A 288,358-nucleotide genomic window follows, 5' to 3' on the forward strand; every position below is an offset into this window, starting at 1 on the left:
ACTTTGCTTCATAAAATTTTAAATTGCATTATCTGTACCTCATTATTTTAACCCCGATGTCACACAAATATGCAGTCCCACTGCACTGCTTTTTGCTGTGGAGCCGCATATTTGCGTATCCAGCACAGAGACCGTGGTCTCATTGTGGGCCCAGGCTCCGGTACTAATGATCAGGGCCCAGAACTTGAGATTCCGGGTCACCTGATCACTGCCTCTAATTGGCTATCACAGTGATCAATCTGTCCTGTTTTATTGTTACAGGACAAAAAACTGCAATGTTTTATTGTTACTATGTTTTATCATGTTTGCTTTTCAGGTATGTAATTCTTTTATACTTTACCGTTTACTGCGTTTTATTGTTAACCATTATTTTATTTTCAGATCAGCTGCAGAACTGGTTTATTTATCTTGACAGCAACAGCGGTTGCTCTCACGATACATAAATCAGCGACTCCAGCGCTGTAGGAGGTGATTTCACTACAATTAAAAAAAAAGCAGAAGCATGAGGGCAGCGGTTTGCCCCTAACATTAAGGGCGGATTGACCCCATGCTTCAGGCATATATTTTTTTTACTCTTTTTTTTTGGCAGATTGTTGTTATTTGATTGAGTTAATGTTTTATTGTTACCAGTGTTTGCTTTCCAGATACGCAATTTAGCTGCAGAACTGATTTATTTATCTTGACAGCATTGGCGTTTGCTTGCACGATACGAAAATCAGTGACTCCAGCAGTGTAGGAGGTGATTTTACCACCACAGTAAAACAAAAATGGTGCATGTATGCCCATCATTAGAAGTGGGTGGATGAAGGGTGGTATTCTAATGGTGGGCATAACCACCGATCAATCTCTATTTTTCATGCAGCCCACAGGCTGCATGAAAAAAAAAATATTACAATATATGCCCAACAAGGACCAGCAACGTACTGGTATGTTGCTGGACTTTGAGTGGTTACACCAGAATGATGCCTGCAGGTTTAGGTATCATTCTTTTCAGCCAGCAGTTGGCTTTCATGTAAAAGCAATCCTAGCAGCTAATTAGCCTCTAGACTGCTTTTACAAGCAGTAGGAGGGAACATCCCCCCCCCCACCGTCTTCCATGGTTTTCTCAGGCTCTCCTGTCCCAACAGGGAACCCTAGAATGCAGCCTGTGGTTCTGTAAGCTGACCATAGAGCTGATCGGAGACCATAATGGCTCCAATCATCTCTATGGCCTAAGAAACCGGAAGCTACGAGCATTTCATGACTTTGTCCGGTTTCGCCGGATATAAACTGTGCCATTGGGAAAGCATTTTATCAAACCAATTTTTTTGTGGTCAGGGGGCCGTGGAGATATCTAGGCTAAAACAAATCTAATAAACTCAATTTTAGTCATACATTTAGGCCAATATGTATTCAGCCACGTCTTTAGTAAAAAAAATGTGAATAAGCGTATATTTATTGGTTTGCGCAAAAGTTATAGCGTCTACAAACTAGGGCTGACCCCATTTTGGAAAGTAGACACCCCAAGGAAATTGCTGAGAGGCATGTTGAGTCCATTGAATATTTTTTTGTCTCAAGTGATTGAATAATGACAAAAAAATTATATATTGTTTAAACATGCCATGCACATATGTGGCATTACACCCGAAAATACTGCTGCTTCTCTTGAGTACGGGGAGCCCACATGTGTAAGACTTTTTGGGAGGCCGTGTACAGGACCTTGAAAACCAATCACTGCCTTCAGGCTTTCTAAGGACGTAAAATGGTGATTTCACTTCCTCACTACCTATCACAGTTTCAGAGGCCATGAAATGTCAAGATAGCACAAAACCCCCCCAAATAACCACATTTTGGAAAGAAGACACTTCAAGCTTTTTGCTGAGAGGCATGTTGTGTCCATTGAATATTTGATATTTTGCCACAAGTTTCGGGAATATTAATAATTATATATTTTTTTTACACAAAGTTGTCACTAAATTATATATTGTTCAAACATGGCATGGTTATACGTGGAATTACACCCCAAAATACATTCTGCTGCTTCTCCTGAGTATGAGGATACCACATGTGTGAGACTTTTTGGGAGCCTAGCCGCATACAGGACCCCAAAAACCAAGCAACGCCTTCAGGATTTTTAAAGGCGTGAAATTTAGATTTTTTTGTAATTTTTCAATCACTTGTGACAAAAAAAAAAAATATTCAATGGGCTTAACATGCCTCTCAGCGATTTCCTTGGGATTTCTACTTTCCAAAATGGGGTCATTTGGGGGGTTGTACTGCCCTGCCATTTTAGCACCTCAAAAAATTAGAGGCAGTCATATATGAAAAGCTGCATAAATTCCAGAAAATGTACCCTAGTTTGTAGACGCTATAACTTTTGCACAAATCAATAAATATGCGCGTATTCACATTTTTTTTTTTACCAAAGACGTGGCTTAATACATTTTGGCCTAAATTTATGACTAAAATTTAGTTTATTTTTTTTTTTTTATAACAAAAAGTAGAAAATATAATTTTTTCCCACAAATTTTCTGTCTTTTTAGGTTTATATCGCAAAAAAATAAAGGGCAATCAAATACCATCAAAAGAGAGCTTTATTTGTGGGAAAGAAAGGACGCAAATTTTGTTTGGGTACAGCATTGCATGACCGCGCAATTACCAGTTAAAGCATGCAGTGCCAAATTGTAAAAAGACTCCCGGACGCAGCAGCCAGACTCCCGGACGCAGCAGCCCAGCTCAAGCACCCTTTCTCCAGGACCCAGCGGCCAGACTCCCGGATGCAGCAGCCAGACTCCCGGACGCCGCAGCCCAGCTCAAGCCACTCCAGGACCCAGCGGCCGGACGCCGCAGCCCAGCTCAAGCACCCTTTCTCCAGGACCCAGCGGCCAGACTCCTGGACGCAGCAGCCAGACTCCCGGACGCAGCAGCCCAGCTCAAGCACCCTTTCTCCAGGACCCAGCGGCCAGACTCCCGGACGCAGCAGCCCAGCTCAAGCACCCTTTCTCCAGGACCCAGCAGCCAGACTCCAGGACCCAGCAGCCAGACTCCAGAACCCAGCAGACAGAACCCAGCAGCCAGACTCCAGCAGCCAGACTCCAGAACCCAGCAGCCCTAGCAGCTGTGTCGGAGATGACCCGCGAAGTGTCACCTTCTTGAAATGAGTTTGAAACCTCCCTAAAATTATTTTTTTGTAGGTTGGGATGTCTGTGCATGTGCCACGTACCTGCAAACGAAGCCCGCGATGCCGCATGATGTCACTTCCATGAGTGACAACAGTCACGGAGATCCTTTTACTCATGGGACTTCAAACTATGGCCCTCCAGTTGTTCAGGAACTACAATTGCCATCATGTCTGTGAATGTCAGAGTTTTACAATGCCTCATGGGATGTGTAGTTCCGCAACAGCTGGAGGGCTGTAGTTTGAGGATCCCTGCTTTTACTAGTGATCAGCTCCCACTGTGTAGAATCACAGCAGCAGCAAGTCTCTACATCGGTGCGCATTTTGACTCGTTCCCAATACCTGGAAGTGCGGGTTTGCATATATATATATATATATATATATACACACACACACACACACACACACAGGGCCGGCCCTACAATGGGACCGGGTGGTACCATGGGTACCAGGCGGCACTTTTAGGGGGGCAGCATACTGACGCCAGCCAGCCCGTTCCGCTGCATGTGAGGAGCACGGCGCCGGGCTGCCTGTGAGGACACTCGCAGAGGGGGGGGGGTAGCAGCCAGCAAGTGAGCGGGCAGGCGCCACTGCCTGTGAGGAGCCTGGCGCTGCTGCTGTTAGTGGTGACAGGAGCGGATGGGCAGAACATTTATATATACATGTATAGAGTCATGACACGTCCTTTTACACTCCTATACACATGTACCCTGTCAGGTCCTTTTATACTCCTTTATACATGTATAGAGCCATGACGGGTCCCCTTTAGTTATCACGATATAAAATAATGAATGTGGGGGCCTTTTGGTGGGCGTGATTTTTTTTTTTGTTGGGAGCAGCATTTCATTCTTGGTCCCAGGCAGCACAATGTCTTGGGCCGGCACTGTATATATATACATACATACATACATGATCCTGCACAGCGTGGCCGCCCTTTAGCAGTAAATGTGCTATGAGGCGATCGGCAAGTGGTTAAAGTAACGCAGTGCTGTATAGCAAAAAATGGCCTGGTCATGGGGGGGGGGTAAATCTTTCAGGGGTCAAGTGGTTAAAGGTTTTCTTAGTTTCGGATAAAGTAGGTTGATTATGCTGCAAAGAGGGCAGCATGGGACATCATTCCCGAAAAAAATTAAAGTTTCTGACATGTCAAAATATAGCCCGTACCTTGCTGCAGCACCATTACTGCATTACTGTTATTACATCACAGCTTTTATGTACAAATCAGTGCTTGTCCACGCTGCTGACCGATAACAAGCCTCACCCCATTCCACCTTGTCAAAGTTTGTCACGCGCTGTTCGCCCTTGCGCACTGAATAAAGTTATTGAAAGCTGCCTCTTCAAACATGGCGGCCCCCATTGCGCCCTTGGTTTCCCTGCGCTGTTTATGGGCAACTTACCGGGGCTGCCAAAGGCTACGGTACGGTGCCCACCTAAGGAGGCTGCCAGGGTTCTCCGTCCCCTGTCTGCGGAATCCGGCGGCAGGTTAGTGACGTGCAGAGTGTGTATTCAGTTGCTAAACGAAGAGCTGCCGGCTGCTAGTATGAATGAAATGAGAAACACTGCCAAGTCCTGCATGCATGGCTCAGTCATAGTCTATATTACTACACCGTTTACATTCTATTACTTCCCTCATTAAAGGTTTCATTGTTGGAAAGCACACAGAGCCCCTAGTGACCTATGGCTGCAAATTCTCTAAAAGGACCAGCTACCGATATTGTATTTATATCTGCTGCAATGCTGTAGGCTTGTTAACACCTACATTGCTCATTAAAGAGCGATCCGGGGTGAATTGCTTTTTAGAGATCGCCCAGGAGTGGCTGACAGGCTTGCTGCCGCCGCCTGAATGCCTTGTTTTTATTTTTTCAGCCAGATCGGCTTTTTGAATAAGAATAGCACGCCACAATCATGAGCCTAGCAATTGACACAGGGTTCTGGTGCAGACACAATGCTCCTGCCTAGACCACCAGTGATGTCGAACCTTGGCACCACAGATGTTTTGGAACTACATTTCCCATGATGCTCATGCACTCTGCAGTCTAGGTGAGCATCATGGGAAATTAAGTTCCAAAACATCTGGGGTGCCAAGGTTCGCCATCCCTGGCCTAGACCATCATGGGGGGTAAGGATGAGCTCCAGTGTGTTCGCAAACCCCACGTGTAGAGCCCGCCAGGAAGTCGGCACTGCGCTGCACTAATGACAGGCAGTGAGACATTTTCCCGATGCTCGGCTGCAGAGATTGGGAAATGTCTCACTGCCTGTGATTAGCGCAGCGCAGTACCGACTTCCTGGCAGACTCTGCACATGGGGTTTGCGAACACGCCAGAGCTCATCTTTAATGGGAGGGGGGGGGGGGGTACATCTTGTCACACCGCAAAGCATTTTGGGGATTGAATGTACAACCCCTTTGCAGCTTTAGGGGGTAGTAAAAATGCAGCTAAGTGCCCTATTTTTGCTGCACCCCTCCACCCGCAATTGTTAAAGCGGTAGTTCCCCCTCAAAAAAAAATTTAACATTAGATTGATGCTCATTTTGTCTAGGGGAATCGGCTAGTTTTTTTAAAAACAAAGCCGTACTTACCGTTTTAGAGAGAGATCTTCTCCTCCGCTTCCGGGTATGGTCTTCGGCACTGGGCGTTCCTTTTTGATTGACAGGCTTCCGACGGTCGCATCTATCGCGTCACGATTTTACGAAAGTAGCCGAACGTCGGTGCGCAGGCGCCGTATAGAGTCGCGCCGACGATCGGCTTCTTTTGGCATCTCGTGACGCGCTGTATGCGTCGGTCGGATGCCTGTCAATCAAGTAGGAACGCCCAGTCCCGACCATCATACCCGGAAGCGGCGGAGAAGATGTATCTCTAAAACGGTAAGTGCTGCTTCGTTTTTAAAAAAACTAGCCGATTCCCCTTGACAAAATGAGCCTCAATCTAATCTTAAATTTTTTTTTGAGGGGGAACTACCGCTTTAATTAAAGAGACTGGAAACGATCACCTTGTAAAACAACCCATTCAGTTTAAAATTGAAATGAAAGGCGAACATTTATTTATAGATATAAAAATAAATATTTATAATGTTTTTTTTATAAGTGATCACATTCCCTCTGTTCTCAGCTGCATAAGAGCTGGGGCAGGAGGAGAAGCAGCAGCACATTGATCATCGGAGGAGAGCAGCCTGAGTTCCCAGCAGAGCTACGAAACTTACCACATTGTGCTCTCCTGCCTAGTGTGGTCAGTTTCTTAACAGAAAAGTAGAGGGACTGGGAAGAACACTAGGGATTTCACACAAATGAAGAAAATGCTGGAACACCAAACACTTTAGGCCTTAACACTTTCAGGTTCCCTTACTATCCCCAACTGTTGATTGTACAGTGAAAGAAGCAGCAGATGGATTAACTCATCTTTCTTTCACTCTTCTCTGATCTTCCATCAGCATGTTCTGTGTTAAAGGAGTTTTAAAGAAATTTTTTTTGTCACCTTAATGCAATCTATGTATTAAGATGAAGCGTCGAAAGTCCCGGGCTCAGTCCCCAGATATTCTTCGCTGCTCAGCCTGGCCGCTGATTGGCTAAAGCGGATGGATTAAGAGCAGCGCAGCCATTGGCTGGCGCTGCTGTCAATCACACCCAGTGACGCGGTGCGCCGAGGGGCGGGGCCGAGTGATACAGTGAGCGGCTATGGCCACTCGCTGTATCACGGGAGCGCGCCCGCAAGGACTCGCCACCATGCTCTCTCTCTCTCATGAATGTGGTGAGTTCTTGCGGGAAGGACCAGAGACAGCCGCCAAGGGACCCTAGAAGATGTGGATCGGGGCCACTCTGTGCAAAACTAACTGCACAGTGGAGGTAAGTATGACATGTTTGTTATTTTAAAGAATATTTTTTTTTTACTATAGTAACCCTTTAAAGCTACAGTGATTGTCTCCTTGTCTTTGGGTGTACTCAGTTGCAAAATTTCATTACAGCTTGGATATCTGGCCCCTCACCCACCTCACAATTTCTTGATGAAGCAGCATTTAATTTAGTGAGTAGTAATCCTCAGAGGCAGGGGGAGGTGGGCCATAGCTGTTCCTGGCAAAGTACATAAATATACTTGATCTTAAGTCAAAAAGTATGTAGAAGCAGCCATTTTTTTCTTCTACATGCACCACATATTTAATTGCACACTCCCTAATTCTTCCAGAAATGTTAATGAATAGTGTAACAAGCAAACTTTCATTTAAAAGTGTCCTATTAATAATACTATGATTTTTGTCTTCCAGCATTTGTAAGCCAGTTAGCTGAGAGTTCACTTCCAAGTTTTGAAACAAATACATATTCTAAAGAACTTAGAGACTGCAGTGGGCCTCTTCAGCACTATGACATTTTAGTGAAGAATTGTGTTCTAAGGAAGGATGATCATCAACGAAGGGTAATGCAGAATTTGCAAAGTCTTCATGAAGAACTCCGGGGATACAATAAAGATTCTAAGGGACTTTTTGCAAAGGTCAGTTATTTTATTTTTACTTTACGTGACATTTCAGACTTGGTTAATCATCTACCTCAGGGCTCAACATTTTCAAGTCCTGAGCCACTAGTCAGGCCTTAAGTTACTCGCCACCAGTTACCCCACCCAACATCTACCCTGTTCCACCCCTAAGTCTGCCCCTAAACACGCCCTTGTAAATGATCTCATGAAATTGCATTGTTAAATGTTTTATACAGAATTTAGTTCCAAAAATAAATATTAACAACAACTTTAACACTATTAACATAAAGCATATCAGTACCCAGCAGTGCAGCCTCATTAGTGCCCATCAGTACAGCATACCAATGCTGCCTTATCAGTGCAGCTTCATCAGTGCCCTCTCATCGGTTCAGCCACATCAGGGGTCACCAGTACTGCCTATCAGTACCAATCAGTGCAGCACATTAGTTCTGCCTTAACAGTGCAGCCCCATCAGTGCAGCTTAAAGGGTTTATCAACCCATATAAGGCAAACTCTGGCAGGCCCTCTATTAGTATTTTGTAAAAACGAGCGCTGTAAATACCTATTTTAACCAGCCGAGAGTCATGTAACCGGCCTGAAGACAGTGCTGAATCGTTATTTACAACACTCGCTTTTATGACTGGCAGTGAGCATTTACAATTTTTTTTTTTGCAATTTTTTTTTTGCGAATGGGGGGGGGGGGGGGGGCAGGGCGGGACACAGACACTAGCTGATAGGCAGGAAGGAGGGGGTGAGGGGGAGACTGGAGAGCCGAGAGCCGGGCAGCGTATGACGGAGGGACGCACTTTGACCACGATGGTCATGATTTTCGTGGTCAGTTTAGAGAGGGGGGATACAGGAAGTGGAGGGTTCAGGGCTTTATTTTTCTACAGTTTAGAGGGCGGCAGATTACACAGCACAAGCATTCTGCTGTTTAATCAGCTTTAAAGTGGTTGTAAGACTATATTAAGGCTTACCTGTAGGTGCTGGAAATATCTCCTAAACCTGCACGGTTTAGGAGATATTTACAATGTATGAGTGTGCCGATCAAATCGGTGCATGCACACTATGAAAAGGGCACGATCGTGCCGTTTCTAAAGGAATCATGCTGTGACTCCGGCCAGTCACAGAGCCAGAGTTCATGGCCCCAGAAGGAAGAGGGGTGGAGATGGATGCTTCGTGCCAGAGGGGACAGTGGTAACATCTAAGGCTTCGGTTTCAGGTAATTGACACATAATGGGCTACTATGTCATGCATAGTAGCCCATTATGCTTTACCTTTGCAGGGAAATAAAGAGGAAGTAAAACCCATCAGGGTTTACTTCCTCTTTAAGGAACCAGGAGATCTTTCTTTTTTTTTTTGGGTTGACAAATGCTTTAAGAGTGCAGCATATCAGTGCAGCCTCATCAATGTCCATCAGTGCAACCCCATCTGTGCAGCTTATCAGTGCCGCCTCATCAGTGGCCATCAGTGCAGCAAATTAGCGTCCATCAGTGCAGCCCCATCAATACAGCACATCAGTGCAGCTTAAGAGTGCCATCTCATCAGTACTTATCATTGCCGCCTCATCAGTGGCCACCAGTGCAGCCTCATCAATGTCCATCAGTGCAGCCTCATCTGTGCAACTTATCAGTGCCACCTCATCAGTGGCTATCAGTGCAGCATATTAGCGTCCATCAGTGCAGCCTTATCATTGTCCATCAGTGCAGCGTATCATTGCCCATCAGTGCAGTATATTATTGCCCATCAATGCAGCCTACCATTGCCAATCAGTGCAGTATATTATTGCCCATCAGTGCAGCCTACCTTTTGCCCATCAATATAACCTACCATTGCCCATCAGTGCAGTATATTATTGCCCATCATTGCAGCCTACCATTGCCTATCAGTGCAGCCCACCATTGCCCAAAAATGCAGTATAATTTTGCCCATCAGTGCAGCCTACCATTGCCCATCAGTGCAGTATATTATTGCCCATCAATGCAGCCTACCTTTGGCTGCCAGTGCAGCCTACCATTGCCCAAAAGTGCAGCAGAGAGGAATCGGGAGCATCTGGCTGCTGGATCGCGCAGAGTGGGGATCTCCCGCTTAGACACATCTTGTATATGAATAGCCGCACTGTCAAAGTCCAGTCACTCCAATAGACAACACACTGGTCCAATGCCAGTCTAGGAGGCGGGACTTTGTTTGACAGCGCGGCTATACATATACAAGATGTGTCTCAGCAGGATATTGCCACCAGATCCTCCTGACATTTTCCTGGCTGATCTGGCTGATGCCTAATTATTAGGCATTTTACCAAGGCATACCAGTAATAGGCCATGTAAAAAGCAGTAGCTTTGGACAATTGTTAACTTCTAGAGGGAATATCTCATCCCAGTATTCTCCAATATACATTACAGTAGAAGCCAGCATATGATTCCTCTTGCCAGCAACCACACTGAACTGAAATATCAATTTTAGGAGGAGTTGGTATTTAATCACTTCCCATCCCGCCTAATGTCAAATGACATCCACAAGGTGGCTCTGCCATCCTGGGTGGACGTCATATGACGTCCTCGGGCCTCCCGGCCGCTTGGGGGCGCACACCCGTCGCATCACACTAGTGCTGATGCACGTGCCTGGTGGCAGCAATGTCCTCCAGGTACCCGCAATCGGCAGTACCAAAAATATGTAGAATACATATCGGCCTAAACTGAGAAAAAAAATTGGATATTTATTATAGCAAAAAGTAAAAAATATTGTTTTTCTTTTTTAATTGTTAGTGGTTTTTTTGTTTATAGCGCAAAAAAAAAAAAAAAAAACGCAGAGATGATCAAATACCACCAAAAGAAAGCTCTATTTGTGGGAAAAAAAAGGACATCAATTTTGTTTGGGAGCCACGGCGCACGACCGCGCAATTGTCATTTAAAGCGTGACAGTGCTGAAAGCTGAAAATTGGCCTGGGCAGGAAGGGGGTTAAAGGAAGATTCTGGTCTATTTACAAAGCAAGCAAAAGTGATTGAAAAAGGGTAGTTTTTTTTAAATAAATATTAAACATGTTATACTCGCCTACTCTGTGCAATGGTTTTGCAAAGTGCAGCCCCGATCTTCTTTTTCTCGGGTCCCCCACCAGCCCACTCTTCCACTTTTTGATGTGTCACCATAGGAAGCAATCTGGCTTAATCCCAAATTGCACTGCCGGTGTCCATAGAACCAGATGGCAAGGTTCTGTCCCACTTCCCTCTTCCTCATCACAGGATTTGATTGACAGCAACAGGAAAAATTGACGATCAATCATCCAATACTCTCATTGTGTGTACCGGGCATTAGGATGCAAACTCAGGCGTCTCGCAGTACTGGAAGTGCCAGCTGTCAGTGAGAGCCAGCTCCTGGGCTTGGTAAAGTTTATCTACAGGCAAAACCTTATTCTTAGTTTTGTTTAGAGTGGGGTAAGATTTGAACTGTCAAGTGTTACTGCAGTTGGAGGCTCATGGGGAGATTTTGCTTACTTCCTGTCTGGTAAACGCATGACTCTAGACAGGAAATGAGGGAGAATCTCTCTAACAGCAACACAGACAGCAGTAAAAATGCCTATTTGTAAGTTAAGTAGAGGTCTGCTAGAACCTCTGTCAGCTTTTTAGGGCCAATTCACACTATGTGCGGTGACAGACATTTTACCACAGTGTAAAACGCCTGTCAACACAGGGAACAATTGTTTCCTATGTGTCCCATTCACACTGCAATTCAACCTCGCGCTGTGATAAAATGCAGACATGCTGCATTTTATCACAGCGCACTGGCCTGAATCGCACAGCAATGTCAGGCAGCGCATTGCCCAACATTGCAGTGTATGTATTGTTTCAGCAGTGCGCTAAATCGTGCATTACACCGGCCCCTAGCCAGCCAGCAAAGCAGAGTGGCTGGTGCTCTGAATTGCTCCAGGCAAATTTACTTTACTTTTTATGTGTTAAAGCCCTGGTTCACACTGGGCTGCGGGAGTGAAGCCGTGCGAGTTCAGCTGAACTCGCACGATTTCACTCCCGCCGGCAGTCCCGATTTCGGCCGCGATTTAAGAGACATCTGTGTAGGTTTCTGCACAGATGTCTATGTAAATCGCGGCCCGAAATCGCAAAAAGTAGTACAGGAACTACTTTTTGAAATCGGTGCAGCGCCGCACCGATTAGGACAGTGTCATTGGCGGCAAATGCTGCCGATTTGAGATGCGATTTCACATATGAAATCGCATCTCAAATCGAAGGAAATCGTACCCAGTGTGAACCTGGGCAAAAGGTTGTCCCCAGAACAAAAAGTGAGTGTGAGCCCTGGTTCACACTGGGTACGATTTGGAACGATTTGAGATGCGATTTGACATGTCAAATCGCATCTCAAATCGGCGGCAATTGTCGGCAATGGCACTGTCCTAATCAGTGCGACGCCGCATCTGCGATTTCAAAAAGTAGTTCCTGTACTACTTTTTGCGATTTCGGGCCGCGATTTACATTAAATTGCGGCCGAAATCGCAGCAAATCGCGGCAAAATCGCGGTAAAATTGCACATTTTTACCGCGATTTTGAATTCGCAGCAGTGTGAACCTAGGCTAAATCAGAGCTGCTTACTGCTGTTTACTATTTGATTTCTAAAGACTTCATATCCCATAGCATCTTGCTGCCTGCAAGCTGGGTTTCCTGTACTTACTGTGCCTCCTGAAACTCCTCTTCTCAGCACCTTTGCAGTTCAAAAGGCAGGATCTCGGCATTCTATGATAGTGAATATGTGTCACACAATTAAAGGAAGTTAATGTATAGGGATCGTCGCAATATAGGTTTAAAAACAAGAGGCTGTGAAGAGGTGATGTGACAACCACATGCATTGCTTATGGTTGCTGGGCATCTGCAGTGTTTCCACATTTGCTTGAATGAGTCGTGTTCAGCTGGCATGCCAAATGCCAATCGCAGCATGTTGGGTAGTATTTTCTGTGCATGCTGACCCCCTTTGAACCCCTTACTAGCACATCACAAACACGTGTAGCGGGTCGTGTTCGGCAGGCACTATGCCCGTTAAAATCAATGGATATAATTCTTTCTGTGAAGCAAAGCATCAGGGCCATGGCATTTGTACACCTCCAGCTGCTGACTCTGCATCTAAAAGAGGTAGCAGTTGGGGGCTGTAAAAGTACGGCCTAACTGTGGGATTTTAGTACCCCCAACTGCTAGTGTGAACAGCCTTAAAAGTTGGATTATTTTTCCAGACACATTGTAGTCACCTTAGAATCATGGAGGCAGCCGTTGCTGAATTGTTTATGAAGATGCAATCTTGGGGCTGACCTACTCATACTTCCCTCTCCCCAACTCTCACCCCTCTTCCCCCCCTCCCCTCTCTCCTCTCTCTCTCCCCTCTCTCCCCCCTCTTTCCTGGAGGCCAGAAGTGGGCATCCTTGGAGGGGGGGCTTCACTGATAATCAGCGCAGACCCCCCCCTCTCAGGAGAGCAGTCGTTCGGCTCTCCTCTACTTGCGTCTCTCAGCATGAGTGGAGGAGAAACCGATACACAGCTTTTCCTGTTTACACTGTGATCAGCTGTGATTGGACACAGCTGATCACGTGGGAAAGAGCTTACGTTATATGCTCGTTACCTCGATCGGAGATGCAGTGTGTCAGCAGGGTGTCACCACACCACCGAATGCTGCGCTATGCGCCCCCACAAGTTATCCTGCTGGACTTCATATGACGCCCAGTCAGGATAACAAAACCACTTTCCGGCCGTCATTTTGCTATACGGCGGGCGGGAAGTAGTTAACTATCAATTATTTTTGTTTCTTATAGGAGTTGGTCATATTTAAGGTTGTCAGTAAAAAAGTGATCTGTAAGTTTTCCATGTTTTGTCAGTAAAAAATAGTTGTGGATTGGCAACCCTGGTAGTAAAGGTACTACCCATATGGCAAATAATTTGGGTTCATATACAGAAAACTACTTTTGTCACCTTAAAATAAACCTCTGTCACGTCTACAAAGAAAACATTTTAACAAATGCAGACCAGAGCTGGCTATATGCCATGAAATTTCTGTGAGCTAAAAGAAATCTGCTGATTCCCCATCTCACCTGCTGGCTATTGTATTTTGATAGCTGGCATCGGCAGCTGTCAGAATATTTAAACATTGGCAGCATCTGATTGGCTGCAGCTGCTGTTCAGCCAACAGTTTTCCAACTGGTTCCTGGGTTCTTCAGATCAAAAGTTGTCATGCATAAGGAACTGACAGGACCAACCAGCAGTCGAATTTCAGCCGGTTCATCATCAGGATCAACTGGCTGAAGTTTGTGTATGGCAAGCTTTAGACCTTGGCAAGATATGTCTTTCAAAAACTGTTAAATACTTCCTTCTTTGGTAAAACAGAAGTTATTTTATTTGGGGGGGGGGGGGGGATTTTGACCAATCAGATGAGCCTTATCATGCAGGCTTGGTTAGTAAGCCTCCTGTAATTTTATTGGCTTCCTGTCTCCTGGGGGTAATGTCCATTTACTAAAGTCACAGTGAGGAGAATACCAAGGGCAGCGTGAGGTTCTAAGGTGGCAACTATACATAATTTAGTGCTTAATATGCATTATCCAAATTTCATTTACCACTTGATCACCAGAAGGTTTTACCCCCTTCATGACCAAGCCCAATATTTTCTAATTCTGTTATAAAACACACCCAATAAAAAAATTGAATTTCTTCATAAATTTTTACCAAAATGTATTCGGCTACATTTCTTTGGTAAAACAACAGAACCTGGCTGGAAGGGTCACTAACTGGCACTGATGTCACTAGTGATACCAATATAGTGATCAGTGATGATACTGTAAACTGACACTGTACTAATGACACTGGCTGAGAAGGAGTTAACATCTAAGAGCAACCAAGTGGTTAACTGTATGCCTAACTGTTAACTGTGCTGCTTTTACTTTCTTTTTTTATCATTCAAGTTTAATTTTATTTTCAAAATATAGACTGTACATTTGATGTTATACAGTAAAAATTCAATACATTGCGTTACACAATGACATATTCAGTATTATATACTCTCTAACAATACCGCGGTCTAAATCAAAAAATCATTCAATAGTCCGAAACAAAGAATGTGAGAAAAAAAATATATCACGTGTTCTAGTAAACTAATCAAACTGAAATCGAGTAAACACCCGAACTGTCCCATCCCCAATCATCCCTTAAGTATTGTTCAAATTCATTGTAACTAACGTTATGAATCACATTAGAAATCACAATATACGACTCCATGAATATGCCAAAACATAAATATCCTTCCTATGTTCCCAACACCATAGTTGGGTCCAGTCGTTTCAAGGGAAGTATAGCATCATCTCCATCTATTCTTACCCCCCAATTCCATAACAGCCTCTTGTGATGAATTAGAAGGGATAAAATGAAGAAGATGAGAAAATAAACATAAACTATGGTATACGTATAGTTTTGATCTAGGGAAAGAATATTTTGATAGCATAAAATATAACCAAACAATTAATTTAAAAGTCTGTTTGAGGAATCCATTTAATCTCTAATATTCTTTCCTTAGATTCCACGAACCAAAAAATACTGCTATCAAAAACTTCAGTATACCTAAATTGACTAAAGAACGTATCCATATGGATAAAATAAAATTCCATATGATCTGGCTGTTTCTTCTCCCTGCTTTTCAGGGAGAAGAAATGGCAACATCTCTGATCCCTGTTTTTGTAAACACAGAACTTTGTATGTGATTGGACACTTGAAGAAGGCCATCCCGTAAATGTATGTAATTGTGCTTGTACCTGCCACACGCTCGCAGTTTATTTACTGTGAGCGGTCAGCAGGTTGTTAAAGGGTTAGTTCACCTTTATAAAAAAAACTGCCTATGCAGGTAAGGGGGGTTTGTATATAAAAACAAACTGTGCAGCTCTGACTGAAGTTGAATAATGCCCTTGCTGAAAGTGTAGGACATTTATTAACCTCCTGAAGAATTCCCCCATGACGTTGCTAAGTGAGGCCTAGTCATTCCTGCTCCCCTCCACCATCACAGGAGTGAACTTTTTCTCAAATTCCCTCACTTGCTCTGTCTCTCCCCCTCCCCGACGTAAACAATTTCTCACTGCTGCACAAATTAGCAAACTGAAATCCCAATGACATCTTTCTGGAGAAAAAAAATTGGGACTGCCATTGCTTGCTTTAATGCTTAGAGTCAATGGCCTATAATAAGAATGCAATTTAGGAAAGACAGAATGATTCCAAAACTTCTGATCTGCATACTTGTTCCAAGTCAAAGACTCAAAGTCTTGAAGCAAGAGGATTAGCGTGATAGTCACACTAAACTAGAATTTGCAGAATGCACCCATGTTTCTCTTATAAAAGGTTTCCTCTAAAGGTCAGCTATTATGAACAAAGCAGATTTTCTATAACTACAGTACATGTCAAGCATACTTATGTAATCACTATTTAATCAGCCTTATGGTTATTTTTTAAAGTGCTTGCCAGCATAGATTATCATTGATTTTAAAGTGCATGTAACAGAGGACAAAATATGATACTAGAAAAGATCTAGTAAACAGGTTCAGCTGCATATTATGGGGTGGATTTACTAAAGGCAAATAGACTGAACGTTTTTCAAGTGCAGTTGCTGCAGAGCTTGGTAAATGAGCTGAAGCTTCACTTTGCAAGGAATACCCAGTCGCGTGCAAGGGGAAAGATGCATGTGATTGCAAGATGGAGGTCCGCATCATTTCTCATTTACTAAGCTCTGTGCTTGCAAAGTGCACAGTCTATTTGCCTTTATTGGCCGTTCTCTAGCATCTAGGCAGAAGAAAGTAAATTTTCAGTTAGTAAAATGTCCAGGCGTCAGTTGACGCAGAATTTAAGCGCAGAGAAGACCATGGTAAAGTACTCCACTTCCCCCCGGAATTCAGCCACTGTACATTAGCAGCTCAGTTGGATGCAACTGGGTCTGAAAATGGCCTCTAGCTAAATAATCCCAAGATTCAATTTGTCCCATGATGAACAGAATAATCAAAACAACAAACCAGTCCATTCTGGTGCAAGTGTTCTAAATCAGATCTAAATTGTGTCCTGATTGGTCTAATGGCAACCCACTGGAGCTTATTGCCTCTTGTAGCATTAAAGTGGTTGTAAAGGCACTTTGTCATGATCATACATTCCTGTAAAAAAAAAATGCTGATTTCTACCTTATTTTAATGTGCCTCCTGTCGCTCACGTGACTGCTCACCAGTCTGACAGCTACAGGGGGAGGGGCCGAGAACTCCCGCTGACGTCAGCTGGAGAAGAGGAGGAGAGCAGCGGGTGGTCACGTGAGCACTGAGTGGCACTCTGAAATAAGGTAGAAATCAGCAAATTTTTTTATACAGCACATACAGTGGGGCACATATGGTTATCTAACAGAGGGGATTGTATTAATATATTAGTATAGTAGCAGAAAGGGGCGGGGAGCAGAGCGGCACTGACACAAGATGACAAGCAAGGAGGGGGTCGGGGAAGAGGACAGAGAAGAGACAGCTGTTGACGGAGGCATGTAAACTGACCACGGTGTCAGGGCTAAGCAGCCATGGTGTTGAGTTATTCACTTTACGGTCAACACTGAGGACAAGGGGGCACTCTTTATGTCTAGAGGAAAAGAGATTTTATCTCCAAATATGGAAAGGTTTCTTCACAGTAAGAACTGTGAAAATGTGGAATACACTCCTTGCAGAGGTGGTTCTGGCCAGCTCAGTAAAGTGCTTTAAGAAAGGCCTGGATACTTTCCTAAATGTACATAATATAACTGGGTACTGACATTTATAGGTAAAGTTGATCCGGGGAATATCCGATGGGGGGTCCGGAAGGAATTTTTCCCCTGCTGTAGCAAATTGGATCATGCTTTGCTGTTTTTTTTTTGCCTTCCTCTGGATCAACTGTGGGTATAGAATTGGGTATATGTGATTGTATGATATTATTTTATTTCTTATGGTTGAACTTGATGGACTTGTGTCTTTTTTCAACCTGACTAACTATGTAACTATGATAAACCATGGTTAGTTTACAGCAGTGTTTCTCAATTCCAGTCCTCAGGCCCCCCCAACAGGTCAGGTTTTCAGGATTTCCATTATTTTGCACAGGTGATTTGATCAGTTTCACTGCCTTAGTAATCACCACAGCCTTTTCATCTGAGGGAAATCCTGAAAACCTGACCTGTTGGGGGGGCCTGAGGACTGGAATTGAGAAACACTGGTTTACAGGGACAGGGCAGAACCAGGCAGGATAGGCCAGGTATTTTAGATTATATAAGGGGCCAAATTACATAGCACAAACACTGTGCTGCTATACATGCTTTAACCACTTCAGCCCCGCAAGATTTGGCTGCCCAACGAGCGTCGCGTTTTTTGCAAATCGGCACTGCGTCGCTTTAACTGACAATTGTGTGGTGGTTCAACGTTGCACCCAAACAAAATTGACGTCATTTTTTTTTTGCCACAAATAGAGCTTTCTTTTGGTGGTGTTTGATCATCTCTGAGGTTTTTTGCGCTATAAACAAAAAAAGAGCAACAATTTTAGGCCGATATGCATAAGTGTATACTGATTGGTTTGCGCAAAAGTTATAGCGTCTACAAAATAGGAGACAGATTTATGTCATTTTTAAATATTTTTTTTTATTAGTAATGGCAGCGATCTGCGATTTTTTTTTTTTTTTTGACTGCGACATTATGGCAGACACATGGGACACTTTTGATGCTATTTTGGGATCAGTGCTATAAAAATGCACTGATTACTGTGTAAATTATACTGGCAGGGAAGGGGTTAACCACTAGGGGGCGAGGAAGGGGTTAAGTGTGTCCTAGGGAGTGATTATTTTTGTATAATTTTGTAATCTTTGTATGCAGAAACTGGAGGCGCAGAATGCTTCTGAGCTCTGTGTGGACCTGGCCGACCAGTTGGTACAGGGACTAAAGTTTGTCTGTGAGTCGGGCCTGGATACGCTCGCCTTGCTCTCCAGGGCCTCTGCCTACGCGGTGGTACTACGCCGCCTCGTGTGGCTGAAGTGTTGGTCTGCGGACCAGTCTTCAAAAAAGGCCTTGGTGGACTTACCCTTTAAGGGTGAACGGCTTTTTGGGGCGTCCCTGGATGACATCATAAAGGATGCCACAGGCGGTAAGAGCACTCTGCTCCCACAATCTGGGAAGGGAAAGGAGCCTCGCCGTAAGCAAGGACCCTCCTTTACTGCCCCCATGCGTTTTTTTTCGCCCGCCAAGTGCGGCAGGAAAACGTTTTCAGGGAGCTAAAGCGCCCGCTGAAGGGCAAAAGCACCCCTGGTACCGCAAGCCCAGCAAGCCTGCGGACAAGTCTGCTTCTGCATGAAGGTCTGCCCCGCCCGCATCTCGGGTGGGGGGCCGACTTCGCAAATTCGCGGCTCGGTGGAGGTCTCTTCTTTCCGACCGTTGGGTTTGCGAAGTAGTTTCCTCGGGCTACAAGATAGTTTCTCTCTTGCCCACCAACCAGATTTTTTCCCTCCAACCTCCGGCTTCCTCCGGGTCGCCGGAAGGATCTGTCAGGAGCTGTCCAGGACCTGCTGGTCAGGGGGGTGGTTGTACCGGTTCCCTCGACGGAACGGTTTCAGGGGTTTTACTCCAATCTGTTTGTACTCCCCAAGAAGGAAGGGGTCCGGCCAATCCTGGACCTCAAGGCCCTCAATTGTTTTGTCAAAGTGCAAAAATTCAGAATGGAGTCGATTCGCTCAGTTGTAGCAGCGCTCCATCAGGGGGATTTCCTAGCATCCTTGGATATCAAGGACGTGTACCTACATATCCCCATATGGGCAAAACACCAGAGATTTCTGCATTTTGCGATCGGAGAGGACCACTTTCAATTTGTGGCCCTCCCGTTCGGCCTGGCCTCGGCACCACGGTTTTTCACCAAGGTGCTCGCTCCGATTCTGGCCCTACTGAGGCAGTGCGGGATTGCTATCGTGGGATACCTGGACGACTTTCTTCTGAGAGCTTCTACAAGCTCAGAATTAGAAGAGGACGTGTCTATCACCTGTCAAACCCTCCGAGAATTCGGTTGGCTATTGAATACCCAAAAATCGGTACTGGTACCGTCTCAGCAGCTGGAATACCTGGGGTTAGTCCTGGACTCCTCAGAGGCGAGAGTTTTCCTCCCAACGGAAAAACTACAGACATTGCAGTCCGTGGTGCATCGGCTGACGACCCAGAAATGGGCGGCGCTTCGCTTTTGCATGAGAGTGCTGGGTCTGATGGTGGCCTCTTTCGAGGCAGTGCCGTATGCCCAATTTCACACTCGAGTATTGCAAAAAGAGATTCTGTCACATTGGGACAAGCTCCCTTCGTCTCTGGATATCCAGATTCGGGTGAGTCGCCTGGTCAGGTCCTCCCTAGTGTGGTGGCTGACATCTCCGGCACTTCGGGCCGAAAAATCTTTTCTGCCGTGCCATTGGACAGTGATCACGACGGATGCCAGCCTCTCCGGCTGGGGGGGTGTTTGGGGTGTCCAGTCAGTCCAGGGGCGCTGGACTCAGGAGGAGTTCCGCCTACCGATCAATGTACTGGAGCTCAGAGTGAACAAGTTGTGTCTCTCCAAGACCGACCGGTCAGGATCCAGTCTGACAACGCCACGGCCGTGGCGTACGTCAATCATCAGGGGGGCACGCGGAGCTTGGCTGCAGCGACGGAAGTGGGCCAAAAGGTACGTTCCGGCTCAGTCAGTCGTGTACATTCCGGGGGTGCTGAACTGGCAAGCTGACTACCTAAGTCACCAAACGCTAGACCAAGGAGAATGGTCGCTACACCCGGAGGTGTTTCAGTGTCTGTGCCAAAGATGAGGCATTCCAGACGTGGACCTTCTGGCGTCCTGTCTCAATTGGAAGGTGTCGCGGTTCGTGGCCAGGTCAAGGGATCCGTGGGTGGACGCGTCAGACGTGTTGGTGGCACAATGGGGTCACTATCGCCTAATCTACGCCTTCCCTCCTCTGAAGCTTCTTCCTCGCCTGCTACGCAGTGTGGAAGCCGAGGGGATACCAACAATCCTGATCGCTCCGGATTGGCCGTGCCGTCCCTGGTACATGGACCTGATGCGTCTGGTGGCAGACGTACCCTGGCGTCTACCCCTGAGAGAAGATCTTCTGTCGCAGGGTCCGATCTTTCACCCTGCTTTACAGTCAATGGCTTTAACGGCGTGGCTGTTGAGAGCCAGGTGTTGAAGGATCGAAGCCTGTCGGGCTCTGTGGTCTCTACCATGTTACGAGCACGGAAGTCTACTTCACGAAAGATTTACCACAATCGTACGTGGAAGGCCTACATCGCTATGTGTGAAGAGATGAAATGGCACCCCCATACATACGTGATGTCCCGGATTCTGCTGTTCTTACAGCGTGGAGTAGATCATGCTCTCGCCTTAAGTACGGTTAAGAGTCAGATTTTGGCTCTTGCTGTCTACTTTCAGCGACCCTTGGCGGCGCACTCGCTGGTGCGTACATTTGTGCAGGGTGTTCGGCATGTGGCCCCTCCTGTGCGCCCTCCACTGCCTCCATGGGACTTTAAATTTAGTCCTTTCTGCGCTTCAAGAGGCTCCATTTGAGGACATTCGGAAGATTCCTTTGTTGACTCTGTCCCAGAAGGTGTTTTTTCTGGTGGCAATTACCTCGGTCAGGCAAATATCTGAACTGGCGGCCTTGTCCTGCAAGGCTCCTTACTTGGTCATCCACAAGGTTTCTATCACTGACCCAGAACAAGCTTGCAGCTAGTAAAGTTAGATCTCTTGATATATAGATTCAGCGGTGCAGCAGACGCTCTCACCTTAGTCTGCTCACCCTAGGGACAGTAAGAGCAGGACGCTCTCAAACGAGTCGGCTCTCCCCAGGGATAGTGCAGCCAGGCAGGGTCCTCCCAGCTCTCAGCTGCTGCAGACACAGCACAAACAACCAGGACTCCCATAGTTTAACACAGGGGTACATATCCCCCCCTAGGCAATTGATCCAGGGTTGCGCCGATCGCCCGTTGAGGGGGTCAGGAAGGAATTTTTTTTCCCGGTCGCTGGAGATTGGCTCAGCACGCCTGGGGTTTTTCGCCTTCCTCTGGACCAATCGGGGAGAGAAGACTCAACGAGTGACGGCTCACTTGGACAGTCTTCCGCCCATCATCATATAAGACCCCCCCAATCAACATTCCTTCCCTGCGTTTTTTTTCTGCGACCATGGGTTACCTAAAATACTCTGCAGAAACCATCCGGGAACTAAAACCATTTGCCTCTATACTCCCAGTTGTCACCAAAAAAGCTCTAAGGAATGAGCGACTGTTGAGAATCAATTGACGATCAACAGTCAAAAACTACGCGCAGGTACCCCAGCCCAAGCACATAATATGCGCTTTGGTCAACACAAGATCGGCAGTAAAACACTGACAAGAAATCTATGATTTCATCCTTCAACACGATCTAGACTGCCTCTTCATCACAGAAAGCTGGCTCACAGCCGACTGCAACACCATTCTAACAGAATTGGTGCCAGCAAATTATCGCATTCAAATGCAAAACAGAGTGGGGCAAAGAGGGGGGGGGCCTGGTGGTGATCCACAAGACTCACCTCTCGATCACCAAACCAGTCTTTCAAAACTCGCTACTACAGTCAGCTGACTTGGTAGCACCAAAACGCAAAACTTGCATCCGGAAAAACAACTCCAGCTGGTTTAATGACCAGCTGACGTTGCTAAAGCAAGAGCGTAGAAGAGCAGAAGCTGCGTGGAAAAGGTGCTCTTCAGATAAAAACCAAACCATTGCAAGATAATAACAAAGAAATATCACAAAAATCTTCACGGCCAAAAAAAATAATTTCTCCAACATCGTCGCAAATGCCCTTAACCGCCCCCGAGAACTCTTCAAGCTGGTCACTCAGACTATGAATCCTGCTTCTTTAGAGGCCCCCAATTCTGATTCACAAGAATTTTGCAACGAATTATCGGATTAATTCATTAATAAAATTGAAAAAATCCATGAAAGTATTCAGCAAAATGGAACCGTCACCAACTCCCCCCCCCCCCTAATCACAAACCTAATACCCACATAAATCAGCCGCAATCACCAAAATTCACTCTAAAACCCATTTCCATCGATGCCACTAAAAATATCATCGGGACTCTGCGTAACAGCACAGCACCCAATGATATCATCCCCACTAAACTGCTGAAAGAAAGTGCCGATATATATTGGCACCAGCTATCACGCAGCTCATAAACCAATCATTCAAGGAGGGCATGGTGCCCACCTTGCTGAAACAAGGTACAATAAAACCAATTCTAAAAAAAAACTACCCTCGACCCCAAAGACCCAAACAACCGGAGGCCCATAACAGCTCTAAATGTTTTCTCCAAGGTAATGGAGAAAGAAGTTGTACAACAGCTGCAACTGCATTTAGACACCCATAAATTACTCGACCTGTTTCAATCAGGCTTCCATCCGGGTCACGGAACAGAAATGGCGCTGCTCAAAATATGGGATGACGCTCTAGAGGCCGCAGACGATGGAGAATCTTGTCTCCTGATACTGCTGGACCTAAGCGCGGCTTTTGACACTGTAGACCACAGACTACTACTGGCTAGGCTAGCTGAAGTAGCCGGAGTCGATGAAGGTGTTATGCCCTGGTTCTCCTCCTTCTTGGAAAACCAATCACAAATAGTGAAAGTGGGATCGTTCACTTCAGAAAAACGTACGGTATCATGCGGAGTCCCTCAGGGATCTCCCTTATCGCCCGTATTGTTCAATATCTATCTCCGCCCTCTCTTTGAAATCATCAGTAACCAGAAGTTACTTTGCCACTCCTATGCAGACGACACACAACTGTATTTCCGCATCTGCAACAAAAAGGATCATTCCCTTGGACTAGAGAAATCCCTTACTCTAATAGATAACTGGATGACAAACAGTTATCTTAAACTCTTTGAAAACAGAACTTCTCCTGTTTCACGCTAACCGGAAAAATCACCCCGCGTCAACATGGACTCCCCCGCCCATTCTGGGTAAAACTATCACCCCTAGGACCAAAGTCAAAAGTCTCTGAGTCATTTTCGATACCTACATGACAATGGATGCACAAATAGGGTCAGTAGTCAGCGGATCCCACCATCTGCTGCGCCTACTACGCAGACTCACCCCCTTTATCCCAAAAGAGTACATTGCAGTCGTGGTGGGAACAATCATCAATTCCAGACTTGACTACGCAAATGCCCTCTATCTGGGACTCCCCAAATACCAAATCACTTGTCTGCAAGTCGCTCAAAATACGGCCGCTCGACTAGTGACCGTAAAAAAAACATGGGAATCAATATCACCTTCACTGAGATCCCTTCATTGGCTGCCAGTAAAAGACAGAATCACTTTCAAGGCACTCTGTCTAATACATAAGTGTATTCAAGGCAACGCCCCCCAATATCTATGCGAAAAAATAAAAGCCCATAACCCCAGTCGCATTCTGCAATCCACCAATCAAAACCTACTCCAGATACCCAAAGCCAGATACAAGTCCAAAGGAGATCGAAGATTTGCAGTCCAGGGACCTCGCCTCTGGAATGCACTACCAACCACCATCCGACTGGAGTCGGACCACTTGGCCTTCAGGAGAAAGATTAAAACCCATCTCTTCTGAGGTCAAGGGGTTCCTTACCCATGAAATGGATACGGCGCCCAGAGGCGATTCAGTTTGCATGTGTTGCGCTTTACAAGTCTCTCACTCACTCACTCAGAACAAGCGCTTCCCTCTCATAACTTGCTTCTGAGCATGCGCGTTTCCCCCCCCCCCCTCGTAAAAGCGTACACACAACCGGTTTTTATGAAGTGAAAAAGAACAATGTGAAAAACGACGAGAAAAAATAGAGCATGTTCTAAAAAAAAATCTGCTATTTTTCTCATCGAGAAAAATGCTCTGGAGCCTACACATGACCGTTTTTCACGACAAATTTAAAATATGCATTTTCTCGTCATGAAAAACGGTCACGTGTACACGGCATTACTCTGGGTGGCTACAGATCTGCTTATATAAAATGTCTAATACATGTTTCTTTTTCATTCACTTTAGTAAAAGTTATCTTCACTGAACTTTGATAGATTTCCATTGCATGGGCTGTTCAATTCTTAATTCTAAAGAAAATGTTCTCAGACGATGAAGTGGTCTACTTTAACACAGAAGTGTTCCTTGTGGAGACTGATATAATGCAAGGGCTTTTTAAGGAAATAATTATACAGCGGATTCTGGATAGAATCATTTATCCTTGATTCCGTAAGGAGATAATGATATATAAGAAAAAGGGAAAATCATACATTTAAGAAAATAGCTACGGGGCTGTTAAAAGACTAAGTTAAACACGAGTCTTCTTATGCGTGTGGGTGGAAAAATAGCTGTTCTATTTAGAGATCCAGCTCTTTATTTTGTGTAACCTGAATGTATGTTGATTGAACCACCTAGGTCATATAATCTTTATAACTGGGAGAATGTACATTCTAAACCTGAGTCTGAGGTGTTGCTGTGTAACTAGTGATTGTAAATCAAACACAATTGGACTTGCTGATTATTCTTGAAAACATGTCAATAAAGCTGAATTAAACCTGCTGATTTAACTTTTTTTTTTTAAAGCAGAACTTTACCCATAACTTGATAAAAAAGAATGTTCTTTAGCAAAGAACATACATTCCACATTAATAATATAGCCACCAAAATGAGTGTGTGCTGTAAATTGCCTCCAGCATTGCTCCTGATTCTTCTTGCTGGAGGCTGCCATTTTGCTGAAGCCCAACGCCCCAGCAGAAAATCATAAAGCAGAACTAAACCCAGTTACCAGTTTCCAAAAACAGTTACATTCCTGGAATGCTGGAAATGCAAACTGTCACATTTGATTGTGTCCTCAACCAAACTATCAAACCATCAAATGTCTGGTGTCATAACTGATCCCATGTGCAGCACCATGGCAGTTGCAGTTCAAACAGAAGTACTGTAGCTTTCTTGGTTGTGAAGGATAGGATGGTTTAAGGCTTGGTTCACACTATAGCGATGTCAGGCATCGCATGTGATTCGCACTGAATTCAGCCATACAGATTGTATAATTTTAAGTATAACAATAAATATATTTTCTAATTTACTCGTAATTTACTTGTGTGGTTGTTGCCAATAAGGTCCCAATGAAGGGGGGTCCTCTTTTATTCTTACTGGCTACCTTTGCACCAATGTCAGCCACAGGGAGTGGTTGTACCAGTTTCTTCAGGGGAATGATTCCAAGGTTTTTAATTAGACCTTTTCAGTCTCTAGACTTAACAGGGGCATCCACCCCTTATTGGACTAAAAATCTCTAGACAGATTTCTTTGTGTACCAAATGACATATAAAATCAGCAAGATCTGTCATGGCTTCTCTCAGGAAATGTCTTTCATCAGTAGACATGCAAGACACCTATCCAGTGGGGGCTGGTGTTCAATTTTTTTTTGGGGCGGGGGGGTGGTGGCAAACAAACCGCCAGCCAGCCCCACACTTACCCCACCCCGGTCGCAGGCCGTTACCCCGGCTTCCATGACTTCTCCGGCAAATGAGATCGCTTCACCTCCCTGCCATTCCGGTCTTAGGACCTGATTGGCCAGGAGGAGAAGCAGGAAGACAATAGCAAATGTTTTGCTAATGACACAAGTGGGTGGGTTTTTGGCCCCATCCTTTTTTAAGCCAATTAGAGCCTTAATCATATGCTTAAAAAAAAAAAATTGTAGAAATCGATGCGTCTGCTTAGGGGGGCGGCTGCTGATGTGCCTATCTACACATTGCCATCTTCCCTTCATGTCAGCATTTTCTGCATTTTGCTGTGGGAGACCAACATTTCCAATCTCTAGCAATGCCATTCAGGCTTCTCCTCTGCACCCAAAGCATGTTCACAAAGATACTTACCCCACTTCTTGCTCTTCTGTGGTCCCAGGGCATTCATGTCACAGGGTATTTGGACTACCTTCTGCTGAAGGACTTCTCAGCCACAAAGCAAGGGTGTGCCACCTGCAGCCCTCCATCTGTTGAAAAACTACAAGTCCCATCATGCCTCTGCCTTGGGGGAGTCATGATGTCACTGTTACTTTTGCAATGCCTCATGGGACATGTAGTTTCCATAACAGCTGTAGGGCCACAGATTGCCCACCCTGAACACAGAAGGCTCTTCAGAGAGCATTGCACTTGTGAACAATGATGACACTGTGACTGGTGTGGCGGTGATTAGGAATGCTGTAACTGCTGTAGCGGTGATCAGGGACACTGGGACTGGTGTGGCAGTAATCAGGGATGCAAGGACTATTTGGCAGTGATCAGGGACACGAGGACTGGTGTAGCAGTAATCAGGGACATGGAGACTGGTGTGGCAGGGATTAGGGACATGAGAACTGGTGTGGCGGTGATCAGGGACACTGGGACTGTTGTGGCGGTGATCAGGGACACTGGGACTTGTGTGATGGTGATCAGGGGCACTGTAACTGGTTTAGCATTGATTAGGGACAATATGGCTGGTGCTGTGGTTATAAGGGACATTGAGTGGTGACAGTATAAAAGGTAGTTAATACAGGTAGCATAACATTTCAATTATGAACAGTTGGGAGGATTTGCTTATGGGGAGGCAAGAAGGGGGGAGGGGTGCATCCGGCACAGGTCATGCTGGCAGGAGGAAGGATTGGGGAAGGAAAACCATGAAAAGGGGCCAAATCCTTGCTATTGATGAAGCAACTGTATGTTTAATTTGAGAGGTAAAAACTGGTCTGACCGGGATTGCCAGATTGCTTAAAGCAGTATTAAAGGGGTTGTAAAGCTTCGTGTTTTTTCACCTGAATGCATCTTTTGCATTAAGGTGAAAAAATACCTTGCACTCTCTGGCCCCCCGAGCCACCATTTTACTTATCTGAGCCCAGAATCTCTGTGGGCGCGATGCTTTCCCCCAGCTCTTGTGGGCTCTTCATTGGATGATTGATAGTAAACTGATGACCTATAGGGTAACGCACAATATTTAGTGCAATTTAAACCACACCCACTCTTCGACACCTGCATTATCTTTTTTTCTGTGTCTAGGGCCCAAGTTATGATCCTGCACATGGGCCCACTGATTTCATAAAATGTAAGGTTACCCTTGGGTAACTGCCTGCCTGTACAAAGTACAGACAGACAGACTGCTATGCTGAAAGTCTGCAGGAGCCAGACATTGCACCTCTGGTCTGCTAATGATAGGTACAATGCTCTGCAGGCTTCATAGAAGGGGGAGGGGGAAATACCTTTTTTTTTTTTAAGGGTGAACCTATCCTACAACCACTTAACGATCGCCGCAAGTAGATATACGTCGGCAGAATGGCACGGACAGGCACATCAACGTACCTGTACGTGCCTTGCCTAGTCGTGGGTCTGATCGGGACCCCCCCCCCCCGGTACTTGCGGCGGTCCGGTTTGCTGTGGGAGCGATCCGGGATGAGGGGGTGGCTGTTCATTTCTGGCCACCCCCTCGCGATCGCTCCCAGCCAATCCCCTTCCGCCGATGGGCTTCCTCTGCCTGTGTAATGTAAACACAGGCAGAGGAAGTGATGTCATCTCTCGTCCTGTCGGTATTTTTAGTGTCAGTTGTGACAGTTAAAAGTTGCAGGGCAGTTAGTCTTAGGCCCCTTTAGGTTCAGGGTAGCCCCCCCTAATAAAGGTTTAACCCCTTGATCACCCCCCTAGTTAACCCTTTCACCGCCTATTGCCAGCGCCGCTAAGCGATCGGTTTTCTGATCGCTGTATTGGTGTCGCTGGTGCCGCTAGGTAGCTAGTTATTTTTGAGGTTCGCCGCCAGGTTTTTATAGCATTAGGTACCCCCATATATTTTCTAAATAAAGGTTTTAACCCCTGATTGCCCCTAGAGTTAACCCTTTCACCAGTGATCACCGTATAAGTGTCACTGGTGACGCTGGTTAGCCAGTTAGTTATTTAGGTTCGCCGCCAGGTTTTTATAAAGCGTCAGGTACCCCCATATATTACCTAACAAAGGAGGTTTTAACCCCCTGATTGCCCCCTAGTTAACCCTTTCACCAGTGATCACCGTATAAGTGTTACGGTTGACGCTGGTTAGTTAGTTTGCTGTTTATAGCATTAGGGCACCCGCCGTATATAACCCAATAACCCCCTGATCGCCCGGCGGGTGATATCAATTACATTTTAGCGTCAGTCAGGGTCTGCGTCGCCCCAGGCAGCGTTAGGTTAGTGCCAGTAACGCTTGCACCCACGCGCAAAGCATACACCCCCCTTAGTGGTATAGTATCTGAACGGATCGATACCTGATCTGATCAGATCTATACTAGCGTCCCCAGCAGTTTAGGGTACCCAAAAACACATTGTTAGCGGAATCAGCCCAGATACCCGCTAGCACCTGCGTTTTGCCCCTCCGCCCAGCCCAACCCATCCAAGTGCAGTATCGATCGATCACTATCACTTACAAAACACAACACACATAACTGCAGCGTTCGCAGAGACAGGCCTGATCCCTGCGATCGCTAACAGCATTGGGGCATTAGGGGCGGAGGAGCGATTTTGCTCCTAATGCCGCGTACATACGGTTGACATTCCTACGGAGGCTTTCCCGTGGAAAAGGCTGACCGTGTGTATGTGCTATAACTTTTTATGCCGTGTACATACGGTCGAAATTCCAACGGAGGCTTGCCCGTGGAGTAGTCCGACCGTGTGTATGCGGCATAACTTTTTTGTGGGAGGATGCCCCCATGCTTCAGCATATATAAATGGTGCATGTATGCCCATCATTAGAAGTGGGTGGATGAAGGGAGGTATTCTAATGGTGGGCATACCCACCCACCGATCAATCTTTTTTTCGTTCAGCCAACAGGCTGCATGAAAAAAAAGATTACAATACATGTCCAACAAGAACCATCAACATACTGGTATGTTGCTGGACTTTGAATGGTTATACCAGAATGATGCCTGCGGGTTTAGGTATCATATTGGTATCATTCTTTTCAGCCAGCGGTCGGCTTTCATGTGAAAGCAGTCCTAGCGACTAATTAGCCTCTAGACTGCTTTTACATTCAGTGGGAGGGAATGTCCCAACCCCGGATATAAACAGCGCCATTGGGAAATTGGGAAAGCATTTTATCACACCGATCTTGGTGTGGTCAGTTGCTTTGAGGGCAGAGGAAAGATCTAGGGTCTAATAGACCCCATTTTTTTCAAAAAAGAGTACCTGTCACTAACTATTGCTATCATAAGGGATATTTACATTCCCTGAGATAACAATAAAAATGGTAAAAAATAAATAAAATGGAAGGAACAGTTTACAAATAAAAAAAAAAGCTAAAAAAAAAAGCTTCCCTGTCCCCCCTGCTCTTGCGCAAAGGCGAACGCAAGCATCGGTCTGGAGTCATATGTAAACAGCAATTGTACCATGCATGTGAGGTATCACCGCGAAGCGCAGATCGAGGGAAGTCATTTTAGCAGTAGACCTCCTGTGTAAATCTAATGTGGTAACCTGTAAAGGCTTTTAAAAATGTATGTAGTTTGTCGCCACTGCGCGTTTGTGCGCAATTTTAAAGTATGTTGTGTTTGGTATTCATGTACTCGGCCTAAGATCATCTTTTTTTATTTCATCAATAATTTGGGCAATATTGTGTGTTTTAGTGCTTTAAAATAAAAAAAAGTGTTTTTTCCCCCAAAAAAGTATTTGAAAAATCGCTGCGCAAATACTGTGTGGAAAAAAAAATGCAACACCCACCATTTTATTCTGTAGGGCATTTGCTTTAAAAAAATATATAATGTTTGGGGGTTCAACTTAACTTTCTTGCAAAAAAAATAAAAAAAATGTTTTTATGTAAACAAACAGTGTCAGAAAGGGCTTCGTCTTCAAGTGGTTAGAAGAGTGGGTGATGTGTGACATAAGCTTCTAAATGTTGTGCATAAAATGCCAGGATAATTCAAACCCCCCCCCCAAATGACCCCATTTTGTAAAGTAGACACCCCAAGCTATTTGCTGAGAGGCATGTCGAGTCCATGGAATATTTTATATTTTGACACAAGTTGCGGGAATATGACAAACTGATTTTTTTTTGCACAAAGTTGTCACTAAATGATATATTGCTCACATATGCCATAGTTATATGTGGAATTGCACCCCGAAATACATTCTGCTGCTTCTCCTGAGTACGGGGATACCACATGTGTGGGACTTTTTGTGAGCCTAGCCGCGTACGGGGCCCCGAAAACCAAGCACCGCCTTCAAGATTTCTAAGGGCATAAATTGTTGATTTCACTCCTCAGTACCTATCACTACCTATCACAGTTTTGAAGGCCATAAAATGCCAAGATGGCACACAACCCCCCCCAAATGACCTCATTTTGGAAGAAGACACCCCAAGCTATTTGCTGAGAGGCATGTTGAGTCCATGGAATATTACATTTTTTTGCCCCAAGTGATTGAATAATGACCAAAAAAAATTTACAAAACGTTGTCACTAAATGATATATTTCTCACACATGCCATGGGCATATGTGGAATTACACCCTAAAATACATTCTGCTGCTTCTTCTGAGTACGGGGATACCACATCTGTGGGACTTTTTGGGAGCCTAGCCGCGTAGGCCCCAAAAACCAATCACCACCTTCAAGATTTCTAAGGACATACATTTTTGATTTCATTCACACAAATCTTGAAGGCGGTGATTGGTTTTCGGGGTCCCGTACGCGGCTCCCAAAAAGTCCCACACGTGGTATCCCCGTACTCAGGAGAAGCAGCAGAATGTATTTTGGGGTGTAATTCCACATATGCCCATGGCATGTGTGAGCAATATATCATTTAGTGACAACGTTTTGTAAATGTATTTTTTTTGGTCATTATTCAATCACTTGGGGAAAAAAAATTAAATATTCCATGGACTCAACATGCCTCTCAGCAAATAGCTTGGGGTGTCTTCTTTCCAAAATAGGGTAATTTGGGGGGGGGGGGGGGGTTGTGTGCCATCTTGGCATTTTATGGCCTTCCAAACTGTGATAGGTAGTGAGGAGTGAAATCAAAAATGTATGCCCTTAGAAATCTTGAAGGTGGTGCTTGGTTTTCGGGGGCCCTGTACGCGGCTAGGCTCCCAAAAAGTCCCACACATGTGGTATCCCCGTACTCAGGAGAAGCAGCAGAATGTATTTTGGGGTGTAATTCTACATATGCCCATGGCATGTTTGAGCAATATATCATTTATGCCTTGTTTCCACTGAATGGAACGGTTCGGGTCAGTAAATTTGGAGCGGTTAGAATGGGACCGGTCTATTCTCGTGAGCGCTTCCACTGCAAACCGGACCGTCAGGGACCATTCAGGGTTTCGAAAAAATGCCTAGCGCGTCCACCAATCGGTGGAATGTATTGCATCTCTGCCCTAATGGAACCGTTCCATTTTCTATGGCCCCACATCTGAAGCAGGACCCAGAATGGTCTGGTACGGTTCGGTTTGGCACACTTTCATAATGGAAACACCCAAAATAGCGTACCGTACCGAACCGTACCGAACCATTCTGCTCAGTGGAAACGAGGCATAAGTGACAACGTTTTGTAAATTTTAAATTTTTTTTTGATCATTCAATCACTTGGGACAAAAAAAAAAAATATACTGCCCTGCCATTTTATCACCTCAAGAAATGAGATAGGCAGTCATAAAATAAAAGCTGTGTAAATTCCAGAATATGTACCCTAGTTTGTAGATGCTATAACTTTTGCGAAAACCAATAAATATACGCTTCTTGCGATTTTTTTTACTAAAGACATGTGGCTGAATACATTTTGGCCTAAATGTTTGATTAAAATTTAGTTTATTCGATATTTTTTGCTTTTTGTTATAAGAAAAATATTTTTTTTTCAAAATTTACAGTCTTTTTCTGTTTATATCGCAAAAAATTAAAATCGCAGAGGCAATCAAATACCATCAAAAGAAAGCTCTATTTGTGAGAAGAAAAGGATGCAAATTTTGTTTCGGTACACCATTGCATGACCGCGCAATTACCAGTTAAAGCAGCGCAGTACCAAATTGTAAAAACACCTCTGGGCATTTAGCTGCATATTAGTCCGGGGCTTAAGTGGTTAAATATTCTATATTAAAGCTTTTCTATTTATAAGACATTCATAGCATGAAATAAAATCACAAAAGGCCGAGAAGCGATGTTCTCTGCATACCAATGTCATCCCATTGAAGGGGTGCTCTGGCTCCATAGACACGGCTTCTTTAGTGGCACAACTTGGATGTGTGAGCTCTGGGACACCTGCCTAGAGAGATCAGCCAGACGATACACTAGCTATCACTAATGGACAGATCTCAACCAACCTTGCTCTCACATGCTGCTATGCTGTGATGCTGTCAGTTCTATATAAAGCAAGGAAAAATGTGTTCCCCTCAACTTATGGAGAGAACATTTTTTTTTTTTTTTTCACTGTCATTGCAGGCGATATCTACTAAACTATTACTAGTTTTACTCCCCCCCCCCATCATCATCTTTTTTTTTTATTATTTATTACTGAGAAAATATAAAAATTCAAGAGGTGTAAGTGCTTTCCTGAAATATGCAAATTTACAAAAAGCAAGCGCCCTGATTGGTTAAGACAGACTCCTCCCCCTATACATATGCAGCTGTGTGTTTAGTGTGTGAGCGGAGGATCATTGATATCTCAATTGCTGGGCTTTCTTTTGTCTGGAGGTAGGGTAAGAGCCCTTTCACACTGGAAACGCCTATAGCGGAGCGTTAAAATAGCGGTAAAACACTGCTGTTTTACCGCGTTTTTTCCGCGATTTTACTGCATTTTAACAGCGTTTTCAATTCATTTCAATGGAGAGGGGCGTTTTTGGAGCGTTTTTATGAGCGTTTTAATAACTCAATTTTTACTGCAAAAACGCATCAGTGTGAAAGGGCTCCAAGAGCCCTTTCACACTGGAAACGCCTATAGTGGAGCATTAAAATAACGGTAAAACACCGCTATTTTACAGCGTTTTTACAGCGTTTTCAATTCATTTCAATGGAGAGGGGCGTTTTTGGAGCGTTTTAATAGCGCTATTTTTACCGCAAAAACACGGCAAAAACGCACCAGTGTGAAAGGGCTCTTAAAATAGCGGTAAAACACCGCGTTTTTACAGCGTTTTCAATTCATTTCAATGGAGAGGGGCGTTTTTGGAGCTTTTTAATAGCGCTATTTTTACCGCGAAAATGCGAAAAATGTGTTTTTACCGTGATTTTTGAGCGTTTTAATAGTGTTAAAATAGCGGTAAAACACCGCTATTTTACCGCGTTTTCAATTCATTTTAATGGAGAGGGGCGTTTTTGGAGCGTTTTATTAGCGTTTTAATAGCGCTATTTTTACAGCGAAAACGCGGAGCGTTAAAATGGCAGTAAAACGCCGCTATTTTACCGCGTTTATTAAGCGTTTTTTACTGCGATTTTACTGCGTTTTCAATTTATTTCAATGGAGAGGGGCGTTTTTGGAGCGCTTTGAGCGTTTTAATAGCGTTAAAATAGCGTTTTTACAGTGTTTTCATTTCAATGGAGAGTGGCGTTTTTGGAGCGTTTTAATAGCGCTATTTTTACCGCAAAAACGCACCAGAGCCCTTTCACACTGGAAATGCCTATAGCGGAGCGTTAAAATAGCGGTAAAACGCCGCTATTTTACCGCGTTTATAAAGCGTTTTTACCGCGTTTTTACAGTGTTTTCAATTCATTTCAATGGAGAGGGGCGTTTTTGGAGCTTTTTAATAGCGCTATTTTTACAGCGAAAATGCGAAAAAAGTGTTTTTACCGTGATTTTACTGCGTTTTCAATGGAGAGGGGTGTTTTTTGAGCGTTTTAATAGCGTTAAAATAGCGGTAAAACACCGCTATTTTACCGCGTTTTTACAGCGTTTTCAATTCATTTAAATGGAGAGGGGCGTTTTTGGAGCGTTTTATTAGCGTTTTAATAGCGCTATTTTTACCACGAAAACGCGTAGCGTTAAAATGGCAGTAAAACGCCGCTATTTTACCGCGTTTATAAAGCGTTTTTTACTGCGATTTTACTGTGTTTTCTATTTATTTCAATGGAGAGGGGCGTTTTTGGAGCGCTTTGAGCATTTTAATAGCGTTAAAATAGCGTTTTTACAGTGTTTTCAATTCATTTCAATGGAGAGGGGCGTTTTTGGAGCGTTTTAATAGCGCTATTTTTACCGCAAAAACGCACCAGAGCCCTTTCACACTGGAAATGCCTATAGTGGATCGTTAAAATAGCGGTAAAACGCCGCTATTTTACCGCGTTTATAAAGTGTTTTTACCGCGTTTTTACTGCGTTTTCAATTCATTTCAATGGAGAGGGGCGTTTTTGGAGCGTTTTATGAGCGTTTTAATAGCGCTATTTTTACCGCAAAAACGTACCAGTGTGAAAGGGCTCTTAAAATAGCGGTAAAACACTGCTGTTTTTACCACGATTTTACCGCGTTTTTACAGCGTTTCCAATTCATTTCAATGGAGAGTGGCGTTTTAATAGCGCAATTTTTACCGCAAAAACGCTGCAAAAACGCACCAGTGTGAAAGGGCTCTAAGAGCCCTTTCACACTGGAAACACCTATAGCGGAGCGTTAAAATAGCGGTAAAACACTGCTATTTTACCGCGTTTATAAAGCGGTTTTACCGCGATTTTACTGCGTTTTCAATGGAGAGGGGCGTTTTTGGAGCGTTTTAATAGCGCTATTTTTACGGCAAAAACGCGGCAAAAACGCACCAGTGTGAAAGGGCTCTTAAAATAGCGGTAAAACACCGCTATTTTACCGCGTTTTTACAGTGTTTTCAATTAATTTCAATGGAGAGGGGCGTTTTGGAGCGTTTTAATAGCGCTATTTTTACCGCGAAAACGCGGCAAAAACGCACCAGTGTGAAAGGGCTCTTAAAATAGCGATCTTTACTGCGTTTTTACAGCGTTTTCAATTCATTTCAATGGAGAGGGGCGCTTTTGGAGCGTTTTAATAGCGCTATTTTTACCGCGAAAACGCGTCAAAAATGCACGAGTGTGAAAGGGCTCTAAGAGCCCTTTTACACTGGAAACGCCTATAGCGGAGCGTTAAAATAGCAGTAAAACACCGCTATTTTACAGCGTTTTCATTTCAATGGAGAGGGGCGTTTTTGGAGCATTTTATGAGCGTTTTAATAGGGCAAAAATGCACCAGTGTGAAAGGGCTCTTAAAAAAGCGGTAAAACACCGCTGTTTTTACCACGATTTTACCGTGTTTTTACAGCGTTTTCAATTCATTTCAATGGAGAGGGGCGTTTTATGAGCGTTTTAATAGCGCAATTTTTACCGCGAAAACGCCCTTTCACACTGGGAACGCCTATAGTGGAGCGTTAAAATAGCGGTAAAACACTGCTATTTTAATAGCGTTTTAATAGGGCAAAAATGCACCAGTGTGAAAGGGCTCTTAAAATAGCGGTAAAACACCGCTGTCTTTACCACGTTTTTACAGCGTTTTCAATTCATTTCAATGGAGAGGGGTGTTTTATGAGTGTTTTAATAGCGCAATTTTTACCGCAAAAACGCACCAGTGTGAAAGGGCTCTAAGAGCACTGGAAACGCCTATAGCGGAGCGGTAAAACACCCAAAATCTGATCACTGCATTTCGTGTCATTTGTGACAGAAAAAGTGTTAGGGCAGTTAGCTTTAGGCCCCTTTAGGTCCAGGGTAGCCCCCTACCCCCCTCTAATAAAGGTTTAACCCCTTGATCACCGCCCTAGTTAACCCTTTCACCCCCTATTGCCAGTGTCACTTAGGCTGCATTCACACCTCCGCGACAAGATACGCCACGTACGCGGCGTATTTTGCCGCGAGTGTGTAACTTTTTTTTTTTTAACAAAGCCTTCCCATTGCTTTGTATGGCCGAACGCCAATGCCGCCTGAAAAAAAGGGTCCGGGACTTTTTTTCAGGCGGCAGGCGTACGGCGTCTATGAGATGTGAACCATCTCCATAGACAGCAATGGGAATTCTCCCCTCCAGCGGCACGAGCGTCCGGCGTCCGGCGTTTTGTCGCGGAGGTGTGAATGGGGCCTAAGCGATCGGTTTTCTGATCGTTGTATTAGTGTCACTGTTGCCGCTAGGTAGCTAGTTTTTTTTTAGGTTCGCCGCCAGGTTTCTATAGCGTTGGGTACCCCCATAAATAAAGGTTTTAACCCCTGATTGCCCCTAGAGTTAACCCTTTCACCAGTGATCACTGTATAAGTGTCACTGGTGACACAGGTTAGCCAGTTAGTTATTTAGTTATTTTAGGTTCGCCGCCAGGTTTTTAGAAAGCGTCAGGTACCCCCATATATTACCTAATAAAGCTTTTAACCCCTTGATTGTCCCTAGTTAACCCTTTCACCAGTGATCACCGCATAAGTGTTACGGTTGTAGTTAGTTTGCTGTTTATAGCATCAGGGCATCCGCCGTATATAACCCAATAAAGGTTTAACCCCCTGATCGCCCGGCGGGTGATATCAATTAAATGTTAGCGCCAGTCAGGGTCTGCGTCGCCCCAGGCAGCGTTCGGTTAGTGCCAGTAACGCTTACACCCACTCGCAAAGCATACACCCCCCTTAGTGGTACAGTATCTGAACAGATCAATATCTAATCTGATCAGATCTATACTAGCGTACCCAGCAGTTTAGGGTTCCCAAAAACGCATTGTTAGCAGGATCCGGTAAGCTGCGGAGGGCACCGGAGAGTGGCGAGAGGGGGGTCCCTATCCCGCAGCCTATAAAAGTGATCTTGTGGCGTATCTGCCGCAGAGACCACTTTTATCTTGTAGCGGACCGCCCACTAAAGAAGAGGATATCGGGGTTATGGTAGCTAGCTGCTACCTAACAGTATTCCTCTTCAAACAGATCACGTATAATGACGGTGGGCGGTCCGGAAGTGGTTACGCTAGCTACAAGCAGCATCCATGTTTCTGCAATGATTTACCTTGAAGCTGGGCATGACAAGTGCAAAAAGACAGATCTCATTGCTACATCACAGGGTGTAGAATAACCAAAAATAAATTGTACAGTCTAGGTATAATGTGTTTGTGTAGAATTGTCTTCCTTGAGGCTCCGTTTACATCTAGGCGTTTTCAAGTGTTTTTCTGCTGTTAGCCTCAGCTCTAAAAACGCCCAAAAAGACAAATCCTATTCATTTTAATGTCCCCTGTTTACTTCTGAGCGTTCTGTCACCTGAAACAAAATGCCCGTCGCTCAAAATAGTACAGGAGATTATTTTTATGCAGATTACACAAGTTTTACTGCTTTTAACCTTGAAAACACTTGTACAAAAACGCTGCAAAACTCTGCAAAAACATCAGGAAAAAACGCCTGAAAAATAGCAACGCCTAGATATGAACAGAGCCTGAATTTTGACCTTTTATAACAATCCATTTTAAGCACATGCATTTTATGAACATGAAAGTGTGAGCTGAATTTTCATTTGCCAAACGAATTCTTACTTTAAAAAGACCTTCAGCAGTATGTACTTTGCTTGTTGATTGATTACCTTGCAAAGAACATTCATATTTTATTTTTTTTAAAAAGTGACCTCGGATGTTGGATCTTTTTTTCGTATAATTCTTGATTAAGCAAAATTATGCACATGCATTTTTTTCTTCCTGTGATTCTGTTCATGACTGAATATTTGCATGATGCACATCTTTAAATCCTGCCAATCTTTTACAAACCTACAGCATCTAAAATTATATACTGTTGTGAAGGGAAGGGGGGGGCGGGGGGGGGGGGGATTTTTATTATACTTTTTCCTTACTAGCCTTGACATCTAAGTGATATTCAAATATTAAAAAAATCAGTTGTTCTGTATTTGCATGAATCATTAACAGCGATGTTTCCTTGATGTAAGAATAGAAAATATAAAGGTAACCCTGACATTATGTAAAAATGTGACAACTTACTCAAGCCCTGGAGTAAACAGACCATCAGATTAGAAAAGTTAAAAAAGATGTCTACTTATACCCATTTCTTAAGCCACTCCAATAACAAATTCCATACTTACTAGACCTCTACTTCAAATTTTTTTGTTTGGGTGATGGTGCATCGCATACTAGCCTATTATGTTGCACTTACCTGCAAACAAAGCCTGTGATGTCCCTGCTGGTCGACGCGTCCATGTTCACCCCTCTTCCTTCCGAGGCTGTGGACTCCGGCTCTGTGACATGCCAGAGTCGCGTGACGTTACTCCAGAGGATGCGCGCCGGAGCCGACGGTCACGACATGGACCCTTTAGAAATGGCACGACCGTGTTTTTCTATAGTGCACATGCGCCAAAGACATTGGCGCAAGCGTATATGGTAAATATCTCCTAAACCATGCAGGTTTAGGAGATATTTCCAGTACCTACAGGTAAGTCTTATTATAGGGTTACCTGTAGGGAAAAGTGGTGTGTAATGCTTTACAACCACTTTAAAATGGTTGTAAAGTCAGATTTCTAAATAACTGGCATCCCCTCTGTTGTAGCAAGATCTAAAATACTTTTGTGTCAGTTTTTTTTTTAAACTATAATCCTAAATACCTTTAATCATAGTGCCGCTGTGTGGTCACATGACCTTCGCCCACTCTTCTTCCCCGGTCTAAGGAGAGCAGTGGGAGGAGCTGAGATTTCCCCCTGACATCAGCTTGCCAGCAGAGGGAAATCATGTGACCGTACAGCGGTGCTACGAAAGAAGGTATGTAGGATTATAATTTAAAAAAAACTGACACACAGTACTTTTCTTACTACAACAGGGGGGGATGCCAGTTATTTGGAAATCTGACTTTACAGCTGCAGGGAATAGCAGCAGGAAAGGGGCAGGTTTGGAGATCAGCTCTCATACACAGACTAGGAACTTACAGGCATAGAGGGAACAGGGAAGGACTCACAATAGAAAGCAGGATGACAGAGGCACGTAAACTGACCACGGTTATAATGGATCAGCATCCATGATTACCGTGGTCAGTACACATAGGGGACACAGGAAAAAGCAGGATTTCCCAGGTATTTTAGATCTTAGAATTGGACAAATTAACACTGCACAAGCTCTGTGGTATAGATCATGCTTTAAAGAAACAGAAGCTTGTCTTTTTTTTTTTCAGGGTTACAACCACTTAAATCCTTGTGCACACACGGAGCGCATGTTGGGTAGCATCGACATTCGGCCTGTGTGTACTTCAGCTGGTCCAACAGAAGCCATTGGGCATGATTGGAAAATGTCTGCCGAATGGTTCCCGATCATCGATCTCAGCTTTTGGCGGAGATCGCTGACTGGAGTATTAAGGGGGCGGGGAGTGTCTGTCAGAACACAATAGCACAGTAGAGGAGATCGCTGTACTAACATTGGATAGTGTGTACTAAGCTTAAAGTGGAAGCTAAACTAAAATCTCTGCATCTACAGCCACCAACATTCTAATACTAACCTCTCTAGCCCTGAAAATAAAATAATCTGTATACGTATTTTTTTGGAAGCCGCTCAGATCAGATCTCCAGCAGCAGAAGCTCTGATCGCACACTGAGCTGTCAGCCACGGCTTTGCTGTGTAGACAGGAGCAGAGGACACGTCCATCAACGGAAGCCCCATAGTAACTCTATGGGTGACGTCACTTCCCATTCACACCCGTTTTCGGCCGTGTCCTCTGCAGAGCTTCCGCCGCTGGACATCGGGTCGGGTCAGCTTCAGAAAAGAATGTATACAGATTTTTCCTTTTCAGGGCTATAGAGGTTAGTGTTAGAATGTTGGTGGCTATAGATGCAGGCATTTTAGTTTTAGCTTAGACTTTCACTTTAAGGACCCTTTCACACATGCGGCCCGTTTGTCCATTTTTCATCCATCGGATGGATAAAAAACAGACATCAATGCATCTCTATAGAAAGATAGTCATCCATTTACATCCGTTTTCACCCTCTCCCGTGAACATCCATTTTTTTGAATGGACGAAAGCCCTATTTTTAAGAATAATGGAACGGAGGATAAACGGATGCAAATGGACAAGCGGTACTTTGTTGCTTCTGCTTTTGCATTGTTTGTTAGGAGCTGAAGTCCTAATAACCAGTCACTGGGGGGGGGGGGGGGTGTATGGCAGGGGAGAGGAGAAGAGCAGTATATACAGTGAGAGGGCAGGCTCTACAGACCGGCTCCCTCACTTGGCGGTGCTGACTGTCATTGTGGGCTTTTAAATGTACCCTATTTATCGGCGTATAACATGCACCCAAATTTTAAGAGGGAAGTTTCAGGAAAAAAAAATTAAATTTTAAATAAAGAACTTTGAAGCAAAATATGGGTCAGTGTCCATCAATGCAGCCTGATCAATGCCCATCTGCAGCCTCAAAATGTCCCATCAATGCAGCTTGATCAATGCCCATCTTCAGCTGAGTAAACAGGAGATTCTCGCTGTATGTAATCTGACGATGCTCTGCCCACCTCCCCATTCTCTCTGAGGAAGCCCAAATTGCAGTATCGGCGTATAACACGCACACACTATTTGCAACCAATTTGCAGGGTGAAAAAGTGAGTGTTATACGCCAATAAATACAGTAATCAAGGTAGAAATACTAGTGTGCAAACCAAAAACATTATATCAAGAGTGAGTGGCTGCCAACATGAAAGAGTGTTCCCACACAATGATAAATTGATAACTAAATAAATGTGGTGCTTACTCAACAACCAATTCCAAGATGACAATCCAATAAATATGTGCAAATGATGAATAATTAATATGACTTTCCTCAAACTCAATAAAAAATACAATAAATTTCAATGTGACAATGCAATAAAAATATTGAATGAATAACTAATATGACGTATCCTCAAACACAATGTAAAGTGCAATAGCTTACAAAGTGACCATACATAAAAATGTGTGCAAACGAATAAAGTAAGTAATAGTCCAATAAACTTGCTCAGTCCAAAAATTCATGGAATATAAATAAAGTGCAAAAATGAATGTCAAATAAGTGCAAAAAAATATCCAGTTCATAAAAATGCTTCCACCATCCGTAGTGCGCTACTGATGTGCCACAGCCTCTCACCTCAGATTTAGACTCCTACAGGTCTAGTGACGTCTTTTGTTATTGAATGACTCTGATATCCAGAGCAGCAAACGCCACATATTTATTGACTTGTCATCTTGGAATTGGTTATTAAATAAGCGCCACATTTATCTAGTTTTAAATGTAATTATCAGCTCTTCTTTTTTTTTTCGATACCTTATAGCGCAGCGAAAGAGCTGTTGTTTGGGCCTGCCACTAAATTAAACAAAGGGGCGGGGTCAGCAGGTGATGTCACTGAGTGAGCCCACCCCTTTGTTTAGTTTAGTGGCGAGTACGAATAATTGCTCCTTCTCAGCGCTATAAAGTATAGAAAAAAAGAGCCAACAACTACATTTAAATGCAGACAATGACAGACAGTATCGGCAAGCGAGGGAGCCTTTCAGTACAGACTGCCCTCTCAGTGTGTATACTGCTCTCCTCCTCTCCTGTCTTTCTCCGACCCAAATCCCCCCAAATGACAGCTCCAAAATCGAAAGGAAAAAGCTGGCAATTACAATTAAAAGCCCACAATGACAGTCAGCACAGCCAAGTGAGGGAGCCTGTCTGTAGAGACTGCCCTCTCACTTTGTATACTGCTCTCCTCCTCTCCTGCCCTTCTCCTTGCACACACTGCCCACCCCCCCAAGAAGGACCTGTCACGTATCTGCTATTGCATAGGGGACTATGTGAAAGCAATAAAATCATTAGTAAAAAATAACACATGAAAAGTAAAAAAAAAAAATTGAGTCTCCCCACTCCCGCACACGCAGCCATACATAAGTCATAAAAAAGGAGCTGCGCTAATAAGTATATATAAGTGAAATAATAAATAAACGCTTAGAATTATATGAAACATAAACCATCAAAATATTGAGCATAATCAGTCCAATAAACAGTGACAATAAGCCTTGATAGTTGAAATCTGTACCATCAGTACTATTAATAAAACATTTGCACTTGCATAAAAAGCTTTAAATGAAGCAGAAGAATTAGAAAGCCGGCCGGCTCACGAACACCTGTCCTCACCAGACATGCTACACGATGACGTCAGCATGTCACTCCTCACGATGTACGTTTCGTCACAATCTGACGTCGTTCAGGGACAAAAATGCAAACGTTGGGATGCCTACATAAAAGAAAAAAAGCAATTGTGCTACACATGTTACATGTCACCACACACGCCAGACTGCGATCAATAATTTTAGTACCAGGGCTCACGGGTAATGCTAAACTGATGACCTGTAGGGGCTTTCAATACACCACCTAAGAAAAATATAGGGTACTGACATTTTTTTGCTGTTTCACAGGTACATGCAATTTTAATGCTTGACATGTTGGGTATTTATTTACTTTTATATTTTATAGCGCAATAATGTATAAACTCGGGTTTATTAAAAATGTATAAAAATCTACTTACAAACATCTGTGTAAATAAGGCATGTCAATTTAGATGCTGGCCGGCATAACAGGAGCCCTTCCTCCTAACTTAGAACGCGGTGACGTCATTGCACGCCGTCCCATGGGACTGCTGGTGTTTATCTATCATCTGGTAAGCCTCTCTCCATGTGGTGGTGGTTCACAAGGATAACAAGTGCACCAGGGTGTTCGTCCCGATTTCCGAATCTGAGGCATTTTCAACCCAATTGGACTTTTTCTGATTTATTATATGCTTTTTTGCTAAAATTTATGTTGGCGTAGTTTTTTATTTTTCCTCTCTATATTCTTTGTGTGTTCTGTACCCAGTCCTCTAAATTACCCCAGAGACCTTGCTGAACTATTTGGCCAGTCTCCAAGTCCTGAGCCCAAAGTCTCATTATCTGTGGCAACAGTCTTGTCCTTTTTTCCCCATGCCCTTGAACCCTGAAACAGTCTTACTGGATCCTCCAAGCGGTTTTTCACAGCTAGAGACATTGGGGTGGGGCATGAACAAGTCCTCATCAGCAGTATATCTCTCCACCAGGTCCACCAGCTGGTTTGCAGTCTTAGGGTCCCCATGGCTGACCCACTTCCTTAAAATGGCAGGGAGCGTGCATAAATAACAGTCCATGACCACACGCTCCATAATCTTAGGGTCTGACAAAGTCTCTGGCTGCAACCACTTCTTGGTGAGGGGTATTGGGTCAAACATTTGGGAGTGGGGTGCTTTGTCAGTACTGTATCACCACCAATGCACCTGTTGAGCCCGGACTGCAATGGGGATGCTCACGTGTGCAAATATCTCGGCCTTCAGCTTCTTATAATCCTGGGCAGCATGTTCCAGGTCAAAATAGGCCTTTTGGAGTTCTCTTGTCAGAAAGGGTGCTATCAGTCCTGCTTATTTATCTTTTTGCCATCCTTCTTGAACAGCGACTCTTTCAAAAGTCGCTAGGTAAGCTTCCGCAAAATCTGCAGGTGTCATCTTATGTAGGTAATAGCTGACACTCATCATTTTCTGTTCCACGGGGAAAAGGACCTGCAGACCCCTTCTTTAACTCCACCAGGGCCTCCGCAAACTGGCAGTTAATTTCCTGCTGGGCTGCAATGGCTTCCTGCTGGGTTGCAGTGGCCTGGCAATTCATCCCCTGGTGTTGACGGTTGGCTTTCTGCTGCTGCGATTACTTTCCTTTCTTGAAAATATGGCGACGGCGCAAAATACTCACACTCTGGGCATGACTCGCAGTATTCTTTGACATCTGCATGTAACCCAGGCCAAAAGAATCTCTGGGTCATTCTCTAGTTAGTTTTCTCTATACCCAGGTGTCCACGCATTATATGACCATGGGCTAAATCTAATACCATCTGACGATAGGATTTGGGAACCACTAGTTGCTCTACCCCCTCCTTCCCTTGCTTGATTTCAGCCCCTCCTGCTCCTCGGCCATTACAGAAAAAGAAAAAGGAGCTACCCCTTCATTGGACACACCAACCGTTTCCCTTTCACTTTTGTAATAAAAAGGGTCCGGAGTGAGTTCCATTGTTTCCTCAGCAGGGGGAGCTCTGTCCTGACTCCTTTTATTTTCCCATAAACTCCAAAAGTGTGGAAATTCTCTCCCTACTATGGCTTGATGAAGTAGTACCACCCCCCACTTATTGTGGGGAAGTGGGAGCAGGTTCCATTCAAAACCAGGTACCTGCTCTCCCTCCACCCCTCCCCCTTCCAAAAAAATTTGATTTCAAATGACTACTGTCTTTTTAATAGATACATTTATGTAGCGAACTGGCACTTGGGTGATAGACTAATCTAATTTAAGCTGATGCTGCTGCTGGAAAAGTGCAATAATTTTTCCAAAGATTTACCATTTAGTATTCATTATAGTTATTACATTCATAGTAAAAATGATTGTAGCATAGAAAATTGTTTTAATTTCTTTTAGGAAGCTATTTAGATAATAAACATGTCCATGCTTAAAAGAGGAAAGTGTGTAACCCATAAAAACAAAAAATTGAGAAAATTGAGCACATGGTCTAAATTGAATTGTCACCCAGTATATCTTATAATCGTAGTAACAAGAATAGTTGGAAAATCATAGCATTTATTGGAACTAACACCTAAAAAAAGGCACTGAATTAGCAACACAATGTGTCCAGCTGCAGCATAAAACAGATGTTGCGCATTAGGATAAAATGAAGTCTGCGTAACACTTATAATTTCACATCTGGCATATTGTAGATAAACAATGTTACTGTAGGATGGAGCATCTTTAGAGAAGTATATCTTTGTTCTTGGCCTACCTTTCTACCAGTTAAAAGTAGCTGTCTCTTATTCTCATGCAAAATCTAAATTAAATCTAAATCTAAATTTAATTTAATTGAATAAAAAAGTACTACCAGAAGTACAGATAATCTTAAAGTTATTCAGGAAAGTTTAATACATTGTAGAGTCTTTAACCACTTAATTACTGGGCACTTAAACCCCCTTCGTGCCCAGACCAATTTTCAATTATATTTTTATCATTTTTTTCCCGACAAATAGAGCTTTCTTTTGGTGGTATTTGATCATCTCTGCGATTTTAAATTTTTTCTGCTATAAACAAATAAAAGACCGAAAATTTTGAAAAAAAAACACAATATTTTTTGCTTTTTGTTATAATATCCCATTTAAAAAAAAAAAATTTCCTACATATTTTTGTTAAAAAAATCGCAATAAGCGTATATTGATTGGTTTGCGCAAAAGTTATAGCGCCTACAAAATGGGGAATAGATTTATGATTTTTTTGTTATTTTATTTTTTTTACTAGTAATGTCGGCGATCTGCGATTTTTTTTTTTTTTTGTCAGGCTTGCGATACTGGGGCGGACATATCGAACACTTTTTGACACAATTTTGCAGGGCTGTGGAGTCGGTAGATAAATGTTCCGACTCCGACTCATTAGTTTTATGTACTTCCGACTCCGACTCCGACTCCTCTGTATTAATATGCAAATGTATTTTATACATTCCTCGAGGGAAAGAAACGCAACCTACCACAGGACTACTGGCTGGGAAGCCAACAGTCTACTGTATTGCACAGTTTAAGCAAAAGGCAAACACAATGAAAACAATCAAGTGGCTGGATAGTAGCAGCAGGCATAAACATCAGGAACAGGATTTTTACCAGTTCAAAAATACAAACCACATTATTTGGTTGTTTTAGAACAAAAACAAAGCTTATCTATAATGAACCAAAAACAAAATCTGTAAAACCTAGAAATGGTTTATATTAATCTTGAAATGTAGTTATAGGCTTAGCAAATGCAAATCAATTCAATGTAGAGTTCTAAGGAAGAGAATTGCCTCTGCCAGATCCTCTTTCATAGAGGCTCTTAAGTCAGACTTTATTATTTTTAGGGCTGAAAATAATCTTTCGACACTGACTTGGGTGGGTGGCATTGCAGTAACTATTCTGGCCACATCACTAACGATCTCTGGATAAACAAGGATGGCTTCTTCAACAGTAAGTTTTGATGAGCGATCATACTTTTCAACTTCTTTTAGTGCTTTATAAAACTCCTGTTGGAATTTTTTTATTTGGACACTTACTGGTTCTCTAACATGCGTTCCCTGTAAAAGCAGAACACAACACTATGGAAAGTATAAGTATTGCAGCTCCTAATTGTGCGTTGCGTGCCATATAGTGAAGCACATGAAAAGCATGCTTCTTCACGGTCACTTAACGTGTTCGTTTTGCGGTTACGTGAGGCACTGCATGCATTGGTCTTTATTCTTACAGTAGAGAAGTCATTAATTATAACTTTTTGTGAATTTAGTAGGAGTCGGAGTCGGTGCATTGTTTTCCGACTCCGACTCCAGGTACCCAACATTTCCTCCGACTCTGACTCCGACTCCACAGCTCTGCAATTTTGGGACCATTCACATTTATACAACGATCAGTGCTATAAAAATGCATTAATTACTGTATAAATGTGACTGGCAGGGAAGGGGTTAACACTAGGGGGTGAGGAAGGGGTTATATGTATTCCCTGGGTGTGTTCTAACTGTGTGTGGAGGGGGACTGACTGGGGGAGGTGACCGATGCTGTGTCCCTATGTACAAGGGACACAGCATCGGTCTCCTCTCTCCCTGACAGGATGTGGAGCTCTGTGTTTACACACAGAGCTCCCCACCCCTGCTATCACCGCCGATCAAGGGTACCCGGCAGACATCGCGGCCGCCAGGCATGCGCATTGGCATCTCAGCGATGCGCCGGGCACAGTGTTTCCCTGCGCGCAGGGAATGCACATAAAAGGACGTCCAGGGACGTCCTTTTATTTGCATTTCAGTTGAGTCGCGCTGTGGACGTCTTTCGTCTATATCGCGGCTCTCTAGTGGTTAAAGTGATTGTAAAATCTTGTTTATTTTCCTACTTGCTTGCCAAATGTGGCATGTAAGGGAACGAGGAGTGCTTAAAGCGGAAGGTCCAATTTTGGGTGGAACTCTGCTTTAAAGGATTACTAAAGGAATTTTTTTTTTTTAGCTAAATAGCTTCCTTTACCTTACTGCAGTACTGGTTTCATGTCCTTATTGTTCATTTTTGCTTTGAAGTTGCTGTAATTCTGCTGTGATCTCCACACTTCCTGGTTGCCTGTTTCCTTATAACCACAGTACTGGGAGCTTTTCACGGTGGTCTAAGCTGTCATTACTGTGTGTCTAAAACTTAACAGAACCAATCAGATTAATTTTAAAAACAAAACGCTGCCCTGGATTTGTTTGTTTTTGTTCTGTGTGTCTCTCTAGTTCACAGGAACATGAAACCAGTTTAAAAGTGAAACTAACCTGCAGGCACATTATATGATTGATTTTTATCTATTTGTAATCATTTTTAAAAGGAATCAGTTAACTTTTATATCTCTATACCCTGTAAACAGTCATTTCAGCAAAAACCTTTTTTCCTTTAGTGACCCTTTAAGTCAAATACATCTTCTGTATTTGCCCCTTGGAGTTGGGACATTCTTATATACTTTGCCTGATGATAGTCACGACTCTCTATACAGGCTTTTAGGTTGAAGTCTAACGTTTTAGATTTTGGCTTTTATGTGTTAACCAGATTTAAAACATTCCATTAGAATTTAGGCTAACTATCCAAACCCGATGGGCGTTGTGTTATGACTGTATATATGATCATGTATCATTCTGTTAGATCAGCTAGCTGATGAGAAATCCCATATATTATCCCAATGTAAGGTCACCTGTAGAATGTATCCTAGACATAGGTCAGTACCTGTTATTGGCTAATGAGTGGTTGGTTTTTGTGTGCATTCTATTACAGAGATGTTTGAAAATTAATTTCCTAGGTAAGTATTTTGAAAGGAAAATATCTTTTGAATTATTTGTCTGTCATCAAACGACACATTTAAAGAATTAATGTGACCATAGGAATTGTAGTGGTTGGCAACCAATTGTTTTTTATATCCAGATTAGCCATTTGTTTTGATTTTGTACAGTCATGTGGACAGAAACTTACAGAAGTAACCAAGAATAGAGAAAATTAAAGCATCTGGACAAAATGTTCTTATCAGAATAATATTACTTACCCATGAATGTAACCTGGCAACTATAATTCATGATGCAGGCAGTAAAATTGTAACATAAAAGTTGGGAAATATCTATATGTGTAATAAGTATATAAGTTGTTCTTTGCCTTCATTGTCAGCTCATTTTGTCTAGCTAGTGCCTAGAATTTTGGAATTCGATATTGGACTTAAAAGTGATCTTGTGGGCTAACCTTACTTGCTCCAAATCCATTAAAAATATACTTACAGGTGTCTTCTCCCATCCTCTTGGAACCCCTATCACAAAAAAAGCATGTACTCAATTTTAAGATATTGATAAAAAACTTCTGTGATCGATCCCTGGCCTACCTCATCCTACTCCCATTGGTTTCTTGTTGGCCAGTGAGGTCTCAACGCATTTGCTAAGTAGAAGCAAAGTTATTGGGGGTCATAGAAAGAAAGATGGGGGGTTAGCCACTTAAGCTGTTCTCTTTACCTAATATAGCACCTGGGTTTTGAGGATACCTTGGTGCTCTGAAAATAAATCAAGGATGTGGTCCAACCTTTGAACATATTTACTGCTTGTATGGTGTTTCAATAAACCTTTTGTATTTTTTTTCATACCGGATGTTCCTCATGCAAAGCAGAGAAGAAGGTGCTTCTGAGTGCAGTAATAAAACACTTTAAAGTGGAGGTTCACCCAAAAAGTTAATTTTTAACATTAGATTGAGGCTCGTTTTGTCAAGGGGAATCGGGTGTTTTTTTTTAAAATCGAAGCAGTACTTACCGTTTTAGAGAACGATCTTCTCTGCCGCTTCCGGGTATGGGCTGCGGGACTGGGCGTTCCTATTTGATTGACAGGCTTCCGACGGTCGCATACATCGCGTCACGATTTTCCGAAAGTAGCCGAACATCGGTGCGCAGGCGCCGTATAGAGCCGCACCGACTTTCGGCTACTCGTGACGCGATGTGTGCGATCGTCGGAAGCCTGTCGGAAGCCTGTCAATTAAATAGGAACGCCCAGTCCCGAAGACCATACCCGGAAGCGATGGAGAAGATCTATCTCTAAAACGGTAAGTACTGCTTCGATTTTAAAAAAAACACCCGATTCCCCTTGACAAAATAAGCATCAATCTAATGTTAAAAATTTTTTTTAGGGTGAACTCCCGCTTTAATCACAAGGAAGGGTTAAAAACACTTACAAGATGGAAGTGAAAAACAGACATGTCAATGAATCCATACCATCCAGCTAACCAGCATTGGTAAATACTGTCTCTCTGATCCAAGTTGGAGGGATGTGCTGTCAGGTCCTAACAGCACAGCTCCCCTCCATCTTGGATCAGAGAGACGGTATTTACCACCGCTGGTCGGCGCCCTATTCTCCACACTCCTTGAACTGAAACACACAGCAATTTATTTTAGTAGAAAAAAAGGTAAGACCCTGCAACAAAATTGGGGTTAAACTTTAAGGTGTAAATATGGTTCAAGCATTTCATAAGCTATACACTATGGTCTAACACGAATGCCTAACTAAAGTGTAAGTTTTATCTTTTACTCCAATTCAGAAACAACAAAATTTTGGGGATTTTCACTCAGGTTTAGTCATTGTGCCAATAGTCATTTGAACCAATAGGGTGAATCTTCCCACAAGTAACAGACAGCAATAGAAACTTTTCCAATTCTATTCAAAAGAAAAAGTTGGATTTGGATACAGTTGTACCAGTAAAAGGGGTATCTCCCAGATATCCAGCAGAAACAGGTTATATTTTGATATGTTTCAAACAAGGCACATCGCTTTCTCACGTAAGTGTTGTGCCTAGCGTGAAACATGTCAGAATTGAACTGGTTGCTGATGGCTATCTTAATAAAGGAAGAATATTATTTTGTATCTTGGTGTGCTAGCTGTAATGGTGAACAGTATAAGTTTGCTATGCTTGTCAGTTAATATGTAAACAGAGTGTTCAAAATAACGCTTTTGCTTCTTGTCCCATTTTCTCATTTCAGTTTTTCTCACAAAAAAAACCTCCTAAAGGACTTTATGTTTTTGGAGATGTTGGTAAGTTATAGAATAATAATTTCATTTAACTTCACTGTTGTAGAGTTTGCATACTATGTTACTGATTAGTGGGAATGCTTTAATAAGCATTCCCAGTATTGATATTCGTTTTTATTATTAGTGGGAATGCTTTAATAAGCATTCCCAGTATTGATATTCGTTTTTTATTATTAGTGGGAATGCTTTAATAAGCATTCCCAGTATTGATATTCGTTTTTTATTAGTGGGAATGCTTTAATAAGCATTCCCAGTATTGATATTCGTTTTTTATTATTAGTGGGAATGCTTTAATAAGCATTCCCAGTATTGATATTCGTTTTTTATTATTCTTCTTCTTAATTTTATTCCGTACGTTTTTTGGCTCTGCGTAACTTCTGCATACTTTCAGCTATTGAGACCATTTAACTTTTAAAATGTTCGTCTCATTCAGCTAACGATGGGACTTCTTCAAGTTTTTTTGTACTATTTATACTTTTTAAAATATTAAGCTTTTAGACACTTTTTTTTAACATTGAAGTCAATGAGAACATCCTTTTTCCTGCTTCAAAACACACGTTCTGCCAAAAGTTTCAGCTCCTTCATACTTTCACTTACAGACACCAAACAAACTTTAAAGCGGTCACAAAATATTCAGCTATCCAAACATGACTTTTTAGATTGATATCTTTTACGGTTTTTGTGGAAACGCAATTTACGTTTAGCGATTTTTTCAGAAAATGGAATCGGTTATAATGTAACCCTATGGAGCAGGTTTAGAGTGTGTCATGTGACCTTTAGAGTGGAGATCTTTGAAAACAAAAATTATCTTTAAAAAAAGGGCGAACAAATTGCTCTCACGCCCACAAGATCTACTTGTCATACACAATTTATATATCAAAACGTAGGTATGCTTGTCTGGTTTCAGGCAATGTGATCAGTTTTGTGATACGTATTTTAGTTTTAGTTCCAGGAGCTTCTAAAGGACAAGAGTGACAAAACCACTCTCATTGACCGTCCATGTTAAAAATTTAAAATTTTTTCCTGCAAAACACACAAAGACGCTCTTTTCTAAATCGCTGGCATGGCCACAATTTTAAGTTTATCAACATAAATTTCATATCGATGCGTTCACAAGGGCCGTGTCTTTCAAACGGTGAAGTCGCTGTATCGATCGCATGTACGGTTGTGGATTTATTACGTTTTGTTTGGAGGCGTAATTAATGTATTGGTCTGTGAATTAAAAGGCGTTTGTAATGGAATTTCTTTCCATAAATAGCTTTCCTTACCTCAGTGCAATATTCCTCCTCACTGACCTGGGGGGAGGGGAAACCTCTTGAGGGGGGAGGGGCGACCAGGAAGTCAGCATACTCTCTACTTTGCAGATAGAGAAAGGAGCTGTGTGTCCTAAAGATAGTGTAGTGGTTATGGTGAATGGCTTTGGTGCGGGCTCAGCAATTCAGCATTCCCACTCGCATTTTCCTCAGGGAATGCATTTTCTAGTTCTTCTTCTTAATTTTATTCCGTACGTTTTTTGGCTCTGCGTAACTTCTGCATACTTTCAGCTATTGAGACCATTTAACTTTTAAAATGTTCGTCTCATTCAGCTAACGATGGGACTTCTTCAAGTTTTTTTGTACTATTTATACTTTTTAAAATATTAAGCTTTTAGACACTTTTTTTTAACATTGAAGTCAATGAGAACATCCTTTTTCCTGCTTCAAAACACACGTTCTGCCAAAAGTTTCAGCTCCTTCATACTTTCACTTACAGACACCAAACAAACTTTAAAGCGGTCACAAAATATTCAGCTATCCAAACATGACTTTTCAGATTGATATCTTTTACGGTTTTTGTGAAAACGCAATTTACGTTTAGCGATTTTTTCAGAAAATGGAATCGGTTATAATGTAACCCTATGGAAGGGATTTAGAGTGTGTCATGTGACCTTTAGAGTGGAGATCTTTGAAAACAAAAATTATCTTTAAAAAAAGGGCGAACAAATTGCTCTCACGCCCACAAGATCTACTTGTCATACACAATTTATATATCAAAACGTAGGTATGCTTGTCTGGTTTCAGGCAATGTGATCAGTTTTGTGATACGTATTTTAGTTTTAGTTCCAGGAGCTTCTAAAGGACAAGAGCGACAAAACCACTCTCATTGACCGTCCATGTTAAAAAAATTTAAAATTTTCCTGCAAAACACACAAAGACGCTCTTTTCTAAATCGCTGGCATGGCCACAATTTTAAGTTTATCAACATAAATTTCATATCGATGCGTTCACAAGGGCCGTGTCTTTCAAACGGTGAAGTCGCTGTATCGATCGCATGTACGGTTGTGGATTTATTACGTTTTGTTTGGAGGCATAATTAATGTATTGGTCTGTGAATTAAAAGGCGTTTGTAATGGAATTTCTTTCCATAAATAGCTTTCTACCTCAGTGCAATATTCCTCCTCACTGACCTGGGGGAGGGGAAACCTCTTGAGGGGGAGGGGCGACCAGGAAGTCAGGATACTCTCTACTTTGCAGATAGAGAAAGGAGCTGTGTGTCCTAAAGATAGTGTAGTGGTTATGGTGAATGGCTTTGGTGCGGGCTCAGCAATTCAGCATTCCCACTCGCATTTTCCTCAGGGAATGCATTTTCTAGTTATTCTTAATTAGTGGGAATGCTTTAATAAGCATTCCCAGTATTGATATTCGTTTTTTATTATTCTTCTTCTTAATTTTATTCCGTACGTTTTTTGGCTCTGCGTAACTTCTGCATACTTTCAGCTATTGAGACCATTTAACTTTTAAAATGTTCGTCTCATTCAGCTAACGATGGGACTTCTTCAAGTTTTTTTGTACTATTTATACTTTTTAAAATATTAAGCTTTTAGACACTTTTTTTTAACATTGAAGTCAATGAGAACATCCTTTTTCCTGCTTCAAAACACACGTTCTGCCAAAAGTTTCAGCTCCTTCATACTTTCACTTACAGACACCAAACAAACTTTAAAGCGGTCACAAAATATTCAGCTATCCAAACATGACTTTTTAGATTGATATCTTATACGGTTTTTGTGAAAACGCAATTTACGTTTAGTGATTTTTTTATCGGTTATAATGTAATCCTATGGAGCAGGTTTAGAGTGTGTCATGTGACCTTTAGAGTGGAGATCTTTGAAAACAAAAATTATCTTTAAAAAAAGGGCGAACAAATTGCTCTCACGCCCACAAGATCTACTTGTCATACACAATTTATATATCAAAACGTAGGTATGCTTGTCTGGTTTCAGGCAATGTGATCAGTTTTGTGATACGTATTTTAGTTTTAGTTCCAGGAGCTTCTAAAGGACAAGAGTGACAAAACCACTCTCATTGACCGTCCATGTTAAAAATTTAAAAATTTTTCCTGCAAAACACACAAAGACGCTCTTTTCTAAATCGCTGGCATGGCCACAATTTTAAGTTTATCAACATAAATTTCATATCGATGCGTTCACAAGGGCCGTGTCTTTCAAACGGTGAAGTCGCTGTATCGATCGCATGTACGGTTGTGGATTTATTACGTTTTGTTTGGAGGCGTAATTAATGTATTGGTCTGTGAATTAAAAGGCGTTTGTAATGGAATTTCTTTCCATAAATAGCTTTCCTTACCTCAGTGCAATATTCCTCCTCACTGACCTGGGGGGAGGGGAAACCTCTTGAGGGGGGAGGGGCGACCAGGAAGTCAGCATACTCTCTACTTTGCAGATAGAGAAAGGAGCTGTGTGTCCTAAAGATAGTGTAGTGGTTATGGTGAATGGCTTTGGTGCGCGCTCAGCAATTCAGCATTCCCACTCGCATTTTCCTCAGGGAATGCATTTTCTAGTTCTTAATTTTAATTTTATTCCGTACGTTTTTTGGCTCTGCGTAACTTCTGCATACTTTGAGCTATTGAGACCATTTAACTTTTAAAATGTTCGTCTCATTCAGCTAACGATGGGACTTCTTCAAGTTTTTTTGTACTATTTATACTTTTTAAAATATTAAGCTTTTAGACACTTTTTTTTAACATTGAAGTCAATGAGAACATCCTTTTTCCTGCTTCAAAACACACGTTCTGCCAAAAGTTTCAGCTCCTTCATACTTTCACTTACAGACACCAAACAAACTTTAAAGCGGTCACAAAATATTCAGCTATCCAAACATGACTTTTTAGATTGATATCTTATACGGTTTTTGTGAAAACGCAATTTACGTTTAGTGATTTTTTTATCGGTTATAATGTAATCCTATGGAGCAGGTTTAGAGTGTGTCATGTGACCTTTAGAGTGGAGATCTTTGAAAACAAAAATTATCTTTAAAAAAAGGGCGAACAAATTGCTCTCACGCCCACAAGATCTACTTGTCATACACAATTTATATATCAAAACGTAGGTATGCTTGTCTGGTTTCAGGCAATGTGATCAGTTTTGTGATACGTATTTTAGTTTTAGTTCCAGGAGCTTCTAAAGGACAAGAGTGACAAAACCACTCTCATTGACCGTCCATGTTAAAAATTTAAAAATTTTTCCTGCAAAACACACAAAGACGCTCTTTTCTAAATCGCTGGCATGGCCACAATTTTAAGTTTATCAACATAAATTTCATATCGATGCGTTCACAAGGGCCGTGTCTTTCAAACGGTGAAGTCGCTGTATCAATCGCATGTACGGTTGTGGATTTATTACGTTTTGTTTGGAGGCGTAATTAATGTATTGGTCTGTGAATTAAAAGGCGTTTGTAATGGAATTTCTTTCCATAAATAGCTTTCTACCTCAGTGCAATATTCCTCCTCACTGACCTGGGGGGAGGGGAAACCTCTTGAGGGGGGAGGGGCGACCAGGAAGTCAGCATACTCTCTACTTTGCAGATAGAGAAAGGAGCTGTGTGTCCTAAAGATAGTGTAGTGGTTATGGTGAATGGCTTTGGTGCGGGCTCAGCAATTCAGCATTCCCACTCGCATTTTCCTCAGGGAATGCATTTTCTAGTTCTTAATTTTAATTTTAATTTTATTCCGTACGTTTTTTGGCTCTGCGTAACTTCTGCATACTTTCAGCTATTGAGACCATTCAACTTTTAAAATGTTCATCTCGTTCAGCTAACGATGGGACTTCTTCAAGTTTTTTTGTACTATTTATACTTTTTAAAATATTAAGCTTTTAGACACTTTTTTTTAACATTGAAGTCAATGAGAACATCCTTTTTCCTGCTTCAAAACACACGTTCTGCCAAAAGTTTCAGCTCCTTCATACTTTCACTTACAGACACCAAACAAACTTTAAAGCGGTCACAAAATATTCAGCTATCCAAACATGACTTTTTAGATTGATATCTTATACGGTTTTTGTGAAAACGCAATTTACGTTTAGTGATTTTTTTATCGGTTATAATGTAATCCTATGGAGCAGGTTTAGAGTGTGTCATGTGACCTTTAGAGTGGAGATCTTTGAAAACAAAAATTATCTTTAAAAAAAGGGCGAACAAATTGCTCTCACGCCCACAAGATCTACTTGTCATACACAATTTATATATCAAAACGTAGGTATGCTTGTCTGGTTTCAGGCAATGTGATCAGTTTTGTGATACGTATTTTAGTTTTAGTTCCAGGAGCTTCTAAAGGACAAGAGTGACAAAACCACTCTCATTGACCGTCCATGTTAAAAATTTTAAAAATTTTCCTGCAAAACACACAAAGACGCTCTTTTCTAAATCGCTGGCATGGCCACAATTTTAAGTTTATCAACATAAATTTCATATCGATGCGTTCACAAGGGCCGTGTCTTTCAAACGGTGAAGTCGCTGTATCGATCGCATGTACGGTTGTGGATTTATTACGTTTTGTTTGGAGGCGTAATTAATGTATTGGTCTGTGAATTAAAAGGCGTTTGTAATGGAATTTCTTTCCATAAATAGCTTTCTACCTCAGTGCAATATTCCTCCTCACTGACCTGGGGGGAGGGGAAACCTCTTGAGGGGGGAGGGGCGACCAGGAAGTCAGGATACTCTCTACTTTGCAGATAGAGAAAGGAGCTGTGTGTCCTAAAGATAGTGTAGTGGTTATGGTGAATGGCTTTGGTGCGGGCTCAGCAATTCAGCATTCCCACTCGCATTTTCCTCAGGGAATGCATTTTCTAGTTCTTAATTTTAATTTTAATTTTATTATTCCGTACGTTTTTTGGCTCTGCGTAACTTCTGCATACTTTCAGCTATTGAGACCATTCAACTTTTAAAATGTTCATCTCGTTCAGCTAACGATGGGACTTCTTCAAGTTTTTTTGTACTATTTATACTTTTTAAAATATTAAGCTTTTAGACACTTTTTTTTAACATTGAAGTCAATGAGAACATCCTTTTTCCTGCTTCAAAACACACGTTCTGCCAAAAGTTTCAGCTCCTTCATACTTTCACTTACAGACACCAAACAAACTTTAAAGCGGTCACAAAATATTCAGCTATCCAAACATGACTTTTTAGATTGATATCTTATACGGTTTTTGTGAAAACGCAATTTACGTTTAGTGATTTTTTTATCGGTTATAATGTAATCCTATGGAGCAGGTTTAGAGTGTGTCATGTGACCTTTAGAGTGGAGATCTTTGAAAACAAAAATTATCTTTAAAAAAAGGGCGAACAAATTGCTCTCACGCCCACAAGATCTACTTGTCATACACAATTTATATATCAAAACGTAGGTATGCTTGTCTGGTTTCAGGCAATGTGATCAGTTTTGCGATAGGCATTTGACTTTTAGTTCCAGGAGCTTCTAAAGGACAAGTGCCTCAAACGCCCTCCCATTGACCGTCATGTTAAAAAGTCTAAAAAAAATTCCTGCGAAACACACAAAGACGCTCTTTTCTAAATCGCTGACATGGCCACATTTTTAAGTTTATCAACATAAATTTCATATCGATGCGTTCACAAAAGCCTTGTGTTTCAAATGGTGTAGTCGCTGTATCGATCGCATGTACGGTTGAGGATTTATTACGTTTTGTTTGAAGGCTACGATAACTGATTTTGCGTGTGGATGAAAGCGTTTCTAATGGTATTTTGATTCCCTAAATAGCTTTCCTTACCTCAGTGCAGTCCTCCTCCCCCACCTCATGTGGAGAAAGCCTCTTGAGGGGGAGGGGCGACCAGGCAAGTCAGGACACTCTCTATATTGCAGATAGAGAAAGGAGCTGTGTGATATTAGGCTTTATAAGTACTGAAGGAACACTGCTTGTATGTCCTAAATATACTGTAGTGGTTATGGTGAATGGCTTTGGTGCGGGCTCAGCAATTCAGCATTCCCACTCGCATTTTCCTCAGGAAATGCATTGTCTAGTTGTTACTTTACTATCTTTACTCTGTGCTTAAAGTATAGGACATATTAAAGCAGAGCTAAATTTACCTTTCCTTTAATGGTCACATCCCTTGCTGGCATCATCTGCTGGGTGCCAGTTTTCAAACATTTTCATATGCCAGTGTAGGATGACGTCACTCCTGCACATGCACCGGAGTCAGTCATCTTGGCGCACAGGGACTATGCTGGTGATGTAAGCTGAAAGAAATTGCTTGTCTCTTCTGCAATAAAGAGCCTGCCTTCTCAGTTTGTGATCGCTGAACTTTACTCTCTCAATTACCATGAACTAACTTTGATCCTTATGCTGCTAGCCTTAGTAAATAGATAGGAAGTTATATTTACAGTAAGTCCCCTACTTACGAACAAGTTCCATTCCAGGAGCTCGTTCGTAAGTCCAACAAAGATCAGCGCTTTTTTTTTAATATAGAGGAGGAGAGGAGAGATATTCTCATCCAAGCACATCCTCCTGCCTGCATGCCTGACTTGAGGACAGATGGATTCCAGGAAGTAAATGCTACAGTGCCCCTTGAAATTTTCCACATTTTGTTATGTTACAGCCAAAAAGTAAATGTATTTTATTGGGATTGTATGTGATAGCCCATAACACACACAAAGGGGGTTATTTACGAAAGGCAAATCCACTTTGCACTACCAGTGCACTTGAAAGTTCAATCACTGTAGATCTGAGGGGGTAATGCAAGGAAATAAAAAAAACAGCATTTTACCTTGCACATGATTGGGTGATAAAATCAGCAGAGCTTCCCCTCGTTCCAGATCTTCCCCTCAGATCTACAGCCACTTCACTTCCAAGTGCACTTGAAGTGCAAAGTGGATTTGCCTTTCATAAATAACCCCCAAAGTGTCATGTAATTGTAAAGTGGAAGGAAAATGATAAATGTTTTTTAAATTTCTTTTACAAATACATATGTGAAAAGTGTGACGCACATTTGTATTCAGCCACCCCTGAGTCAATATTTGTATAACCATCTTTTGCTGCAATTACAGCTGCAAGTCTTTTTGGGGATGCCTCTACCAGCTTTGCACATCTAGAGTGAAATTTTTGCCCGTTGTTTGCAAAATAGTGCAAGCTCTGTCAGATTGGATGGAGAGTGTCTCTGAATGACAATTTTTAAGTCTGGCCACAGATTCTCAATTTGATTTAGGTCTGGACTTTGACTGGGCCATTCTAACACATGAATATGCTTTGATATAAACCATTCCATTGTAGCTCTGGCTGTATGTTTAGGGTCATTGTCCTGCTGGAACGTGAACCTCCACCCAGTCAAGTCTTTTGCAGATTCTAACTGGTTTTCTTCTAAGATTGCCCTGTATTTGGCTCCATTCATCTTCCCATCAACTCTGACCAGCTTCCCTGTCTTTGATGAAGGAAATAATCCCCACAACATGATGCTGCCACCACCTTTTTATTGTTACAGTGTGATTGGTGTGTTCAGGGTCATGTGCAGTGTTAGTTTTCCGCCACACATAGCGTTTTGCTTTTAGGCCAAAAGGTTCAATTTTGATCTCATCTGACCAGAGCACTTCTTCCACATGTTTGCTGTGTCCCCCATATGGCTTCTTGCAAACTGTAAATGGGACTTCTTATGGCTTTCTTCCAACAATGGCTTTCTTCTATAAAGGCCAGATTTGTGGAGTGCACGACTAAGTCCCCTTTCACACTTATACGACTTGTCCCACCATTTTGGACTGCAAAATAGCATTACAAGTCATTCTCCATGATTTTCAATGACTTACATTCATATTGGCACGACTTTAAGTCGTACCGACTTTAACTACTTGTCGACCTGCCGCCGTCATTCTACGGCGGCAGGTTGGCTCTCCTGCACGAGAGCCCGTAGCTCTACGTCGGCTCTCTCGCAGGCAACTAGGGGCGCGCGCGCCCACCGCTCGCCCCCGACTCCTGTGCGCGTGCCCGGCGGGCGAGATTGCCGCCGGGCACACGCGATCGCTCGTTACAGAGCGGGACCGGGAGCTGTGTGTGTAAACACACAGCTCCCGGTCCTGTCAGGGGGGGAAATGCTAATCCTCTGTTCATACACAGAAGATCAGTGATTTCCCCTAGTGAGGCCACCCCCCCCCCCACAGTAAGAACACACCCAGGGACATACTTAACCCCTTCCCCGCCCCCTAGTGTTAACCCCTTCACTGCCAGTGGCATTTTTATAGTAATCCAATGCACTTTTATCACTATAAAAATGACAATGGTCCCAAAAATGTGTCAAAAGTGGCCGAAGTGTCCGCCATAATGTCGCAGTACCGAAAAAAATCTCTGATCGCCTCCATTACTAGTAAAAAAAAAAATATTAATAAAAATGCCATAAAAATACCCCCTATTTTGTAAACGCTATAACTTTTGCGCAAACCAATCAATAAACGCTTATTGCGATTTTTTTTTTTTTTTACGAAACATATGTAGAAGAATACGTATCGGCCTAAACTGAGGAAAAAAATCGTTTTTTTATATAATTTTTGGGGGATATTTATTACAGCAAAAAGTAAAAAATATTATTTTTTTTCAAAATTGTCGCTCTATTTTTGTTTATAGCGCAAAAACTAAAAACCGCAGAGGTGATCAAATACCACCAAAAGAAAGCTCTATTTGTGGGAAAAAAAGGACGCCAATTTTGTTTGGTAGCCACGTCGCACGACCGTGCAATTGTCAGTTAAAGCGACGCAGTGCCGAATCACAAAAAGTACTCTGGTCTTTGACCAGCAATATGGTCCGGGGGTTAAGTGGTTAAAGTTATCCCAGCTCTACTTTGGTCCAACTTCCATGCGAGTTGATGTCCATAGACCTAAATGTTAAACCCTCAAGTAGCATGCAAATCGTACCTGAATAATATAAGACACGATTTCAGTACGACTTTGTAAGCAACAAGCTGTAAGCACAAGCAGCTTTTTGACCCAATCCTTTCAACATAGTGGCCCCTCCGCTTTAAGAGTAATTAAGATTCATACAGAAGACCGTTTTTTGGTAAACAATTTAATAAACAGCATTTTGTAATGTGTACTGTTACAGCTAAGGCCTTATTATTATAGCACTGTAGCTAGGTGATACATGTCATCATTTTTAAAAGTACAGCTGATTCTTAAATGCTGCAAAGGTTTTGATGGCGGTTACTAGATGGCCAAGTTTAGAGAAATTTAATTTCTTTATTCCACATAGTGGATCTATTTTTTTTTCTTCTGGCCAGATATCTTTAAGATATGTACAGATCCTTGTCTACAATTTACATTATACAGGATCTTTAGTCACATGATTGGTTGAATGTAGTCAAATGTGTAATGAATATGTTAATACATTCTTTTTTTTATTTCAAGGCACTGGCAAGACCATGGTTATGGACATGTTTTTTGCACATGTTGAAGTAGAAAGAAAAAAGCGAGTGCACTTTCATGGATTTATGCTTGACGTACATGAAAGTAAGTTGGCTACTGTATATCACTAATGTGTTAGCTAGGCTTGAGTATCAACTATAAAGTACACTATGGACCCTCTGTATCTGGTTCCTTAAAAAAAAAAAGCATATATGGAACAGGCTCTTGCACAATAGATTGTTTACAACCTATACTGATTTTACAGTGTCAGTAAAATAAATGGACAATATGATTTCTGGTGTTGCACCTAAAGTGAACGATCACTTTTATTATACCAGTCTGTGGTATAATAAAAGTTCTATGTTACTGGTGTTTATCTTAAAGCGGAGGTCCGCCTAAATTTTTTTTTATTAAAAGCCAGCAGCTACAAATACTGCAGCTGCTGACTTTTAATAAATGCACACTTACCTGTCCAGGGTGCCCGCGATGTCGGCACCCGAAGCCGACCCGTTCCTCGGTCTTCAGATGCTGCCGCCGCCATCCTCGGTGAGGGAATCCGGAAGTGAAGCATTGTGTGTTTCCCAGAAGACAGCAGAGGGGGGCGGGAAGTGGCATAACCCCCGCGGGGGTCTATGACCAGAAGTGGGTGCAATTACCTGTATTATACAGGTATCAGCACCCCCTCCCCGAAAAGCAGAGGTTCCAATTTTGTGTGGACCTCCGCTTTAAGAATTTTTGTATGTAATTGACATTCACCATTTACTGTTTTTGTAGAATAAATTTAAGTTTTTCAAATTACCTTATCCATAGGTGACCATGTTGAAGTAGTTTTTTTTTGTACACAGGAATACATCGCCTTAAGAAAAGTTTACCAAAAAGAAAAGCAGGATTCATGGCCAACACCTATGACCCTATTGCCCCTATAGCTGAAGAAATAAGTGATGAAGCCTGTTTGTTGTGTTTCGATGAGTTTCAGGTGAATAACAGAAAATTAACTTTTTTTTTTTTACCCAGGGTACTTAATTTAGCCCAGTTCAGTTCTTTGACATATATAACGGTTCACGAAGGACCAGGTCAGAGCAGCCTGCTGGTCGTTGTGATAGGAGAATACTCATTTTTGATCACTCTGTAGTTTCCAATCTAGTAAACCTTGCTGTGTCAGGAGGTCTCTGTCTACTGTCACTGACGGTTATCAGTTACTGGAAATCAAAGTCACTGGCTTCTCGGCTCTTATTTGTGAGTGTGGTTTCCATGCTCAGTCTCTTGAAATAACAGTGAGAGAAAACTGTGCACACTCATGCATTCGACAACTGTGCTTTTTTCCACATTACCGTGGTATCTTCATGATGTGCCCCATCAGCTGTTTCATAAACTTCGCCTTCCATGTAGACTAAACGGCACTGTTATTGACATGCACCTTTTGATATTTTGTCAAAGTGCATACATCATCTAAATCTGTAATCATGTCCCTGGTCACATATGCAGATATCAGTGACACATGACTGTCATAGGAAGGGCAGAGATGTATGTAACTTTTGGGCTGTGATTGACAGTCTGGCTTTACCTTCTCTATACTGTGAGAGACAAGATGGGAGCACCCAATCAGAGAATAACTTGGTCTCGGGGGGGATGAAAGAGTTGCTTAAAAAAAAAGTTTTTATTGTTAAGTGATTTTATAAAATATGTTATATGCTTTTAACTTTAAAGCAGAGCTCCATCCTCAAATTGAACTATGCATCAGTAGTTTTAAAATAATGTCATTAACAGAGTAAAAAAAATAATAAAAATTTTACATGCCTCTTAATCCTTGTTGCTAGGTAGAATAGCTAATCTGCCTTCTTCCTGCACCGCGGTATGTTTTCTCCTATACCTATACCGAGTGTCATCCAAAAATCGCGTTATTTCCATAAAAGAAATGACACGATTGGGGTGGATCACAGCGCCATTTTCAAAAAGGGCACAACGCCCTTAGTTCACAGTAGCCTTGCTGACAGACAAGAGGGAGTTTCAGAGAATCAAAGAGCAGCGATCGCGGGACTGCAGCAGCTGATTCAGGGAGAAGATTGTCACAGAACAGGTTTTTTTAATAACGAAAAGCAGCTATAACTGTATGTAGTCATTCGATAGGTGCATGCTAGTTACCTAGCATGCACCTCTCCACCGTAAACTGGGAAGAAACAGGAATTGGGCAGCTGATGCCCACACATGCAATTGAAACGGACAGAAAATGACATGCAGCATAAAGGCAAGTGATTACTATGATTGGCTGATCGATTGGGGAGCTGTTAGTATGCTTAAGGGAATATGGTATGTATATAATTTTAACTTTAAAAAAAAAAAATATGACTGGAGCTCCGCTTTAATTAGCAAATGGGAAGTTATCTTTGACTTGGAGAATATTTTTTAGTGGTTTTAATATAATTGACAGGGTACCTGCTAAACAGAAGACAAACACACAGATTTTTTTTAGCAAGATGCACATCATTTGCGCCAACACTAATTACTGGTTTTATATGCTTATATTTGCTATTCATTACATGGCTCTGTACCAATCAGCAGATGACAGAGTCTCAGCCACTTACACATGTAAATTAACTATTAGATTTTTCTTTCCTCTTTTTTCTTACTTAAGTGAGTCATAATAGAAAGCAAGTCTAGGTCATAATAAATCTTTTCTCTTAAATGCTAATGAAATTTCTCCATTCTCTTCATTAGTAGACTGCCATTAGTGGTAATTTGTAGCCTTCGCTTTTGTTCTACGATATAATGAATGCTGAATACTATAAAAAAAGACTATTACAAGAATACGTTGCTCATTGTTTTCCTGCTTACTTCTCCCGCTCTGAAACAGAGCTGTAATTTTACAGTATAAGTAAGGGGACAAGATCAAAAGAGAGTAAATTGGCAAGCAAGCACATCAAGTGACTCTTGCTTTATTAATTAGATAGCTTTTACAAATCAATTTATTCTCCCAAGGCAAAAGGCATTTGAATCTTGCCGCATCAAAACACTACATTACAGCCCAGGGCAGATCTATCCAGCTTTTTTTCTTACTCATCAGTCTCATAGTTCAGTGTAGTCCTCTCAGTCATATAATCCAAATGTTATTACAGAGCTTTCCAAACACTGGTTCAGAAGTAATGTTTAGCTCTGTAAAAAGGAAAATCGTTACAACTGTGTTATGGCAGAAAGAGGAGTTAAATGCACGTAAATTGCATGCCAATTATCTGAAGCTCCTCTATATTGCTTTGTACAAGCATGTATTTTGCTAGTTGAGCCTCTGGTTAAGAGTAGCATTTTAAAATGACACCAGTACATTTGTTTCTGTTTTTTATTTCCATTAACAACAGAATATGAGCATCATATATTGTAGCTTAAAGGTTTTATTAATTGTAATACTGTTTTCAGTTTGATTATGTTGATTACGTATTGTCCCTTCATTTATAACTTGGGTCCACTTTGGCTAGATTAAAAAGGGTGGACAATTGGCTTTTTAGTTTCTCTCCTGTAGTCTGAGGCATGCAGGACTGACTGTTATGGTAAAAATGCATGTCTGATTTCTCATCTTTTGACAATAGGTGATAAAGGCTAAGTTCACCTTTTTGTTTTCTAAATTCCATCTCCCCTATGTACCAATATAGCGTTAATGTACTTATTTTGCAAAAAAAACAGCTTTTCATTTATTCTACACACGCTTACCTCACTGACTTTAAAGCTGTTTGAATTATTACACTGCTCGATTATTTCTGCCTTACTTCCTGGTCAGATTTTAGGTCATGACACAGGAAGGAGTTGACCAGCTAAAGGGTAGATGATGCAGGGCCTATGCTAATGACATCAACTGGTCAACTCCTTGACCTATAGTCTTTCCAGAAAGTAAGGCAGAAATAATCGAGCAGTGTTTTTAACCCTTTCTCGCCGAGCGTAAGTATATATGCGTCCTCGGCTTTCGGGGGTTATACCGGGATGATGCCCGCAGCTGCAGGCATCATTCCGGTATCATTTTTTAGAGCCAGTGATTTGCTTTTCAGGGATAACAACCGATGCGGCTAAAAGCCGCACGGTTGTTATCCCGGAGGGAGACCCGATCCACAATGCGCCACTTCCGGTGCCTAGACAGAGACTGAATCGAAGCCGCGAATGGCTTTGATTCAGTCCCTTCAATGTAAACACGGAAGCGATGTCATGACGTCACTTCCGGGTTACTTGGCTGCCAATGGCGCCAGATTTAAAAAAATACACAGTATTCAGAATCGCCGTTTTCAGCGATCTGAATATTTTGAAGTGCACAGGAGGGATCGGGGGTCTAAAAGACCCCCGATCCCTCCATAAAGAGTAACTGTCACCACTTCTTACTGGCACAAGGGATGTTTACATCTCTTGTGACAGCAATAAAAGTGATCAAATTTTTTTTTTTAAAAACACCGTTTTATATTATAAAAATAAATAAGAAAAAAGACCTCCTATGTAACTCTAACCTGGTAACCGTAATTTTTTTTTAAAGCGACACCTATGGAGATTTATATATATATATATATATATATATATATATATATATATATATCATAATGTTTGGGGGTTCTAAGTAATTTTCTAGCAAAAAATACGGATTTTAACTTGTAAACACCAAATGTCAGAAATGGGCTTAGTCATGAAAGGGTCAAACAGCTGTGAAGTCAGAGAGGTAAGCTTGTATAGAATAAATTGAAAGCTGTTTTATTTTTGCAAAAGTACATTAATGGTATATTAGTACATAGGGTAACTATAATTAAGAAAAAAAAAGGTGAACTTGGCCTTTAACACCCATTGTCAAAGATAAGAAATCAGACATGCATTTTTACCATAACAGTCAGTTCTGCATGCTTCAGACTACAGGAGAGAATGTAAAAAGCCAATTTTCCAACCTTTTTAAAAGGTGAACTTGGCCTTTAACCACTTCAGCCCCGGACAATTTGCCCCCTTAATGACCAGGCAATTTTTTGCGATTCAGCACTGCATCGTTTTGCTAGAGTTGCCAGACCTCTTATCTCAACTGACTTTCTGTGAGTATGTATGCAATTATTGAATCAAGCTGCTAGCAGATGTTCAGACCTTTTCACTGCTTCCTCTTTGGCAGCACAAAGCTCTAGGTCTATTGGCAGCTTATCTTTAATGTAGCACTATAGGCAAAACTTTTTTTTTCTTTTGGATAGTGTATGGAGTGTTATAACCCTTGTTGGTTCATTTTTTTGCCATCTGTACCCCATTGGGGAGATTTCCCTTAAAGGGTCACTAAAGGAATTTTTTTTTTTAGCTGAAATGACTGTTTACAGGGCATAGAGACATAATAGTTAACTGATTCCTTTTAAAAATGATTAAAAATTGATAAAAAAACAATCATATAATGTGCCTGCAGTGTAGTTTCGTTTTTGCTGTTGTTTGCTGGTTCTCTGATGTACAGAGAGCCACTAGAGGGCAGTCAGCCAATAGAGAGCAGTGATACTTTGTCTAAAACTCCTCAGCACCAATCCAGTTTCGTTTTACACACAGTAATCACACCTCCTTGATTAGTGACCACCGTGAGAAATCTCCCAGTACTGTGGTTATCAGGAAACAGGCAACCAGGAAGTGTCCAAAACAGAGAGGATTTACAGCAACATCAAAGCAAAAACGAACAATGAGGACATGAAACCAGGACTGCAGCAAGGTAAAGGAAGCTATTTAGCTAAAAAAAAAAATTCCTTTAGTGACCCTTTAACCTCTTGTCCCATAGCTAGAACAGGGAATGAGAGGAAGACCCTGCAAATTAGAGAATTCCCTGGAGGGCCCCCAGGCCAGCAGAACTAGTGTCCCAGTTGAAAGATTTCTCTTATATTACTTTTCTAGGGACAACCCAAAATTTGGGATTTTCTTTTACTTTCAGTAATAATGGTAAACGGGACAAATAGAGAGGATGAATCTTCCTAATGGGTGCACAGACAGCAATAAAAACCTGACAGCGGTCCTATTCCCTCTGCACTCTATCCAAAACAAAATAAAAAGTTTTGCCTTTAATTATACTTGGATTCCTATTGTTATTTCTGACTCAGATTGAGAATCTTCAAAGCACATGCCAGTGGGATCTGTTTTTAATAGGGTCATTGGTGAATCTGACAAGCTCTGTGTTGGGGTCTCATCGGATTGCTGCTGTACACTTGACCATGCCCATAGATATCTATTCTGCTGTCTGCTGATCCAGATATAGACTCCACTATGGCTTATACTGCTGCAGAGACTCAATCAGTTCCTTTATTTTTGGCAAGCTTGCTGTGTGAAGCCTGGGGAGCTTCCTATGCTATTATAGTTTCCTCCTGATCATGTAAGGCATTCTGTTCCCCAGGACAGGCAATTCCTGGACATGTGGTCTGTGCCTTCTGTGGATTCTGTTTTCCTTTACCTTAATCCTTTCTCTTTTTTGAAATTTGTTTCTTTTTTTGCACACATGTTAAAATACAGACAGTAGGCCTGAAGATTAGTTAAACGTCTAAATATTATATATTTTCTGAAAGCAGGGACCATGGAAAATGTTAAATGGTGGTAGTTGCAATAAGGTATCTACAAGTAAATAGTTACCGGGCATGTCAAGCCTAAATAAAATGGGCTCGATGGACTACTCAGTATTTTTCTGCCGTCACTTTTCTATGTTTCTAGAATTGTGTGCACCTGTGAATTGGCGACTTCTGTAATCTGTAGGCAGCGAAATGTAATGTGTAGAGCAGTCATCATTTTCATATGTATGCGCCCATGATGCCTATGTTTTATATACATGGGGTGGGGGGGCTTTAAAAAAAAAAAAAAAACTGCAAGTAGATTTGGGAACACATTAACATTATATTTTTTGTATTGTGTTAGTAGCCCATTCAAATAGGCTGCCTTGACTCAATACACATTAAAGAAGAAGTACAGACAAAGTTTGTTTGGCTATACTTCTGTGGATCACAAGAGTGCAGTTCATTTTGCACTCCTGTCACTCCGCTGAAACCCGCTGTTGGCTGACTTCACAGAACGAGTCCAGGCTGGCCCAAGATCCCGACAATAAAGTTGCGATCAGCCCACAACCCTGTACCGGCATTTGGCTCAGCGAGCTACTGAGAGCCTGAGCCAGCCGCTCCTGCCACCTCCACAGCCCAGTGCTCCACTGAGAGCATGGGGGGGCAGAGCAGAGAGACGGTGACTGACAGCCACCAGCTCTCTGCTCACGAAGAGCTTTGAGAACCGAGCACTTGGTGGTCTTTTGATTGCTTGGTTTTAGACCTGGTGGGGGACAGATGCAGCATTGTACCAATACTGCATCCACCTAGGTACGTATAATTAAAAAAATATCACTTTTAACATGACATAATGCATGCAATGGATCAATATGATATCAAATGAGCCCTCAGTCCATAACTGCCAGTGCGGGGACATGTCACAACTCCCCTGCACCCCAGAGTTCAGAGTTTAGTGCCAGAGTAGAACTTGTGATAGAAGACTGTAGGACAAAGGTAGGAAGAAAGAAATACAGACCAAAAAAATAATAAGTCCTAAGTGATAATTGCATAGTGTAATGTATTATACTTCATAGTATATACAAACAAAATAAATAGGCAGCAACATGTAATAAAGGACTACAGGTAGTGTTAAAATGTTTTAAGGGAATATCTTTTGATTCTCTTTTGCAAGTACATAGATACGCAAAGTGCCAGTGTTCTCATGCTATTAAAATCATGGACTGTAGAGTTTTTTTGTGTTGGGAAGATAAAACTTTATGTATGGTTTGACTATCTCAAATAATACAAAAAGGCGTGGTATTGGAATTTTACTGATCAAACAATATACACATACAATTTATTTCTAATCCAATTATGTATTGATTAAAAATGTATTACGTATACATTTTTATATATTGCCCTTTTCTCCTTTTTTTTTTTTTTTTAACTGTGCTTAAAATCCACCTGTGTCCAGACTATGGCCATTAAACTATTTTCTTTTTTTGTAGCAGCTAAAGAGCTACCCCAAAAAAGTTTTGTTTTGGTTGGTTTCTACCAGCTTGGAAACACCTGGTGCGTTCTGCGCTTATAGAAAAAACAGTGCCAGTGTTCTAAAATCTGAAAATGAATTGCTCCACATTGCTTATAGATACAGTCATGAATGAGAACTTGTTTTAAAGTACTTTTAGTGCTCGTTCAGAATAAGTAAATACTTAATGTGCATTATCTGGGCACAGATTTACTTTATTAATCCCCTGCCCAGCAGAACAGGGCCACCAGTGTGAGCCAGGTTGAGATCACAGTGCTGTCAAACTAACATGTAGATTGGAGCTTGCATACAGGTGGGGAGAGCAGGGGGCAAATGTAATTAGTTTGGTAATGCTTCCTCAATTTGCACTTAGCAGGCTTGAGCCTAGTGGATGACCAAGTTATATTGCAATCTTATAATATGGAAAATAAGGTGACTTTCTTGACTACATTGTGCTGTGTGGTAAAAATTCTCGAACAGAATTAAAAATATATTGTCAGGTAAAACAATTTTTTACTTTTATATTTTGAGTTCAAATGTGTTCTCTTTGGCTGGGTAATGCCATTGGGACTGGTCTGTGACCAAGGTTTCTTGTGTTTTAAACATTTGGCTTTTTTGTACTTGGATAGCTTCCTCTGCTTCATCGTGTGCCCCATAGGAAAGAGGTAGTTATAAAGTGAATAAACATGTGGGTACCACTAAAGCTCTTATGTAAAAAAAAAAGGAAGCCAACTTCTACAGGCTGCGCTCTTTACTAGGTAATACCAAATTGGATCAACTGTTAACAAAGAACACGGAGGAGAAGTGGGAGTGCTCTAAGGGTATGTTAAATAATAGCATTCACCATTCCATTCCTTGTGAGAACAAAAGTTAAACTCATGTAGCTCAATGCTATTCTTCCCACACAAATTACGTAGAAAGAACTGGCTTTCAAAAAATATAAAATAGAAGAGACCACTTTGGCATTTAAGGGATGCAAGCAATGCAATAAGAAATGCAAGAGGACAATCAGGGCAGCTAAAATTGAGTATGAGAAACACATAATATAAATACATCAGCAGTAAAAAGGGTAAGGACTAAAAAAGTAGGCCCTATGATGGATGAACATTGGAGCTTAGTCACAAATGACACAGATAAGGCTAATGTGTTAAATGAAATTTTCTTCAGCTTATTCACATATAATACCTTCATTAGAAGAGATAGCTATGCAAGAGTAACCCCATTGTGGTTGTCAGAAAATGTGATTCGACAAGATTTAAAAAATAAAACCTAACTAGGACCTTATGGCTTACAGTGGTTGTAAACCCCATTCATGAAATCTGACCTGGGCACATCTCTCTCAAAAGCTCTGAGTTGTGTGTCTTTCTGCTGCTCCTTTCCTCTGTTATCAGCATGATAACTCCTGACAAGTTCTCCGACACATGATTTAAAAGAAGCTGGAAATTTGTGTTGGGAGGGAACTAATGCCGCGTACACACGTTTGTTTTTCGGCATGAAAAAAAATTACGTTTTTCAGCATGTCCAAAAAACAAAGTTTTTCCAACTTCATAATTAAAAACGATGTTGCCCACACACCATCGTTTTTGAAAAATGATGAACAAAGCGCGGTGACGTACAACACGTACGACGGCACTCTGAAGGGGAAGTTCTATTCGCCTTGGGGCTGCTTTTAGCCGATTCCTTGTTAGTAAAGACGATTTGCGCTTTTTTGTCTGTTACAGCGTGATGAATGTGCTTACTCCATTATGAATGGTATTTTTACCTGAACGAGCGCTCCCATCTCATAACTCGCTTCTGGGCATGCGTGGGTTTAAAACGTCGTTTTAGCCCACACACGTTAATTTTTTACAATGCGAAAAACGACATTTTAAAAAATGCAGCATGTTCGAATTTTTTTTGTGTCTTTTTTCAGAAGCCGAAAAACGATGTGAAGCCCACACACAATGATTTTAAATGACGTTTTTAAAAACGTTGTTTTTTTTTCATGACGAAAAACGACCGTGTGTACGCGGCATAAGAGATGGATAAGCAGAGAGCTTGTCTATTCACAGTACAGCTCTGCAAGTTTCTTCGTTATTCTGCCTATCTGGAGGGGGGGTGCCTTTCCTCCTATCAGCTCTCACACAGTGTATGCCCAGTCTCCACACCCACTGTTGAAACAGGAAGAAATATTTGTAATATGATGTTCACTTTCTAAAGAATGTAGACAGCTGGAGACCGCAGATACACATGAAACAAATCTCCCTACGTAAGTGTTACATGTATATCATTTGAGGCTATTAACTTTACTGGGTATAGGAGAGGGTTTACATCCACTTTAAGCCCGGGCTGAACATGGGCTGAATGTCCGGTGGCATTGGCCAGTTGAATGGAAACCCACCGACATTTAGCCCATGTGTACTGCAGCCGGGCTGGCTCCTGTGAAAGGAGCATGACCGAAAGAAGTTCTGCCGATCGACTCCCAGTCAGCGCTCTCAGCCATTGGCTGAGAGTGCTGACTGGAGTGTTCTGGAAGGGGGGCCATCTCCCTGTCAGAACACAATAGAACAGCAGGGGAGATCACTGTACTAACATCGGGTTGTTAGTACAGCGGCTCCAACCTGAGCTATCATTTTTTTCCTTCAACCCGCTGGGTTAAATGAGAAAAATATAGCAATGTTTACTAGGCTTTACACCCACAAGTTCTCAGGGAGCTTAGCTCAGAGATAGCCAAACCACTGCTCTTGATGGGAATGATGCAGACTGATTTGAGCAGAGCAAATGTGGTTTTATTATTCAAAAAAGGTCTAGATGTATAACAACAAACCAGTTAGCCTAACATCAATAATTTACAAGGTGTTTGAGGGAACGCTAAGTGATTTTATTGGAGAATTTGTTAGAGAAAATGGTAACCATTTAACATGTTTTCTAAAAGGTCACTCTTGTCACTCCAACCTGTTAACATGCTATGAAGAAATAAGCAGTAACCTAGATAAAAGAAGGGCAGTAGATGTTTAGCTAAATTTTGCAAAAGCATTTGACACTCTGCCCCACAAATGCCTAATATATAAACTTGGGTCTATTGGAGCAGAGGCGAGTGCATATGCTTACACTCAAAGCTGGCTTTAAGAATGGGTACAGAGGGTAATGGTAAATTACTCAGCCTCTGAATGGGCTAATGTTTTTTGAGTGGGGTGCCCATGGATCTGTCTTGGGGCCATTGCTCAATTGTTTATAAACAACATTGAGGTTGGATTTAGAAATTCACAGGTTGTAGCAACATTACAGGAAGACCTGGAAAATATAGTGGGATGAGTAGGGATTTGGCAGTGTTGATAAATGCAGTTATTTGGGTGCTAAGAACTTACAGGCAATATATTCATTAGGATGGGTTACACTGGTAGAATAAGTGATGACAAAAGGTTTGGGGGTCTTAGTAGACCACAGACTTGGCAATAGCATGCAATTCTAGGCTGCTGCTAGTAAACTGAATATTCACATGCATTAAAAAGGGTATTTATTCTAGGGACAAATCAATACCATTACCCCTTTAAACATTGTTTTGGTCTCATCTTGAGTATGCAATTTACTTCCTCAATCAATAGAAAGATGCTCTAGAATTAGAAAAACTTCATAGTTACAAGGAATGACTAAACTAAACACATTCACCTTAGACGGGAGGTGTTTACTTACCGGTGGTGACTGTTCAGGAGGGGGTTCATTATGGACATAACAGCAAAAATATGAAACTCCCTTCCCTAGGTAGTAGTATCAACTGACAAATAAAAAAAAGCTTCTAGATGCCGTCCTCAAATAGCACAATATACAGAGAGAGATATACAAACTTTTAAAAATTAAACCTTGAACCGACAACACACCTAAATTGGGTTGGATGGGACCTGTCTATATTTCCAACCTGGCTTACCATATGTAACTATAAGCTAAGGCCGCATACACACGACCGGTCAAAACCGATGAGAATGGACCGAGGTTCAGTTTCATCGGTCCAAACCAACCGTGTGTACGGCCCATCGGTCTTTTGTCCTTCGGACCAAAATTTTAAAACTTGCTTTAAAATCGAACCGATGGACGGCTGACCATCGGTCCAAACCGATGGTTAGTACACAAAAGCATCGGTTCAAAACCCCCACATGCTCAGAATCAAGTCGACGCATGCATGGAAGCATTGAACTTCGTTTTTTTCAGCACGTCGTGTGTTTTACGTCACCGCGTTCTGACCCGATCGGATTTTGAACTGATGGTGTGTACACACATCAGACCATCAGGCCACTTCAGCGGTGGACCGATGAAAACGGTCCGTCGGACCATTCTCATCGGATGAACTGGTCGTGTGTACAGGGCCTTAGAGGTAAACATTTTTGTTCACATTTATAATCTGCTTGTTAATTAAGCAGCCAGGACAGATCATATCCTTGGTTCAACTCACCTGCTTGTCAAGGTTTTTTTCACTGAATAATAAATCCAAAATACTTTGAATTGTTCCCTATGTGATCATTTTTAACTCCTTGCACTACAGCGCCATTGACTGACTGACATCTGACTGGAAACACTGTTGTGGGTATTAGAGTGTGGATTCAATACAGTGCATCTTTCCATTACAGCATAGTGAGAGATATGTCATTTGTGTCTATATAGACATACAATGACCCGTCTTAAGAACGAACTGAAGGGGTCCTGTAATAGCATGCTTAGAGTCATCTAATAGGTATTTAGGGGGTGTCTATATTGGGGAGGGTGGGTTTATTGACTGTGGGGATTGTCTTTATTGCCCCTTAGGTACACCAGGGCAACACCTTTCCCTACACAGTGTGTTTGGTTCTTTTAGAGAAATTTTGTTGGGGAGGGAAATATTTTATATAGAACCCCTTTTGTTATAGGGAGTTCCGTATTGGTATATTGGGGGATCTATGCAAAGTGCTACTAATTATTTGTGTATGTTCTATTAATAAAATATTTTCGTCATTAACTCCTCAGGGTGTGTATAAGTCCTTGCTTTTTTTCTGTATTTTTGTTGCTCTACTATAAGCTAAGAGGTATACATAGCCATATTTCTGCTAACTAAAAGTCATTGATGCAATTATTTATTTAAAATAAAATGGTGTGCATGTCTTTATATAACAAAAGAAGCCATGTGTTTGGGATTTATTTGAAGTACACTTTATTTGTGCAGCGAATCAGGTTTATGGAAGGTTATAGGTTAAGATCTATTGGGCAAAGTGACTATGAGCAGTTGTTTAAAACACCAAGAATAAAGCTTCACCCCACTATGAAGCTACATGTTTTTCAGATGGGCCATCTGCTGAATTGTGTTGTTCAGTTAGCTTATAATAGTGCCCATGTCGTTTGATTCCACTCCACAACAGAGGACAAGTAGACGACTAAAGTACTATAACCTAGATTCTCCTCATCTTTCAGCATTTATACCTTGAGGACAATAGGGATGCAAAAAACATTCATGTTTTGTGCTATTCAGTATGTTGCTTCTAATTAACAGGTCCACCCCAATGTTTGTTACCACTTTGTTCACTAAGCACTCTTATTCTTTAATTAAAAATGATCTGATTTGCTTTGTACACATACAATAATATACAGTGTTTTTTGTGTGCTTTAAATGCATAATGAAATAGGAACATTGTTTCTATTAATTAAACTTAAATATGGGTGAGAAAATTAGGCATATTGCAAAATCTTCCTAAGATATGGAATATTTTGGAAATCTACCATAACTAAAATGTGTTTCCTTTAGTCTATTCATTTTGAAGGGAATGTATAATTGGCCCCTATTCCATAATTATTATTATCATTTTCAAATCTTCCTGATGTTTTTGCACAGCCATTTGCAACCCTCACTTCTTTCAATGTGTGGTAAGAATATTTAAAACACATCTGTGGTTATAAGGTTATCTGAAAACAGTTTTTTATGCCTTCCTTTCTTTGTTTACTGTTTCTTGAAGTGCCATTAAACCCACATCATTAAAAACTATCAATAAATGCTGTATTAAATGCTGTTCCTTCTTTCTTTCTTTTCTTTCTTGTTTCTTCTTTTGTTTTATGTATTCTGCAAAAACCTGGTTAATCCTGTTCTCTATCTCCCCCTTCTGTCCATGTCACCACTGCAGTTGGGTTTTTTGCAGCACACTGTTGGCAACTCTGCACATGCTCAGTTTTCAATGTATTTCTACCCTGAGCATTTCCTGACATCTGAGCAGCCCATATGACTATAGAATCACACATGTTGGTGTGTACACAGTGGTAAATGACAGCCCAGTTCCTGTCTCCTCCTCCATGCCCACTAACCAGCTAAACACAATGGAGGTGAATATTGCATTCGGATTGATGAAGGCTTCACTTCCCTGTTATTTTAAGACACAGGTTGGAGGCCCTGTTATCTGCATAGGCAGTTTTTTAGTAGACTTTGCCTTCAAGACCCATTCTCACCATGTTTTTGCATGGGTATAGGCGTATTCTGAATGTTACCCCAGCACACACATACAGGTGAAAGTCGAAAAATGTGAATATCATGCAAAAGTTCATTTATTTCACTAATGCAACTTAAAAGGTGAAACCAATATATGATCTAGACTTATTACATGCAAAGCAAGATAGTTCAAGGCGTGATTTGTCATAATTGTGGTGATTATGGCTTACAGCTCATGAACACTCCAAATCTTCTAGGCTCAAAGTGTCCCACTCTAATCAGCTAATTAAGCCATAACACCTGGGTTCCTGAGCCTTTAAATGGTCTCTCAGTTTGGTTCAGTAGAAATCACAATCATGGGAAAGACTGCTGACCTGACATTTGTGTAGAAAACTATCATCGACACCCTCCATAAGGTGGGAAAGCCTCAATTGCAAAAGAAGTTGGATGTTCCCAAAGTGCTGTATCAAAGCAAATTAATAGGAAATTATGTGGAAGGGAAAAGTATGGAAGAAAAAGGTGCACAAGCAGCAGGGATGACCGCAACATGGAGAAGATTGTCAGGAAAAGGCCATTCAAAAGTGTTGGGAACTTTCACAAGGAGTGGACTGAGGCTGGAATCAGTGCATCAAGAGCCAACACACACAGACGGATCCTGGACATGGGCTTCAAATGTCGTATACCTCTTGTCAAGCCACTCCTGAACAACAAACATCGTCAGAAGCGGCTTACCTGGGCTAAAGAAAAACACACCTGGTCTGGTGCTCAGTGGTCCAAAGTCCTCTTTTCTGATGAGAGCAAATTTTGCATCTCATTTGGAAACCAAGGAGCCGGAGTATGGAGAAAGAATGGAGAGGCACACACTGCAAGATGCTTGAAGTCCAGTGTGAAGTTTCCACAGTCTGTGTTAATTTGGGGAGCCATGTCATCTGCTGGTGTTGGTCCACTGTGCTTCATTTAGTCCGGGGTCACCACAGCCGTCTACCAGGAGATTTTGTAGAACTTCATGCTTCCTTCCGCAGACAAGCTCTATGGGGATGCTGGGGAAGGGAGTCACCGCTCCAGGTGGATCTTTAGCAGGCAATTGGAGGAACCTCCCAGGAGTCAAAGGTGCTGGCAATGCACTAGGCAAACATGGAAAACATGGAAATCGATGGACAGCCGCACTCTGGATAAGTTCTCTTTATTGATAAAAGTAAGACATGTACATCCAAAGATAGTCACATAAGGGGACAGCCAGCGCGTTTCACACACAATTAGTGCTTAGTCATGGCTAATGGGGATGCTGACTTCATTTTCCAGCAGGACTTAACACCTGCCCACACTTCCAAAAGCACCAAAACCTGGTTTAATGACCATGGGATTACTGTGCTTGATTGGCCAGAAAACTCGCCTGAACTGAACCCCATAGAGGGGTTCTATGGGGCATTGCCAAGGGGTTCTATGGGGCATTGCCAAGGGGTTCTATGGGGCATTGCCAAGAGAAAGATGAGAAACACGAGACCGAACAATGCAGAAGAGCTAAAGGCCGCTATTGAAGCATCCAGGTCTTCCATAACACCTCAGCAGTGCCACAGGCTGATAGCTCCCATGCCACGCTGCATTGAGGCAGTAATTGCTGCAAAAGGGGCCCAAACCAAGTACTGAGTACATATGCATGCTTCTACTTTTCACAAGTCCGATATTGTTCTATGTACAATCCTTGTTTTATTGATTTCATGTAATATTCTAATTTTCTGAGATTGTGGATTTGGGGTTTTCATGAGCTGTAAGCCATAATCATCACAATTATGACGAATCACGGCATGAACTATCTTGCTTTGCATGTAATGAGTCTGTCTCATATATTAGTTTCACCTTTTACGTTGCATTCGTGAAATAAATGAACTTTTGCACAATATTCAAATTTTTCGAGTTTCACCTGTACAGTATTTCTTAATGCATCAGTAGTGTTGCTCACCATACGATATTTACAAAATGAATGTTGGGGTGTGTTGGCTTAATGCAACACACCATAACAATGTAAATGGAAATTCTTGTCACAAAATAAGTTCGAAATACGGTAAGTTTAGCTCCTGATATTCTATTTATGGTTCATTTATTTAGAGTTGCCTAGTAAGATTCTTTAATTTGTGTAAATTGGTACTTTTAGAATTTTATTTGTGTTATCATTGAGAGTTTTATCATTTGATACTTTTATCTTCACTCATGTGAAGGATTACAAGGGGGGAAATAATTTCTTATAGCAGAGACAGGTCCACCTGGATTGGTTATACACAGGGTGCATGCTTTTCAGGTTGAGGCTTATTGATACACCTTGCATTAAATGTTTATTTGTACAATAAACTTTGATACAAATACAAATTGTATAAAACATCAGTTTATAAAGTGGTAACTGTACAAAAAAAGTTTTAATTAAAATTATACATTCCCTTTAAAATATATCTAATGTCCAACCTGTTTTTTATTATATTTGGATAGAGTATATGTTGAATAGTAAGATCACAGTGTTTTTGCCTATATTCTAAAGTGGCTTGGATTTGTTTCAGAACATTTATATGTAACTATTCCTTTACCTTTTAGGTGACTGATATAGCAGATGCAATGATACTAAAACAACTGTTTGAAAACCTGTTTAAAAATGGAGTTGTTGTTGTAGCAACATCTAACAGACCACCTGAAGGTAACAATATTGTCTTAAATCTTATATAAAAGATAAAATCTCTTAAAATCCATATAAACTGCTGGAAGTTGAAGTGTTCATTCATATTGTGCTACCCTATGTGTAGCTGGTGCTGTATTTTGATATAGTCTATCTGAAAGGAGATTTATTTATTTTCCTATTTCTTTACCAGTTGTATCTTCCTCCATACCCAGTATTTAAGTATATTATTTCCACATCAAACATCAGTATTTAAGAATATTATTTCCACATCAAACATCCCATCAGAGTATGGGATAAACTTTATTTCATATACTAAATTAATTGAAGAATTAGAGGAGATATGGTAGGATAGCTCATGAGAAGAGGTTCAATTCATCAATTTTCTCCTGAAACGAGAAGAAAGGTGATATTTTGAAGAGAGGAAGGGAGAGAATAGGGGCCTGATAATGACTTGCATAGATATGGAGTATGAAAATAAAAACTGAGTATGAGACATAGGAATTTTGAAACAGTTGAAACATGAGTTGAAAATTGTTAGCCATTAAGGTCACGTTCCAAAACAGTGTACACTAAACACGATTATGTTCTACACGTTTAGTACATGAAATAAATATTTATCTCCTACTCTTAAGAGAATGTGACATGCATAGTGGTAATGGATTTTGTATCTTTGCTGAGGACATAATGTATTTTGATATAGGTATTTTTGTGAAAGAATGGCAAAATGGGACCGTAGAGGTCAGTTCGTCTTACACCAACATTTCATTTTTAGGTAGACGCTGGTTAGTAGGCAAATCAAACATTAGCAAACATTTAAAGCGGTTTTAAACCAATGGACTTTTTTTTTCCTTCTTACCATGCAAGGTAATAATGCGTCAGTGATGTCACTGGCTGCATGTACAGTAAATATCTCCTAAACTGTGCCCGTTTAGGAGATATTTACACTATTTATAGGTAAGCCTTCTTATAGGCTTGCCAATAGGTAAAAGTTAGTGATGAAAGTTTACTTCCACTTTAATTTTTACACCCCTTCCTCACTCCTCCACATTTCTGGTTCCTTAAAAAATAAATCCTTCTCGAAAAGCCTTATTTTTTACTTACCTTAAAGCGTTTGTTTAAAACCCAAAAAAATGGATCCTGCTCCTTCAAAGCATGTTATATGACGCAGTGCTTGTTCTGTGTCATTTTCCCCCCCTGTAACACCTAAAAAACCTGTCTGATCCTGCCAGTTTCTCCCCACCCCTCTGTAAACTGACCATGGTGTATCATGGCTGCTGAGACCAGACATCGTGGTCAGTTTACGTGCCTCTGTCATCAGCAACCTGCTATCTGCTCTCCTCTTTGCTCCTGTGTTCTCCTCAATCCCCTTCCCTCTCTGTCTGTGTGTGAGCTGCCCCTCCTGCTGCTCTCATAACACTAACCTGTATACACCATTAGCACCTCCTATTGCAGTGTCCCCCTCTATGAATGATGTATAAATATAAATGCTGTAAATACATAATTTAAGAGCTGAGATTGCGATCACATGACCAGCCAGCTCTCTCCTCCACCCCTCCGCCTTCCCTCCAGACTGACGTCAGCAGAAGAACCTCACTGTATCTTTCAGAGGAGGAAAGGAGAAAGCTGACCAGTCATGTGATCGCAATCTCTGCAGTAAAATTAGGTGTTTACAGCATTTATTTTTATAACTCGCACACAGAGGGGAATACTTCAATAAGAGGCAGTGCTGATGGTGTATACAGGTTAGAGTGGCTAAGGTTGTAACCCTAAAAAAATAATAATAATAAAGTGATCCTGTTCCCTTAAATCAGGATAAACAGCATAGTGCTTGTGTTGTCTTCTACTAATTACTTACTACTTTAGTTCTTTGTGTGTTCACATCCGTGCCTGTGAGACATGGACACTTCCTATTCAATGCACCGACAACGCTGTGTGGTCTGAATCTCTCCAGTTACCGTGGACTCACCCCACCCCATGTGACAGCATTGAGCCAATGAACAAGCCCCAGTGTTGTCACATAAGACAATGAGGAGTGCTTCACATGCGTATTGGGTAACTTAGTTCTTGTAAGCTAAATGGGAAAGTGAGAAGGAAACATGAATATATGATGTTTATTTCCACCTTTACATCATATTTCCATTTTTGCATCTACATTTGGAAAAACCCCACCGTGTTTGTCATGTGTTCCCATTCAAACCTATTCCTTACTTTTTAGTTATTTCTTGGAACCAGGTTTATTCATATAAAAAGGAAAATAGTGCGCTTACCAAAAAACAACAAATAGTGAACAAGCTGCTAACTCAAAAATGTTATACTAACATAAAATCTTATACAAAAATGTGGAGTAGCGCTAAAAAACTGAAAGGCCTTCAGATAACAGAAGGCTATGTGAAAGTCCAATGTCAATAAAAAATGTGTTACACAAATAAGTGAAAAAACAAATGGTTAATAGTCCAAATGTGCATCAAATTTAGAGTGTGACACCCCAATGTGAAACAGAGGAGAAAAATCTGGCTCCAAATGGAAAATGCAACTTGCTGACCCTTACCGCAAAGGAAGGTCCTAACGGACCTAGTCAAGCAGAAATCCCTGGGTGTGTTGTAGTAGAACTTGTCTGTTAAGACGATCCCTCCAGGGGTCACAAATCCACCAATAAAGCAACCATAAGGGAAAAAAAACTCATATAGTGTGAATCCGTGTGATAAAAACACATAAGTGAATCCCCCAGTGACTGGCAACAGACAATGTGAACACAAGAAACCACCACCGGTACACACACTGACCCTTACCAGAGCATATGATCCATCAGGATCAGTCAGAGCAGAGGGGATGTAAACAGTAAGCAGTAATGGGACGTCTCAGCCAATGGTAAAACGGAAGAATCGGCAGGTCCAATATGTGTGAGGAGGAGATAAAAAACTCACATAGCGTGATAACGTAGAAGTATTTAATAAAAAAGCAGTAACACTTACAGTTAAATAACAAGGTGTCAGCAGAGGTAAAAAGAAAGCCGGCTGGCGTGTCAGAACGAAGGTCCTCAAATCGCGGTGACGTCAGCACGTCGCCTCCCAACGTTTCGTCTACTCTAGACGTGGTCACGGGAATGATTCATAGGACGGAAAGCTATTCTAAACAATAACTAAGTGCAGTTAGAAGGACAATCTGAGGGAAAGTGCAATAACACACGACATACCACCCAAGCTATGAGGTCCTCAAACTTTTAAATTGTTTGTTTGGGCCAGTTTGGCTAAAATATATTTATTTGTATGGCAGAACAGTCTGGCCGCTGGGATGCTGTAACAGACTATAGTAGTTTGTGCTACACACAGTAAGTGCTGTTTACTTCCAATACAGGTATGAACAATGCTGCCAGGATCAGAGAGAGTCACTTGTATGGCATCTGTGCCATTCAGGAACATCCTTGTATTTTTTTTTTTTTTTTCAATGAATACAAGACATTTGCTGATTGGCTGGGGTGAGAATCATGACATCATCTACCCGTCTGTCTTCCTCGGCTAACCAGAGAACGCTTTGTATTCATTGAAAGAAATGCAGAGCTGTTCCATAATGTCAGAGATACCATACAAGCAATTCTCTCTTTCTGGCAACAGAGGGTAAGTTGCTTGTACCCATGTAGAAATCTTATTGTATATCTAACCAAAAACGATATGGGTAGTTCCTACAATGCAAATGCCTGCGAGTAAACAGGAAAGTATATGAAAGGAGAAAACACAAAAAGCAAACAAATTCACTTCTTTAGCAAATCTGTCTCATAGATGGCCACAGTCTAATAAAGAACAGAAAATATTAGCCCACCACAACTGATTGGAGTGGTAGGGGAGAAAAAGACAGGTGAATATATGCTAAAGAAAGGAACAAAAATAAATATCTGCACTTGTGGTTAATAAACAGAAGCTGCTGAACACTATACCTCTGATACCAGGCACAAAAATAAACATCAAAAATGTGCATCTCATACAACCTAAAACTGTGTCTTAAATATTACCAAATAAATAAATGACAACTCATTCAAATACAAACCATGCAGTACTTAAAGTAAAATGGTGAATAAACAAATTATAACCAAATTTTTGTCACACAATATTACGTGACAAAATAAGCAAATAGATAAATATGTGACTCCAGAGAGGAGAAAAAACAGAGCCAAAAATGAGAAGGTTGCAAAATGGTTAATCAGGATCAAAAAGTAGTCCCTAATGCCGTGATGGAAGCTGGAAATCACAGGATTGGTAAAGTGTCACCAACCAAGCTCATGCTGCACTTACCGAAACATGTGTGACTCCTTTTCTTAAAGCGTATGTAAACCCTCACCTTGTAAAACAAACCATTTAGTTTAAAATAGAAGTGAAAAACAAAACATTTGTGTAAAGGGATAAAAAAAATGTATGTGGTCACATAATCTCCATTCTCAGAAGTACAGGGAGGTGAGGTAGGAGAAACAGCAGAATACTGAACTTCCCAGTGATAGGCTGTGCAGGGGAGGCATATGAACATAATCCTGATCATTGGGAGAGAGTAGGCAAGGTTCCAAGCCTAGCTAGAGGACTGACTACGCTAAGGAAGAGGATATCTGGGTTATGGCAGCTAGCTGCTGCCATAACAAAGACATCCCTCTTCAAAGTGCCGCCGTATATCGGCGTGAGCTGGTCCGGAAGTGGTTAAAGTGGTAATAGTGTCTTTTTTATGACTTGTACCTACAGGTAAGCCTATAATAAGGCTTACTTGTAGGTACAGTGAATATCTCCTAAACCTGCACGGTTTAGGAGATATTCACACTGCATGCAGCCTGTGATGTCACTGGCGCATGCACTCTGAAGGGATGGCATACCTTCGGGATGCTTCAGAGCTCCGTGCTGTGGTCCGTGACTTCCATATGCATGTGCGGGAGTGACGTCATCACGGCGCTGCCAATCAGATGGCCGAAAGACGCAAACCCGGAAGGAAGACCTGGTGAAGATGGAAGTGCTATCTAAGGTATTTCATAATGTGCTAGTATGTGATTCATACTAGAACATTATGCAATTGCTTAAAAAAGGCCTGGATTCTTTCCTAAATGTACATACAATATAACTGGGTACTAACATTTATAGGTAAAGCTGATCCAGGGAAAATCCGATTGTTTTTGGGGGATCGGGAAGGATTTTTTTTCCCCTGGTGTAGAAAATTGAAGCATGCTTTGCTGTTTGTTTGTTTTTTTGCCTTCCTCTGGATCAACTGTGGGTGAGGGATTGTGTATATGGGAGTGTATTCATTTTTTTTTGTTGTGGTTGAACTGGATGGTCTTTTTTTAACCTGACTAACTATGTAGCTATGTAATTGTCTTACAGGGTTTAATACCACTTTACGTCTGCATTCACACTTTGGAGTATTATTTTCAGGCGGAAAGTTTTTGCCACAAATTTGTACAGGTCAAAAGGTCACACATGTAATCTGCCTAAAAATATGTATTTCTTTATCGTACATCACGGGACACAGAGCGGCATTCATTACTATATGGGTTATATGGAGTACCTTCAGGTGTAGACACTGGCAATCTCAAACAGGAAATGCCCCTCCCTATATAACCCCCTCCCATAGGAGGAGTACCTCAGTTTTTACGCCAGTGTCTTAGGTGTTAGTCATGGTTTAGCTTGCCTCCGCATCCTTGGGATTAGGTGAGCTACCGGTTCTGTCCAAAAAAGCCTCAGCGCTAAAGTGGTCAGTAACCGGACCCCAAACCCTTGGGGTATAGCCCATAATGCTTTTCTTTTTAGAGAGCTGGACCCTGGGCCCAGAACTTAGAAACCTTTGGGTACCTAAAGTTTTCTGTTGCCAGGGTGCTATATGGGCCCAGGACAGTGGATCCTTCATAGGAACCCAGGGCCTGAAGGTCTAGACATCCCCACGGAGATGGGGGAAGATTGGGCCTCTTGCTTGGCAAAGTCCTGCGGCATGGAGCAGGTAAGTGAGGGGAAAACTTGCGGAACTTGGTTCTTAGCAGGTTTTTTCTGGGGGGTCACAGGGGACATGCCTAAAGTTATGCACTGCATCTGGCAAACTAGTCACATATCATAAAGATAGGATGGCTCTCTATGTATTATTCCCCATAAGATGTGACCTCCCTTGTAGTGTTGGAAAAGCATTGAGTGGGGCCTGTGTTATATAAAAATATATGTGTGTGTCAGAGAGCTTTGCTTACCTGCAGGCCTCCAGGCGATGCTCCATTCAGTCTTCCTCCTCAGAGCCTGCAAGCAGGCAAAACGCTGACCTCCTCATGGTTCCAGGCTGCAGGCTGCAGTTTGCTGGAACAGAGAGGTCCCTTCCTCCCAAAATCCCCCCCCCTCCCCCTGTCGGGAGGGGCATTTCCTGTTTGAGGTTGCTGGGGGGGAAGGGCGGGTCAGTGGCTTAAAGGAAGGGGCGGCCCTTCCTTGTTTGTTCCATCAATACTTTGGAACTGAGGAGAAAGACCAGAGCGGCAGCACGGGGCGCCGAGGACACACAGTGGCCAGAAAGGATATTGCAGTCTTCAGAGGACTGTTTTGTCAAGCCTAGAAATAGGCTGTTTCTTTTCCATCTCATAGTTTTTCTTTGCAATACTACTCAGGGGGACAGAATGTTTTTTCTTTCCTGGATTTGAAACAAAAACGAAAAAAAAAAAAAAAAAAGTCATCTAGGGGAGAGGAAGCATTTTTTTATCCCCCAAACAGGTGTTTGGACAATTAACTTTTATAGTTCCAAATACCAATAGGTAGCAGGTGTACCTCGGTATTGTACCATGGTATGCCGCTGTTTTCCCTACAGGGAGCCTTGGGGCCATCGGGATCTGGGGCTGGAGCTGACGCGGGTCAGTCCAACCCTAAGATGGTCACGGAGGAGGTATTACTCACCTCTTTAAAAGAGATGCAGAAAAGCATGGGAAAAATGATATCCGCAGCTATGCGGGGCAGTAAGCGGAATAGATCTCCGTCGCCCGAGCGCGGACCCTCAGAAGAGGAGGTCCTTTCCTCAGGGGAATTGGACGACCTCTTGGACACGGACCAAGTAGGTTCAGGGATCGAAGACCCGGATACAGAGGAGTCTGGGGCAGTCTCCCTGAGGGAGAGCTGGTGGATTCAAGGATTGTCGGACTTGGTCCATAGGACATTCAACTTGCCAGTACCAGATCTCCAGGTATCGACGGTTTCAGCTTTGGGCTCACTGAGGGCGCCTCAAAGCAATGCTGTGTTTCCGATCCATCCTCTATTAGAGGGAATTTTGTTTCAAGATTGGAACAAGCCAGATAAGATCTTCTTACCACCTAAAAGGTTCTCTGTCCTATATCCTATGGAAGAAAATTTTTCCAAAAGATGGGCTACTCCTGCAGTGGACGCAGCCATCTCATGTGTTAACAGATCGTTAACATGCCCTGTAGAAAACATACAGGTGTTCAAGGATCCAGTTGATAAGCGCTTGGAAGCACTACTTAAGAACTCCTTCACTACTGCAGGGGCAGTAGTACAGCCAGCTGTGGCTGCGATTGGGGTCGCTCAAGCATTATCGGATCAATTTAAGCAGATGCTTAAACTTATTCCGGCCCAGCAGGCAGAAAAATTTTCGGATGTCCCTAAGGCCATATGTTTTACGGTAGACGCAATCAAGGATTCTATCCAGCAAGCGTCACGTTTATCGTTATCCCTTATCCATATGAGAAGACTCTTATGGTTAAAAAGCTGGGAGGCTGAGCCCCCATGCAAGAAGCTCCTGGTAGGGTTCCCCTTCCATGGAGGACGACTCTTCGGAGAAGACCTAGATAAATACATTCAGACCATTTCAAACGGCAAGAGTACTCTCTTGCCAACTAAGAAGAAGGTTCAGGGACCTGCGTTTAAACGACAGTATTCCCCTGGGCAGGGGCCCTCTAATGCCAAGCAGTATCGACGGCCTCCTGCAAAAGCAAACTTCGGCTTCAACAGCAGATCACAAGGGGCTGTTAGAGGCAAAAGGCAGTGGTTTCGCAAACCAGCAAAACCAGCCCCCAAGCCAACCTTATGAAGGGGCGCCCCCACCCACGAAGGTGGGGGGAAGGCTGCGACTCTTTTCAGAGATTTGGGAAGCCAGCATTCCCGACGAGTGGGTACGGTCTTCCGTGGCCACAGGATACAAATTAGATTTCCTAAGGTTTCCTCCTCCTCATTTCCAGAAGTCGAGGATTCCAAACGATCCGGAAAAGGGAGCCGCATTAAGATCGGCATTAGATCATCTACTTTCCCAGGAAGTAATAGTAGAGGTACCAGTCCTGGAACAGGGGCTGGGTTTCTACTCCAACCTATTCATCATCCCAAAATCCAATGGAGATGTCAGGCCAATTTTGGACCTAAAGATGGTAAATGCATATCTAAAGATCCGCTCATTTCGGATGGAATCCGTGCGGTCAGCAGCTGCCACACTCCAGAAGGACGACTTCATGGCGTCCATAGACATAAAGGATGCCTACCTTCATGTTCCAATTTATCAGCCACATCAAAGATATCTACGCTTCATGGTGGCTTCGCGTCACTTCCAATTCGTGGCGCTTCCCTTCGGGTTGGCTACGGCCCCCCGGGTGTTCACGAAGGTCCTAGCTCCAATCCTAGCCAAACTAAGGATCCAAGGGGTCACGATCCTAGCATACCTGGACGACCTCCTAGTCATAGATCACTCGTCTCCCGGCTTGGAGCGAGCAGTGGCCCTCACGGTCCAATACCTCGAGAGGTTCGGCTGGGTCCTAAATCGAGAAAAGTCAGCTTTCCAGCCCACAAAGCAGTTGGAATATCTCGGCATGAGATTAGACACAGAACAACAAGGAGTGTTCCTACCTCTGAGGAAGGTAAAAGCCATCAAGGAATTAATCCTACTGGTTCTAAGCAAGAAAGAACCGACTATTCGCCTATGTATGAGGTTACTAGGCAAGATGGTGGCCACATTCGAGGCGGTACCATACGCCCAGAGCCACACTCGCATCCTACAGGCAGCCATCCTGTCAGCATGGAGCAGAAGGCCACAGGCCTTGGATATCCCGTTGCCGCTCTCATCAAGAGTCCGACAAAGTCTGTGTTGGTGGTTAGACCCTCAGAATCTACTGAAGGGGAGGTCTTTCAGCCCAGTGGCTTGGAAGATAGTGACCACAGACGCCAGCCTGACGGGCTGGGGAGCAATTTTGGATGGTTGCACTCGCCAAGGTACTTGGGCAAAGCCAGAGAAGCAGTTGCCCATCAACATCTTGGAGCTCAGAGCTGCTCGACTAGCCCTCAGGGCTTGGACGTCAAAATTGCAGGGGTTCCCGGTGAGAATTCAATCAGACAATGCCACGGCCGTGGCACACATAAATCACCAAGGGGGAACCAGGAGTCAAGCCGCTCAGAGAGAGGTGAGCTTGATTCTTCTATGGGCAGAGGCTCATGTGCCCTGCATATCGGCAATATTCATTCCAGGAGTGGACAACTTTCAGGCGGACTTCTTAAGCCGCCAGACTCTATGGCCGGGGGAATGGTCTCTGCATCCACTAGTCTTTCAAGCACTCTGCCAAAGATGGGGAGTGCCGGACGTGGATATCATGGCATCGAGACTCAACAAGAAACTAGACAGGTTCATGTCCCGCTCAAGGGATCCGATGGCCTGCGGAACCGATGCGTTGGTTTGCCCTTGGCATCAGTTCAAACTTCTTTATGCGTTTCCCCCGCTCCAGTTACTACCCCGCCTGCTGCGCAGGATCCGGGTGGAGCACATACCAGTCATCCTGGTAGCTCCAGCATGGCCCAGAAGGGCATGGTACTCACTAATCTTAAGGATGGTAGTGGGAGACCCTTGGACTCTTCCTCTACGGCCAGACCTGCTATCGCAAGGTCCGATCCTCCACCCTGCCTTACGGCATCTAAATTTGACGGCCTGGAAGCTGAATCCCTGATTCTCAGGGGTAGAGGTCTGTCTCAGAAAGTAATCTCTACCCTAATCAGAGCCAGGAAACCGGTCTCTAGGGTGATTTATTACAGGGTCTGGAAGGCCTATGTAGGCTGGTGTGAGTCCAAGCGATGGCTTTCTCGCAAATTTACCATTGATAGAGTATTAAGTTTTCTCCAGCTAGGAGTGGATAAAGGATTGGCATTAAGCACAATCAAAGGACAGATTTCTGCTCTGTCAGTGTGGTTTCAGCGGCCGCTGGCCACCCACTCGCTGGTTAAGACCTTCCTTCAAGGGGTCTTACGTATTAGACCTCCAGTTAAATCCCCGCTTTGTCCGTGGGATTTAAATCTTGTTCTGTCAAGTTTACAGAAACAACCGTTTGAGCCGTTGGCTGATATTCCTTTGGTTCTACTGACAAGGAAGTTAGTATTTTTGGTTGCCATAGTTTCCGCAAGAAGAGTTTCGGAGCTGGCAGCCTTATCCTGTAAGGAACCATATCTTGTTTTTCATAAGGACAGGGTCGTTCTCCGCCCTCATCCTTCCTTCCTTCCGAAGGTCATATCCAGTTTTCATTTGAACCAGGATTTGGTATTACCATCCTTCTTCCCTAAACCTACTTCCAGAAAGGAAGGGTTGCTGCATACCTTGGATATTGTCAGGGCCATGAAGGCCTATCTTAAAGCTACAAAGAAGATCCGGAAGACAGATGTGCTGTTCATTCTACCGGATGGGCCCAAGAAGGGGCAGGCAGCTGCAAAGTCCACCATTTCTAGGTGGATTAAGCAATTAATCACTCAGGCCTACGGCTTGAAAGGGTTGCCTCCTCCAGTATCATTAAAGGCTCATTCTACTAGAGCCATGGGCGCCTCCTGGGCAGCACACCACCAGATCTCTATGGCTCAAGTTTGCAAGGCGGCAACCTGGTCTTCTGTCCACACGTTTACAAAATTCTACAAGTTGGACGTAAGAAGGAATACTGATACTGCCTTCGGGCAGGCAGTGCTGCAGGCTGCAGTTTGAGACCCTCGGATTCCGGGGGCTCCTCTTGTTCGAGTTAAATTTAAAAATTTTATTTTTCTCAACTAAGTTGGATTTATTATGATTTGAGTATATCTCTAAATTAAATCCTTTTGTCTTGGAGATGTTCTCCCTCCCCTCATTGTAAGCATTGCTTTGGGACATCCCATATAGTAATGAATGCCGCTCTGTGTCCCGTGATGTACGATAAAGAAAAAGAGATTTTTAATACAGCTTACCTGTAAAATCTTTTTCTTGGAGTACATCACGGGACACAGAGCTCCCACCCCTCTTTTTTGAGGACCATTTTGGGAGGCATACTGCTTGCTACAAAACTGAGGTACTCCTCCTATGGGAGGGGGTTATATAGGGAGGGGCATTTCCTGTTTGAGATTGCCAGTGTCTACACCTGAAGGTACTCCATATAACCCATATAGTAATGAATGCCGCTCTGTGTCCCGTGATGTACTCCAAGAAAAAGATTTTACAGGTAAGCTGTATTAAAAATCTCTTTTTTTTTGAGCTTCAGGCCTATTGCTTTAAGTGGCGGAACACTCAGATGTAAACTGGGGCCATTTAAAAGAATGGGATTTTGCTTTTTGTGCATTTTGAAACTTTTAAGATGAGCGTTTTCTGAGCTGAAAACGCTCAGGTGTGAATGAGCCCTTAGTGCTGCACTGTTTGTATTTGAATGAGTTGTCATTTAACGATTTAATACTATTTAAGGCACAGTTTTAGGTTGTATGTGCTGCACTTTTTTGATGTTTTTTAGGTGAATATATGCTGCTGGAAAGGTGAGCATTATGGTAAACCTGTGATGCTTGCTCTGCATTGACAAAGCACATGCTTGCTCTAAGGCTATGTCATATCAACAGTTTAGAAACTTACAGGTCTGCACTGCTGGCAGCTGTCATAACCTTTCTTTTTAAAGGGAATTTAACCTACCAGACTCTGCCAATTGCTAAAATGAGTCTTGGGCAGACCTACTATTAGGCCAGTTTAACACTGTTGCACTGCAGTTTTGGTATGCTGTATGTTTGGTGCCATTTCAGAAAACGTGCAACCAAACAGAAAGTCAATGAGACCATGGCTAAATCTGTGTGTAAAACGCACGAAAACCGTGGATACATCATCCAAACTGTAGTGCATCAGTGTGAAACTGGCCATAAAGTGAGCCTTAGGTGTCTATAACGTGGAACATGGTTTGACATTGCTAGAAGATTGGTCAAAGCAGTTGAAACTTCAGTTCAATGTTGTTTTTAAATGTACAATAATGCACTTAGGAAAAGAAAATCTCAGATTCAGAGTACTTTATTAATCAGAGGGGTACAGTGTTGGCTAGAACTACAAAGGAAAAAGATAGTTGTTTCAGATTATAAGTGAAAAACACAGCGTTAGGTGATATCAACAAAGTTTGCATTGTACTGCAAATAATTGATAATAAAATAATTCCCACCAGCTGTAGAAAAACTTGCTAAATGGCAAATAAAGGTAATTAAATGAATAAATCACTGCGCTAAGTGATAACAATATTGATCCTAAAAAGTAAAAACACAGATATAAAAGTCCTTTACAGTCCCAACATGTGTTGTTTTCATCTGTGCTCATGCTCAATAGAAGGCTAATCCATGCTTCATAAACTTGTGCTCAGACTGGGTGTCCCACATGGATGTGCACTCGCCCTTAGATGTTGACTAACTATCTCTAGTATGGTTGATTAGGCATGTGGGGAAACCCCTGGAGGGAGAACCTCAGCGTAAAACCGTTTGAAATTTATTGGATAAAACCGATGTGAAATGACACTCACATTTTGTGTTGCCTATCGTCCTGGCACCCGGTGTGTATAGCATACGATTTTATTGCTGAAGACTGCTGCTCACAGAACGGTTCCATTCCCGTAAGTGGCATGGGCGGATGAGACACGATCAAGCCTTGATGCATTTCAGCCAATCAATGGGCCGTCATCAGGAAGCTCACCTGATGACAGCTGTTAGATTTTGAATTTATTACTATTTTATGTGATAAAAGTTTCTGAGAATCAATATTTAAACATGTTAATTTTGAAGGTTGATGAGGAAAGAGTAAGGTCATTTGTTGTAGGCTACAAGTATTTTTGAAGTTCTACGTCAAGACAATGGGTGGAGTAATGTTACTTAATATACACAAGTGTGTGTTACGTTTGTGACAGTAGCCTCATCACCTTTCTTGGAACTATTCTAAATGTAAATATGCTTAGCTTGGCTTTTAGAACAGTATAAGAATCCATGTGGTTTGAGTAGCTAGTAGGACCTCGGGGGTAACCCGACCCTGCAGGGAAATGGGGGTAGGAAGCCCACCCAGCAGGAAGCTTTCACTATGGAAACCCAGCAGAGATCCTCCTTCTGAAACCTTATGAATTACCATCTTGCCATGTGTTACCAGCTGCCAATATGTAAGCACTGTCTTTTGCTTGTCTATCTTGAAGAATAAACTTTGTACTTTTGAAGGAAGCCTAAGTCTTGTATATTGGGAACGAAACGCCTGGAAGAAAGAGACTATTGACATAACACATGACACGTGTCAAAAATGTCTCCCCCCCCCTCTTCCACATTCTTCAACAGCCCATTGATTGGCTGAAATGCATCGAGGCTTTATCATGTCATCACGACATGTCCACCCACGCCACTTCCGGAAATCGAGCTGATCCGCGAGCAGCGGCCCTCATTTTACAGCTTTAGCTGCTGGAGATCAGATCGGCTTCAAAAAAGGTATGTATACCGATTTCTTCTTTACAGGGCTAGATAGGTTAGTGTTAGATCGTGGATGTCTGTAGATGCAGGGATTTTAGGGTTCCACATCGCTCTTCTGTGTTTTATATCTGAACATTGTCCATACCAGCCAAAGTAGCTTTAGGCTCATCTGTTTTTTTATTCTAAAAAATAAATCCACTGGAAAAGCTGTCCTTATGTTCTTAACCACTTAACGACCGCCGCATGTACATATACGTCCACAGAATGGCACGTACAGCAGATGGGCGTACATGTACGTCCCTGCCTTCACGCGGGTCGGGGGTCCGATCGGGCCCCCCCCCGGTACATGCGGCGGCCGGAAATCGTGTAGAAGCGATCCGGGATGAGGGTGCGGCTATTCGTTTCTAGCCACACCCTCACGATCGCTCCCCGGAGCTGAAGAACGGGGAGAGCCGTATGTAAACACGGCTTCCCCGTGCTTCACTGTGGCGGCTGCATCGATCGTGTGATCCCTTTTATAGGGAGACACAATCGATGATGTCAGACCTACAGCCACACCCCCCTACAGTTGTAAACACACACTAGGTGAAACATAACTTCTTCAGCGCCCCCTGTGGTTAACTCCCAAACTGCAACTGTAATTTTCACAATAAACAATGCAATTTAAATGCATTTTTTGCTGTGAAAATGACAATGGTCCCAAAAATGTGTCAAAATTGTCCGAAGTGTCCGCCATAAAGTCGCAGTCACGAAAAAAATCACAGATCGCCGCCATTAGTAGTAAAAAAATTAAAAATAATACAAATGCAATAAAACTATCCCCTATTTTGTAAACGCTATAAATTTTGCGCAAACCAATCGATAAATGCTTATTGCGATTTTTTTTACCAAAAATAGGTAGAAGAATACGTATCGGCCTAAACTGAGGAAAAAAAAATGTTATATATGTTTTTGGAGGATATTTATTATAGCAAAAAGTAGAAAATATTGCATTTTTTTTCAAAATTGTCGCTCTAATTTTGTTTATTGCGCAAAAAATAAAAACCGCAGAGGTGATAAAATACCACCAAAAGAAAGCTCTATTTGTGGGAAACAAAAAGGACATCAATTTTGTTTGGGAGCCACGTCGCACGACCGCGCAATTGTCTGTTAAAGCGACGCCTTGCGAATCGCAAAACCTGGCCTGGGCATTTAGCTGCCTAAAGGCTTAAGTGGTTAAGATAAAATCATTTTCCTTTACTTCCAGGCCTTTAATGTGGATGTTTTATCAAAGCATAAGCATTTATTCAAGGTCCTTCGTTCTCAGAATATCTCGCTGCTCTAAGATTCAAACACTCTGTCTCCACTGACAGTGTTTATCTGCTACAGTTTAGAAAGCTTAGTCAGAAGAGAGCAAGTTACCATGTGGTGAACCCTGATCTCTCATAGTGTTCATTAAACAATAGGATTTGCAATGGCGCTGTATGAAAACAGCAAAGTTTTAAGTTTTACAAGTCCTTCCCATTCTCAAAGAAAGGCTTCGAGAACCTTACAGATAACATTTTTGATAGTGAGAGTTTGGAGAAGAATGGTGTACTTCATTACCTTGCTAATTAGCATCATATTTAAATCGGAGAAAAAAAAATACCCTCTTCAGTGTAATCATTACAGTCTTTTTTTTCTTAAGTGTCATATCAGCTATGCTCTCTCTTACATGAATATTTCCTCAAATTTTCTTTTTTCTTAAAAAAAAAAAAAAAAAAAGAAACTTAACCCATTCAATGTAGGGACACATTAACAGTTCTGACAGTTCTGCATTCAGTCTTTGTATTGTAAGCAAAGAATATTGTATAGGGTACATTCTTCATTTGTACATTTCTTACCTACCAAAGGTATTAATCTAGCCTAATGTCTGGAAAGCTTTTTTTTTTTTTACCTGCTGTAACATTTATATTGTCTACAGTGCATCCGAAAGTATTCACAGCGCTTCACTTTTTCCACATTTTGTTATGTTGCAGACTTTTTCCAAAATGGATTAAATTCATTACTTTCCTCAAAATTTTACAAAAAATACCACATGACGACATTGTGGAAGAATTTTGTTTGAAATTTGTGCAAATTTATTAAAAATTTAAAACAAAAAAAAATACACATACATAAGTATTCACAGCCTTTGCCACGACACTCAAAATGTATCTCTTTATATCACACCCTGTTTTTATTTATCATCCTTGAGATGTTTCTACAATTTGATTGGAGTCCACCTGTGATAAATTCAGTTGATTGGACATGATTAGGAAAGGTACACCCCTGTATATATAAGGTCACACAATTATTAGTGCATGTCGGAGCACAAACCAAGCCATGACATCCAAGGAATTGTCTGTGGACCTCCGAGACAGGATTGAATTGAGTTACAGATCTGGGTAAGGGTACAGAAAAATGTCTGCAGCATTGAAGGTCCCAATGAGCACAGTGGTCTCCATCATCTGTAAATGGAAGAAGTTTGGAACCACCTGGTGTCAGAGATGGCTAACACAGGCATCCAGCACAGGGTAAACAGATCAGTGGGATGCACTGAAGGAATCTGGCACAAAATATGTGAAAAATATATACCGTATTTATTTACTTTGACTGACAGACTTTAACAACAGAAACTCAGAGAAGCCCACTGAAGGAACTGCAAGTAACTGAACCCTTAAAGCAGCCTGTATCTTACACGTATAACACACACTTTTTTCCTCTGAATATAGAGGGTAAACAGTGCATGCGTGTGTGTGTTATACGCCAATATCATGTTTTACCAATAGGGGGCGGGGATCGGGCAGTCCGCCCCAGGAGCCACCCATTGGAGGGGTGTCAGGCCGGCCATCCCGCCTCCCCTCGCCCTGGAACAATGCTCCCTGCATAGTCTGAAGTTGAGAAAAAAGTCACTTGCCAGCCCCTTCTACACCGCTCCTCCTGTGTCAGCGTAAAGCTTGTAAATATCTTTATAGCTCAGTTTTTTCTGGCTGCTCTCCTCCTCTGAGTGTAGCTTTGATTGGAGGAGAGCAGTCACATGACCTACTGTGTAACAGAGGAAAGCAGTCATGTGACCAGGTCAGTGAAAAAAAACTGTGGGGATGTATAATGGATGGGGGGATGTGTACTGGATGGGGGATGTATAATGGACAGGGGCTGTATACTGGGAGAAGGGCTGTATAATGGATGGGGGGGGATGTGTACTGGATGGGGGGGATGTATAATGGATGGGGGGGCTGTGAAAAATGTTTTTCCTTAAACTCCCCTCGTAAAATTAGGGTGCATGTTATACGCCTGTGCGTGTTATACGCCGATAAATACGGTATTTATTAAAGATAAAGACACACATGCAAAACCAACAGCAAACCATAAACAAGAAATGAATACAAAGAAAACACAGCAACCCCAAAACACATAATCTAACTAATATATACAAGGAAAACGAACACATATATAAACAAGACAGGGATGAGAGACAAGGGGAACAGGAGGCCAGGTAGTGGGAGCAGTAAGCAAGGGGGAGCTGGAAGCAGGAATCAGGGGATGGGTCTCTGGGACAGGATACAGGAAACAGAGTCCAGGACAAGGCAGGAAGCGGATCAGGAACAGGTTCAGGCAAACGGATCAGGTTCAGGCAGGTTCTAGGCTTGCAGAGGTAATACCGAAGCTCTGAGCCTGGAGTTTGTCAAAAGGCACCTGAAGGACTCAGACCATGAGAAACAAAATTCTCTGGTCTGATGGAACAAAGATTGAACTCTTTGGCCTGAATGGCAAGTATCATGTCCGGAGGAAACCAGGCACCACTCATCACCTGGCCAATACCATCCCTACAGTGAAGCATGGTGGTGGCAGCATCATGCTGTGGAGATGTTTTTCAACGACAGGAACTGGGAGACTAGTCAGGATCGAGGGGAAAAATGAATGCAGCAATGTACAGACATCTTTGATGAAAATGTTTTCCTTGATGAAAACATGCTCCAGAGTGTTCTGGACCTCAGACTGGGGTGAATGTTAATTTTTCAACAGGACAATAACCCTAAGCACCCAGCCAAGATAACAAGGGAGTGGCTACGGAACAACTCTGTTAATGTCCTTGAGTGGCCAGCCAGAGTCCAGGCTTGAAGCCGATTGAACATCTCTGGAGAGATCTCAAAATGAACGCTTCCCATCCAACATGATGGAGCTTTAGAGGTCCTGCAAAGAAGAATGAGAGAAACTGCCCAAAAATAGGTGCACCAAGCTTGTAGAATTATACTCAAAAAGACTTGAGGCTGTAATTGGTGTCAAAGGTGCTTCAACAAAGTATCGAGCAAAAGCTATGAATCCTTATTATGTACGTGTGTTTTTTTATTTTTTTATAAATTTGCTAATATTTCAAACAAACTTCTTTTACGTTGTCATTCTGATTCTGGAGTATTTGTCGAATTTTGAGTAAAATAGTGAACTTAATCCATTTTGGAATAAGGCTGTAACATAACAAAATGTGCAAAAAGTGAAGCAATGTGAATACTTTCCGGATGCACTGTACAAACCCAATTCCAAATAAGGTTGGGCACTTTGTAAAATCTAAATAAAAACTGAACGCAGTGATTGGAAAATCTCATAAACCCATATTTTATTTACAATAGAAAACATATAAACTGTTTAAACTGAGAAAATCAACAATTTTAAGAAAAAAATAGGATAATTTTGAAATTGATGGCAGCAACACGTCTCAAAAAAGTTATGAAAGGGCTATGTTTACCATTCCTTCTTCTTTTAAGAACACGCTGTAAACAGCTGAAAACTGAGACCAGTTGCTAAAGTATTGGGAGAGTATTGGAATATTGTTCTTGTCTAATATAGGATTCTAACTGCTCAGCAGTCCTGAGTCCTCTTTGTCAAATTCTTTGTTACAAGATGCAGCAAATAATTTCAGTGAAAGGTCTCGACTTTCAGGCAGGTAAGTTAAGCTTTCAAACTCTTCTACTTTGAAGCAATGCTGTTGTTACAGATGCAGTATGCCGTTTAGCAATGTTCTGCTGAAATATGCAAGGCCTTCCTTGAAAAAGACACTGCCTGGATGGGAGCATATGCTGCTCTAAAACCTGGATATATCTTTCAAACCATCAGATGGCAATAGTTATATTGCACTTGATAGCTGTCACCATAAGTCTTGGTCATTGAACATCCCCAGAGGGCAATTTATTTTTTGCAAAAAATACACTAAAGCCATAATTGGCAAAAAAAAACACATTTTACAAAATTCCTGCTAAATCTAAAAGCTTAACCTGCATGGTTAATAACAACAACCAAAAAATTTACATTGCGCCTTTTTGCAAAATGGTGTAAATAAAACGTACGCAAAAATGTAAATATCCACATTTCTCAAAAATCTGAAAGTTTAAATGTTTCCCCAATATAGCTTTCAGAATTTGTGAACGACCCCTCTGTATTTGCGCAAATGTTTATTAAAACAATATTGTTGCTAAAAATACACTACAACCATTATTGGCAGATACAAACACAATTTGATAAAATTCCTGCTAAATATAAAAGCTTATTTTGTTAAGTTAATAAATAACAAATAATTGTAAAGTTTAACCACTTCAGACCCGGACCATTTGGCTGGCCAAAGACCAGAGCATTTGTTGTGATTCGGGACTGCATTGCTTTAACTGAAAATTGTGTGGTCGTGCGACGTGGCTTCCAAACAAAATTGGCGTCCATTTTTCATCACAAATAGAGCTGTCTTTTGGTGGTGTTTGATCACCTCTGCGTTTATTTTTTGCACTATAAACAAAAAAAGAGCGGCAATTTTGAAAAAAAGCAATATTTTTTGCTTTAATAAATATCACTCAAAATATATAAACTTTTTTTTTCCTTCAGTTTAGGCCGATACGTATTCTTCTGCATATTTTTGGTAAAAAAATCTTAATAAGCGTTTATTGATTGGTTTGCGCAAAAGTTATAGCGTCTACAAAATAGGGGATAGTTTTATGGCATTTTTATGAATAATTTTTTTTACTAGTAATGGCGGTGATCAGTGATTTTTTTATCGTGACTGCGACATGGCAGACACATCCGACACTTTTGGCGCTATTTTGGGACCATTCATATTTACACAGAGATCGGTGCTATAAATATGCACTTATTACTGTGTAAATGTGACTGGAAGTAAAGGGGTTAACCAGGAAGGTCAGGGAAAGGGTTAAGTGTGTCCTAGGGAGTGATTCTAACTGTAAGGGGGTGGGGCTTACTGTGACATGACACTGATTGCTTTTCTGATGAGAGGGAGCAGACAATCAGTGTTGTGTCACTAGGCAGAACAGGGAGATACCTTGTTTACACGGCAACCCCCCCCCCGGTTCTGCCGTTCCGTTACCTGATCGCGGGACACAAGTCCGCGGGACCAGTCCGTGGGCATGCGCGCCCGCTAGGCGGCAGATTCAAAGCAATGTTGCTTTGCCTGCCCATGCCATTCTGCCGACATATATGCACTTCTTAGTGTGTAAATGTGACTGGCAGTGAAGGGGTTAACCAGGAGGGGGCGCTGAAGGGGTTAAGTGTGTCCTAGGGATGTGTTCTAACTGTAGTAGGGATGGGCTATGTGTGACACAACACTGATCACCGCTCCCGATTACAGGGAAATGCTTGTTTACATTAGCATTTCCCCGTTCTTCCTCTCCGTGAGATGATCGCGGGTATCACACTCACGGAGCTTGCAGCGGGGGCGCGCACCCACAATGCCGCGTCTTAAAGGCGATGTACAGGTACGTTAATCTGCCTGTACGTTCCATTCTGCCGACGTATATCGGCGTGAGCCGGTCCTTAGCAGGTTAATTGCGCCTTTTTGCAAAATGGTGAAAATCAAACGAACCCACAAATTTCTGGAGGTTTTAATTTTTCACTTACAGCTTTCAAAATTTGTAAAGGACCCCCCAAGCATATGACCTTTGGAATAAAAATAAGGTGCTACTTTTTTTTTAGGCCCTGCAGTAGTTGCGCAAATGTTTATCAAAACAATATTTTTTCCAGAAATATACACTAAAACCATTATTAGCAGATAAAAACAAAGATAATTTTACAAAATTCCTGCTAAATTCCAACTAAATATAAAAGCTTAACCTGTATGGAGTTAATAAATAACAAATACAGTATTTGTAATTTTTACATTGTGCCTTTTTGCAAAATGGTTAAAATCGAACGTACGCAAAAATGTAAATATCCATATTTCTCTAAAAATCTGAAGGTTTTTATTTTTCCCTTAGAGCAGGGGTCTCCAAACTTCCTAATAAGGGGGCCAGTTTACTGTCCTTCAGACTTTAAGGGGGCCAGACTGTTGACATTGGGAGCAGAAAAGGTCCCCACATCAGCAGGAGAAATTGTGCCCCAACGTTGATGTGAGTGGGAGAAATTGTGCATTATCATTGGTCCCAATTGTTGATGTCATTGTGAGGAATTGTGCTCCATCATTGTGATCAGTGGTAGGAGTTGTGCCCCATCGTTGGTGTCATTGGGAGGAATTGTGCCCCATCTTTGGTAAATTATGCCCCAAGGGCTGGATAAAAGCAAGCAAAGGGCCACATCTGGCCCCCGGGCCGCAGTTTGGAGACCACTGCCTTAGAGCATTCAGAATTTGTGAAAGACCCCTTAAACCATCTATTTTCTGAAAGCACATGACCAGTAGAATAATAAGGAGGTGCTACTGTTTTTGCACAAATCTTTATCAAATCACTATTTTCACAAAAAAAAACCTCTAAAATCCTTATTTGCACACATAACTTATGTAATTCAGCGGGGTGTGCTAAAGTGTACCCCCACGGAGGGCTGTGTTTACCTGCATGGGTGTCAAGTTGGGAGAAGTGGCTGTGTCATTGCAGCTGCTGCATCTAAATTGACATGAATGGGACTGCCTGCACAGGAATGCACGGAACACATGTGCATTCCCGTGCAGCTGCTGTGTCCCAATTGACATCAACGGGACTGCCTGCAGGTGTTCCGTGCATCCCTCTGCAGCTAAATACGGCCCTGTAGTCGTATGCCTTTGCGTGAAACAAGGCCTTATGCCGAGTACACACGATCATTTTTCAGCATGAAAAAAAAAACGTTTTTCGGCATGTAGAAAAAACAAAGTTTTTTCCAACTTCATCATTAAAACGACGTTGCCCACACACCATCGTTTTTTAAAAATGCTCTAGCAAAGTGCGGTGATGTACGACGACACTATAAAGGGGAAGTTCCATGCGGAGGACGCCACCCTTGGGGCTGCTTTAGCCGATTCCGTGTTAGTAAAAGACAATTTGCGCTTTTCTTTCTGTTACAGCGTGATGAATGTGCTTACTCCATTATGAACGGTAGTTTTACCAGAACAAACGCTCTCGTCTCATAACTACTTGCTTCTGAGCATGCGCAGGTTTTTAACATCGTTTTAGCTCACACGCGATCGTTTTTTACAACCCGAAAAAAATGCAGCATGCTCGAAAAAAAAAATTCTCGTTTTTCAGAAGCCGAAAAATGATGTGAAGCCCACACACGATCATTTTAAATGACATTTTTTTAAAACAACGTTTTTTTAATGCCGAAAAATGATCGTGTGTACGCGGCATAAGGCTTTGTTTAGACTTACAGTTGGGGGGGGGCATGCAGTTGTGGTGCATCTGTAGGCTAAAATGGGATTAAAACAGATGGTGAGGAGGCATTGCACCGCTTCCTTACCGCCTGTCAGTAGCCCCAGGAGGGTAGCCCTGGGCTTTAGAGGCAAGGGAGATTTAGACGCATGGCTAAATTTACCCTTCGGGCCCTTTCACACAGGATGTCCGATCAGGTCCGCTTGTCAGTTTTTCAGACGGACTTGATCGGACACTCCAGTCTCCCCTATGGAGCGGCGGATGTCAGCGGTGACATGTCCACTGATATCCACCACTATCCGATCCTACCTTCAAAAAACAGACGGATGGTAGTCCTATTTTCCATCCGTCTGACGGATCGGATGAAAATGGACAGGCAGTCCTTTTTCACCTGATCTCCCCATAGAGGAGAGTGGGACAGAGCGGAGACAGACCTGTCATCCGCAGGGGCATTAGCAGACCAATCCCCCACTGAACAAGTGGATTCTGGCCCTTGGAGGTGCCTGTGTGAAAGGGGCTTTGTTATGGATTTTTAGTTTTTTGTAAATTTTCTTTATTTATTTATTTTTTACAATTTTTTTTTTAATGGGGGGTATCTTTTAGAGAGACATCAGGGGTCTAAACAAACCTCTAATGTCGTCTCTTTTTTTAGACAGAGAAAGGGACTGAAGAGTTCAGTCCCTTTCTCTGCAGGCTCAGCTGAAATACTTATGGATGGAAGCCTCTGCATAGCGGCTCTCATTCATTCATAAACGGTAGCATAGTAAACAGTGTTTACTATGCCACCGTCACAGCTGAACATAGGAGTGATCAGTACTGAACGCTCACTATGTTCACCTAGGATAGGAAGGGAGCTGGTAAACACATGTTTACCAGCCCCCCACTCTCCATCCTGACACACTGCACCCGCCGATCTCCCGGGCAGCAGGTGTGTGGAATGCTGCCCTGCAGAGCTGCATGGAGGGGCCGCCGGGGATTGGTGAGCACGGGGGCCCTGAAGGGGGTGCGACATCATTTAAGGATAAAAAAGTTTAATTGTATAATTGCCGGCGGGAGTGTCAGCAAGGGGACCGGCGATAGCAACCGCTCCACAGATGATCCGTGCTGGCGGGGGGGCACTGATGCTGGGGAGTGAAAATTGGTTCTAGACGGAAAGACGTAATAAGTAAGAAGACAGTGTAGAGGGGGGGACAGAACAATCATTTGAGGTAGTGCAGTTTGGGAGGAAGCAGCGGGTGACAGGTAGAGAGGTGGCGGGGGGTCTTATTTTAGCTGAATAACTCTGATCAGCGGCTTGTTAGCCGCTAATCAGAGCTATTGTTTTGTTCAGCAGAGTCTGCGGAGCATTTCTGATATAAGTTTATGGTCAGTGAAGTGACCATGGGCTTATATCAGAGGAGGAATGTAGGTCCGTACGGCATATGGACTTGGCCACCTGCAGGCAGTTCTGTAGGTCCGTATGGCGGACGGACCTGGCAGTGAAAGGGTTAAACTGCCACCACTGGCTTTTACCAAAGAACTGGAAACTTTCACAAGATTAGCAATACAACTATGATTTTTAAATAAATGTCTAACACACACAGTCACCACAGACAGGTATATTCAGAGATGTATACTATAGTAACGCTGTTCAAGAGACAGGGATTCTTTGAGTTTGTTGTGGACAAGGCCGTTGCGGCTTAAATGCATCTACCTTTATCTTTATGGCGATACAATAAACTTTGACTGATTTAAAGAGCATGTATGGAGTTGCGGATTGTCCTTTATCTATTCTTTGAGTTTGCGTTAGAGCAATAGACAGTTTTAACACTAACACTAAATATTGTTTAATAATGAAGAGGTAAAAAAAGGGTGACAATTAAACTATTTACAGAAAAAGGGTATTGCAAGGAAACAAAGAGACAATAATGCAACAAAAAAAATGAGTTGAGTATGAAAAATACTTGCAATTCCTGGTTCGCAGAATCCAATGAATAAGCAAAGATTGTACAGTGGCTCTCTCAAGTCCTGTTAGTTTGATGTTAAACGAGAGCTGTCCAATGTGTTTGCAGTCCACTTTTCTTTGGTATTAAGGGGGTGTTGACAGAGACCATCAGACCAATTAAGTGGCTGAGGGCTGGCCCTAGGATGTCACGGTGTTATGACTGTATCACAGGTCCAGTTTCACGGTGTTAGGACTGTATCACAGGTCCAGTTTTCTATAAGTATCGATATCTCTGAATACCTGCAGGCTGCAGTCTGCGAACATGCATATTTATGTCCAGCATGAAATTGGCTTTGAAATGGATATAAATATGACAGGTTTTAGTAATTTACTTTACCTAGCAGGGTTATTGTGTCTCGTTGGCGCCCCATATTGCCTAATGAGGGGGTGTTTGGACTCAAAACGTTACAAATTAACTGACGGAAGTAAATGTGTCCTTATTATGGCTGTGCTGTTATTAGTTCATGTATTATGAAATATACCAAAGTTTTGGAGTCTTGGCTGATAACCAAGTCTATCATGAATGTGTATTGCTACACAATAAGAGTTGGCATGTATCTATTAAAACTCCCCTAACTCAAGCAAGCAAGTCAGACAGCATTATTTGGACTTCCAGGCTGAAGTGTGGATTTGGCTAATAATCATGATTGGGTCTGCCTCTGTGCTGATCTGATAAGAGGGTTCTGGCATCAGCTAACAGTGTGTGTATTGTACCAGATGCTTTGGGGGGATGAAGAAAGGGAGACCACTGCTGCTATTCACCAACTTGTGTTACAAACTGTCATGGCTGAATTCTAAACAACATGGAATCCTAGCATATTGAGACTGTTTATGATACTTTATGGATGTGGAACTTCTCACCAAATATATGGATATTTAATCTTTTTCTTGTTATTTTTTAAAAATAAGATTACACATAATGTATTTTGTTTTTCAGATCTCTATAAAAATGGACTTCAGAGGGCTAATTTTGTTCCATTCATTGCTGTTCTTAAGGTAAGTGATGTAATATACTGAATGTATTTTTTGATGGCATGATCATTACATTTTGTCTGAAAAGCAAGCAGACACATGTTGCTGCCATCAGGTGTTGGGTGCTTTTTTGCGTTCAGATGGGTAAAGAAATGCCCAGTATATAATGGGGATCTCTACTGGTCCACTGATGCTGCCAGGGAGAGGCTTAAACTAAATCTATGGTCACAGTATACACTTTCAATTTATAAGATCACCATTGTAATTGCAATACACAATAGGTATTTTTGACAATTCAATTTAAGGAGACTGGAAATATCATCTTTGGTGTTTTAATTGCTGCCTGTCTACTGGCTATCTCACGTGTGCAGAACTTCACAAACTTCAAGATTATTAATAGGAATAGGCTAGAAATAGTTTAAATACTTGTGGAAATGAAAATATGATTTGACATTTTAACCATAGATCTGCTTTTGATTATAGCATATCCTTTTTAGCACCTCTACTTATCCCCAGCACATAAGCTATTTTGGCTGTGGACACAGGTCAGCATGGGCACCATAACTGGCCTGCGGCTACGCAGCCCCATACAATAGTTCTAGCATTACATTTTTCAGTATTTTGTGCTACATTCGCTTCTGTAATGAATCGGTCTACATGGGCCAATCTTCTCTTCTCACATGCATTGATAAGCCCCTGACTTCCCATGACCCTTTCTCCCGTTTGCTGGTTTTCCTTCTTTGGACCACTTTTGCTATGTTCAGACAAATGCAGACCAGGAACATCCAGTTTTGGAGTTACTCTGACCCAGTCATCTAGCCATTACAATTTAGCATTTGTCAAAGTTGATCCTTACACTTATACATTTTGTTTCTGCTTTCAACACAACTTAAGGGACAACATTTTCACCCCTTTCTGCCTCATATATACCACCCACTTTCAGACGCCATAGTGACGAGGTAAATTAGTGTTATTCACTTTACCTGTCTGTGGTCATAATGTTATGCAGGGCTTTTTTTCTCAGAGAATCGGTGCAGGAACTCAACCATGCCCCCATCACACTACCGCCTTACAGTTGAAGGGTCCTAATGGGGCATTGTTAAATACAAGTAGTGTGTTCTGCACAGGTTGCAGAGTTCAGGAGTGTACTGCATACAGAGTGAAGAGCTCAGGAGTCCAGGGTTCAGAAGTGCGCTGCGTACAGAGTCCAGGGTTCAGAAGTGCGCTGCGTACAGAGTCCAGGGTTCAGAAGTGCGCTGCGTACAGAGTCCAGGGTTCAGAAGTGCGCTGCGTACAGAGTCCAGGGTTCAGAAGTGCGCTGCGTACAGAGTCCAGGGTTCAGAAGTGCGCTGCGTACAGAGTCCAGGGTTCAGAAGTGCACATTAGGGAATCAGTGTGGAGAGAGGGGGTGTTAGGGATCAGTGTGGAGAGAGGGGGTGTTAGGGATCGGTGTGGAGAGAGGGGACATTAGGGATCGGTGTGGAGAGAGGGGACATTAGGGATCGGTGTGGAGAGAGGGGACATTAGGGATCGGTGTGTAGAGAGGGGGCATTAGAGATCAGTGTGGAAAGAGGGGGGCATTAGGGATCAGTGTGGAGAGAGGGGGACATTGTGGGGGTGATCTGTGTATGCATGCAGTGTACACTACGTGAGTGCAGTGTGCTCTGTGTGACTGTTCTGTGCATGTTGAGTGTCATATACCACAGTGCACTTGGCTTACATGGAATACTCGGTCAGCTTGGGATTTTTTCCGGACGTGTCCATTACAGGTGGGATAGAGCACTGCACCCGTCCCTGGAACAGCAGAGGAACACAGCTTTGAGCAGCAGTGCTCAGTGCGGCACAGTGTCCTGGGACTCACAGCCAATAGGAAGCCAGGGGGATGTGTGCACTTTTTCAATTACAATACGACTTGTGTAACAATTGTATATGCTATAATAATAGTTACCCTTTAAGTTCTTTATGACTGCTCATTGCACATTATTGGCACTTTGCCCCCACCAAATACCTACCTCACCTGATCCAGCACTGTCCTCATCTAAAGCGGCTGTCACCTCTTTCCTTGCATTCACAGGACACAGATGCAGCAGCAGCAACCATTATCTCCTGCTGCTGTCAAACAAATCCTGGGAGCAGAGACCCGGGGGCAGGGCCGAGCCATCTATAGACACATATATCCACAAAAAACATTTATACACTTATTGCGCTTAAGTGTCCCAATCTACAGTATATCCTCAGTCTATACAATTTCCACCTTCAGCTTTAAATCCTTTCCAGCTGTTCCCCAGACCTTGCACAAGGGGATGCAAGCAGGGGCGGACTGACAACTCATGGGGCCCCCGGGCAATAGAAGACTATGGGGCCCCTGGGCTTACAGATGGCCACCACGCCAGGAGGCAGTGCAGAGGTGGGACAGCTAAAATCTCTGGATTTTCACATCAGAAGCATGTTGGTTTCAGACATATCAGGGACAGATATAAAAAAAACACAGATTTTTACATACTGTCCCTGGTTTTACTGAGTCTGCCAATCCTGATAGTGACATGGGGCCCTCGGGCAGTGCCGAGTGATTCAATGGTCAGTCCGCCCCTGGATGCAAGTAACCTCAAACGACAAAACTAAACGACAGGGAAGCACACAGATTAGTGCAATCAATCACTTTATTTCGATTTTAAAATAAAAAATAGCTCACTCACATGTTCCAAAAGAATAATGTGCCGTTACAACCTCAAATGTGATCCATTGCAGCCTGACCAAAGCTGCCGCATGTCACACAGTCTCTCTCTCTCTTTCTCTTTATTCATCTGAAACAGGTGAGTGAATTTATTTAATTTTCATTTCTACATGTAAATAAAGTGATTATCGTGGTAGTCTGTGCACTTCTCTCTGACGATTTGTTGTCTGTGGACGAACACAGTCCTCCTTGGTAGCTCGTTTGCACGTCTGCCCCATAACACGTATCTTGTTATGGGGCAGGCACAGAAGAGGAAGAGCAGAGAGTGCCAGTGGAGGTCACCAGAAGAGAAAATTTGGGGCTACACTGTGCAATACCACACAAGTATAAGATGCTTTTTTATTTGAGGTAAAAAAAAAAGTATCCTTTAGAAATCACTTTTAGCCCTGGTTCCCACTGGGTACGATTTGGAATGATTTGAGATGCGATTTGACATGTCAAATCGCATCTCAAATCGGCGGCAATTGTCGGCAATGGCACTGTCCTAATCAGTGCGACGCCGCATCTGCTCTTTCAAAAAGTATTTCCTCCTGTTCTACTTTTTGCAATTTCGGGCCGCGATTTACATTAAATTGGGGTCGAAATCGCGGCAAATTGCACCCGCGAAATCGCGGTTAAATCGCGCATTTTAACGCGATTTTGAATTTGCAGCAGTGTGAACCTAGGCTTAGTGTTCGAACTAAACTGCTGTATAGATTGGACTTTAACATTTTGTTTACCCTGTTTATATACATGGGCTCTAAATGGTGCCATCCCACTTCGCCTGACATGGCATTGCTAAGCAGCAGGAATGACACTAGAGGTGTACCTGCAGGCCGATGCTGCTCTCCCTTGTTTGGCATTTTGTCGGTGGGCAATGGGAACAATAATACGTAAGATAGGGGTTAATCTGCGCTTAGGCTCTAACCAGGCTAATATATATGACAGTAGATACCAGACAGGTGTCTAATCAAATCCGGGAAAAAAAATAATCAGAATAATTGAAATTAAAATGTTCAATAATCAGGCTGCAGCCCCCCAAAAACCAATCCCCATAGGAGATAGTAAAAGACTAGATGAACGTGTGGAGGGGTGGTGGCGCTGCCCTACCTGCAACTGGGCACAGCAATAATTGTGAACAGTAACCCAAATGGGTGTGAGGTGACGTGTAGTGGTCAGTACAGTAAGTAAAACAGACCTGTATACCAACAAAAATGGGAACAATAATGGGAGTTGTCTTTGATGCTGGTTCCACCTTCTTGGATGGTGCATTGTGCTTTTGGGCTGGACATTGCTGCAATGGACAGTATGTCATGGCACCCTTCATAACTGAGTGTTTTCTGCCCCAGGCAAGCTAAGCATAAATACTAATATATAGATTTATTTTTTCAAACACTTTTTATTAAAGAGTTTAAAACATTTACAAAACACATATAGAAAGAATACACCAGTTGTCAAGGCAAAGAGGGCTTCCGCCAGCAATATGTCATGAGTACACTGCACAAATATGAAGTACATAGCAGTCAAAACAGGTATATCACAAAATATCTGCTTCAAATTTCCATGATAACAAGTGCAGAAGACTTCAGTTGGTCTCTAGAACAGTGGTTTCAACCCTGTCCTCAAGAATCCCCAACCGGTCATGTTTTGGGAATTTCTCTTAGATAAAATAGCTATCCAAAATACCAAGCCATTGACTCAGATTTGAAGAACCTGTGGAAGATAAAGGGAAACCTGTAAACATGGCCTGTTGGGGGTACTTGAGTACAGGGTTAAGTACCACTGCTCTAGAACATGACACAATACAGCTTTGACAAATCAAAATAAAGTAACTACATAACTGTGATACATTGGCCTATATGTCTCAGTTTAATTCTCCCTGCTTGCCATTGTGATTACCATCCGGTTATTGAAATGCTAATGTCCCCTCACTATTTCTAAAGGTTAATTGATCTATTGTGTTGTGTGAAGGAGATCTGTGTTTATGTGGCTTGTGTTAATTATTCTGATTGCTTCATTGTGGTAGTTATCTCTCTATATGCGGGGTCGAGTTGTCTAGTTGATGTATTCAGTACAACTAGTGCTCAGCTCCACTGATGTCATTATCTAAAGAAAATGTGTTTTCAGACTCGGCTCCGTCGTGTCTGCCTACTCATCTGTATGGAAGCCCCAGTGTGAGGGGGCGGAGATTTGTCATTGTAACAGTTTTGGAAATTACATATAAGCTGTGTGATATAACATTAAAGTCTGTCTTGTTCTAGCAGTAAGCCTGGACTAATGTGTGGCTTAATGGGCGATCTCAGGAATATCCCTCCTAGTGGAATATTGGGGTGATTTTCTTATGGAAGAAGGGAATCTTTGACGGGGATATCATACCGATACCGTCACAATTGGTGGCAGCAGTGGGATTTTCCCTTCTATTCCCCTTCACACCCGGATTCCAAGCAGACACTGGAAGAACTACTGGAAGGATTGCTAGCAACAAAACCGAACGGGTCATCATAGCAGAATCAATGGAGATAGACCAGGAGGACGGGATTGCAGCAACGCCAGCAGTACAAGAGATGGAGACACCAGTGATTCAGGAGGAGGAATCGCCAGCCAACAAGCTAATGAGAGAGAAGCTAGCCTGGTTCGGCCCGAACCCAACGGCAGATGTGGTGCTGAGAGTGATGGAGCTACAGGAGGCTAAAGAAATAAGGGACGCAGAACTACAGTTAAAACTGGCAGCAGTCCGACAAGCAGCCGCACATTCTCCGAACAGTGAGTACAGCACAGCAGACGCAAGGAAGATTCCGTTTAGCGCTTTTAAAGCTTTTGATGAAAAGGACTGTGAGATTGATAACTACCTGGCGGATTTTGAGCGACAATGTAACCTGCACCGAATAGCTAGAAGAGAGTGGGTTGCAATATTGTCAGGCAAACTGTCAGGCAAAGCTTCTGATGCTTTCCGGACCGTGCCAGATCAGGATATCCATAGCTACGCCAGGGTTAAAGAAGTGCTCCTGGCTCGTTATGCAGTAACCCCAGAGTCCCACCGACAGAAGTTCAGGGACTCACGCAAAACCACGAAAGACTTACGCGGAATGGGCATGCCAGTTGTCCCTGTCGGCCTCTAACTGGGTTAACAGCAGCCAGGCCACCACCGCAGAGGACATTTTGCAACTAATGCTCCTGGAGAAATTTTACAATCACATCCAGACGGATGTCAAAGACTGGGTGAGAGATCGCAGGCCCATGACTCTACCAGAGGCCGCGAAGTTGGCGGATGAATATGCGGATACTCGCAAGACAAACCAGGTCACACCACGGGAACAACCTCCACGACCAACGGCGCCCTCACACCCACCAGCCGCTAGATACCAACCGCCTAACAGACCGATGACATCGAGCCCTCGCTATCCACGCCAGGAGGACAACGAACAACGCTGCTTCCGGTGCAAACAGTTGGGTCACTTCAAGCAGAATTGCCCCATGAATGACAACACCAGGTCAAATTGGTCTCAACCTGGGTACCGCCCACCAGCAGCAGCCCATTGTGTAGACTCGGCTTGGGATCCCCAGGAGCTGGGTCAGGAAGAACCATTGGGCACCCCTTACGAAGCCCTCATGGTACAATCTGTTATTACGGAAAACAGGGAACACCATTGTCAGCTGGTCATGGGCGACAGCCATGAGCCGGAGGGGCCCTGGAGGGAGCTGGGCAGAAAGAGGCACTGCCAGCTACCCTCCAAGAAGAAGAGGTCCTGGAAGTCATATAACCAGCGGACCTGGGAGGAGAAGAAGCGACTGGAGGAGATGGAATTGCAGCGGGTGCCCCAGATGCGGGCCGAGATGTTCGCCAAGGGCCCACCGGTGGCCCCTTACACCACCACCCAGTTCCTGATGATGAAGGACCACGTGGAAAGCCTGCAGGACATGAGCAAGCAGGAGCTGATCCGTGAATACATGGAGCTGGAGGAGTGCATAAGCCGCATGGAGGAGGAGAACAACCACCTGAGGTCACAGCGGGCTGACCCCCCCAGGCTCCATGAACTGGAGATGGAGCTGGAGAAGCTCAAAGAGGAGAACCGGCGGCTGCGGAGGGAGCAGGGGGTGGCTGACCTTATGGGGCTCTGAGTCCCCTCCCCCCCCCCCGGACTCTGAGCACCAGTGCTACAGCATTTCAACAAATATAACTTTTTCTTTTTATGAATCTCCTGTGATTGTCACTTCAGAGCCATAACCTGCCCCTCCCATAGCGGGACACCTAGATGGCGGCGCACAGACCCATTTGCCGTCTTCACACTGACTTCTGGTGACTTTGCAGATCGCACAAAGACTTGGGGACTGACCGGCGTGTGATCTGACGACCCGGTGACATACCTGAGTCTGAAGCAGTTGCCAAGGGAGGTCAGTCATGCCAAACGGAGTTAACCTCGGACTAAAAGCTCTGAACCCGTCAACCCTACTGGACCAGGGAAGGTCCAACCGGGTTTTCCGGAGCAGGGAGAAAAAGGGGGGCCATTGTGATACATTGGCCTATATGTCTCAGTTTAATTCTCCCTGATTGCCATTGTGATTACCATCCGGTTATTGAAGTGCTAATGTCCCCTCACTATTTCTAAAGGTTAATTGATCTATTGTGTTGTGTGAAGGAGATCTGTGTTTATGTGGCTTGTGTTAATTATTCTGATTGCTTCATTGTGGTAGTTATCTCTCTATATGCGGGGTCGAGTTGTCTAGTTGATGTATTCAGTACAACTAGTGCTCAGCTCCACTGATGTCATTATCTAAAGAAAATGTGTTTTCAGACTCGGCTCCGTCGTGTCTGCCTACTCATCTGTATGGAAGCCCCAGTGTGAGGGGGCGGAGATTTGTCATTGTAACAGTTTTGGAAATTACATATAAGCTGTGTGATATAACATTAAAGTCTGTCTTGTTCTAGCAGTAAGCCTGGACTAATGTGTGGCTTAATGGGCGATCTCAGGAATATCCCTCCTAGTGGAATATTGGGGTGATGTTCTTATGGAAGAAGGGAATCTTTGACGGGGATATCAAACCGATACCGTCACAATAACCAAACCACATCCAATCTGCATTTAATGTATGGTAAATATAGCTATTATACTAGGCTATTATCACACATAAATATCCTCACTCTGTAGTTTACATGTAATAGCAATGAGATTGTATATTTCCCCCCAGTATTGTATTTTGCTCAGTCCACGCTAACACTGAGTAACTTAATGATACAAGAGAAAAAGGGTCAGGCCCTGCACCACTAGTCTTGGGTCCCACACCATGGAGAACCTATTTAGGGTACCCATACGCTGGTAAATAGTTTTACTAGCAGTAAACAGCAGAAGCCTTATTGGTGTTCTAATTTCAGGCTGGAGATGTTCCTCATCTACTGTATATCTCCAAACTAACAGACTGCCAGAGTAAGCTCTAATTGCATTTGATACACTCTGTTAATTGTGTCCACAAGCACCCGCCAGTAGCAAACAAGGTTGGGACATTCCCAAAGCATATGAAAAAAATCAGCTGGGTTACACTGGCCAAGAGGGTAGTCCGAGGTAGGCCTACAGTTCCATTTAAATAGTTTAAATGGAGTGAGATACACTCTATGGATAATAAACAGTTAAGGGAGATATTGAGTCGGGACATGGATACCTGAGTCACCTGTTCTAATATATTTTGCCTGGAGTGATCTAACATCTTTCCTAAGTTACCCCAAGTCTGGGTAAAAAAAGATTCTCAACATTAATGCAGAGCAAACATATTTTTTGAGCAAGAGATAATGTTTCTGCCATTGAGACTGTTATCTGTTACTCACAAGCACACACAATGTGGAGTCTGGGTGGTTTTCTTGTGGGTAGAAAAAAATCCAAATTTAAATGTACTAACCTTTGCTCCAGTTTTGTAAAATTAGCAACAATTGCCCTGGGGGTTTTGTTTTGCCTTCCTTTGGAAAAATCTGCAGGAGTTGTATGAGGTTGATAGGCATCAGCCTTTGTAACTCTAAGGTTAGGTTCACACATATACCAATTGGATGCGTTTTGAATCGACATGTGAAAGAACATTGCTTTCTATTGTGCCTGTTTACGTATGTCCCGTGCAAATTGAAAAAGAGTCCTGTCAGTTTTCCGAGCAGTGCCGTCCAGCTCAGGTGCAAATTCGGACCATTGACTTCTATGGGAATGCTTCTGAATCGCACATGTCATTCAGTTGTGAACAAGATAAAAACCTGACATGATCCTGATGCAATCCTGACCTGATCAAAAAATTTACCTTAAACGCCGAACAACTACTTTGTCAATTAGCTGTGAAAACGGAGCTTCAATTCGCACCGCCTGAGACACACTATTAAGGCTGCATGTATGAATCCATTCTGCCATTGTTTTGCCACCCGTTTTAAAAACACAGGTCATGGCTGCGTGTTTTCTCTTTCCTTTGTGCACTCATTGATAACAATTTCTTCTAAGATTAGTGTAGCATAAAGCATTAGTAGAACACTGCATTCCAGTGAAATGCCCATTAAGATCAATTTAACTAGGTGCTGGTTCAGTGAGACTATGTCGTGTTCATAAAAAAAGAAAAAAAAGTGATGGGTACATCAGTACTGCTGTTATCTTGCTGTATCGCACCGCACACCAGCCGCTAAGTGTAACGCAGCAGCTGGTGTGAATAGACCTTAAGAGCTGTTGTTTCTAAACTGACGACTTAATTTACGAGCCTGACATATAAAATGAATACCGAGTGTTATTGCAATAATTTTATATTCTTGAATATAAATCATTTAATATGTAAAAATTGTAATCCTCAATTAAAGTATATCTCTATATTTTTACACATTTTTATTAAGTTACGCATTTCAACATTGAATTTCAAATACATCTAGCCAACTTGTTTTAGTCCAAATGACCTTGAAGTTTGCAGACCTGCTTTGTGAAGAATCCTACATTTGTTTTCCCTTTTTTGAAGTGACACATACTGTATTCACAGTGCCTTGTGAATATGCACTGTTGTGTCACACCTTTTACAGAGCCTGTCTTCTGAACTACAGAGGAGCCAAAAAGAGGAGTATCATGGGGGAGTCAGTACAGACATCACTGCTTGCAGGCAAGAAAGCAAGGTATCATGAGATAGGTTGTCATCAGAATTTAAAAGTAAACCAAAGGAATGAGCAGAGAAGAAAGCGTGCAGGGAATACATGAAGTTGTGGAAAGAGATAGCCAGCAGATATGCAGTACCTACTACTTAAAGGGGTTTTGTCAAGTAAGCTTATATTGGATTATCGAAAATAACTTGTTTTGCAATTACAATGCTGATGGTAAAAATAAAAGTATTTGCTGTGATTTTTAGATGTGAGATTTCCTCATATAAATCAAAAAATAATCTTTATCATGAAGTAGGCCCAGCTTTTAGGCATCTGTCTAGTCTAGACTGTGTTGCATGATGCCATTTGTAATGAAAAGCAATGAAAGTAAGTTGCATTAAACAATGTAAGTACACTTAACATAGTTATCTTCGGCAGGCACAAAAAAAAAACATGTTTTAAATCATAGAATTGCCAAACTTGAACTATACAGCTGTGACCCTGTTTTCTGTACACACTCAACTTGTACTCAAGTTGAGTGAGTACTCAATTTGGCACATTGTATTAGCCTTTTACATACTATGAAAAGCGACAGCAGATGGGTGCCAAACTTTCTAATCTGTTTTGGTTTTTGCTAAGATTGCACTTTGTGTATTGCTAGTGTGTTTAAAGTATATTTCCACTTTTGCAGTCAAATTTGACAAAACCCCACTATATGCGTATGTGTTCCCTTTCACAGTATACCTAAAACATTTTTTTGGAAAAACATATCTCACCTTTTATATGTTTCTTTTGAGAAGATATCATAGTAGATACTAGACCAGGGTTCTCCAAACTTTCTAAACAAAGGGCCAGTTTATTGTACTTTTAACTTTAGGAGGGCCGGACTGTAGCCAGTGGGAGTAAGCATCAAAACATTTGGTATTAGGGGGAGTAATAATGCCCCATTGTTTGTATCATAGAGAGAAATGATCCCTCATTGTTTGTGTCAGTGTAAGAAATGGTGCCCCATTGTTGTTGTCTTGTATGAGTGGAAGGAATAGTGCCCAAAGGGCCAGTTAAAAGCGAGCAGTTTTGGAGACCACTGATCTAGACAAAAGGTAGGGCGACAGGTTTACCTCTCTTTAACATACAATGCAGAAGGCTGGCTTTTAAAAAAAAATATTTTTAACAGGAAGATTATATTTAGGAAACAAATGTACAAAGTATTGGTCTGTGTGGCACAAATACAAAGAGACTGGTCATGCTTTGTAAGATAATAAAAAGACATAGGTACATACAGGTCTGATAGAGGCACACACACATCACAAACAGCCGGAGGCCAAGACAATAGCTAGGTTACAATAGTCTGGTTACAAATCGCAAAACAAATCTTTCCATTAAGATAGTTTTGCAGGGAGCAAATATCTGGAAATATCTTGAGAGGAAAGGATTCAGGACCAGGAGAAGGATTGGAAGGTAGGGTGCAGGTGGAGCAAGATATCCATCAAGGTACTGAAAAGTCATAACCTATACAGATAATACTTGTTGCTATTAGATTGGTAGGAATTTAACTTGGAGACTGTAGATAGAACAACCAGTGGTGATATGTAACTAGATTGTTCACAATGTCAGGCCTTCCTTTTAGGGCAATTTTGTCCTGTATATATATTAATTTGTACAGAGGCAACACCTCATTCACCTTAGTTTTCCTAGTTGAAGCGTATAATCCCTCAGTTTCCATTTCACCAGGATAGTCTTTCTAGTGTAGAAGGCAGCATCGAAGAGGACAAAACAGATTATAGCGCACACATGCAAAAATGACATTTGTCCTGCAAGGCTAGTTAAAAACACCAGAACATATTCAAAAATACGGGGGTTTGGTCACACTATATAGTCATATAGTGATAAGCCCACTTACTGCGACAAAGTACCCCGAATATAGTGCTAAGCCCACTTACTGCGACAAAGTATCCACTAATTCGGGGTACTTTGTCGCAGTAAGTGGGCTTAGCACTATATGACTATATAGTGTGACCAAACCCCCGTATTTTTGAATATGTTCAGGTGTTTTTAACTAGCCTTGCAGGACAAATATAATTTTTGCATGTGTGCGCTATAATCTGTTTTGTACTGTATTTGGTCTTATAGCAGCACCATCTTAGATGTATAGCATTTTTAGGGAGTGCCCCCCCCCCCCCCAAGTATATTTTTGTATTTTGTATAGACCCTGACCAAGTCTCTTGGGCTGGAGCACCCCTCCCCCTCTTCATTACCTCACATTAGTGGCCACCAGTGTATAGGAAGAATCCCTTCAGTTCTCCCACATAGAGGAGTTTATCTCCCATGGTTGAGACACAGGTTATTTCATTCTATTACTAGGGTAGGACCCACAAATTCGGGGTACTTTGTCGCAGTAAGTGGGCTTATCACTATATGACTATATAGTGTGACCAAACCCCCGTATTTTTGAATATGTTCAGGTGTTTTTAACTAGCCTTGCAGGACAAATGTCATTTTTGCATGTGTGCGCTATAATCAGTTTTGTACTGTATTTGGTCTTATAGCAGCACCATCTTAGATGTATAGCATTTTTAGGGTGTGCCCCCAAGTATCTTTTTGTAGCATAGAAGAGGAAACACCTTTGATGGAAGGAGGTAGCAATTTTGTCACATACACCCAATAGGATATATATATATATGGGATCAACAGGTCGTGTGAGGTCAGTGTGCCTGCTGCCAAGGGCAGGACCAGACCAAATGTAAGAAAGTGCCCATCTCCAAACTACATTTAGGGCAGTGGTTGTCAACTGTGGGGTAAATAAGAGACATTTTTTGGGGCATACAATACACATGGTGAAGGAATTTTAATTGGATATACCTGTCCCTGACTGAGATCATGAGGGGTATATATTGCTGCACTCCTTTCCAGTCATCAGGGTGGGGAGATCCTCTTGCCAGGTAATAGCATAATTGAGTGACCTTAGTGATATCCTTCCCAGATATCCAAAAATAGAGGGATGAAAGGACCTGATCAGTATTTGTACAGATAAGAAATAGCTCTACTGAGCGCGGGGCTAGGGCAGGGATGGGCAAACTACGGCCCGGCGGACCTTTTAATCCGACCCGCGGAGCAGTGTTGCCTGATCCGATACCTGGGAGAGAGAGGCAGCGTGTAATGCTCAGACGGCAGCCATCCAGTGTATAAAAGCCGCGCCTCCTCCTCATCTGTGATAGGGGAACACTCCCAGCAAGTGAGTCAGTGTTCTGCCTATCACGGACACCCTCTCATCCTCATCCCATGGACGAGAATGAGAGGATGTCCGTGATAGGCGGAACACTAACTCACTGCTGGGAAACTGAGTTCCCCTATCACGGACGAGGAGGAGGCGCGGCTTTTGTACACTGGATGGCTGCCGTCTGAGCATTACACAGGGACACAGGCTGCCTCTTTCTCCCAGGTATGCCGTCTGAGCATTACACAGGGACACAGGCATTACACGCTGCCTCTCTCTCCCAGGTATCAGATCAGGCAATGCTGTTTATTCACTTGTTTTTTTTTGGGTGTTTTTTATATTATTGTTTTATTTACAAGCAGCAGCTTGTAATAGATGTGCACATGTATTAGACCTGAATTAATTTTTTTCAGCTTTTTAGTGCAACAGTGAACAGGTGATTGTTTCAGTCCTTTTGTTTGATTTTTTTAGCATTGATTATATTCCAACCAGTGTGCTGCCATGGAATCTATTAACTTTTTAAACAATCAAGGTATCACCACAGGATGGTCTTATGGACAATAGTGTTTATGGACGAATGGTTAGATTTTCTTTATCGTACATCACGGGACACAGAGCGGCATTCATTACTATATGGGTTATATGGAGTACCTTCAGGTGTAGACACTGGCAATCTCAAACAGGAAATGCCCCTCCCTATATAACCCCCTCCCATAGGAGGAGTACCTCAGTTTTTACGCCAGTGTCTTAGGTGTTAGTCATGGTTTAGCTTGCCTCCGCATCCTTGGGATTAGGTGAGCTACCGGTTCTGTCCAAAAAAGCCTCAGCGCTAAAGTGGTCAGTAACCGGACCCCAAACCCTTGGGGTATAGCCCATAATGCTTTTCTTTTTAGAGAGCTGGACCCTGGGCCCAGAACTTAGAAACCTTTGGGTACCTAAAGTTTTCTGTTGCCAGGGTGCTATATGGGCCCAGGACAGTGGATCCTTCATAGGAACCCAGGGCCTGAAGGTCTAGACATCCCCACGGAGATGGGGGAAGATTGGGCCTCTTGCTTGGCAAAGTCCTGCGGCATGGAGCAGGTAAGTGAGGGGAAAACTTGCGGAACTTGGTTCTTAGCAGGTTTTTTTCTGGGGGGTCACAGGGGACATGCCTAAAGTTATGCACTGCATCTGGCAAACTAGTCACATATCATAAAGATAGGATGGCTCTCTATGTATTATTCCCCATAAGATGTGACCTCCCTTGTAGTGTTGGAAAAGCATTGAGTGGGGCCTGTGTTATATAAAAATATATGTGTGTGTCAGAGAGCTTTGCTTACCTGCAGGCCTCCAGGCGATGCTCCATTCAGTCTTCCTCCTCAGAGCCTGCAAGCAGGCAAAACGCTGGCCTCCTCATGGTTCCAGGCTGCAGTTTGCTGGAACAGAGAGGTCCCTTCCTCCCAAAATCCCCCCCCCCCTCCCCCTGTCGGGAGGGGCATTTCCTGTTTGAGGTTGCTGGGGGGGAAGGGCGGGTCAGTGGCTTAAAGGAAGGGGCGGCCCTTCCTTGTTTGTTCCATCAATACTTTGGAACTGAGGAGAAAGACCAGAGCGGCAGCACGGGGCGCCGAGGACACACAGTGGCCAGAAAGGATATTGCAGTCTTCAGAGGACTGTTTTGTCAAGCCTAGAAATAGGCTGTTTCTTTTCCATCTCATAGTTTTTCTTTGCAATACTACTCAGGGGGACAGAATGTTTTTTCTTTCCTGGATTTGAAACAAAAACGAAAAAAAAAAAAAAAAAAAAGTCATCTAGGGGAGAGGAAGCATTTTTTTTATCCCCCAAACAGGTGTTTGGACAATTAACTTTTATAGTTCCAAATACCAATAGGTAGCAGGTGTACCTCGGTATTGTACCATGGTATGCCGCTGTTTTCCCTACAGGGAGCCTTGGGGCCATCGGGATCTGGGGCTGGAGCTGACGCGGGTCAGTCCAACCCTAAGATGGTCACGGAGGAGGTATTACTCACCTCTTTAAAAGAGATGAGAAAAGCATGGGAAAAATGATATCCGCAGCTATGCGGGGCAGTAAGCGGAATAGATCTCCGTCGCCCGAGCGCGGACCCTCAGAAGAGGAGGTCCTTTCCTCAGGGGAATTGGACGACCTCTTGGACACGGACCAAGTAGGTTCAGGGATCGAAGACCCGGATACAGAGGAGTCTGGGGCAGTCTCCCTGAGGGAGAGCTGGTGGATTCAAGGATTGTCGGACTTGGTCCATAGGACATTCAACTTGCCAGTACCAGATCTCCAGGTATCGACGGTTTCAGCTTTGGGCTCACTGAGGGCGCCTCAAAGCAATGCTGTGTTTCCGATCCATCCTCTATTAGAGGGAATTTTGTTCCAAGATTGGAACAAGCCAGATAAGATCTTCTTACCACCTAAAAGGTTCTCTGTCCTATATCCTATGGAAGAAAAATTTTCTAAAAGATGGGCTACTCCTGCAGTGGACGCAGCCATCTCATGTGTTAACAGATCGTTAACATGCCCTGTAGAAAACATACAGGTGTTCAAGGATCCAGTTGATAAGCGCTTGGAAGCACTACTTAAGAACTCCTTCACTACTGCAGGGGCAGTAGTACAGCCAGCTGTGGCTGCGATTGGGGTCGCTCAAGCATTATCGGATCAATTTAAGCAGATGCTTAAACTTATTCCGGCCCAGCAGGCAGAAAAATTTTCGGATGTCCCTAAGGCCATATGTTTTACGGTAGACGCAATCAAGGATTCTATCCAGCAAGCGTCACGTTTATCGTTATCCCTTATCCATATGAGAAGACTCTTATGGTTAAAAAGCTGGGAGGCTGAGCCCCCATGCAAGAAGCTCCTGGTAGGGTTCCCCTTCCATGGAGGACGACTCTTCGGAGAAGACCTAGATAAATACATTCAGACCATTTCAAACGGCAAGAGTACTCTCTTGCCAACTAAGAAGAAGGTTCAGGGACCTGCGTTTAAACGACAGTATTCCCCTGGGCAGGGGCCCTCTAATGCCAAGCAGTATCGACGGCCTCCTGCAAAAGCAAACTTCGGCTTCAACAGCAGATCACAAGGACAGGCTGTTAGAGGCAAAAGGCAGTGGTTTCGCAAACCAGCAAAACCAGCCCCCAAGCCAACCTTATGAAGGGGCGCCCCCACCCACGAAGGTGGGGGGAAGGCTGCGACTCTTTTCAGAGATTTGGGAAGCCAGCATTCCCGACGAGTGGGTACGGTCTTCCGTGGCCACAGGCTACAAATTAGATTTCCTAAGGTTTCCTCCTCCTCATTTCCAGAAGTCGAGGATTCCAAACGATCCGGAAAAGGGAGCCGCATTAAGATCGGCATTAGATCATCTACTTTCCCAGGAAGTAATAGTAGAGGTACCAGTCCTGGAACAGGGGCTGGGTTTCTACTCCAACCTATTCATCATCCCAAAATCCAATGGAGATGTCAGGCCAATTTTGGACCTAAAGATGGTAAATGCATATCTAAAGATCCGCTCATTTCGGATGGAATCCGTGCGGTCAGCAGCTGCCACACTCCAGAAGGACGACTTCATGGCGTCCATAGACATAAAGGATGCCTACCTTCATGTTCCAATTTATCAGCCACATCAAAGATATCTACGCTTCATGGTGGCTTCGCGTCACTTCCAATTCGTGGCGCTTCCCTTCGGGTTGGCTACGGCCCCCCGGGTGTTCACGAAGGTCCTAGCTCCAATCCTAGCCAAACTAAGGATCCAAGGGGTCACGATCCTAGCATACCTGGACGACCTCCTAGTCATAGATCACTCGTCTCCCGGCTTGGAGCGAGCAGTGGCCCTCACGGTCCAATACCTCGAGAGGTTCGGCTGGGTCCTAAATCGAGAAAAGTCAGCTTTCCAGCCCACAAAGCAGTTGGAATATCTCGGCATGAGATTAGACACAGAACAACAAGGAGTGTTCCTACCTCTGAGGAAGGTAAAAGCCATCAAGGAATTAATCCTACTGGTTCTAAGCAAGAAAGAACCGACTATTCGCCTATGTATGAGGTTACTAGGCAAGATGGTGGCCACATTCGAGGCGGTACCATACGCCCAGAGCCACACTCGCATCCTACAGGCAGCCATCCTGTCAGCATGGAGCAGAAGGCCACAGGCCTTGGATATCCCGTTGCCGCTCTCATCAAGAGTCCGACAAAGTCTGTGTTGGTGGTTAGACCCTCAGAATCTACTGAAGGGGAGGTCTTTCAGCCCAGTGGCTTGGAAGATAGTGACCACAGACGCCAGCCTGACGGGCTGGGGAGCAATTTTGGATGGTTGCACTCGCCAAGGTACTTGGGCAAAGCCAGAGAAGCAGTTGCCCATCAACATCTTGGAGCTCAGAGCTGCTCGACTAGCCCTCAGGGCTTGGACGTCAAAATTGCAGGGGTTCCCGGTGAGAATTCAATCAGACAATGCCACGGCCGTGGCACACATAAATCACCAAGGGGGAACCAGGAGTCAAACCGCTCAGAGAGAGGTGAGCTTGATTCTTCTATGGGCAGAGGCTCATGTGCCCTGCATATCGGCAATATTCATTCCAGGAGTGGACAACTTTCAGGCGGACTTCTTAAGCCGCCAGACTCTATGGCCGGGGGAATGGTCTCTGCATCCACTAGTCTTTCAAGCACTCTGCCAAAGATGGGGAGTGCCGGACGTGGATATCATGGCATCGAGACTCAACAAGAAACTAGACAGGTTCATGTCCCGCTCAAGGGATCCGATGGCCTGCGGAACCGATGCGTTGGTTTGCCCTTGGCATCAGTTCAAACTTCTTTATGCGTTTCCCCCGCTCCAGTTACTACCCCGCCTGCTGCGCAGGATCCGGGTGGAGCACATACCAGTCATCCTGGTAGCTCCAGCATGGCCCAGAAGGGCATGGTACTCACTAATCTTAAGGATGGTAGTGGGAGACCCTTGGACTCTTCCTCTACGGCCAGACCTGCTATCGCAAGGTCCGATCCTCCACCCTGCCTTACGGCATCTAAATTTGACGGCCTGGAAGCTGAATCCCTGATTCTCAGGGGTAGAGGTCTGTCTCAGAAAGTAATCTCTACCCTAATCAGAGCCAGGAAACCGGTCTCTAGGGTGATTTATTACAGGGTCTGGAAGGCCTATGTAGGCTGGTGTGAGTCCAAGCGATGGCTTTCTCGCAAATTTACCATCGATAGAGTATTAAGTTTTCTCCAGCTAGGAGTGGATAAAGGATTGGCATTAAGCACAATCAAAGGACAGATTTCTGCTCTGTCAGTGTGGTTTCAGCGGCCGCTGGCCACCCACTCGCTGGTTAAGACCTTCCTTCAAGGGGTCTTACGTATTAGACCTCCAGTTAAATCCCCGCTTTGTCCGTGGGATTTAAATCTTGTTCTGTCAAGTTTACAGAAACAACCGTTTGAGCCGTTGGCTGATATTCCTTTGGTTCTACTGACAAGGAAGTTAGTATTTTTGGTTGCCATAGTTTCCGCAAGAAGAGTTTCGGAGCTGGCAGCCTTATCCTGTAAGGAACCATATCTTGTTTTTCATAAGGACAGGGTCGTTCTCCGCCCTCATCCTTCCTTCCTTCCGAAGGTCATATCCAGTTTTCATTTGAACCAGGATTTGGTATTACCATCCTTCTTCCCTAAACCTACTTCCAGAAAGGAAGGGTTGCTGCATACCTTGGATATTGTCAGGGCCATGAAGGCCTATCTTAAAGCTACAAAGAAGATCCGGAAGACAGATGTGCTGTTCATTCTACCGGATGGGCCCAAGAAGGGGCAGGCAGCTGCAAAGTCCACCATTTCTAGGTGGATTAAGCAATTAATCACTCAGGCCTACGGCTTGAAAGGGTTGCCTCCTCCAGTATCATTAAAGGCTCATTCTACTAGAGCCATGGGCGCCTCCTGGGCAGCACACCACCAGATCTCTATGGCTCAAGTTTGCAAGGCGGCAACCTGGTCTTCTGTCCACACGTTTACAAAATTCTACAAGTTGGACGTAAGAAGGAATACTGATACTGCCTTCGGGCAGGCAGTGCTGCAGGCTGCAGTTTGAGACCCTCGGATTCCGGGGGCTCCTCTTGTTCGAGTTAAATTTAAAAAATTTATTTTTCTCAACTAAGTTGGATTTATTATGATTTGAGTATATCTCTAAATTAAATCCTTTTGTCTTGGAGATGTTCTCCCTCCCCTCATTGTAAGCATTGCTTTGGGACATCCCATATAGTAATGAATGCCGCTCTGTGTCCCGTGATGTACGATAAAGAAAAAGAGATTTTTAATACAGCTTACCTGTAAAATCTTTTTCTTGGAGTACATCACGGGACACAGAGCTCCCACCCCTCTTTTTTTGAGGACCATTTTGGGAGGCATACTGCTTGCTACAAAACTGAGGTACTCCTCCTATGGGAGGGGGTTATATAGGGAGGGGCATTTCCTGTTTGAGATTGCCAGTGTCTACACCTGAAGGTACTCCATATAACCCATATAGTAATGAATGCCGCTCTGTGTCCCGTGATGTACTCCAAGAAAAAGATTTTACAGGTAAGCTGTATTAAAAATCTCTTTTTTTTTAATCGGGCTGGTAGAGAATTACAGGTGTTAGTTTTAAAAAGGAAAAAAGTTAAATTGGACTGTGGATTATCAGTGATTTTAGGTATAATGGTGCTGTTGACCATTACAGGGTTTCTGCTGTCAGACAGGCACAGGCAACAGTTTACAGCCAAAAATGGCAGTGGTGAGATTGTACAAAATCATTGTATGCAATCTCTGTCTGCTGTCTCTGATATCTCCTGTATCCTGTGAGGGTTTTGTAAAATAACTATTTTTATGCTTTTCTACCTTAAATTTAAATACCATTTAATGTTACAAATTTAAGTTTAATTTATATTAATTCACACATACACACCGTCCATCTACTCTTGGTCCGGCCCCCGGGTCCAATATGTGAACCCATTGCGGCCCTCGAGTCAAAAAGTTTGCCCACCCCTGGGCTAGGGTCAGGGAGGTAGGGAACTGTGCTCTAACTGTGTGGCATAGCTGGAGATATCTAAAAAAAACATCCAGTTGGGGAGATTAAACTGTGCCTTTAATCTATCAAAGGTAAGAAGGCTTCCAGTAGATATATGTTTAAGAGTGGTAACACCATATTGTGCCCAAATGACTGGATCATGGACAGAACGTAGATGGGGAGAGTGTGATGGCCTCAAAGAGGTGTGTTAGGAGAAATGGAATTTGGTTCCCCCATATGTCTACTCATTTGTCTCCAGATCAGGACGGTTGTGTTGATGTTGGGGTTAGATTGTGGTTCTCTAAATTGCTCAGAACACAATACAGTACAGACAAGGTTAATTAATAAATGGCAAATGTAGAACCTTGCCCCGTTATAAACAAAAATAAATAATTTAGGATTTTTCAGTTCTATAGTTATTGGAAAAACAGTAAGCGACAATTCTTTTTTTTTTTTTTTTGTTATATTTAGTGTTGGCCCAACCTGGCTGTAAAAGTGGAAATACTGTATACTTTAAGCTCTTCTCTTTTTTTTTTTTTTGTTTTGGGTTGTCACCAGAGCAAGAAGTGAGGGGAAAATTCCCCAATACAGTTATTTGTTTTGTGGCAACCCGCTGAGTTGGGAATATTGTTCACTTTGAATCAAGTTTTTGCTTTACAAATAAAAAAGTGGAATTCCAGGCTGTTCCTAACTATGCTTAAACCTGCTCCAACCCCCTTTTAAATCCTATTCTGAATACCCTGTGAAAGGAAAATGCTTCTACTTACCTATTCTGAGGGTGTTTTCTGGTTCAGTCACTTGATCTCCCCAGCAGCTGGCTTCAGGGGAAAGGAGACTTACTAATTTTAGAAAGTATTACTAATTTTAGAAAGTATTTATTTACTGAAAGTGTAGTTTATGCTTGGAATAAACGCCCAGCAGAGGCAGTGAGCCAGTCAACAGTAAATGGTTCCAAACATGCTTGGGACAAACATCGATCTAAACTCAAAAAAGTTAACGAAAAAAAAAATGGGCAGACTTGATGGACTACTCAGCTTTTTTTCTACTGTCACTTTTCCATGTTTCTATGAGAGATTGCCTGTGCGGTGGCGTCGCCAATAGGCTTGTTATGGGGCATCCATTGTCGGCTGTCCTTCCTCTCCCTTGAATCCGCCTCTTGTTGCCGTTAATGTATAATCGTAAGTATAAGCATCTTTTCACAGGGGAGTTAGAATACGATTTAGCAAAGTGAAGAGGGGTGGGATCAGATGTAAGCATAGTTAGGAATAGCCTGGACTTTAAGGGCCAGATTCTCATACATTCGCGCTGCTCCTGGGCAGCGTAATATATGAGATCTACGTTACACCGCCGCAGGTCTACAGGTTTACATCCTGATTCTCAGAACACTTACCTGTAAACTTGCGGCGGTGTAGCGTTAGATTGCTCGGCGCAAGCCTGCCCAATTCAAATGGGGCGGGCACCATTTAAATTAGGCGCGCTCCCGCGCCGAGCGTACTGCGCATGCTCCGTCGGGTAAATTACCCGACGTGCATTGCGCTAAATGACGTCGCCCCGACGTCATTTGCCTAGATGTATACGTAAATGACGTCCAGCGCCATTCACGGACATCTTACGCAAACGACGTAATTTTTATTGAATTCGACGCGGGAACGACGGCCATCGTTAACATTGGTTGCGCCTGCTAATTAGCAGGGGCAACCTTACGCGTCGGGTACGCTACGCAAACGACGTTAATTCGCTGCGTCGACCTCGCGTATGTTCGGGAATCGCCGTACTTACCTCATTTGCATAGACGACGGGGAAAAGCGACGATGCGACACCTAGCGGCGGGAAAAAAAATTACTTTTAAGATCTGACAGCGTAACAGCCTTACGCATGTCAGATCTAATGGGTACCTATGCGCAACTGATTCTGAGAATCAGTCGCATAGATACCCGGGGCCAGATGAGGTGTTACGACGGCGCTAATGGTGTTGCGCCGTCGTAACGCCTTTGAGAATCTGGCCCTAAGTCACTACTTTAAGTTACTCAGCCTATAATGAAGACCAAACAAGGGAAATTGCTAAATGTTTAGTCTTTTTTTTTTTGGTTATGTTGTTGCCCTGCATCCAATATAAAAAACCTTTTACTGTTTCTCTATAGAAAAGCAACTTTCATTTAACTGTTTATGCCTCTAAAAATATCTGAGTGGTTACAAGACAAATAAAATGAATCACACTTAGAAAATTGCATTTCCTCCAGTACTTCTTCATTCCTTGTACCATTTGATAAATTCTTTGCAACCAAGCCCTTGAAATCAGATTTTTTTTTTCTTTCTGAATATTGCCTTTTTTTTAAAAAAAAAAATTTTTTTGACAGACCTCTTTTGTTATTGTAATAAGTTATACTGTATATTATTTATAAGTCAGTTTAACTCTTAAAGGATACTTTGGAACACATTTTTTCTTCCAGTTAATGGTAATCACATGCCAGAAAGGACTCTTAGCCAGTTAAAAGGACCTTTTGAAGTATTTTTTTTTTTTTTATCACAAGCCATCCCGGAGGTCTGCAGAGAGGCTCCTTAATCCAATAAACATTTCTTTGGGAATATGAATAGAAAGCCAAGGGAGAAGCTACAACAAGAGTGTGTTGAGGGTCATTTTAACCAGTTGTTTCACCGTGGGATTTTCCATATATTACCAATGAATTCATGCTCATATTAACCAATGGTCATAGGAGGATAATGTGTTTACCTGGACAAACTTAATATTTTCAGTATACAAGAAGCCAGCACCATTGAAATAATCCAGTGTTATACAGAATGGACAGGCCATGCAAAGGCTGTGAGAATTTCACATAGCTAATAGATCTGTCCAAATCTGGTCTACAAGGGAATAGATAATTAGATGTAATTAGGGTGTATGAATTGTTGTCTCTTTGCCCTCAGCTTGAATCATTTTGGAAGTAAAAACTGCTCGTGGTGTAAATGCTTTGATGTATGAAGAGTCATTGTGGTTTGGCAGTATAAAGGCAGTGTTTTATTCTTCTTACATAATGGCAGCAGTGCATAAAGAGTGAATGAGCATTGCAACCCCCAAATCTGCTCAGCAGCAAGAAACTCTTAGCTTTCTCCAAATAGAATGCAAGAAAAGTTTTCTTTCTTTCTTTTTCTTTTTTTTTTTCTTAACCTTGTAGGTAATGAGAGAAGGAATGTAAACTAGGAGAATCCTTAACTCAAGTCATATGCGTGATTTTCAACTCTTCCACTGTTATTAACATTAGATCTAAATGTTTTCTTAAGGCTGTTGACAAAAATGGCAATTTTTTGCATAGTACACACACCAAAAATTTCCATATTGGTTACTAAAATCTTGTTAAAGCGGTTCTTCACACAAAAATTACACTTTGCACCATCACAATCCTCCATTTTCATCTAGCCGGGAATGACATGTAATTCTACTCCTGCTGCCTCCCGGGATATCCACTGTGCATCACTTATCCCAGGAGGCATCAAGCACTGGAGGAAGGGCTTGGTGTGTGATCGTTAGGGGGGGCCTGCAAGAACTAGGAAGAGACAGCCAGCTGCCGTGTTTGCATAGATGCGTGTTGCACCACATATGTTGCATAAACATGTTTCATAATCTCCATGGGCACATATTGCGTAAGCGCATGTTTGCATTGACACATACTTTCATGTTTTGTCTGAACGCATATTTGCTTAAGCACATACCTACATACTTCCATAAACGCATGCCTCCATAAATGCATTTTGCTTTAACGCATTCTGGCATGTTTTTTTTTGTACTGTATGCTTAGTTTGAACTGTATCCATATGTGCTTAGTTGCATTAAACCAGGGTTTGACAAATTTGCTTGGAATCTAGGAGCCAGCTAAAAAAGTTAGGAGCCAAAAAACGCATCCCGTCCCGCCAAGCTCGCGCGCAGAAGCGAACGCATACGTGAGTAGCGCCCGCATATGTAAATGGTATTTAAACCACACATGTGAGGTATCGCCGCGATTGGTAGAGTGAGAGCAATAATTCTAGCCCTAGACCTCCTCTGTAACTCAAAAATGCAACCTGTAGAATTTTTTAAACGTCGCCTATGGAGATTTTAAGGGTAAAAGTTTGTCGCCATTCCACGAGCGGACGCAATTTTGAAGCGTGACATATTGGATATCAATTTACTCGGCGTAACATTATCTTTCACAATATAAAAAAAAATTGGACTAACTTTACTGGATCCTGTGTCTCTGTGCGCTCCCACCTCCGGTAATTGAGGCCGCACCTTTGCGGCCTTCTGCAGGCCTAAGCTTCCCCGGGCGCCCGGATTTTGTGGAGCCCTGCATTAAACTGTATACATATGTGCATATTTACATTAAACTGTATACATATGTGCTTATTTGCCTAGGACTACATACATATAATTTTTTTTTTTTTGCCTAGGACTATATACATATGTGCTTATTTACCTAGGACTGTATACATATGTGTTTATTTGTCTTGGGATACATACATATGTGTTATTGCCTTGAGCTGCATACATAGATGCATGAATACTTGTATACCTGCATGTTTGCATACCTGGGTACCTGCATACTTGTATACCTAAGGGGTTGTGTAGTAGACCAACTTTGTCTAGGCCTGCATCCTTGTGGAACTGCATATTAGTTGTCTTATACAATCACTTTATTATATATCTGTTAGACTAGCTAAATGACTTAGAAGGGTGAGGCAGGTACACTGCCCTCAGGTTCAGTGGTCTGGCAATGTTCACGTCTCCTGTTGGACCAATGGAATCAGGGTGATCTGAGCCACTGTGGCGCTTGATCTCGGATCAAGCCTGGTTAGTACTTGGATAAGAGACTGTCCAGGTTTCCCTTCTAAGTGAGGGAGGCATCTGAGGTTGCTGTGTTTGAGAGTATCTCAGACCATAAGATTTTAGAGCCGTCTTTGAGGTGGTTAGCTCCTTCCATAGTCGGGTCAGTCTTTACCTTGCGTTGGGTCTTGGAGCAAAAGTTATGGGTTCCTTATTGTAAAACAATTAAATGGTAGGGGCTTCAAAACTGAATAGGGACATGAGGTCTATCTTAAGATCTCAATCCGCTGTGCATTCTTCTGTTTCAGGTAGGCTCGATCTGTTCAGTGATGCGGGGCCCATAATCATCAGGAAACACACAGCTTCATTTGCTGGGTTGTTTCCAGCCTCATCAAAAATGTCTGTAATTGCAGTGGAAAGCCGTTTTGTTTTCCTTTTTTGTGACCAATCTTCGGGCTGGCCACAGCTTCTGAGAGGTTCACAAAGCTCCTAGCTCCGGTGCTGGACTTGCTAAAGTTGCAGGGGGTGTCAAGCTCAGTATACCTCAATAACCTTTGCTCAGGATGCAGTTGGTCCAGATTTTCCTTCGATAAATTTTGCAGTAGAAAGCTGTATCTAGGTTGAAGCACATTCCTTATGTACAGTCCTACTCCAGGTCTTGGTAGAGGATAATTCTCTCTGACTGGAACTTGAAGATCCAGGCATTGAATTCCCAGCGGGCTCTGTTCCCAGGGTGTTGCACAGCTAAAGATTGGTGGTTGATGGTTCAGAATATAGAAAGGTTGAATTTTTCCCTTCAGGTATTGTTAGATGACCGCCGATGCTAGTTTCTTCGTTTGGTTTGAGGATGGCTACAGTTCAGTGGACTTGGTCTCCACAGGAGAGTATGCTGCCCATAAATATCTTGGAGCTTTTGGCCAGTACGCCTTGCTCTGGATTATGGTGCAAACCAGTTGTAGGTTCTATCTGGAAAAGCCTGTCATGAAATACCTCAGCCACCAGATGGCGCTAGCGGCGCATCGGCGCGCGCGGGGCACGCGCAATCGCGGCAACGGCGCGCACGGGCACGCGCATCGGCGGCAACGGCGCGCACGGGCACGCGCACCGGCGGCAACGGCGCACGGGCACGTGCAAACGGCAATTCGGCGCCAAAACAAGGTACTTAAGGCGTCCTGGGAGTCTGGCCCCTTGCTGTCCGGTCTGAAGTGTCTCCTGAACCTGCCAGTACCTGTTACCCCTGCCTGAATCCTGATCCTGATACCCGGCTTGTTCCTGTTGATCCTGTCTTCCGCCTGCCCTGACCTTTTGGCTTGCTCCGACCATCCCTCTGCCTCATCCCTGGTACTCTGCCGCCCGCCTGTTACTGACCCGGCTTGACGACCCCTCTACCATCCTGACCTTCCTGCGCCTGATCGGCTGGTCCAGCTTCTCTCCGGCTTCTGGGACTTGCACTGTCTTCTGGGACTTGTTGCTGCTTGATCTTCCAGACCTCTTCCCACCGGTCTGCTACTTGCCAGGCTGCACCTGCCTTCCAGAGACTCCATCAGATCCTGCAGAAGCGACCAACAGCCCCTGCATCAGCGTCTCTCCAGGCGCTTGTGCGACTCTGCATTTCCGTTCCTCCTGTCTACTCTATCAGGGGTCCCGGAATCAGAGGAGTAACGGCTGCCACTTCCTGCACGTCGGGCTCACCCTCTGAGGTACGTGACAGTACCGGACAGCCATGTCCGAGCCCGCGCAGGGAGTGGATCCCATGCAGGAACTTTGCCGCCATCTTGAGGGACTGACCCAGGCCGTCCGAACCTTACAAGAAGGCTACACGCGTTTGGAGAATCGTGTCCAGGCTCTATCTACTCCCACCACCTCTGCAGCGGCTTCTGGGGCATCTGCTTCCCCATCCGTGATCATGCTGCCGCCCGAACCCAAAGTCCCTATGCCCGAGAGGTTCGCGGGTGAACGTAGTAGATACCGGGCCTTCCGCAATGCTTGCGAACTGTACTTTGCTCTGCAGCCACGGACCTTTTCGTTAGAAGCCACTAAAGTGGGTTTCGCCATCTCACTGCTGTCTGGCGAACCGCAAGCTTGGGCCCATCGCCTCCTGGAAAACAAAGATCCATCACTTGACAATGTTACTACCTTTTTCCAAGCCATGTCTCTGCTGTATGAGGACCCTCACCAGGCCGCCTCCGCGGAGGCCGCTTTGCACGCCCTGCAACAGGGTCGCAGACCAGCAGAGGACTATGTGTCCGAGTTTCGCAGATGGAGCTCAGACACAACCTGGAATGACTCGGCCCTCTGCTACCAATTCCGCCTTGGTCTTTCTGAGCCACTGAAGGACGAACTGGCCCGGGTAGGGGTTCCAGGGACCCTGGAGGCATTAATTAACCTGACCATCCAGATCGATCGGCGCCTGAGGGAGCGCCGAACGGAAAGGACCACTACCCCATCTCGTCCGGTCTGGATGCTGCCACGGGTGCCTCCCGTTTCCAGTATAGTTCCTCCGGTTCCTTCAGCCTCATCTGTTCCTGACACCTCAGAGCCCATGCAGTTGGGTCTCCTCCGTCCTTCCCTGACGCCCGAAGAACGACAACGCCGCAGGGTCAACAACTTATGCCTGTATTGCGGAGAGGCCGGGCACTACGTGAGGACCTGTCCTGCCAAACTTCGTAAGTGTCTGTCCATGTCTTCCGTTCACCTACCTGTTCTGCCAAGTAATTCCGCTCATCTGGCTATTCCTATTCTCTTCCAGCTTCCAGGAGAGTCCATCCAAGTCAGCGCTATAATTGACTCAGGGGCCTGCAGCTGCTTTTTGGACCAGTCTTTCGCCATCAAGCATCGGATCCCTCTTCGTCCCAGGACTACTGGACTCTCTGTTTACCTAGCGGATGGCTCGGTGCTAAAATCCGGACCAGTCACCCGAGAAACCCAGCCTCTACCCACCACCATTGCTGAAAATCACCATGAATTGCTATGCCTAGATGTGATTCACTCTCCCCTGTTTCCTGTCATACTGGGGGTACCATGGCTTCAAATTCACAACCCGCAGATTGACTGGACCACGGGCAAGGTCAGCTTCGGTTCTCTGTTCTGCCGACAGCACTGCTTACAAGTGTCACCTCCTCCTCTGCCTTTACTTTGTATGGACTTCGACATCGAGACCCGTCAATCTGTTCCAGAAGCTTACCACGACTACCTGGATGTTTTCAGCAAGAAGGGGGCTGAGACCCTTCCACCACACAGGGCCTACGATTGCCCCATTGAACTCCTTCCAGGTGCTGAAGTTCCCTTCGGAAGGATCTTTCCCTTAACAGGGCTTGAACTAGAGACTTTAAAAACATACATCGATGAAAGTCTGAGGAAGGGGTTCATCCGCCCATCCACATCACCCGCGGGAGCAGGCATCTTTTTTGTGGGAAAAAAAGACCATTCCCTTCGCCCTTGTGTGGACTATCGGGAACTTAATAAGATAACAATTAAGAACCGGTACCCTCTCCCCTTGGTGCCTGAACTGTTTCAACGTCTTGGGTCCGCGGTTGTCTTTACCAAACTAGACCTCCGTGGGGCCTACAACTTAGTCCGCATACGTGAAGGGGATGAGTGGAAAACCGCTTTTCGTACCCGTTTCGGGCACTTCGAATATTTAGTCATGCCCTTCGGGCTCTGTAACGCCCCAGCAACGTTCCAACACTTCGTGAATGACATTTTTAGAGACTACCTGGACCTCTTTGTCATCATTTATCTGGACGATATCCTGATCTTCTCCCCTTCTCTGGAAAAACACCGGCTACACGTCAGGAATGTACTTGAGCGTCTCCGAACCCACGGACTGTATGCCAAACCCGATAAATGCGAGTTCGAACGCTCAAGTATACAGTTCCTGGGGCTTATAATTTCCATAAAAGGCGTTGAGATGGACCCCCAGAAGGTCTCAGCGATTCTTGACTGGCCAGCACCTACGGACCGAAAGGGCGTTCAGCGATTTGTCGGCTTCTCGAATTTTTATAGGAAATTCATCAGAGCTTTCTCCAGCATCATTGCTCCTATAACGGATTTGACCAAACAGACTGCTCGTTTCCGCTGGACTACAGAAGCCCAAACAGCCTTTGAAACCCTGAAGAACTTGTTCACTTCGGCATCCATTCTCAGACACCCCGACGCGAGTTTGCCATACATTCTTGAGGTGGATGCGTCTGAAACCGCGGTTGGGGCAGTTCTTTCGCAGAGACAGGGCCCCAAGGCTCTGTTACACCCCGTTGCTTACTTCTCCCGTAAGCTGTCTGAAGCAGAAAGAAATTATGACGTCGGGGACCGAGAGTTGTTGGCAATAAAGGCCGCTCTGGAGGAGTGGCGTTACCTCCTGGAGGGCGCAGCGCACCCAATTTTAATTTACACTGACCACAAGAATCTCGAGTACCTGAAGGTGGCCAAGAGACTTAAACCACGCCAGGCCAGATGGGCACTTTTTTTTACGAGATTCTCTTTTCATATCACATACAGGCCAGGGTCAAAAAACACCAAGCCGGATGCTCTTTCCCGCATGTACGGAGATTCAGGGTCTCTCAGTCCCCCTGACACCATCTTGTCATCTGGGAACTTTCTATTGTTACAAAGGGACTTATTACCGCAAATCAGGCAAGCCTCTGCTGGAATTTCCCCTTTATCTGGTTCGGAGCTGCAGTCCAGGGACGGTTTGCTATGGCATCAGGACAAGATCTTCGTGCCCGAGAGTCTACGAATTGATGTTCTGAGCTCTTGTCACGATCATGAGTTGGCCGGTCACTTTGGGATACAAAAAACCTCGGAACTTTTGCAACACACCTTTTGGTGGCCTCAACTTCTGAAGGACTGCAAGGACTATGTGGAGTCTTGCACCACGTGCATTCGCAACAAGGGGAGCAAACTTAGAGCCTGGGGACTCCTTAAACCGTTATCAGTGCCAGAGAGACCATGGAGAATGATCTCCATGGATTTCATTGTGGAACTTCCCCCATCAGAAGGCTTCACCACTATCTTTGTGGTCGTGGACAGGCTCTCAAAGATGGCACACTTTGTCCCTTTGAAAGGCACACCCTCTGCCCCGGAAACAGCCAAAGTTTTCATCAGGGAAATTGTTAGGCTTCACGGCGTCCCAGCGGACATCGTGTCCGATCGGGGGGTGCAGTTCACGTCTAGGTTCTGGAGGGCACTCTGCAGTAGTCTCAAAATCGGTCTCTCCTTTTCATCAGCATACCACCCACAGTCAAATGGGCAGACGGAGAGAACAAATCAAACTCTTGAGCAGTATCTCCGCTGCTTCTCCTCGTTCTCTCAAGAAGATTGGGTGTCCCTGCTGCCCTTAGCGGAATTCGCTTACAATAATTCTATTCACTCCGCCACCAAACAGTCACCCTTTTATGCCAACTACGGGTTTCATCCTTTGTTCCTGTCTAATTCTATTCCGGAGAGTACGGTACCCGCTGTCCAGGATACTCTAAACTTTTTCAACACAAATAACAGGATCCTGCAGGAGACAATGACTAAGACACAGGAACGCAATAAAGAGATCTTTGACAGGGGAAGAAGAGGAGAACTCAATCTGGAACCTGGAACCAAAGTTTATTTGTCCACTCTGAATCTAAGACTTGCATGTCCCACGAAGAAGCTAGGCCCTAAATTTGTGGGCCCCTTCTCTGTTAAAAGAAAGATAAATGAGGTAGCCTACGAACTTGATTTACCAGAAACCTTTCGAATTCATCCAGTCTTCCATGTTGCTTTGCTCAAGCCGGATGTTCCCAATCCCTTTCCTGAACGAGATACTGGTCCCCCAGAACCGGTATTAGTCAATGGGGAAGAAGAATTTGAGGTAGAATCCATCCTTGATTGCAGGAGGAGACGCAACCAAATTCAGTTCCTCGTTAAATGGAAGGGGTATGGGCCCGAGGAGAATTCATGGGAACCAGAGGACAACATACATGCTGAGAGACTAATCCAATCATTTAAGGACTCGCATCCACTGGAGATGTCGCGATTGGGCATCCGGAGGCTGCCCATTGGAGGGGGGCAATGTCATGAAATACCTCAGCCACCAGATGGCGCTAGCGGCGCATCGGCGCGCGCGGGGCACGCGCAATCGCGGCAACGGCGCGCACGCGCATCGGCGGCAACGGCGCGCACGGGCACGCGCACCGGCGGCAACGGCGCACGGGCACGTGCAAACGGCAATTCGGCGCCAAAACAAGGTACTTAAGGCGTCCTGGGAGTCTGGCCCCTTGCTGTCCGGTCTGAAGTGTCTCCTGAACCTGCCAGTACCTGTTACCCCTGCCTGAATCCTGATCCTGATACCCGGCTTGTTCCTGTTGATCCTGTCTTCCGCCTGCCCTGACCTTTTGGCTTGCTCCGACCATCCCTCTGCCTCATCCCTGGTACTCTGCCGCCCGCCTGTTACTGACCCGGCTTGACGACCCCTCTACCATCCTGACCTTCCTGCGCCTGATCGGCTGGTCCAGCTTCTCTCCGGCTTCTGGGACTTGCACTGTCTTCTGGGACTTGTTGCTGCTTGATCTTCCAGACCTCTTCCCACCGGTCTGCTACTTGCCAGGCTGCACCTGCCTTCCAGAGACTCCATCAGATCCTGCAGAAGCGACCAACAGCCCCTGCATCAGCGTCTCTCCAGGCGCTTGTGCGACTCTGCATTTCCGTTCCTCCTGTCTACTCTATCAGGGGTCCCGGAATCAGAGGAGTAACGGCTGCCACTTCCTGCACGTCGGGCTCACCCTCTGAGGTACGTGACAAAGCCTCTGCAGGCAGGGTCATATTTATCAACCACCAGGGTGGCACCAGGAGTTACGCGGCTCAGAAAGGTGAACCACATTCTGTCTGGGACAGCACAAGTGCTGTCTCTATCTTCAGTACATATTCCAGGTATAGAATAGTGGCAGGGGAAACTCTGCAGATGAATCTACTAGATTGGTGGAATAATAGTGTAGCGCTAATGATATTGGTGTACAAAAGTAATAGTGAGTATACTCAAAAACACAAAGTGAAAACTTGATAAATGAACATCAAGAAAAATTGTAAAAGCAAATCTATATAACACAATATAAACGATATATAATAAAGTCCAATCGTGAGTATAAACTTGAAAATATGACATGGAGTGAAATCCACAAGAGCAGAAAAGGCTGATGTAACTTCTTCCTATTACAGTGACACCAAATGGTTAGAGGAAGGAGGGAGTTGCCTGTAGTCACTCTTAGGACTCTTCAGGAATAGGTAGATGGAAGCTGAGATGGACACACATGTCTTAAAGCTTGAAATCCTAGATGATCTAGATCCAAGACTGTGTGCGAAGGATGGTCCAATATTGGGGTCCCCAGCTCTCGGCTGACGAACACCACAGGTATAGCAAGGTCCCTTCACGGGCCAGGACGGATACGGTCGTAACTCCTCACGGGCAGAGTCCCAAGGGGCTTGCTTGGTCCTCACTGATAGCCAGCTCGCCTGCTCTCATGGAGTACAATGCAATTGCTATATTGGAGTCACTGGCAATAGGGGTAAATGCACTGGTAACGCCTTAGGGACCAGTTCTTCCTTATTTGATGCTGTATCTCAGCACTGTTGAAGCCCCTGGAAGCCAGCTTTGGGGAACTTCAATTACAGGACTTGGAAATATTTTTTTTTGCTTGGGGTGAAGCCAGGAAGTGGCACCGGCAGAAGTATGTGAGTGGGACATTTTCTTTTTCTTTCTCCAATCATTAGGGGAAAGGAGATTGGCCTTAAGTACCGTTAAGGGTCAGGGTACGTACATATAATTTTTTTTTCCCGGGGCTGTTTCTAAATCCTTAATTTATACTTCATACAGCGTGTAACATAGACAGTCTCACCTGTCAGGACATTCTTGTGTCCTTGGGACTTGAATTTGATCTTGACTGTACTTGCAGAGGCCACTTTTTGTTGGTCTTTATCAAGTGGGGGCTTCTTTGATTGCTATCACTTCACCATGTGGAGTGTCAGAGTTGGCGGCTCTTTTATGCAAGGAGCCATTTTTGGTCTCGCATCATGTTTGGTAGGTTGATGTTGCATCCTCGTCCATTTTTTGCCTAGAATGGTGTCTAGTTTTCACTTGGATCGAGACAATGTCTTGCCTTCTTTTCTGTTCCTCAGTTGGCAGGAGTTAGATAACTGCATACTATGGAGGTTATTCTGGTGGTCAAAATGTGTTGATTTTTGGTACAGGTCAGGAATCCTGGTTGGTGTTGCCAGTAGAGCCCAAGATGGGCAGAAGGCATCCAAGTTAACTGTTTTCATTGGATTTGCCAGTTAATTATTCAATCCTATGGCTTAAAAGGGCAAGGTCCCCCAGCCCTTTTTTTTGGTAAAATCGCTCGCTACCAGGTGTGTGGGGGCATCTTGGGCCATCCGCCATCAGGTGTCAGTGGCTAAGGATTTAAGTCCATTACATGGTCTTTTGTTCACACATTCACAGAATTTTACCAGCTGGATATCAAAGCTACGGTATGTTTTGGGTGGCAGAAAGAGTCCTCCTCAGGCGGAAATTTCTGTGATTGTGTCGCTCTCCCCTCATGCGTTGCTTTAGGACATCCCATATAGTCATTATTATGGTTTCTCTGTGTCCCGTGATGTAGGATAAAGAAAATAGGATTTTTTCGTCATACTTACTTGTAAAATCCTTTTCTTGGAGTACGTTACGGGACACAGAGGTCCCTCCCATTTTTTTGGGGATATTCATTGCTTTGCTACAAAACTGAGGTCCTTCCTGTGTAGGAGGGGTTATATAGGGGTGGACTTCCTGTTTGACTGTCTGCCAGTGTCCATCCACCAGTAGATGGCGTATGACCCATATAGTCATTATTATGGTTGCTTTGTGTCCTGTGATGTACTCCAAGAAAAGGATTTTACAGGTAAGTATGACGAAAAAATACTATAATTAAGCATAACCCAGTAAAAAAGGTGGGGGAGATTGAAAGCTGTTTACACCATTAGCCCTGTATTTTGTCCAACTTGTGTATATAAACCCTACAAAGAATGTATTCTCTTTTGATTTGTTAAATGGTTATAAGGTTTTGTTATATCTTCTTGATAAGTGCGATGAAATGCCTCTTGTTGATCTTGTGAGCTGCTAACTTCCTGTGCTCTGTGCATCTGCTGACTGTTAGTAATTTGTACCAACAAACAATTCCTTTGTTTTTACGCTTATTTCTATTGCAGTGGATGTTGAAACCTTGCAAGAAGATCTGAACATATGAATGGGGTGGGCAACTACATGGAAAAATATGTTTAATGTAGAAAAATGTAAAATAATGCATATAGGTGGCAAAAATATGAATGCAATATACTCATTGGGGGAGAACCTCTGGGGGAATCTTGGTTGGGAAAGGTCCTGGGGGTCCTAGTAGATGACAGGCTCAGCAATGGCATGCAGTGCCAGGCTGCTGCAAGCAAACAGAATATTGGGATGCATTAGAAAGGGGATTAACTTCAGAGATAAAACGATAATTCTCCCACTCTACAAGACTCTGTTTCGGCTGCACCTGGAGTATGCCGTCCAGTTCTGGGCTCCATTCCTCAGGAAGGATGTGCTAGAACTGGAGAGAGTCTAGAGAAGGAACTGGATGACCTTAGTTATGAGGAAAGATTATGAGCATGGAACTTATTCTCTCTGGAGATGAGACGCTTGAGGGGATATGATTTCAATATACAAATACCTTACTGGTGACCCCACAATAGGGATAAAACTTTTCCGTGAAAGGGAGAAAAAAAAGGTATGCGCCATTCACTAAAATTAGAAGAGAAGCGGTTTAACCTTAAACTGCATAGAGGTTTATTTTCTGTGGGAGCGGTAAGAATGTGGAATTCTCTTCCACAAGCAGTGGTTTCAGCAGGGAAATGGATAATTAAAAAAAAACTAGATAGGCACCTAAACAACCTTAACATACAGGGATATACAATGTAATACTGACATAAAAGCACACACACAGGTTGGACTCAATGGACTTGTCTTTTTTTCAACCTCGCCAACTATGTAAGTAGTGTTACTTAGATCAGGGGTCTGCAAACTTGCTAAACAAAGGGCTAGTTAGAAAAGGGTCACAGTTTGGAGACCACTGGTTTAGATTCTCTCAAAAAAATACCTGCCAGTGGCAGGTGGTGCTTCAGGCACCTAACAGTGGGGCAGATCCACAGAGATCGGCGTATCTCTGTGCGGGCGTAACGTATCTCATTTACGTTACGCCGCCGCAAGTTTTTCAGGCAAGTGCTTTATTCACAAAGCACTTGCCTGTAAAGTTGCGGCGGCGTAGCGTAAATCACCCGGCGGAATTCAAATTCGGCGGGTAGGGGGCGTGTTTCTTTTAAATGAATCGCGTCCCCGCGCCGAACTAACTGTGCATGCACCGTCCCTAAAATATCCCAGTGTGCATTGCTCCAAATGACGTCGCAAGGATGTCATTGGTTTCGTCGTGAACTTAAATGACGTCCAGCCCCATTCACGGACGGCTTACGCAAACAACGTAAATTTAAAAATTTTCGACGTGGGAACGACGGCCATACTTAACATTGGCTGCGCCTCATAGACCCAGGGGCAACTTTACACCGGGAAAAGCCTAACGTAAACGTTGTAACTTTACTGCATCGGCCGCGCGTACGTTCGGGAATTCGCGTATCTAGCTAATTTGCATACTCAGCGGGGAAATCGACGGAAGCGCCACCTAGCGGGCAAAACAAAATTGCAGTTAAGATCCGACGGCGTAAGAGACTTACGCCTGTCGGATCTAAGGGATATCTATGTGTAACTGATTCTAAGAATCAGTCGCATAGATACGACGGCGCTAGGCAGAGATACGACGGTGTATCTGGAGATGCGCAGTCGTATCTCTTTTGAGAATCTGGGCCAGTATTTTTTTTGTTTTGCACCGCAGTGCTGTGGAATACAAAAGTTAATTGTCAGGCAGCCGCAGCACCCCCTGTGGGACGGCACCTGGTGCTTAAGCTACAGCTGGGGCTGGGGCTGGGAGTGAGAGCAAGTCCCCTTTCCTGCTCTGCCCATTACTCTACTTTCCTGCCCAAATTTTGTGATCATTTGAGTAAAGTTGAGGGGTGGGGAATGGCTCTGAGTGGTCTATACTGCAGAGAGGGGAAAGCAGGTCTGAGTGGTCTATACTAGGGGGAGCTGTGCTGAGGGTTTTTTGCTGGAGTGTTCATCTGCATTGAGGGGTCTGTGTTGGGGAAGTTGGTCTGTACTGAGGGGTCTATGTTGAGGGGGTCAGTCTGTACTGGGAAGGGAGTGTGTACCAAAGGGTCTGTGTTGGGGAGAGGAGGCTGTACTGAAGGAGTGGGCTTGGATGGGGGATTTAGGGATGTTAAGGGAGATCTGTACACTGGATGATGTAGGCTTGAGGGGATGATTTTTATTAGGAACAGGGGGGTAATTTTGTTTGTGCTCTGTAAAGTGGCCTGTGCTTTCTGTGGAATGTGAAGCTAAACTGGAGCCCAGGTTCACACTGGGTACGATTTGGTACGATTTGAGATGCGATTTCACATGTCAAATCGCATCTCAAATCGGCAGAATTTGCCAGCAATTGTCGGCAATGGCACCGTCCTAATCGGTGCGACGCCGCATCTGCGGCGCTGCAGCGATTTCAAAAAGTAGTTCCTGTACTACTTTTTGCGATTTCAGGTCGCGATTTACATTGAACCCTGCACAGATGTCTCTTAAATTGCGGCCGAAATCGCGGCAAAACCGCAGCCGCGAAATTGCGGTAAAATCGCGATTTTAACGCGTTTTTGAATTCGCAGCAGTGTGAACCTAGCCGGAGGTAGAATCTGATCCAGCTGTGAATAGTAACCAATCAACTCCTGCTCCCAGGTAACTGCCTGCCCATACAGGGTATGAGCAGACAGCTATCCTGAGGGTCTGCGTGACGTTACACCCGCAATCTGTTGATGTAGGGTAAAAAAATCTAAGAGTGTGGGCATGCCACTGCTGCCAGTTCAACATATATGCACATATAATATCCCTAGAAAACGATCTTTGCACAACAGAAGGCTCTCTGATATTTCTATCTTGACATTGATACCAGAGTATTTTTTTGCTTATACTAACTAGAAATTTGAGCAGTTGAATACATTAAAGAATTTACATTGCTGGCTGACCCCTATGTTTGACATATTTCTATTAAAATTAGGTAGCATTTGTTCGTAAGTCACACTGAACAGTGTTTGAAAGAGTCAGAGTATTATAGCAAATGGGATAATTACAGATGATTGTGCTTCAGATATGGGTCACATACAGACACTGCTGTAGCACAGCACAGAACAACACACGAAAGCTTTGCTTTTCTATTGGGAGATTCTTTTAGAAACTATTTACAGCTAATACTTGCATGAAGGTTAGAAAGGTTGATGAAGTGATACCAAGTTCTCTTGATGTCAGAATGTAATTACCATTGATTCATAAAACTGTCGCAGAGAAGACCTGTGGTTTATTAATCTACTGATCAGCAGACAAGCTGACAAATAAAGGATACATCATTTTAAGTCTTGTTTCTTTTGAATGATTGCCAATTACCTCTGAGGTCATGACCAATTCCTACCTGGATTCCTTGACATTATTTATTGAAGAGAGTGGGAGGTTCTAAATTGGCATAATGGTAAGCCACAGAATCTGTAAGTGTTGGTGTAATTTTGAGGGTTTTCTTTTTTTAGTTAGGGAATGCCTTGCCATTCTTTTTATTTAATCTGATTCAGCTTCATCTTATTCCTAGTGTACATGTTACACAGAATATACAGTATATAATTTGAGGGTGCACATTTGATTCTTTGATTTGGACTATATAGATCTTGTTTTGAGTCTTTGATTTTTTAAGTAGGTTTTATTTTTAATTGGCAGTAATTTTACATCTGTATTAGTGAGAAAAAGGTTTCCAGGCAAATACCAGGTTTTGAATGCAGCATGTAAGACAGTTAAACACTGCGGTAGTGTAAGTCAGTGCTCACTGATATTTTGCTTTTACGTTTTACTACACTCACTTTAGATTTTCCATACGGTAAGGCCCTGTACACACGAGCAGACATGTCCGATGAAAACGGTCCGCGGACCGTTTTCATCGGACATGTCTGCTGGGATCTTTTGGTCTGATGTGTGTACACACCATCAGACCAAAATCCCCGCGGACAGAGAACGCGGTGACGTCACCAACGTTCTCTAACACGGAAGTTCAATGCTTCCACGCATGCGTCGAATCAATTCGACACATGCGCGGGATTTCGGGCCACTGGTTATACGTCATAACCAGCGGACATGTCCGATGAGTCGTACTAACCATCGGACATGTCCGACGGACAGGTTTCCACCGGACAAGTTTCTTAGCATGCTAAGAAACTTTTGTCCGCTGGAAACCTGTCCGCTAGGCCAGGAAACCTGTCCGCTAGACCATACACACGGTCGGACATGTCCGCGGAAACTGGTCCGCAGACCAGTTTCAGCAGACATGTTCGGGCGTGTGTACGAGGCCTCACAGTATATTTCCAATGGTCAGCTAATACAGACTAGTGTCCTGCACAAGATGTTGGAGGATCTGCAGGTTACCCACTAAGAGGGGATTGCAGCTGACAAGTATCAACTGTTTGCAAGAATTTGTACAAAATTATTATAGTCCCATTCAGGTTCTCGGGTAGCTTTGCTGTTGGATACATGACATATTTTTATCTGTGAAGGTTTTCATTTATCTAGGTCTTTGAAAATGTATAGTAGTAGTCAGTCACTTTTAAATTACGGTAACTTGTTTTGTATTATACCGTATTTTTCGCTCCATAAGACGCACCAAGATTTTAGAGGAGGAAAACAAGAAAAAAAATATTCTGAACCAAATGGTGTCCTAAAATATTTACCAGTACCAAAGAAATGCAGCCTTACTATTGCCTTAAACGCAGCCTGACCATTTCCATAAACACAGCCTGACCATTTCCATAAACGCAGCCTGACCATTGCCATAAACGCAGCCTGACCATTGCCATAAACGCAGCCTGACCATTGCCATAAAAACGCAGCCTGACCCAGGGTTTGACAAATTTGCTTGGTATCTAGGAGCCAGCTAAAAAAGTTAGGAGCCAGAAATGCGCCCCGTCCCGCCAAGTTCGCGCGCAGAAGTGAACGCATACGTGCATAGCGCCGGCATATGAAAGTGGTGTTCAAACCACACATGTTGGTAGAGCGAGAGAAATAATTCTAGCCCTAGACCTCCTCTGTAACTCAAAATATTTTTTAAACGTCGCCTATGGAGATTTTAAAGGGTAAAAGTTTGTCGCCATTCCACGAGCGGATGCAATTTTGAAGCGTGACATGTTGCGTATCAATTTACTCGGCGTAACATTATCTTTCACAATATAAAAAAAAATTGGGCTAACTTTACTGTTTTATTTTTTAATTAAAAAAAGTGTATTTTTTCCCAAAAAAGTGCGCTTGTAAGACCGCTGTGCAAATATGGCGTGACCGAAAATATTGCAACGCCCGCCAGTTTATTCTGTAGGGTGTTAGAATAAAAAATATATATAATGTTTGGGGGTTCTAATTAGAGGAAAGGAGATGGCAGTGAAAACACAGGGGAAGCTCCATTAGTCTTTTCATGCCAACGGCCACCACAAGATGGCGCCAGACCACAGAAATAAGCATAGACCTGCAGAACGCTACAAAGCCGCGGCCTCAACGGGCCGACGCGATCGCGCGGTGGGGGTGCACGGAGACACAGGATGGTGTATCCTGTGTCTCCGTGCGCCCCCACCTCCCCCGCCGCACGATCACGCCAGGCCGCGCCAGCAGGTAATTGAGGCCGTGGCCTTCTGCAGGCCTATGCTTCCTTCCCAAGGCGCCAGGTCTCTCATTTTAGTTGCAATTGCGACCTGGCGCCCGGACTTTGTCGTGCCCTGGCCTAACCATTGCCATAAATGCAGCCTGACCATTGCCATAAATGCAGCCTGACCATTGCCATAAATGCAGCCTGACTATTGCCATAACCGCAGCCCCGACCATTGCCATAACCGCAGCCTGACCATTGCCAAAAACACAGCCTTGCTAGTGGCTTAACACAGCCTTACCCCATGTCATTCCATGCTCTTGACAGAAGACAGAGCAGCCCAAGCGGCCGAATGCTCTGACTTCTGTCTCGGCAACAATGTCAGGCCCAGCCGGGAGATCGTCCGACGCTTTAAAGGGGCTTCAGATGTCTGTCCTCCGCTCTCCTGCCTCACTTGCGGCGGTGGGGGCGGGGAGTGTTGCCATTGGTGGCTGGGGGGCGGTGCCTAGCATACATTTGCTCCATAAGACGCAGAGACTATTTCCCCCATATTTCTGGGGGGGGAAATGCGTCTTATGGTGCAGATAATACAATAAATAGGTTTAACCACTCATCCAAGCACCTCAGTTCTATTGAGTGTCAGAAACATACATCATCCATGTTTCCTAAAGAGTAACTCCACTTTTGCTGAGAAAAACATTTCTCTCTGGGTGATTTATGTTCATTCCAGGGATTTTAATAAACTTTGTTGTAGTTTGCTTATGTTTATTCTGAAGAAATGGCTGTTCATGTGTGTTCATGTGCAAAGTGAACCTGAATAGTGATCCGCTGCTGTACTTACAGGGTTCTAATGAGAAAAGTGACAGAGTTTGAATCCCTTTAGATGTGATTTTCCCTTTGGAAGTATCTCACCAAAACTGAAATGTTTGTTAAATGCGAGGGTGCCCAAAATCTGATTTGTATCTTAGGGCAGATTTCTGGGAAAATCAATGAGGCAATCACACAAGCAGGAAATTACCTTTTCGGGGTTGTTCTGTAGACCATTTGTGTACATAATTGTACAGAAAACAGCCACTGATAGCACTGGATGAAAAAAAGTGAAGAACCCATTGATACATGATGGGAGGAATTATGATTTCACAAAGTAATGAGGCATGGTAATGCAAAGAAAAAAGTGCTGTAAATCAATTAACGTTAAGGCAGCACTAGGGGTACAACGGATGAAAAAATTCACGGTTGAGATCGGATCAGAGTCATGGATCAGATAATTTTTCGGATCACCACCATATATAGTCCCCACTGTAATGTCCACAATTCCCCCCACTGTAATGTCCACATCCCCCCCCTGTAATGTCCACATCTCCCCCCCCCTGTAATGTCCACATCTCCCCCCCCCCAGTAATGTCCACATCTCCCCCCCCACTGTAATGTCCACATCTCCCCCCCACTGTAATGTCCACATCTCCCCCCACTGTAATGTCCACATCTCCCCCACTGTAATGTCCACATCTCCCCCACTGTAATGTCCACATCTCCCCCCACTGTAATGTCCACATGTCCATCTCTGCCCACTGTAATGTCCACATGTCCATCTCCTCCCACTGTAATGTCCACATGTCCCCCACTGTAATGTCCACATCTCCCCCACTGTAATGTCCACATCTCCCCCCACTGTAATGTCCACATCTCCCCCCACTGTAATGTCCACATCTCCCCCACTGTAATGTCCACATCTCCCCCCACTGTAATGTCCACATCTCCCCCCCACTGTAATGTCCACATCTCCCCCCCACTGTAATGTCCACATCTCCCCCCCCCTGTAATGTCCACATCTCCCCCCACTGTAATGTCCACATCTCCCCCCACTGTAATGTCCACATCTCCCCCCACTGTAATGTCCACATGTCCATCTCTGCCCACTGTAATGTCCACATGTCCATCTCCTCCCACTGTAATGTCCACGTGTCCATCTTCCCCACTGTCATGTCCACATCTCCCCCGTCAGCGCGCAGCTCTGGGGAGCTCACCTAGACCGCCGCCAGGTGTACCAAGATGGCCGCCGCTCCGGAGCTAGGCCGAAGCCGCGGCCTTTCCTATGGGCTCAATCTGTTCAGATCACGGATCAATGACGATCCGTTGCACCCAGGGGCGTAACTAGAAATCACAGGGCCCCATAGCAAAATGTTGTATGGGGCCCCCCAGAGCCGCCCTAGTGTCAATGCAGCGTGACCTGTGCCCCATGCAGCGTGACCTGTGCCCCATACAGCGTTGCCCGTGCCCAATACAGCCTGGCCCGCCTGTGCCCAATACAGACTGGCCCCCCCCCCATCAGACCCCACTCCACCACAGATCCATCCCCATTACAGACCCCACTCCACCACAGATCCATCCCCATTACAGACCCCACTCCACCACAGATCCATCCCCATTACAGACCCCACTCCACCACAGATCCATCCCCATTACAGACCCCACTCCATCACAGATTCCCCCCCCCCCTCATCACAGATCCGTCCCCATTACAGACCCCACTTCACCACAGATCCCCCCTATCAGACCCCACTCCATCACAGATCCATCCCCATTACAGACCCCACTCCACCACAGACCCCACTCCACCACAGATCCATCCCCATTACAGACCCCACTCCATCACAGATCCATCCCCATTACAGACCCCACTCCACCACAGATCCATCCCCATTACAGACCCCACTCCATCACAGATTTCCCCCCCCCCCCCCTCATCACAGATCCGCCCCCATTACAGACCCCACTTCACCACAGATCCCCCCTATCAGACCCCACTCCATCACAGATCCATCCCCATTACAGACCCCACTCCACCACAGACCCCACTCCACCACAGATCCATCCCCATTACAGACCCCCACTCCATCACAGATCCATCCCCATTACAGACCCCACTCCACCACAGACCCCCACTCCACCACAGATCCATCCCCATTACAGACCCCCACTCCATCACAGATCCATCCCCATTACAGACCCCACTCCACCACAGATCCATCCCCATTACAGACCCCACTCCACCACAGATCCATCCCCATTACAGACCCCACTCCACCACAGATCCATCCCCATTACAGACCCCACTCCATCACAGATCCATCCCCATTACAGACCCCACTCCACCACAGATCCATCCCCATTACAGACCCCACTCCATCACAGATTTCCCCCCCCCCTCATCACAGATCCGCCCCCGTTACAGACCCCACTTCACCACAGATCCCCCCTATCAGACCCCACTCCATCACAGATCCATCCCCATTACAGACCCCCACTCCACCACAGATCCATCCCCATTAAGACCCCACTCCACCACAGACCCCCCACTCCACCACAGATCCATCCCCATTACAGACCCCACTCCACCACAGACCCCCACTCCACCACAGATCCCCCCCCCCCCATCAGACCCCACTCCACCACAGATCCATCCCCATTACAGACCCCACTCCACCACAGATCCATCCCCATTACAGACCCCACTCCACCACAGATCCATCCCCATTACAGACCCCACTCCACCACAGATCCATCCCCATTACAGACCCCACTCCACCACAGATTCCCCCCCCCCCCATCACAGATCCGCCCCCATTACAGACCCCACTTCACCACAGATCCCCCCTATCAGACCCCACTCCATCACAGATCCATCCCCATTACAGACCCCACTCCATCACAGATCCATCCCCATTACAGACCCCACTCCACCACAGATCCATCCCCATTACAGACCCCACTCCACCACAGATCCATCCCCATTACAGACCCCACTCCACCACAGATCCATCCCCATTACAGACCCCACTCCACCACAGATCCATCCCCATTACAGACCCCACTCCATCACAGATCCATCCCCATTACAGACCCCACTCCACCACAGATCCATCCCCATTACAGACCCCACTCCACCACAGATCCATCCCCATTACAGACCCCACTCCATCACAGATTTCCCCCCCCCCCCCTCATCACAGATCCGCCCCCGTTACAGACCCCACTTCACCACAGATCCCCCCTATCAGACCCCACTCCATCACAGATCCATCCCCATTACAGACCCCCACTCCACCACAGATCCATCCCCATAACAGACCCCACTCCACCACAGATCCATCCCCATTACAGACCCCACTCCACCACAGATCCATCCCCATTACAGACCCCACTCCACCACAGATCCATCCCCATTACAGACCCCACTCCATCACAGATCCATCCCCATTACAGACCCCACTCCATCACAGATCCATCCCCATTACAGACCCCACTCCACCACAGATCCATCCCCATTACAGACCCCACTCCACCACAGATTCCCCCCATCAGACCCCACTCCATCACAGACCCCCACTCCACCACAGATCCCCCCCCCATCAGACACTACTCCATCACAGATCCACCCCCATTACGGACCCCACTCAACCACAGATCCCCCCCATAAGACCCCACTCCATCAAATATCCACCCCATTACAGACCCCGCTTTACCACAGCTCCCTCCCATCAGACCCCCCTTCACCACAGATCTTCCCCATTAGACCCCACTCCATTACAGATCCCCCTATCAGACCCCACTCCACCACAGATCCCACTCCATCTCAGACATCCCCCCCCCCCCCATTACAGACTCCATCCATCACAGTCCTTTGCGGAGTCAGCCTGTCCCTTTCATTAACGCAGCATTCCCCCCTTCCTCCCCCTCTCCACACTGTCCTACCTTATTCACAGCCAGGAAGCACCGCATGGCAGGTCCAGACAAAGGGCGTGACTTTTCAAGTTAAAGGTTGCTGGGACTGCCCCATTGTCTCTAGCAACCAATCACCTGCTTTGTAACTTGACAAGTCACAAACTTTGCCCGGACCTGCAGCGCTGACAGGCAGGCTTGTGTGAAGCTATGAATAAGGTGTGGGGAGGGGGAGGAAGGGGGGAGTGATGCGATTATGTAAACAGGAGACCGGCCGCCGGCGTGACGTCACACGCAGGGGAATGAACCAACTCTCCTCCATGATGGGGGGGGGGGCGCGAGGAAAAGCACAGGACACTGAGGACAGAGGAAAGGGAGCCAGGAGCGCACTTGGCAGCCAGTGAGTCGGCGCCGGCGGCGCTCTTATCCTTACCGAGCCCCCCTGATCCTCACTCAGCTGCGGGCCCCATAGCGCCCGCGTGGGTCGCTATGGCGGTAGTTCCGCCACTGGTTGCACCCCTAGGCAGCACAGACATTTTGTTTTGTATTCTTTAAAAGAAGACTGTTGTAAAACCTGCCCATGATTAATTTGAATTTGTTGTGCTTTTGCTGTTGATTTTTTAGCTTTGTATAGCATATAAAGTATAACATTTGGTCTTGCAGACATACTGTAACACTGTTCAGCTGGACTCTGGTATAGACTATCGGAAACGGTTACTCGCTGCAGCTGGTAAAATATACTTCCTGTAAGTATAACTCTTTTCTGTTCTCTACATTTCATTTGCTTGGTAAATGTTTATAGTTTGTTATATTGTATATGGCCATTCCCTCCAAATATAGGCTATTTTCGACAGATGCGTTCGAGGCCTGTGGTCAAAGGGCTTTTGTTCACTTCAAACAAGTTTTGCATTCCCATACAAGTCTATGGAAATGTAAAACATGCTTCAAGCAGGTCAGAAGAGGTCAACTGTGGGTCAAATGCATCTGGCATTAACCTCTTCATGACCGCGCTTTAGCCGAATGACGGCAACAGTACAGTCACACATTTATAGAAGGGCGTCTATTGACGTCCTCCCGTGATATTGCTTCTCCTTGCGGCGTGCATCTATAGGGATCTTTGATCGCTGTGTCCTTTGGACACAGTTGATCACAGATCGGGGTAAAAAGCCAATCACAGCAACTCTTTACCATGTGACCAGCTGTGTCTAATCAATGTAAACAAAATGTCTCCTCACTCTGACTGCGCATGAGGAGAGGAGAACCATTAAGCGGCAATCCCCACAAGGGGATCTACACTGATAATCAGGGCACTGATCATCAGGGCAGCGCCAATTAGTGCCCACCAGTGTTGCCAATCAGGTTTTTCCTGTCAGTGCCTATCAGTGATGCCTATCATTGTCGCCTATCAGTGCAGCCTCATCAGTGCAGCCTAGAAGTGCCCATCATTGAAGGAAATACATTTACAAAATGTTATAACAGAAACTAAGGCCCCGTACACACGAGAGGATCCATCCGCTGAAAAATCTCAGCGGATCGGTTTCAGCGGATAGATCCCCTGGTGTGTACGTTCCAGCGGATATTTATCCGCGGATATTTCCGATTTCCAGCAGATAAAAATTTGTAGACATGCTTACAAATCTATCCGCTGGAATCGGCACCAGCGGATCGATCCGGTGGTCTGTACAGACTCACCGGATCGATCCGTCCGAACCCATCCCTCGCATGCGTCGTAATGATTCGACGCATGCGTGGATATCCTTATATGACAGCGTCGCACACGTCGCCGCGTCATCATCGCGGCGACGGCGCGACACGTCACCGCGATGGGAATTCGGCGCGGATTTCGATCCGATGGTGTGTACACTCCATCGGATTAAAATCCGCAGAGGATTTATCCGCGGATACGGTCCGGCGGACCGTATCCGCGGATCAATCCTATCGTGTGTACCAGGCCTAAGAAAAACATTTTTTTTTTTTCAATTTTTTTGTTTTTTTTTATTTGTTTAGCAAAAAAAAAAAAAAACGTAGTGATTAAATGCCACCAAACGAAAGCTCTATCTATCTCAATACAATTTATAAAAATGTTGTTTGGGTACAGTGTAACATGACCATGCAATTGTCATTCAAAGTGCTATACTGTATTTGGCCATCTGAAAGCTGAAAATTGGCCTGGGCAAGAGGGGGGTGAACATGCCCAGTTGGCTCATTTGAGATATAGCTATGGTACATTCATTTGTTTACTTTATGACTCTAACATGCAAGCATTTATCATCTTTTAGTGGCTTACACTCAGTGGCTACCTATGTGAGCAATAAAGAGATGCATGTTGTCAGGTACACTGTAGTATTCATATGTTTAACTGAATTAATGGATCTAACGTGTGGCAAGAATTGTTTTCCCTACAAAATTACACCACCACCTGCAAACCCATAAACTATTTGTAATTTTAAAGCATTCTGTAAAAGTTGATTGGTGAAAAACAAACAGCAATGCATTCCTATGGGCCTCCAGAGTATTACATAGAGTCCACCAAGAGGTACCGGAGGTGACGTTGGCGAACGCCCTGTTTTTATATGCCTGTTTTTATCACAACAATGTGAGTACCTAGTGTATTATTTTGTTTGAATAAACCCAATTTTAAAACGATACTGCACTATTGGCACTTTCATCTCCCTGGGTGCGAGTCACTGTCACGGTTTGGACGTGACTACCGAGAGGGATCTATTTTTTTCCAATTACAGTCCATTTTGATGACACCTTATGTGGATAAGACCAGAAAAGTGTACCTGGGTTTTTATGCTGTTACCTTACAGCAGTAAGGTAAAGGGACATCCTCACTTACACTGAAGAAAACACCGGAAATCAACCCCTTTTGTCACGTCACTTTGGCATCTACACCAGCACTTTTATTTTGGATTTTGCCTGCTGCTATGTTTATACTTATCTGCTGCATGGACATTTAACCTAGTTTATTACAGTCACTGGTGTGCTTCGCACGCTGTACACTTTATTGTGTATCAGTACGTTTGTTATTATTTATTTCACTATATGACACCAGCACTGTCACTCTGTATTTCACATTTCTTCAGCTAGCTTTGGCTGCATTGTAGCACGTTTATTTTGATGATATTTATTTGTATGGTATACCAGTATCATTTTTTATTATTGCTACTCATGATTAGTAGCCAGACTATATTTTCCATTTTTTCCATTTTTTTCCATATATAAGGATTGGCTACACTTCCTCTGCACGTTATCCCACTCCCTATTCACAGCGCAGCACTACCCCTTTATTCTTCAACTGCCCTATTCACGTACTACGTAAACGACGTAAAATCCGACGGCTGTGTTCCCTGGTTTATACCTTTGCATGACTTGCGCCTCCTATATGAGGAATAACTTTACGCCGGACGTACAACTTACGCAAACCGCGTATCTGATGCGCCGGGCGCAACTATGTTTGTGAATCGCTGTATTTCCCTCATTTGCATATTGGAATCGAAATTCCCATATGCCTCCAGCGTAAATATGCGCCCACGATACGCCGGCGTAGTCAAGTTATGTCGGTCGGAAGAAGCCTATTTTCAGGCGTATCTTGCTTTGTTGGCAAAGCGCACAGATACGACAGCGCACATTTACACTTACGCGGCGTATCTCGAGATACGTCGGCGTAAGTTCTACGTAAATCCGGGCCTTTGTATTTTTTTTTTATGTCACAATGTAGAGCAGGGATATGCAATTAGCGGACCTCCAGCTGTTGCAAAACTACAAGTCCCATCATGCTTCTGACTCTGGTGTCATGCTTGTGGCTGTCAGAGTCTTGCTATGCCTCATGGGAATTGTAGTTCTGCAACAGCTGGAGGTCCGCTAATTGGTCCGCTATTTTTCAATTCCCACCCCCACTCTTTCTGAAGTCATGTGGTTACTTTTCTGAATTTTGACTGGATGTTAGTGATCATAGCAGAATTTCGTGTAAGGAATACATAGGAAAAAATGCATGTTGACAAGGGGAGTTTAGAGGTGGGCGGGGAGTCTACTGACATCACGACTTCACCCACAGAGCTCCAGACAACAGATCCACCCACAGAATCTGCAGTTTTCCAGTTCTTATAACAGACAGAGGGGAGAGATTTGACAGCTAAGGATACATGCAGGAGGCATCTATATCCTTATAGATAAGCACTATGGCAGTAGTTTAGAAATGATGAGAGTGGGTTTACATCCATTTTAAAAAACAGTAACTTATTCCTGGTGTCAGTCATTGGTTGTTAAGTAGCCGGCACTCACTGACACCCCACACCCATGACTCATCCCTGCTGTCAGCGAGGAATTGCTTGCAGACAACAGAATATAAAAATAAAATAAAAAATGGCATGGGGCCCCTCTGAAATCCATACCAGACCCTTATCCGAGCATGTAGCCTGGCAGGCCAGGAAAGGAGGGGGCGAGTGTACGCTCCCCCTCCTGAACCATACCAGGCCACATGCCCTCAACATGAGGCAAAGCACATTGTCACCATGTTAATAAGGGCAAGAGCCTCTTTCCCCAACCCTGGCCCAGTGGATGTGGGGGGGGGGGGTGATTTATCAGAATCTGGAAGCCCCCCTTAACAATTGGGTGCCCCCAGATCCTAGCCTCACTCACGTGAATGAGTTTAGGGTACATAGTACCCCTACTCATTCACAAAAAAAAGGCTAGTGTAAATAAACACAAAAAAAAGCCCCCTAATATAGATCCATCATCAATCACATCGTCCAGTGATTTATGTCCACATCAATGATGATGAACGACGGACGCTGACCCGCAGGGAAAAAAAAGCCAACTGCCCAACCCAACCACTCCTGTAGCGCAACAACATTCCCAGTTCTCCCTGCCGCTAAAGGAAACAAAGCGACAGGGAGAACCCTTTAGCTGCAGGGAGAAACGGGAATGTTGTTGCACTACGGGAGCGGTTGGGTTGGGCAGGTGACGTTTTTTTTTTTTTCCTGGGGGTCAGCATCCGCCTTTCATCATCATTGATGTGGACATAAATCACTGGACGACGTGATTGACGATGGATCTACATTGGGGGGCATTTTTTTTTGTGCGTTTATTTACACTAGCCTTTTTTTTGTGAATGAGTAGAGGTACTATGTACCCTTACTCATTCACGCGGGTGAGGCTAGAATCTGGGGTCCGCTGTTCATCATCCTTTGACTCCTGCCCCCTTATGACATAGGATTATATGGGGGCAGCTGATGGATACACTGATGTAAAGTGAGACTTTGATGAGGACCCTGATGTAAGGAGGGACCGTGATGGGGTCCTTGATGTAACGGGGGATTCTGATGGGGACACTGATGCAAGAACGAAGTCTAATGAGGACCCCAATTTAAGGGGAGTTCTGATGGGAATACTAATATATGGAGGGACTCTAACTGGGATCCAGATTTATGGTAGGACTCTGATGTGGACACTGATGTAAGAGGAACTCTGATGGGGGGGGAACCTGATATAGTGGTGGACTCTAATAAAATGAGGACCCTGATGTAAGGAGGGTCTCTAAAGTGGACTCTGAGATATGGGAGGCTCCTGATGGGAAATATAAAGAAGACTGATGAAAAAGCTGTATACTGAATTTATTTTTATATGACCTATAAATGGCTCAAGTGTATTTGGAATATGTGTGCTTTGTTTTACTAAGGTTCTTTCTCTGTTATTTCCAAATCGCATCATGTTGATTATAACAAAGTTTAATATAAAACATATTTATTGATTTAAAATGTCTTCATTTGTTTATAAAAATGATTTTTTTTTCAGTCTGTTAATATATGTAAAATATATGTTGTGGCCCTTGTGCTCATACTTTGGAGACATCTGCACTAGAAGAGAATGCTCTGGTGTTTCTAAGGCAGTGGGGGGCAAATTTCTTAATGTCAGGGGCCTCAAGTGGGATCCCTGAAATACCAAGGGATATCCCAAAGGATAAAGGATAAAATTCAGTGAATATTTAATGTCAGCAGAGACATGGATATACAGGATACAGAACAGGATATAGTCAAAGACTATAGGCATGGTACAGGACATGGTCAGAGACTGCGGACACTGTGCAAGAGATGGTCAGAGACTGCGGACATGCTATAGAAGTTGTTGGAGACTGGGGATATGCTTCAGGAGAGAGTCATAGACTGTAGATATATTACATGAACCTGATACAAACCACTACTATAGCAGGGCAATAGGCAAACACAGCTTCATGTCTGCAGGGACCCTGAGGGATGCACAAAAAGTGCCAAAGGGCCATAGGTTGGGCATCAGGGCTCTGCGGGATTAGTACATCTGGTATTTGCCTTTCCTCTATGTATCTACATATCTGAACCCAAAGGCTAAAATGTTATATATTTCAGCTGACCGGTCCCTGAATGTTATGGCTGCATTTGTTTCCTCTTTTCAGGCTTTTTTCACTTTTTCACCTCGCGTTTTTGTGAAACATACACTTTTATGTCTCTACGCTTACATTACGTAGAGGGTGCAGATTAGTGATCTTAGATTCATTTTTACTTCCTGTTCAGTTTGTTACAAAGACGCAGCATTTCTGGCAAGATCAACAGATATGTTCTGTACTTCTCAAAATGTTCTTAGCCTGAAAAAAGAAAACCGATGCAACCAACCACATCTAAGAACTGGTGAGCTGCAAAATATTATATTTTTGTTTTTGTTCTTGTGTTTAGTTAGCCTTTAAGAAATTGGTAGTATAGAATATGCGATTAATTTCCCTTGGTAAGCTGGTTGTCTGTATCCTGCTGACAGGATTGCCTGTAGACATTCTATCCCCTTTGTTTCTGGAGGTGTTTGCCATAGGTGTGAACCTGTGCAATCTATTGGTTCACTATTGGTTCTATTGGTGTACTACAGACATATGTACAGTATTACTCACTAGCAGTGGGATTGAGCACTAGCACTGCTCTGTGCAGTGGGGTTGAGCACTAGCAGTGCTCTGTGCAGTGGGGTTGAGCACTAGCACTGCTCTGTGCAGTGGGATTGAGCATGAGCAAATGTTCACGTTCATCTTTGTGAGCTTAATTTTTCTGTTCCGTGAATCCTGTCTGCTACTACACACCTGTTAGCTGCCTACTTTTACCTTCTGCTTATGATATGACTTTGTCCATTGTGCTGATCTATGCAAGGTATGTAGACTGCACCCTTGCCTAACAATTCAAAAATTGTCTTTGGTTGCTTATTAGCTGTTATCAGTTAGCCCTATGAAGACACTCCTTATGCTGGCCATAGATGGTGTGAATTTATTTACTGCAACCACGGGTGCTGACAGGGGAATCCCTCCCGCCAAGCAATCGTTTGCTTCCGGTGTTAAGTTTTTGAACTTTACTTATTGTCATTTGTCTTAAAGTGATTGTAAAGTCTTGTTTTTTTTTTTTTGTTAAAAATAACAAAAATGATATACTTACCTGCTCTGTTCAGCGGTTTTGCACACAGCAGCCCAAATCCTCCTCTTCTCGGGTCCCTCTTTGGTGCTCCTGGCCCCTCCCTCCTGTTGAGTGCCTCCACAGCAAGCAGTATGCTATAGGGGCATCGGAGCCAAGCCATTCAGGCACAGAGCCGCAGCCCGGCCCTGCCTCCTTTCTCTCTTCATTGGCTGATTGACTTTGACAGCAGCTGGAGCCAATGGCGCCACATTGCTGTCTTAGCCAATGAGGAGGGGAGTCCTGGGCAGCTGAGACACCCCTGCAACATTGCTGGATCTAGCTAGACCTCAGGTAGGTATTAGGGGGGCTGTTGCACACAGAAGGCTTTTTATCTTAAAGTGGATGTAAACCACTTTTTTGATGTCACAATGTAGAGAATAAGATTTCTGTGCCCAGTCTTACCACACAGAGTTAATCCAGCTCTGAGCAATCCTCTTTTTTTTATAGTTCAGGGAAATAAAACTGACTTCCAGATAAAAACCAAAGTCCTTGCTTGAGTGACAGGTTATTTACATATCTCGTGCACTGCTTGCAGACATACACAGCTTCTGTAAAAAGTGCTCAATTCACATCCCCCTCCCCTCTTCCCTCCAGCTCTATGTATATTCTGATGGCTGTTGCATTTTCTCATGGCACTGAACTGTGACTCACCCCATATTTTGAAAACATTTAATCAAAACACAGGGGAGGGGATGTGAATTGTGCACTTTTTTTCAGAAGCAAGGACTTTTGTTTTTTATCTGGAAATATCGGCCAGTGTGCATGCAGCCTGTCCAGCTTCTGTCGGACGGGCGTGCTAGAAAACGAGCAGCCAATCGGCATGCTGCCTGTGCTGACCTCTGTGTTCTGGCAGGGGGGTGCAGTCTCCCTGTCAGAATTACACTAGCTCAGCAGGGAGCTCCTTAGGTTTGTATTTTGTTCAGCCTGCTGGGTTAAATAAAAAAAACTGCCTGTGTGTACCAGCCTCTACTGATCGAGACCTATGATGCGTAGCTGTGATTTACTTATAATCCTTAAAATCTTTCATCGCAGGCACATAATAAAAGAACAATATCTATTGTGAGTGACTGGCCATATCTTCACTATACACCAAGATGAGTCCATCACACAAATGAATAAAAGACTTTCACTAGTCTGGTGTGTTTACTTTTGCTTTGCATTCAAGAGAAAGCCAGTAGCTTACTCTCCCTTTGTGTACACATAGTATTAAGAGCTTTGTTGTGCTTGTGTTGCCTCATTACGAGAAGCTGTCGGAATCACATGAGCCTTTCAGTGTATGCAAATAAGGCCAAATCATCTGCCTGCAAGTTAATATTCCCACTTTTGAAGTGCATTGTAAATGTAATGTTTGTGTTTAGAACATGACATCCTTTTCCCTTTGAATATACATGTATAGGTGTATGGACAGGAAGCTAAGCAGTCCAAGGCAGCTGTTAGATGCTGGCTTTGAGTGTTATTAATTTCACATGCTATTCTTCTTTTCTCTGTAGCACAAGTGAAGCTGATGTGGAGGCTGTCATGGATAAGTTGTTTGATGAGCTGGCTCAGAAACAAAATGATGGTACGTAAGTTAATTTCTCTTGAAAAAGAACGCATTTAAAACACAATGCCCAATCTCCACTGACCAATTAATAAGTTCCATTGCTGTCTATGGGTTGATGCCACACTCAAGTGGCAGTCATTGTATCAGCATTTTGTCTAATTTATGTGTTGAATCATGTGCTATTATTCATCAAGCTTTGCATTTCCTAGCTGTAAGGGATGAATTTTAGGGTAATTATCCAGACAAGACTGAGCTTTTGTTCCTGTTTCCATAGTAACAAGACCAAGGATTCTGAAAGTGCAGGGCAGGGAGCTGAAGCTGAGCAAAGCCTGTGGATCCATTGCTGACTGCACATTTGAGGAACTCTGTGACCATGTAAGTGCCCAGCAACTATAAACAAGTTAACACCCCCTCTGTTTTTCCAAGAGTTTTGTTTTTGTGTTCTCCGACCATGTTTTTCTTAAACAGTGAACAAAAGCCTATTTGCAAGCAGCAGCACACCCACATTATTCGCTGCACAGCACAATTATTGTATGAGAATCTATTTTAACGTCATTAGTGCAAAACAACACTTTTCTCCATTGACTTCAGTAAAGGGCCATTAACATGAAACAAATTGGCAAAATTTACATTTTTATTTTCTGAAAAAGCTGTTAAATGGAAAATTAAAGAGATGTTGACTTCGGTATATGAAGTATGAGAAAGAACTGTGTTGTTAAGATTTACTTCCTTGCAAGAATACCAGAACATGTTTTCTTTCTAAGAAACAGCTATGGTATGTCCCCTTAGAGAAAGGTTTGGAGTTTTTATAGAAACTGACCCAACCAAGGACCCACCCCTCCTGCTTTCACACGCACACACCCTTTTTTACAGAACTCCCCCCGCCCCTTTTTTTCTCTATTCTCCTATGCCATTTCCTTTCAACTTATTCCCTTCCCTATGTAGTTTAATTCCCTGCTTCCTTCCATATCAAACAAACAAACAAAACAAAAAAGAAAGTAGGAATGGAATGTACCGTATATACTTGAGTATAAGCCAACCCGAGTATAAGCCAGAGGCACCTAATTTTACCACAAGAAAAATGGGAAAACGTAGATGGACAGAATTTCAAAATTCATGGTTAAAGTCTTAGAAAAATTTGTATGAAAACTCTCAGAACATTTGTTTGTTGTTTTGAAAGATTTTGTTTGCTTTCTCTTTGGATTTTGGAATGAATTGACTTACGAATGAAAACCACATACACTGTTAGAAATTACTGTATTTATTGGCATATAACACTCACTTTTTTACCCTGAAAATAGAGGGCAAACTATACCTGCGTGTTTTACGCAGGGGGCTTTGGAAAGTTTTTTCCTGAAATTTCCCTCTTAAAGTTAGGGTGCGTGTTATACGCCGATAAATACAGTAATTTGTTTGCGAATAATTGTACATACTGTTCCTTCAAATTTTCTCATTTGATTTGACCCACTAATGATTAGAAAAACAAACAGCGACTTATAGCGGAACTGCGATATTGGGGACAAATTGGACACCTAACTGAGACTTTTGACACTTTTTGGGGACCAGTGACACTAATACAGTGATCAGTGCTAAAAAATATACTAATGACACTGGGTGGCAAGGGGTTAACATCAGGGGCGATCAAAGGGTTAACTGTGTACCTAGGTTGTGTTTCCAACTGGTCTTCTGTTCAGGTTTTACCAGGTGAATGTTCAGGCCTCGTCTGATGCCAGCTTTGAGTATAAGGTCCTTTTGGCAATTATATCATTATTAATGTGTGGGCCTGTTATTGCTTTGTTTTGTTGCCCGCCCCTCACTTGGACTTTGTTTGAACATCCACATTGTCTCTGGATCCATTGAACAATAAAGAAAATAGGATTTTTGTACTTCCCGTAAAAACTGTTTCTAGGAGTTCACTAAAGAGGAGGTCCTGCCTGGGTGAAAAAAAAATCAACAGCTACTAATACTGTAGCTGCTGACGTTTAATATTGGGACACTTGCCTGTCCAGGGAGCCCACAATGTCGGCCCATCTTCAAATCGACTCCTGGGTGCTGCCGCCGCATTCCTGTAAAGGGAACCCGGTAGTGAAGCCTTTCAGCTTCACTGCTGGGTCCCTACTGCACATGCGTGCTGCTCTTTCTGATTGGCCCGGCGGCGGGGGAAGGAGGAGGGGCCGTACTTCTGGGAGATCGGGCTGCAGCTGCGTCTCCAGAAGTGGGCAAAGGGACCTGTCAAAAACAGCAACTGACTGACGTGAGGTGGAAACATTTCCTGGCAAATTTTGGGAAGTACATTATGAAGTACGTAGTCCTTTTGTTTTTTGTTATTTACAGTATAGAAGTGGTGTGCTGAGTCTATTCATTACAAACTAGACAGACACTGATTTAAATGTCCAACTGGCTGTGTCTCTTAAGCAGGCCACAGACAGTGCAAATTTATTTTTTGCAAGCATGGGTTAAAGGAAAGAAATTTGATAAGTACACCTAGTTTTACCTTTATCTTTATCAGAAAGAAAGGAGGGTGAATGGCAAGTGTATGCTTGTGCCACATCCAGTAAATATGAGAAAATAAAAAGGGGGGTTCCCCTGGGTGGACTTTTAAGGCACTAATAATATTTCAAAATATACAGGATATTGAGAGTAAAAAAGGTTTTATTCACAATTGTACATATTCATCAAAAAATGTTTAAATATTAAATTAAAATGCAGAGTTCCAAAGAGTATCACCATATAAGTAAATACAAGAAGAACCTTCTTTACACTTTTTGGGTGTAAAGAAGGTTCTTCTTGTATTTACCTATATGGTGATAATCTTTGGAACTCTGTATTTTAATTTAATATTTAAACATTTTTTGACGAATATGTATAATTGTGAATAAAACCTTTTTTACTCTCAATATCCTGTATATTTTGAAATATTATTAGTGCCTTAAAAGTCCACCCAGGGGAACCCCCCGTTTCCTTTTATCTTTATCAGTTACATGTGAATCCATACTGGCCTCTTTCAAGTATTTACCTATACACATGTGGAGTAATGAGTGTCTCAGCAGTGCCGTTTAGGTATCTTTGTGGTTAGCCACAAAACACAAAGGGCCAGATCCACAAAGAGTTACGTCGGCGTATCTATTGATACGCCACGTAAGTTCTTCGATACGCATTTGTATCCACAAAAGAAAGATACGCCTGAATGTGGTCTAGATCCTGACTACGTACGTCTTAGTACGCCGTTGGATCTTAGGTGCATATTTACGCTGGCCGCTAGGTGGCGCTTCCATTGATTTCCGCGTAGAGTATGCAAATTAGCTAGATACGCCGATTCCGTACGTCCGCCCGGCGCAATTTTTTTACGTCGTTAACGTAAAGGCTTTTTTCGGCGTAACGTTACCCCTGGCTCTATGAGGCATATGCAATGTTAAGTATGGACATCGGGACAGTGTCGAATTTTACGTTGTTTGCGTAGATTGTTCGCGAATAGGGCTTTGCAAAAGTTATGTTCACGTCAAAAGCATTGACTATTTGCGACGTGATTTCGCGCATGCGCACTGGGATACGTCCACGGACAGCGCATGCGCCGTTCGTAAAAAGGGTAAATTACGTGGGGTCATACTAGATTAACATACAACACGCCCACTCCAAGCCTACTTTGAATTACGCGGGCTTACGCCAGCAGATTTATGTTACGCCGGCCCACATATGGGAGCAAGTTCTTTGTGGATACCGTACGAGCCACTCTGATTTACGGCGGTTTAGCGCATATGAGATGCGCTACGCCCGCCTAAATATACGCCCATTTTGTGGATCTGGCCCAAACTTTTGTTTGGACTTCCTCATAGCTTTGGAAAATGCGTCATTAGTAGATACTTATCGTGTCTTACTGCTCATGATCCATCTATTTGGCCTGAATTTTAACCACTTCATTACTGGGCACTTAAACCCCCTTCGTGCCCAGACCAATTTTCAGCTTTCAGCTCTGACGCATTTTGAATGACAATTGCGCGGTCATACAACACTGTACCCAAATTATATTTTTATCGTTTTTTTCCCACAAATAGAGCTTTCTTTTGGTGATATTTGATCACCTCTGCGGTTTTTATTTTTTGCGCTATATACAAAAAAAGACAGAAAATTTTGAAAAAAAAACAAAATGTTTTACTTTTTGTTATAATAATATCCCAATTTTCTTTTTAAAAAAATATTTTTTTCCTCGGTTTAGGCCAAAACGTATTCTTCTACATATTTTTGTTAAAAAAAATTGCAATAAGCGTATATTGATTGGTTTTCGCAAAAGTTATAGCGCCTACAAAATAGGGGATAGATTTATGATTTATTTTTTATTTTTTACTAGTAATGGCGGCGATCTGCAATTTTTTTTTTGTCAGGCCTGCGATATTGCGGCGGACATATCGGACACTTTTGACACAATTTTGGGACCATTTACATTTATACAGCGGTCAGTGCTATAAAAATTCACGAATTACTGTATAAATGTGACTGGCAGGGAAGGGGTTAACACTAAGGGATGAGGAAGGGGTTAAATGTATTCCCTGGTTGTGTTCTAACTGTGTGTGGAGGGGGACTGACTGGGGGAGGTGACCGATGCTGTGTCCCTATGTACAAGGGACACAGCATCGGTCTCCTCTCTCCCTGACAGGACGTGGAGCTCTGTGTTTACACACAGAGCTCCACGTCCCTGCTGTCACCGCCGATCGCGGGTACCTGGCGGACATCGCGGCCGCCAGACACGCACATCGGCTTCCCAGCGATGCGCCAGGCACAGTGTTTCTCCGCTGCGCGCCCCCAGCAGCGCGCACGGGGAATGTAAACAACAGGACATCCAGGGACGTCCACCCGGCACTTAAGAGCCGCGCTGTGGACATCTTTCGTCTACAACGCGGGTCTCAAGTGGTTAAAAAGAGTCAAAATACAAATATGCAAGCTGCCGTTGCTGACTTGTATTGCATGGAGCAAGCTCCATGGCTGTCATTCTGACCCTGACTTCTACTATTAATGAGTCTTTGGCCCGGAACAAGCATGCAGCAAATAGACTCCTAATATTCCATACTTCAAAATCAGTAACTGGCAAAGTAATGAAAGAAGAATCGGCAAAACGGTACTGGGGTGCACCATCAAAAACTAGTAATGGCCAGCACCCATATTTCTGTTCTGGCAGATTACTTTTGAGAATCAATAATGGCCCATCGTGCATAATTAATTAAATGTAAGCATCATATAAACATGTACGTGTTTTTCAAGTCTTTACTGTGTTATCTTCTTGTATATACATTTATTTATTTTAAATGCTTTGAAGGATGTATACAATTAATGAACCAAAGAACCCTTCTCTGAAGTTGAATGAACACAGCTTATTAAGCACTCATTATAGCAGGCTGGGAAGTGCTATCATGTTCACCATTAAAATACAGTCTGAGATCAGATTCCTTTGGCTATTTGTATAAAGATGGTGCAGTGAGGCACTTATGTTGTGTCTCCTCAATGATAATGATAAAGTACTGTCTGCACATTCTGTACCACCCTAACATTCACAAAGGCTGAAGTGTGCAGAAACGCATCAAGAACATAAAGGGTTCATTTGTTTGTTTTTGGAGCATCATTTGTTTTTTGTAAGCTTTAAGTTTTTTTAATTGCTAGGATGGAGGCTGTTGATTGTAATGATAAACCACAGTAAATTAATAATCATTGCAATGAGTGAAAGCATCCTACACATAGGTTGTTTTCACAGGATCTAAAATGATAAGATACAGCAGTTAAATGCAGGGGATAAAAGATTTGGGCTTTTAAGTAAATGGGGCATTTGACAGAAGAGACCAGGGAAAGTTCTCCCCATTCCATTATATTTTCTAGTGATAAGTGTAGAGGACACTACTACTTCCTAATATGGATCATGCATGCATCATGGCTGTGTATATGCTGGTTACCAGTCAAGCTTCCTATCTCACTCACTGCTTTTTGAAAACAGATACACTCTGGTAGCTAGAAGCCTGCAGTGTTAATTTCGTTGACTAAAACATTTTAGTCAACTAACTTAAAATGGTTATAAAGGTAAAAAAGATTTTCCCTAAATAGCTTCCTTTACCTTAGTGTAGTCCTCCTTCATTTACCTGTCCTTCGATTTTACTTTTAAATGTCCTTAATTCTTCTGAGAAATCCTCACTTCCTGTTCTTCTGTCTGTAACTCCACACAGTAATGCAAGGCTTTCTCCCTGGTGTGGAGAAAGCCTCTTGAGGGGGGAGGGGGCGAGCAGGAGTGTCAGGACACTCTCTACTTTGCAGATAGAGAAAGGAGCTGTGTGTTAGTGGGCGTCCTGACCCTCTCCACACCAGGGAGAAAGCCTCTCATTACTGTGTGTAGTTACAGACAGAAGAACAGGAAGTGAGGATTTCTCAGAAGAAATAAGGACTTTAAAAGCAAAATGGAAGGATGAGGTAAGTGAAGGAGGACTGCACTAAGGAAAAGGAAGCCATTTAGGGAATTTTTTTTTCCCTTTACAACCCCTTTAATACCACTTTAGTCTACTTAAACACGACTAAAACTAAAACAATTGAAATGACTAAAATACGACTAAACTAAAACACCGTTATAGTCAAAAGACTAAGACTAAATTGAAATTGGACATCAAAATTAGCACTGGTCTAGTGCATGCACATACCTCAGTAACATAAATAATAACATATTCGATTTTTTTACTCCAGCAGTATATGAGTTTGGAAATTGTAGAGACATGCTTAAATAACGCATTACAATTTAACTACACCCATTAGATTTTAGATGATTAAAATTAGTTTTGGTCAACTAAAATGTACTGGAGATTTTAGTCGACTAAATACAAATAAAACCAAAACAATTGCAGAAGACTAAAATGGGACTTAAAGGGACACTAAAGGTTCCCATTTAAAAAATAAATAAATAACAAACATGTTGTACTTACCTCCACTGTGCAGCTCGTTTTACACACAGTGGCCCCGATCCTGGTCTTCTGGGGTCCCTCAGCGGCTGTCTCCCCTCCTCCCCGCATCAGCTAAAACGGTACTGGGGAGCGCTCTCCCATGGGAGTTAGTTCTTGCGGGCGCGCTCCTATGATACAGCCAGTGGCTATAGCCATCGGCTCAATCACTCGGCCCTGCCCTCCCACGCGCTGCGTCATTGGATGTGATTGACAGCAGCGCAAGCCAATGGCTGCGCTGCTGTCATTCCATCCAATCAACGGCCAGACTGAGCGGAGAAGAGGACAACGGGGGGCAAGCTCAGCAGGTGAACGGGCTCAGGTAAGTAAAACGGGGGGGCTTTTCATTGCCAGGTTTTTTTTTTCACCTTAAAACAAACCTTTACAACCCCTTTAAATTAAAATGCCATTTTAGTTTTAAGACTAATGCCGCGTACACACGACCATTTTTAATGGTCTAGAAAAAAAAGTTGAACCCAATTATTGTTAAATTGGCCTTGCCTACACACGATCGTGAAAAAAAATGCTCTAGCAAAGCGCGTTGACGTACAACACGTACGACGGCACTATAAAGGGGAAGTGCCATTCGGATGGTGCCACCCTTGGGGCTGCTTTTGCTGATTTTGTGTTAGTAAAAGACAATTTGCGCTTTTCAGTCTGTTACAGCGTGACGAATGTGCCATTTCCAGTACGAACGCTAGTTTTACCAGAACGAGCGCTCCCGTCTCATAACTTCTGAGCATGCACGTTTTTTTCTCAACATTAAAGCCCACACAAGACCATTTTTTACGATGTGAAAATTTAGAGCATGTTCTAAATTTTTAATGGCCTATTTTTTACGTCATAAAAAATGCTCTGGAGCCTACACACGATAGTTTTTAATGACATTAAAAAAAGTCATTTTTTACATCCCGAAAAACGGTCGTGTGTACGTAGCATAAGACTGAAACTGAATCAAAATTTTCTGCCAAAATTGACACTGGTGGTCTGACGTGTCTAGCCTACATATTTGGCAGACGTGTTTTGTATTTTTGACAGAGAAAGGTACCTATTACTTGCCCATGCGATAGTTTTATTTTTTCTGCCAAAAAAAATGGAACACCTTCAGGAATCTGAGGTTGTATGCGTTAATGGAAGAAGAACAAGTTTCTGCATCCATGAGAAAATCAATAGCCAGAATGCCACGACGTGGGGGAAACTGAAAGGATTACTAAAAACAATTATTGCCAATGGGACTTTGAGTTGTACCACAACAGGTAATGCCACATAATATAAAATATCACATCTTTTTTCATTTATAAAGATTAAAAAATATGGTGCAAAATACAAGTAGCCATATAATCAAGAAGTAAAATATGTAAACATTAATGTCTGACACTATTCAGATACAAATCATTTCTCATCAATTAAGTACCGATAATGATCTCAATGCATTTCGTGAACAGCGTTAACTTCATTAGAAGTTGGTTAAATCCAAACACACATACACCCAACACAAGGCACAGGAGCATCACTGTAACAAAAAATATCCTATAAAGGGCAAGTGTATGTTGAGGCCACCAGTGTTAATTTTGGCAGCAAATTTTGATTTAGTTTTGGTCTTAATCTTAGGACTAAAATGGCATTTTAGTTTAAGTCCCATTTTAGTCTTCAGCAATTGTTTTAGTTTTAGTCGACTAAATCTCCAGTACATTTTAGTCAACTAAACAGATTTTAGATAACTAAAATCAAATGTTTTTTAGTTTAATAATGATTTATTTAAACATTTCTCTAGAATTTCAAAACTCATTATACACTCCTAGAGCAAAAAAAAAATCTAATATGTTGTTATTTATGATATTAAGATTTAAACAAACTCACAGATTCAGATTTTGCCACTCTGGACGGTCTGAGGTGGCCTATAATGCTGCACAGTGCTCAGGACGGTGGTCTGAGGAGGACTGTAATGCTGCAGAGTGCTTTGGCCAGCTATCTGAGGAGGCCTGTAATACTGCATAGTGCTCTGGACGGTGGTCTGAGGAGGCCTGTAATGCTGCACAGTGCTCTGGACGGTGGTCTAATGAGGCCTGTAATGGTGTACAGTGCTGGATGGTTGTTGTCTGCGGGATGGTCTGTAATGCACAGTGTCCTGGATGGTAGTCTGAGGAATGGCCTGTACTCCACAGTGCCCTGAATCCCACTGCCAGTGGTCAAAGGAGGGATGTAATGCACACACAGTGCTCTGGACAGATGGTGGTCTGAGGGGAGGCCACAGTTCTGCTGTAATTGTAATGTACTAAACAACTGTACACACACAGTCTGCTCTGCTCTGGGCGCCTGGCGACGCGGTCGTCTCATGAGTTATCTGGCTGGTCTGTAATGCACAGTGCTGCTCTCTCTGGTCTCAGGCACTGCCAGTCTCGTCATGGTGCAGTCGAACACTCTTGCTTGCTGAGAGCAGATTGCAGAAGCAGGCTGAGTTCTGCGAAAAACTGTAAGTTAATTCACAGGGGTAAACGTGCCTGCCTCACATTTTCATCCAGTTTCCGTTCGTTAACTAAAGCGCATTTGATTTTCGTCAGTGGACAAAAATGTGCTGTACTTTTCGTTTAGTTTTCGTTACTGGAAAAATGCCTCTGACGTAAACTTTGACAAAAACATTTTTGTTGACGAAATTAACTATGGGGGCCACATCAGACAAGTCTGAAGGTAGGGTGGGACACCAAAAAGGGACAGGCTAGAAAGGCTCACAGCAAAAAGGCCAGCACATGGGTATAAGTCATTTAGGGCCTATTAGTAACAGCAAATTGAAGAGAAAAAAAAACAGCTGCATGACATGGCGTAAAGTGGATCCCAAAAGGGCTGCTGTTTTCTATTTCTTCAATTGGCTGTTCTGAATAGTTTATATTATGTGGCATTAATTGTTGTGGCACAACTCTGTCAAAATCCCATGGGCAATAATTGTATTTAGTAATCCCAAGTTTCTGCAATTACTACAGTATGTTAGCTTGAATAGGTGCCGGCATTTGTTTAAAACAAATTGCACTACAGTAAAACTCCAGATGATAATGTATAAAATATTGACAGTTTGAAGCCAAATTCAAGGACTAGAAAAGGGCAAAATCTAGGATTATGCTAAAAACACTTTTCACCGATGTTTCCATAAGGTAAAGGCGGAAGCCATTTGCTCACTTAAATCTTTGGTCCCATGCTATAATATGGTTTGATTCTACTAGGCAGTGGGAGGTGACTGATGTATATGTCACATTCTGATGACTTAGGCTCAGTCCAGAACACTGTATTACCCATGAGGCCAAATGAAGTTGCCATATTTTGGGCAGGTCCAAGGCAGAAAATATCTTTGAACGGCCACAGAGAATGTCCAGAGATGCAAGCAATTACACCATGATGAAAGCCACTGCTGGTATGATTTACTAGTGCCCAGTTAGGTGACTAGTCAGGCAAAAAGGGCCAGGTGCAGGAAATGATCCCCATGATACGTGAAACATATGAAATATAAGTATTGTGACAGTAGGCAGGTTAAATACCCTGGTTGCATCCAAGATGCCGTATATAGATCTCCTAGGTTCAGGCTTTATGCCAGTTTGTACCTCTAGGGGGAGTGCTGGGAGGACTTAATGAGCCCAGCTGAGTTAGGTGGGCTCGTTGGGTCCTCTACAAAAACTCCCAGCATGCTAAGAGAGATGCTCCAACCTGGAACCAGACCTGTGTGAATAGTCTGGGGAGTGATCTTTGTGCGGTGAGACAAAGCCTGTGTGGCTACTATTACCAAAACTCTAACCAGCAGGGAGTTAGGGACTGGGGCAGCACTAGGCTGTGCCCAGGCGTTAGTTAGGGACACCGATGTGTTTAGTAAGCGGTCAAGTGACCAGGGTTTATTTTTTGTATTTATTTTGTTTCTGTCACATTTGTTTTGTATATAGTTCAAATAAAAACCGCACCTTTTTGTTTTCCTCCTACCACCGTGCCTAATTGTTTTTGTGTGCTGAATCCGTCCAGGGGGTCACACACACCCGCTGACGGGCTAGCCCCCTCACAGTATGTGATATGAGTTTGCATGGTTGAGAAGATAAAAAAATAAATTTCCATTTATGGTTTAGCCCTTAGGAGCCAGTGACTACCTGGAAATGTGCAAGAAGTTTGATACTGTATTTATCAGAAGAATTCCACATCTAGACATGACAAAGCGCTCACAAGCCCGTCGTTTCATTACTCTCATTGATGCCTTCTATGATCACAAGGTACAGTAATTAAGTTTATCATTTACAGTTAGTACTGAATTAAATATATACATTTAGAATCTACTGTTTACATCTGTCCATTTATAATATTTGTCTACAAAAAAAAAGGCGTTTGCTCAGTGACAACACTTAAGACTAACAACTCAGACTAACAATAAAAATGTGCCTATTTTTTAAATGTGATGAAGTACAGATTCATTAAATAGTCATTACATAGAATCGGGAGTACAGAGAAGGGCCTGTCATTGTAGAGACTAACCCGCACCAAAACTCTACCCTGCACTCCTGCTGTGGCCAAAGTACGTTGGGGCAGTGTGAAGTCTGCCCTAATGGCCATCTCACTTTTGACATGGATACTGAGAAATAAGGCATGTGTTCTGGGGAATGGTTTTGCACAGAGCAGCCTCGATTCTCCTCTTCTGGGGTCCCCCTGTCGGCACTCCAGGCCCCGCCTCTTCATTGGGTGCCCCCACAGAATGCAGCTTTCCCTTGGGACTCCCGTGTGGGCTGCTTTTCTTGCATGACAGCTGCAGTGGGCTCTCTCCTTCTCCCCTCCTGAATGATGTCAGCGGGGGGATCCTCGGCCCCACCCTCTGCATCTTTTTGGTCAAGAGAAGACAGAGGCGGCATGTCACGTGATTGCAGATCTGCGATCAGTAAACAAGGTATATAGCTTATTTTTTAATAAAGCACAGTCATAGGGGGACATTAGATGAATCAACAAAAATTATATTGTAAAGTTAACCCTGTGGGTTAAAAAATACTTTAAGGCTTTAGAACCACTTTAAAGTGGACCTTCAGTCATTTTTTTCATCTTTCTATGTATTAAATCTTCTGCCCTTGTTGTTTTAACTTTGGATAGTAAAACATATTTTTTTTCTGCCAGTAAATACCTTATACAGCCCACTTCCTGTTTCTCGTCTGATCATTAGCCCAGGCTTATGACATCATACACAGCTTTCTCTCTCACTCTCATGAGAGTTTGCCAGGAAGGGTGGGGAGAGGAGTCATAAGAGGGACAATGAGAGCTGCAGAGCTGGAGGTGTGCCTCTGTGTGTCTGTGTAAATCCAGGAAGTGAACAGGCAGCAGCTTTAGCTGCCCCCAGATAAAATGGTTGCAGCCAGACTCAGTGGAGGGAGATTTCTGCAGCATATTTGGCAAGTACAGAATCACAGTATATATAAAATAATATGCAAAGTGGTTGGAGGGAAGCTTCAGAATGACAAAGATGTTTTCATTACAAATTATGTGAGTAGACTGCAGTTCCTCTTTAAGGGTCTTTTCACCTTTGTGACATTGGTGCCTGTTCTGTTTTTGTTTTGTACCTGATCAGAAAACCCATGTGAAAGAACCCTTACTTGTGTAAATGCTTGTATGTTGTTACTCAACTACCATAGAAATACTTTGTATATTTATAATTCATTTGAGGATTGTGTTTTTTTATTTTTTTTAGCATGTAATTGGAAGAAGTAATTCACTTAGAAGAAGCTGTGGCCTGACTGCTGAACACATGATAATTTTAAAGTGGTTCTAAAGGCAAATTTGTTTTTACCTCAATGCATTCCCTGCGTTAAGGTAAAACACATTTTACAGCTTGCTGTCCTCTCCATCTCTATAGATACTTACATGAGTCCTCAATCAATTCAGCGATTTTCCTGCCTGTATCTCTCCTCGCTTTCTCTTCACACAGGGACTTCAGCAGCAGCAGGAACCGTCGGCTCCTGCTGCTGTCAATAATGTGCTGTGAGGAGGAAGTGGGGGCTGTTCTGTGTGTGTCTATGGAAGCTGTTTCATAGACACACAAAGCTTGGGAGCAAGCAGGCACAAGCAGCTTGCTATGGGAGCACACAGAGAAAAAGAGGAGCCAAGATCACCAGCGGGGGACCCCAGAAGAGGAGGTTCAGGGCTGCTCTGTACAATAACATCTCACAGAGAAGGTGAGTATAACATGTTTATTATTTTCTTTATCGTACATCATGGGACACAGAGCCTAGTAATTACTAAGTGGTTATATTCCACCTTTAGGTGCTGGACACTGGTGTAATCAATTAGACAGGAAGTGTCCTCCCTAAATAACCCCTCCCATACTGGGAGCACCTCAGTTTTTTCGCCAGTGTCGGTCACAAGTGAAGATGTGCTCTGAGGAGCTCCACTGGAGGGATCCATGCTGGATTTAAATAGCCTCCATAAAAACCAGATCCATCCAAAGTGCCTTGGGCCAAAGTGGATGGTACCTGTGGCCTCGTATCCGAAGCACAAGGTTTTTGCCTTTAATGCCAGTCTTCAGAGGGCTGGATTCTGGGTTCCAGTGCTTTGGTCAGACCCAATACCAAACGTTTTCTGGCAGGGTGCGATACAGGTCCAGGGGTGTGGGGATCCTGGCCATGGAGGTCCCTGAAGGTCTGCTTAAGGTGCTAGGGAAGATGGTGGCTTCATTCAAAGCAGTTCCCTATGCTCAGTTTCATTCAAGGCTGATATAAACATTATTCTGTCGGCCTGGAACGAGTGGATTCTAACCTAGCATTATCCAAAGAGTCTGGTCCCAGGGATATGCTGGAATTTCAATTGGTGGTTCTTGACCAAAAAGATTGGCAGAAAGGAAGATCCTTCATGCCCGTTACCTGGGAGGTGGCTGCGAAAGCTGGAAGAGACTACTGCCCAGGGCAAGTGGTCAAGCTCCAACTGAGCCTTATCCGTTAGCATTCTAGAGCTACTGATGGAGCATCTGGCTTAAGGGCCTGGACGTTTAGGTTGCAGGGTTGTTCTGTCAGAGTACAATGCGACAATGCCACACTAGTGATTTACTTTGTTTACCAAGGAGGCACTAGACGTCACACAGCCAGAGGGAAGTAAGCCATGTTCTGGCTTTGGCAGAGGAGCTTGTGCCTTGCCTATTGACAATCGTCATTTCATGGAATGCAGAATTGGCAGGCGATTCTCTGGAGCTGTCAACAATTGTTTCCAGGATAATGACCTCTACACCCGACTTTCTTCTGACCAAATGCCAGAGAAAGTGTACCCTGTACATAAAATGTATTGGCGTCCAGGTTGAACAAGAAATTGAACAGCTTTGTGTCAAGGACAAAGGATCCACTCGCATGCGGGACAGATGCGTTAGTGATCCTGTGGGACCAGTTGTCACTGGTTTATGCGTTCTCTCCCCCCAGTGCCGCGACCTTCGTGGTTTCTATGCAACATCAGAGGAGAACGGAAGCCTGCCTAATTGATCTGGCATAACCCAGACGACCTTACTGTGCAGGAATAGTAAGGGCGGTAGTAGAAGACACAGGGTCCCTTACATCTTGTCCAGGCCTACTTTGCAAGGGGGTATTACATCCTGTCTTGCAAACATGGGAATTAATGGTCTGGCTGTTATAGCCGCATTCTTGAGGATCGGGGCTTTCAGAATCAGCGGCAATTACCTTGATTCATACAGGAGAGCTGGCCTCCAGGACCATGTATCATAGGATCTGGAAGGCCCATGTTCCTGGTGTGAAACCAAGGGGTGGCATCCTTGGAAGTATGTCATAGGTAAAATTCTTGCCTTCCTACATTAGGAAAGGAGATGGAGCTAGCCTTAAGTTCCATCAAGGATCCGATCTCGGCCTTGTCAGTATTTTCAAAGGTCGCTTGCTTCGCACTCTTTGATCGGGGGTAATACAAGGGGTAGCGTGTATAAGTCCACCAGTTAGGTCGCCCTTGTGCTCAGAGGATTGGGTCTAGTTTTGTCGGCTTATAGGGTCAGCACCTTGGGCCGATGCACCATATTTCCCTTCATCCTTCTAACAAGGGAATTGGTGTTCTTGGTTGGGGTAGCCTCCGCAAGAGAGTTTCAGTATTGGCAACTTTCTTTGTATAGAGCCTTAATATTTAATTATTCTTACAAGTAGGGTGATGTTAAATCCTCACCCAGCCTTATTTCCTAGAAGGATCTAGTGACATGAAGAATATATTATTAGACAGCTATATTCTGCTTTACAAATTTATTGTGTTTTCATTTTTAAACCTTGTATCAATATAGTTTAACAAAAACAATATTTTTATTACCTTTACCATGATATACTTTAAAGATGAATTTGAAAAATTAGCTTTTCTTTTAACTTACATTGGTCCAGTTTGGTTACACCTCTGTCTTCATCTCCACATTCTATGATTGGATAAGAGGAGAGGGGGATAATGTTGTATTTACCATCTCGTCCAATCAGAAAATGCCATGTGTTAATGGAGGTGCCAAGTAAGCATCCCCCCTGTGTTCAGTATACAGACAAGTTGCTTGAGCCACACCCAGAGGAGACCAGCACTGATTGTATATAGCACAGGCTATTGCAATGAGTTTCTGCATCAACAGTCCTCCGGATGTGACGTATGAAGAATTAGATATACCGGTAACTAAGTTTAAAGAAAAAACAATAACATTTTTGACTTTGGTAAAATTAAGTGAACTTTTAATAAAATTTGGGTTCCTTGTTATAGATGTAGTCGAGCTTGTTTTCTAGTTAATAACTATGTAACGGTACTTTACTTGTTCTTAGGTGCGTGTTGTTTGCTCTGCTGAGACTCCTTTGCAAAGCTTGTTCATGCAAAAGCTTAAGGATGCCGATGATTCAGAGTCTAGAATTCTTTTAGATGATCTTGAATTAAACCAGGTATACTTTTTTTTTTTTGTCCATATTACAACTGCTTAATTTTTTACTCATTTTATAAACCTCTTAAATGGAAATTGGAAATATCTAAGTAAATGTTGGAAATATCTAAGTAAATGTTGGAAATTGGTAATGACTATTGGAAAAATAGAGGAATATGAAAACATTTAGAGCAAAACTTTTGTAGTAGGCTTATATGTCAATAAGGGTTCTTCTATTAACTGTACGGTGTGATTGTAGGAATATTAAAGCTGAACTACAGGCAGAAATAAAAGAATTACATTTATAAAAATTACACTTATTTTTTATGTAAGCTAAGTACCATCTCTTGCAGTCCCTGTACAGCAGAGCTCAGATTGGGAGAGTGAGAAAGAGTACACAGTCATTAAGTTCTGCTGTAGTGCTGATTTGCTTAAAGGAACCATTCTGATAGGAGGGAGAAGCAGTCACAGGCTGAGGGAGGGACAATAACTATATTTGGTATTTAACTGTGGCAGGCAATAATTAGGTCTCTTGTCCTGCCAGACAGAGCTTTGTTGCGTGAGAGAGCTGTGTAAAGCCTGGTACACACAGGATGTTTTTTCTTTTTTGTTCAACACAGCAGACTAAATAAAAAAAACTGAAGCGGTCACTGTACTAACTATGTGATGTTAGAACAGCGATATCTCCGCTGTGCTAATGTTTTCTGACAGATGACGATCGACTGCTGGTTTTGTGCTCATTTGACAGAAGCTGGTCGTGGAGCTGTACACACGGGTTGTAAGTCAGCCGGTAACTGCCGAACCAACCCGTATGTATCTAGCTTAAATCTCGGGACTGGTTGGACAGAAACACAAATCATCATTTGCATTTCACCTGTATATTTAGTTCAGAGCTTGACAAATCCCAGGCGCCATGGCGATTTAGAAATTGCATCCTGGCGCCTGGGCTTTTGTCAGCCCATTCACTTTTGCAGAGTTACACCATGCAGGGCTCACTTGTCAGGTGGAAGTATTTGGGTGGGCCCATGACTGGCATAGCAATCACCGCAGGGTAGAGCGGAGGGAGGAGAGCGGACACACATCCGCTCTATTTCACATCTTTTTCCAGACCCAGAAGCGATGTGTATGATGCCACATTTTGGTCCCTGTTTAAAGAATGTAATGTAGTGTCAACTGCACTGCATTACGTTCAGTGGAGCAGAGGAGAGACATCCAGGGTCTTTTAGACGCTGCATGTCTCATTAAAGGGAACCTGTCAAGAAAAAGTCATCACATAAGGGACTATTCTATGTGATAGAATAAAAAAGTTAAAGGGGTTGTAAAGGTACAATTTTTTTTTTTCCTAAATGGCTTCCTTTACCTTAGTGCAGTCCTCCTTCACTTACCTTATCCTTCCATTTTGCTTTTAAATGTCCTTATTTCCCTCCCTTGGACTACAGGAGAGTCAGGATGCTCTCTACGTTGCAGATAGAGAAAGAAAGAGAAAGGAGTTGTGTGTTAATGGGCGTCCTGACTTTCCTGTAGTCCAAGGGAGGGGGCGAGCACGACACTCCACACCAGGAAGAAAGCCTTGCATTACAGTGGTGAGTTACAGACAGAAGAACAGGAAGTGAGGATTTCTCAGAAGAAAGAAGGACAAAATTGAAGGATGAGGTAACTGAAGGAGGACTGCACTGAGGTAAAGGAAGCTATTTAGGGAAAAAAAATTGTAACTTTACAACCCCTTTAAGAAAAAAATAATAATTGTAAAAACTTAAAGTTAGACCCAAGCACATACCCCCCCCCCCCCCCATACGCACGTACGAACGTAAATGCATGCTTTGGCACCTATTTGCACATGCACAAATTGGCGTTTAACTTTTTTAGCTGGCTCCTAGATTTAAATCAAATTTGTCCACCCCTGATTTAGTTGTTTGCCTGGATTTCAGTTTCAATATGTGGAAGAATTAGTGAGAACTACATCAGTGATTGGAAAGTGTTACATCTGCCCTACAACAGGGGCAGATGTTTACAGTCTACAGTGCACCTTATTAATGATACATTTATTAAATGTCCATACAATTGCATCTTTAAACTCTAATCTACTTGTTATGCTTTCATTGTGTTGAATGCAGGATGCATCTGCAGGATTGTCGGTTTTTACGGGTGAAGAAGAAATCTTTGCGTTTCAGCGTACATTATCTCGACTTACTGAGATGCAGACCGAAATGTATTGGGAAGATGGAGACAGAAGTCAAAATTAATTATGACAACACGTCAAGGCAATGCGATAAATACTCAGAACATCACTTTATGAGAGGACATTTCTCTGGAAGTGTACATGTTTGCTGTAATTGCACAACAACCTCAGGACCATTATTTATTTTAATTGTTTCAATTTCCCCCTCTTTGCTGCTTTCCACTAGCTCTGCTGTGCTCTGGTCTGTAATTGAGCAGCAACATATTGAAATTGCTCCATGTGTGGCATGACCAAAGGTACAAAGGTATGCAGTGTTTCACTATTTAGCAAGGCCAAATGTGCCATTTATATGATGAACACATCAGTGAAGAAATGATTGAGGATTCTTCTTGTGAGACAAATGTAGAGTACGCGCGTTTAATGCAATCAGCAAGAGCTGCTCTATTTAATGCTGAAGTGTTCAGAATAAGAGGTATCCACACAGCATGTAGTTTAATATATGTGTGTCACAATATTTGTTTGCTTACCATGACACTGTGTTGAGAGGTGCTAACTCTGAGAATGTAACAGAAACACATTCACTGCCAAAGTGAAGACAAAACTTAGGTTTAATACATGGTGCTATGTTATATGTTATATTACTGCAGGTCAGTATACGTACCGCTGAAGTATTTTATTCCAAATGATCACTACAGCCTAGCTTCAGTTGGTGTTTTATGTGCACAAAAAGCCAGCACTCTTTTCTTTGCCAAAGAATGAAGGTTACATTGGCCAGTACTTTGTAAAATATAAAAAAAAACGTTGTCTGTAATACACACCTCCCCTTTGGTGCGGTCCCCTCATACACGGGTACTCAACGATCCAGTCTTCTTTACAGTAATAAGAGGTATTCAGCGCTGGAAAAATAAAATTAATAATAAGTAAAAAATGCAAGCTAGCACTACAGATAAATTCATAACAAATTCCCAAAGCAAATATAAAATAAAAACAGTGCAGAGCAAACAAGGAAAAAAGAAAAACAATTATATACTAAAAAGCTCAATTTATAGACAGAAAAAAGTCCATGTGAAGAAAAGTCCATATATGTAAGTGAGGAGAAAAATTTCAATCGATTTACAATCGTGAAGTGCAGGTAAGTATAAGTGACCAAAGAGATATCCTCCACCGTGCATAAGATGGCCTCTCGCCTTACATATTCAACCTTAAAAGGTCACTGGGCATATATATCAACGGCGATCGTGGATGACGTCCTATATATATATATTTGTGTATATATATTTTTTGTATATATTTTTAATATTTTTTAATATTTCTTTTAATGGCGGGGGTTAACTTGGCGTTCCCCTTCTGTTTTTTAGCAGGGGTTCAATACTTACATGTGATTTTAGAAGTATTGGATATTAATATGGTATATCGGAGGAAGTTTCTTTCCTTCTCTTCCCCGGTCTATATATATATATATATATATATATATATATATATATATATATTATATTCATACTCTTCTTCATGCAGTCATTGACCAGTCTGTATGTAGTGTTAATTTTGTACCTCTGTTTTTAATGTATCGTGGCAACCGTAATTAGGGAATATGTTCCCTCCCCCCTTTCTATGGCAGTTAAGATGTGTATCTTAGAAGATATGTGTGCCACTATTGGCCGTATCTTTTTGGGTGTATGATTGGTCTATCGAACGGTTGCCATGACACTATATAAAGCATTGCTAGCGGGACGTCCGCGTGTTTACCTGCCCCACGCTGAAGAAGTCCCGCCCACAGGATGTAACGCATACGGGGGAGGAGCCAGGCAGGACGTCACCCGCGATCGCTGCTGCCTGATTACTCTTGCATTTGTTATGCTGCGCGCCTAATCGGCTGACACTCGGTTTCAGAGTGCCTTAGCATGTGAGTTATATTTTTTAATGTGTGTCATCTCATTAAACTGTCGCAACAGAGAACACTAGATCTCCTCTTTTTTGTCTTTATATGGTGGAGTTTACTGCTGGATTTGAGATACTTGCGATATACACTTGCCAATCATCCTATTGAGGTGTCATATTAGGATTCCGTGTTTGATATATATGCCCAGTGACCTTTTAAGGTCGAATATGTAAGGTGAGAGGCTATCTTATGCACACTGCTCCTCTTCTGAACTGAATGACATACGAATTCATTCAACCTAGTTTTTCTGTGAGTCCAGGGCATCAGGGGCCCAACCTGGACTCACAAGTATAGGCTGCAGAGAGCAGAGCCATGCCATTACACAGCATTTAGGATCTACCCACCACCAGCTGAGGCAAATGTTAACCACTTAAGGACCCGCTCACGACTATATACGTCCTGTTTTTAAAAAGGGATATCTCGGCAACGGCAGCAGCTGCTACCACAACCGAGATATCCATCTTTTCCTTGAGCGGTCCTGTTAACGATAACGGAGGTCTCGGCGGAGGCGATCAGGTCCTCTCTCCTGCTTGCTGTGGGTGCGAGTGAGGGCAAGATGGCCTCCACCCATCCCCATAGCAGGGCGGAAGTGACGTCAAATTTTCACTTCCGCCCATGCTTCTTAAAGCAATATTTTCTTGTTGTCATTTTTTCAAATGACAAATTATTATTTAATTTTTTTGCATTTAGGTCTAAATATTAGATCTGAGGTCTTTTTGACCCCAGATCTCATATTTAAGAGGACCTGTCATGCTTTTTATATTACAAGGGATGTTTACATTCCTTGTAATAGGAATAAAAGTGATCAATTTTTTTTTTGTTTTCAGTGTAAAAATTAATAAAATAAATAAAAATAAATAAGAAAACAAAAAACTTTTTTTTTAAAGCGCCCCGTCCCGACGAGCTCGCGCACAGAAGCGCATGCATACAGGAGTAGCGCCCACATATGAAAACGGCATTCAAACCACACAAGTGTAAAGAAAACTAGGATTGGGACTTTAAATGAGGCATATGAAAAACATACGCCTCCATCCCTGTTGGTTAAAAGAGAGGGGAGTTTTGGGGACTTTGAATGAGATGCGTTTTTAAGCAAACAGTAAGTATAAATAAAGTTGTATACATGATACCCATGCTCACACTTACCACCCAAACAGCAGGCCAAATTCAACTGTCTAACTGCGTATGTTAAAAGCAGAGGATTGGTTGCACGCATTTGCAAATACATGGTTAAGCTGCAGGCCTCGCCACGGCTCTCTGCATTTTGCAGTCCTTAAAAACGCATCTCATTTAAAGTTCCAAAAACTCCCCTCTCTTCAAACCACACATGTGAGGTATCACCGCGATCGTTAGAGCGAGAGCAATCATTCTAGCCCTAGACCTCCTCTGTAGCTCAAAAGATGCAACCTAAATAATTTTTTAAACGTCGCCTAAGGAGATTTTTAAGGGTAAAAGTTTGACGCCATTCCACGAGCGGGCGCAATTTTGAATGGTGACATGTTTGGTATTATTTTACTCATTTTTAACATTATCTTTCACAATATATAAAAAAAATGGGCTAACTTTACTGTTGTCTTATTTTTTAATTAAAAAAAGTGATTTTTTTCCCAAAAAAGTGCGCTTGTTAGACCGCTGTGCAAATACGGTGTGACAAAAAGTATTGCATTGACCGCCATTTTATTCGCTAGGGTGTTAGAAAAAAATATATATAATGTTTGGGGGTTTTAAGTAATTTTCTAGCAAAAAAAACTGTTTTAGTCTTGTAAACGCCAAATCTGAAAAACAGCCAAGGTCCTTAAGTGGTTAAAGAGGACCTGTGACTTCATTAGACCAAGCATACCTAAAAATATGGTATGCATAAAAAATATTTTAAAAAGTGGAGCGCTCCGGGGGAGGCAAGTCATGTTGTTTGACAGTCTTCCACTAAGGCCTAGTACACACGAGAGGATTTATCTGCGGATACGGTCCACCGGACCGTTTCCGTGGATAAATCCTCTCAAGGATTTCCGCGGATTTGGATCCGATGGAGTGTACTCACCATCGGATCGAAATCCGCGCCGAAATCCCATCGCGATGACGTGTCGCGCCGTTGTCATATAAGGAATTCCACGCATGCGTCGAATCATTACGACGCATGCGGGGGATCCATTCGGACGGATTGATCCGGTGAGTCTGTACAGACCAGCGGATCAATCCGTTGGGATGGATTCAAGCGGATAGATTTTAAAGCATGTCTTCAAATTTTTATCCGCTTGAAATCCATCCCAGGGGATAAAAATCCGCGGAAACAGATCCGCTGGATTGTACACACCAGGGGATCTATCCGCTGGAGCCGGTCCGCGGATGAATTCCAGTGGATGGATCCTCTCGTGTGTATGGGGCCTAACTGTTTTTGTCATACTTTGCAAGTAAATCCATTTAGCTTTAACCTTTGCTAAAATGTTCATAATAGCAGCATGCTGTGTATATATAATGCAAAAGAGAGAGATGCTTGAAAAAGCATCAGGTCTACAACCATTATAAATATATGACACATGAATAGATTACACCAGCCTAATGTTTAGTAACATAAACCACCAAATTGTCTGGCCTATGGTTTCACTCATTTGAGTCACTCACTTGGAAGAACTATGCAGCAAGCCATAAATACAAAAAAAAAAAAAAGCTGCACACCAAAACAATTCAAATGCTGATAATCTTATTCATCTGGACAACATGAACATGCCTTAACTGACATGTTTCACCCACAAGGCTGGGCTTAACTGTTGAGGAGAGGAGAAACGGGTAAGGAGAGACATACAGTATCTACGCAGTGTAATTAGTATAAGATGGCATTTAAAACAACAGGTGTGTGTATTCTATTGAGCTTCTTCATTTCTCCTAATGATATCTCTCTAGCTCGGGGCTATGCAGTATCCTCTCTTAGTGAAAACCAACAGGAGGTAAAGCTAACATACCTTCTACAATAATTTGTACACACAGTTTAGAATAAAAAAGCAGATAAGACATATACTGTAGTTTCATCACCATGCAAAATATTTTTGGAGATGAAAGCGTATATACGAACTGGTTACCGGTACATTTTTTTTTTTTTTTTTTTTACTAATTTTGTTTATAATGGTTTTTCAAATTTGCAAATGCTATCATTTAGAGCATTGATGCTCAACCTGTGGCCCTTAAGCTGTTGCTGAACTACAATTCCCATCTGCCTTTAGGAGTCCTGCTTGTAGCCATCAGCTTTGCAATGCCTCATGAGACTTGTAGTTCTGCAACAGCTGAAGGATCACAAGTTGAACACCCATGATTTAGAGCTTGGATGAAAGGTTTTGTGCAGTATAACGCTTTCAGGATTTAAAAAGTGCATTTTATATATACCTCTTTACATCAGATGAAAGGGAACCTGAGGTAGAAACAGGGACAGAAGAATTTGGTTCCAAAAGAGGGACAGTTCCACCAAATATGGTACAGTCGGCCATACATGGATCGCAGTGCTGAACAAGGTGCATTTTCAATCCATGTATGGGCAGGCTGGTTGTACACAAGTCAATTTGTCGATCGACTTGTGTTTGTACGGCCCATCAGAAACGTTTATCTCAATCAGCGCCGCTGGCCGTAGCCACAAGTGCTGATCAATGTATTCTGACAACAGGGTAGTTTCCCCACTGCTGAAATAGAACAGCTCAGTAGGATGGTGTCTTCCTTCCGTTTGAATGTGTAGATGGGGGAATCGATTCCTTTTCTTTTGTCCATCCTGCTGGTTGAATAAAAAAAAAATAAAAAAAGACTCATTTAGAGTTTAATAGCCGGATTCAGATAGACTTACGCCAGTGTATCTATTGATACGCCGCGTAAGTCCATGGATGCGCCGTCAGTATCTATGTGCCGTATTCTTGTACTAAGATACGCCTGAATTTTGGCTTCCTACGTCCGACGTAAGTCTCCTACGCCATCGTATCTTGGGTGCACATTTACGCTGGCCGCTAGGGGCGCTTCCATTGATTTACACGTCGAATATGCAAATGACCAAGATACGCCGATTCACGAACATACTTTGGCCCGTCGCATGAGTATACGCCGTTTACGTAAGGCATACGTCCGGCGTAAAGATAAACCACCAAAAAGCTGGTCTAAGTCATTTAGGGTATGGACGTTGGAACTGCCGTCGGATTTTACGTAGTTTACGTAAGTCGTACGTGAATGGGGCTGGGCGTAGGTTACGTTCACGTCGTTGCCATTGAGCCGTCGTATCTTAGGGCGTAAATTTAACGTGATTCTGAGCATGCGCCGTTCATTCGGCGCTTCATTTACATGGGGTCACGATTCATTTTAATACAACACGCCCACTACCTTCCTAATTTGAATTAGGCGGGCTTACGCCGGCCCATTTACGCTACGCCGACGTAACTTAGGGAGCAAGTGCTTTGTGAATACTGTACTTGCCTCTCTATGTTACGTCGGCATAGCGCATATGAGCTGCGCTATGCCCGCTTAAACATACGCTTACATATTTTTTGTAAATATTTGAATGCCCACAGTTGCTTTCAAAAATATTTTGCATGTGCTATAGCCTCTACATGCCCTATTTAAGTAACTGACATATAAAACCTTTTTTTCTGCATTTTAAATACACTAGTTCAGAAAATGTTGATATTTTGAATAGACATAACACTCCATAAACTGGGGGTTTTATCAGTATGGCCACTATTTTGGATATAGGTACATTTCAAAAAGAATAAAAGCATAGCTCTCCAAAACCCAGGCCATTTTTGTTGTACAACCTCCATATCTGTTGTGGGAACAATTTCTATTATGCCCACTTCTTTTCATACGTTATCCGAAAATAAATAGGTTTATCGATCTTTACACAATGAAATACTAGTCTTCTTTTTTTTTTTTTAGCTTGTAAGCAAACCGATTTCTCTTAACCCTCTTGTCTTGAATTGTACTGTAATTGTTTTGTCTCCCTTTATGTTGTAAAGCGCTGCACAAACTGTTGGTGCTATATAAGACCTGTATAACAATAATATTAATAATACTGTTACAACTTTGCAGGCTCAAAAGAAACAAAGTAGGCTAGAGCCTGCCACCCGCCTAAATGTATGACACCCTAGGCCTTGGGCCAACTTGGGTTTAAATGATTTTAAAGGTGCAGTTTAGGTGTGGCTTTTTTACTTAGTTACATTGGTCCAGCTTGGACGAATGTAAGTTTGTATGTGCCATACATGGCTGACCTTGTCAAAGCCTGAAATCGCTGTAGTATAGGGTGACCAGACATCCCCAGTTTCAGGGGACAGTCCCTTGATTGAGGACACTGTCCCCGGACCAAGTCTGTCCCTGGTTTTGCCCCCAGATTGGATTTAATAGGGGGCAGGGGCAATTTCAAAGACAGTCAGTGCAGAATTAAAATAAAAAAAATTAGAAGTACACACCCCCGCTCCACCGTGCCTACTAGCATAGGTGGGGTTGTATTTTTCCCATTATATGTGCCCTCTTCTGATGATCATATGCTGGTCAGAACAGAGGGAATATTTATTCAGTTTCGGGCGCATGCCCATTCAGCTTTGCTCCCTTGTTCTTCTGCCTTGGCTCAAATCCTGGCCAGCCACCTGCCTATCTCCTTGCCTTCCCTGGCGGAGTGATCTTCCTCCGCTCCCCATCCAGTAGTAGCCAGGGCCCGAAGAGTAAGACTTGAGAGGCTGTGAGGCGGGCGGCGACGGGCAGAAAGTCGCTGATTGCCGCCATTACTAGTAAAGAAAAAAATTTCCCCAGATTTCATTTTAAAAATCTGGTCACCTTACTGTAGTAGGCACTGTTACTAACTTCCAGGTCCTGTGCCAAGCAGCTGCCCTGATGCATAGTGAGTACAGGGAGGGCTCTCTCTCAGCATGGGCACCATTCAGAGAACACTACATTTTCTCAATAAATGTAAAGCTTTCTCTGGTTGGATGGGGTGTAGAAGCAGGATGGTGACATGATCTCCACCTTATCCAATCAGGGAATGCCTTGCATTCATTGAGGAAAAATTGTAATGCGTTCTGTGAATGGTGCCTGTGCTGAGAGTCCAACCTCCTGTGTCTTACTATGCAGCAGGGCAGCCACTCAACATGAGACCCAGAAGACAGCAAGGATCACTATAGTAGCTATGCCTACTACAGCAATTTCCAGCTTCTACAGGGATCACCCAGGACCAGGGAAAGAGCCATACCTAAACTTAAGCAGACCTGCTTGCGAGCAGACAGGGCACAGAATACCTTTATGCTTTACCCATGCATACGGCACACGAGAGCCACAATTCATACTGTATGCAGTATTTTCACTCCATTTTCCAATTTATTGTTCAATTTTTATTTTATTCACTAAAGTTTTATAACACAAATCTGCTGATGGTCCCATATTTACGCTCCATTCACACCTAGACGTATTGTCGCCTGTAGCGCGACGCTATTGCAGCCTGCAATACACTGGAGGGGTGATTTAACATTGTCGGCTATGGAGATGGTTCACATCTCCACGCCGAAACGCCGTACGCCTGAAGCTCAAAACAAGTCCCGGACCTTTTTTTCAGGCTTTCGGCGTTCGGCATAGCCGACAATGTTGATCACCCCTCCGGCGTATGTTAGGCTTAAAAAACGCCACGTTTCGATGCTGCAAAACGCCGCAATTTGTGGCGGCAAATCGCGGTAACATACAGCTTCTGGTTGGTGTAAAGCAGTGTGATAGAGATGGTAAAGGAGTCATATAAAAAATTCTGAGAAATGTAGGCTTTCTCAATAAATTCGGAGAAATGGAGGCTTTCAGGAGTTAAATGTTTAATTTCCAAAAATGGTTTCAGGTCAATGTCATATTTATTTTTGTGAATAGAATATTTTGATAACTAAACAAACGCATGTAAAATAACTCACGCAATTGTGTGAATGGACTCTCAGGTGTTGTGTATATAAGCCCATTTGGAAAAGAACTAGTAGATTCTGTATATACAGTAGCTCTGCAGAATAGCCCAGCTGCTAATGTAAAGAAATTAGAAGTAGTAACTAGACAGATTATTCTATTTTACATATAGACTTTAGATAACATGTCCTAATGTGTCTCTTCAAATGAAATGTTTTCTGTATTTATTCAAAGCGATATCTCATAATTATTGTTTAAGGGTATTTTTTATTGTGTGTATCTTATCTAATTAGTGGTTTAAGGATCATGTTATGATTGTATATGCATGAAAATTAAGAAAATATATTTGAAGAATTTATTTTGTATGAAAACTAAAACATTTAAAAAAAAATTTAAGAATATGTGCCTTCATGCAGCAATATATTATAGTAGTTAATGGCATAATATTAGAATAAAATGTAGTAAATGTGTAAAAACATGTTGTCCGTTTCATGCCCCACTTTATTCCCTTTTTTATGCATGTCTTGCAAGACCAGTAAGAGCCGGTTTACACAGGGGCGACCTGGGATCCGACTTGAAGTTGCCCCAAGTCGTGTGGTTGAGAAAATCAATGGAAGTGAATGGAGCCGTCTTAATGTACACTACTGCAGTCGCTCCGATTTCAGAAAAGGTTCCTGTACTACTTCAATCCGACTTCTAGGCAACTTGTAGGCAACTTGTACCCATTGGGCCAGATTCAAGAAGCACTTGCGCCCGCGCAACCATAGGTTGCGCGGCGCAAGTGCTTACTTGCTCCGGTGTAACGAGTGCTCCTGATTCAGGAACCTCGTTACACCGACTGCAGCCTAAGATATGACAGGCATAAGCCTCCTTATGCCTTCATATCTTTGGCTGCATTCTTGCGTTGGCCGCTAGGTGGCGCGGCCATTGTGATCTGTGTATAGTATGCAAATTGCATACTACCACCGATTCACAAAAGTTGCGCGGGCCCTGCGCACGCAAGGTACGGAGTTTCCGTACGGCGACTTTAGCATAAGGCTGCTCCTGCTAATAGCAGGGGCAACCAATGCTAAAGTATAGCTGCGCTTCCCGCTCGTGAAATTTAAATTTCACGTCGTTTACGTAAGTGAACTGTGAATGGCGCTGGACGCCATTCACGTTCACTTAGAAGCAAATGACGTCCTTGCGACGTCATTTGCCGCAATGCACGTTGGGAAAGTTTCCCGACGGAGCATGCGCTGTTCGCTCGGCGCGGGAGCGCGCCTAATTTAAATGATTCCCACCCCCGGCTGTTTAGCATATCGCCCGCGCAATTTACGTGAATCGCGGGCAAAACGCAATATTTGCGTGGGCGCAGAGAAAAATATTTGCTCTTTGCCCACGCAAATATTGCTCGGATCTACCTGAATCTGGGCCATTGATTTCAGTGGAAGTTGCCTCAGAAGTCGGATCACTGTCTTAACGGAAGCAACAATACAGGAAGATAACATACATTTCTCAGGCAAACCCCTCCCTCCCACAGAGCTGATTGTTGTTTGATTGGCCACTGGAAAGCCTCCTGTCCTGGAGGCCACTTGAAGTTGCCTTGTATTGTCCTGGAGGTAACTTGAAGTTGCCTTGTAAGTTGCCTGATGATTCATACTCAAGTCGTGTCCAAGTTGCCTCCCAAAGTCGTGCTGGAAGTCGTGTTGCCCCTGTGTGAACCGGCTCTAAGGCATGTGTGTACAAGATTCCATTTATATTTGCAAAACTTTAAATAACTTGCACTGTATATTTTTGTTTTTGCATTTTAGTTTCATGTGTTCCTAACTACCCTGATACTTCCATCATAGCAGTAGTAGTGTTGTACCCTGCTACCCATTGATTAATGAAGAAATTTTTGAGTTTTTGAAGATGAACTTTTTTTTGGAAAAATTTAGATCTCTTGGTAAGGCTTTAGACATTTATATTTTATGTATTTCAGGTACTTATATAGCGCTGTCAATTTACACAGCGCTTTACATATATATTGTACGTTCACATCATTCCCTGCCCTCAAGGAGCTTACACTCTACGTCCGTAACTCACATTCATATACTAGTGCCAATTTAGACCGGATCCAATTAACCTACCAGCATGTCTTTGGAGTGTGGGAGGAAACTGGAGTACCCAGAGAAAACACCCGCGCAGGCACAGGGAGGACATGCAAACTCCAGGTAGGTAGTGTCCTGGTTAGGATTTGAACCAGCAACCCTTTTGCTGCTCGGTGAAAGTGCTAACCACTACACCATTGTGCTGCAAAATAAAATGTATAGAGCCTAACAAAGGAATCATGAAAGCTTGCATCTTAATGAGTTAAATTAGAATTCCAAAGCCATACAGTCCTTCGCCAGGAATAAAATGCCAGGATTGGATGGATTCCCTATCGAGTGGTATATGCAGTTCAGAGATCTACTCATACCTCACTTGATTAGGGTATATAACTTTGCTATGAAAATTTAAATCAGCTCTCTTTTTTCTCGTCGTGTTTCCCGTCAGTCTTTTTCTCGTCGCAAGGGGAAAAATAACTTGCATGCTCAGAATCAAGTATGCAGCCCAAAAGAAGCCCAAAGGGTGGCGCCATTTGAAAGGAACTTCCCCTTTATAGTCCCATCGTACGTGCTATAATTATAAAGCCTGTCACCGCACTTTGGTCGGACTTTTTTTTGCATGAACGATTCCTCTCCAGGCTGGAGAGGAATCATGTCGGGGAAAAAAGTAGTTTTTTTCCTGCCGAGAAAAAATGGTTGTGTGTACGAGGAATAACAGACACTCTCAGCTTAGACAACTGCAGCCAGCAATCCTGCTGAGAAGCCATAGTCCAGTCTGAATAATGTGTCCGGGTTTCAGGCGGTCTGAAACCCGGATTGTCCGGGTGAATCCTGGACAGGTGGCAACCCTACTTACGGTGCTTACTGGGATATATTGAAGATGAAGGTATTTCTAAGAATGTGCAAACCTTTATTCATATAGTATTGTTTTAGGCTAAAAAATCAATAGCCTTCCATTGGAAGTCTCAATCCTCACCTACCATAGCCTTTTTGGCTCGCTACTATTAATCGGGATGTACCATTGTACAAGTTGACATATGAAGCCAGAGGGTGCTTGAAAAAAATCGTAAAGGTTTGGGGCTCCTGGGTTAGCTCCGAGAGTACCATATCACCTGCTCCTTGAAGTGTAAATGCTACCGCTGCCCACTGAATGATCTTACATGGGCACACTGTTATGTGCCTTTTGGGTTGCTATGTATCTATGCAATGTTTACCAGCTACCTGATCTTTCTTGTATTGGATTGAGCGATGTTCGCTCCATATATATGTTGTATGTTGTGTACTTAAAAATTTTAATAAAATGTACCTTTTTAAAAAAAAAAAAAAAAATTCCAGCCTAAACCTAACACCTATGCTGACTAGAGATCGGAAGGCCTGAAAAAGTACAGAAAAATTGGGGGGAACATTATTTCAAAGCCGTTTTTCCAGAAAAATCAGGGAAAAAAAGTGTGGCATGGTATTTTACAAAGATAAGAGATAAATCTATGACATGGTATTAAAACTTTATAACATGAAGACCTTATGTAAAGTCTTAAATTACTGCAAGTTCTCTCAGCTGAAGACAAGTAAATCCTGGAATACAGTTCAAGTAACATTTCTTCTCATTGCAGTTTTCAAACAAGAGAAGTATGCATTTCTGACACTAGGGGGCACTGCAGGTGAAATGCTCTAATTCAGTTTGCTTGTGGGCTCCATCTTGTACCTCCTATAGTTGGGTGATTGTTGCGATACAGTAGTTTTTTTTTGTCCTTTTATGCCTTGATTGACAGGTAAGAGGGTACATTTTTCTGATAAGTTTGTTTATTTTTTTTAACCTTCAAATGATTTTTATTAACCTCTTGGCGCTGGCCTCACGCATATATGCAGCCGCTCAGCAGGTGACACCCCATCACAGCGGTCACATGACCCACCTACTTCTCCTGGCTTTCAGAACTCTTAAAGGACTGGGAGGCAGTCGGCATAAAGGGTTTAATGTTCGCCACCATCACAGCATAATGTTTCCCTATAGTCTGGTCAGTAAATAGTTTTTTTTCTTTTTCTCCTGTCAGTAAAATGGTGAGACCAACATCTAGAGTTTGGAAACATTTTCACAATGCAATTTTTGCTAGGAGCAAAGCTGCAATTGTCTGCAATCCCTCTGCCCTCCTCCATTAGTGCTGGCTGACACAGGGAAGCCGGATGATGTGAGCAGACCAGAGCGGGCTGAAAATAGATACATATATGCATCTTTTCTTACACAGGTTAGTCAGCGTAGGTTGATAAAGGAGTAGTGCTGTGCTGTTTAAAACAATAACAATTAAAACCTGTATAGATGTGTTACTGTGCAAATGCAAATCGCAAAATAATGTAAACTCAGATGATTTTACAAATATAAATAAACGTGCAGCGAACTGCGTGCAAAACGATATAAGTAACAAATAGATATATTTCACTTTTAAAGAATGAGTACATTGGTAAAGTGCGATAGTCTTATGATGCTAAAGTGCAGAAAAAATCCAAAAATTGCAGAACATGCAACTTCAATGTGCAAAAAAATGCAAAGCATGCGACTTCAAATGTGAAATTTGCAATCAGTGGATAGTGAAGATGTCCGCTCCTTTTCTTGTGCAAATGGGGAACGGTAGTGTGATGGGGCTGTCTGGTCTTCTTCCTGTGTGGCCACACTTCCGTGAGAGTAAAAAGATACTTAACTGAGATCAAACCCTCCGGAGCGGCCCTCTTTCACCTCCTTCGTCGCTGCCATTACTCCCGGAGTGACTTCCGGGTATCGCGGCTCTGGCACTGTGATTGGCCGGAGCCGCGATGACGTCACTCCCACGCACAATCGCCTTAACTAACGGCACGCTCAGTGCGCCTGCGCTGTTGTCTACGGCGTGCATGCACCGTAGACATCGGTGCAGGATTTTCTGCAAATATCTCCTAAACCGTGTAGGTTTAGGAGATATTTCTTGTACCTACAGGTAAGCCTTAATCTAGGCTTACCTGTAGGTAAAAGTGGTCTGTAAGGGTTTACAACCACTTTAAGCATTGCTAAAATAAGCACTTAAAGAAAAACCTTAGTCAGAAAATGAAGTCCTGCTAGATGACTTCAGGTTGGCCCCTTTTGCAGGTAAAGCTATGTAAAACATTAGCCTATTGCCTATACTGTTTAAAATCCAATAATGCACTGTCCTTCCCTGCTCTGCTATAGCAACTGGTCTTCGAGCCTGAACCTGGTCTTCCTTCTGGGTTTGCGCATGGGAATGGCAATCACGGCGCAGCGCTCTGGATTTATGGCACATTCAGTTTGCCCTCAATTCACAGTGCAGTGCACATGCGCCAGTGATGTCACTGGCTGCAGAACATGGGGATATCTCCTATACGGTGCACATCTGGGAGAAATTCATCATACCTACAAGTAAGCTTTACTATAAAAGTGACTGAGCAGAGTTTCCTACGACTTTTTTTTGTCATACTTGCCTGTTCTGGTACATATATAAATATAATATGTGAAATTCAAATTAGATCGCTCCAAAATGATTAGCAAGTTTATTAATTGAGCTCTGAATGGTGTTCTGGAAATCTTGTCATGTCAGGTAGTAATCTTTGTGCGACTGTATTCATCAGAAGGCATCTAGCACCACCATGTGTTTGAAATGGAAAGAGCAGGTTGTATTGTTTCATTTTAACTTTTCATGCATAGTCCAAAATGGTAAATATCAGCGTTTCTCAACCTTTCTTCAGTCAAGGCACATTTTAAACTTGCACACAATCTCGAGGCACCTAATTCCAAAATGAAACGAATTGTTTTGCATAATGTAGCAACATCCACATGCACAGGACTACCAACATTCTTCCAAAGCAAATACACCTTTGCACACTGGTACTGATTAGTATTCCAATTAGGGTTACACCAATACCACTTTTTTAAGACCGAGTACAAGTACCCGCTAATACCGATTACCGATATATTTTTTTAATGTCATGAGACAGTGGCACTAATATGCAGCACTGATGATGCGTGGACTGTGTCAGTAGTTTTTTATTTATTTTTACAATTGTATTTTATTTTATTTTTAGCCCTGTTGGGGGCTTTGGTGAGATATCAGGGGTCTTAACAGACCCCCTTGACATCTGTCTTTTGAGGCATGGAATGGGACTGAGGATAGATAGACCTTTAATACCAGAGTTATGGCTGCCCAGTATTAATTTTTCCCCCGGGTGCTGGATTTTCTGCTAAAAGTGATCCGAGAGCTTTCTGATGGTTCTCCACCTCACCTGAACAATCAGTAATTCTGGGAACTGATCCGGTGCTGGTAGTGCTTCACTTCCGGTTCCGGCCTATTGTAAAACAATGCCTTTTTTTTTTTTAAAGCAAAAGATCTAAAACAAAAACGTATCTCTTGCTTTTAATGGTAGAGGGTCTTTTTGACCCCAGATCTCTCCATAAAGACCTGTCATGCTGTATTGTTATCGCAAGGGATTTTACATTTCTTGCAATAGCAATAAAAGCAATAAAAAAAATTAAAGGGATACTGTCAAAATTAAAAAAGTAATACAATTAAAAAAAAAACATTTTTAAAGTGACTTTTTCATTCATGAAAGTGTATTTTCCGCAATTTTATTCTCCAGGGCCTCAAGTAATTTTGTAGCAAAAATATAGATTTTTTAATTGTAAGCAAAGAGTGTCAGAAAAATGCTTGGTCAGCAAGTGGTTAACAAGAGGGATTGATGTCAGAAAAGTGAAGCAGCAGCTTAATTAAATTCCCTCATTTGTTTTTTAACATCTAAGGCGGAGTTCACACTGAGGAATGGAGTGGCTCACAGCAGGGGTCCGGTGCATCTCCATTCACTGTTTCAGGTCCGATTTCAGCACGAATCTTTGGCTGAATTCGGATCTGAAATGGACCAGAAAATGCACAGGACACAACAGTGTGCTGTGTATTGTAAAAAAAAAATTGTAAATAAAATTACACAAAGGTTTGAAGAACCTGCAGTGGACAATCTAGATATATAGGGGCAGATCCACATAGATCTGCACCCGCGCAGCGTATCAGAGATACTCTACGCCGCTGTACCTTACCTGGCATTCTTTCAAATCCTCAAAGATTTTGCGCCGGAAGTTATGGCGGTGTAGTGTATTTCTGGCGGCGGAATTCAAATCGGCGATTAGGGGGCGTGTTTAATTTAAATGAAGCGCGTCCCCGCGCCGAATTAACTGCGCATGCTCCGTTTCGCAATTTCCCGCTGTGCATTGCGCGAAATGACGTCGCAACAACGTAATTTTTTAAACTGAGACGTGACTTACGTCCATCCCGATTCACGGACGACTTACGGAAAAAAAAAAATTTAAATTTCGATGCGGGAACGACGGCCATACTTAACATGGCAAATCTAACTATACGCCGCAAAATACCAGCTTTAACTATACGCCGGAAAAAGCCGACTAGAGACGACGTAAGAGAATGCGACGGCCGTGCGTACGTTCGTGGATCGTCGGAAATAGCTCATTTGCATACCCGACGCGGAAAACGACGCAAACTCCACCCAGCGGACGCCGAAGTATTGCATCTACGATCCGAAGGTGTACGAAGCCGTACGCCTGTCGGACCAAAGCCAGATGGCGTCGTATCTTGGTTTGAGGATTCAAACTAAAGATACGACGCAGGAAATTTGAAAGTACGCCGGCGTATCAGTAGATACGCCGGCGTACTCTCACTGTGGATCTGGCCCATAGTTTGTAAACATGAAATAGTACATATATTTTGCATCTCTATAACCAACCAACAGGTGGAGCTTTATATAGGAGTTGGGACTTTGAGTGAAACATGCAGGAACACATGTCCCCATCCCTATATCATAGCAAAAAGGGGGTATTTCAGGACTTTGAATGAAGTGAGTGAGAGACGGGGCTAAATGATGAGTCGGTTTTGTCAAAAAGCTTCACAGCATAACATAGATGCAATGAGTAAATATGTAATCGCATGTTAAAAACCATGTATAGTGAAAGTAGTAATGCACCATGGCAGGCCCATAGTATGGTAAAATCTTCCATGTGGAAGAATTTTAACCCACACCTACCACCATTTGGTTATGTGTTTCTCATCTTTGTTGGGATCATGGTATTCGCCCAGTCTTTTCAATGCCGGGTTCCAACCTCCGCTCCATAGGGATGAGTTTACATCTCTCTCCCTATATGTATATACTTCTCCCACATATGGTTGCAACCATGGTACATATTGACTTATTCATGTTTTGTTGTAGACCCAAGTGTACCTGCCCCTGAAGAGTGTAATTTTATATAGACGAAATGCGTCAGGATTACTGGATGCTCCTATTCTGTAGATTACTTATTGATTCTAATATACTGTATGTACTAGATTTCTGTGATCGTATTTTGTTTTCACATGGATGATTTGCCCATATACCATACTATGGGCCTGCCATGCTGCATTACTGTTTTCACCATACATGATTTTTAACATGTGATTACATATTTACTCATTGCGTTTATGTTGTGCCGTGATGCTTTTTGACAATAAAGGTATCCTTTTCAATATCGGCTCATCATTTAGCCACTCTCACCCACCTCATTCAAAGTCGCTACGGCTGGAGCTTTTGGCTTCTATTGAAATGTTTCCCAGACTCTTAGCACCTCTACTAGAAAAAGGCCAGTTGTTTACAGAGTTCAATAGCTCAAGTGAAAGCTTACACACAGACCTAAATAAGGCTGCGTTACCAAATGGAGCAAAGAAATGTCACTGTTCAGTGAAAAAGTTGAAACTGTGTTCACATCAATCATCAAATCATTTTCCAGCAGAAATCCTGTTTTTTTAAATATGCATATGACTGGGTATAAAATGAGGATAGCCTCACCTTGTTCAATAAACTAAGTGGACATTCTGTACATCTTTAGTAAATCGACCCCAATGAGCCAAACTAGTCATTTAAATCATGTTCCAGAACTGGCATCTTAAAGTGGAACTTCAGTCATTTTTTAATCTTTCCATCTATTAAATCTTCTGCCCTTGTTTTAAAGGGGTTGTAAAGGTAAAAAAAAAAATCCTAAATAGCTTCCTTTACCTTAGTGCAGTCCTCCTTCACTTACCTCATCCTTCCATTTTGCTTTTAAATGTCCTTATTTCTTCTGAGAAATCCTCACTTACTGTTCTTCTGTCTGTAACTACACTCTTTAATGTGAGGCTTTCTCTCTGGTGTGGAGAAAGCCTCTTGAGGGGGCGAGCAGGAGTGTCAGGACACCCACTAACACACCGCTCCTTTCTCTATCTGCAGAGAGAGTGTCCTGACACTCCTGCTTGCCCCCTCCCCCCTCAAGAGGCTTTCTCCACACCAGGGAGAAAGCCTTGCATTACGGTGTTGAGTTAGACAGAAGAACAGGAAGTGAGGATTTCTCAGAAGAAATAAGGACATTTAAAAGCAAAATCGAAGGATGAGGTAAGTGAAGGAGGACTGCACTAAGGTAAAGGAAGCTATTTAAGGGAAAAAAAATTACCTTTACAACCCCCTTTACTTTTGTATAGTAACACTGGGTTTCAATTATGAACGACACTATGAGAATGGAGGAGATGATGGCTCTTGACAACGACACTTTTGATAATTATAAACTGCCGTGGCTCATCTGGCTCCACTTCTCTTCCTCTGACACTCTGGCGAGCATGTTGTCACCCCCGACATGATCGTTCCTATATATTCCTCTGCCCTGGAACAAGCTGGGTTCCTACTCCAGGGTCTTCCCCCCCCCTACGCCTTCCCTGCATTGCCTTTCTCCGATTGTCTTATCAGCAACTCACACTCTTCTTTCTGATCCCCCCTAGCTTGTTTCTCTTTTCTCTTCCTTCTTTTCCCCCTTTCTCTTTTCTCTCTTCCCCTTCTTTTCCCACCTTTTTGTATTCTTGTCTCCTGATCTCTCATTTTTTCATTTTCATTTTTGCCCTGTTAATCATTTTTTTTTCTGGTTTTATTATTTCTCTGCTGAAAATTCTAGTTACAATTCTGCCAAAAACGAAGAGGCCCTTGTGGTCGTATCTAATTTTTGTTTACTGTTGCAGTCATTGCTGTTCATACTGTTTAACATGTTGGTAGGAGTCCCGCTGTGGGCGATAGCCATTTGGCTGACTCTTTCCTCAAGCACACTTGTGACTGTTCGCAGATTGTGACACCTCATGTTGTTTTATGTTCATTATGTTAAAATACCAATAAACATATTTTCAACTCTAATTTTGGAGAAAAAAAAATTCCGCCAGTAAACACCTTATACAGCCAACTTTCTGTTTCTTGTCTGGGAAAAAAAAGCCTAATGCACAGCTCTCTCTCTCTCTCTCTCTCTCTCTCTCTCTCTCTCTCTCTCACACTCTCTTGAGTCATAAGAGGACCCAATGAGAGCTGCAGAGCTGGAGGTGTGTGTGTCTGTGTAAATCCAGGAAGTGAACAGGCAGCAGCTTCAGCTGCCCACAGTTAAAATGATTGCAGCCCGACTTAGTGGAGGGAGATTTCTGCAGCATATTTGACAAGTACAGAAGCACAGTATATATAAAATAATATGCAAAGTGGTTGGGGGGAAGCTTCAGAATGGCAAAGATGTTTTCATTACAAATTATGTGAGCAAACCCTTTTTAATTAAGGTTCCAGCGTTCACATTTTGGAAAGCATTGCATTAAAATATATCCCAGTTGCGATTGCTAAAATTAGCAAAAGTAAAATAAATATAGCACGACTTTCATCCCACAAGGCTTATTTTTCTATTGTACTTCACTAAATGTATTATGTATGTATACATATGGTAAAAAAAAAAAAAGTATCTTTTCTATGTTGCATAGTTAAATCCTAAATGTAAACAATTATATGTGAAACAAAATAATTTTTTAACATACAAAAAGATATAACAGCATTTTACAAGGTGAGCAGTGACAGACTACGGGTTTTCTTTAACTGACACAAAATGATATTGTTTCTCTTTGATGAACCTTAGCTTCGTGATTCATGAACAGAGTCAGGGTTCTAATAAGGGATTTTAGATCAGTCCTGTAAATAATACATTTAGTAGCAACTTAAACCACACATGTGTAAGTAAATTTGCACATACTGATGTCCCATGTATCATTCTAAGTCAGTATTGTATGATGTCAGACAGATAGACTCAAAAGTGCAAGCTTGCGACTTAGGCCTTGTGCACACGGGTGTAAAAAAATGCTGCTGCTGGTGTCTTGTTTTTTTTTTTATTTTATATGCTTCTTAACCACTTGCCTACCAGGCACTTACACCCCCTTACTGCCCAAGCCATTTTTCAGCTTTCAGCGCTGTCGCACTGTGAATGACAATTGTGTGGCCATGTAACACTGCACCCAAACAATTTTTTTAACATTTTCTTCACACACATAGAGCTTTAGTTTTGTGGTATTTAATCACTGCTAGGTTTTTTATTTGTTTCCCCCAAAAAAGACCAACAATTAAAAAAAAAATTTTTTTACTTATTACAAAATTTACTGACAGAAACAAAGTAATTTTTCGTCTTCACTGATGTGTGCTGATGAGGCAGCACTGATAGGCTGAGCAGGTGGGCATTGATGAGGCGGCACTGATGAGGAGGCACTAATATGCCACACTTATGGGCACGGATATGTGGCACTGATATGTGGCAATGATGAGCACTGATAGGTGCCACTGAAAGGCAGCACTGGTGGGCACTGATAGGTGGCATGGATAGGCAGTACTGATGGGTGGCACTGATGTGCAACCCTGATGGGCATTGACAGCAGTGCTGGGCACTGATGGGCAGCACTGATAGGCGTCACTGATAGCCAGCATTGCTAATAGGCACTGATTGATGGCACTTGTGGACAGTGGTGGGTACTGATTGCTGGCACTGTTGGGCAATGGCGGGCACTTGTGACACTTAAATTGACATACTGTAATCAGGGCACTGATGATCAGTGCCCTGATTACATTCCTACATGTCCCCCTGTGAGGAGATGCCGCTGATCGGTCAGTGTGAGGCGAGGAGAGCCGATTAATGGCATCTCCGTGTTTACATGTGATCGGCTGTGATTGGACACAGCGGATCACATTGTAAAAGAGCCGCGGACACAGCTCTTTACAGAGATCGGGGCTGCGCTGTGTCCTAGCAACACGGCGCGGCCGCGATCGCTGCGCTGCACGCCTGTTCTGGAACTCCATCATATGACGTCATCCTAGAAAGAGAGCTGCTAAGCCGTCATTTGACGGTGGGCGGGCGGCAAGCAGTTAAAGCAGCTCATTTATCTAATGTGCATAAAAAATGCCCCAAACCTGCATTTTCCAGCATAATTTACGTGCATAAATTTGTCTAAATTATGTCTAGATGATTATTCTAGTCAATAGAACATAGGCATTTAAAGGCATTCACTCATATATGCTCATAAAAATGTGGCATTTAGAGGCATTTTTTCTGCCAACTTCTGACTGACAGTATATATGGAGCATTTTTTTCATACATCTGTCTGCATGAGGTCTTGTTATAGCTGAGACACTATCAAAATGACTTATTTTCTGCTGCATTCTTTAATATAGCCACTAGATGGCTATCTAGGACTAGCTATACTGAACATTCTGTCGCTGCTTCTGAGAATCATGTATTGTAGTGATGTTGCATTAATTATAACTGAAATACTTGGACGATTGTGAGGAAGGTTATGTCACATGGATATCAATGGTGGGAATTTTTTATGAGATTAATAACTGTGTATAAAAACACATAGGGATATACATGTAAAAATCATATTTTTTTTTTTGCTAGAAAATTACTCAAAACCCCCAAACATTATATATGGTTTTATAGCATAGTCCCTAGGGAATTAAAGGCGGTCGTTGACACTTTTTATGTTACATGGTATTTGCACAGCATTTTTTAAAATGTTTCATGAATTAAAAAGAAAAGAAACACAGTTAGCCCATTTTTTTAAGTAAATAGATACCCAACATGTCACGCTTTAAAATTGTGCACACTCGTGGAATGGCGCCAAACATCAGTACTTAAAAATCTCCATAGGCAACGCTTTAAACATTTCTCCAGGTTACCTGTTTAGAGTTACAGAGAAGGTCTTGGGATAGAATTATATCTCTCACTTTAACGTTCACGATGGATACCTCACATGTGTGGTTTAAACGCCGTTTACGAATGTGGGCGTGACATATTTATGAGTTCCCGTGTGCAAGCACAGATTTTATTTTTACACTTTCCCTTTTGCATTTTTTTTAATCACTTTTATTCTTATTACAAGGAATGGAACCATCCCTTGTAATATGAAGAGTGCATAATAGGTCCTCTTTATGGACAGATGTGGGGTCTATAAGACCCCACATCTCTCCTCCAGGCTGAAAAGCATGAGATATAAAAAAAAAAACAGCCAACTGCCAGGCCGTCATAATGTCCCGCCTGGACCCCCGAGAGTCATAGAGACTGCCGTGGATCATCAGGTTACCAGTATTCTCTATGGTGAACTTCCGCTGGTGGCGGATTCCATCTCCAGTTCGCCAATCGCACGGGCATCAGAGGGTGGCGGGAAGGGACTCCCCCCTCGTCACCCCAGCTGTCCTGCCGCTATAATTGTTCTTACAGTGCAGAGAATAGCTCGCTGAAAAGAACAATACCGGATTGATGCTTGTAGGCGCAGGCATCAATCTGGTATGACCACTGTAACGGGAGGATGCCCATGTAGTGGTTAAACCAGCAACAATTCTTCTAGGCACACAGGGCTAGATTCAGATAGGTTAGCAGATCTTTAGATCCGCTTTAGATCTGATTTACGTTACGCTGCCGCAATTTTTTGAGGCAAGTGCTTTATTCAGAAAGCACTTGCCTCTAAAGTTGCGGCGGCGTATCGTAAATCCCCCGGCGGAATTCAAATTCCATGGCTAGGGGGCGTGTACAATTTAAATCAGGCGCGTCCCCGCGCCGATCGAACAGCGCATGCGCCGTCCGCAAATTTTCCCAGTGTGCATTTCTCCAAATGACGTCACAAGGACGTCATTGGTTTCGACGTTAGCGTAAATTACGTCCGGTCGTATTCGCAAACGACTTACGCAAACAACGTAAAAAATTGAAAACTCTGCGCGGGAACGACGGCCATACTTAACATAGGATACGCCGCACTTACCCCTCCTATAGCAGGGGTAACTTTCCGCCGGAAAAAGCCGAACGCAAACGACGTAAAAAAAAAGCGCCGGGCAGTCCATTTCTGAATTGGCGTAAATGCTCATTTGCATATTCGACGCGTAAAATATACGGAAGCGCCACCTAGCGGCCGGCCTGGAATTGCAGCCTAAGATCCGACGGTGTAAGTCACTTACACCTGTCGGATCTTAGGCATATCTATGCGTAACCTGATTCTATGAATCAGGCGCATAGATACGACGGCCAGACTCCGAGATACGACGTTGTATCTTCTTTCTGAATCCGGCCCACAGTTTTTGAAGGAACTTGGCAGGTAGGTTGTTCTTGGAGAACTAATCACAGATCTCCTGTGGATGTAGGCTGCCTCAAATCCTTCTGTCTCTTCATGTAATCTCAGACAGACTCAAAGATGTTAAGATCAGGGCTCTGAGGGGGCCAAAACATCACTTCCAGGACTCTTTGTTCTTCTCTCTAAAGATAATTCTTAATGGCTTTGAGTGTATGTTTGGGGTTGTTGTCCTGCTGCAGAATAGGTTTGGGGCCAATCACATGCTCCCCTGATGGTATGGCACTAACAAATCCATTTTGAGCACAAGGTTTCGGGGGCCTACTCTATTCTTCTAAGATCCAAGAAGTACTGAAACAAAAAAATGTATAACAAAATGTTAAGACAAAGGACACAGACAAAGGTAATACAATTGACAGTTGGCTAGATAAGGAGTAAAGATAATGAAATAAATGTGGACTAAATCACTGTCAAACATTTTTATGACCATTCTCACCTCTGTGACTTATCCACCCCCTTCTCATTCCACAGCCTCCTTATCTGACCAGCTCTTCATTTTAGTACCTAAGGGCCTGATTCCCAAAAAAGCTGCCTAACTTAACTTTCAGCAGTTAAGTTACACTGACTTAAAGTTTCTACCTAAGTGCCTGATCCACAAAGCACTTACCTAGAAATTTCAGGCCGTGTAACTTAAGTGCCTCCGTCGCAAGGCGGTCCTCCTCTCCGGGGGGCGTTTAAAATTTAAATGAGGCACGCTCCCGCGCCGGCCGTACTGCGCATGCGTGTGACGTCATTTTCCCGACGTGCAGCGCGCGAACGTAATTGACGCCGGGCTTTGTGGATTGCGACGGAACACTAAAGTTGCGACGGGTGAAAAAAAATATACGCGCCGGGAAAACAAATAATTATAAAAAAAAATGACAGCGTCGCTCAGCATGCATTCCTGAGAGGGAGAACTCCATGCCAATTTTCAAAGAAAAAACCGGCATGGGTTCCCCCCCCCCAGGAGCATACCAGGCCCTTGGGTCTGGTATGGGTTGTAAGGAGACCCCCCCCCACGCCGAAAATTCGACGTAGGGGGTCCCCCTACAATCCATACCAGACCCGTATCCAAAGCACGCTACCCGGCCGGTCAGGAATGGGAGTGGGGACGAGCGAGCGCCCCCCCCCTCCTGAGCCGTGCCAGGCCGCATGCCCTCAACATGGGGGGGTTGGGTGCTCTGGGGCAGGGGGGCGCACTGCGGGCCCCCCCACCCCAGAGCACCCTGTCCCCATGTTGATGAGGACAGGACCTCTTCCCGACAACCCTTGCCGTTGGTTGTCGGGGTCTGCGGGCGGGGGCTTATCGGAATCTGGGAGTCCCCTCAAATAGGGGGGCCCCCAGATACCGGCCCCCCACCCTAAGTGAATGGATATGGGGTACATCGTACCCCTACCCATTCACCTGGAGGCAAAAAGTAAAAGTTAGTAAACACACAACACAAGGGTTTTTAAAATAATTTATTATTCTGCTCCGGAGGCACCCCCCTGTCTTCTTTATTAGCTCTAATACCAGGGGGGGCTTCTTCTTCCACTCTCCGGGGTCTTCTCCGCTCTACGGGGGGGTTTCTTCTTCCGCTCTCCGGGGGGGGGCTTCTCCGCTCTCCGGGGGTCTTCTTCTATCTTCGCCGCTCTCCGCTGTTGACTCGGCGCACCCCGGTTCTTCTGCAGCTGTCCGGTGCCTTCTTCTTCAGCGCTGGCTGCCTGCTATCTTTGTGTGTTAGCTCAATTACTAACAGGCAGCCATCGCGGTCTTCTGTGACGTCAGGTTCTTCTCTTCTGTTCTTCTCCCCTCTTCTGATGTTGACTCGTCATCTCTTGTCACTGCAATGATGGAAGCGCGCCTTGCATCCCATTTATATAGGCATCACCGTCCCATCATGCTCCGGTAGGTACCCACGTGGTGGGTGCACGTGGGTAGGCACCCACCACGTGGGTACCTGCCGGAGCATGATGGGACGGTGATGCCTATATAAATGTGATGCAAGGCGCGCTTCCATCATTGCAGCGACAACAGGCGACGAGTCAACATCGGAAGAGGGGAGAAGAAAAACCTGACGTCACAGAAGACCGCGATGGCTGCCTGCTAGTAATTGAGCTAACACACGAAGATAGCAGGCAGCCAGCGCTGAAGAAGAAGGCGCCGGACAGCTGCAGAAGAACCGGGGTGCGCCGAGTCAACAGCGGAGAGCGGCGAAGATAGAAGAAGACCCCCGGAGAGCGGAGAAGCCCCCCCCCGGAGAGCGGAAGAAGAAACCCCCCCCGGAGAGCGGAAGAAGAAGCCCCCCCTGGTATTAGAGCTAATAAAGAAGACAGGGGGGTGCCTCCGGAGCAGAATAATAAATTATTTTAAAAACCCTTGTGTTGTGTGTTTACTAACTTTTACTTTTTGCCTCCAGGTGAATGGGTAGGGGTACGATGTACCCCATATCCATTCACTTAGGGTGGGGGGCCGGTATCTGGGGGCCCCCTTATTTGAGGGGACTCCCAGATTCCGATAAGCCCCCGCCCGCAGACCCCGACAACCAACGGCAAGGGTTGTCGGGAAGAGGTCCTGTCCTCATCAACATGGGGACAGGGTGCTCTGGGGTGGGGGGGCCCGCAGTGCGCCCCCCTGCCCCAGAGCACCCAACCCCCCCATGTTGAGGGCATGCGGCCTGGCACGGCTCAGGAGGGGGGGGGCGCGCTCGTCCCCACTCCCATTCCTGACCGGCCGGGTAGCGTGCTTTGGATACGGGTCTGGTATGGATTGTAGGGGGACCCCTACGTCGATTTTTCGGCGTAGGGGGGGTCTCCTTACAACCCATACCAGACCTAAGGGCCTGGTATGCTCCTGGGGGGGGAACCCATGCCGGTTTTGAATTTAAAAATTGCCGTGGAGTTCTCCCTCAGGAATGCATACCAAATGCCGTCGCTTGAATGGGCCTTTACAAGGTGTGACTAACTTTCCACATTGTAAAACCAGCCCTAGTTTTGCGCAAGCAAATCAGAACTTACGCAGAAATCACAAGGATGAAAAGCTGATGAAAAGCGTTGTGGATCTGCTTAAGTCCTCATTTGCATACTCAAAGCTGCATTTCAATGAGAAATGCCCCCAGTGGCGGATGCGGTACTGCATCCTAAGATCTGACCGTGTAAGTGTCTTACACATGTCAGATTTTCTGCCTAACTTTGGAAAAAGCCTTTTGAGGATCGTTTCCAAAGTTAGGCACAGACTGAACAGACGTATCTCTTTTGGGAATCAGGCCCTAGGTCTTTTGCGTCTCCCAAGCATAGGTGTGCCTATTGCATTAGTGTGTGCACCCCAAAGCACAAACATATGCAGTGGTTGGTGTCAGTAGGGATGAGATTGGTGTCAGTCGTTTTTTGTTTTTATTATCCTATTTTGTTATTATTTTTACAATTGTATTTTTTTTTTATTTTTTTTTTTACAATTTGTTAGGAGCCCCCTTAAGGACTTTGGTGAAATAGCCAGGAAATGCACTGATGACAGAGATTCCCCAGTTTGTTTCTTTGTAGACTCAGCTACCATGGGGGTAGTGGCATTCAGCAGGGGAATCTGAATCGCATAGGGTGATTATGGTATGCCCAGGCACACATGACATACTCTGTGCACACGCCTATGCTCCCATGAATGGTCTGACTGGGATATATACCGTATTTATCGGCGTATAACACGCACAGGTGTATAACACGCACCCTAACTTTAAGAGGGAAGTTTCAGGAAAAATACTTTCCACAGCCCCCTGCGTATAACACGCAGGCACAGTTTACTCTCTATTTTCAGGGTAAAAAAGTGAGTGTTATACGCCAATAAATACAGTAATGTTCAAATGTGTGTAGAAATTATAATTCTCATCTCTGTATCCTATTGTGGTGATTATGCAGGCTCTTATATTTTTATTACATTTCTATTCATGTTGCATTTGTGACACCTTGTGATGGATTAATGGATGCATAGTTTTCAAAGTTTATTGCTGCAAGGCTTGTTCCGTCTCAGTATGTAGAAGGACATTTTCAGCTGGCTAATTTATGTCTAAGGTGGTTTTCTAAAGGCCAGAATCGGGTATATCTGTAAAATGTATTTCCGGGTAGATTAAATATGCGCTCTGTTTCAATGCTTTAAAGCATGCTGTGTTAAGGTAGCATTTTAATTTTGAATGGGCTGACAGTGCACTACAATAGACAAACATACAGCGGGTATAGAAAATAATCACCTCTCTTTAAAATCACATTTTGTTGCTTTGCAGCCTGAAATGAAGACAGACACCAGAGGTGGGTGGAAGGAATGGCTGCCATGGGCGCAATGGTTTAGTGTAGGGATGGGGGGCATCTTCCAAACAAGGCTGACAGAAGTAGTGACATCACTACTCCTGTCATCCAGGCACTGGGAGTGGCGGGGAGAGAACCGGGAGGCGGTGTTGGCTGTGTTCTCTCTTCCTCACCCAATACAGTCCTACTGCAACTGTTATAAATATACCCTCACAAAATTAAATAGCAAACTTATAAAATTGAAATGGACAAGACAAGCATGTGCACAGTATTAAAAGTAGGCACTTCCAGGTCAATGCAGAACCTGGCTGACAGATTAGGAGCTGCACAGTGATTTTTTAACAAGCAAGCGACTGCTTGGCGTAGGATCTCCTTAGCTTGGACATCATGAATGGGGTGGGGGCACATTTTAACATGTTTTGCCCTGGGCCTGACCTTGTCCTGGCACTGGATGCGAGAACCCCAGTGGAGGTTTGTGCGATTAGCTGCGGAAGGCAGAGGGGGCACACACAAGCGAAGTTGATCCAGGGATCTATTCTGCTGAGACATTGTATTCTGACAGGGGGACAGACACAATTTTTAAAACCACAACCGTGGTCTCAAGATGAATATAAGCAGCCAAGCAAAATACTATTCCAATAGCACCATTTGTAACACAGACTCTGCAAGTACTATTGCTGCTCAAACGCCCTTCCCCACTTTGTTGTCTTATAAGCCATGCTCAAATTGTACAAACAGAGGCCTGCGTCTGTGTTTTTCTAATTTGATTACTGGTTATAGCAGAACAAGGTGGAGATAGGAGTCCAAGTAGAGGAAGTGCCTGCAGAGTGAGCAGATTGTGTTACAAACTGTGCTTTGGAATAGCATTTTGCCTGGCAGCTAGCATTTTCTTAAGATTTCAGCCTTTTCTGTTTTAGTTTGTTTTTATTTGAGCTTTAATACAAGAAAGAAAAAAACATGGAAGATAAGAAGACACCAAAGCCCCAAAATAAGTTTGCTCAGGATAAGATATTGACAGGAGTACAAGGTAAATCATAAATATAAAACATATGATGTAAGTCTTATATACCATTGATTAAACACAAGAGAAAGAAAAGAAAAACAATGTAACATCCAAGAATAGGTCTCAAATATAATTCCATTAAAGTGGAGGTTCACCCAAAAAGTTATTTTTTAACATTTGATTGAGGCTCATTTTGTCAAGGGGAATCGGGTAGTTTTTTTAAAATCGAAGCAGTACTTACCGTTTTAGAGAGCGATCTTCTCCGCCGCTTCCGGGTATGGGCTGCGATACTGGGCGTTCCTATTTGATTGACAGGCTTCCGACGGTCGCATACATCGCGTCACGATTTTCCGAAAGTAGCCGAACGTCCGTGCGCAGGCGCCGTATAGAGCCGCACCGACGTTCGGCTTCTTTCGGCTACTCGTGACGCGATGTATGCGACCGTCGGAAGCCTGTCAATCAAATAGGAACGCCCAGTCCCGAAGACCATACCCGGAAGCGGCGGAGAAGATCGCTCTCTAAAACAGTAAGTACTGCTTCGATTTTAAAAAAAACACCCGATTCCCCTTGACTAAATGAGCATCAATCTAATGTTAAAAAAAAAAATTCGGGTGAACTCCCGCTTTAATGATATTTTAAAGTCATGGTGGATCATAAAATATGTGAGTAGAGTAGTAGTTCAACATGCCTCCCAACATTTTGAGATGGGAATGAGGGACACCTACTAGCAAACGCATGTAGGCATAGGACACGCCTCCTGCCACACACCCTTAACGGAGAATTAGACCAAAAAAAGTTTAATAAATCCACTAGGGATTATTTTTTTTACCATTTACTATTCCTTCATATTGGCTTTTAAAATTTACAAATGCAGCAATTTAGAATTTAGATGAAAGGTTTAGCACTGGGAAACACTTTTTGGAAAGTTAAAAAGTGCTTAAATAGCAAACTTATATAGATCGGATCAAAATGAGGGACAAATGAGCAGGAAAAGGGGACAGAGAGACTTTGCTCCAAATCACGGACAGTCCCTCGAAATCAGGGACAGTTGGGAGCTATGGTTCAGTAGGAGAAGAGAGAGAAGGGAAAGAAGAGAAAAAAGAGAGGAAGAGGAGGGGAAGGGAGAGAGGATGGGTCAGAGGAAGGGTTGCCACTTTTTCTGCAAGCCAAACCCCAACACTTTACATTTTTTTATTGCATTTTAGTATACACTTTAGGATTATAACCTGGGACAACTTTGGGCCCTCCAAAGAGAATAGTAATGCGGCACACATAGTGCCCCCTTGCCCTCCTGTCAAGCGCTGTTCTGAGCCACATTCCTGTTTAAATAATGTGTCCAGGTTTCAGGTGGACTGAAACCAGGACACATAAACCAAAACCCAAACTGCCCGGGTGAATCCCGGACAGGTGGCAAACCCTAGTCAGTAGGATGCAGCTTTTGCCTTTCTCTGGAATCATTACAAATAGGTTGTCTTGTTAAAGGAATAGCGCTCTTAGATTTGGTTGAGTGTGAGAGATCCAAAGTGACCAGGTTTTCAAAAATGTTTCCTATTTCTCAGAGACAACCGCCGAAAGATTTTCATTTACCATGGTGCCATTTATTTAAGTAGATTAATGTAGGGCATTTCCATGAATGGGCAATTGTTTGTATAGTGGCGTTGAAGATGAAGGTTGTTTATTTTGCAGAGGCACGTGGCATATTAGATGAAGGTTTATTAAATAAGGTTTCTATGGGGTCTTTGTGTAAGTTGTCAGCCTTTTCTATCAGTACGGGTCATTCTAGAAATGTATCATCTCCTTCAGGTCACCTCAACCATTTGACAGTGTGCAGGAAGTAAATCAAAGAACACATAATAGGAGGAAATTAGCTTCATTAACACTAATGATTACTTAGGCTTCACCAAACGATCAGTTTAATTTTACATGTCTCTGACTGTCACTTAATAACTGATCATATAAAAAGGTCAGACTAATTAAGAACCCATTTACATTTCCATGGCAGAGTATATAACGTGCATTACTGCATTGCAATGCCATTCATTCTGAATGTACCCTCTAAGCACTAAGGCAATGCACCTTGGTTGTAGCATTCCGCAACACATTGCAATGCATAGTATTGCGTTAAGTTAAAGTAGGGCTGTTACTGATTAAAATTTTCGTGTTCAATTAATCGTTGTTTTTTTTTTTATCGATTAATCGTCAAGTTTCGATTAATTATAACTGTAATCTCGTCATCTTCCCCACTGTAATATCCACGTCATCTCCCCCACTGTAATATCCACGTCATCTCCCCCACTGTAATATCCACGTCATCTCCCCCACTGTAATATCCACGTCATCTCCCCACTGTAATATCCACAGACATCTCCCCCCACTGTAATATCCATAGACATCTCCCCCACTGTAATATCCACGTCATCTCCCCCACTGTAATATCCACGTCATCTCCCCCACTGTAATATCCACGTCATCTCCCCCACTGTAATATCCACGTCATCTCCCCACCTGTAATATCCACATCATCTCCCCTTCTGTAATATCCAAGTCATCTCCCCCACTGTAATATCCACATCATCTCCCCTTCTGTAATATCCACGTCATCTCCCCCACTGTAATATCCACGTCATCTCCCCCACTGTAATATCCATAGACATCTCCCCCACTGTAATATCCAAGTCATCTCCCCCCCTGTAATATCCACGTCATCTCCCCACCTGTAATATCCACATCATCTCCCCACCTGTAATATCCACATCATCTCCCCTTCTGTAATATCCAAGTCATCTCCCCCACTGTAATATCCACGTCATCTCCCCACCTGTAATATCCACGTCATCTCCCCCACCTGTAATATCCACGTCATCTCCCCCACCTGTAATATCCACGTCATCTCCCCACCTGTAATATCCACGTCATCTCCCCCACCTGTAATATCCACGTCATCTCCCCCACCTGTAATATCCACGTCATCTCCCCCACCTGTAATATCCACGTCATCTCCCCCACCTGTAATATCCACGTCATCTCCCCCACTGTAATATCCACGTCATCTCCCCCACTGTAATATCCATGTCATCTCCCCCACTGTAATATCCACGTCCAGGGCTGTCTTAATGAGAGGGCACACCTGGGCACTGCCCAGGGGCCCCAGCTGCATGGGGGGCCCCTGCACTTTCCCCAAAGCTACTGGTCCTTGAGCCCATGCTGCCCCGGAATTGGGGGCCCCATGATGGCACTGAGAGTGAAAGATACACAGGGGAGGCCGTCTGCCTCCTACCTATTTGATGTCCGTTTACCTGCACTGTCATCATTGTAGGGGCCCCAGAGCATTACTTTGCCCAGGGGCCCATGATGCTATTAAGACGGTCCTGTCCACGTCATCCCCCCCACTGTAATATCCACGTCATCCCCCCCACTGTAATATCCACACCCCCCCACTGTAACACTGTAATATCCACATCTACCCCACTGTAATATCCACATCTACCCCACTGTAATATCCACCTCTCTCCCCACTGTAATATCCACATCATCTCCCCCACTGTAATATCCACGTCATCTCCCCCACTGTAATATCCACGTCATCTCCCCCACTGTAATATCCACGTCATCTCCCCCACTGTAATATCCACGTCATCTCCCCACTGTAATATCCACAGACATCTCCCCCCACTGTAATATCCACATCTCCCCCACTGTAATATCCACAGACATCTCCCCCCACTGTAATATCCACATCTCCCCCCACTGTAATATCCACAGACATCTCCCCACTGTAATATCCACAGACATCACCCCCACTGTAATATCCACAGACATCTCCCCCACTGTAATATCCACATCTCCCCCACTGTATGTACGATTGTCTACTTTCTTACCACTACACAAGCAGGCAGATCCACGAGCAGTTGAGGCGGGTGATGATGACGTCAGCGCACCGCTCACCTAGGCCACCATCAGGTGTACCAAGATGGAGTACCGATCAATCAATCAAGGAATTAATCGTTAATTTCCACAGCCCTAAGTTAAAGAAAAAAAAAGACATGTCACATTTTTAACACATTTTTTTTTTTGAATCAAAAATAAGTTTATTGTATCAAAACAAACATATATATATACACAGGCAGATCAATAGAAAGTGCATCAGAATGGTAAAGGGAATATACCAAGTGTACTCCCACAGTGGCAAACATCCAAATCTTTAAGTAATGCCAAGACATATATTAAATGAACGAATCAATATCTACACTTCAGATGCATAGAAGGATGGGTATGATAGTATAACTTACTTCATCACACAAGGCATCACCACATTAGCTCAGTCTGACTGTGTATTTCAATAGTAACTCTTTAACTCCAGAGGTAGAAAAATAAAACCAAATAGGGACAGAAAGAGAAGAAAAAAAAGGGGGGGGAAAGAAAGAAAGAAAAAGAAAAGAGGAAAAAGAGAGAGAAGATCTTTATCTCTAGGACTGTGGTCCTCAACATGTTTCCAACCTCCACCTAGTGAGCAAAGGGTAGTGTTGCATTCTCACTCCTCATACCCCACCATTAATACAGTTACACCATTCAATATTGATTTATCATCATTTGTTTTGAGGGATCATCCCTGTAACAATCTGTCCCTCACTAGCTGAAGAGGTCCCAATCCTGGGACATCTAACCAGGGCTGCCATAGTGAATAAAACTTTTTCGAAGCACCCCTGTGTTGGTATGTTAATTTTTCACGAATCAGTAAATTATTGGCCTGTTTCACCCATATTGTGCCTGTTGGTACCCTAGGCGTAATCCACATCTTCGCAATCTCCTTGCGAGCTAGGTAGAGCAACCGTAGCACCGCCGTGTGACCGTTTGGTGACAGATCAGGTAACTCCAGCGCGCCAAGGAGGCAGACCACTGGGTCGGTAATAACTGGTATCTGAAATACCTGGGCTATGGTATCAAGGACATATTTCCAGTACCTAAAGAGTTTCGGGCATTTCCAGAACATGTGCAAGAGATCCCCAGTATGCGCATTACATTTTGGGCACAAAGGTGTCTCTCTAAAACCCCATTTATGTAGCCTAGCCGGTGTTCTGTATACCCTATGTAACAGATATAAGTGAGAGAGCCTCTGTGACGCCGATACAGACACTAGTGGGGCGGATGTCAGACACAGTTCCCATGCTTCACCATCTATAGGTCCCAAATCCCGTTCCCATCCTCGTCTGCAGGGGAGCTTACTTGCATCATGTGTAGATTGGATCAGTCTTGCATAGACCCTAGATATCATGCCCGCCCGGTCATCAGTAATGAGCACATCTCTCATCAGAGGGTGTACCACTACAGCTGGTCGAGTAAGTCTGCTTTCGCATTGTACAGCGTGTCTCAGTTGCAGGTATTGGTAAAATTGGGAGTTACATAAACCATATTCCTCTTTTAGAGTCGCAAAGGATTTAAGTATAGGTCCAGAGAACAGCTGGGCTATATAATGTATGCCCAACCCTTCCCATGAGCCAAATCCTTTCAACTTAAGAAGTTCACAATAATGTCTATTCCTCCATATTGGGGTAAACTGGCACATTGTCTTGATCTTAAAAATGGTCCTTACATAGTCCCATAACTTAGTTAATAGGCCAATCGTGGGCAGTGTAGTAGGAAATTGGGTAAGGCCTGCATCCAGATACACCAGCGCTGGGAGGGTTGAGTCCACTGGGACTATCAGTGATCTTATCGGGTCAGATTCATCTGCTATTCCCCAATTAGCCAGTTGCTGGAGCTGTGACGCTATGAAGTAAAACCGAGAATGCGGAACTGCCATGCCTCCCTGATCTTTTGGTAATTGCAGAGAATGCAAACCAATGCGGGCCGACCACCCCTTCCATATCAACTCTCTAAATTGAGAGTCTATACGGGTAAACCATTTATGAGTGATCCAGATCGGGGAGTTGTGAAAAATATATAAAAGTTGAGGTGCCCATATCATCTTAATTAGGTTAACTCTTCCGGTCACGGATAGAGGTAACTTTCTCCAGGCTGAGCATTTCAGCCGTAGTTTCTGCATTAGTGGAGATAAGTTTTTGTCAAGGTACTGGGATGGACTAGGTGTGACCTGTATGCCCAGGTAACGGAATTCATCTACTATTGCAATGTCCTTCGCACAGTCCGGCAGAGGGTTTGGCAACGGGTCTAGAGGCATAATAACTGATTTGTTCCAGTTAATACTGAACCCCGAGAGCCGACCAAAGTCAGCGATCAGGCTCATTACGTTTTGCAGGGAGCTTGCCGTGTCCCCCAGATATATCAATGTATCATCCGCGTAAAGTGAAACCACATCTTTTCTGGGACCTCTCTGAAACCCCACTATATCCTGCCTGTTTCTAATATGAATGGCCAGTGGCTCAAGAGCCAGGGCAAACAACAGGGGCGACAAAGGGCACCCCTGCCGAGTGCCCCTAGCCAGACAGAAGGGTTCCGACACCTCTCCATTAATACGCATTCTCGCCGACGGGGAGCTATACAATAACTGCACCCATTTCAAAAATGAGGGACCCACCCCAAATCGAGTTAGGACTTCCCAAAGGTATGGCCACTCCACGCTGTCGAACGCCTTAGCGGCGTCCAACGATAGGATTGCCCTGTTACCTACATTGTCCGGGGGGAGTTGTAAGTTCAGGAAAAGTCTGCGCAAATTCTGAGATGTGGATCTCGTAGGAATGAACCCAGACTGATCTCTATGTATCACTTTTTGTATACAGCTAGCCAACCTGCTAGCCAAAATCCTGGCCAGCAGCTTGACATCATAGGTTAAAAGTGAGATCGGTCTGTAAGAGTCCGGAGACGATGGGTCCTTTCCGGGCTTCAACAGGACCACAATAAGCGCCTCATTCATAGAAGGGGGGAGAGACCCTGTTTCGAATGCATGATTATACATTTTAAGAAGAATGGGGAGGAGTTGAGTTGAGTACCTTTTGTATACCTCAGAGGGTAACCCATCAGCCCCGGGTGCCCGGCTATTTTTCGAGTGGGCCAGCGCCTCAAGTAATTCATCCTCAGTCAGAGGAGCATTAAGAAGGGCCACATCCGAAGCAGACAAGGATGGCACAGGATACTTGTCTAGAAACGAGTGTATGTCCTCTCGAGTGGGGTTAACCTTGGAGGAATAAACATCCTGAAAAAAAAGACTAAATACCCTAGTAACTTCTCTAGTAGAGTGGCAGGGATTCCCCTCGGAGTTTGTTATAGATGCGATATGCGAGGACGGCTGTTGTGACTTGGCCAGTAGCGCTAACATATGCCCCGTATTCTCTCCCTCCTCAAAATGACTTTGTTGTAGGAAAAAGCGCTTATTTTCAGCTAGTTGCATAGTTAGATCTTTAAGTAAGGTTTGGGATGCCAGCCACGAGCGTTTCGTATCGTCTGTGGGGTCAGCAATATATCTGGCCTCCGAGGATCGTACTTCCTCTAGGACCGACATTTCCCATTCCTTAGTGGAGGTTTTTATCTTGGAAATTACTCTAATAAATTGCCCTCTGAGGAAGGCTTTGGCTGTGTCCCAGACTATATCTAATGCCGCAGTATCTAGGTTTTGATTGAAAAATTTTTTGAGGAGCTCTGGGATAGGATCAGGGTCCGGAAAAAGTGATAGCCAAAAGGGGTTAAGCTTCCAGAGGGTATTGCCCCTGCGAGCCCCACACCTGATGTCAATCGAGAGAGGAGCATGATCAGAAATTTGCCTAGGGTGGTATTGAGAGGTTTCCAACAATGACAGGAGCAATGCATTTCCCAGCCCTAGGTCTATTCTAGAGAGGCCCCCTACCGAAGCAGATTGACACGAATAGACTCTGGCATCCGGATTGCGGACCCTCCAGACATCTGTTAGGCCCATTTCCAGTAGTAATCGAGCGAACGGGGTCGGCCCACTTCCCCTTTGTACTCCAACCACCCCTTGGGCAGACAACCTATCCCTAGTATGGTCCAGACAGTTATTAAAATCCCCTACAACCAACACAGGGACACCCGGAAAACGGGCAACAAAATCTGACAATACTTTCAGTACGCTAGTAGAAAAGGGAGGGGGAATATAAATACCTGCAAGTAAACATTTAGTACCGCATATACAGCATAGAATAATGACATAGCGCCCCTCAGGGTCAATTAGTGTCTCCAGAGCCGTAAATTGCGTGCCCTGTTTGACTAGGATGCTCACCCCCCTCGAGTACACTGAGAAAGTAGAATGATACTGGTGGCTAAATTGCCTTATCGCAAATTGGGGTGTGGAGGTCGGGGGGAGATGAGTCTCCTGCAGGCAGACAATATCAGCGGTTATACGCTTGATTGTGCGGAGCACAGCCAAGCGTTTAACAGGGTTGTTCAATCCCCGCACATTCCAGGACACAAATCTGGTTATCTTAGACATTGCATATTAGTAATAAGTAAAACATAGGAGTCAATGGCAAGCACACAGCAGCAAAAAACAGGACAGTCAGTCCCCCTTGGGGGAGGATTCATTAGTATGCCCTCAGTCGAGTGCAGAGGCACACATAGCAGGGCCAGACAGCCCAACGTAGTAGGTGAGGTCAGGCCGAGGAGTATCACAAACTGCACAACATAGGTAGTCATTGGTGGGGTAGTGAACCCCCAAAGCAGGTGGTATGTAGAGGACGACGAACCCACAGTTACATTGGCAGATGAAAAAAGGGATGTTAAGTGAAAAAGAAAAAAAGATATATTCAAAAAATAACAGGCCAACATGGCCAACTTTGTTTGCCTACAGGCAGTGCGAGGCCTGAACCAGGCCCGTATGGGGGCAACAGTGGAAGTGCACCAAGTGTCTAAACTTCTCAACAGCAAGAACAGATAGCCCAGTGTATCTAGTATGAGCGAAATCTCAGCAACTTCTCCGCCTTGATAAAGGGGAATAGTAGGTAAATGGCAGGATAAGTCTATCTAGGTATTACCCATCTTGTTGAGCACGGTGACGATTGCGACCTTCTCGGATTGAATGTTCCTCTCTGTCTAGCCATTGTGCAGCTGATGACGGAAGATCAAAGAAGTGTACAGATCCCAATGCTTCCACCCTAAGCTTGGAGGGGTACAACATAGCATATTTCACATCTAGTACTCTGAGGCGACGTTTAACATCCAGAAACTTTGCACGTTGCTTTTGCAGCTCAGCAGAAAAATCAGGGAAGCAGGAGATTTTAGCATTATCAACCTTCATGGCCTCGGGTTTAATCCTGGCATTGCGCAGTATGGCATCCCTGTCTTTGTAATGCAGAAGTTTAAATAAAAAGGGTCTCGGAGGTGCTCCTGGCTGAGGGGGACGGGAGGGCACCCTATGAGCTCTTTCCACCGAGAATAATGGAGTGAAAGCTTCTTTGCCAAAAGCAGTCACCAGCCAGTTTTCAATAAATTCTACAGGATTCTTCCCTTCAGCTCTTTCAGGTAGACCCACCAGCCTCACGTTATTTCGTCTCATTCTGTTCTCCAATTCCTCTAAACGAGAGGAATGTTGTGTAAGGAGATGATTATTGTAGGAAAGATCTCTTTGCATGGGGGCCATATCGTCCTCTATGGAGCTCACCCTCCCCTCCACAGCAGATGTCCTCTCCCTTAGTTTCTGTGCATCTTGCCTCATGAATGACATTTCTGCTTTCACCCCCTTAATATCAGCAGTCAGGGCAGTTAGGGAGGTATTGCATGTAGTTATAGCTGCAAATATATCTCTTAATGAGGGCTCCCCGTCAGTAGCAGGACTAGTGGCTGGGCTGGTGAGGGCCTGCGGCCTAGTGGTATTGCTGTTAGGGGTACTCACTGCACTCCATGGAAAGTCCGGGCCTCCACCATCCTCCAGGGGGACCGTATCATCCGCGTCCGATACTGCACCCTGCATCTCGTTCTGGCCTCCCGGGCGAGCATTGGGATCGGCGGCCAGCACTCTGGAGAATAACTTCTCCGCCCCATCCCTGTATTTTTCCTTGGCCGTGCGCTGGGCCTGAGCGCCATCTTGGATCCCCACGCTGTCCGGGGACCTGGCCGCATTTTGTCTCCTAGCCGCCGCCATCGTGTTCGGATCGGGGAACAAGAGGTACCGGAGCAATCAGGGAGCCTTCCTGCAGCGAGCTGGCGTGAAGAGCGGGTCTGTCGGGTAAGTATCAGGATGGATTGCAGGAGATTCGGCGGAGAGAAGCAAAAGGTGCGTCCGGCTACATCCGCTGCCTGGCCACCATTTTTAACACATTTAGGGGTCATACCACGTATAGGCAGGCTGAATGTGCTCAAGTTGATCGATCGACTTGAGTACAACCAGCTTGCTGGATTTTACATGCGATCATTGCTAGCGGATGTTATAAAAAAAGAATATAAAAAAAATTGTGGAACACAAATACGGGCCCCTAACTACCATCTCATCTCACCTATAGTAATCCATCCTATATAGCTATTCATAATATACTATTTATGTGACATTCCACAGCCACAACATTTGTGGGATAAAAACAATGTTGAATATATAACAGATTGATATAAATGACACATTCCTGGGCTTTGTGTATATAGGTAGTATATAATTCAGAAAGGTTTAGGATTGATTTGAAATATACAGTAGAGGTGGTAAAGCAGAACTCTAGCCAGAGTCTATTTTAATTTTGGATAGTGTTGGAAAACTTCAGAGTGCAGTTTTGTTTTTACTGTTTTTTCCTTTCCTAATTTGTAATTTCCCCACCACTTCCATTGATGCAGCCTGAAGAAGAAGATCCTTGCAGCGAGGGGACACAGGGAACAATAAAAACCTGGCAGAGGTTGTACCCTTTCCGTACTCTGTCCAAAACGAAATAGCACAATCTGGCTGGAGTTCTGTAATGAACAAAGTACCTGCTAAGAGCAACGTAAAAGGCTCATATGTGGATTTCAAGCTGAAGACCACCGCTATAAATGTAACTCATGTAGTATAATTAAGATTTGGAGCTAGTGAACTATCTATCATAGAATCTTCAGATGTTTAATAAACCTGCATTTTAGACCTGTCAAATAGAACTTCACTCTCTCAATCAACATTGACTATTTTTTAATCCTGATACGGCTAGATTTTGTAAATAGATATCTTACCTGGCGTAAATTCGAATCCAGGAAGAATTTGCACCGTAACTTACGACGGCATAGTGTTTTTCTGGCGGCGTATTTGAAATTGGGCGGGTTGGGGGCGGGTTTCATTTAAATGAAGCGCGTCCCCACGCCGAATGAAATGCGCATGCGTCGTTCCTAAATTTCCCGCCGTGCATTGCGCTAAATGACGTCGCAACGGCTTCATTTTTTTAACTTAGACGTGACTTACGTCCATCCGTATTCACGGACAACTTACGAAAAAAAAAAATTCAAATTTCGTCGCGGGAACGACGGCCATACTTTAACATGGCAAGTCTATCTATACGCCACAAAATAGCAGCTTTAACTATACGCCGGAAAAAGCTGACTACAGAATGCGACGACCGCGCGTACGTTCGTGGAACATCAGAAAAAGCTCATTTGCATACCCGACGCGGAAAACTACGCAAACTCCACCCAACGGACGCCGAAGTATTGCATCTGCGATCTGAAGGCGTACAAAGCCGTACGCCTGTCGGATCTTACCCAGATGCCGTCGTATCTTGGTTTGAGGATTCAAACTAAAGATACGACGTGGGAAATTTGAAAGTACGCCGGCGTATCAGTAGATACGCCGGCGTACTTGCTCTGTGAATCTGCCCCATAATATTTACTAGAGGTGTAACTAGAACCTTCAGGGCCCCGGTCCTAAAGTCCATGAAGAGCCCCACTCACCCCCGGCCAGGGGCCTTATCTCCAGGGTGACGGAACTCCAAGGTCCAGTCACAAGTGTGACCTTTGCGACTCTGCTAGTTCTACAACTGTATCTGTGTTTTTTTGTTTTTTTTTGTTATTTTATATCTTTTAAATCTCCTCTTGTCCCCACTCGCACAGGCTTTGCTGAGAGCAATGGGAGCCTCCGGCTCCCCCTGCTGTCAGTAGAATCCTGTGAGGAGGCACCCCGGAGCAGAGCCGATCATCACTGTGTGTCTATAGATGCAGACAGCGTGGCTAGGGATTTTGCTATGATAGGAAGCGGTTTCTTATAGCAACAGACCAAGACGAAGAAGAGCCAGGAGCGCCAGCAGAGGGACCAGAGGAGAGGAGGATCGGGGCTGCTCTGTGCAATTCCATAATATGTTTGTTATTTTAAAGGAAAAAAAATGACTTTGCAAACAATTTAGGCCTGGATTCACGTAGATGCGCGTATCTTTGTGCGGGCGTAACGTATCCTATTTACGTTACGCCTCCGCAACTTTGTCTGGCAAGTGCCGTATTCTCAAAACAAAGTTGCGGCGGCGTAGCATAAATAGGCCGGCGTAAGCCCGCCTAATTCAAATTGTGAAGAGGTGGGCGTGTGATATGTAAAATAACCATGACCCGACGTGATTGACGTTTTTAACGAACGTGGACATATCCCAGTGTGCATTGCTCCAAATACGCCGCAAGGACGTATTGGTTTCGACGTGAACGTAAATTACGTACAGCCCTATTCACGGACGACTTACGCAAACGATGTAAAATTTTCAAATTTCGTCGCGGGAACGACGGCCATACTTAACATTGGTACGCCACATATACGCCTCATATAGCAGGGGTAACTTTACGCCGGGAAAAGCCTAACGTAAACGGCAAATCTGTACTGCGTCGGCCGGGCGTACGTTCGTGAATTTGCGTATCTAGCTGATTTACATATTTCTATGCGTAAATCAGCGTACACGCCCCTAGCGGCCAGCGTAAATATGCAGTTACGATACGACGGTGTAAGACACTTACGCCAGTCGGATCTAAGGGAAATCTATGCGTAACTGATTCTAAGAATCAGGCGCAAAGATACGACGACTCAGAGAAACGACGGCGTATCTGGAGATACGCCGACGTATCTCCTTTGAGAATCTGGGCCTTAATCTTCCAGAAAACTTTAGTTGAAATTAATGGTCTAGCGACAGGTTCTCTTTAAATTTTAGGTGACAGAAGCACTAAAAAAAAAAAAAAGTTTGAGAAATAAATTTATTAGAATGTTAAATGCAGTGATACAAGCAGACTAATTTCCTACAGGAAGTGTGCCAAATGTACTGTATGACGTCAGTGCTGCCACTTTATTGTCAAGCAGATATTACAGTATCCCAGCACCAGTTGTTAATACATAATAAAACACCAATCTAAGTGCTACACTTGATCACAGGATGCAAGTGTAAGCAGATTAGTAAAATACCCATCTCAATTCCAAAATCTGCTAATTGCAATTTTATCTTTCATATATCACCACCAGATCTAATGTTGGCCATAGATGGGTAGAATTTTGAACAAAAATTCTTACGAAAAGAATGTTCTAAAAAAGTTTGTTTGTTTTTCTAATTACTACTGGGTCAAATCAACGTTTGTTTTTGTCTACAGTGATGAGAACATTTTAAGGAGCAGGATGCAAAATCTTTTTCAAATTAATTAATTTCTAAGGGCCCTTTCACACAGATGGACCAATAGGGTCCACCTGTCAAGTTTTTCAGGCAGACACCTCCTGACATCCGATCCGACCCTGTACACTAAAAACAGACAGGTGGGGAGCCGTTTCCCATCCGTCTGGCGGATCAGATGACAGTCGGGTTAAATGGTAAGGCTGATTGTTTACATCTTCCCGCCCATAGAGGAGAGCGGGCTCTATGTTCAGGAGGAGTTTCTTTCTGTAGGTATGGAACATTAAACAGTGATGCAGAAATCAAGGACCATTGGTCTACAATATTACACCATTAGAATGGTCAATTGTCAGGGCTCTCCCTGGAAATGCGATGCGCTTCGTTTTATATATCGGGGAAAAAAAGAGGCCTTTCAACTAGAGGCTCTTGAACTAGGGAGGGCAGTACAATTGTCCATGGGACCAGAAAGAGGTACTACTCTTGCCTTTGGACATAAAGGCAACGCTAAGGCGGAGAGGATCCAGAGAAAAAGATAGGTGAGGAAGAGGTAAAAAAAGATTGAACAAGGAAAAAGAGGGGGAGAAAAAAAAGGGGCGCATCTCTGTCTCAAAGATTTTCTATGGGTATATTGACTCGTTGTGTTAGATTACAGTCCTAGGAAACGCGTAGGTGGTTGTGCTAATGGGAAGCAATCTAACCAGGGCTGGCATGTACGTAAAAATATATCAAGTGTGTCAGTTAATATCGCCGTCAGTTTCTCGTTCACCAGGGTACTGTGAACCCCCGACTTTTCACCTTGTCAAAGTTGAGAATTGGTGTCTTCCACGCTTTCGCAATGGTCTGTTATGGGTCACTAAAGTACACTCTCATTTGGTAGTGTCTTCTATCGGTTTGTGTAAGAGCGCCTCCCAGGGATATTTTTTGCAGATTTAAATGTAACACTGAAGTGACCATGTTATAGACCCTTCTCGGCAATCGTTTAGCCTTAGGACATGTCCACCATACATGATTTATATCTCCTAGGTCTGAAATTCCCCTAAAACATGTAGAGGGGTAAGAAGGGAGACATTTAGCAATTCTAGCCGGAGTAAAGTACCACCGGGACAGAACTTTAAAAAAGAGTTTTCTAAAACTATAATGTTGCGGGAAGAACAGTATAATGCCTCCCAACTTTTTTTCATACCTCAGGGGTTTGCATGGCACCAAAGTCCTTTTCCTAGTTAGACCAATAGGGTGGGATACGCGAGTTAGAATTGTTTAGCATGGAAGAATATAATAAGGAGATTATGCCTTGGCTTATGGGTGATGTCTGGCATCTGGTTTTAAATGCCGTAGCAGTTGTGGACCAGACGTGATTTTTTTGTCGGAGATTCCGACAGGTGAAATATTTGGAGATAATGACATTTCTTCGAATCTTGGATGTCATGAGCATCCTTGAGGTATTGAAAGGTGACAATGCTTCGAGAGGACAATAAAGACTGAACCATCATCAAACCCTTGCAATGCCACCAATGATAGCTCCGAGAATTTTCCAAACCTGGGGGAAATAAGGGGCAGTTAAATATGTCTAGATGTGGGAGGTGTGGTGATATCAGTTGGGCTGAATATTTTAAAGTCCCATACCACAAGTGTGTGGGACAGGACAGGGTTCAAAGGTTTAGGGCATAGTTGCGGAGGGAGCCAGGGTAAAGAGGAGAGCGGGACCGGGTCTGTGTCTACTGCATCAACGAAGGTCCAGAGGGGTGCGGCCTTTCCTGCAAAAAATTGGACAAGAGGAACTATCTGGGCTGCCTTGTAGTTATTTTTGTATTTTCAATATATTAATTATTATGTATTGTGAATCTTTTTGTTAAGCATCTAGTAATAGTGGGCCAGATTCAGATAGAATCGCCTATCTTTAGGCGGGCGTAGCGTATCTCGGATACACTACGCCGCCGTAACTTAGTGAGGCAGGTCCCGTATTCAGAAAGAACTTGCGCCCTAAGTTACGGCGGCGTAGTGTAAATGGGCCGGCGTAAGCCCGCGTAATTCAAAGTAGGCTGGTAGTGGGCGTGTTGTATGTAAATGACTCGTGACCCCACATAATTGACGCTCCTAACGAACGGCGCATGCGCCGTCCATGAACGCATCCCAGTGCGCATGCTCAAAATCACATTGCAAATAGTCAATGCTTGCGACGTGAACGTAACTTACGCACAGCCCTATTCGCGTACGACTTACGCAAACGACGTAAACCACGTAAAATTTGACGCTGTTCCGACGTCCATACTTAACATTGGCTACGCCTCATATAGCAGGGGTAACTTTACGCCGACAAAAGCCTTACGTAAACGACGTATATCAATGCGCCGGGCGCACGTACGTTTCTGAATCGGCGTATCTAGCTAATTTGCATATTCTACGCGTAAATCTACGAAAGCGCCCCTTGGCTATTTCCTTACGTGGTATAAGAAAAAAAAATTGGAAATCTTGTCAACTTACTCTAAGCAATTTCAACAACCAGAAAAATTATATATACACACAAGTGGTAGCATTGTCAGACTGCTCTTTAAATTAACATCTGTGAATGTCATTCGCTATTTCAAACTTTAATGTAATGTATACAAATGCTTTATACTAGTTGTGGATCATGCATAAGAATGAGTTGTCACTCCAGGTGCTTCAGTGGATCGTTATTGCCTTTACATTGGGATATTTAACCCCTGCAATCACAGATGCTTTATGACCTATCAAGTAAATACGTGACAGCGAATATAAAAATGTCCCATGATACTCTATGCAGGAAAGGTGTCTATTTTACACGTGCTTAGGATGAGTAATGGGCTTTTTGCTGGGCACATCTCCTACCTATGCAATGAGCATTTTATTAAAGATTATTATTTGATAAGAATGTTGCTACTGCAACATTCCAGTGTGAGAATGTTTCACACCCTATAATTAGATAAATAACTGCCACATCACTTGTATCATCAGTGCATTAATAAAGAAAAGAAGCACCTCCAATACAATATTATCATTCATGGACAATAAGGCTCTGTTTTGATTACTGCAAGTTGTTCTGCGACTTGAAAGATGTGAAGTCACACAACAAGTCTAAATCCATGTATTTCAATGTTCCCCATTCTAATTGATGTGACTCAAGTCGCAGTGACTCCAAAAAAGTCTACTAAAAAAGTGTACTACTTTGTTCCGACTTCGGTGCAACTTGTTCTCACCAGTCGAATTACATTGCATCAAAAATCGCATTGCAAAGTCGCACTGTAAATCATGCAATTTTGGGGTCGCAATAGTGGAAATCTAGCCTTAGAATACTGTTCACATTTTGGAATCTTAAAGCATGTAAAACACACCTAAAACATAGCATCATAATACGCATAGATGAGAACAGGGATTTATATGCAGTAATTAGGCCAAAGATGTGCACCAGAAATGTGTTAAAGTGTCACAATGCACTTCGCTGCAAAATAAATAAACGTTCTATCCATCTTTCTGTTATATAGCCTGTCCTTCTTAGTGTCCATTGCACGCTGAGCTGTATGTCCTCCGCATGTACTAACAACCACATGGTGGGGAAGCACCCATTTTATAACCCATACCTGCCCTGTTAAGGTTGGTCCTCTTGGACTTATCAAGTTCACCTTTTGGAGCATGCTACACGTAACACCCATAATGTTCCACCACCTCTCCTTGCACCGCTCCTCCCTGTGACACCAGGCACAAGTTCTTATCCCCGCTCCCACATTTGAAAACACTGCAGCTGTGCATGGCTTTGTTTGCAAAGAGAGCCACTGCTCTCAGGCACAGCACTGAATTGAGATCAGGCTCAGGTAAGTATAAGAGTGGGGAAGCTGCACACAGAAGGTTTTTTACCATAATGCAGAGAATCCTTGTGCCTTTAGAACCACTTTAAAGTTGCAAATGATGAACACAGCAAATACAAGCAGAGAAAGCTGAGTGAAGGAACCTATACCCTTTTAGGGCTCTTTCACACGTCCGTTCCGTTCGTCCGTTTTTTGGACGTCCGTTAACGGACCACAATGCTTCCCTATGGGTTAACGTCCGTTAGCGGGTGAGCATCCGCTAACGTCCGTTAGCATCCGTCTGCGTTAAGTTCCGTTTTTTTGGACGGAAGAAAACCCTATTTTTCTTCCGTCAAAAAAACAGAACGGACGAAAAACGGATGATCCGTTTACCATCCGATCCGCTAACGCCGTGTGCGGCATTTGGTATGAATCCTGAGGGGGAAGTCCCCGCCGGATTTTAAATAAAAATCTGGCATGGGTTCCCCCCTCGGGAGCATACCGGGCCCTTAGGTTTGGTATGGGTTGTAAGGAGACTCCCCCAACGCCGAAAAAACGGCGTAGGGGGTCCCCCTACAATCCATACCAGACCCGTATCCAAAGCACGCTACCCGGTCGGCCAGGAAAGGAGTGGGGACGAGCGAGCGGACCCCCCTCCTGAGCCGTACCGGGCTGCATGCCCTCAACATGGGGGGGTTGGGTGCTCTGGGGCATGGGGGGGCGCACTGCGGCCCCCCCCACCCCAGAGCACCCTGTCCCCATGTTGATGAGGACAGGACCCCTTCCCGACAACCCTGGCCGTTGGTTGTCGGGGTATGCATGCGGGAGGCTTATCGGAATCTGGGAGCCCCCTTTAACCTCCCTGGCGGTATGATTCTTTCCGAAAAAACATGCTGAAAGCGGTACCATTATTTGCAAGGAAATTTGGCGTTTTATATTGTAGGTCTGTAATTTTTAGAAATAACTCACTTAAATCTGACCAAACAAGATTCTAATAGGCATCCCGGGTATGACATTTTTTTAAAAACAAAATTATAAATTATAATATAATAAATAATTATAAATAATTATAACAAATAATAATATAATTATAATAAAAATTATTCAATAATGTAATCAAATTAAAATCACTGAAATTTGCTCAGTTGCAGAATTGTTGCTGTCATTATTTTTTTTTTTTTATGACGAATTTCCCCACAAATCGCTATCGCACAATTCTGCAAGTGATTATAATTTATTATCGCTGTTTTTTAGCTGATCTAAAACCATTTTTGACATAAAGGGACACTTTTGGTTGCTATGGACAATCTACAGTTTGCAGGGAGAAAGAAACGTTTTTATTATATAAAATGACATGCATGACACAGGACAGACCACTAGGGACAGGGGGGGTGTGTTTTTTTTACATACAGTACTGTAATCTATTAGATTACAGTATACTGTATGTAAGGTGTTTGTTTACGTTTTTGAATTTGGCGCCGTTCTCCGTCCCCGTGCGTCGTAACGTCGCAGGGAACGGAGATCGGCGTCACACGGAGGCACTATGTGAATCGAGCGAGGTCCCGCTCGCTCACACAGCGCGGTGGCATCGCTGGATCCAGGGACAAGGTAAGTAAAAAGTGCCTGTGGATCTAGCGAGGCAAGCCCGAGACTGACTCGGGGTTACCGATCGTAGCAGGAAAATCTAACCCCGAGTCAGTCTCGGGAACACCGCCAGGAAGGTTAATAAGGGGGCCCCCAGATACCAGCCCCCCACCCTAAGTGAATGGATATGGGGTACATCGTACCCCTACCCATTCACCTGGAAGCAAAAAGTTCAAGTTAATAAACACGACACAAGGGTTTTTAAAATAATTTATTAGTCTGCTCCGGAGGCCCCCCCTGTCTTCTTTATTAGCTCTTTCACCAGGGGGGGGCTTCTTCTTTGACGTCTTTGGGTGGGGGCCGCTCTTCTTCGCCGCCGTCTGGTTCTCTTCCACCGCCGGGGGGGTCGCTTTTATAAAAGCGCCCCCCCGGCGGGTTTCCTCCGACGTCTTCGGCGGGGGGTGGTGTGCTTCTTCTTCCGCTATCCGGGGGTCTTCTCCACTCTCCGGGGGTCTTCTTCTATGTTTGCCGCTCTCCGCTGTTGACTCGGCGCACCCCGGTTCTTCCTCCCGCTGTCCGGTGCCTTCTCCTTCAGCGCTGAACGTCTTCTTCTTCTGTGCTGTGACGTCGTCGTCTTCTCCTTCTCTTCTCCCGATGTTGACACGTCGCCTCTTCTCGCTGCAATGACGGGTGCGCGGCTTGCATCTTACTTATATAGGCCTCACAGTCCCATCATGCTCCGGTACCTACCCACTGCGGTGGAAGAGAACCAGACGGCGGCGAAGAAGAGCGGCCCCCACCCGAAGACGTCAAAGAAGAAGCCTCCCCCTGGTGAAAGAGCTAATTAAGAAGACAGGGGGGGCCTCCGGAGCAGACTAATAAATTATTTTAAAAACCCTTGTGTCGTGTTTATTAACTTTAACTTTTTGCCTCCATTCACTTAGGGTGGGGGGCCGGTATCTGGGGGCCCCCTTATTAAAGGGGGCTCCCAGATTCCGATAAGCCTCCCGCCCGCATACCCTGACAACCAACGGCCAGGGTTGTCGGGAAGGGGCCCTGTCCTCATCAACATGGGGACAGGGTGCTGTGGGGGGGCGCAGTGCGCCCCCCCTGCCCCAGAGCACCCAACCCCCCCATGTTGAGGGCATGCAGCCCGGTACGGCTCAGGAGGGGGGGGGGGCGCTCGCTCGTCCCCACTCCTTTCCTGGCCGGCCGGGTAGCGTGCTTTGGATACGGGTCTGGTATGGATTGTAGGGGGACCCCCTATGCCGTTTTTTTGGCGTAGGGGGGGTCTCCTTACAACCCATACCAGACCTAAGGGCCCGGTATGCTCCTGAGGGGGGAACCCATGCCGGATTTTTATTTAAAATCCGGCGGGGACTTTCCCCTTAGGATTCATACCAAATGCCGCACACATGTAGAATTGGCGGGAATCCAAGTCGGATCTCCCGTCGCTTCTATGACGTGCTTGCTGGAATGGCTTTTACTATTCCAGCGAGTGCGAGATGCCGGCACCCTGTCGCCGAGAATCAGCGCGATGCCGTCGTGCTAAAACACATTCTCGGCGGCATGCACTGTATGTAAAAAGCCCCCCCCAAAAAAAAAAAAAACGGATGGAAAAACTGATGGAAAAACGGACGAAAAACTGATGGAAAAACGGATCAACTGATGAAAAAAAAACTGATCTAAAAAACTGAACTGACGTGTGAAAGAGCCCTTAGGGGGTTTGTCACAGCCCTGCAATGCATGCAAAGGGGAAACAAGTTGTCCCAAAAGTCCTACACCGCTCTATCCCTGCTTCTCCCCAAGGGGAAGCTCCCAAAGCTAAAGTCTCAAGGATTACATCTTAGCCATGTCCTCCTCCTTGCAACACTTCTCATAATGACCAACCCCCCCAGGAAGACTCTTGCCAGACTATACAGAGCTCTCTTTCCTCAAGATGCCTCACACTGGCAGGGGCAGGGCTGGTACTATGTCACCAGCTATGTTACTCCCTACTCACTACCCTGGAAACCTCTACTGGTTAATTAGACAATTACACTATCTACTCTCACTACAAGGGTTTCCTTTATTTTAACCCGGCAATCCTGCAAAATATGCACTTTATGCCCCGTCATGTCTACACTCATTTCTCCGGTGTATCTCTGGTTGGAGCCATGGTTGTCTCTCAGACTGGACTTCAAACATATGTGACTTTTTCCTTCTCTATGACACGGTTGATTGATGGGACTACTAGTTTACACAAGAAAGATCAGGTTCTTTGTGCTTTCTTTTTATGCACACAGGAAATTTCAAGAATACTGCATTTCTGGCAAGATCAACATGTTTTCTTTAAAGTGGGGTTCCAATCATAATTTACAATTTTTTTTAAATAAGCTCTTTTATCAGTCAGCTCTATGTAACCTATAAATAGACTTACTGTGTCCTAAATCCCCGCTGATCGCCCGATTTTTTAACAAAAGTGACATATTAAATCGTTGAAGTTCTCGTTTTGCTTCTGGGCATGTGAAGCCAAAAAGCAGTTACTTCCTGGATAGCGGTGATGAGCCGGACCATCATGAACCGCCCGTCCAATTCTCGCGCATGTGCAGTGAAAGCACAACGCAGCGCCATAAACATTTCGGGTTGTCATCACAACGGGCGGCGACATCCGAAGTGCCCGCCCGGTTGTGATGGCAACAAGGAAATCAAACAGTGTTGGATGCCATCAAAGCTAAACTATTTATAGGAGAGAAGATAGCATCGGCGATGTTGTACAAACTGCTTGTTACCCTGCATGTGCATGTGACTGTCGCCAAACACTCATAACAAAGGGCTATTCCAGTTCTGAAAATGGCGCCATGATACTCACTGAATCACGTCACTTACTGCCTTGAAGTACCGCAATTCTAGCCTTAGGGGAAGCGCACAGTGCATCCTGGGAAATGATGACACACATTACCCAGGAGCAGTAGCGAGCTGTGGAGCCGAGAGAGGTGACGACACAATCCGAGGTGATTCAGAAGGCAGATTTTGTTGGAACACATAGCAACAGGTATTTTCAGGTGTAATATGCACATTAAAGAAAAAAAAATTTTTTGATGGAAACTCCGCTTTAATTTCCCATGCACACAGGACTTTTTACAGCTGCTTTTACCAGCGTCAGACATTTTTTTCAGCAGCTTAAAAACGCCTTTCCATGTTATTCTATGACCTCATGCACACTCAGGCTTTTAGGAGCTGTAAGTGGCATAGGCGTTTTCAAGCTGCAAAAAAAACCAAAAAAACAGGGCCATCACATTCTGAAGACCGGCGTTACAGCTGTAAAATTGTCCGACGCTGCTAAACGTGGCTTAAAATGATTGTAAAGCTTTGATTTGTTTATTTTTTTTAAATAACAAACATGTCATACTTACCACCACTGTGCAGTTTGTGAATCTGCCAAGCTCCGGTGGGCAGAGCAAAGTGCGTTGTTCTGATGTGCTTCTGGGACCTTTAGCTATAGCCGGCAGTGCTGATCAGTGTAAAAATAGCGCTATTAAAACGCCCATAAAACGCTCCCCATGCCCCCTCCATTGAAATGAATTAAAAACCGCTGTAAAAACGTGGTAAAAACGGAACGTAAGGCCCCTTTCAGACTGGAGCGGGAGCTGCAGTGGCGGTATAACGCCGCTAAAAATAGCGGCGCTATTCCGCCGGGATTGCCGCGGGAATCTGCCGCTAGCGGTGCGGTATTAACCCCCGCTAGCGGCCGATAAAGGGTTAATACCGCCCGCGATGCGCCTCTATAGAGGCGCATTGTGGGTGGTATTGCCGCGGTTTCCCATTGTTTTCAATGGGAAGGAGCGGTGAAGGAGCGGTATACATGCCGCTCCTCTCACCGCTCCAAAGATGCTGCTGACAGGAGATTTTTTTGTCTCCCGCCAGCGCATCGCCTCTGTGTGAAAGCCCTCGGGCTTTCACATTGAGTCTGCAGTGAAGGAGTTTTTCAGGCGGGATAGCAGCGCTATTTTTAGCTCTGTACCGCCTGAAAAACTCCTCAATGTGAAAGGGGCCTTAAAATTGCGGTAAAACACCGCGATTTTACCGCGTTTTTAATTCATTTCAATGGAGAGGGGCATGGGGAACGTTTTAATAGCGCTATTTTTACCGCTAAAACGCGGCAAAAACATGGCAAAAATGCACCAGTGTGAAAGGGCCCTAATTGTGTGGATTGGGGGAATCTGCTCATTTTTGTTTATGTAACTTTATTGAAAAAAAAAGGCAATAATCAAAAGATCGCAGATGCAATGTTGTACTAAATATAGATAACATATTGCCGATATGCAAATAGGTCCACAATGGACCAAGATATTAACCTTATATCAGAAGCATATTGGACAATATGGAGTATTAAAAGGTGAGATATTTTAGCAGTGGTTATTGCATATGATATTGCAAATGAAATAAAATGAAACAACAAGTGAGAAAAACCAGTGATGGTTTGGGTTATTTTTTTTTTCATTCCACGCAATGGTTGGGAAAAAAAAGATTAATCTATGGACTGCCTTACACTTTATGATTTTTCTATTCACATTTTATAAATCATAACATGGTATATTGAGTTTCTATAAAAATAATGCATTAGTAATATTATTTTAGGCAAACCCCAGAAGAAGGGTTGCTTCTTAAAAATCTGGCCTTAATCATTAAATGTATATCTGTGATTTTTTCCATCTGTACTTTCCAGGAGGCAAGAATGCATACTGCAGCAATTTTTCTCTAGTCGTAGCATTTGATTTAATACAAGATGATATTTTGTCACATTGTGTATATCTGCCAAATACAAATAAACCCAATGTGTTCTTTGTAAATAAACAGGAATTTCCTGCTACAACATGTTCTGCCTTTCAGAATTCATCAGTTCCTGAAGCAGGAGGTGGTAAGAGTGAGGGAGGAGAGACAAAAAGGATCTTCTATTTGTATATAAGGACAGTCAGCAGCAGCTTAATCAGTTACCAGCTCTATATACATTTCCCATTCAGGTTGGTGCAATGGACGTCTCTCTGTGAGGTGATAATGCTGAAAGGCAGCAAGCAAGGGCCTTTGACAGACAGCTGTGTGTTCTGTCCTCCCATAACATACAGTATGTCATCATGGGGAAAAAACATGGCTACTTCCAGAAATCTGCAGCAGTCATATGGTGGGGGGGGGGGGATGAGGATTTTCAGTGACATGGAAACAGTACTGGTCACTGATGAGAAAGGTGCACAGAGTCTATAGCAACGAGATAATTGGTACTTAATTAAAAATGACAACTCTTTGGAAGTATACAAAAGCTATTTTAGGCACCTTTCACACTTGTGTGACTTTGGACATCAGAGTCGCATCACAAATCGCACCCCATGATTCCCAATGATAAACATTCATATCTGTGCGCCTTCAAGTCACACTGACTTCAAAGTGGTCTCTGTACTACATTGATGTGAGTTGAGGTCTGTGATACATTTGCCTATATGTCTCAGTTTACTGCTCCCTGCTAGCCAGGTTATTGATGTGCTAATGTCCCCTCACTATTTCTAAAGGTTAATTGATCTATTGTGTTGTGTGAAGGAGAGCTGGGTTTAAGTGGCTTGTGTTAATTATTCTGATTGCTTCATTGTGGTAATTATCTCTCTATATGCGGGGTCGAGCGGTCTGGTTGATGTATTCAGTACAGCTAGTGCTCAGCGTCATTGATGTCATTGTCTAAAGAAAATGTGTTTCAGCATCGGCCCCGTCGTGTCTACCTAGTCATCTGTATGGAAGCCCCAGTGTGAGGGGGGCGGAGATTTGTCATTGTAACAGTTTTGGAAATGACATATAAGCTGTGTGTGTTATAACATTAAAGTCTGTGTTGTTCAAGCAGTAAGCTGGTCTCATGTGTGGCTTTCTGGGCGATTCCAGGGATATCCCTCCTCGTGGAATATTGGGGTGATTTTCGTTATGGGAAGAAGGGAACGTTGACGGGGATATCATACCGATACCGTCACAATTGGTTGGTAGCAGTGGGATTTTTCCCTTCTATTCCCCTTCACACCCGGATTCCAAGCAGACACTGGAAGAACTACTGGAAGTTCGTGGAAGGATTGCTAGCAACAAAACCAAGCGGGTCATCATAGCAGAATCAATGGAGCTAGACCAGGAGGACGGGATTGCAGCAACGCCAGTAGTACAAGAGATGGAGACACCAGTGATTCAGGAGGAGGAATCGCCAGCCAACAAGCTAATGAGAGAGAAGCTAGCGTGGTTCGGCCCGAACCCAACGCCAGATGTGGTACTGAAAGTGATGGACCTGTTAGCGAAGGAGGCTAAAGAAATAAGAGACGCGGAGCTACAGAAGGATAAACAAATAAGGGACGCAGAACTACAGAAGGATAAACAAATAAGGGACGCAGAACTACAGTTAAAACTGGCAGCAGTCCAACAAGCAGCCGCACATTCTCCAAACAGTGAGTACAGCACAGCAGACGCAAGGAAGATTCCGTTTAGCGCTTTTAAAGCTTTTGATGAAAAGGACTGTGAGATTGATAACTTCCTGGCGGATTTTGAGCGACAATGTAACCTGCACCGAATAGCTAGAGGAGACTGGGTTGCAATATTGTCAGGCAAACTGTCAGGCAAAGCTTCTGATGCTTTCCGGACCGTGCCAGATCAGGATATCCATAGCTACGCCAGGGTTAAAGAAGTGCTCCTGGCTCGTTATGCAGTAACCCCAGAGTCCCACCGACAGAAGTTCAGGGACTCACGCAAAACCACGAAAGACTCTTATGCGGAATGGGCATGCCAATTGTCCCGGTCGGCCTCTAACTGGGCTAACAGCAGCCAGGCCACCACCGCAGAGGACATTTTGCAACTAATGCTCCTGGAGCAATTTTACAATCACATCCAGACGGACGTCAAAGATTGGGTGAGAGATCGCAGGCCCATGACTCTACCAGAGGCCGCGAAGTTGGCGGATGAATATGCAGATACTCGCAAGACGAACCAGGTCACACCACAGGAACAACCTCCACCACAAACGGTGCCCTCACACCCACCAACCGCTAGATACCAACCTCCTAACAGACCGGTGACATCTAGCCCTCGCTATCATCGCCAGGAGGGCAACGAACAACGCTGCTTCCGGTGCAAACAGCTGGGTCACTTCAAGCAGAATTGCCCCATGAATGACAACACCAGGTCAAATTGGTCTCAACCTGGGTACCGCCCACCAGCAGCAGCCCATTGTGTAGACTCGGCTTGGGATCCAAAGGAGCTGGGTCAGGAAGAACCATTGGGCACCCCTTACGAAGCCCTCATGGTACAATCTGTTATTACGGACAACAGGGAACACCATTGTCAGCTGGTCATGGGCGACAGCCCTGAGCCGGAGGGGCCCTGGAGGGAGCTGGGCAGAAAGAGGCACCGCCGGCCACCCTTCAAGAAGAAGAGGTCCTGGAAGCCGTATAACAAGCTGACCTGGGAGGAGAAGAAGCGACTGGAGGAGAGGGAGTCGCAGCGGGCGTCCCAGATGCGTGCCGAGATGTTCGCCAAGGGCCCACCGGTGGCCCCTTACACCACCACCCAGTTCCTGATGATGAAGGACCATGTGGAGAGCCTGCAGGACATGAGCAAGCAGGAGCTGATCCGTGAGTACATAGAGCTGGAGGAGTGCATAAGCCGCATGGAGGAGGAGAACAACCACCTGAGGTCACAGCAGCATGAACTGGAGATGGAGCTGGAGAAGCTCCAAGAGGAGAACCGGCGGCTGCGGAGGAAGCAGGGGGTGGCTGACCTTATGGGGCTCTGATTCCCCTCCCCCCCCCCGGACTCTGAGCACCAGTGCTACAGCATTTCAACAAATATAACTTTTTCTTTTTATGAATCTCCTGGGATTGTCACTTCAGAGCCATAACCTGCCCCCTCCCATAGCGGGACACCTAGACGGCGGCGCACAGACCCATTCGCTGTCTTCACACTGACTTCTGGTGACTTTGCAGATCGCACAAAGACTTGGGGACTGACCGGCGTGTGATCTGACGACCCGGTGACATACCTGAGTCTGAAGCAGTTGCCAAGGGAGGTCAGTCATGCCAAACGGAGTTAACCTCTGACTAATAGCTCTGAACCCGTCAACCCTACTGGACCAGGGAAGGTCCAACCGGGTTTGCCGGAGCAGGGAGCAAAAGGGGGGCCATTGTGATACATTTGCCTATATGTCTCAGTTTACTGCTCCCTGCTAGCCAGGTTATTGATGTGCTAATGTCCCCTCACTATTTCTAAAGGTTAATTGATCTATTGTGTTGTGTGAAGGAGAGCTGGGTTTAAGTGGCTTGTGTTAATTATTCTGATTGCTTCATTGTGGTAATTATCTCTCTATATGCGGGGTCGAGCGGTCTGGTTGATGTATTCAGTACAGCTAGTGCTCAGCGTCATTGATGTCATTGTCTAAAGAAAATGTGTTTCAGCATCGGCCCCGTCGTGTCTACCTAGTCATCTGTATGGAAGCCCCAGTGTGAGGGGGGCGGAGATTTGTCATTGTAACAGTTTTGGAAATGACATATAAGCTGTGTGTGTTATAACATTAAAGTCTGTGTTGTTCAAGCAGTAAGCTGGTCTCATGTGTGGCTTTCTGGGCGATTCCAGGGATATCCCTCCTCGTGGAATATTGGGGTGATTTTCGTTATGGGAAGAAGGGAACGTTGACGGGGATATCATACCGATACCGTCACAAGGTCCATAGACCTCAAGTTTACACAGGCATTCCCTGAAATCGTGGCAAAAATCACACAACTTTCAAGTCACGGCAGTGTGAATGGGGCCTTAAAGCAGAACGTTACCCATAACTTGATAAAAAAAAAAAAAAAATATGTGGAACATACATTCCACAGTTATATTTATGCTATCAAAATTAGTGTGTGCTCTAAATTGTCTCCAGAATTGTTCCTGTGTCTTCCTGCTGGAGGCTGCCATTTTGTTGAAGCCCAGATCCTCTGAGCGGCAGTAAATCACAAAGCGTAACTAAACACATTGATTTAACTGTCACATTTGCTTGTGTCCTCAACCAAACTGTCAAACCATCAAATAGCTGGAGTCATAACTGGTAACATGTGCAGCACCATTTTTTTTATTTATACATTTTTTTTTTGAGAAAATAAAAATGTAGATACATACCCAGGCTCGGTACAGATACATCACAAAAAGAACATACCATATATACTAGAGTATAAGCCAAGGCACTGTGACAGAAAGTCAGGTAAATCTGTGGGTGTTGTCACTGATGGGACATAATTTCTGCCTTGTTTTAGACAATACACAGATGGTTATCGGGCGTCGGCTACAAACGTAGCCAGAGAAAGGCTAAAGGCCGTTGAAAAACTTCAGCTGTTCAGAATGAGGCAATTAAGGCCTCTATAAGTAGCCCAGAGGATTACCACTAATTGGCTGCATCATCCTGAGTCTTTGTGAGTAAGGAGAGCAGTGCCAGAAGGTCTTCTGTGGAGGTGAGGAGAGGATTGATTTGTCTGTGTGATAAAAATCAAAATACTATTGTTTTGTGCTGTATGCCAGCACTGTCTACCCAGCAGTAGGCTGTGTTAGACTTCATAGATAGGTTCCTGTGTGGAAGGTAGACGCCCAAAGTGGCTAGGATTTATTTTATGTTTGATTTTGTTTATGCTGTTTGGATGCTTGCAATTGTTTTCCAGCAAGATGGAAAAATAAACCAAAAACGTTGTTTTCAACCGTCTTCGACTGCCAGTCTGTATAAATTCAGTGTGTGGTGAACCCACCCAAGGGGTCACACACCCCGCTACCGAGCTAACCCCTCACAGCACCTAATTTTACCACAAAATACTGGGAAAGCGTATTGACTCGAGTATAAGCCTAGAGCAGGGATCCTCAAACTACGGCCCTCCAGCTGTTGTAGAACTACACATCCCATGAGGCATTGTAACACACTGACATTCACAGACATGACTAGGCATGATGGGAAATGTAGTTCCTGAACAACTGAAGGGCCGTAGTTTGAAGACCCATGGCCTAGAGTGTCCATCTGCGTGCCTCACTGTGTCCATGCCTCACTGTGTCCATGACTAGACTGACGTTTAACATGGGAGTCTATGGAAGGGGTGCCCCGTTTTGAAAAATCGGTTCTCCTTAGCCATAGGCCCCCAAGACAACAAACTTTGCACACTTATAGAGGAGAAATGGGGGTATATGTTTGCCAAATTCCGGGTCCAGTGGATCTACGACCGGCCGGTACTGGGTCCCTAATTCACCGGAGAAATGACCGTTTACCATGGGAGCCTATAGAAAGGGGTGCACGGCTTTGAAAAAAATAAATAAATCGGTGCTCCCCGGCCATAGGTCCCCTGGACACAAAACATTACACACTTTGTAGAGGAAGAGGGGGGCTACATGTGTGCCAATTTTGGACGGTACCGGGTCCCCAAAATCCGCGAGATCAGGCGCAAAAAGGTGACTCGAGTATAAGCCAAGGGGGGGCATTTTCAGCACACAAAAAATTGTGCTGAAAAACTCGGCTTATACACGAGTATATACAGTACATTCAACAACAACTCTAATGCCCTAGTGCATTGATGGCGAACCTGGACACTCCAGATGTTTTTGGAACTACATTTCCCATGATCTTCATGCACTCTGCAGTGTAGTTGAGCATCATGGGAAATGTAGTTCCAAAACATCTGGGGTGCCAAAGTTCGCCATTACTGCCCTAGTGTCTAACTGACACTAGACCACTCCATTAGATTCCTACAAAAAATTTGAGATTTGCTTACTCAGAGTTTAAAGTATGAGGTTTAATTCTACTTTAAGGCTGTCAGCAAATCGGCCTCTACAAATTCAGCAGTGCCTAAAAATGTAGCGCAACTGAGCATGTGCAGAGCAGGGTGAGACCGTGTATTACTAGATTTGACACAGTATAGGCACTTATTTTTAACGCTTTACATAGATATACCTGCAAAAAGGGCCAACCTGAAGTGATCTAGCAGGATATTTTTAACTTAAAGCGGGGGTTCACCCTAAAAAAAAAAAATAGTAGGGGTTCCTAGGCAGAGGGGAACATGATTGACGGCTGGCTATGGCGCGTCACGCTTCCCGAAATTAGCCGAAATAGGACTTGGCTCTTCACGGCGCCTGCGCAGTCAGCTCGTAGTCTGTGCGCAGGCGCCGTATAGCGCCGTGAAGAGCCGAGTCCTACTCCGGCTATTTTCGGGAAGCGTGACGCGCCATAGCCGGCCGTCAATCATGTTCCCTCTGCATAGGAACGCCCATTCCCCGCGGGGAGTCTGAAACTTAACTACGGGATTAAACTGTGAGTACAGCCCAAAAAAATAAAAAATAAAGGCATACTGTAGCTCGCGCTAGTATGCTGAATTTCATGGTAGAAACTTGTTTTTTAGGGTGAACCACCGCTTTAAGTTACACTTTAAGGTACACTTCCTTTATTCTTTAAATGGTAACAGTTTTGGTTGAGAGGTACATAACTTTTTCAGCTATAAATACTTCCACAATGATGAGTGCAGGCTGGTAGATCCTGATAACCATTACAACTTTTTTTTATCCACATTTCTTTTTAGGATTAACTGCTTGCTGCCCACCCACCTTCAAATGACAGCAGGGTGGCACAGGTATCGTTCTGGCATGATGTCATCCCAGAACGGCCATCCCAGAACGGTGCAGCGCAGCGATCGTGGCTGCGCCATGTTGCTAGGACACGGCGCGACCCCGATCTTTGTGAAGATCAGCAGCTGCGGCTTTTTAACCACGTGACCGACTGTGTCCAATCACAGCCGGTCACATGTAAACACAGAAATGCCAGTAATCGGCTCTAATCGCCTCATACTGACAGAATGTGTGGCAAGGAGAGCCGATCAGCGACATCTCCTCGCAGGGGACATCGAGACATGTAATCAGGGCACTGATCATCAGTGCCCCAATTACAATACAGCACAGTGCCAGCAGTCAGTGCCCACCAGTGCCAGCAATCGGTGCCCATTAGTGATGGCAGTCAGTGCTGGCTAGTAGTGCCATCCATCAATGCCCATCATTGCTGCCCATCAGTGCCCACCAGTGCCACCCATCAGTGCTGCTTATCAGTGCGTCATATCAGTGCCACCTCATCAGTACCCATCAGCAAAGGAAAAAAAATTACTTATTTAAAAAATTTACTGACAGAAACCTAAGAAAAACTTTATTTATTTTTTGTCTGTAAAAAAAAAAAACATATCAGTGATTAAATACCACCAAAGCTCTATATGTGTGAAGAAAATTATAAAAATGTAATATGGTTACAGTGTAGTATGACCGCGCAATTGTCATTCAAATTGTGAGAGCGCTGAAAGCTGAAAATTAGCCTGGGCAGGAAGGGGGTGAAAGTGCCCTGTAGGCAAGTGGTTGGAGTGGAATTCTGGGTTTGATATCAATTAAAGTAGTTTGCTTGAGCTAAGCTGGCCCAAATTATTTATATTACATAACTCTGTCCTGTGCGCCGTAATGGACTATAGTAGCATCAGCTAGATACAGTATGTGGTGCTGTGATCTGGCAACAGGGTAGTGGGTAACTTCCAATCTGCTGCCAGAACTAAATAGAGTTACAATGAATGCTTTTCTATCATTTAGGGAGATGCCTTGTAGTTTTATCAATGACATAAGGCTTCCTCTAATTGCCCAGGGTGGAAATCATAACATCATCCACCTACCTATCCACCTACGCCATCAGAGGAAGCCTGAGTACCCCCATCCGCCTCACTGCAAGAGTTAAATGCTCATTTATATCTGGGTACTGGACAAAGCAATTTACTTACCCGATCCTCCTCTCCCCCTGCAGCCAGTGCTCTTCTCTGCTCTAGCAGTGGACTGTTCCTCTGCATCCTGAAATCCAATGCAGGGATGGGGGCTTTGAATTGGTTTTGATGACATCAGAGGACCTGTGACCACCAGAGCACAAGGGAGATGAGGCTTTGAGGATCATTCTAACTGCATGGAATGAACCTGCCGGAGTGGAGGATCAGGTAAATAAAACCTTTTTTTACACCCTTTAGACCTAAATGAGCAGTTAAAGTGTTACTAAACCCAGGACCCTGCATCTACTATATCTGGTCTCTTACAGTACACAGAACATGGAAATGCAATAATTTTTGTAAATATAAACTGCTAAATACCTTTTCTCATTAGCAGTTAGAGCAATCTTATGTCTTTTATCAGTGTCGTTAAAGCCTGTAGATGGAGTTTTCCTTCTACTCTGACTGTCCTATGAGGCTGCATGACCCCTGACCCTCTATTTGAACAGTGCTGATTTGCCCTGTGCTGATCACCTACATCATACCTAGAAACAAAAAAACTCTCTAGCAATGCATACTAAACTGAGCGTGTGCAGAGCGCCCCCAAGGCTCTGTACTGTCATGATATACTGTACATTGGGAATAGCGGAAGAAGGGGAGGATCTGAGTAGAACATGCATGCTTTATTGAATATAAAGACTGATTTTACTGTTGTGGGTTTAGTAATACATTTACCCTTGCAGTGCAGGGGGAGCCCCACTGCAAAGAAGGATTTTTACTTTCTGCAGAATTTAGCTCAAGTCCTGGTTCACATGTTGCAGGTTGTATTGCGGGTGCATTTTTCAATACACATCTTTAACGACTTCCGGATCAGCCACGTGGCAGGCTGGCCCCCTGCGTGAGCCGTCGTAGCTGTACGTCGGCTCTTGCCTGAGGCGTGTCCCCGGGGACAATGCGAGTGCCCGGTGGTCGTGATGACGTCATATGACGTCCAGCAGGATAAGCCGCGATCTCGCACCTGCAGGGTGTCACTCTGACACACCGCAACTCCGATCGTGGTAAAGAGCCTATGATGTAGGTTCTTTACCACGTGATCAGCCATGACCAATCACAGCATGTAACCAGGCGGTGACGGTAAACGGCTTTCCTCGGCTTGCACTGACTCTCCTGTCAAAGGGGGACTCTATGCTGATAATCAGTGCATTAATTATCAGTGCAGGTCAGTGGTGCTCACCACAGCTGCAAATCAGTATCCATCAGATGCCAGTCAGTGCCCATAAAAATGCCAGTCAGTGCTTAAAGTGCCAATCAATGCCCATCAATCAGTAACGCTTGTCGGTGCCCTAATCAGATGCCAATCAGTAATGACTGTCAGTACCTCATCATCAGTGCTATCTATTAGTGCCCATCAGTGTCAATTAATGCTGCCCGTAAGTGCTCATCAGTGCTGCATATCATTGCCCATCAATTCTACATATTAGTGCCTCCTCATCAGTGCGTGCCAACTCATCGGTGCCCATCGGTGAAGGAGAAATCCAAATTGTAACACAGAAACTAAGAAAAACATTTTTTTTTTCAAAAATTACGTTTTTTTTTTGTTTGATTAGCAAAAATTAAAACCCCCAGAGGTGATCAAACACCACCAAAAGAAAGCTCTATTTGTGGGAAGAAAATGATAAAAAACGTAGTTTGGGTACAGTGCAATTGTCATTCAAAATGACAGCTGAAAATTGCTGTGGGCAGGAAGTGCCCGGTATTGAAGTGGTTAACGTAAATGGTAGTAGGCATCTTTAATACCCATCAGGGATGAATGGGACACGCCTGATGAGTAGTGCCACTCTCCCTTTGTGTAGTGACAATGTCATGCTATGACATCCATGTGCTGCTACAGATCTCCTATTCCTCAGGTCCGATCTACACCGCAGCACTATAAATAGCAACCCTGATCACACATCACATATACACAGGCGTGTGCCATGACGTCACATCAAAAACATCCCCCCTTAAAAAACAAAACAAACCGCATTTCCTCCTATCAATCACTGCTGGCAGTCGTGGTGGGCGGTGCGCACTACATGACGCAATGAAGATGCATTCACTAAACAATGTGTCTTCCAAGCGGTAGCTGTACACCAGGACAAGCCTGGCCGCCCCTATGAACACACACAGGCGCTGCCCGCTATACACTCTCATTCCCCCAACAATGAGCACAAGGAACCGTGCAATCCCAGGCATGTCAACAACCACTGCATGCGACACCACGCCCCTGACTGCCGACGTCACGCACAAGCCGCGCCCGCTGCCAACTCCAGACAGCGCAAGGATTGCTCTTCATTACTACTAGATTGTTTATTATTTGGGAGGCGCGGCTCACCAGCTTGGCCAATCACAGCGTTCTCTGCCTGCTGATGGAAGGGCGATGCCAGCCAATGAGCGGAGACCCCGGCGGCTCCCCGCTGGTCACGGGGTTTATAATAGAATGACATCATCTGTTTGGACGGGTCAGCCTAACTTGATGAAAGCGGGTGGGCGAAGGGAGGGGCTGGAGGCCCGTGGGCTGCCGACGTCATGTGATTGGCAGCTCTGAGTGGAGGGGACTTAAAGGTGCAATGTCTGCTAATAGTGCTGCGTGCTGCTGTCCATGGGGTGGGGGTTTTATAAGAGGTAAAGTGAATGGCCCATTTAAAAATGTTATTATTTGGAGGCATAGTGGTCTAGTGGGTAAAACGTCTGCCTTGCAACACTAGTTATTGGTTCAAATCCCAGCCAGGACACTATCTGCATGGAGTTTGTGTCTTCTCCCATTGCATGCATGGGGTTACTCCGGTTTCCTCCCACACTTTATAGACATGCTGGTAGGTCAATTGGTTCCTGTGTATATTGACCCTACTATGTGTATGTGAGATAAGGACATTAGATTGTAAGCTCCTTGGGGGCAGGGACTGATGGGCATGTAATAAATTATGTATAATATACACTCATCTGCCACTTTATTAGGGACATAAAAACACAGTAAGGACCTGGCACCGGAGGATCACTGAAAAAAACGCCCATAAAAGTTCATAAAAAGCTCATATGGGACATGTGGGTGAAATAAAAAACAGCACCCTTGGGGAAAAAAGCAGACTCTGCAAAAGCCAAAGGAAAACAGAAGGGGCGCCAGACTCAAGTGGGGTACACACTATAAGAAAATCAGGCGAACGATCGTCCGATTTTCTTTGTTGTTTCACAGCCAATCAGAACCGATGAACGAAAATTTGTACAAAAGTTCTTGTAAGAAAAAGGTTTTTGTTTTGTTGTTTATCGTTTCTGATCAAGCGCAGTCTTTCTTTTACGAAAAATTTGCCTGAAAATGGTACAAATGAAACAAAAATCATTCATTCTGTTCCCGTACGAGAAAAATGTGTGAGTTTGTCCCTTCGAAAATGTTCTGACAAAATTTGGAATCGGCTGATGAAAGTTGTGTACACACTATACAAAAATCATATGAAAATTCTTTGGACAAAAATGTTTGCTCGATTTTCTTATAGTGTGTTGTACGAGCCTTAACCACTTCCCGCCCGGCCTATGGCCGATTTACGTCCGGGAAGTGGTTATGAAATCCTGACAGGACGTTCTAGAACGTCCTGCAGGATTTCATGCCGCGCGCGCCCGTGGGGGCGCGCATCGCGGCGATCGGTGATGCGGGGTGTCAGTCTGACACCCTGCATCTCCGATCTCGGTAAAGAGCCTCCGGCGGAGACTCTTTACCACGTGATCAGCCGTGTCCAACCACGGCTGATCACGATGTAAACAGGAAGAGCCGCCGATGGCTCTTCCTCACTCGCGTCTGACAGACGCGAGTAGAGGATAGCCGATCGGCGGCTCTCCTGACAGGGGGGGTTAGCGCTGATTGTTTATCAGCGCAGCCCCCCCTCGGATCGCCACACTGGACCACCAGGGATGCCCACCCTGGAGCACCAGGGTGGGCAAAAAAAAAAAATGACAGAAAAAAAAAAAAAAAATGACAGAAAAAAAAAAAAAAAAAAGCATAAAGAAAAAAAAAAGATGCCAGTCAGTGCCCACAAATGGGCACTGACTGGCAACCTGGTAAAAATCAGTGCTGCCACCCCAGTGTCCATCAGCGCCACCCCAGTGTCCATCAGCGCCACCCCAGTGTCCATCAGCGCCACCCCAGTGCCACCCCACAGTGCCCATCCATGCCCAGTGCCCACCTATCAGTGCCCATCTGTGCCACCCATAAGTATCCATCAGTGCCGCCCATGAGTGCCCATCTGTGCCGCCTATGAGTGCCCAGTGCCGCCCATGAGTGCCCATCAGTGCCGCCTATGTGTGCCCATCAGTGCCGCCTATGTGTGCCCATCAGTGCCGCCTATGTGTGCCCATCAGTGCCGCCTATGTGTGCCCATCAGTGTCGCATACCAGCGCCGCCAATCAGTGCCACCTCATCTGTGCCCGTCAGTACTACCTCATCGATGTCCATCAGTGCCATCTCATCGGTGCCCATTAGTGCCGCCATATCAGTGCCCGTAATTGAAAGAGAAAACTTATTTACAAAAAAATTAACAGAAAAAAATAAAAACGTAATTTTTTTTCCAAATTTTCAGCCTTTTTTTAGTTGTTGCGCAAAAAAAAAAAATCGCAGAGGTGATCGAATACCACCAAAAGAAAGCTCTATTTGTGGGGAAAAAAGGACGCCAATTTTGTTTGGGTACAGTGTAGCATGACCGCGCAATTGCCATTCAAAGTGCGACAGTGCTGAAAGCTGAAAATTGGCTTGGGCGGGAAGCTGCGTAAGTACCTGGTATGGAAGTGGTTAAAGAGGTTGTAAATTCTTCCAAAAAAATCAAAAACTTGCAAGACAAAGACATAATGAGCTAGTATGCGATGCATTATGAGATACTTACCTTAGAACAATGCCCTGCAGTGCTGCCAGCACTCCACTCACACAGTCGACATCTTTCCCGGAGTTACTTCTGGGGTCGTGGGCTCCAGCGATGTGATTGGCCAGAGCAGCAATGACGTTACTCCTGCGCATGCGGGGGTGCTGGCAGTCACGGCATGGGTCCTTAAGAAATGGCACCAATGATATCGGTGGCAGAGTTTATAGTAAATAGGGCCGATCCTAGGCAGGGTGCACGGGGCGCCGCAGAGGTGGGGGCGCCAAAGCTCCAAAGTGCTCCCCTTCATCCTCCTTGTCTGTGTCCAGAAGCGGAGCGCATGTAGCGGGTGCTGCGGTTCCCCATCCCGCTTGCTCTCTCCGCTGGCAACTGACAAGAGCGCATACCTCCCGCTGTCCCCGGAATCCGGGCTGGGTACCACAGTGGAGCCTAGTACTGGAACACGTTTGGGTACTAGGCTCCACTAATTAATTCTGTCCGGTGTGCATGGAGCAGTCTCCTGTCTGCCCCGCCCCCTCTGCGTGTGTGTCGGCTCTTTTCCCATAGGCGGTGTGATGAGAGGCTTCTGGGTTGGCCGGAGCTGCTGCCAATCATCCCATGCACTCCCAGAAATGCTCTCCGAGTGCCACCCTCCAAGTAACCAAAGATGCCACGTATGCCCGCCCTCTGTAATATGCTTCTGCTCCCAGCGTGCCCGAGCTGCATGGATCTATTGGAGAAGTACTGATCTATGGGGACACCTGATGTGGGGGGGCTCTGATGGGGGACACCTGCTGTGCGGAGCTCTGATGGGGGACACCTGCTGGGGGGGACTCTGATGGGGGATACTAATGAAGACTTCTTAGGGGAGCATCTCTATGTTTGATCGTGGCCATAGAAACATGTGTAAAGGAGAGGAGTTAGTAAGATGACCATGCCCATGTGGGGGCGCCAGAAATATTTCTGCACCCAGGCGTCTGTGACCCTAGGATCGGCCCTGATAGTAAATATTTCCTAAACAGTGCAAGTTTAGGAGATATTTACAGTACCTACAGCAGTGGCGGTTCGTCCATAGAGGGCGCTGGAGCGCCGCCCCCTCTGGCTCTCACCGCAACTGAGTCAAATAACATAGATTCATGCATTGCACGAATCTATGTTATTTTCGCCGCTGCAGCGGTTATTCAGATGGTCGGCGCTCAATTTCCGGCCATCTGAATAACGCCAGCTGGTTGGCTGTAGGGAAATGTCTATCAAAGCCAGCGGCTCTGATAGGCTTTCCCAATACAGCCCGGAAGCTTATTCTCGGAGCGCACAGACTGTACGCCCCTTGAATAAGATGACAGGCGTCTCAGCCAATCAGGTTGGCCGGTTCTGGCTACCAGTAACCTGATTGGCTGAGACGCCTGTCAGTCATCGAGGGCAGGAGAAGACATCGTGGGACGTGGATGCCTACAACCAGTAAGGTAAGTGCCGGGCGGAGGGGGAAGAAAGCAATTTACAGGGCACAGTGGGGACAATTGGCACAGTGGTGACCATTAAAGGGCACAGTGGTGACAATGTATGGCACAGTGGCTGCGTTTAATGGCATGGCACAGTGGTGACAATGCATGGCACAGTGGTGACAATGGATGGCACAGTAGCTGCGTTTAATGGCATGGCACAGTGGTGACAATGGATGGCACAGTGACTGCGTTTAATGGCATGGCACAGTGGTGACAATGTATGGCACAGTGGCTGCGTTTAATGGCATGGCACAGTGGTGACAATGCATGGCACAGTGGTGACAATGGATGGCACAGTAGCTGCGTTTAATGGCATGGCACAGTGGTGACAATGGATGGCACAGTGACTGCGTTTAATGGCATGGCACAGTGGTGACAATGTATGGCACAGTGGCTGCGTTTAATGGCATGGCACAGTGGTGACAATGCATGGCACAGTGGTGACAATGGATGGCACAGTAGCTGCGTTTAATGGCATGGCACAGTGGTGACAATGGATGGCACAGTGACTGTGTTTAATGGCATGGCACAGTGGTGACAATGCATGGCACAGTGGTGACAATGGATGGCACAGTGACTGCGTTTAATGGCATGGCACAGTGGTGCGAATTGATGGCACAGTGACTGCATTTGACGGCATGGCACAGTGACTGCGTTTAATGGCATGGCACAGTGGTGCGAATTGATGGCACAGTGGCTGCATTTGATGGCATGGCACAGTGGGGCAAATTGATGGCACAGTGGCTGCATTTGATGGCATGGCACAGTGGGGCAAATTGATGGCACAGTGGCTGCGTTTGATGGCATGTAACAGTGGCTGCGTTTGATGGCATGTAACAGTGGCTGCGTTTGGGCACAGTGAGACTGCAATTTTTGTTTTCCTTTGCGCCCCCCCAAAAATTTTGAGCACCAGCCGCCACTGACCTACAGGTATGCCTTACTATAGGCTTACCTGTAGGTACAATTAAAAAGAAAGACTTAACATTCTCTTTAAAGCGGGGGTTCACCCTATTAAAAAAAAAAAATTATTATACCATTACATTCGGCATCGTAGCGCGAGCTACAGTATGCCGGTCTTACATTTTTTATCCCCGTACTCACTGTGCTATTCCACATTGAAGATTCTGGGGAATGGGCGTTCCTATGGTGAGAGAAGGTGATTGACGGCCGGCCCTGGCACGTCACGCTTCTCCGGAAATAGCCGAAATAGGCTTCGCTCTTTACGGCGCCTGCGCATAGCCTGTGCGCAGGCGCCGTGAAGAGCCGAGACCTACTCCGGCTGTCTTCGGGGAGCGTGACGTGCCAGAGCCGGCCGTCAATCATCCTCCCTCTCCATAGGCACGCCCATTCCCCGCGGGAGTCGGAAACTTCAATGATCGATAGCACAGTGAGTACGGGGATTAAAAATTTAAGACCGGCATACCGTAGCTCGCGCTACAATGCCGAATGTAATGGTATAATGATGTTAAGGAGGGTGAACCACCGCTTTAAGTATAGCAGTTAAAACCTATGAGATTTATTCAAGCACAAATAAATTGGCAAGCATATAGGTAAATTCCACGGCTGGGCTCAAGGGCACCCCTGAGATGGTGACATCGTTATCCTGCGGCAAGATGGTAAAATAGCCTGGACCGTGGCTAAAGGAAGCAGCCAGCCGTGGAGGAACCACCAAGGCAGGCAAATGGCACCAATACTGGAACAGACGTCAACGGGGAACGCGATGCTGTGGATGGTGGGCGGTAACGCATTTCGAAACTTCCTATTTCGTCTTCAAACCTCCAACGTTTATGTCAATTGAGAGGTCTGAAGAAGAAACAGGAAGTTTCAAAATGCATTACCACCCACCATCCACAGCATCGCGCTCCCCGTTGACGTCAATTGAGACGTCCGAAGAAGAAACAGAGAGTTTTGAAACGTGTTACTGCCCACCATCCACAGCATGGGTCTTCAAACTACGGCCCTCCAGGTGTTCAGGAACTACAATTCCCATCATGCCTAGTCATGTCTGTGAATGTCAGAGTTTTGCAATGCCTCATGGGATTTGTAGTTCCGCAACAGCTGGAGGGCCGCAGTTTGAGGATCCCTGATCCACAGCATCGCGCTCCCCGTTGACGTCAATTGAGATGTCCGAAGAAGAAACAGAGAGTTTCGAAACGTGTTACCGCCCACTATCCATGGCATCACGCTCCCATTGTCGTCAATGTCAGAGGTCTGGAGAAGAAACAGGAAGTTTCAAAACACATTACCACCCACCATCAACGGCATCACGTTCCCCGTTGACGTCAGTTCTGGTATCGGCACCATTTGCATTCCACACTGGTTCCACCACAGCTGGCTGCTTCCTTTAGCCACGGTCCACGTTTTTTCACCATCTTTCCACAGAATACCAAAGTCACCATCTCAGGGATGCCCTTTGAGTGCAGTCACGGAAGTTTACCTATATGCTTGTAAACATTTATCAAATGTGAGTTGCCAATTTATTTGTTCTTCAATAAATCCCATACGATTTAACCACTGTGCTTAGTCTGGCACCCCTTCTGTTTTCCTTTCACTTTATTAGGTACACCTGTTCAATTGCTTGGTAATGCAAATTGCTAATCAGCCAATCACATGGCAGCAACTCAATGCATCTAAACATGGTGAAGACGACTTCAAATTGAGCAACAGAATGGGGAAGAAAGGAGATTTAAGTGACTATGGACATAGCATGGTTGTTGGTGTCAGACAGGCTGGTCTGATTATTTCAAAAACTGCTGATTTACTGGCATTTTCACGCACAACCATCCCTAGGGTTTACAGAGAATGGTCCGAAAAAGAGAAACTATCCAGTGGGAGGCAGTTGTGTGGAGGAAAATGCCTCGTTGATGTCAGAGGAGAATGGGCAGACTGGTTTGAGATGATAGAAAGGCAACAGTAACTCAAATAACCATTCATTACATCAAAGGTATGCAGAATACCATCTCTGAACGCACAATACATCAAACCTTGAAGTAGATGGGCTGCAGCAGCAGAAGACCACACCGGGTGGCACTTCTATCAGCTAAGAACAGGAAACTGAGGCTACAATTTGCTAAGGCTCCCCAGAATTGGACCAAAAAAATGTTGCCTGGTCTGATGAGTCTTGATTTCATCTTCGACAATCAGATGGTAGGGTCAGAATTTGGCGTAACCAACATGAAAGCATGGATCCATCCTGCCTTGTATCAACGGCTCAGGCTGGTGGTGGTGTAATGGTGTGTGGGGGATATTTTCTCGGCACACTTTGGGCCCCTTAGTACCACTTGAGTATCGTTTAAACACCACAGCCTACCTGAGTATTGTTACTGACCAGGTCCATCCCTTTATGACTACAGTGTACCCATCTTCTGATGGCTATTTCCAGCAGGATAATACACCATGTCACAAAGCCCAAATCATCTCACCACTGGTTTCTTTAACCACTTAAGACCCGGACCAATATGCAGGTAAAAGACCAGGCCCCTTTTTGCGATTCGGCACTGCGTCGCTTTAACTGACAATTGCGCAGTCGTGCGACGTGGCTCCCAAATAAAATTGGTGTCCTTTTTTTCCCACAAATAGAGCTTTCTTTTGGTGGTATTTGATCACCTCTGCGGTTTTAATTTTTTGCGCTATAAACAATAATAGAGCGACATTTTTGAAAAAAAATCAATATTTTTAACTTTTTGCTATAATAAATATCCCCCAAAAATATATAAAAAATGTTTTCCTCAGTTTAGGCCGATACGTATTCTTCTACCTATTTTTGGTAAAAAAAAATCGCAATAAGCGTTTAATGATTGGTTTGCGCAAAATTTATAGCATTTACAAAATAGGGGATAGTTTTATGGCATTTTTATTAATAATTTTTTTTTTTTTACTACTATATCAGGGAACAGACAATCAGTGACACTGCCACTGTGAAGAACGGGAAGGTGTGTTTACACACACCTCTCCCCGTTCTTCAGCTCCTGTGACCGATCGCGGGACTCCGGCGGCGATCAGGTACTTAAAGAGGACGTACAGGTACGTGATTGTGCCCAGCCGTGCCATTCTGCCGACGTAGATTGGCGTTAGGCGGTCCTTAAGTGGTTAACCATAAGTTCACTTTACTCCAATGGCCTCCACAGTCACCAGATCTCAATCCAGTAGAGTAGAGCACCTTTGGGATGTGGTGGAATGCAGGATTCGCATCATGGATGTGCAGCCGACAGATTTGCAGCAATTACGTGATGCCATCATGTCAATATGGATCAAAATCTCTGAGGAATGTTTCCAATACCTTGTTAAATTTATGCCAGGAAGAATGAAGGCAGTTCTGAAGGCAAAAGGGGGTCCAACCCGGTACTAGCAAAGTGTACCTAATAAAGTGGCTGGCGAGTGTGTATATTGTATGTAATTGTCAGCACTATATAAATACCTGTAATAAATAAATATTATTGGAAGCAATGCTGGAGCCGACTTCAACTGGGCTTGGGTGAAAAAGTGCATTGATTGCCTGCATAACTTTAATTGACATTCCACCGAAATTTCAAACACTGTCCCTAGTGTCAGACTTGGGAACCTTGGGCCCCACCAGATGGGAAGAAAACTGAGGTTGGCTTAGGCCTCGTACACACAACCGAACATGTCCGCTAAAAACTGGTCCGCGGACCAGTTTCCGCGGACATGTCCGACCGTGTGTAGGGCCTAGCGGACATTTTTCCAGCCTAGCAGACAGGTTTGCAGCGGACAAAAGTTTCTTAGCATGCTAAGGAACTTGTCCGCTGGAAGCCTGTCCGTCGGACATGTCCGATGGTTAGTACGACTCATCGGACATGTCCGCTGGTTATAACGTATAACCAGCGGCCCGAAATCCCGCGCATGCGTCGAATTGATTCGACGCATGCGTGGAAGCATTGAACTCGCGTATTAGAGAACGTCGGTGTCTTCTACGTCACCGCGTTCTCTGTCCGCGGGGATTTTGGTCTGATGGTGTGTACACACATCAGACCAAAAGCTCCCAGCAGACATGTCCGATGAAAACGGTCCGCGGACCGTTTTCATCGGACATGTCTGCTCGTGTGTACAGGGCCTTACTGTCATGTGCCATAAGCATGCTTTGACAGGATCTGTTCTGCACCCTAAAGCTGGCCATATACTCACAGATTTTCCCATCAGTACATTCCATCTCATTTAAAGGAATTTAAAAAACCTTTGTTTTTAACATTTGATCTTAGAATAAAAGGAATTTCCCCCAACAAAAACCACATTGACTGTTAGAAATGTGTTTGTTTGAGAAAAAACTTCCCCCTTGCTCCATCAAATTTCTTGTTAGCGTGACCACTGCATTAACCCCAACAAGTATTAGAAAATTGAGTAATGTTCTTTAAAGGAACCTTTTTGAACAAACTTCTGCTGTTTCAGCTTTAGCTGAAACAGCAGGTCTGACACAAAGTATCAAAAAAATAACGAAATCTTTCAGCAGTGAACACAATTGGACACAAATGTAGCCAAAGAAAGCTAAAACTGGGTCTTCATTACACTGTAACTCTTCTAAATGCCTTTCTTCTGGCAAGAGAAATCATCATTAACCACCTCAGCTCTGGAAAGTTTTACCCCCTTCATCACTAGGGCATTTTTTACTATTCAACACTGTGCTACTTTAACGGCCACTTGCTCTGTCATGTCACAGTGTACCCAAATTACAGACAAGCTTTCTTTTGGTGGTACTTGATCACCACTTGTTTTTTTTTATTTTTGCAATATAAACACAAAAAGGCCAACATTTTTGAAAAACAAAACATAAAATCAAATTTAGGCCAAAATGTATCCTGTTACATGTCTTTGGTTAAAAAAAAATCCCAATAAGTGTATATGAATTGGTTTAAGTGAAATTTATATCTTTTACAAACTATGGTATATACAGTCATGAAATTTTTCCAGAAAATCAAGTATTTCTCACAGAAAAGTATTGCAGTAACACATGTTTTGCTATACACATGTTTATTCCCTTTGTGTGTATTGGAACAAAACAAAAAAAAGGGAGGAAAAAAAGCAAAGTGGACATAATGTCACACAAAACTCCAAAAATGGGCTTGTCAAAATTTTTGCCACCCTTTCAAAATTGTGGATAAATAAGATTGTTTCAAGCATGTGATGCTCCTTTAAACTCACCTGGGGCAAGTAACAGGTGTGGGCAATATAAAAATCACACCTGAAAGCCGATAAAAAGGAGAGAAGTTCACTTAGGCCCCGTACACACGACAGAGGAACTCGACGTGCTTGGCACGTCGAGTTCCTCGTCGAGTTTTGGGATGAAGCCGCCGAGGAGCTCGGCGGGCCGGCTTCTCCCATAGAAGAACGAGGACAACGAGAAAATAGAGAACATGTTCTCTATTTTCTCGTCGAGTTCCTCGGCGGCTCCATCGAGCCAAAACTGTACAGACGACAGAGATTCTCGGCAGAATCCGGGTTTTGACCGAGTTTCTCGGTGAATTCTGCCGAGAAACTCTGTCGTGTGTACGAGGCCTTAGTCTTTGCATTGTGTGTCTGTGTGTGCCACACTAAGCATGGACAACAGAAAGAGGAGAAGAGAACTGTCTGAGGATTTGAGAACCTAAATTGTGGAAAAATATCAACAATCTCAAGGTTACAAGTCCATCTCCAGAGATCTAGATTTGCCTTTGTCCACAGTGCACAACATTATCAAGAAGTTTGCAACCCATGGCAATGTAGCTAATCTCTCTGGGCGTGGAGGGAAGAGAAAAATTGATGAAAGGTTGCAACGCAGGATAGTCCGGATGGTGAATAAGCAGCCCCAAACAAGTTCCAAAGAAATTCAAGCTGTCCTGCAGGCTCCGGGAGCATCAGTGTCAGCGCGAACTATCCATCGACATTTAAATGAAATGAAACACTATGGCAGGAGACCCAGGAGGACCCCACTGCTGACACAGAGACATAAAAAAGTAAGACTACAGTTTGCCAAAATGTACTTAGTAAGCCAAAATCCTTCTGGGAAAACGTCTTGTGGACAGATGAGACCAGAATTGCTTTTTGGTAAAGCACATCATTCTACTGTTTACCGAAAATGGAATGAGGCCTACAAAGAAAAGAACACAGTACCTACTGTGAAATATGGTGGAGGTTCAATAATGTTTTGGGGTTGTTTTGCTGTCTCTGGCACTGGGTGCCTTGAATGTGTGCAGGGCATCATGAAATCTGAGGATTACCAAAGGATTTTGGGTCACACTGAAGAGCCCAGAGTCAGAAAGCTGGGTTTGCGTCGGAGCTCTTGGGTCTTCCAGCAGGACAATGACCCCAAACATACATCAAAAAGCACCCAGAAATGGATGGCAACAAAGGGATGAAGAGTTCTAAAGTGGCCAGCAATGAGTCCAGATCTAAATCCCATTGAACACCTGTGGAGAGATCCTAAAATTGCTGTTGGGAAAAGGCGCCCTTCCAATAAGAGAGACCTGGAGCAGTTTTCAAAGGAAGAGTGGTACAAAATTATGGTTGAGAGGTGTAAGAAGCTTATTGATGGTTATAGGAAGCGACTGATTTCAGTTATTTTTTCCAAAGGGTGTGCAACCAAATATTAAGTTAAGAGTGCCAAGAATTTTGACCAGCCCATTTCTGGAGTTTTGTGTGACATTATGTCCAATTTGCTTTTCTTCTCCCTTTTTTTGTTTTGTTCCAATACACACAAAGGGAATAAACATGTGTTACTGCAATACTTTTCTGTGAGAAATACTTGATTTTATGGAAAAAGTTCTGGGGTGCCAACAATTTCGGCCATGACTGTTATAAAAATTGATTAATCCTAATATACTGGCAGCTTATCTCATTCTCTGAGGCCCTAAAATGCCAGGACAGTACAAATACACTCCAAATGACCCCTTTTTGGAAAATAGACAGTCTGAGGCTTTAGTAAGAGGTATGTAAAATTTTTTGAAGTTGTAATTTTTTGTCACAAATTTTTTGAAATTGAATAAAAAAAATTGTTGTTCACGTTTTTTTTTTATATACTGTCACCAGGATAGTACATCGTCCTCATATGACTGATGTGGCGTGATCACGGACACTAACTGGTGACACTATGAAAAATAAATAATAATTCAATATTTTTTTATTGAATTTTTTTTAATTTTTCTTCATTTTATACAATTTTTTTTTTACATACATTCATCAGAGTAGTTTAGTGTCACCATAGTGACAGAGTGGGTAATAAGTTTTTTTTTTTTTTTTACACGTTGCTGTTACAATGAAGTTCATTGGTTACATTCATGACAGCGGTGCTCTCTAGTGGTCTGTGATTGGCTACAGCTAATCACATGGTAAAGGGTGCTGTGAAAGGGCCAGGTAGCTGTGGGCCAATAACAGCATATGAAACACAGCTGAATTGTTGGGGGGTAACAAATGCTTTAATATCTGTAAACAATATTTCATATTTATATGGCTATTTTCTTATGCATATATTTCTAATGTGTATTTAGCTGTAGGTCTTGAGTTCCACTTTAAAGAAGGAGCCAAGAACAGGAGGTAAGAGGTGAAGCATCATACCCTCCTTGTTGAACACAGAATCCTAAATGTTTCTTGTGGCGCAATCTCCTCAAATACAAAATATTCTTTCCACTTGTAGCTGAAATCCTTTGGTTAGAGAAGCAAATGCTGCTATTGAACGCCCTGTAACCAGTGCCTTCAAATTACAAAACAGTTGAACAAATAGTACACTTTACACAGATACGTGCATGGCATTAATGCTGTCTGAACCTGTAGAACAGACAATGTATTTATAAGTTCAATCCGCTGAACTATAGCTAAACTATGGGCTGACTACATCTGTGAAGATAGCGGGCAATTACTAGAGGACAGTGACGCTAATATGATGACTTGCCAATTGCCATGATTGTCTAAGCACAGGTTAAATTTATTGGGTTTATTTTAAGTTAAAGCAAACCCTACATAACAAAAAAACACTAATGCCGCGTACACACGACGGATCAGAAATTCCGTCAAGAAAGCCGAGGACTTTTTCCGACTGAATTTTGTCTCAAAGTTGAGTTGCCTATACACCGTCACGCAAAATTCCGACCGTCAAGAACGCGGTGACGTACAACACTACGACAAGCCGAGAAAAATGAAGTTCAATGATTCGGAGCATGCGTCAAATTGATTCGGAGCATGCGTAGAACTTTTTCCGTCGGAAAATTTGAGAACCAGCTCTTCCCATTTTAGCCTTGTAAAAAAACAAAGGGCATTGAGAAGTGTTGCCTGACGCAACATGAACGCCTGCACAACACATCCTAAATGCTTATTATCGCTATAAGTGCGTTAATGCGCTTTTAGTCTGCCTTAAAGTTTAACGCAAATGTGAAAGAGCCCTTAAAGGGGCCCAGTAGGACCCCAGCTCAGTATTACCCCAAAACCGCAGATCCCTAGCTCATTAGTACCCCTTGTTCAGCAGATCCCCAGCTCATTAGTACCCCTTGTTCAGCAGATCCCCAGCTCATTAGTACCCCTTGTTCAGCAGATCCCCATCTCATTGGTACCCTTATTCAGCAGATCCCCAGCTTATTAGTACCCTCGTTCAGCAGATCTTCTGCTGATCTCCCACTCTGTAGTAACTCCAGCTTTGCTGATCCCCCCCACTCAGTAGTAACCCCCAGCATTGCTGTTCCTCCTCTCTCTCCGGTCCCTGCTCACTTTCCGCTATAGTATCCCCATGTTGCACATCACGTGTGCCATCTACTCGTTGCTCGGCTCCAGTCCAAACCCTGTTCACTTTCCAGCTGCTCCACGCTGCACACCAGATATGGTGTCTGCACCAGACACTCCCATAATTTGTACACAGGAACCGGAACTGTTAGGTAACCATTTTATTTAGTAACAGGTGCTTTGATTGGCATTCAGAGTGCTTTAAAAAATTGTGTCCAATGTCACATTTTGCCACATTTTGAAGTGTAACGGCCCTTAAAAAATGCTGCCAGAAGAAGCATTTTTATAAAAAATGTGCTCCTGCACTTTCAAGCACCCAGCTGGTCCTGAGGCACAGTGACAGGTTACATCATCGATGTCCCTAGTGTGAAAGCAAGGGGACTGGCAGAGAGAACTGGATACTTTCTCATACAAGTACATGGTACAGCAGGCACATATCAGGAATACAAAGTGTTGGGGTAACAAATGCTTTAAGTGTTAGAGCCAGGTTTAGGATTAGGGATAGGTCAGAAGTCTGGGACATTGTTGGGCACTGCCTAACTTTCAAGTATGAATATGTACTGAGATGAATACTAAAATAGTATGTGATTATGAACATTTGTGTGTGTTCATCTCCTGGAGCCAAACATAACTAAAACTCATCATCTTAAAATATTGTGAAATACAGAATTGCCTTGTTAACACTGAAGAGCCACAAGTTAGGAAGATAAGGAATATTAACACAATACTGTACTTACTGACATATAGTAATTAGCAGACACGCAGATATACATACTGTTAAAAAAAACACCAAAGCCAGTTTCTGTACAACGGGTGCCTATTAAAGCCCTTTGTTCCAAGGAATTATGGGATTTATTCGATGAAGGGACAGAACTAAGCATTAATTAAAAATATACAGTATGGGTCCCTTCATCTGCAAGGCTTGTGAACAATGCACCAGATGGATGCATATCTGTTGTAGACTTGAGCCCCTTTCAACTCCCCTATGTTTTGAGGGTATAGACTATATGGAAATGACATTCTCTGGAAATAATGTATTTCATATGCAGAAACACAGCCTTAAATCACAATTCTCTAATTCCCTAGAAAGCAGCTTAGTACTTCATGACCTACTTATCTGGGTATTGACTCAAGAGCTCCACTTCTCAAAGCCTTCCCCTACAGAAATTGAAATATGAATGAAATGGGTGGAATACATTTTCATCGGGCTGTCAACAGCTGTCTATACTAATCAAATGATTATTTTGTATTTATTAGATCATACTATCTAATATCAGTTAATCTCCAATATAAAGAGATTCATTTAGAATTAATTAACAATGAATATATTTTGTAAAATCAGAAACACATACTATATATGGGTACAAAAGACTGTTGTATTATAATAGAATGGTTCACCCAGTTGTGTGATGCAAAATCCTTCCAAGTATCATTCAGTAGTGTTCACAAGGAAATGTACATTCCTGGCTCAGTCTGCATCAGTGCTAATGGCCCACTTTCATTATAGATTCATGTACTTTTATTTTATTTAATTGTGTGTTATTAGATTATTATATTAATCTTAAAAATGGTTACATATCATATGTACCACCTACAATAATGTTAATGTTACACACAATTTGTTAAGAATCCAGTTTTGCTGGAGGGCAATAATTACTACCATAGCATTCACCTATAGGCATCAGGCATTTGTCAGTAAAGTATAATGCCGCGTACACACCATCACTTTATGTGATGAAAAAAAAACACCTTTTTTTAAAAACGTCACTTTAAATGACCGTGTGTGGGGGAAAACGTCGTTTTATGTCTTCTGAAAAACGACAAAAAAAATTGAAGCATGCTTCAATTTTATGTGTCGTTTTTCAAAATGTCGTTTTTTGCTTCACAGAAATTGACCGTGTGTAGCAAAAAACGTCGTTTAAAATGACGTTCTTACACCCGCGCATGCCCAGAAGCTAGTTATGAAGCGAGCTTCAATGGAAAAACGTGGTGAACGTAACCTCGCTTTTCTAGAACATTGTGAGAAAAACAATGGTGTGTAGGCAACTTCGTCTTTGAAAATTGAAGTTTCAAAAACGTCGTTTTTTACTTCACAGAAAATGTCGTTTTTTTTTCATCACATAAAGTGATGGTGTGTATGCGGCATTAGTATAAGCCTAGGGTGTCCATCTGCATGCCTCATTGTGCCTCACTTTGCCTCACTGTGTCCATGTGCATGCCTCACTGTGCCCATGCCTCACTGTGCCCATGCCTAGACTGACGTTTAACATGGGACGGTACCGGGTCCCCAAAGTCACTGGAGAAAATACCGTTTAACATGGGAGTCTATGGAAGGGGTGCCCGGCTTTGAAAAATCTGTGTTTCTCCACCGTAGGTCTCCTGGACAACAAACATTTCACACTTATAGAGGAAGAGTGGGGCTACATGTGTGCCATGGTTGGGGTCCAGAGGACTTACGGCCGGCCGGTACCGGGTCCCCAAATTCCAGGAGATCAGGGGCAAAAAGATGACTCAAGTATAAGCCGAGGGGGGCATTTTCAGCAAAAAAATTGTACAGCGACTGCACTTGAAAAAGTGCACTTGTAGTGCAAAGTGGCTTTCGTAAATAACCCCCTCTGCGTAACAGCACTTGGAAATTTGCTGTCTTTTTGCATGCAGGGGCACCAGTGTTGCTACGTGCTTCATAATTTGGTGGGCCTGAAAAAAATAAATACAAGCAGGGATCATATTTGGGCTGGGTGCCTTAGTTTGAGGACCAATGCTTAAGGCTTGGTTCACATATATCTGATGCGTTTTGAACCGCATCCGATTCGCATAACATGTGAGCCAGACCGACTTTCAATATATAGAAGCCGGTTGCAGTGAAAATTCAAAAAGGAGCCTGGGCGTTTGTCAGTCCGGTTCAGGTGTGATTTAAGTGTCAAATTCGCACCTGAGTCGCACCTGATTTGCTGAATAGAAACTGCACTGGACTCGGCACAGAAACTGCCCTGCATTTACAACCAACCTTAACCACTTAAGACCCGGACCTATATCAGGGAACAGACGATTAATGACAGCGCCACAGTGAAGAACGGGAAAGCTGTGTTTACACACAGCTCTCCCCGTTCTTCAGCTCCGGGGACCGATAGCGGGAATCCGGTGGCGATCGGGTCCGCGGGTCACGTGGCTGCGGTCACGGAGCTTTGGACCGTGACCCACGGCTGGGCACTTAAAGAGGACGTACAGGTACGTGCTTGTGCCCAGCCGTGCCATTCTGCCGGCGTATATGTGCAGGAGGCAGTCCTTAAGTGGTTAAAGGGGTTGTAAACCCTCAAGGTTTTTCACCTTAATGCATTCTATGCAAGGTGAAAATATAAAGACAAACAAAACTGTAATAAGGTAAAAAAAACTCCTGTCATGCATCAAGTAACCCCCTCGCAGCGAGCCCCCCTTTTACTTACCTGAGCCCTGTAATTCCTGCTATGGGAATGAGCACACCAGCTCCTGCCAGTGTCTTGTGTGCTGAATGGATAGATTGATAGCAGCGAAGCCATTGGCTCCCGCTGCTGTCAATCAAATGCAAAGGACGTGGATGCCGGGGGGCAGGGCCAAGTCCTGCTGTCTGTGTCAACAGACGCAGCAGCAGGACTCGGGTGTGCGCCCGCACGGGTGTCCCGAAGGAGAATGCTTGAGAAGAGGGCACTTGAGAAGAGGAGGAGCCACCAGCGCCGCTGAGGGACCCCACAAGAAGAGGATCGGGCCACTCTGTGCAAAACCAACTGCACGGTGGTGGTAAGTATGATAGGTTTGTTATTTAAAAAAAGAGGTTTAATAACCCTTTAAGGAATTTCATAAATTATTTATTTTGCAACATAATAACAATTCTACATTGTGTTATAAATAACATAGGTGTACCCCTTTTGTAAACAGAGACATTTCTGGGGGTGGACAGAGCTTTCTCTATTACCTTATTATAATGTTTTATGATCATGTCCTTCATGTAAAAAAAAAAAAAAATCGAAATTTGCTACACTCATACCAGTTTTGTATTTTCTTTTGAAACCAATTTCCCTTGCTCGTTTTTTTCCTGCATTCTTTAAAAAATTAATTGTCAACAAAACTGTGTAATATACAACACATGTTACAAACCTGCGGTAAACAATCAAAACATTTCCAGCTTGTCTTCCTTTCTTTTTAATTTGATCTCTAAAAAACTGACCAAAAGTAATGGCTTCATGCTGACCAACAATTTTATTTTTCATTATTACAATTGGATACCAGTGTATGTAGATATCTTTGCTCATATTTGTACCTGGCTTTTCAGTAGACAATAGATTTTAACTAGGGTTGTCCAGATACCGATACCAGTATCGGTATCGGGACCGATACCGAGTATTTGCGGGAGTACTCGTACTCGCGCAAATACCCCCGATACCTAAATAGAATACTTCCCCCCCCCTTTCCCCCCCCGCCGCTGCCGCCGCATCGAGGGACATGGCTAGAGGGACATTGCTGCATATGTGAGGGACATGGCTAGAGGGACATGGCTGCATATGTGAGGGACATGGCTAGAGGGACATGGCTGCATATGTGAGGGACATGGCTAGAGGGACATGGCTGCATATGTGAGGGACATGGCTAGAGGGACATGGCTGCATATGTGAGGGACATGGCTAGAGGGACATTGCTGCATATGTGAGGGACATGGCTAGAGGGACATTGCTGCATATGTGAGGGACATGGCTAGAGGGACATGGCTGCATATGTGAGGGACATGGCTAGAGGGACATGGCTGCATATGTGAGGGACATGGCTAGAGGGACATGGCTGCATATGTGAGGGACATGGCTAGAGGGACATGGCTGCATATGTGAGGGACATGGCTAGAGGGACATGGCTGCATATGTGAGGGACATGGCTGCATATGTGAGGGACATGGCTGCATATGTGAGGGACATGGCTTGAGGGACATGGCTGCATATGTGAGGGACATGGCTAGAGGGACATGGCTGCATATGTGGGGGACATGGCTGCATATGGGGGGGGGGACATGGCTGCATTTGGGGACACATTTAAAAAAAGTATCGGTATTCGGTATCGGCGACTACTTGAAAAAAAGTATCGGTACTTGTACTCGGTCCTAAAAAAAGTGGTATCGGGACAACCCTAATTTTAACACTGCATTCACACCTTCGTGTATGCGATTTGCGGCGACAAAAAATAGGCGTTTTGTCCTGCGATTTGCGGCGACAAAACGTGTCGTTTTAAACCGCGTTTTTTTTACATTGTATTGTCAACTATGCGGAACGCCTAAGCCGCCCGATATGCGCGTCGAAAAAGGGTCCGGGACTTTTTTGAAATTCGGCGTTCGGCGTTCTATCGACGTACGGCGTTCTGCGTTAGGAGATGTGAACAGTCTCCATAGAGAACAATGCAATTTCGACCCTCCGGCGTATTGTAGTGTCGGGCTACAGGCGACAAAACGCCTAGGTGTGAATGGAGCCTTATTATTTTGCAGTGTGTACAGTTCTTTTGGGAGAAGGAAGCAAAAGCTGATGGAGACAGAAGGAATAATGAAATTTGATGGTTGGATATGGAATGGGTGCTGATAGGCTGAGAGATGGAAGCTGACATTGGTGGTAATGGAGAGGGGGGGGCAATAGCTTTAGGGGGTTGTAAAGGTTTGTTATTTATTTTCCAAATAGGTTCTTTTAAGCTAGTGCATTGTTGGTTCACTTACCCTTTCCTTCGATTTCCCTTCTAAATGTTTTTTTTTTCTTTGTTTTCTTTGTCTGAATTTCTCACTTCCTGTTCCCAACCCCCAGCCAGAACAGCTCGGATGATGGGGGCAAGCTTACTGAGGAGAAACAGGAAGTGAGAAATTCAGACAAAGAAAAAACATTTAGAAGGGAAATTGAAGGAAAAGGTAAGTGAACCAACAATGCACTAGCACAGTTACATAGGCATATCTATGCGTAACTGATTCTATGAATCAGGCGCATAGATACGACCGGCCTAACTCAGAGATACGACGATGTATCAGGAGATACACCGTCATATCTTTTTGAGAATCTGACCAAACCTCTTTAAAGTGGAGGAAAGATGGTAGTGCAAGGGGCAGAGAATGCATTTGGGATGTCATCTTGGCGTATGTAGAACAACAGGGAAATGCGTGATGAAAGCAGGGGGACAGAATGAATGGAAGTTGGACATAGTAGAGATTTTAATAGGATCTCGTAAAAAGGAGGAATTTTCAGATATGCAAGACAGGTGCATGAAGCTCAACAGAGGTCAGTAGGATTGCGGGCTGGATCAAATTGTAGCAGAGGTGGTTGATGGAGAGGAAAGAAATATTTGTAATGGGAGCATATGACATTGTCATTGGTACTAAATTGCACAGCAACAGTAATGCCGCGTACACACGATAGGTTAAACCGATGAAAATGGTCTGATGGACCGTTTTCATCGGTCAAAACCGATCGTGTGTGGGCCCCATTGCTTTTTTTTAACCTGTGGATAAATAACCTATCTTGTTTTAAATTTAACCGATGGATTCCTAACCGATGGGAAAAAAATGATCGTTAGTAGGCACAACCATCGGTTAAAAATCCACGCATGCTCAGAATCAAGTCGACACATGCTTGGAAGCATTGAACTTAATTTTTTTCAGCACGTCGTCGTGTTTTACGTCACCGCGTTCTGACACGATCGTTTTTTTAACCTATGTTGTGTAGGTGCGACGGTCCATCGGTCCGTTCTCATCGGATGGACCGATCGTGTGTACGCGGCATAAGAAGAGCAGATACAAAATTCAGCATGTAGGACTGGATGATGGAGAGGAAGTAGTAGATGGAAAGCAGTCAGTACAGGTCATGGACAGATGGGGGTTGAAGAAGAAGTTATGGCCGGAAAGGGGAAAGAGGAGACAGCAGAAGAAGCTGTGATATCTGACATGGGGAGAAAGGAGGAAGTACAGGATTGCTGAGAAGTAGCGGGTCGGTGAACAAATGTCAAACAACAAAAGGTCTGTATGAACTACTGTTTCTTCCTCCTGTGATCAGGAACACTAGTGACACTAAGGAAGTTCTAGAGAGGACTTTCAGCAGAAAAAGCATAGGCCCTCAAGTGGGACACCTGAGAAAACACTGGGGGGAAAAGGCAGAATGGTCACAGAAGAAATACTGAAGATGTAGATCAGGGGTCTCAAACTGGTAGCCCTCCAGCTGTTGTCAAACTACAAGTCCTGTCATGCCTCTGCCTGTAGGAGTCATACTTGTAACTGTCGGCCTTTCAATGCCTCATGGGACTTGTAGTTTCGCAACAGCTGGAGGGCCGCCAGTTTGAGACCCCCTGCTGTAGATAATCCTGGACAGAGGGAGCAGAGGGTGCAGAAAATAAACATTTTAGGAGACCTTGTGCATGGACAGGATATAGCAGAGACAGTACAACAGCGAGAGAAGGGTAGTTAAAGGACAGACCAGAGAATGGCAACAGAACAGTGAAAGTGAATATATTGAAGAGAGTGATATAGAAAGAATGGTTGCAAAGGGTGGGGGTGGGGGGACAGAAACACTAGTAGGTGAAGAGGCAGAAGAAGAAAGCCTTGGTGGAGGGGATGGCTCCAAGGGAAAATGGGAATGTGGTGGAGGGGATTCAATGCTAAGGAGATTTGGTGGGGGAGGAGGAGAGTGAAATCTTCATAGAAAGTATAGCTAGAGTAGGATAAGTAGAGTGGAATATGGAAGAGAGCAGGGAGGAGGATAGTGAATGTGTAATTGTCATTTCCTATACTATAGCCTAGCATTGAAAAGATTTAGGGCCAGATTTACAAAGAGATACGACGGTGTATCTACAGATACACCATCGTATCTCTGACGTAAACTGGTCCTATCTATGCGCCTGATTCATAGAATCAGTTACGCATAGATAGGGCTAGATCCGACAGTGTTACAATGTGTTACACTGTCGGATCTTTTTTTCAATTTAAAAATGGCGCCGGGGGTGTTCCCGCTGATTTACGATAAATAATATGTAAATCAGCGAGATACGCAAATTCACGAACGTACGCGGACCCGTCGCAGTGTTCTTACGTCGTTTCCGTAGCGGTTTTCCGTCGTATACTTACCCCTTCTTTTATCAGGCGCAGCCAATGTTAAGTATAGCCGGCGTTCCCGCGTCGAATTTGAATTTTCCTACGTCGTTTGCGTACGCCGATTCACGAACACGCGCGTCGCAAGTCCCGCTCACGTCGCAACCACTGACGTCCTAGTGACGTCAGTGGGAGCAATGCACGCCGGGAAATTCCCCGGACGACGCACGCGCATTTAAATCGGCGCGGGAACGCGCCTGATTTAAATATGACACTCCCCTAGCCGCGGAATTTGAATTCCGCCGGGGGATTTAGGATCCGCCGTCGCAAGTTTGGAGGTAAGTTGTTTGTGAATTAGCCACTTGCCTCCTAAACTTGCGGGAGCGGATCTTAATTCACGTAGATCGAGCGGATCTATAGATCCGCTGAGCTACGTGAATCTGGCCCTAAGGGAATATGACAAGTTGCCCCTAATACAGACATGTCCAAAGTCCGGCCTGCGGACCAATTGTGGCCCGCGTTCCAGTTTAATGCGGCCCCACTGGTAATTTGGACATGTATCTCTTTTGTAGCCCCCAACGAATCCCTGAGCATCGTGCATTTAGAGGCTGCATTCATGGCAATGGCGAGGCTGCATTCATGGCAATGGCGAGGCTGCAGATGGGCACTCATTAGGCTGCATTGATTGGCACTGACCTGACTTATTTTGCTTCACAGTTCTTGATTTAAAATGTGCGTGTTATACACCAATAAATACAGTATATCCAAATAACATGCCTGAGCTCATCCTTGGACTCTTAACCACAAAGGCAAGAGAATTCTTGTTGGGCAGTGTATTAGTTCATTTGCATTTAATTTTAATGGTTCGAAGAATGTCAGACAAAATGGTCGGCCCTCACGCATGTTCACTTCATCAAATCTGGCCCTCTTTGAAAAAAGTTTGGACACCCCTGCCCTAATATAAAATCCATCTAACAAATACTGTATATTTTACATAAGTAAAGTATTAACCACTTTAAGACCGAGCCTGTTTTTTAGACTCGGTGTCTACGAGTTAAAAACAAGTTTTTTTTGCTAGAAAATTACTTGGAACCCCCAAACATTATAATTTTTTTTTCTAACACCCTAGAGAATAAAATGGCAGTCATTGCAATACTTTTTGTCACACCGTATTTGCGCAGCGGTCTTACAAGCGCACTTTTTTTGGAAAAAAATCACTTTTTTTAATTAAAAAATAAGACAACAGTAAAGTTAGCCCAATTTGTTTTATATTGTGAAAGATAATGTTACGCCGAGTAAATTGATACCCAACATGTGACGCTTTAAAATTGCGCCCGTTAGTGGAATGGCGTAAAACTTTTACCCTTAAAAATCTCCATAAGCAAAGTTTAAAAAATTCTACAGGTTGCATGTTTTGAGTTACAGAGGAGGTCTAGTGCTAGAATTATTGATCTCGCTCTAACGATCGCGGTGATACCTCACTTGTGTGAGTTGAACACCAATTTCATATGTGGGCGCTACTCACGTATGCGTTCGCTTCTGCGCGCAAGCTCGATGTGACGGGGCACTTTAAAAAAAATAGTTTTTTCTTATTTATTTTACTTGATTTTATTGATTTTGAATGTGTTTTTTTTTTAAAAAAAGAAGTGGGTCACTTTTATTCCTACTACAAGGAATGTTAACATCCCTTGCAATGGAAAAAAAGCATGTCAGGTCCTCTTAAATATGAGATCTGGGGTCAAAAAGATCTCAAATGTAAAAAAAAAATTACAACAAAAAAATGTCCCTTCAAGACGTATGGGTGGAAGTGACGTTTTGACGTCGCTTCCGCCCTGCAGTGATATGGAGATGGGTGGGGGCCATCTTCCCCTCACTCGTCTCCACACATAACAAGGGATGGGACCGGATCGCCTCCGCCGCTGCTGACGGCTCCGGTAAGCGACGGAGGGCACCGGAGAGCGGCGGGAGGGGGGGGCCCTCTCCCGCCACCGATTAAAATGAACTTGCGGTGAATCCGCCGCAGAGACCACTTTTATCTTGCAGAGGACCGCCCGCTAAAGAAGAGGATACCGGGGTTATGGTAGCTAGCTGCTACTATAACAACGGTATTCCTCTTCAAAGTCATCACGTAAATCTGCGGTCCGTAAGTGGTTAAACATAGGTGAGTCATCTTGTAGATTAGAGTGAATTAGTCCTTTATACAATAGGCACATACAACACTGAATGCTGTCAACACACAATCATCAATCCCATATTTCTCGGTCCAGATGCACAAATGGAATCATGTTAAAGCTTTTGTTACCCCAAAACGTTTTATACCCTGTTCTCTTTGTATTGTTTCCTTTATATGAAATCTCTGGTGTTTCTGCTAGTCCCTCTGCTTTCCTAATAAAAACTGACCACACTAGGCAGGAGAGCACACTGTTGTCCGTTCTCTAGCTATGCTGGGAGCTTGTTGTGCTTTCCTCCAATCATCAGACTTGTCCTGACATTCCCCCCGCTGCAAAGCCATTCACTGGGAAGCTCTGTGTTCTGCTGCTTCGCCTCCCCTAGCTCTTATGCAGCTGAGAACAGAGGATCTGTGATCACTTATAAAAAAGGGAACAAGCGGTCGTTATAATGTTTTTTTTTTTTTATATTTCTATACAAAAATATTTTGCCTTTCATTTCTGTTTTAAACTGAATGGGTTATTTTACAAGGTGATCGTTTACGATCACTTTAAGTGTCTCAGAAACTATTGGTAGGATTTATTATAACTGGTGCAGCTTTGCATAGTAACCAATCAGCTTCAGGTTTTATTTTTAAAGGTTATTTTAAAAAGCTGAAGTTAAAAGGTGATTGGTTACTATGCAAAACTGCACCAGATAATGTGTGCTCCATTTTTAGTAAATATCCCCTATATCTAAGGAAAATATTTATATCATAGCTTCGTAAAGTGGACCTCACACCACATATGAATACTTTTTCGTGCTTGCAACATTGTTTTTAGTACAACATTAAAAAAAAAGTAAAAAAGAAAATAAATTCATGCACACATAACACCTACACCACTACATAACACCTACACACAGAGCACATATCCTGGTACATACAGAACATAAAACCTATAAAAGCCTTTTACCAGCGAGGTATCCCATTTCATTACAAACTATAATCCTGAATAATAATAATCATCATTTTAAGGATTAGTTAAGGGACACAATTTTTTATCAAGCACTAAAGAAAGTAGTAAAAATAATTTTGTTACAGTAAGTTGCTTTTAATCACTTCCATACCAGGCACCTTCCTGCCCAAGCCAATATTCAGCTTTCAGCGCTGTCGCACTTTGAATGACAATTGCGCGGTCATGCTACTCTGTACCTAAATATTTTTTTTTATCATTTTGTTCCCACAAATAGAGCTTTCTTTTGGTGGTATTTGATCACCTCTGCGGTTTTTATCTTTTGGGCAACAACTAAAAAAAGACAGAAAATTTAAAAAAAAATAAAGTTTTTATTTGTTTCTGTTTTTTTTTTGTAAATACGTTTTCTTCTTCAATTACGGGCACTGATATGGTGGCACTGATGGGCACCGATGAGGTGGCACTGATGGGCACCGATGAGGTGGCACTGATTGGCATGGATGAGGTGGCACTGATGGGCACCGATGAGGTGGCACTGATAGGCGGTGCTGGTATGCGGCACTGATGGGCACTCATAGGCGGCACTGGGCACTCATAGGCGGTACTGATGGGCACTCATGGGCAACACTGATGGGTACTTATGGGTGGCACAGGTGGTCACTGATAGGTGGGCACTGGGCATGGATGGGCACTGAGAGGTGGCACTGATGGACACTGAGGTGTGGCACTGATGGCATTGCTGGGCATCACTTATTTATTTACTAATTTTTGACAGTGTCCATATTGCCAGTCAGTGCCCATTTGTGGGCACTGATTTGCATGTATTGTCCTTTTTTTTTAACATGTGGATTGCCATGGGGGATGTACCTGACCATCCACATGTTCCCTTCCCTGGTGGTCCAGTGTGGGCATCCGAGGGGGGGCTGCGCTGATAAACAATCAGCGCGAACCCCCACTGTCTGGAGAGTCGCCGATCTGTCAGACGCGAGTGAGGAAGAGCCGATCAACGGCTCTTCCTGTTTACATCTTGATCAGCCGTGATTGGACACGGCTGATCACGGGGTAAAGAGCCTCTTTACCGAGATCGGAGATGCAGGGTGTCGCAGAGGTGGCTGCGGCACAGTCTCCCAGAAGTGGATGACAGGTACCCTTCAAAAACAGGTCCTGGACAACGTGTTGCTGAGGCTTCGGTAATTATTTGCTAGAAAATAATGCAAAAAAAAAAGAGTGGATGACTTTGTGCTCTGTTGCAGTGACAATGCATAACGACCTGTAGCCTGCTAAGTGTTGTGACTTGATGGTGTGTCTCAGACATGTCACTGCATGTCCATACAGGAAAATGGAATAAGTACTGGCTTGCCCACATACCTTAAGGCTGCATAGCTTTTCCGAATACATAGTAGTCCCTCCCAACTAGCTTTGCCCAGCTGCAGCATAGCTTCACAGAATAAAAATAGACCGTCCTTTTAAGCTTGTCTGGAGATGTTAATACAACACCGACGGGAAAGTATCATAGGATCTGCTGAGAGCCTGGAAGGGAATGTGCTAGATATATTTTTATTTCATGTCACTTAATGTCATATAAACCTATAATTTCGGTGAGATTATAGATAGATGAACAAATAATAATTGGTATACCAGTTGCCATCATATGGATATTAATAAATTGATTGTTGGAGAGCTAGGAGGGAAAGAAATTACAGTAAATAAATAAGTCCAGCTTGGCATTGAATGGGGGACAGATAGAACTTCTTTCAGGTTTGTTTATATTACTATGTGTATGTCACTCTCACCTTCTTTCTAAGGGCCCATTCACACCTGAGCGTTTTGTAGCCTGAAGCCTGAAGAGGGGAAAAAATCCATTATTCTCTATAGAGATGGTTCACACCTCCACTCCAAAATGCCTGAAGCCGAACGCCTGAAGCTCAAACAAGTTCTGGACCCTTTTTTGTCGCTCGAATTGGTCTGATTTGCGTGTTTTTGAACGTTTGTATTCCCATAGAAACTAATGGAAACGCTCGATTTTAAGCGTCTAGTGCGACAACGAGCGTTTCTACGGGCGTTTTGTAGCTTTAATCTGTTATGTGAAATAGAATATTCACCCAGGAAGAAGATAAAAAAAAATCTACAAACATAGCAACAAATGATGAAAGAGATGATCATTTTTCCTATTGGCTAAAATAAAAAACGACGACGTTCAAAAACGTCGGACAATGCTGTATGCAAACGTGCAAATACGCGTGACAAAATACCAGAAAAAACGCTAAAAAATTATACGCTCAGGTGTGAATGGGGCCTTAGCGACTGTGGTCATCAAGTAATTTAAAGTTTCATGGTCATTAGTGGAACAGGAGAAGGAGTAAAATCTCCATTTCTTCTGGTTAAGACTGTCATGGGTAGGCCTTCACATTGCTTTGGGGAGATTTCTTTTCACTTCCTGTTGTGTTTTTGGTATAGGAAATGAGCAGAAATATCTCATAATGGAGAGAAGAATGCTCTCCTCTTTTTTTCTTTTTTTTTTTTAAAGGTATTTACTGTAAGTAAATAGTAGGCACCAGTAAAGTCAGTCAGCCTCCTGAGAAAACTGGGGATTCCAAAGCTTGTGAAAATGTGCTCCTGAGCTGTCTAAAGTAAGTAAGCTTTTCTGATTATTTAGACCTAGCAATTTAGGATTTGGTGGATGTGAGGCTATAGCCCCATACACACGATCGAAATTTCCGATGGAAAAAGTCAGACAAACTTTTTCCATCGGAAATTCCGACCGTGTGTATGCCCATCTGAGTTTTTCCATCAGATATTCCGAAGAATTCCATCAGAGTTTAGATAGAGAACATGGGCCAAATCCACAAAGACCCGGCGTAACGGCGAAATTCTAATTTAAGTTACACTGCCTTAAAATTTCTACCTAAGTGCCCGATCCACAAAGCACTTACCTAGAAATTTCTGGCCGTGTAACTTAAATTCCGCCGGCGCAAGGCGTTCCTCATTTCATGGGGGCGATTCCCATTTAAATGAGGCGCGCTCCCGCGCCGGCCGTACTGCGCATGCTCGTGACGTCATTTTCCAGACGTGCATAGCGCGAAATTACGTTACGCCGGGCTTTGTGGATTGCGACGGGTCAATAAAGTTGTGTCGAAAAAAAAAAAAGATACGGCGCGAAAAAAAAAGTTCAAATTCGAAAAAAAAACGCGTCGCTAGACAGAAGGGTCTGCTTTTACATGGTGTACTAACTTTACACCATGTAAAAGCAGCCCTAATTTTGCGTATGCAACTTAATACTTACGGAGAAAAAACGAAGCAGAAAAGCTTCGTGGATCTACGTAAGTGCTAATTTGCATACCCGAGGCGGCATTTCGACACGAAATGCCCCCAGCGGCGGATGCGGTACTGCATCCTAAGATCCGGCAGTGTAATTCAATTACACATGCCGGATCTTCTCCCTAACTATGGAAAACTGATTCTGTGGATCAGTTCCATAGTTAGAAACAGGGATACGACGGCGTAACAGCAGTTACTCCGTCGTATCTCTTTTGTGGATTTGGCCCCATGTTCTCTTTTTCTCCGATGGAATTCCAATGTGAGTTTGACCGGGCAAAAGTCGATCGTTTGTACAGGGCATCACATATACTAAATTTATTTTGCAGTGCTTTAATTGCCTTTCCAAAGTTTGGGTCACTTGATGAGGTACAGTCAAGAATGCTAATCTGTGGCAGCGGGGCTGTGCCACCCATGAGGGCTAATTTGGGCAGCTATGTAAGGTAATGCTCACCAAGGCCGGAGTGTCCAGTGTGGTGCAGCTTAGTGACTGAGCCTGATAAAACCAATGGCTCAGCATTACCAAGCTACCTGCCTGGACACACACCCATCAAGCCTCTTCGATGACGCAACACCTGTTAAAAGGGCAAAACAGTGTTGCCAGCTGTCAGTATTTATACTGGCATCCAGTAAAAAAACTGGCACTTTTCTCCTGCCAGGAAAAGATTGCCAGTTAAAAATATGGCTGTGATGCTCGATACGAGTGCCTGCTACATTGTGTTTGGGTGGCTCTGGTGGGGGGATGTAGGTCTGGTGGAGGCAGTCCCTGATCGTTTCATCTGATGCAAGGAGGGCGAGAAGGGTGGCCGGAGCTTGAGAAAGGCAAGCTGGGAGCGGAGGACTGTCTGTGCCGTTTGGACTGGAGTGGATGGAAGGGACCATCTGGTGTGGAGAGAAACTGTCACCATGACTCAGGAGGGGATGTGCCGGCGAGGTGTTATCATCATCTGTGCTGCTGCATGCACACTGCTGTCAGTGTGAGAGTTAACATTGTGCCTGAACATTCTAATTTCCTGCCCTCCTGTCTGTCTCTGAGCTACTTACTATATTGAAAATAAGAAATATGTTTTTTGCCCTAAAGTGATTGTAAACGATCACCTTGTAAAACAATCCATTCAGTTTAAAACTGAAGTGAAAGGCGAAACAAATATTTGTGTATAGATCTATAAAAAAACATTATAAATACCTTATTTTTCCTTTTTTATAGGTGATCACATTCCCTCTGTTCTCAGCTGCATAAGAGCTGGGGGAGGAGGAGCAGAAGCACACTGAACTCTCCAGTGAACGGATGTGCAGAGGGGGCATGTCAGGACAAGTCTGATCATTGGAGGAGAGCAGGCTGAGTTCCCAGCATAACTAGAGAACTGACCACGATGGGCTCTCCTGCTTAGTGCGGTCGGTTTCTAATAGGAAAGCAGAGGGACTGACAGAACACCAGGGACATAAAAGACACAAAGGACGCATTATAAATAGAACAGGATAATTTTCCATACAAGTACATGGTAGAGCAGCCACATATCAAGAATATGAAATGCTGGGGGTAACAAACACTTTAAAGCGGTTGTAAACCACTGCACATTTTTTTTCCTTAGCTGTAACTTCCTTAGCACGTTATGTGAAACTTATCTCAGAATGAAGCCTTCCAGCGATGCAATGTCATCGCTGGAGACAGCTTCCATCTTCACCCATCTTGCTCCTGGGTTCGCAGACTCCGGCTCTGTGACTGGTCGGAGTAGCGATGACGTCACTACCGCGCATAGGTGTGGGAGTCGCCGTCATGGCACAGGATGGCACAGCACAGTGGTCGTGCCTTTAGAGTGCATGCGACAGTGATTTCACTGGCTGCATGCACAGTAAATATCTCCTAAACGGTGCACCTTTACAAGAGATTTACACTACCTATAGATAAGCCCTATTATAGGGGGGGGCAACAAAAATGGGCACCTCAGGCTCTGGATTTGTGCAGTACTTTTCCGAGCAGCATTTGGGGCTAATAGTGTATGAATGTTAGTCTGAACCATGTAGAACAGCACTGTCCATATACCATGTAGCTACCTGGACTCCTTGGGCCAGATTCACGTAGATCAGCGGATCTATAGATCCGCTCGATCTACGTGATTTAAGATCCGCTCCCGCAAGTTTAAGAGGCAAGTGGCTAATTCACAAACCACTTACCTCCAAACTTGCGACGGCGGATCCTAAATCCCCCGGCGGAATTCCCGCGCCGATTTAAATGCGCATGCGCCGTCCGGGGAATTTCCCGGCGTGCATTGCTCACACTGACGTCACTAGGACGTCAGTGGTTTCGACGTGAGCGTGACTTGCGACGCGCGTGTTTGTGAATCGGCGTACGCAAACGACGTTAGAAAATTCAAATTCGACGCGGGAATGCCGGCTATACTTAACATTGGCTGCGCCTGATAAAAGCAGGGGTAAGTATACGACGGGTACGCCGCTACAGAAACGTCGTAAGAAGACTGCGTCGGGTCCGCGTACGTTCGTGAATTTGCGTATCTCGCTGATTTACATATTATTTATCGTAAATTTTTAAATTTAAAAAAAGATCCGACAGTGTAACACAGTGTAACACTGTCAGATCTTAGCCCTATCTATGCGTATCTGATTCTATGAATCAGGCGCATAGATAGGACCAGTGTAAGTCAGAGATACGATGGTGTATCTGTAGATACACCGTCGTATCTCTTTGTGATTCTGGCCCCTTGAGTTAGTGGGTAAATTTGAGGACAAGGGGCCATATTCTCAAACAAGTTACTGATACACCGGCGTAAATCGAATTTCCCGACGGCGTATCATTATTTTGTATTCACAAAACAAGATACGCCGGATTTAGGCTAGGATCCGACTAGTGTATGTCACTTACACTGTCGGATCTTAAATGTAATTTGCCGCCGGCCGCTAGGTGGCGTTTACGTTCAGGTCTCATTTGTTTATGCAAATAAGCCTGATACGCCGATTCCCGGACGAAATCGCGTCACGTAACCGTTGCTTACATCGTTTGCGTAAGCGTAAGGTTACCCCTGCTATATGAGGGGTAACCGTCCGCCAGTCCCACGTATGCCATGTTAAGTATGGCGTCGGGTCCGCGTCGTCTTTTCCCGTCGGGTACGTCGTTTTCCTAAGTCGTTCTTTAATACGACTTTACGTCAATGACGCACACGTTGGCGTCATTGACGTTTTCCGCCGAGAACTGGAGCATGCGCACTGGGCTATTTTTAGCCCGGCGCATGCGCAGTTCGATCGGAACGGGGGCGCGCCTAATTTAAATATAAGCCGCCCCCTTTGAAATACGCGGGGATACGCCGGGCCTTTTACACTACGCCTCTGCAAACTACGGAGCAAGTGCTTGAGGAATATGGCACTTGCTCCAGTAAGTTGGGGCGGCGTAGTGTAAATGGCTTACGCTACGCCCGCCTCAAATCTACGAGAATCTGGCCCATAATGCTTAGCTCCATCCACCAGTGTATATGAATCATAGCTATCACAGCTAAGCTATTTTCCACAGACAGCCCAGCCTTGGATGACAGGAGAGATCAGTGTGCTATCAGCGCTATGGTTTTGGCTTTATTAAAAACATCATGACTACTGCTGTGAAAGAGATCCTCCTTAGAATGCATTTTACAAATGTCAGCTTACAGACAGGGGTGTAGCTAATGTCTTTTGAGTCTCCAATTAAATTATGAACCAAAATCTCAAAACAGCTCTTCAGTAAAAAGACTAACTGATCATTTGAATAGTCTATATTTTGTAGAAAGCTAATGCAAGCCAGAAGATTAAGATATGTCCACTGGTGCAGTGAGGGAGCAAGAGACCAGGAATGTAGAGGACCAGGTCATAGTTAAAAATAGAACTATAGGCAAAACCTTTTGTTTTCATTTCGGATAGAGTAAGGGAGGGTTATAAGCCCTGTAAGATTTTTTTCTTTTGCCATCTTTGTCCCATTGCAGAGATTTCTCTTCACTTCCTGTCCCATAGCCAAACAGGAAGTGAGAGAAAATTCTTGCAAATTAAGGGAATTCCTCTGGGATCCCCAGGTCACCAGAAATAGTGTCCCCCCATTAGATTTCCTCTCTATTACTGTTCTTGGGACAATCAAATATTTGGGATTTTATTTTACTTTCACTTTCAATGAGAACGTTAAACAGGACAAAGAGAGAGGGAATCTCCTTAATGGGGAGCAGACAGCAATAAAAATTGATAGGTGTTATAATCTATCTCTACTTTGTCCTTTAGACCCCTTTCACACTGAGGAGTTTTTCAGGCGGTACAGCCTTTTTAGCGCTGCTATACCGCCTGAAAAACTCCTGCACTGCATACTCAATGTGAAAGCCCGAGGCCTCTCACACTGAGGCGATGCGCTGGCGGGAGAGAAAAAAATCTCCTGTCAGCAGCATCTTTGGAGCGGTGAGAGGAGCGGCGTGTATACCGCTCCTTCCCATTTAAAACAATGGGAAACCGCGGCAATACCGCCGGCAATGCGCCTCTGCAGAGTATTAAACCTTTATCCGCCGCTAACGGGGGCTAATACTGCACGGCTAGCGGCCGAATCCCGCGGCAAATCCGATGGTATAGCGCCGCTATTTTTAGCGGCGCTATACCGCCACCGCGGCTCCCGCCCCAGTGTGAAAGGGGCCTTAGTTATACTTTAAGCTGTCCAGGTAAAGTATGCCACATATGGCTTACCAGCGCTGTGTAAACTGTTGGCACTTTAACATCCTGTATAATAATACCAGTCAAAATTGAAGTGACAGGTAGACAGATACATAACTGGATATTTGCTAAAATGCCACAAACGTGCCACTGTAAAATTTCCCATAGAATGCAATTGCGACCTCTTGGACCACATGACAGTGCTCAGGTGTATGGCCATTCTGCCATTTGATAATCATTTGTATACAAGGCCTGACGTAAGCAGCTCAAAACCCAGTTTCCTTGCATTCAATTCCCATGGTGGGAGATTGTGATCCGCTCTCTATGGAGACGGTTCACATATCTCCACTGTTGCTCCGGTGCGAATTTGCACAGGGATCCTGTGTGTATTTTGGTCAGTTTTAAGTCTAAATTCAGCCCAAAATGCGGGCTGAAATAGGACCTGAATCGGTGAATGGGGATGCACCGGACCCCTGCTGTGAGCCACATGCGGCAATAGTGTGAACCCAGTCTTAAATTGGATGTAGACTCACAAAAACATTTTTTTAATTAAGGCTTGCACCTTGTACAGTATAGGATTTCATGTAATCTGTGCCCAGTCTTGCCACAAACAGTGTTAATCCAGCTTTGAGCAGTCCTCTTTTTTCAGTGAGATAAAAACTGACACACAGACAAATAGGAGTCAATTCTACCCCTTGCTGTGAGTGACAGGTGATTTACATATCTAATGCAGGAGCCTGAGAGAGGCATTCTGTGTACTTCGGATCCCCTCCTCCTTTCTTCTCCAGCTCTCCCAGGATTGGCTGCTCCACACCTTAGCATGATTGGGCATGCTGAAGTCATGCGGTGACTTTCCTGGGTTTTGACTGGATGTTAGTGATCATGGGGCGTAATCCATGAGACCAGCAGAAGTTCAAGGGGAGTATAGAGGTGGGGCAGGGAGTCTACTTACATCATGACTCCACCCACAGAGCTCCAGACAACAGACCCACCCACAGAATCTGCAGTTTTTCAGGTCTTATAACAGTCAGAGGGGAGACGTTTGACAGGTAAGGATACATGCAGGAGGCATCTATATCCTTATAGATCAGCACTATAGCAGTAGTTTAGAAATGATGAGAGTGGTTTTACATCCACTTTAAGCAAACACCCTTCTCTCACGATTTTGCATAGTTGCATGAACGGGATAAAGTCCAACACATTCTTCAGCCTTTCTAGCCAGCAGATTCTATCACTGTTAAACCTTAATAGAAAGTTCTGACGTACAGAGCGCAAAGTGTATTCCCACTGTCTTCCATAGAACAAATTGAGGTTTTTCTCCTTCAAGAATAGTGTAATAAATCAGTACACAATGTCCCAGACTTGCATGACTGCATTCCAGGATGGACTGCACCTGTTCTGAAGACAAAGGGTTGCCCTACTCCTTAATAGGCTCTTGATATTTACTAAGTGGTAGCAGTTTCCATTAGTTTGTCTACAGATTAATACATACCTCCTAATTGTCCCTAATTTGGAACCAAATACCTGTATCCCATCTACATTTTAGGGAGGGTTATAACTCCTGTAAGGTTTATTATTGCCCTCTTTGTCCCATTGGGGAGATTTAGCTTTACTTCCTGTCCCATAGCCAAAACAGAAAGTTGGAGCAAATGTCTGCAAATTAAAGAAATCTCTTTTGGCCCCCGGGGTCACCAGAACTAGTATCCTCATTGGAAGATTTTCCCTCTATGGCTTTTTTGGGGACAACTCAATTTTGGATTTTCTTTTATTCACTTTAAGGCTGGGAGTCCAGTGTGTCCCCATTCACCGTTTCATGTCTGATTTCAGCCCAAATTTTTGAAAAAAATTCACACCTGAGCCGCTGAAGAGATGTGTGAACTGGCTCCATAGAGAGCCAGTCACAATCTCCTGCTATGCAAATTGGCACATCCAGTTTGCAATAGTGTAAACCCAGCCTTAATGATAAAGGCAGCAATAAAAAGATAATGACAGCATTAAAAACTGTTGAAGTGGCCGGGTAACAGGTCATAGTGCGATAAGGTGGCCGGGTAACAGGTCATAGTGCGATGAAGTGGTCAGGTAACAGGTCATAGTGCGATGAAGTGGCCGGGTAACAGGACGTAGTGCGATGAGGTGGCTGGGTAACAGGACGTAGTGCGATGAGGTGGCCGGGTAACAGGTCGTAGTGCGATGAGGTGGCCGGGTAACAGGTCGTAGTGCGATGAGGTGGCCGGGTAACAGGTCGTAGTGCGATGAGGTGGCCGGGTAACAGGTCATAGTGTGATGAAGTGGCCGGGTAACAGGTCATAGTGCGATGAGGTGGCCGGGTAACAGGTCATAGTGCGATAAGGTGGCCGGGTAACAGGACGTAGTGCGATGAGGTGGCCGGGTAACAGGTCATAGTGCGATGAAGTGGCCGGGTAACAGGACGTAGTGCGATGAGGTGGCTGGGTAACAGGACGTAGTGCGATGAGGTGGCCGGGTAACAGGACGTAGTGCGATGAGGTGGCCGGGTAACAGGACGTAGTGCGATGAGGTGGCTGGGTAACAGGACGTAGTGCGATGAGGTGGCCGGGTAACAGGACGTAGTGCGATGAGGTGGCCGGGTAACAGGTCATAGTGCGATGAAGTGGCCGGGTAACAGGACGTAGTGCGATGAGGTGGCCGGGTAACAGGTCATAGTGCGATGAAGTGGCCGGGTAACAGGTCGTAGTGCGATGAGGTGGCTGGGTAACAGGACGTAGTGCGATGAGGTGGCCGGGTAACAGGTCATAGTGCGATGAGGTGGCCGGGTAACAGGTCGTAGTGCGATGAGGTGGCCGGGTAACAGGTCGTAGTGCGATGAGGAGGCCGGGTAACAGGTCGTAGTGCGATGAGGTGGCCTGGTAACAGGTCATAGTGCGATGAGGTGGCCGGGTAACAGGTCGTAGTGCGATGAGGTGGCCGGGTAACAGGTCATAGTGCGATGAGGTGGCCGGGTAACAGGTCGTAGTGCGATGAGGTGGCCGGGTAACAGGTCGTAGTGCGATGAGGAGGCTGGGTAACAGGTCGTAGTGCGATGAGGTGGCGGGGTAACAGGTCGTAGTGCGATAAGGTGGCCGGGTAACAGTCATAGTGCGATGAGGAGGCCGGGTAACAGGTCGTAGTGCGATGAGGTGGCCTGGTAACAGGTCGTAGTGCGATGAGGTGGCCGGGTAACAGGTCATAGTGCGATGAGGTGGCCGGGTAACAGGTCATAGTGCGATGAGGTGGCCTGGTAACAGGTCGTAGTGCGATGAGGTGGCCGGGTAACAGGTCATAGTGCGATGAGGTGGCCTGGTAACAGGTCGTAGTGCGATGAGGAGGCCTGGTAACAGGTCGTAGTGCGATGAGGTGGCCGGGTAACAGGTCATAGTGCGATGAGGTGGCCTGGTAACAGGTCGTAGTGCGATGAGGAGGCCGGGTAACAGGTCGTAGTGCGAAGAGGTGGCCGGGTAACAGGTCATAGTGCGATGAGGAGGCCGGGTAACAGGTCGTAGTGCGATGAGGAGGCCGGGTAACAGGTCATAGTGTGATGAGGTGGCGGGGTAACAGGTCGTAGTGCGATGAGGAGGCCGGGTAACAGGTCGTAGTGCGATGAAGTGGCCGGGTAACAGGTCGTAGTGCGATGAAGTGGCCGGGTAACAGGTCATAGTGCGATGAAGTGGCCGGGTAACAGGTCGTAGTGCGATGAGGTGGCCGGGTAACTTCTGCTTTTGCACAGGAAATGATGGCTGTTCTCCTCAGAGACACACGTGACAGAGGTGTCCCTTCCCTCTCTGTGTGTATCTCGTGTATGACTATGAGGCACACAGGAGTGGAATGCGGCAGTGAAGGAGTGCGCCGTGCATCCTCCCCTCGCAGACTCCTCCCAATGGGCGGCCCCGGGTGCCGTTAGGTTGTGTGCACCCTGCGTGTGCCTCTCAGTAGTGCTCCTGTGTGGTTGTTAGGAGGAGGAATGTGGAAGTGAGCGGCGCTGTGCAGAGGGTGACAGGCTGAACATCTCCCCGGACTGTCAGTGCACATTGTACTCAGAGAGGAGCCGAGCTGTAGGCGCTGCACGCTCCCCGCAGCCCCAGTGAGTGGCGGTGTGAAGGAAGGGACCTGGATGAGGTGTGGGGGGGATTGTCAAGATGGCAGCAGCGGGAGCACGGAGGTTATGCGCTTAGTGGATGACAACACAGCCGATGTGGAGGAGGCCGGGCTCCCTGATGGGGGGTGTTCGCAGCACGTGAAGTGAACTTATCGTTGAGTGTGATCGTTGAGGAATTGGATGTGTAGAGATCGCGGGACAAAGAGTCTCGTCCGTCCTCCATCCTCCATCGGGACCATGGAGGAGCCAGTCTAGAGCCCCGCACCCACTTTGGATGTACGCTCCCTGACAGCTCCCATCATCGCAGCATGGCCGAAGCTTTACCCCCTGACTCCCCCTCCAGGAACGTGGAGATCGACCCGGACTTTGAGCCCCAGAGCCGGCCCCGATCGTGCACATGGCCCCTGCAGAGACCCGACTCCCAAGGCAGCCCGAGCAAGCCCGGTATGGCCGGGGACACGTCCATCCCGGAGGAGGACGACGATGAGGAGGAAGTGGCGCTTGCAGCGGCCGGTGACAGGGGCACTCTGCTGCTGGTGAGCGGCCCCGGAGGAGGGGAGGTGGGGGCCATGACCGTCCTGGCCGCTCCGGTCGGTGGGTTGGATGCGGCGCAGAGTGCACTGGGCTCAGTGAGTGGAGGGCAGCAGAGGAAGTGCTCATCCCGGAGGAATGCCTGGGGGAATATGTCCTATGCCGATCTCATCACTAGAGCCATAGACAGCTCCCCGGATAAGAGGCTCACCCTCTCCCAGATCTATGACTGGATGGTCCGATCCGTGCCCTACTTCAAGGACAAGGGCGACAGTAACAGCTCTGCCGGCTGGAAGGTGAGACCACTGACTTTTCCTCCCCCTGTCACTTTCATTCACTTTACTTCCGGTCCCGGAGACAACCGGAAGTGCCTTCACTTTTCCTACATTGGAAAGTGACAGGGGGAGGGGTTACATTCAGGAGACTTCCCTTTACTTCCGGCCCTGGAGACAAACGGGAGTACCTTCACTTTAATTTTTTTTTTTACATTGTAACCCCTCCCCCGGTCACTTTCATTCAGGAGAGTTCCCTTTACTTCCAGTCCTGCAGACAACCGGAAGTACCGTCACTTTTCCTGCCTTGTAACCCCTCCCCCGGTCACTTTCATTCAGGAGAGTTCCTTTTACTTCTGGTCCTGGAGACAACCGGAAGTAATTGCTCCAGATTGAAAGCAGACCTCCAAACCCCCTCCCCCACTCAACACCAAGGCCACATCAACACTTCACGTCTCCTAAACACATGAAGAAAACGCACAGGGAACACATGTCTTGCTGCACATTTTGGGAAAACGGCTGACGCACATTGGGGAGGGAGGCAAGTGTTCGGAAATGTGCAGCCCATACACACAATAGGAATAAACGCCAGCAGGAGTGAGCGTTTCTGCCATGCCAAGTGTGAATGAGGCCTAAAGCTGCCCATACCCTACTACTGAACCTGACCCATCTTAACCACTTGCCAACCGCGATACGTGTATTTATACGTTCAGGTTTGCAAGTGCTTTACCAGCGTTATGGGCGGCTGAAGCTATCAGCCATAACCCCTGTGTTTTTTGTTTTCAGCCGATGACTGGCTGTCGCATGAAAGTGTTCCAAGCAGCCAATTAGCTTCTGTATCGCATTCCAAAGCAGAGGGAGGGGTAAACACGCCAGCCCCAACCCCTGTCGGGTGTTTCTCGAGCTTACGGATTTTACCTGTGCACCCAAGAAACGATCCAAACGGGTTGCACAGCTAGCTATAGAGACTCTCCGAGACCAGATTGTCTCTGATCACCTCTATGGTCTTGGAGGACTGGATGACTTCTGGTCTAGGGCAGAAGAAAACATTATTATTAACTTTAGAAAAAAAAAAAGATAGATAGAGAGACTTATTGATCCCAGATCTATCCATAAAGAGGACCTGTCATCCTTAATTTTATCACAAGGAATGTTTACATTCTTTGTAACAGGAATACAATAAATTAAAGGGGAAAGTGTAAAAATAAACAAGGAAAGAAAACATTTTGAAAGCGCCTCCATGCTTGCACGCAGAAGCGAACGCATATGTAAGTCCCGCACATACATGTAAACGTTATTCACAGCACACATGTGAGATATCGGTGCCAACGTTGGAGCGAGAACAATAATTCTAGTGCTAGACCTCCTCTAACTCTGAACTGGTAAACTGTAGATATTTGAAAGCATTGCCTATGAAGATTTTTAAAGCGGAGGTCCAAAAAAAGAAAAAGCCATCAGTTGCACATATTGCAGCTGCTGGCTTTTAATAAATGGACGCTTGCCTGTCCTGGAGTCCAGCGATATCGGCACCGCAGCTGATGTTTCCATCAGGTGCTGCTGCAGCCATTGCAGGTAAGGGTACCCAGCAGTTTAGCCTTTCAGCTTCACACTGGGAACCCTACTGCGCGAGACCCACTCATCTTTCCTACTGGCCCGGTGACAGCGAGGAGGAGGGAGCCCCAGCCGTGGTGTCAATACCCGTGGCTGAGGCTCCAGGAAGTGGGAAAGGATACCTGCCAAAGACGGGTATGCTCCCCCCTCCCCCGAAAGGTGCCAATTGTGGCATTGGAAGGGGGGAGGAATCAGATGAGCGGAAGTTCCACTTGTGAGTGGAACTCCGCTTTAAGTTTCGAAATCTTAATTGCGCCATTCCACGAGTGAGCGCAATTTTTAAAGTGTGACATGTTAAGTATCTATTTACTTTACATAACGCCCTCTTATATTTCGCAAAAAATTGGGTTATGTATTTTATTCTTTTGTATTCAAAAATTTTTGAACGTTTTCCAAAGTAACGGAGCTTGAAAAACTGCTGCACAAATATTGTGTGACATTAAAAAAATTGCAACGATCCCCATTTTATTCTATGGGGTCTCTGCTAAAAAAAAAAAAATATATATATAAAGTTTTGGGGTTCTAAGTAATTTTCTAGCAAAAAATACAGATTTAAACTTGTAAACAAAACATGCCAGAAAAAGCCTAGTCAGCAAGTGGTTAATGTTAGCAATGCGACAGTTGTGTAACTGTCAAAGTCACAATTGAAATCGTATGACTTTGGATTCGCACAAGGTATACATGCGTTTTTAGGTGCGGCCCGTTACAAAGTTCTGCCTTCATCAAAAGGCACATCTATGGAGTTCAGTGGTAACACATCTAAAACCCACCACACGGGTGAACCTGCTCCAAGGCCTGGTTTGCACTTGTGCAGAAACACACTACAGTCCATTTAACATTGTATCCTATGGGGCACTTTCACATCGCTGCTTTTTTGGAAAGGGACTTTTATAAAGGCAAAACAGTGCATTTTTTTTTTTTTTTGCACACAGAAACTGATCAAAATCAAGGTGTGACCCGAGCCTTACTAAAGAGGAGCTGCTTCAGGGTTCATTTTGCTGTCACGTGTCCTGCTTTATCTGCTGCCACACACCAGGTTCCACGCCACCATCTGTTTTTTTTCTGTTGGTTCTTGGTGACATGCTGACAGGTCTGCCTTCCTCCAGACTGATGTCTCCTGGGATATGTAATGGGGGGGGGGGGATATCCCAGGAGACTGCTGGAGCGGGGTACATGTCATTCTTGCCTGGGTGGGAATAGAGGTAGGGGTTTGGCCATAGCTTCAACAAAAGTAAACAAAACTCTGCTTTTAAAGGGGTTGTAAAGGTAAATGTTTTTTCACCTTAATGCATCCTATGCATTAAGGTGAAAAAACATCCGATGGTACCACCCCTCCGAACCCCCGTTTTACTTACCTCACCCCTCGAAAGTCCCGCACTCGTCCCTGTCACCCTCTTCGGTTCCCAGCCTGGCCGTTGATTGGCTAGGCTGGACTGATTGATAGCAGCGCAGCCATTGGCTGGCGCTGCTGTCAATCGCATCCGATGACGCGGGGCCAAGTGATACAGTCGGCGGCTATGCCCGCCGCTGTATCACGGGAGCCCGCCCGCAAAAGTTTCCACCATGCTAGCTAGCTTGCATGAAGGTGGAAAGCTCTTGCGAGGAGGGACCCCATAAGACAGGGTTCGGGGACACTCTGTGCAAAACGAGCTGCACAGTGGAGGTAAGTATAACATGTTTGTTATTTTACAAAAAAAAATTCCTTTAGTGTCCCTTTAAGATTTGGTGAGGGGGCTGAAAAGATGTGAACTGCCTCTGGGGAATGAAGGTTTGCTTTTAACCACCGGAAGACCAAGCCTTTTCTGGCACTTTTACAAGTTTAAATTATTTTTTCTTTTATTGTAGGAATATTGTTAAAAAAATATATATATATAAAAAAAAAAAAAATGTATAATACATATATTTTTTTTTTAAGAGACCCTAGGGAATAAAATGGCGCTTGTTGCAATTTTTTTGGCACACAGTATTTGCGCAGCAGTTTTTCAAATGTTATTTTTTGGGGGGGAAAAACAGTTTTCATTGATTAAAAACACAATACATACCCCAATTTTTAGGAGTAATATGAAATATGTTACGCTGAGTAAATCGATACCTAGCGCATCACACTTTAAAATTAAACCAGCTCGTGGAATGGCGGCAAACTACGGTACTTAAAAATCTCCATAGGTAATGCTTTAAACAGGGTAACTGTTTAGAGTTGGAGGTCCAGTGCTAGAATTATTGCTCTAACATTTGCGGCGATACCTCCATATGTGTTAGCTTCTATGCGTGAGCACGGAGGGTTAGGGTGCTTTTATTTTTTTTGTTATATTTTTATCACTATCACTTTCATTTCTATTACAGGGAATGTAAAAATCCCTTGTAAAATAGGGATGACTGGTCTTTATGAGCAGATCTGGGGGGTAAAAAAGACCCCAAATCTCTTACTATTTTTTTTTTCTTTTTAAAGGGGGGGGGGGGGGGGATGTTTACTTCCACCATGGAACGGAAGTGATGTCATGACGTCGCTCCGGTTTTTCAAGGCCATAGAGGCGATCAAAGACAATCTAGTCTTTGTTCGCCTTGGATCATTTCTCAGACGAGCTGGAGGGAACGGTAAGCCTGAGGCCCCGTACACACGACAGAGAAACTCGACGTGCCAAGCACGTCGAGTTCCTCGTCGAGTTTTGGGATGAAGCCGCCGAGGAGCTCGGCGGGCCGCCTTCTCCCATAGAACAACGAGAAAATAGAGAACATGTTCTCTATTTATTTTCTCGTCGAGCTCCTCGGCGGCTCCATCGAGCCAAAACTGTACAGACGACAGAGTTTCTCGGCAGAATCCGGGTTTTGACCGAGTTTCTCGGTGAATTCTGCCGAGAAACTCTGTCGTGTGTACGGGGCCTGAGAGACACCAGCAAGTGGCAGGAGGGAAACCTTTCAAGAGAGCCAGCCGCTGGCTAAAAAGAAACCATACCGGGGTAATGACTGATATTTTCAGCCATAATCACAGTAAACGCTTGCAAACCCCCCAATGTGTGTGTATCCTATCTATCTATCTATCGGTAACATGTTTACAGTAGAGTTACAAATAAGTTTGCTTTTAGCATTTGATTTTAGAACAAATGGACTTTCTCACATGAAAACCACTTTCACTGTTAGGAACTTGTTCATTGCAAAATAAAACTTTCCATTCAGCTCCTTTCTCGTCACAGTTGGTAAGAATGAGCGTAGAGTTGACACCTCTAATGCCACGTACACACGATCGGGATTTTGCCCAGCAAAATCACAACGGAATTCCATCGGGAAAAAATAGAACATGTTCTATATCTAAACTCTGATGGAATACATGGGGCTACACACAATCGAAAAATTTGAATGGACTTTTTCCATCGGATTTTCTGATCGCGTGTTCGGGGCATAATGCTAGCCATACACCAGTCTAAAAACACACGGTTGTGAGAGCAAACGTTATTGCCATTATTGGACATAAATAAATCTCTCTCGTGTTTGTATGCACAGTACCAACAGTACAATTTTTAACAGGCAAAACACATTAACCTCTCAACTTATCACCCGTTCAGCAGAATTTTCCAACCTCTTCATTTTTGGGTTTATTTTATTTTTTTTGGCTCAAACATGACAACCGACTTTCGATTTGTGCTTATTAACTGGTCGAAAAACAAACTATCCAATTGACATATTTTTGGAACATTTTTTTTATTTTTTTTTTTCCATCTGGTGCAAGGGTGTCAAACTGGCAGCCCTCCAGCTGTTGCAAAACTACAAGTCCCATGAGGCATTGCAAGGCTAACAGTTACAAGCATGACTCCCACAGGCAGAGGCATGATGGGACTTGTAGTTTCGGAACAGCTGGAGGGCCGCCAGTTTGACACCCCTGATCTAGTGTATGGGCACCATATCCAAAACTCCTAACGTTCCTAAAAAGATGGAACTGGGTTTGGGACTTTGAATGAGGCATGTGGATGACACATGCCTCCATCCCTGAAAATTGAAAGAAAGGTTTGGGACTTTAAAGCGGGGGTTCACCCTTATAGGGCACTTTTCCCCCTTAGATTCCTGCTCGTTTTTACTAGGGGAATCGGCTATTTATTTTAAAATATGTGCAGTACTTACCCGTTTACGAGATGCATCCTCTCCGTCGCTTCCGGGTATGGTCTTCCGGAATGGGCGTTCCTTCTTGATTGACAGTCTTCCGAGAGGCTTCCGACGGTCGCATCCATCGCGTCACGATTTTCCGAAAGAAGCCGAACGTTGGTTGCGCAGGCGCAGTATAGAGCCGCACCGACGTTCGGCTTCTTTCGGCTACGAGTGACGCGATGGATGCGACCGTCGGAAGCCTCTCGGAAGGCTGTCACTCAAGAAGGAACGCCCGCTCCCGAAGACCCATACCCGGAAATGACGGAAGAAGATGCAGCTCGAAAACGGGTAAGTACAGCTCATATTTTACTACAAATAGCCGATTCCCCTAGACCGAACGAGCAGGAACCTTACGGGAGAAAAAAAAAAATGTCATAAATGGGTGAACTCCCGCTTTAAATGAGATGCGTGTTGATGCAAACAGTATGTATAAGTAAATAAATAAAGTAGTATAGCGTAATAACCAGGCTCAAACTTACCAACCAAATTGCAAGCCAAATTCAACTGTCTAACTTAGTATGTTAAAAGCAAAGGATTGGTTGCACATATTTGCAAATATATGGATAAGCCACAGGCCGCTTACAAGGCTCTCTGCATTCCTGTGGTCCTGTCAAAATCGGGTACCCACGCCGCCCCCCCCCCCCCCCCCCCCCAGTGAAGGAGGCAATCGAAGCTGCCCCTTTTCGGGTGGAGCTCCGCTTTACAATGACTACTTTCTAAGGCTAGAGTATGACCAGCTTTAGGCTACTTTCACACTGCTCTGTTGCAAAAATGTGGCAATGCGTTTTGCTGTTTTTCAATGTTTTCAGTGCGTTTTGCATTTCAACAGGGAGGTGTGTGTGTGGTGCTTTTTTTCAAGTACATTGGACCTGCAACTGATCAATGTAAAGAGTTCCTTTTGGTATTTCATGATCGTACTTTTTTTTTTTTTTTATATATAACACAAGTGGAGAAAAAGGGCCTTGTGTACATGGGCACCTGGGGCCACAAAATGTGAAGTTTGGGTGTATTTGCCTTGCTGGGCGCTGCATGTGCATTGTCCATAGCTTCAAGGGCTGTGTGTAAGTATATGCTGATAAGCACAGGCATGTCTGGACTTGTGCCCTGGACATGGCTGTATGTAACCAAGGTCTACATCAAATGGAAGGTCTACTTTTCTGCAAGGCCCCTGCCACCCCTAGCACAAATCACTTTAAAAAAAAAAAACATTTATAAATTGATTACCTGGGGAAATGACACCTCTTGTTGGCACGGGTGACATCACTGTGTATCATTGCTGCCTCCTAGGATAACTGGGCACTCAAACTCCTAATATGCAGCCTTGCAATGGACTGAAGTGTATCCTTGCAGGATTATGTGCTCCCAGCTCCTCAAAAAGGCATGATGGGTACATCCCCTGGCCGTTTTTATGGATATTATTATTATTATTATTATTAATAATAATAAATAATAATAATAATATTTTTTTTTTGGTTTGTTTACAAATGGCTTTTTAAACCATTCTTGTTTTTGGAGAGGGGGGATCAGGAGGACTGCCAAAATTTGAAAGGAGCCTATACAACCATATTGTATAGTGCATGGTCGGCCTAATAAAAATTCCTTCTTGAGGCTGGTACACTATGAGGAAAACGAGCGGACGATCATCTGCTTTTCCTCGTTGTTTCCCAGCAAGTCAGAACTGAGGAAGGAAATGATGTACATAAATTGTGTGTGTGTGTGTGTGTGTGTGTGTGTGTGTGTGTGTGTGTGTAAACCGTACACATTAAACAAAATTGTTCATTCTGTTCACAGGAGAAAATTTGGGGAATTTATCGTTTGCAAAGTCTGAATCTGATCGACAATTGTGCCTCATACATAATTGTATTTTTCTATTCTGTGTGGTATAGTTTTAGGGTCACCATACGCAGCTTACAATCTCATTGTACAATCCTCCTTAGGTTTACCAAAACAAAGTAATATGAGGACCTATCTAAGATATCAAATCCAGTTTTGTTTTTGTTTTTTTTATACCTAGTCTAACTAAGTAGTTCTCAACCTGGAGGTCGAATGACAATTTGCCAGGGGTCACCAAATCCTGGGCTGTTCCTGAAGCCCACACCACTCTCCCAGCCTTATCGCGGCCACTCAGCTGGGCTGTCCCTGGAGACCATGCTTAACCCAGCTAGTGGTCGAGGAAAGGTGTTAAACTGCCTGCAATGCGCCGCTGCCAAAGCGCTCTTGGCAGCACTGCCCATCAATTTTTCAATGGCAGGGGTGGTTTAGGAGCGCTGTATACAGTTCTCCTGCACTGCCCCAAAGATGCTGCTTGCAGCACTTTATTTATTTTTGGTCCTGCAAGCGCACCGCCCCAGTGTGAAAGCACTTGGGCTTTCACACTGGAGACGCTTGGAGGAGGGAGGGCGTCTCATGTCAAACATTGAAGCATCTTAAATAAGGGCTTCAAAACACTCAAGTGTGATCTGAGCTTTAGGCTGCATTCACACCTGAGCGTAGCGTTTTTTGGTAGTTTCTTTCCGGCGTTTTGTCGCGCATATTAATGCGTATTTGCATACAGCTTCGTCCGACGTTTTTGTACTCCGACGTTTTTTATTTTAGCCAATAGGAAAAATTATCATCTTTTCATCACTTGTTGCTCTGTTTGTAGATATTTTTTTTTATCTTCTGCCTGGGTGAAATGTTCTATTGATTAAAGCGACAAAACGCCTGTAGAAACGCTCGTTGTCGCGCTAGACGCTTGAATCGAGCATTTCCATTACTTTCTATGGGAAATACAAATGCTCAAAAACGCCCAAACCGCCCAATTCGCGCGACAAAAAAGGGTCCGGAACTTGTTTGAGCTTCAGGCGTTTGGCGTCGGGCATTTTGGAGCTTCAGGTGACAAAACGCTCAGGTGTGAATGGGACCTTATAGTGCAGAAATAACTGAGTGCAGTGATGTAACAAACCAGACAGTGTTCTTCATGTTGCTTCAGTAAGCCAAAGCCTGATTGGCTGCCAGAGATTGGTGCACTTTGTCCCCCCTGTTGGTTTAATCCTGTGGGAAATTGGGTAAAGTGGCTCCAACAAGGCAAACACAAACAGAGCAATTCTAACAGAAAATGATGAGGAAGGAAAGGCATAATGACGTGTTTTATTTTTTCCCATCTGTTAGTGCAGGATAGAGATGCCGTGACTGAAGTCCTCCCCATTGGTAGATACAATCAATACAGTGCATGCAGTACAAATTATAACATACCGTTGTGACAGGATTTAGCGGAGAGGTGAGTTTTCATCATTATACAGAATATAGTGACAGATTGAAAGCTGGCTGAAACTTCTAACATCTAAAATGCACCGATGTAAGATCTGTCAGCTGTCACTGACCCCGAGTCCACCACATTCTGAATGACAAACACCAAAAATAGCTTTTTGACTATCGCAATACAATTGCAGCAAGCGATTCATTAACGTGACCAATCGCTTTCCATTTCTCCAGAGACGGCTTACCCTGATAGGCTGCTCCAGCACTAATCCAGTCAGTTGTGAGGCATAGAATGTATACATAAGCTTGTACGCTGTGTGTGAAAGCACGGCTATTCTAATAGATGAGGTCTGTTTTTACTAACGTATTAACCTTCTGTACTTTTTTAACAGAACGGCTTTTAAATGCCAACGGTACGGTCCACGTTTGTTTTTTAACTAAAAAAAATTGTCTAATGGAGATTTTCATTTTGTAGTTAATAATTTAAAAGCTAGTAAAGAGATTATTGGAGCTGGCCAGAGGGATTCTTAGAATGGACATGATTGTATCTTAAAAGGACCAACATATCCCTATACTATACAAGAGGAGACACAACTGTTGCTCTTTGTGGCTTGTGTGTCTGTATGTGCCTGCAGTTCTCAAGTCCTGCACTGGAAATGTGATTTAAAGCGGTTGTATACCTGCATATGGATTTTTTATTTTTTTTATTTACACCTGCAAGGCAAAAGACATAATGAGCTAGTATGCACTGCATACTAGCTCATTATGAAATACTTACCTCGGAACGAGGAGAAGAGAACTTACCTGGTCCACACCGAGCGAGATGTCCTTTTGACTCGGCGTGTCTTCCGGGTATCGCCGCTCCAGCACTGTGATTGGCTGGAGCGGTGATGTCGTCACTCCCGCGCATTCGCGCGGGAGACTTCAATTCGGCAAGGTCCGGCGGGTACCAGTCCTTTAGCCGAGGATCCCCCCAGCGCATGCGCCGCTGCAATTGCAGCGGCGCATTGCGAGGGGAATATCTCCTAAACCGTACAGGTTTAGGAGATATTCTCTATACCTACAGGTAAGCCTTATTATAGGCTTACCTGTAGGTAAACGTTTAAAAAATGGCTTTACAACCACTTTAAGAATCGCATTTATTTAACCACTTGAAGGCCAGGATTTTTCTGGCATTTGTTTACAAGTAAAAAACTGTTTTTGCTTGCTAGAAATTGTATGTATGTCAAATTGGTCTGCATGGCTGTCATCCCAGAAGGAAGCCTCTTCTAAAGATGATGCACAAGAAAGACCGCAAACAGTTTGTAGACAAGCAGACTAAGGACATGGATTACTGGGACCGTGTCCTGTGGTCTGGTGAGACCAAGATACTTATTTTGGCTCAGATGGTGTCAAGCTTGTGTGGTGGCAACCAGGTGAGGAGTACAAGTGTGTCTTGCCTACAGTAAAGCATGGTGGTGGGAATGTAAAGGTCTGGGTCTGCATGAGTGCTGCCAGCACTGGGGAGCTACAGTTCATTGAGGGAACCATGAATGCCAACATGTACTGTGACATACTGAAGCAGAGCATGATCTCCTCCCTTCAGAGACTGGGCAGCAGGGCAGTATTCCAACATAACGACCCCAAACACACCTCCAAGACGAGCACTGACTTGCTAGAGAAGCTGAGGGTAAAGGTGATTGGCAAAGGATGTCTCCAGACCTTAAAGCGGTAGTTCACCCCCCCCCCCCCCCCCCCACCACATTTTACCATCGAGACAGGCATTGTAGCGCGAGCTACAGTATGCCTGTCCCGATTTTTTTAACCCCGTACTCACCTTGTAGTCGTCCATCGTAGATTTCGGCTCCCGCGGGGAATGGGCGTGCCTATGGAGAGGGAGGATGATTGACGGCCGGCCCTGGCACGTCACTCTCCCCGAAGACAGCCGGAGTAGGTCTCGGCTCTTCACGGCGCCTGCGCACAGGCTATGCGCACGCGTCGTGAAGACCAAGCCTATTTCGGCTATTTCCGGAGAAGCGTGACACGCCAGAGCCGGCCGTCAATCATCCTCCGTCTCCATAGGCACGCCCATTCCCCGGTATCTTCGATGGACGACTACAAGGTGAGTACGGGGGTAAAAAATTCGGGACAGGCATACTGTAGCTCGCGCTACAATGCCTGATTTTAAGGTAAAAGAAAAAAAAAAATTTTTTTCCCGTCGATAGGGTGAACCCCCGCTTTAAATCCTATTGAGCATCTGTGGGCCATCCTCAAATGGAATGTGGAGGAACGCAAGGTCTCGAACATCCACCAGCTTTGTGATGTTGTCATGGAGGAGTGGAAGAGGACTCCAATGGCAACCTGTAAAGCTCTGGTGATTGCCATCCCCAAGAGGGTTTCAGTATTTGTCAATAAAAAGATATAATAAAAATATATATATATATATATATATATATATATATATATATATATATATATATATATATATATAATTAGTTACTGATACAAATTTTCGTGTTAGGTTGTTTTTTTTGTTTTTCAATTAATTATAACGCAGGCGCAATCCGAGCCGACGGAAACGACCGAACCTGATCAGCTGTAGCAACAGGTCCAGGGCGACGTGGAATTCGCTGTAAGTGGCCATTTGGCCTTGCTTCGCTCGGCCGGCTTGCTGCGCTCGCTCGGCCTCCTGGCTCTTTTTTTTTTTTTTAACATCCTCCAAGTCCACAGGGATGTTAAGGAATGAGCCTGGATGATGCGCATGCGCCGTGTACAGCTGATCATGTTCGGAGATTTCCATAGGCTTCATCTGTCAAGCAGGGAACCATATCGATGGGGGAACTAGCTCGACAAGACACCGGAATGTGTTGGGGGCACAGCAGACATGCTAATTGTCTGTGTGCTTGAGGTCTGACACCACTTCCTGCTGTACATGCATCTCAGTCTTGGTGTGAACCGGACGGTTTTGCAACGTTATGCAGTATTATACGTGTTGATTAGGCAGGCCTTGAACACATGACCTGCGACATTCTGCTTCAGGATTTTTGCAGGTATTTGATTAGATACACAGAATAAAGTTTGTGTATCTAACTAGTTGACTGGAGACGTACATTTGTGTGTGTCTTTTTTTATTTTTTTTCCCCTGCTGCAGACATCCTTGTATGAAAACAACAAGTTTAAGTTTTGTTTTTTTTTTTTTTTTTTTTTTTTTTTTTTTTTAGATAGAAGAAAAATGTAATGATGTATCTCACTTTTCAGACAGCAACATAAGTATAGGCGACTCTGAGCTGCTTTTGGGCTGGCCTGGCATGCATCTTGTACTAGAGGCGTTCCATCTGGGCTTAACCTTAGTGTGACATCAACGTGTTGTCCTGTCCATATTTCAAATGGATTGTGCTTGGAAAGAAGGCAAAGACATTGTGTCCTGGTCCAACAGAAAAAGTAAACAATCCTTCACACAGCCTTTTTTTTTTTTTTTCCTGTTCTTCAAATTTGGAAGGACTGATTTTTTTAAAGTAATATTTTTAGTCATCTCTTGGATCTGAAGTCTAACCATTACACTGGTGTTAGTGGCTGACCTGTATTAGTAATGTTCACAGTAATAATGTGATGATGAGCTGCTATTTTTGCCCGCCAATTGCTTTTAATTCTCTTCGGAATGCCTTGGGAGCCCTAATGTGTGGCCAGAGTCAAAGCAATTTGGAGTTGCAGTTTAGTAAAGTGCTTTTATGAATGGTGGACGGGCAAATAAATGAAACATCTGACACCTCCATGTATGGAGCGCTTTTCTTTTCCAATTTTTTTTTTTTTTTTTTAAATTACCGTAAATATCGCAAAAGAAATTGAGAAGCCGACATTGGAACATATGCCAAAAAGTGTTGCTTCAGATGCATGCAGGATTATGGGGTTCTAAAAACTCGCACACAACTGCACCACCCT

At 43.9% G+C, this 288,358-nt stretch overlaps 2 protein-coding genes across 2 annotated transcripts in view; both read left to right on the forward strand.

Moving 5' to 3' along the window:
- Window positions 1-4,469: 4,469 nt before the first annotated feature.
- On the forward strand, window positions 4,470-175,810 carry AFG1L (AFG1 like ATPase). Its single transcript, XM_040350205.1, has 13 exons — window positions 4,470-4,639; window positions 7,411-7,634; window positions 50,613-50,664; window positions 61,336-61,437; window positions 62,178-62,308; window positions 78,350-78,449; window positions 103,626-103,684; window positions 148,650-148,732; window positions 156,940-157,010; window positions 157,267-157,367; window positions 168,055-168,195; window positions 172,729-172,842; window positions 174,935-175,810. Exons 1-13 carry the CDS (start codon window positions 4,501-4,503, stop codon window positions 175,061-175,063), a joined length of 1,446 nt encoding a protein of 481 aa, XP_040206139.1. The 5' UTR covers window positions 4,470-4,500; the 3' UTR covers window positions 175,064-175,810.
- Window positions 175,811-274,486: 98,676 nt separating this feature from the next.
- Window positions 274,487-288,358, forward strand: part of FOXO3 (forkhead box O3) — a 113,119-nt gene continuing 99,247 nt past the window's right edge. Inside the window, exon 1 of the mRNA XM_040350206.1 lies at window positions 274,487-275,476. Within this exon, the coding sequence (XP_040206140.1) occupies window positions 274,958-275,476 (519 nt within the window). The 5' untranslated portion in view covers window positions 274,487-274,957. The remainder of the gene's footprint in view (window positions 275,477-288,358) is intronic.

This window comes from Rana temporaria, chromosome 4 (genome assembly GCF_905171775.1).
Source record: "Rana temporaria chromosome 4, aRanTem1.1, whole genome shotgun sequence".
Classification (NCBI taxonomy): Eukaryota; Metazoa; Chordata; class Amphibia; order Anura; family Ranidae; genus Rana; species Rana temporaria.

What these genes read in the sequence shown, in the direction of transcription:
- AFG1L (XM_040350205.1), top strand. Translation starts at nt 4,501, where the DNA reads ATGGCGGCCCCCATTGCGCCCTTGGTTTCCCTGCGCTGTTTATGGGCA. An exon ending in CTAAGGGACTTTTTGCAAAG is followed by an intron (nt 7,635 to 50,612) that starts GTCAGTTATTTT and finishes TTCTCATTTCAG; the next exon opens with TTTTTCTCACAAAAAAAACC. An exon ending in ATGCCTTCTATGATCACAAG is followed by an intron (nt 168,196 to 172,728) that starts GTACAGTAATTA and finishes ACTTGTTCTTAG; the next exon opens with GTGCGTGTTGTTTGCTCTGC.